Below are 288358 nucleotides of genomic sequence, written 5' to 3' on the forward strand. Positions count from 1 at the left end.
GAAGAATTCACACATAAAAATAGAAGCCCACGTAGATTGGCCATATATGGAGTACCGGGGACTTCAGAGGGATACCCTCTTCGGACCACCCCTTTGGCGGAGGAAATCGCTTCTGCGGGAGGGCCCCTGCCCCCCTGCTCGGGCGGTCCGCCCGCAGCGGCCCTCAGCCCCCGACCCCGACCCCGGCCCCGGGGAGGCGGCGGCGGGGCGGCTGCGGGAGGCGGCGGGGCCGGCGGAGGGAGCGGTGCGGCGGCGATGACTCAAACCCGCCCGGCCCGCTCTGCCCCCTCCCGCTCCCCCCGCCGGGGAGGGCTATTAAAAGCTGCTGACGTAGGAGCGGACGGCCATCTTTGATGAGGGCACGGCTCCCGATCCATTGAAGAAGGAGACCCGCGGAGGTCAGCAGCCTCCTGTCCTTGCCTCCCATCCAGCTGCGGCACCGACCCACCGACCCCGCCGCGCCGCGCTTCGCCAGCCCAGGTAAAGGTGGGAGACCACCGCGGGCACCGGCTCAGCAGGGGGAGGGGGCCGTATTGACGGTAATGAAATGGGGAAAAGGATATATTTAAAGTGAGACCCGTTCGGCTTTTTGTCTCCAGCCTCTGGGCTGCTGAGGGGACAGAGAAAGGCAGGGAGAAGGGGGTGATTTCGCTGCCAGCCTCATCCCCGGCTGGAGCCAGGGGAGGCAGCCGGGCTGTGCCTCTCGGCCGTGCGGGCGGCTGCAGGCCGGCGGAGAAGGGAAGGTCGGAGGAGAAGGGGAACCAGCGTCATTCCCAGCCCCGAGCGGGGAGAAGGGTGTGCGGGCGTTGTGCGCTGCTGGGCCGGACCGGGCTGTGCCGCCCGGGGCACTGCAGCTCCCGTACCGCGCCGGGCTGCGGCGGAGCATCAGCACCGCGGACAGCGCCGGGCCCGAGCGGGACGGGGAGAGAACGTGTGTCTGCGTCTGTCTGTGTGTCCGTGTGTGTGTTCAGCACCGCGGACAGCGCCGGGGCCCGCGCCGGGACCGGGGAGTGAGAGGCGTCTGTGTCTGAGTGTCTGTGTGTCTGTGTGTCTGTCTGTGTGTCTGTGTTTCTGTGTACGTTCAGCACCGAGGCCGCGGGAGCCGTCGCGGTGCCTCCGCGGCGGCAGCGGAGGCGGCCGTTCTGCAGCGCCCTGCGGCTCCGCGCCCCCCGCCCCGGGGCTGCCCCCCCGGACACGGGACTGGGAAGCGATTCCCGACTGGCAAGCGGCGGTGCTCACTCATTCCAGGACAGGACCGCGGGCAAGAGCAGTTGGGATTGTGCAGCTCGGAGTGAGAAGAGGGAAAAATAAAATTTAAAAAACAACAAACAAACGAACAACAAAAACAGGCAAATAACATCAGTTTCTGCAATTCATCGGCGTTTGGCACTTCGGCCCCTCTCCCTGGAGAGGTGTTCGTGCAAGGAAGGCGGGGGTTACATAACGCCCAGCCCGCGGGGTCCCCCCGGGGCCGGGCACTGCCCGCAGGGACCATCGGCAGCCCCCCGGGGCTTCCCCGCAGCCGCGCTCCGTCCCCCGGCGCCGCTGTCCCCGGGCGCTTCGGGCACTGCGTGCCGCGGCTCCGGCGCCGCTGTGCCGTGACCACCGGGGGCTCAGCCCGTGCCGGCCCCCCCGCCCCGCTCTCCGCGCTGCGGAGCGGTGCGGAGCCGACGCCTTATGTAACGCGGGCTGCCCCGTCACGGCTCCTGGCTCCGGCTCTCCCGACGCCGGCGGTGTTCCCTCCGCCCGTCCTTTCCGCTTCCCGGCACCCCAAACCCCTCGGTGCGGTTTCAAGTTGGTAACTTCGCTGTTTTGTTTGGTTTTTTTTTTTCTGCGGGGCGAATAAACAAGGGGAGAAAGGGGGATTGGGCTGCGTGTCCAGACACTGCGCTGCGTAGCTGCGTCAAACCGGAGCCGCGGGATCTGCCAGATTTACGTGCTTGGATTAAATAATTGCTGCTGGTTTCGTTCCCAGCTGAAGACGGGGGGACGGGGGAGTGGGGAGTGGGAATGGGGGGCTGGTCTGCGGCGCTGCCCGGGGGTGGCAGAGCAGCCCCTTAACCCAGACCTGCCTGCTTCCAGCTCTGGCCACAGCATCTTCAAGGACTTGCCTGTCCCACACACCCACCTCGTCCTAGCCCTGGGCATGGAGCAGCTCCCCCATTGATCAGCACGAGGATGATGTGGGGCAGCCACCCCTGTGGGTGGCAGGGGAAGGGATGGAGCCATCTGGGAGACGAGTGCTCCAGTGGGTGCGGATGAGGAAGCGACTCTCTCCTAGGCCCCCAGCCACCTGCACACTCCTGAAAAGAAGCTAGTCTAGGAAAAAGCAGCAGTGGTTTTCCATTGCTGCTGCATCGCGCAGAACGGGTCAGCCAGGAGGTGACCACCGAAGAGTTTGGTTCCTAGGATGGGTGCCAAAGGATAATAGAGGTGACCAAACCAAAGATGCAGGCAGCTCTGATTGGCAAAAGCAAAAGCTTGTGGCTGACTCTAAAGTCAAAAGGAGTTGCAGAAACTCAACACGGTACAAAACCAAATGCAGCTAGATAACAACCCCCAAATAAATGCAGCTTAACTTTCTTTCCACAGCTAACTAAAAAATGAAAGTGACATTTCCAAGAGCTCTCGGGACCAGGCTGTGTGTCCATTGAACTCATGGGGGCAGTGAAAGAAAGAACAGCAGAATCCTACCCTCAAAATACATCTAATGAGATGCAGCTCCACTTCCCAGATTTATTGCACTGGAGGTGGGAGCTGCTTTTCAGGTCAAGGGAAAGCTTTTCATTTTTCTCCCTATGCTTTAGGTATGGCAACAAATAGCAAGATTAAGGTGCTAAGACAAATAAAGCACGATCTCTACCTAGTGCTTGCACTGCTTTAACTGAGTGAGGTAACGAAACAAAACACTTTTCCTGTCAGTGTGAACAACTTCAGCGATTTTTATGTCTGTGTCACGAGGCTACAGCTGCTGCATTTGTAAGCAACCCTCAGGGGAAAATTAGAAAGTATATGGCAAGGAACAGGGCTCAGTTTGCTAATGATTTCTTCTCTAAGGAACAAACAGCAGAAACTGTTTTCCCTTTACCTTGGCTTGTTGTCACACAATTACTCTTTTTCTTGCATTTTCCCCCCCCAAAATCTCTGTCATAACGTTTTATAACATAGGGAGGGTACTTTCATCTGTACATATTTATACACATACACACACACACACACTCATTTCAGCGATTTCTAGGGATCTAAGCTGGATAAAACCACAACAGATGCAGGCTGACTTTGCAGCATTCATTGGGCAGAGTGCATTTTTCTGTCTGTGGAGTTTCATGCCCTGCTACCAATGCAGTCACCTTTGGGCTGGGCCAGTGCCAGGCAATCTGTAACAACAGACTTATTCAAGCATTTCAGAGCTTTAGAGTCTAAGCAGACAGGAATAACGCATTGCTAGAGAGCTGCTACAGGATGCACTTCTCAGGCAGATCATGATTACCTCTAGGAAGTTGGACTTTGGAGTGGGCATAGGGCTTGTCTATCTACTCCTGGGAATGCTGAGATATAGTTTGTCAGGGCTGTAAGTTGTCAAGGAATAGTTTATTTTTTTTAGCTTATTATTTCTGAGCCTCTAACGGTGTCTTTTTTCTTAGTTTCAATAAACTCTGGCTTTCTTTCCTTGCAGATTCAGCTTGCTGTGTTGTACTGCAATGAGCACTTTCTCCAAAACACACAAGTTATATTCCTAGTTGTTGTCTGTCACCCCTTTGTTACTCCCTCCACAAATGCTTAGACACACACAAACTCCCACCACCAAAATCTGCCTCTTATTTGATCATGATTTTCAATATGCCGTCCCACATCCCACTATGTTTTCTAGGACTTTCCACCAAGCACAAAGACAAGTCAACTTGTCAACAAGTCAACTGCATAGGTTTGAAATTGTTCTTTCTGCTTTGTGATGGCCCCAAGGCTGACATTGCAAGACCTGAAAGTGGATCAGAATGGCCCAGAGGAAGTGTTTGAACCACCTGCCCTGCTATATTAGAGGGAAATTTAGCTTTGCTCTTGCATCTTTCATCTTGTTCACTTGCTATTTCCTCATCACCTCATGCTCACCTACAATCCTCTCTTAATTCCTGCTAAAGATCACCAGGATGAAAGAAACACATCACAGGCATTAGGACCCTGATGTGAAAGGCGATGAGTGCTGTCTTCTGATTTTGATTATTCCAGCAGGTCTAATCCAAAGTCAGTTGGAATCAAGGAAAATACCTCCCTGTACATAATTTTGTGAGACTTGTAAAAGAATATTTAGCAGTTTAGTTTTTCAAAGGGAAACAAATGCTGTGTATGTATTCCCTCTGAAATATACTGGCATGCTGTGATTCTAAAGAGAATGTAATTTGTATTATAACCTTTTCCTTTTTTTTTTCTTCTCTTTTCTTCTCTTTCTTTATTTATTTACTTATTTACTTTAATAATAAGAGACATGGTATCTTATCCACTAGAGAAAGCTGAATTCTTCTGTAGGCACAGGAAGGAGAAAAGGGAAACACCAAGTAATTAATCATGGCTATTCCTGGCCTTTTAGAGCTGAATGTTAGTGCTGACCAATCTGTGATCTGTCTGCCTATTTAAGAGATTTATTTATTTATTTATTTTTCTTTAGCACTAACAGTGCTCTGTTTCACTTTTTTATGAGATATAATTTATTATTAGGCTCAATTGGTGTGAAGCGGCATAACTGAGTGCTACAGGCCAATAATCTTCCAAGCTGGGGCTCCTTATTTGTATTTTAAACCAGAAATGGGTCTATTTGCTAAAGGAGCAGCTCTTTTAAAAAAAGAACTCATTTAGAATGCTGCCCTCCCAAAGCCCATCCCTATTTTTTACCGGCCTGGTGTCATTGTCGCAGACCCTCATGGCCGAGGCTCACACGGCCAGGCTGCCTGAGAAATGGTGACAGCGAGCAGTGATGAAGCAGCAGAGGAGGAATCCTGCATGTTATGCCTTATTTCAGGTTGGGTTCTGCTGCACTCTGCTGGTACATAACACCATCAGAACTTGAATATGACTTAAAACCCAGGACGCAGCTAAATTTTTCCTAAAGGCACAGTTATATGCAGAAAAAGTCAGAAATTCCTTGCTGTAGCCATTAATTGTTCTTCAAGCTGAGAAGTAGTGTGAAGTTTTCCTACATTCCAGTAAGTGCACAGGAAAATTATGCTTCTTCTATCAAGTTTTTTAAGGCAACATTCTTAATGGCAGAGACATTGTATTTGTAGAGTTGAAATATGAAAGAACAGAGGCAAAGGCAAAGCCAAGTCTCACTGTCCAAGTGTCTAAAACTGAATATGTTCTTATGTGTTTTCACTGTAGTTATAGTTTTTCTTGTGCTTTTGATATGACCAAGTTTTTGTGCCAGCATTTACTGGTAGAATCCATGAGCAAAATTAGAGTTATCATAGACTATGGCAGTGCTAACAACTAAAATTTGTATCCTAGACATTACAAAAGGATGCCTCACGTAGGTGATTTCCAAAGTTAATGCAAGATTTACTATTTCTTCCTCAAAACCTACAAATTATCAGGGAATTGCACACACAAGGCACTGCAGAGTCCTTGGTAAGGCACGTTTGTAATTTTGCATTGATCTCCTCCATCTCCCACATTTTCTTGGTAGCATTCCCTTGCTAAAAATCCCAGAAAATCTCCAAAGGCTTTCACTGCCACAAGTCTGGAAAAGAGACTACAAGTTTAGATTGAAAACTAAAGCTCTGATCACTTCACAGCTTGGTGTTCATCATGCTCTATTTATTTGTTATACTTACTCGCCACCCAAAGGAGAGGAATTCTGTTCCTGAATTGCAACAAAGTTGTAGAGGAAGTAGTAATTGTATTTTTCCTTTTGTATAAAACGGTTATTTGGAAGATGAGCCAACCTCTCCTTTGGTTCCTTTTCCCACTCCTGGAAATTATAGCTCCCAGTGGAACTGTGCAGATGCCAGTTCCTTGATCTGTCTTACAGAGGTAAATATATTTCCTCCAGCTACTCTAAAAAATTTCACGAAACAAAAGTATACTTCTTCAGAGGAGCTCATCTGTCAAAATAGTGTTACCATTCACTGATTCTTTTTTTGAACAGGAACAGAAGTCTCCTATGCATATTTAAGCATTTTTTTTCAAATAAAAGCTACTAAAATTAGCTTCACTATGCTTTAGATGCAAATTGAAGTTTTCTTTCTCTTCCCTGCGCTAGTATTTTTTTTGTTCAGTCTGGTCCCATTCACATCCTGAGGCACCTCTCCATTCACCTCAGAGGGATTTAGCCAAGCTTGCATTTCTGCAGGCATCAGGGAATTGCTGTTTGGTCCAGCTCAGCGCTGTTGCTGCCTGGAGCCTCTGCACCCTGTGCACCCTCGTGGGCACAAAGCTCTGCGGGCTCAGGGCTGCCTGTGCCCTGCAGCGCTGACCCTGCCAGCGACTGACATCGTTAGGAGAGAAATTTCTGTTCCCTGTTTATTAGGCACAGACATCTCTCAGGGATAATTTGCTCCTGCAGAAAGCAGTAGGAAGATGCCGGGCAATTAATTGGACTGGAGATGTTTGGTAACATATGAACTTCAGATATTGGGGGTTAGGGATTAAAGAACCAGGACTGCACATGGAATATCTGGATTCGGGTGCAAGTATCACACATTATATAAATGTAACCTTTGCCAAGTGTCTCAGTTGCCTCCATCCATAAAAGAAAAAGCTGAGATTAAAACACTTGCAGTTTCAGATGTAGGACAAGTACCCTCTACCTTCGAAAAGATATTTTAATGAGTATTAGGGCATAGCAGTTTCCATTTCCTGGGGGTGGTGATCTAAACTCGATACTCCTAAAATGCAACATTCTCCCAACAAAGGTAGTTGTCATTTACCTAGAATTTGACAGGGTGTTACCCTACCACGACTGTTTCCTTCAGGTTAGTAAAAGGCTTGGCTGGAAGGATCATAAATCCAGATTATTACTATTGAATTCATGATAGCAAGAGAAGAACGCGATCTCAGACCAGAAGGTGGATTAAACATTCCTGCATTTGCTTGTGCATTACACAAGACCAGGACTTTGGCAGAGCTCTGTGTTCCTCCAGAGCTGCAATGAGCTGCAGGGGAGAGTGGGACTGAGCCCTCTCCCTTCAGCAGCACTGATTCCAAACCAGTAACATGAGAGCTGAACATACAGCCCAGGTATGTTCTGTGAATATTTGAGTATTTTGGCCAAACATTTGCTTTTCCAGACACCATTCACCTAAGTGAATGTAATTTCAAGGATGTGAAATGCCATCAAGAAAGAAACCAAGGTATGCAAACCCAATTAAACTGGAATTCACTGGTCTTCCAACAGCCAGTTCTCCCCAGAGAAGCGTTTGTTTTATTTGCTCAGCTGTATGGAGACAGGTACTGGTTGCAGAGCTTACTGAAGGATTTTCTGCAGCTTTTCTGCCATTAAAAACCTGTTCTTGGGATACGGAATTTGCAATTCCTGAAAACGTAGGTCTTTTATTATACCAACAGAAGAGGCAAGAGGCAGAAAGGCCAAGAGCAGCAAAGGGGTTTAAGATGGCACTGGATGAGTGCAGGAACGGGATTATGTAGCGTGGCTGGTGCTGGTCACAAGAGACTGGACTTGATAAGGCAGCAAGTCTCTTCAAGTCTGATGTTCCTAAGAGGTTCTCTTATTTAACAGAAGAAAGGAGAGGAAGGAAAAAAAAGGCCTGGATGGTTCTTTGCTGTCAGTTTAGTTCATTTTAGAGATGAGCACGTCAAGAGACAGTGGAAAAACCCCTCGAGGCACCAGGAATGCACTAAGTATAATTGAAAATGCTCTAGACCGCCTTTGTAAGGCAACAGTAGGCCATCTGCAGGCTTTAGGTTTTCAATATTAGCAAGGCATTTTTAAATCATTGTGTTGTCTTGTTCCCTTTTTCTTAATTAACCGTTTTAAATATACAAAATAGGCTGCTCCTGAAGCAACTTCAGGCTCTGAGGTTCATTTTCTAAGCCTGGTAAACAAGAACAGGTGTGCACTTCTAACAGGCTGACAAATAAGAACGCAAGAGAGCTGCCAACGTCACACAAAAGGTCCCCAATTTCCAGATTAATGCTCAGGGTACTTAAGGTTACAGTATTAAGCAGGCTGATAGAGGGTAGCATGTGACAGAAGAGCTGAGAGGCATCTCTCATCCTCTGGAGGCCTCAATAGCTGTGCTGCCTTTTTTTTTTTTTTACTTGGAGTTTGGAGTCTCCTCCCAGTCCTACCTCAAATTCTGAAGCCTCAGCTCTCTGCTCTCCTCATGTTCCCCAAATGTCCTGAGGGAAATCACCCCCTCAAGAGAAGGAGATGCACACAAAGACCCTTTTCAGCCCCATTTAGGACAGGGAGCTTGGTATGGACAGACAAGGCTTTACAGGCAATGGGCCACCCGGAGCACAGAGAGACAACAGGGAAAGAATAGGAAGACAGGAACACAGTGCAGGTGGAGATGAAGAGCTACTCCCTCAGAGCTACAAGGACCTCAGGGCTTCCCTCTCCTTTGAATGGGTCGTTGAGTAAGAGGCCAGAAGATGCTACCCATCAGTGAACTGAAGCCCTATAAAACAGGACATCCCACAGGCTGCAGGTCCTCTGACTTAACAGTTTCTACAGCAGTACAATATTCCAGCTTTGCTTTCAAAAATTGCTTGCAGTGAAGAGTGTGACAATATATTGTTTTTAACTGAACAGTGAAATCCAGTAAATTCTTTATTGTGGATGCAAGCATTTACCTGTGAAGTTATTAAACTGCTATTTAGATTGATGAGCAAATCTGCTGCTGCCATACTGTGATTTTCCTGTGGTTACCCCTATTCCTTTATGGAGTAACACTTGCCTTTCTCTTTAGAGTTCATATTCTTAAGAGCTCCATTCTTTACCAGTAAGGATCCCATATTTCTGTCCTTCCCTTGCCTGCAGAAAGACTTTGCTTGCACCTAGAAGTTTACTCACACAACTTTTAAAAGATTCCCCAGCCTGGCAGGTGAAGAGATAAGACACAGATTCAAAGGCCAGGACAGACTCCATGATTCTGGGAATTAGATGTTCAAGCTCAGAATGTGAGACTCCAAAGCCGTTTAAAGATTTCAATTTCTTTACCTTCTTTTCGTATTCTGTTTTTGTGGTGACATTTCCAAGAAATGTGTTGTGCACTCAGCTGTTCTCCAGACGGAGTTCTTCCATTCATGCCTGCAGTCAGAATCTATTTCTCAAAACAATCAACTTTCTACAGCAGGGAAGGCAGACACCTTTCAAAATTTAACCAGGCTCTCCAGTATTGTCAAACACAGTAAGCCAGTTACTGAGCTTAGATGATTTACTGCATCTTAACCAAAAAATGATCCACTGTACCAATAAGGATAAAGAAGAGAACAAGAGGATAAAGATCAGAATGAATAACTAGGGGAATGAAAAAAAACTCCAACAAAACACAAACCCAAATACAAAAAAAAAAAAAAAAAGACAAAGGCCAGTAGACTCAAGAGAAAGGACAAGATAGGTTTTTTGTTTTGTTCTCTTTCTTGCTGTTCTTTCCCTACAAGCACACCATTAACAATTACCTTGACTCAAAAAGTAAACATCAATCCTTGAGTTTTGATAGAGTCATTTTAAAGGTGTCTTGAAATGTTAGGTTATAAAACACTCTCACTCCTGATGCCCAGTCTGCATCCCCTTAGCAGCCACAACCTTCTGTTCCATCTTTGCATTTCACAATGCAGAGGGGGTGCAGAGGTGTATCCTTAGTCCTTATCTCAGTTTTATAGGTACATACAGATAGCAGGATGGCTGGATTTGTGAGCAGTGTCCCCTGTAGCTAGTGTCTCAGAGAGAAATAGCAGAGCTAAAGGATAATGACTGCTACCCACTCACTGCGGTGTTGGAGATGTGCACTTGCTCTGCAGCACTTATATTGAAAATAAAAGCAAACCAGTGTTTGTAATATCACAAGGCAGAGCCCAGACATTTTTCCTTTTAGTAGAAAGCCTAAAAAAGGCCCTCTTTTCAAGTGTGTTAGAAATAGAAGCCTGTTTCAGAAGAGACATGAAGTTATCAGTGCAAATTAATAGCACCAGATGGGGGGTTAAATTGCTGCCTCACAGCTGAAGACATGTGAGTGAATGAAAGTGGTAGACTATAAAAAGGGGATCATCAGAAGTGATGAGATCCCACTGTGAAGTGGGATTTGTGAATGTCGTGCTTGTGCTTGTAAGCAGTTGCTCAGATGAATGGTTTTATGGGCCAGAGCGAGGGGGAGAAGGGAACAAAGTCATGGTCATTTTGTAGACCATGTCTCATAGCAATGATTTTACTGCTTTTTTTGGGAAAAGCTGCTCAGCAGGGCAAGCTACAATTGAGCATTATGGAGCTTGGTTTCATGAGCTGGCACACAGGAGCCAGGGAGCTCACCAGAGCAATCAGAGAAATGTGGTTGTGTACTGGGTGTGTGTGGCAAAGTTTTGGGGGGGATGTAAGGGGAAAATCCTGTGAAAAGCTGCCAGAAACTTCTCCTGGGTTCAATGGAGACAGTCATAGCTGGCTCCAAGATGGACCTGCTGCTGGCCAAGGCTGAGCCTGTGAGCAATGGTAGTGGTGCCTCTGGGATAACAGATTTAAGAAGGGGGGGAATAAAACTGCACAAGAGCAACTGTAGCTAGAGAGAGGAGTGAGAAAATATAGGAAAAACAGCTCTGCAGACACCAAGGCCAGTGAAGGTGCTGGAACAGAGATTTCCCACAGCCTGTGGCGAGCCAACTGTGCCCCTACAGCCCATAGATATCTACAGAGGAGCAGAGATCCATCTGCAGCCTGGGGAGGAGACCCATGCCAGAGCAGGGGAATGCCCTTATAGGCTGTGACCTCCTGGGAAGCTCACACTGGAGCAGGCTCCTGACAGCACCTGTAGACCCAGGGAGAGAGGATCCCATGGTAGAGCAGGTTTGCTGGCATGAGTTGTGATCCTGTTGGGAACTTGTGCTGGAGCAGCCTGTTCCTAAAGGACTGCACCCTGTGGAAGGGGCCCGTGCTGGAGTAGTTCAGGAAGGACTACAGCCCATGGGAAGGATCCAGTTGCAGAATTTAATGGAGGACTGTCTCCCATGGGAGAAACCCCATGCTGGAGCACAGGAAGAGTGTGATGATTCCCCCCCTGAGAAGGAAGGAGCAGCAGTCAATGTGTGATGAACTGACTGCAATCCCCATTCCCTGCTGGAGGGAGAAGGTAGAGAATTGGGACTAAGGTTGTGCTGAGGAAGGAGGGAGGGGTGAGGGGAAGGTGTTGTATGATTTGGGTTTATCTCTCATTGTCCTACTCTGATTTGATTGGTAATAAATTCAGTAACTTTCCCCAAGTTGGGTCTGTTTTGCCTATGAGATAAATTGCTGCATCACCTTCCTGTCCTTATCTCAACCCACAAGCCTTTAGTTGTATTTTCTCTTCCCTGTCCTTTTGAGGTTGTGGCTTTGTGGCTCCATCCAGCCATGGCCAGCTGGATCACAGGCTGTTGAACTGGGACAGCACTAACTGGGTCTGCCTCCAGAACAACAGGGAGCTTTGTCAGGAATACTCCAGCTTTAAGGGTGCTGTTACTAAAAGTGTGGCAGTTCTTACATTAAGAGAGCAGCTCTTTAACAAAGGTATTCCTCAGAACATTTCAGTGGAAGAGGAGGATCTGTTTGGTGATAACTAAGCCATTTTTAACTCTCTGGACACTGTAACAAAGAAGCCACAGTTACAAAGCAAACGTCTGGAGTTCAAACACTTCAATAATGCATAGCTGCATTATGCAGAGGACAAGCTGTGGAGCTGCTCCTCCTTTCCACTGGAAATGCAGTGTGCACCTGGAGTGCACAACAGAGGCTCAGAAAGCCTTGAACACCATTCTTTACGTGCCCCAAGAAAACAGGGCTGCAGCTGTGCTCCTTTACACTACACAAAAACCAACATCACCACCCTTCCCTGAATCTCAGAACTAACAGTGACTTAATTCTGACTGAGAAACTGGGCAGAAAGTTACGTATATACAAACATACTGTGGTTTGTACGAGTCAGGAATGTATTGTATTCTATAAAACCCTGAATCAGTTGAGCATAATAGGTATTTTGCTGATGAGTCACCATCTGTCTAAAGGAGAATGTGGTCAGGTCCTCTCTCCAGCACTGCAGAGTAGAACTGACTCACCTCTGCTGGATCTGTTCTTTAAGCCCAAAACAGAGGCAAGGCTGAGAAAAGTGGCTCATCAGCACCTCAGTAATCACGTGGCTGAGATACACTCAAGGTATGACGCACTTGAAGAAATCAGAGAGCAATTTGCAGCAAACTAATTATATAGTGAAATCCCCATCATTTTCTGTGTTCTGGGAATGCTCACCACAAATTTTGATTTTCCTTGGCTTCCTCTTCATCTGAAATGATTTGATGAGTCCTTTTTCAGAAAAAAAATCTCTGGATCTTCAGACTGTTCACTGCACACATTTGAGGCTTGACCTGTACTGCCTTCCTTCTATATTGTCCCAGGGGCTTCCTGCCCCCTTACTGAGTGTGCAAGGGCTGCAGATGTGGGAAGGTGTGGGAACAGTGAAAAGCTTGTGTTTCAAATCCAGAATTTGCTCTCTATGAATATTCCTAATTAAGTATTTCAAAAAATGCTATTTTGGCAAGCATTTTTTCCTGTAACTTTATCCACAAGATTTTTGACAGTAATCTTGACAGAGTCATGTGAAATAACTTTGTTTTGAGGTTATTAAAATGCAGAATTGCAGCTGGATGCGTGCTGGTCCCATTTCCCCAGCTGAGCTATCACGTTCATCTCTGCAGAAATAGCAACTGTCACAGCAACAGTCACAAGAGATGCAGCCCTCAGAGAATCACACTGAGCAAAGAAAAATATCTAGGACAGTGATTTAGCTTGTCTGGATTAAAATGTTCCTCATAGATCCTTTAGCATTGTTAAAAGTCATCCTAAAGGAAGATGACAGGCTGTTCAGGCCTGCCACAAGTAACACAGAGGAACAAATAGTTATTGTGGGAAGGCTAACACTGCATTATACATAGAAAATTCTAAGCAAGTTCCTGGGAATGCTGGAACAAGAACATTCGACCTGAATTTCAGAAAATCCCTTTCTGTGCTACCATATGTTGGAGTATGGGGAAAAGCCATGAAACTAGCTTTGAACTAGTGAGGTATAAAGAAGTTTTGTTTTGGGTGACAGCCTCATTTTCACAAACTCATGGTCACTCTGAGATGGGACATAGCAAACAAGATGCAGGGTATCAAAAAATGTGTCCATTTCTGGACAGGGGTGGAGTATTCTGAGTTGAGTTAGAGATGTGATTATTTAAAAATTTTTAACAGAACTGCCAGGACCTGTCTCTCTTCAAAGGAAGATGAATGCATGTGGACTTGTGAGGGTCAGCAGCAATCTGGCATTCTTTGGGCAAATGATATACACTGCAGGACTGCCAGATACAGATGGACTAAAGGGAAATGTCCAGATGTAACTGCAGATGTCATAGGAAATTAAGCCGCTCACTTGTGCTTGTGATTCAAGAAGTTCCATTTCTAGGTCAGATGACAGCTTAGTTGGCCATTACTGCAAACATCTCTGACTTTCTTGAAGTTTTCTGCCTAGAACCCATAAAAAAGCAAGGGACAAGTGCCATTTGTATGGGAAGCACATTGTAAAGCCATGTGAAGAATTAACTTGATGAAGGTTAACAATGAACTAAGGAAGACAGTTGTTAAAGGATGAGGTTCTTTAATACTCAATAAAAAAAGATACATTGACCAAAAGAGCTGCAAATATTTGTTGTCACTGTGAAAGCCAATATTGCCAGTTTTGCATATGTAAAAATGTAAATATTTGTTCTGGTAAACACAAATATTATTCTTTGTGAACAATTAGGTTTTAGACTAAACTACCAGTAAAGTTTATTCATCTACTCTGTTGTGTCCTGTTGAATAATGTCCTGGTATCATTGTGAAATATGGGTCACTGAGAGATTGTTTGTTTAATAAATCAGACCAGCAAACAACATGGAAATACTATTTAATCAATGCTGTTGAAATGAATTTTTTTCAGAATTCAACCACCTCACTCTGGATAAATGTCTCTGTTACTGCATAAATTAATTAGTATTTCTCACATAAGGACATTTCAATTATATGGTAAAATCTGAAAGCTGAAAATGCAAAATATTGGGGGAAATTTAGTACTTTAGGTTAGAAATCTTATGCATTTTGTAGCTATTCCAATTCCTGAGAGAACAGTCCTTCCCTCCAGAAGTAACATAACCTCTTGCCTGTGTTTTAGTAGCTGGCTGACTAAGTATGTGTGCAGAATGTGTGACAAGGTAGTCAGACCCCCAGGCAGTGAAAACAGAACTTTGATTTGCTGGAGGAAAGAAATGGACTCATTTCTGTCAAAGTTTTGAAAAAGATGACAGTAATTTTTAGAAATAAATACTTTGACTTCTTTTTTTTTTTTTCATTTTTTGTAAAGGTTTCATTTATCTAAGAAATGAAGAGTTTTAATCTTAGTAAGCATTTTGATTGTTATTTGATTAGTCTATAAAATCAGTATATTGCACATTTTCAATGAAATAGGAAACTTTTTACTGTTTCTTTGCTCACTTGTGTCAGTCTCTCTGTCTGGCATGAGCCTCGTTCAGCTCCTGCCAAAGAGTCTCTGCTGATGGATGACATTTGTTCTATTGTTTAGTCCCAAACCCCCTAACACACTTACACTGATTATAGACTTCAGAGCCAAGAAATACTGACATTCAATCAGAACTGGGGAGAGAAGGGGACAAAGTTTTTTTGTTTGTGCTTTGAAGATGCTAAAAAAGCTTTCCCAGCCTTGTAACTTTGGCAACAGAAATATAATGGAAGTGGGAAATGTTTATGTCTCATTTTTGCATGAGATGGAGCAGATGAAGAGCAGTTTGGGCTTCTCATGGCCTAGCCATTTCAGGAGATGTTGCATCAGATGTCTGGGATAATATGGAAGCTGTGATGCAGGTTCCTGTCTCTTGTGGAAATAGCATTCAACAAAATGAATGGCCTTGAAATTCATATTGTTTGGAATAGCAGGTGCTGTGCCATGGGTCAGAAAGAAGGATCTCTTTTAAATCAACAAATGACTGGAGAAATAATATTTTAACACTGGTATCCTACTGAATTCTGTATTTTTACCTCAGCATACACATGTGATGGATCCCTTGTGGTACCCTATGGGCACCTTCTCAAGTCTCAGGCTGTACAAAATTGCTGGAAAAGATGAACACAATTCTCCTTTTCCTGGCTTTGTCTACATTCTGCTTGTGGGCTTCAGAGAGGCTTAAAAGAAAACAAGCTGATAGGAGCTGCTGTTCCATATTGGCCTTGGATGGGGACACCAAGGGCCTGGGGCTACCTGTTATCCTGGGAAGATTGCCAAAGCACCTGCTGGGAGGTGACTCTGGGGACACATGGAAGGCTCATATTCTGTGATCACCTGTCTAACTTTTGATTTGGTCATATTTAGAGACTGCCCTTACCCTGGGGGTGGATGATCACTGAGGGGCAGAGGACAGGTGTCCACTCTCATTCCTGGGTCTCTGTGAGCAGTTGTTGATGCCATGAACCTCTGGTGCTTTGCCCACAGACCTTCAGTGTGTGACTCCTTCTTGTCCTCAGTGGTTATGGTCTTCATGTCCGGAGGAGCAGACAAATCCCAGTGGTGAGAAGGCAAGGGAAGGGGAGAGTGCACCTAACAACTCATAATTTCTCTTCTTAAATGGGGATAAGCAACACAACGCTGGTTTTGGATTTTTGAATTTGGTAACTTTATGGGCAGGGACCTGTAAAGGCTCTATTAACAATTTCAGAAGCCAGACTGTCCTGACAGGCCATCTTCACATCTCACCATTTCTGCCTCCACTAACCATGGGCAAGGGTTAATCAGCAGTGGAAGGAAGGAGCCTTCTCAGCAGCACAAACGTGGCACATGCCTTACCTAGTCAGGCTTCACTGCCTCGATGACATTAATTTGTTCCTGACCTAACGCTCCCAGCGCTGCAGTTCAACGTGTTTATTAATTCTAGGAACGAGCTTTCAGATGAATTTTATTGTTGCACTGAGACACAACGAGGTGAAGATATGTTAGTTCTATTCCATTTTCCATATCTATGCCATAAAATGTTGCATTTGTGCTGCCTGTATTATTTGTGAGCTTGTATTAGTGCTTAGCTTAAGGCCTATTGAAATGTCCTGGAAATAAAATAGCCTCATTAAGCTTTGGGGTAGATTTTAAAATTCTTGTTCATTTTTCAAGTTAGAGGAGGCTGAAGCAGCAAGACTTGCCAAAGAACTAGGATTCCTATGTTACAAAAAGTTTCACTAACCTGGCTCAGACACATAAAACTACTGGGAGAAATTTCCCAGTGGATGATCACTCCTGACATTCATCGACTTCTAACAGGATGCATGGGTTGGTCTATTGTTTCCCAAAAATTTGAAATTTGTCACATTCCTCAGAAGAAGAAGGCACAGGTTATTATGGAAACAGGTGCCTGGACTGAGTGGACTCATTTTGGGATGAGTGCCACATTTCAGTAGAAGAGAAATTTCTTCTACTTGATGTTGACCAGTAGGGGAAAGCTCTGCTTTCAAAGAATGATTAAATATGAATAAATATTGATTTTTCATTATGAATAAATATCTGCAATCAGACAAGTTAATCAATATAAGCTACTTTGAAATTAGCCTTCTGAGCTAAACTTTGCTACCCCTGGGTTCATAAGGAAGATTCTATTGCTTCAGTATGAGAGATTAATGCTCCTGAAAAAAACTGTGCAGGAATATTCTTTCTCACCTTTGCCTGATGGGAAGAAGGATTTTTATAGTTCATTAAAGAGGGTGGCCTTTTCCAGGCTCTTAGGCCAAGTCCTCAGAAAAGACAGATTTTATATCCTTTCCTCAATGAACTCAGCACTAGTTTAGTTCACCCAGCCCAAGGCACTTCACTGCTTTTCAGCAGTGAAAAAAAAAGAGGAATTCAGAGCCCTCCCTCACAGGCTGGTGTTTTTTTTTTTTTCTTTAAATACAAAATTAATCTAAAATTAATTTCAGCTACAGCTACAGTTATTTCCATATGCCAGGACAAAGTTTTAAATCAGGATCTGTATTTTGGGGTTCCTGAAATTCAGATGGGAGCTAAATTTACTTCCCAGACTGCTGGCAGCTGTCTACTGGGCACTGATGATGGTTCGTGTTCATCCAGGGCCTGTCTGAAGTTTCAGACAGTGATTACCCTTAATGTCTAATGAAACCTGAGGAATTAATTAGTCTTTTTTGTGACTCTGGTATCCTGAATTACTTAACCTGGATTCAAGGCAGCCTCATGGGGCGGAATGGGGAATGCAGTGGAACGGGACAGAAATAGATAATCTGTCATTTTATTGTCGTGTCTCCCTTCACTGGGTTTGAACAAATGCAGGGCAGGGCACAAAACCTCACCAAAAACTGCATTTCTCCCTCCTCCAGAGGCTGCCAAAGCTGACCCCTCTCCTCACCCAGCACCCCAGGGGCTGCACCAGGGTCTGGCTCAGCAGGGCTCAGCGCTGGATCCTGCAGCAGACCGCAAACACTGCAGCAGCTGATGGCAAATCCCCGAGGTAGAGGCTTCAGTGCATCAAACAGCAGAATGGACACTGCAGCACCCCCCCCCTGCTCCAGTCCTGCCGAAATGTAACACCCAGCACACCTCCTCAGCATCTTCACTGCAGCCTTGCAGGGAGCACTCGCAGCAGTGGCTCACTGCAGAGACTGCAGTGCCCTCTGCTTTGCAGGAACTGGGGATGTTGCAAGGAGGTGATGCTCTGGGAAAGGAGAATTTGTGGGTCTGGTTACGAGTGGTGAGAGAGGGGGAAAGGCATCCCACTGCTGCTGGAGCAGAGGAACACAGTGAGGACAGGAAGGTGCTGCAGAAAACATGAGGGCTCACAGCATCACTCTGAAGAGGGGAGCGCTTCTTTCTCTCTGGCAGCCACCCAGACCCAAAGTGTAATAAACCCACAAAATGGATTCTTTTTCTTTAAAAATAGATCATGCCCCCCCACGGGCTCCTTAAATAAATCTCTTGCCCCTGTTCTCTTCAGCTCAAGGTCACCTGGAAGCACAGCCCTTTCACTACAGCACTGGTGTTTCAGCACGAGTGCGGAGAGCAGCGAGCCCCAGGGCTGTGGCCACAGATGTGCTTCCTGACTTTGCCCATTGCACTTTGCATCTGGGCTAAGCCTGGGAAGTTTTTGGACAACAGTGTGGCTGTCAGTCACAGGGCTCCGAGCTTACAAGAGCTGAAGTAGTTACAAAGCTTTCTTAAGCCACTAGCTGATGTAAGTGACATAAATGTTCCCCTTTTCCCTCAACAATGGGTGTTTTATTTATTTGCTCGAACAAGGAGCTTTTAGTCTACCAGATGGGTCCAGGCTGTATGTCCTCCAGACCTGCTCCTTAGATGAATTTTCAAAGCTTACAAGGGTAACTTCATTTAAATCTGTGGCCTTCAATCTACCCTTGGGTTAAGTGTGAAGACAGCAGCTGCAGTCCAAGATCTCTTACACCACATGGATTTTCTGCTGTATGTGCCACTGGGGCTTCAGGAAGGAAGGCATCATCTCCCTCTGTTTATTCACTTACTGAAAAAATATTGTCAGTATGGTAAAAGCAGTTGAAATATCTGAAATGGGCAATGTTGCTTACAGAAAACAAATTCTGTTTTAGACACAGAATTGTTACCATATTATTCTTAGGTCAAGAATGAAGAACTGTGGGTTCTTCAGGAATTTAAATTACATAAAATACACAAGCAAACAATGATTGCTTTAGATTTAAATTGGATTACATTCAAATGAAGTTCATGCTCCATCCTGCTGTCTTTACTTACAGGAGTAGTATTTATAAATACATAGTAAAGCATGTCAATATTCTTGATTGGATCTTATTTTACTAACAAATTACTTCATTAGCAAGTATTGTTCTTGTCTTCAGAATGTTTCAATTTTTAAAAATCCTCATACATTTGCAGGAGGGATAGAAGTGATGGGAAAGCTTTCCAAAACTAAAACTAGCTGAAAAAAATAAAGAGATTTTGGCTGATACTGAAAGACCAGAGCTCCTCTACCCAAACCTGAAAAGATGGCTCTCTACTGGTGGGTTCTAGAGGAGAGACACATTTACTGTTCCCTGAAGAGCTGCAGCAAAGCCCTTGGATGCACCATGTGCTTGAGACACCTCACCTTGAACACCGGCTGCTTGGCCACTTAGGAGTATAAAAGCACCTTGTGGGGTAGAGTATTTTCAATGCTTGATCTCACAAGCTTCACAACATTCCAGCCCTAACTCCCCACTGGGGACATCTCTGGAAGCTATCTACCACTGCTGAACGTGCCTTTTGGGAAGATGTCAGTTGTTCAGCATTTCCCCCACGTCACAGGCTGTGCTCAGTGTGCAGCACCAGCTCGGTGCCACCCTGGGCTGTGCCCTGTGGTCCTTGTCACACTGCAGCCCTGGGAGCTGTGGTGCCTCTTGCTCCCAACCTGGGTGAGGCATCCCTGTGATGCTCTGGAGGCAGCACTGCAGAAGGTTGCTTGTCCTTGGGACAAGCTGAGGTCTCCTACAGAGGACTGGAAAAGCAGCTGACATCCAGAAAATCTCTGGATTTATGCTCAGGTGAATGAATGCAGATGCACCTAAATAAACAGGAGTCTTATGAAGGTGGAGAGGTTGGAAGGTGAACCCTGTTTTTCTGATGCACACAAAGCTCTGTTGGAATGTTTAGAAGAACCAGATTGGCTGTCACTATTCATCCACTGCAAGGAGTAATTTATTCCTTCCTTTTGGCTTGGCTTTTTACAAAGCCTCTGGTCTTAAAGACCCAAAGTCACCTCATGTGGGTCCTGCAAAGGCAGAAAAAGCTTTAGGGATTTAAATGAAACTAGAATTGGAGCTTTCATTGCCAGGCAGTGAGGCAAAATCCCTCTGCCCTCAGCTGTGTATGCATACTCTGCTTGAAATCTGGAGCTGTAGGATATTGACAGCAGAACTGTGGGAATATCCAGGCACAGTTCTGGGAAAATCCTCTATTTGCTGAATTCTGTCACTTGTTTGTGACCAGACCGTGATTGCTGTCAAATGTCAGCTTTTAATTTTTTTTTGCTGAGTTTATTCTTGCTGTTTCTGTTGTTAGTATGTGAATTGCTCTTGTCCCAGCTCACTGCTGTGGTTCACCATCCAGCAGCTGAGTGAGGGGGTTGGTTTTGTTTCAACACGTGCTAGAGCCAGAGAATCCTCTCAGCCATGTTATGTGTAAACCTTCACATTTGATCCTCAATCTCTGCAGCTCCAGGTGTGCTTTTATGTCTTAGATGGATATAAGGCAGCCTGCCTTTCTGCTCAGTTTCAGGGTATTTTGTGTGATGTTTTCTTAATTTCTACAGCACTAAATACACCCTCTTGCCACCAGCAGTAGTTGTACCTTCACAGCTCAGGGATCTGGGCATTGAATATCAAGGATTTCAGCAGAAGCCCCCATGCACCTCTATATTGCAAACAGTTGCTTCCCAGGAGCCAGACTGCTGTAGCCAAGAAACAGTTAATTGTTGTTTATTTTATTTACATGATCAAATTTAATCTCTTGTTTTACTGTTCAGCAGAGCTCTATAAATCTCATGTGACCCCACGGGACTTACCCAGCTCCTGAATTTCCCAAACCTTTCCCCTGCAGATTGTATCACACAACCTGTTTCAACATATCCATCCTCCTTAGTGAGAACAAGAACTGCAGGAGGGGAAAAGGGGCAGCTCTTTCAAAGTGTTTTAAATTCTGTCCTTTCAAGCCCAGCACCTGTGGGTTGATAAGATTCAACCAATAATAATGCAAGTGTAGGACCTGGGGAAGGGACAACATTCCCATAAGGAGCTGGAAAACTTTCTACTCCCAAGCACAAATTGAAAGGGAAAGGTTAGAAGCCAAACCAGACCATCTTACATGCCCTTGCAGGCCTTAATTCCTTCACAAACATGTGCAAACTCAATACAAAGAACTAGCTAAATAAAAATCCCCATGCAGAGAGAAAGATTTTGATCCTCTGTTAAAACAGTTTGAGCGGAAAGGATTTTGCAGCCTCTCTGTTAATCTGCTGATCACGTGGCTGAAAGCGATGCCCTTGAGGCACTATCAAGCCTGTTGTTGAATTGATTGGTCAATAAAAAAAGAAAGGAGGAAAAAAAAAAGACTAGAAGTTGTGCTCTTGTATTAGTACAGCTAAATCCTTGCCTGCAAGTCTGGGTAATCTTCACTAGAGGAGTGTGCTGGGGTTTTTCTCATCAGCCTGTAAAGGCTGAAATGGACTTCTGAAGAAAGAGAGGTTTCTAAATCAGCCTTCTTCGAATTTGTATTACTGATTCCTGGAAAATGAGTAGCAGCCAGGAATTAGTTGTAGGTGTGAATCAGAAAGCAGCAGGGGCCTTTGAAAATAAGTGAATAAGTTTTCCATATCCGTGGGCTGCTATTATGCATTCCTGTGGCTAATATAGTTTGTTACTTAGCCTAGAAATGTCAGATGCTTTCAATATTTGACTTGTACAACTCTAAGGGCGCTGTAAGCATTCTCTGTATCCACCTCACATGTAGTTCCCAAGTTATTGGTTTTGATACAAGTATTCACCAGTAGACAATGGTGGATATGACCCAAGGATCTTCCCATTTAATCCTCCAGTTGTGCCCAGTGGAGGAAGCACAGACCTTCTCCCTTCTCTGAACAGCATTTTCAGCACTGCAGGGTTTTGGGAATAGGTCTGGACTGGTCAAGGGTACAGCTTCCCTTCAGGGAGATGAGCTGTTTAACAGCAGGATTTTTTGTTATTGTGACTCTGTAAAAAAAGCCTTGAAATAGTAAAATTTAAACTTGTAAAAGGTTTAGTGGTTTAAAATTGGGCTCCCAGCCCTTTTTGTTACATAAACTGCCTTTAAAAAAGATACTCTGCTGTGTCCTTAAACTGTGCCTGCTGCATTTTATGTACTCACACGTCTATCTGTGTGTCACCTGTGTATAAACAGAGAAGGAGGAAGTTAAAAACTAAGTAAGGTCCCTTCTTTTTATAACATGGCTGTAGCTATTTCTTTTTTTCTTGAAAGGAGGTAAGCTTTTCAAAGTTCATGAACTCTTCTTCAGCTTTAAATCCTACTTCCACAGTTTAAGTTCCTAGCAGAGACCATGACACAAAGTAGAGGAAAGAGGATCCAGGGGTAGGAAGTGGCAGAAAGTGAGCCCTGAGCCAAAACCATGGCAAGGCATGAGACATCCTTGGGGGACACTCAGAGCACCCTCAGAAATGTCAGCCTTTTTCTTTTTGTTTTGCTTGTTCATTTTTAAAGCTCCTTTGTCCCAGAGAAAACCCACTGGCCATAGTGAGGAGGTGAAGGAAGACTCATTTTGGATAGCAGTTCCTCGAGGTGATGGGCTTTGACTCAGGCTTGCAACCTCTTGTGCCTTTGCTATTTTAGTGATGGTGTTGCATCTTGACATGACAGCACCCTCAGCACAGATGGCTGCATGCACAAGGACAAAAAGCCCAAGCTGGGAAGTTCCCTTCCCTCTTGCTACCTGCTTCAGATGCTTCAGATATAACAAACAGAAGGCTGGGTAGACAGAACATGAATAATCAGTGATAACCAAGAATTCCAAAGACAATGATCTTAAATATTCATTTCTTAAATATCTCTTTTTGCTGTCCCTCATAGCTGAAAAAAATCGTTCTTCAGTTAAAAATCCAATTCTACAAATAACATCATCAGCCCAGTTTCATAATGCTTATATTTTGTCAGCTGCTGATTTGACTCTGACGACTTAGTTAAAGAAGATTTCTGCTAAAAATATATCAGCCCACTGCTTGAAATGCTTTTACCACCAGTCAGAAATGAAAGGAAAGGATGAGTATTATAAACATAATGAATAGCTTTGTTTACCGCAAATACACGTCAAGAGGGGAAATGTTATTTATTTACATTCCTGATGCCCTCACAATCACAGTGTGTTTTACTCGCCTATTAAAATGTTTATATTTAGCATTAATTGATTTTTTTTCATTTCTGTTGAAGGTCCTTACTGGTGTTACACAGCTCAGGGTTAGGGGTAGGTGTGAGTCCTGGGCTGCAGAGAAATCTTGCAAATGCAAACCATGCAGAAAGAAGTGAAATGTCAGCTGAGTGTGCTGACAGCCTGTAACAAACAAACCATCAGGGGAACACCTTATTCCTGTCTATCACTTTGAAATCAAAGTTTTGACAACATTGATGCTGACGGGGTTAACTGTGTCACTGCCAATCTTTTACATTAAAATATGCAGTTATTGTTCTTTCACCACAAAATGCTTTTCCATATTTTTTCCCTTCTATCAAAATCAGCAGCCATTCCACACTAAGCTTGTGCTACTTAAGCTAAATGTGCTACTTAAACTCTCAGCTTGTTTCATCCGGTCCTAGAAGTATCAGAACTAGTAAAGATGGGATAGCACCCACTTTTAACATACAAATAAAGAACCTCACATCTGTTCCAACTGTGAAGTTATTCATTGTTATATTCAATTAACTTTTTTTAAATATCACTTTCAAATTAAATAAAGTTACAAAATTTCCTCCTGACTTGCAGAGTTCCATAAACTGTGGCAGAAATTAGCTCTGCTTTGTGACAGGCCAATGCAAATGTGCTCCCTTTTCTTACTGTAATACTCGTGGGTTTCCTTTCTATCATCCATTTAGCCTAAAAATACCTTTTGCAGTTTGTGGGTTTCCTTTTCATCATCCATTTAGCCTAAAAAAATTTTTTTTCCAGTTTGAGAGTTTCCTTTCTATCATCCATTTAGCCTAAAAAAAAAAATCCTTCTTCAATTTGCGGGTTTCCTTTTCATCATGCATGTAGTCTAAAAATGTCTTTCTTCAGTTGTCAGGCTGCCTTCTTGGATCATTATAAGAAATTTGAGGATGATCTCTACTGGTTTGCATTTGCTGCCATTGATTTGATCTGTGTGTAATACAAGAGTGTGGAACTCTTCTGACGTTTTGCACTGACTTTGCAGAGGCAGAGAAGACGTAGGAAAGGTTGAGGCAATGTGGAGCGAGGAGGTCTTTTGAACAACTACTCATTTAATGCTCTGTTGCAGAAACTCAACTCCCTTTCTCTGCTGCCACTGGGGCTGCTCCTCTTGGTTTGTGAAGGCATAAAAGGAGACTCTTCACCCACGGATCATTATGGTTTGGAATGCTGAGGGGTGATGATTAACTTAAACCAGGAGATCTGGAAGAGGTCTGGATGTGTATATGGAGTGGGGGCTGGACCAGGAGCTCTGGCACTCTTGAGAAGACTGTGCAGAGAGAACAGTTTCTTTCTACAAACCTAGGAACAGGCCTTGCAGCAGGCCTTGTGGAGCCTGGTGGGAATGCCCCAGGAAAATTAGCCATGCTGTTTTCTTATTCCTTGCTGTGTCTTGAAACCCTCAATAAATGTTTTGCAATACTCCCATTTTATATTTCTATTCCATCTCAGAGAAGCAGAAGGAAGCAAGGTAGAGCCCCAGAAAAATCTGGCAGAAAATCATTTAAGATGCCAAGCACTTCTATTTGGTGTTTCCACACTCACACCAGCCCCTCCACACACTGCTGGCCTCTCCCAGCACCATTGTCACCGGCTTGTATCTCCACCTGAAATTCTGACCCCACTATGGCAGTGGTGACACTTCCTCCAACTTGAAATGGGGCGTGACTTTCACCACTAGCTTCTAAAATTGGCCATTAATCAGATTTAGTGGCTTAGGAGCAGTGTAAAGAAACCCAGGTTGGAATCAAATTGAAGAGAAGCTGACTGCTTGTCATTATTGCAGTGATGGCCTGTGAATATTTTGGAGACCTGTATGGAAATAATGACACAGTTAGAAATCTCATTCTCCAGCTAGGCAGATGCCTTTAGTTTTTCTCCAAGATTCTGGCTTCAGAATGCAAACAGCTTTGTCACAAGTCAAGATGTTTTCTTTAATCCTCTCTCTAATACCTGGATTTCTTGTTCTGAGCCATCGAGATCCAGCTATGTGAATGGCAAGTGAGGTTGTAGGATATTTTGGAGCAGGTATCTCCTGGAAGATGGGGAAGCACTAAGCCCTTTGAGCAAAGCCCATCCCCTCATTTAAGATACTCTGTGAAATGCCAGCCACCCTTTTCCAAAGAAGACTAATTCAAATGGAACTGGCATAACCAAGAGCTGGTAGGATGACAAACAGTCTGCCTACAAGGAAAGGACTAACAGATCTCATCTTTCACATCATAAGAAATGCTGGGAAAGGTTACAAGTCCTGTTTCTGTACCTCAGAGAGAGAGAAGGAGAGAGAAGGAAAGAAGAGAAACTATTTAAGCCACAGGACAGCGCCAGCACAGGAACAAGCTGCTGCTTCCTTTTTGGGAATCAATTCAGCCTAGAAGTAAAATGTTTTCCAGGTATTGGAGAAGTGACGGTCTGGACTGAGAGCTAGGAGGAACACAATAAGTTTAGTGATTCATAGGACATAGCTTGTTAAATTATAAATGAAGCTACATGAGACAGGGAGCTGCAATAACAGGGAATTTGATTCACAGCAACCTGTTCTGTCCGGGTCTCTGCTCTGTGCTGCCAGCAGATGTGGTGCCCACTCCCCCTAAGAAGGTTTCTTTCTTCACCCTCCACCTCTCTGCCTGGTTGCCCTCCCAGATAAACAGAACAAGCATTTTTGCCTTGAATGTTTTTTCTGTTTCTGTGGGAAAGAAAAAAAAAAATAAAAAGGAAAAATGTAAAAATGTGTGGGTACATAGGTGTAAAAATGACTGCAAAGAGATAACACTTTGAGAGGTTTGTTTTCTTCTTGCAGTAAAAGGGATAGAAAGTCAAGTTTTTATTACTCTGAGGTGACATTGTTACAAAATGGCTGGTCTGTGCTTTTATGTTTTTTTGGTGTGGGAGCCTGGTGCAGCGGCAGGGCAGGAGTGTGTTGGAGGAGAAGCCATGTTGTCTGACAGCTGACAGGATAATGCTGACCTGCCTTGTATTGGGGTGGAGTGGCAGAGGTGCAGTGGGACCATGTGACAGGATGCTCACCAGCATTCATCCCAAAGTCCCAGGTGTCCTGGACACCAGGCAAGGTGCTGGTCCATGCCCTGAAACACCTGCAATTTAAGTAGGACAAAACAAGGGCAAGATAGGAAGAAACTGAAGGATTTTATCTCTGTTGTGTAGATGGGAAACAGATTCAGTTGTTAAACATGTACAAGTAGTCCCATCAGAGGGTATCCAAGACACCTGCACGGTGCTGATGGATAGAGCCAGCAGCAGGAAACCAAACACCTGCAGTATCTCACACAGCTCTAGGGATCTGTCTTCAGGCAAGGCAAGCAAGCCCTGAGAGTAAAATAAGTTGCCTAAGGTGATGCAGGAAGACAGGAACAAACTAGGAATTGCCTGCCTCTCCTGAATTCATTTGCAAGATCTCAGTGCCTGTCTTGTCCAAAGTCACTCCCTGACAAGCCCTCACCAGTAGGCATCACTCTTCACTGAATATCAAGCAAGAATTCAGATTGAAATTGGTTATTATCACTATACTCTGTCAGCCTGGGCTGTGGAAGTGGGTCCAAAGGCTTAAAGCAAAACACTGGGACAGCAGCAGGGGAGAGATGAGGTGTCTGTGCCTTGGGTTAAGGCTGACAGACCCTACAGAAACACAGCTCCAGATTTTTGGCTTAATCTGTAACACAAATGTTAGAAAAGGCATTTCTTTGGAAATGAGAACTTTGCTGAAAATCTTGTGGATAAATTAGATCCATGCAATAGGATGTGCTGGAGAATTGATGTGAACAGTATCAAATATATATTTCAAATACATTTAGAAATTAAATTACAATTCAAACTAATTTTCCATTGTTACATTTTATGCAACAGTGTAATATGTTCAAATAGGATTTTTCATTACAAAATGATTTTATTTCTTCTCCAAGTGCTTTCAGATCAGTTTAAATACACTAAGAGTGAAAACAGGGCATGTTTAGTTCTAGACAGTATTAACTGTGGTAAGCTCTGTGTCAAAGATGGAGATGACAGAAGTCGGAAAAGTTGGAGCTTGTGAGGGCTGTTGCTGAGAGCCCACAATCTATAAAAAAACTGTGTTCCCAGCTCCCATCAATTTCTCACCAGCTGTTGCCTGTCACACTGACTGTGGGCAGCACACACATGACTTTCCTGGCTTTCCATTGGGATCTGCCTTCCAACACTTCATCCTAAACACAGCTTCAGGGGGAACATGCTGGTGTCAGTAACACACACAGGTAATGGTTTCTAAGCATCCTTTTCCAGCAGGTTCACACTTTTCATGTCATTGCATTCCCTGCTGGTTTTATCAGGCAGTTCCTGGTCTAAATTGGGCTTTGGGGTTAATGCTAGTGCATTTTCTATGATCCAGCTGACAGAAGCCCCTGTAGGGAAGGCTTGTGAAGGTGGTAAAAGGCATGGCCAATGTGCTGGACAGGTGAGCTGTAGAGAGCTCCCCACAGGGCAGTGGTAGCTGTTGAGGAGGTCCAGCAGGATAAAGGATGTGTCCTGTGACAGGAAGATCCTACATAGCCCTAGAGCTGTCTCATGCCTGATGCCATAGAGGCTGAACACCCCTCGGATGGCACATGGGAAGCCAAATGAGGGGCAACACTGGGGAGCAAGGATGACCCCCTTCATCTGTAGCTGCACTTCACCTCCCCCTTTGACAGTGTTTCTTCTTCTACCAACAGCCAGACAATAGCAGCAACTCAAATTCCACCTTTAAATGGCCCAACATCCATCCTGAGACACTTGATTCAAAGTCTCTCAGGTTTTTTGTGGCTCTACAAACACCTCACCACCACAGTAATGCTTTCAATCCTACAAGAAAGAGGCACAAAGAGTGGGATTGAACCAGCTCTGACTTTTTTAGTAAAATACGCCAATGCAGTCATCTTCTGGCTACAAATATTCATGGGAAGAGTAGCTTTAATAACAGGGAGAGTGCTTAAAAAAGAACATTTTATTGCTGTGTTGCCTTCACCCCAGTAAATTGCAGCATTTTCATTTTCCTGTATTTATTGCATTGAAGTGTTTATATCACTGCGAAGCAAATATTTGCTTTCAAAGGTCACTCACTGTATCTCTCTTCCTCTGGGGATAGACGTAGATCTCTCTGAGCCTTCAGTATTACTCCATATGGATTATATAATGTTCTTGCTAAAGGATTCCTTACTGCATCTTGGCACTACTGAAATAGCAGATGCAGACTTCAAAGTTTAATAGGAAAGGCAATGCCTTTCCATTAGCCAGTCTCTCTTTGTGTTTGTCTCTCACGTTCAGTCTGTTGTGCCTCTGTACAAGCACTGGCACAAGGTACGAGACTGTCTGCAGGGAATTTGATGTAAATGACCCAAGTGCCTGGAGTTACTTGCATTGTGGAGGAGACACAGAGCACAGCCTGGAACATGCTGTACACAGTATTTTGTAGCGATGTTGGGGCTTTTTTCTCCTTTTCAAAGAGCACCGTGGATGTTTGTGTGTGAACCCAGAGGATTTGGAAAAACCAAGGTCCTTGTGAAATTTTGAAGCTGATTTGTATAAGAAATTACTGAAAGTATAAACACAAATTGAGTGAATGTAGGGTCTGTAACTTCTGTAGCAACCCCGTTTTTTTTTTTTTTTTTTAATCTAAGTTTTAGATCAAAAGAGCTTAACATATTACATCCCCACTTTGGTTTTCTGGTCTGTCATCTCTGCAGGGACCGTAGATAAAATAAAATGTAGTTTAAATTAAAAGTACAGAGTACACTTTGGAGAGTTTATTCCAGTTATATTAGAGGTTCCTAAAGCAGTTGTAGGATTTTGATACTTGGTTCAAATTAACTTGAATGAGAACAGAATGCAAAATATCGGCTAGTACCAAAAATGTAAATTATGCAAGGAATTTATCACCCCAAGTCCTCAGTACTATCTTAGGCCTTTTTCTGTTCTACTTAAACAAGAGCAGGTTTCCGTGGGCCTGAGCCAGACCTTATGGTTTTGAAAGTTGGTCTAGTATCAATAAGAGCAGATTCATTAAGCTTTAACTTGACCATTCCTGTAGTCATTAATTTTCAATGTTTTAAAACATCAGGAGTTTTAAATAAAAGCTTTTTATAGGCATTCCTAAGAACCATAGAGGGGGAACTTTTAATTTGTACATTAAAAACAATAATTCCCTTTAAAATGTAATTCTCTCTCTACAGGATTTTTATTGATAATACGGTTCATTGTTGGAAATTCATGACACTGGAATGGCACTTCAGCCTAAACAGGACTTTTCAAGGAAAATCCTATCTCTAATCTGTCCTATTCTATATTATAAATCTCAAAATTTGAAAAAAAATTTAAACTCATTCCCTGCTATCTACAAAATATATGTAGTTTATCACACTGTGTGCAAATCAGTAACCTTTGTTGATTCTTGGGCACCGTTTTCTATTAAATAAAGTTGAATCAGCACAGCTGCAGGGTACTTCTGTTTATGACTAAAACTTGATGTAAAATGACTTGTCTGGAAGAATGCTTTTTGCTATTTCTCAATCCATTCTAAGTGCTTTACAAATACCAAACAATCTCAATAAACCTGTCAAGTTCGATCACTTGCTGCACAACATCTCTCTGGTTACAAGCTCTGACACTTTTTTTAGCTTGATGCAAAATAAGATGCGTCTGTCACTAAGATGCCAACTGGTGGTTCTAACAAACCAAGAAGGGTAACTGAAAAAAACCTCATGAGCATGGAGTGATGGGACAAGGGACAATGGCTTCAAACTGATAAGCAGTAGGTTTAGATTAAGTGTTAGGAAGAAATTCTTGACTATGAGGATGGTGAGTAACTGGAACAGGTTGTCCAGAGAAGCTGTGGATGCCCCATCCCTGGAAGTGTTCAAGGTCAGGTTGGATGGAACTCTGACCAATCTGGTCTAGTGAAAGGTGTCCCTGTCCATGGCAGGGGGTTGGAATCAGATGATCTTTAAGGAACCTTCCAACCCAAACCATTCTGTGCTTCTGTGAAAGTCTCTCCACGTTGTTTCTTTTTTTTTTTTTCACCACCCATCACCAGCACTGGCTCATGATCAAAACAATTGTAAGGAAAACATCAAAAGTCAGGCTGGAATGTACCTGAGAATGGAATTTTCTGTGGAGTTTTATTTACCTGCAGAGACTGACCAACAGTCAATAAATAAATAAATTGCTGTTGTCAATAGAAGCCCTCATGTTACCCCCACTCACTTACAGGTCTGTAATTATTCAGCTCACACTGGATATGCTTAGAAAAATGAACCAAAATTCCGTGTTAGCATCCCACCCTCTCAGTGATGCATCACCTCCCACTTTACAGCTAGTGAGATGATACCAACAGACACAGCACAGAACCACTTTCCTGCCCCTCAACATCTACATCTATTTACCGATTAGATCAGTCCCAAAGCCCTAAACAAATTGTCCTGATTTTTGCTAAAGCTTGGTGCTACTATTCTGCCAGCACAAGTGTAGTGAGGTGTACAGGCAGAGGAGAATATTGTAACTAGATGCTTGAAAACTAGGTCCACAGACTTAATCTTGGTGTTCTGGTACAGGGACTATGCCAGAAATATTTCAGGTCTGGGTTATGCCTCAATCTGGGAAAAAAAAACCCCACAATTTGTGAAGCAGTGACCAGTGCTAGAGCCCGCCTGTGCCAAGTGGGACAGGAGTTTGGAGCATGGTTCTTTACTGAAATAGCTTCTTTTTATCCCACCTGAGCATGCTCTGTTTGCTGGCCAGGAGCAGTGTCTTCCTGGAGCTGTGTGCCACGAAGGGTGCCATCAGCACAGCAGCAGGGTGGGAAGGCTGGGGTGGCCTTGAGAGTATCCCCACACTTTCACATGCCCTTCCAGAAGAGAGCAGTTCCCGGTTTATCTTTTCCTTCTAAATATCCAAGTGCACCATTTACTTGTAAAGCTCATTTCCTGCTGTTTGTGAGCATCCTTGAAGTGTCCGATATCAGCCAGAGTATTAGCCACGAAATTAAGCTCTGCCTTGGCATCAGCCAGGGCTGCAGATGAGTTGCCTAAGCTTGGTCCTTCACACTGCTGTGACCACACAGCTGGCAGGAGCAGGTGGCCTCCTTCTCCAGCAGACATTTGGGCTCCTGTACATGGTGTGACCCATCACAAAATGTCAGCCTCCCTCTGACAAGGATGTGGCAATGTGCTCAATGATGAAAGTAGAATGTCGTGCCAGTAGCTGCAGGGCTGACTCCTCGAGATGGATTTCTTCCTGCTGTAGCTTCAAAGAGGAAAAGCAACCATGAGAAAGGGCACGGCTAATGTGAAGGCATGAAGGTCACATATTCCCTCTCAGATAAGAAAAGCAGCAAATCTGTTGTTGAAGCTGCAGAGGAAATGCAAGGAGCTATCTGCTTTCCTTACACCTTTCTAAGCAAACAGGGTGTGATCCAGGAAATACTGCTGCCATGCAGCTGTACCTGCTCAGCTCTTACTCCTGATGTCCTGATGGAGAGCACCATCAAAGAGAGGAATGATTTCATCTCTGATATATAGTAACTTCCATTTAAACAGAGTTGTTATTGCTAAAATTTTAGAGCCAAGCTCTGCCCTGACTTATCTTGTTTCATAAAGGCTGCACATATTGCAAAGACAGGACAGAAAACAGCCCCCGGGATCCTGCCTTCTTTAGAGCAGTTTTGCTGAAAGAGGATGCTTTTGTCCTCTTTCTGTAATTTAGCACGATGGCATCTGCTTTATGGCTGTTTACTTGCAGTCCCCCTCAACTTCCCCACCTCCTCTGCACCTGCAATTAGGTTTTCCTGCAATGAACAAATCTAACAGTCAGTGAACAGTAATTTGCAATGTGCCATGCTTGAATCAAGCAAAGAAATAAGCTGGTGTTGTTGTTATAAAGACCTGACAGATGGTAGGAGGGCCCGCCTTTCTTAATCAAGTCATGCTCAGTAATCAGAGATAGCTTGAATTTGTAACAAAAAAGAAAACCTACCAAAACAAGGATTAATGGGCTGCATCCTGACCTCTGGTTAGGACCAGCTCAGGGGTGTCCTTCTGCATCAAGAGGAGTAACGAAGATCAGAATCTGACCCACTTTGTGGAGAAGTTGAAAGTAACAGTTATGTCCTACCTTCACTTCCCCCAAAATGAAGGATTCTCCCAGGGAGACTTCTCCCAGTCTAGCTGCAAATATCATTTCATAGTCTGAACTATAGTATGGTAGACAAGTCATTAACCAATGAAAATCTGCAAAGTTTCATAGTCTATAATTTAATTGCAAATGTGTTAGCTGAGCATCCAGCCCTCTAAGCAATGCAGCTGAAACACAGGACATGAGGGGCATAGGCTTGACCTTGACCTCCTTCACATTAAGCTTTTTAATTCTAGAGAAGAATGAATGTGTTTCAAGACTGTTTCTGGCAGCAAATAATATCTCCTGAGTGTCCAGCTTCTGTTTGAATTGCATTTGAAAAGTTAAGAAAAAAGGAAGGATTTGCTCTCAACTATGCAGGAATTACTAGAATGAGAGTTTGGGTGAGGACACCGATGTAATAAAAGCCCTTTTGTGGGGCTGACATTTAAGCACGGCTCCTAACTGCACTGTTTCCTTTTTGCTGTCTTCCAGGCTCACAGAGCAGCTGAGTGCAAATCCTGATCTGCAGCATCCCCAAGCACCCCCACAGCTAAAATGGCAGAAGACGCGGATATGCGCAATGAGTTGGAAGAAATGCAGCGGCGTGCCGACCAGCTCGCTGATGAAGTGAGACCAGTAGCTAAACTGGGAACTTGGGGCTGGGTTTGGTGTGAAACACACAGCCAGAAATAAGAGCTGATCCAGCAAAGGATTTCTAGAGCTCTTTTCCATCAGCTTTACACTGAAAGCGGAATTGGAAATTAAATGAGCTGGGGTAAAATTTAATGTCGTGTTTAGTCTAGATTAGGACATTTATTGATCGTCAGTTTGGTTTAGGTATTAGATTGTGCATCAATTTGACTGGCCTCAGAGCAAAAGGCAGCAATTTAATATTTTCTGAGGATTCCTTCAATTTGTCAAACCTATTAAATCTCAGAAGTCACCAGTTATGTTTCTGAAGAGTCTTGGCTGAAAACCACAGGCTTTATTTTTAAAGTGGAACACCTGTGGTTCTGAGCAGCACCGCCGCAGTGTGTGAGCAAGGGGAGCACAAGCCTTGGAGATTGCAGCTGCCTCGAGGTGTGCTGGGAACTGCTGCTGCATTAGCCATCCGTAGAGCTGGAGATAGAGAGATCACCAATGCCCTGCTGATGGCCTGATTTGGAGGGGAGGGAAAGAGTGCAGGAAAAACATCCTGTCAGCATGAGCCTGCACATTAGTGTTGGAAAACGTAACTTGCCAAATCTTAAGAGTTTTTTCCTGTGTTTTTTCAGTCCCTTGAGAGCACCCGTCGAATGCTGCAGCTTGTTGAAGAGGTAAGGACTTGCATTTTATTTGGCACTTCCGTTGTGAGCAAAAGTGATGGAGAGCCTGACACTGGGAGTGTTTTTTTTAAAACTCACATTGCTAGGGCCTGGCCATGGCTTTATGTGCCGTTGTCCCTGCTCATCCCTACCCATCACTAAGGCCATGCAAGACATTGTTCCCTGGTTGCCAAGGCACTGGTTTGGTCATACCTGAGGATCCACTGAGACAGGATTCTGGAGATAAATGAAGAAAACAGCCTCTGAAGGTGACCTGCAGTCAGGGACAAGTGGCTAAGTTTGCTGCAGAGCTCCGGGAGCCTCGTGCCAGCACCACTTTCATGTCCTTGGCATAACACTGCAAGAGGGGAAGGTGAGAAGAGCCCTTGATCCATTTTCCCAGTCTGCTTTAAATACTTCCCTCTCCATAAACACTTGCAGCTATTTATAGAACATTGGTCAGCACAGCATTTAAATGCTATTTCTTCATGTATCTCTGAAATATTTATCAGGATTTCAAGGCTCACGAGATGTCCTAGATTGACCACACTGGAACAGAGAGTTCTCTGATTTTCCATGGTGCTAAGGAAGGGGACCCTGGCTTGGTCCTCACAGCTAATACCTGCCTGGAGGGAAAAAAACCAATTCAGTCAGGCTGTATTTCACCCTCTCCACAATAAGGGGTTTGAAAGTTGGAAAATCTCAACTCAGTTTAGTTTTGAGTGTTCAACCATCAGGTGGTGGAAAACTTTCCTGCCACCTGACAGGACGTATTATTTTCAGACACCATGCAAGCCCTGGTGCTGGAGCTGGTGACATTTTTAATCAGGGTCATCAGCACTGACAGTCCCAGTACTCCTGACAACGAGAGGAGTTTCCAGCAGAGACAACGGGAAGAAAATTACATCAGGTCCCATGTTCAGGAACAAGCACAACCTCAGCCGTAGGCTTTATGGCCTTGAAATCAATCACCACTGTGAAGATCAATGGAGTCCAGTGGAGACAAAATTAAATTTCCATGTACAGACAGACAGATGGGTCACTGAGCATAGCCAGCATCACTTCTCCTCCACAAACACTTTAGATTGGGGCCCGTTGCAGGCAAAACATGCTCTTGTCTCACGAGCAATCTGTCCCTTTTTGCTGCTCAGTTCCCTGGACACGCCATTCGTAACCACCACTTTACGTCAACTCTGTGCTGGATGCAGCTCCTGCTGAAATCAATTCAACAACATGGAAGAGAGTCTCATATGAATACCCTCACACAAGAGAAGACAGGAGAGCCTGCTGCCCCAAAATGCCTGGGATCTAAATAGACAAGGCAGATGATGAGTGGGAAGAAGGAGAGGCGCAGGAAAGGGAAGTGATTTGCTCGGGGCCAAGCCATCAGTAAATATCAGCCCTGCCTCTCCTGAGCCGTATTTGTGCGGCCTATGCGCTGCTTGAGTCTTCCTAACATATTGAACCAGCATATTGTGAATGCCACTGGAATTTCAGTATTAAATCACAGCAAATGGCAAAGTGGGAGGAGAACTGGGACTGCTGAATTTACCAATGAATTTATGTAGGTCTGTAGTGCTTCTTGGAAGAGCTCAGCATCTCTGGATCTGGCATTTATTCAGATGCCACAATATCTTCCTATCCAAATAGAGAAGTTGCTAAAACTAGCACTGAGTAGTCAAGGGAGTTCTTCTAAAATGAGGTGAATATTATTTTCACTAATGTGACTACAGGAGACCTTTAAAATTCTTTTGTGGCCTAACCAGCTGGTTGATTATTCCCATCCCCTTTCCTAGGTACTTTTTTAAAAAATGCAGCATTCAGGGAGTGAGAGATTTTATACCGAAAAGACAAATGGTGAGAGTATTTGAAATTGAACTGGCACTGCTCTGATTTAATAAACCCCAAAAATCCAATTAGACTTCCTCACTTAGCAGAACCTGTCTAGCGGGTAGAGATAGGAAATACTCAGGGAGAGAATACATTTTACTCTGTTTTCTTCATACAGCAAATCTGTTATTCCTTTCTTAAGGAAAAGGATGCCTCTGTGTTTAAGCATTATTACTGTGTACATTTGTATGGATTGCTGTCATGATGCTGGGGAAATACAACATAAACAGACTGACTGGACTCCATCCTAGAGATAGAAGAGTGCTGTCCATCCAAAGAAGCTCTGCAGCCATGTAAGGCCTAATTGTAGGCCATAGCCTGCAGACATGTGCCCAAAGGACCCACCCTACTTGCCCCTGACTGTTCAGAGTTCGGAGATGAAGCCCTGATGCTATGGGCAAGGAAATCCAAGGATGTTATTGCTTCTTGGTTTTGTAACTCAGCTTTGCAAGTAGCTGATTTTTCCAGCCCTGGCACAACAAGGGAAGCAAGAAGTGTTACAAAAGCAGCCATGGCTTTGCCCCAAGGCGTCTCCGTACTGGAATGGCAGATTCCAAAACCCAGTTTGCTCCATGGTGCCCATCATGCCCAGGCAGTGTGGTTAATCTGCACTGACCAGTGCTCTTTTGAGCCACTCAGTGCTATAAATACCTGTATTTTATGATGATGCTATGCAATGTTTGGGCCAAAACATAAAATAAAAATGAAGTGAGGCAGAACAAGTGAGGCTAAATACAGTTTGTAGCTGACCTTCCTTTCATGTTGAAGCTTTTTACCTCTGAGGCAACATTATGCAATGCAGAATATCACATGCAGGGAGAAAAGCTGGGAGTTTGCTCCCATCTCTCAATGCCACCACCATGGCCTTTAAGGAAAATCAATTGTGGTGGTATGGGGAAAAAGAGATGTTTTGTAGCTATGAAGCAGCGAGATAAAAATAATAAGATCATAGTGGTAAAAGCTGAGAAGAAGGCACTTAGGAATGTACAGACAAAAGGGCTGTTTTGTACATTTAAATCCAGGCAAGACTATCTTCTCTTATGTGAGGTGAGAGTGAAGTATCAAAGGTGAAATGTTGAGCTATAAATGTTTGATAACTGATGCTGCCCTATGCAGGGAATGTACTCTGAACACACAGAATGCCATTTTACCATCTGTGAGTTTACCCTGACATTTATTATCACAGCCAAATGCTCCATAGTCTGAAAAATAGAAGAAAAAGTGCTCTGTTGATTTAGAATTTGGCCCAAACCTTGTCAAAGCTGATTTGAAAAACCCTTTTGGTTTCATTAGACCTATTGGAACTATTGAACTATTGGAACAGTTCTCAGAAAAGTGTCTTAACCAGTGTAATTCCACATATCTGGCACAAGGGAACGTGATCCATAATTCTGATCTCACTTCTTCCAATGCAGGATCAGACCCCTTTGTGTGTGTTAACCTGGGGGGTAGCAGATTCACGTGGGCTGAGGATCTGATTTACCAGGCAGAGCAGCAGTGTGTGGCTCTTTAATCAGGGAGACATCAGAGTGTTAACAGGGTGACAGGGAACCTGGAGCAGGAGCTGAGCAAATTTATTACTACGGATGACTAAAAAATGTTTCTTTGACCACATTTTTGTCTTTAGCGTGCTGACAGTTCTCTTTAGTGTCTATGGGAACTGCTAGCAATGTCAGCCTGTCCTAGTATGTAATTGTCTGTATTAATTTATTCAAAGCAAACTCTATAATTTTTGATTAAAGCAAAATTCTTCATTGAAGTGGAAGTTTATGTGTTCTTCACATAATTAAGAGAGTATATATTTTTTTCAGGATATCTCCTGAAATGCAGGGGAAGTGATTTCCAGAATTTGGGTTCTCTATCTGATACATCATCCCCTTACAGTGTTAGGAAAATCTTCCCTCAGGCTAAACCAAAATTTGAGTAGCTGCCTTTGGTAGGATAGAACCCAACACACTGTGTTCCTGGAGGGACTGATGAGCCCTTTGAGAAGTCATTCCAATTGTCTTCTCACTTTTATTTCCATCTTGGGAAATTAAGTTCTGTAACAGCAATAACAAGAAATGATACAGCAATGCAATTCCCCTCCAAAGTGCTAGGCAAATTTTAGTGAATGTTTTGTTGCTAACTTGCTTTGAGTGAAACCCTCATAAAAAAACCCAAAAAAAACCCAACCAACTGACCCAAACCAAAAACAACCAAAGTTTTAAAAAGCTATTACAGAAAACTAAGGATAATGTCTATTAAAGCCTCCAAAAGGGCTGCCAGTTATGCTGTTAAGTTGGCTCCACTGAAACACTGACAAACTAAAGTATCTATAAGTTTAATTAAGCCCAGAGGTTTAAAATCATATGTTCTGGTTCTTTGATTAATACCTTTGCCAGTGGCCAAATGGAAAACCTGGGCATATGCTTCATATAAATGATGCAGAACCCAAACCAGTACTGCTTGTTCATTTGCATTTATTCAAGCATTGGAGCCTGGATGAAAGATTGAAGGACATAAACTTTCCTAAAATGTATGGGGTCTGTTTCACCTAATGTGATACATTTTTAAGTTGGAAGTGTTGGCCTCCTGCACTAAAGGGTCATCTCACGTGCAAAATTATTATATATATTATATATTTCACCATCTGCAGAATACCTGCATTATGGATAAACAGAGGAACTCCAGGGCTGCCATTTTAATGCCTCAACATAAGCAATTCACGCTGTGGCATTTTCTTCTAAAGGACAAGAATGTGACAGGCTGGCTGTGCCATGGCAAAATCCAGCAGTCCAAATTCTCCTCTCAAGTTCAATGAGAAGGCAAGGAGAGTCAGAAGTTGTTCTCAAAAGAGATGGCTGTTACAGATTAAAGAGCTGGATGAAAATGGCATGTGCTCTATGAACTCTGTAGGGTGCTGTGAAAGAAGCATTTCCCATCTCTCTGGCCTGACCTAGCCTAAGCATTTCACCTTTTTGAGAATCCTTATGTTGCTGCAAACTGAAGAAGATTGCTTGTACAAGGGGTGGAGCGTCTGAAGAAATTCCTCCATTGCACAGGAAGGAAGAAACACTCTAATCCTTGTCAAGGTGGAACTTTAGCACAGAATTTCACACCATGATGGACCCCATGAGTTCTACCCATTCATGGCTTCCCACACAGGATATCACTGGTGTTGGTGGGAATCCTTCCTGAGCCCTCAGGACCAGACAAAGCCCAGCACAGTCACTGGGCCCATGGTGATGAGAGTCTGTCATCAAGGATTCAGGGGCAGAGGCTGTAAAACCTGTCCTTCTGGACTGGCACTTCACAGGAGAGCTTTCAACACCTCCTCTTACACACTTGTCCCAGCAACCAGCTCCAGTAACACCTGCTGCACTGAGACCAAGGGGAGTTTCTGTGATACTTCTAGAGTAGGAAATGACAACGTGTCTGTGTTTGCCCCCCAAATACACTTGTTGGGCACATTTTTTCCTCTTTATTCTGTTAATCATCTTTCCAGGGATGCCTCAGTCTATTGTCACTGGGGGTCAGTCACTGAGTATTTCTCTCCTGCTCAGATATCTGGATGATGAACACGCTTTCAGAATAGTTCTGTCTTACAGACAGGTTTGGGTTTGAGTTATCTAAAATATCAGTTATAATGGAAATACTGAGTTTTTCTAAAAGTCTGGACCTATTTTAAATGCATGAATATGATTTATTTTTTGACTGACTTTACACATTTAATTCTTTATGTGGAAGATCTGAAAATTAATGTTTAATAGAAATTTGGAACAGAAGGAGATTGTCACTTGATGTCTGAATCACTTCTCATCCTTTTCAGTCACCACCTCTTTATTAGCTTCAATATGCTTTGGATTAGACCACAGATGCAGACAAGTTTATTCACTGCACACCCTTTAATATTTTTACATTTGTGTTAATGCTGTGGCAGGCTGTTAGTAAGAGATACAGTATTGTCTGATAAAATTAAATGGCACTGACAATCAGGTAAATAACAGAAAAATTCACCTCTTTCTCTTTGTGTAATGATTTGATATGAAATACAAACCATAGGGTCTAATTGATGAGTTCATCTCTCAGCACGTCTTGTATAAAGGTGATTTGCTTAGATGTCAAACACAGCAGGAAAACAAGGTCAGAGGGTTAAAGAGCAGTAAATATTTCTCAGCCTGATTATGTTTGATTCACCAAAGGCCAACAACTATCACAGCACCAACTAAAGGTTTCTGAGTTCAATATTTGGAAGGGTCCCAGGTCATACTGCAACATATTTACTGAAACACAAGGTGACTCAGGACCCAAGTAGCCTTCTTGTGTTTGCATGAGTATGTTTGTTAAAATCTGGGGTGTGGGGTAAAACCTCCCTGGGTACCAAGAGTACAGAAAGAGACAGTAAAAAACTGTGGCACAAGTGGTGCTTAGCAGACCTGCCCCACAGAAAAGATAATTAAAGGTGGTTTCTTTATTCTAAACTGGCAAACCTAAGATAACCCTTGGACCCTAAGTTTCTAAAGGCTGCAAAAATAAAAACTGGCTGGGATTCAAGTAAATACAGTGTGAACTTGAAGGGAGAGAGAGCAGCAGTGGGTGCCTGGTAGATGGCTGACCTGAGGGCAGCGGGGTGCAGCAGACCATGGGGAGAGGCAGGAGGCATTTTCTGTCCATCTGGCAACTCACACAGGGACTTTTTAAAAAGAGAAAGCAAACCAGCCTGCACACATCTGATGTTTTCCCCAGTTCCTGCAGCAGTGTAGACATTACAGACAAGAATGGGAGTGCAGGGAGAGGCAGAGAAGAGCACAACAGGAGGTTCCTCACATCCCCCTTGAGCTGACCAGGATCTTCTGGAAGTGCAGCAGAGAAGCACCAGCTGCACCAGGCAAACCCTGAGCATGGCAGGGTTGGGCTTGTGGCTGAAGCAGCATGGGCTGTGGGAGTCTGGGAATACCCAGTGAGTGTGGACAGGGCAGCTGATGGCCAGATATACTGCTCTGCTCCCACAAAAACTGATGAGCAGTGAGCAGGGCAGCTGGCAGGAAGAATAACATGAAGTTCTTGATTTGCCTCCAGGAGTGGGAGGGTGGCTTGAAAAGCAAGAGGGATGGTCAGGACTTCAGTTTTCTGTTCCTGATGTGGCTGTGCAACTGTGGGCATCTCCCTGCCCTCTGCAAAATCGACACCAGCACCACCTTTATCTATTTCACAGGAGCATGGATAGCTTTATGTTCATGGCAGCAAGTAAATTACTGCTGCACATGTCCAGGTAGCTCTGCTGTCAAGCTGTCAGGCCACAGAGGACTTACTTCATCTGTTACTGACATGCAACAGTCAGGAGATCATTCAGGCCATTAATTATTCACAGATGTTATCACTGTTGCAGAGGAGCTGGTTTTCCCTTTGTAATTAAAAAGGAGATAATTTGATGTGTGATATAGCTCAGTGCCACAGCACCCAGGAACCAGAGACATCTGATCACAACTCAGAGTGATGATAACACGTAATAAAAATTGTACCTGTGAAAGGTGCCCTACCACTGGCTTAGGCAGGTGGAAGCTGTGACAGGCTCAGCTTTGCTCCAGCCCTGTAGCCAGCAAAGGCAGTGGTAAGATTCCCACTAAGCTGTGGGAGCAGAGGCAGATTCAGCGTGTGGGTGTTTTGAAAATCCTACCTTCAAGCTCAATTCAAAGTCCATTAATGCTAAAGGTGTCTGTTGACTGTATTAAAACTTGGCTCAAACCCATATCTATTAGATCACTGAGCCAAAAAATATGGCTTAATCCTATTAAATATTAGCCTGCTTTAAACTGGATTTCCTAAGTAGGTAAGCTTTCTGACTTCTGTCAGCAGCAAGAGCTGTGCACAAACCCCTGTGCTGCCTTCCCAAACATGTTTGTGTCATACCTGTTTTCCCTGGGAATTTCTCCTTTGAAATTAACATCCACCTACAATATCAACACCCCCATCCTCCCTTCTCCTGCTTCATTTAACTTGGAGATGAACCTTCTCTTTTTAGAAAATACTCTTGTGTAAAGTGATTATTTTAATCTCAAGGTCCGTGGCTTTGTGCTTTCTGTAGAAGTTTGGTATCTCAGTGAATCCAAAAGGATTGATGGTGGAATGGAGAGTACCTAGTTATTTACACAGTGTCCAGGCATATAAGGCCTTTGGACTGTGCCATCAGCCCCTTGTCATTCCTTTCACTGTTTTTCTTGTGTCTTCCTATGTCCCATAGCAAGGGCTGAGTGTTCCCTCACTGATCTCTCTTTCTCTCTCTCTCTCTTCTCCCCCTCTCTCTCCTTACCTTGCTACCACTATTGGGATGTAGAGTAAAGATGCTGGTATCAGGACTTTGGTTATGTTGGATGAGCAAGGAGGTAAGTTCAGATTGCTTCAGTAAGGAAGTATAACCCTTCTCAAAGTGCTGTACTGACTGTGTGCATCCCTGGAAATGAGGGACAGAAAATACGTGTGGCTGTGTATGAGAATCCCAAAACCTCTTTGCCTTTAGCTTTGTTGTCCAACAGAGAAAAACGTACAACAGCTGCCTAAAAGTCTGTACTCCTTTTGATCTGCTTCCCATTAATGTCAAAGAGAGCTGCAGGCTGAACTCATCCAAATCACCATTTGATTTCAGCAAGATTTGGGTCAAGATCCAGCTATATGAGAGAAGATTTGCCTCTATAAGTGTAAAATCCAGCATTATTTATGCAGGTGCTATGTAATTTTCCCACTTAAATCACAAGTGAAAGACATGCAATAAATGCATCCCAAGAGAAGGTAAAATGGGTTTAGTTTGTCTAAGATTCAGTTATTTTTTTGTACAATAGTAAGGCAGTGAAAATGACAGAATTTTAACATTAAAAGATATTACACAATCAGCTCATTACAATTGTCCATATAGGAGGTTTCAGGCTTAGACTACCTGTCTGTGGATGACAATGACAAAGACAGAGCCCGATATATTCAATACATTCCAGGAAATTACATTTTTGCCCTTCATAATATTACAAAGAAAAGGTAGCTTTCTCTCCCTCTTAATAAAACTAATAAGTCTTCATTTGCCATAGACCCACAGCCCAGCAAAATGGTGTGTCCAGTAAATCAACAGAGTAGAAATTTCTGCTACTCTCTACTAGACCAGCCCCACAAAGGCCCTTGTTATCATTTACTATGTGGCATGACACAAAATTGTTATTAGTAAATGTTTTCTGCAGAGGTAATGCTGTATTACTCTTCAAACCCAGACACTGATAATAAACAAGGCTACGGAATTCTTGGGAAATGGACTGCAGAACCTGACAGGCCCTTTCCAGTTTTAATGTCTCTGCCTCTCTGACACTGTAATGAATGAAAAGTAATAACAGGACCTAAATGGAAAGTACTTTCTTCTATTTGCTTTTTTTATGTATGTCTCATTGCTTTCCCCTCACACCCCCCCTTCAGGGAAAAGAATTTAACTCAACCAAATTTTGTCACATCGATTTTTCTTGACAAGAAAAATATTACAGAAAACATTTTGTTGTCTTCAAAAAATAATGGCAGTAGAAGAACTACCACCGAATACAGAAAACCAAAAATTACTTATGTTGAAACAGATATGGCACCTGTCTAAATAATGTGTTTCGTTTCAGCAGTGGATTATGCGATTGTAATAAATCACAAATATTGTCAAAGTATGTTAATACCCAGCAATGTAATTCACAGGCAGAGCACCAGAAACTTCACTGGCTCCTGAGAAAGTATGTCTCTGTTCTTTAACTGCTGTATTTCCACAGATTGCTAGGGAGGTTTATTTTGATTTTAATCTTGAATTTTGTTGGGGTTTTTTATTATTATTTTGGAGTTCTACTATTGTTAAACCCCTGTATTCAAAAGTTTTCTGACTGATTCACTCTGTAGCCATGACAGAAAGGAGAATCTGGGTAAGCCAAGGAGCTGAGACTGGACACACTCACCTCTCTGGAGCCCAGGGAGCTCAGAATTAAACCCTTATTGAGAGTGAAACCTGAAATGCTTGTTGTACAGTCAGAGATGCAGTTAGTCAATACCTGCAGGAAAGAATCAGAAGGTTTCGAAGCCTCTTTAAATTGGTTATGGTCATGCCTTAAGTGGTTCAGTAAATTTAGCTTTATGACTATACAGTGTGGGTTTCTCAAGAAAAACAGCCAAATAATGTTACCAACCCTGAAAATACTGTAACCTTGTACTATGCTAAATGTTTAATTAAGTTTTCTGCATTTTAACCATATGTAGGTGCAATAACTGCTAATTTTTTGATTTCATTTTAGCGATAAAGGACTTACACTACTGGGCAAAATACGCTAATGATGACTTTGAACCCTCTGTAATTAGTGCAATGTGTGCAGCTCACGGATGTCTCAGCAGATTATCAGATTAAGGAAATAATTTGCTAACACTGCCATGTGATCTCTTTGCAGCTGACTGCACAAGTCACTTAAGATTATTAGGTGTTAAATATACAGAAAACATGACATTGATCTTTCCAGTGGGCGGCAGGCAGAAGATCTAATCTCCGCACTTGCTTGAAGCTCTATTTCTAGGTTTCCTTACAAAATTGCTTGTTTTGAAGTTAAACAGACCTTACATGGAAAAGCCTTTCTGAGCCAATTCAACCCAAACACTGCAGAGCAGAACTGATTTTCTGGTATCAGTAAGCAGAAGTCTCTGGGATCATAAAAGGCAGTAAGTCAAGGTAATTTCACAATGCCAGGTATTTGTACAACAAAGCCAGCCTGGATAGCTGCTGTTGCCCAAAGGTTTAGCACAGCTGGCTGCACAGCAGGTTACAGAGTCTGTCATGACCCACAGAGATCTGGAGCTTCACAAGAGCTCTCTGTTTCACAGGGAATGGCACTCCCATAAAAACCAGAGACCTCCTCCAGTGTCCTTTGAAGAATGGGAATCTGAGTAGCCCCTCTGCAATATGAAGAGTTATCATTTTTTGGGTCAGGTATTATCACTCAAACCAGTTCAACACAGCTCTTCCCCTGGGGAGCACACAGGAAGGAGTTAGGAGTTTAGACTTCCCTTGTTGGGTTTTTTCCCATCACTAAGAAGTCTTTCCCAGACCACATGTGCATCCATAATGCTTACATTTTTTTAATCTGGCCTTGAGTCAAGCTCCCCTAATTAGTGATTTAAATATAAATACGTATATAACTCTTTAAACTAAATTACTTGTATTTTGCATGAAAAAATAAATGCTACCAAGGATTATTAATCAGTGGTAATTCTTCTGCTTCTTCAAAACATGCTTAGAAAATTGTTAATATTTGGATGCATTTTGGTTAAAAGCAGAGAGCAGACATGAAACTAACAGTACAAAGTGAAGATACGAAGGTAAACCTGAAGTGTTAACACAGAAAAGGTCCCACAATGGTAACTCTGTTCATCCAAAGGAAACTCCTATCACCTGGATGTATTAGCAGGGTTAAAGATTTGCACCTTCAAGGACACTTTTTGTGTGATGATGTCCTCATGCAGTTTATTATAGAAGAATTTTGCTCCTGTATTCCAAATGAGGTGGAGGGGAGAAACTTTTCCAATATCAACAGTAGCATCACAGTCATTTTTCATCCAAGACAAGATAGAGGAATAGCCACAACTTTGATAAGAGACAAAAAAATTGTCAGTGCAATTGGAATTTTCTCCTTGCACCACGAGTGCATGACTAGCAATGCCAGGGAACATGGGGAGCAGATTAATCGACCCAGCATATCTTACTCTAGATCAAGCTTATAAAGGAGATAAAACTTGGAAATAATTGGGCAATCCCACAAACAAAAGCACTGGCACCAGCTGATGGCCCATATGCGAGCTGACCTCCACTGCTTTTGCAGGAGTTGTGAATTTGGCAGTTTTATATGTTATAGCTAATTAGCAAAATAAAAGGGGACTAACAACTACTCCAGTTTTCATGAGGAAGGTGGTATTAATTATGCTGAAATCGTAGCACAGAACAGAAGACAAATGAACCCACACAAAGCAGGTTGTGCCTTTGTCTACTGTTATTTTTAGCACAGCTACACGTGGGCTCACAGCTCTCCCCTTCAGCTTTCTTCCATTGGTACCTGTGCATAGCAGTGCCTTTCCGAGCACAGCTAGGTCAGAGCTCAGGATTTCTGAAAAGACTGTCCCAGAAACACACTACACTCCAATATGATTCTCCTTTATGGAAAATGGGATGATGGCATAGAATTGGAAATAGTTAATCTGCTGAGTCTCAAATGAAACCCTCTTGTATGCAATTAAGATTACAATGTGTTCTTAAGATGTCCTTTCTCTTTTTTTCCTTTTTTCTCTAATTAAAATTGTCCTTGGGGGAAATTGCTTCACTGCACAATACTCCAGGCAAAGGAACAAGTTCCGATCTCCACAGGCATTTAACTGATATTCAAGCACAGGTTCCGGCTCCCGGACATCAGTGAAGGAATATTTGCTATAAATTACAGATGGGGATGCAAAGGTGAAGCAACACCACATTTGCTCTGTGCTGAACTTGCTATCAATGCCTTGTAGGATGCTTTTTGCAGCTGTTTTTGCTCAAGACAACACAGGAGCAAGGATGTCCTTGCTACAGCTTCCCTGCCCCAGCCACTTACCCAGATCAGGTACAGGATGGGGAATTTCCAGGATGCTATGGAAGATCCTGGCAAAGACCCATTGGCAAATGGCCACAATTCTATGATAAAACTAGTGGGACTAGCTTATGTTCCCTCAGTTACCTTACAGAAGTAATTCACAAGTATGATGATACATGTGAAGAACTATTCTTGTTTGTGCCTTAAGATAAGCCATTAGTTTGCTGTAAGATATGGAAGAAGATTTATGGTCACTACCTTGAAATGGAAGTGATGTTCTCAGACATCAATATATACAAAAAGCATTGCAGAGATTTCCAGAGGAAAAAAAATGAAGGAAATCACAATGAAACTTATCTCTGATGTGTATTCTACTTCCAGACAGCACCAATTCTCTTAGGTATATATCATATATCATACATAAATATATAGATGCAATTTATTCAAATAATATTGCAACAAACTGTCAAAAGATGTTCAAACTCTGACCTTGAAAGGCTCCTCTAAATGGAAGACAAAAGACATTATCTCTTGTAGGTGTGAATTTGCGTAGGTTCATGGCAGTATATGCCAACCAACTGTCTTCCCTAAAACCTTTAATACAGCACAGAACGTTGGAATAGGGAAGATCCATGGAAACAGACATTAAATTAACCTCTCAATAGCCATCTGATTTCCTACCGGCAGTGATTCATCCCAGGCCACATTTTAATAGCAGTTATACCAAAACAAATCCAGCATAACCCCATTAAGTTAATTCCACTATAATATTTATGCTTCAATAATTGTGGCTGGACTCATGAATCTATTTCCTTGCCTGTGGGACCACATCTTTGACAGGTATAAATTGGTGTTGCTCCACAAAGCCAGCATAACTATGCTGATTCAAACCAGTTAACAATCCAGCTCATGACATTAACAACTAGCAAGTGGTTTTGGGACCAGCAGCCAGCTGTCTAGACTTCTGGGCTACAAATATGACATGGGGTTTTTACACTGATGAGTTTTCCTTTAATGGAAGATGAATTAGTTGTGGCTCCCTTTCCTATTCAGAAAAAACACAGAGATCACACACAAATCCTGAAGCAGGATAAATAAAGTCAGGATTCTAAAGAGGGATGTAATTTAAATGAAAGTCTTTGAGTTATGTCAAATATACTCTTCAGTACACACTCATTTATTCAGGCAGAATAGGAAATAGGTAAATAAAGTTCAAAAGGATATGGCTTTAGAGAATGTGCATCTGGGCAAGGAGAATTGCTTCCACTGAAAGCCACCGGTGGTAGTAGAACTAGGACTGATCCATGCAGTGCTAACCTGGATTTTGCTACTGGACAGATGAGGTTAGAGAAGCACTGGCAGGAAAATCAATGGAAGAAAGGTCAGTATCTCTCATTCTCCCCAGTGTCTAAATGCACACGTGGGCACAGCTGTCTTTTAAATGCAAAGGAGCTCTGCAAGCACAGTGCTTGGAAGCAGGAGCTGGGAGCCTGTGACAGAAATGCAGCAAATGGCATCATGCTGCATGAAGCAGCATCAAAGCCAGCTCACACTCCCACAGCTGTTTCCTACAGTGAGAGTAAGCGTTGTCCAACTGTGCAGGAGCAGGCAGGACCTGGGGTTAGCAAGGAGCAGGAGCACAGGGAGAGGTGTTCCCTTTTACCACAGACTCGCATTTCTGATGAGAATGACAATCTGTGCCTACAGACAAAAACCAAAACTTCTGCTGAAGCCTAAATTACAACCTGCATTAAAACAATCCAACCTTGCATTTCTGGTTCTTGGCCCAGCAGTTTACCAGGCAGAACTTGTGCAGTCCTTCTCTCAGGTTTCCTTCTTGGTTTCCCAATCCTTTGCTTACACAATATGTGCCCCTTTTAGAGGACAGTGTCAGCTAACTCTGATCCTCTAAATATATCCTTGGGTTTGGGATCAATAACTCTTGTGTATCAGGAGAAAGGCCTATCCAACTGAGGAGAATGAGAACTGGCAGCAGAAAAGCAGATGAATCTCACCATACCAACATAGCACTTCTCGTTCTCAAAGCCCAGTGTTTAATTCTTGCCCAGTGCAAGAATTAAACAAAGAATACAAGTTCAATACTTGAATTAGTCCAGCTTGAATAATTTAGGATTTTCTAGGCCCTCGAGGGGTGAGGTTCCTGTTTTCCATTAAAATTAATTAAATAAAATTAATTTTAATGGGAACTGGGTATCTAAACCCCCCAGAAAGCTCTGAAAAGCTAAACCTCAATTGTTATTAGAAACCCAAGTAAGAAATCAGGCTTCTTCATGTTCCCAAAGAAGTTAAGAGGAGTTTTTCACTGACATCAATATGCATATGATTTTTCTTCTAAAATTTTCTTCTTTTTTCTTTTTTCTTTTTTTTTCTGGATAGGACTCTGTTAATGTCAGGGATGACATTAAATTCCTTCTATAGCCAGTGCTCTTAGTTCCTTCCTCTACAGTCTAATCCAGTGTTGTTCTGTTTCATATGGGGAATAGGGATGTATTTGTGTTTTACTGGGATTGCTTGACTTTTCCTCATTAGGTACAGTTACAATTTCAATGGATTGAAACACCACTTCAAGTAACTTTCTGATCCTGGGTAGTATCTGAGTTTATCCTTTGGGAACAAATGGAGTAAAATTTAAATCCCATGTAAAATGCTGTTTGCACTGCAGATTCCACACAAGACCCTTGATCCCATTGGATCCATATCTGTTTATCTCACTGGAGAATCTGCTCCTACACTTTTACGTTGTGGCATTTTATTCCTCTAGGACATTTTCCCAAGCTTTAAGAGTGAAAAAAATTAGCAAATTAGCACATTAAGCTATTCTGAGCCATCAAGTCACTTAGAAAACCAAGTTACTAAGAAAACCTGTCACCCTTAGGTGGAAATATGCCAAACTCTGTTTAATGCCAGCAGGGAGACAGGGTCTATATGTGGCTGGTTTTTGGGTCTGGTGCTTCTTAACTTGCCCTGGAGCAAAGCAGAAGTGACCCCACTGAAAACTTGAGTCTTTACCCAATGCCTGTTTCCATAAGGTCCCTTGGGGCCAGAGACAAGGAACGCCACAGCCAGTGACCCTCTCCCAGAGAGCATCGGGCTCCCAGAGTGGTTTCAATTGTTCCGTGTTCACTGAGGTTACTCCTGATTTGCAGCACCGACATGGGGAAGAAAACCAGCCCTGGGGCCACACTCAGACTAGAGATCAATATCCAACGCCAGTCCAAGTGGCAGGTCTCAGTTTCCTCAGCCTCTGGAAGAAAGGGGACCTCAACACAAGCCCTTAACAGCTCACTCCACTACTGCTACCATTAACTACCAGCTCTCTCACTCACTAACCAAAGCAATCGTGCTGCCTAATTCCAAGGCATTTGTAAGCGTAAGTAACTGAAGTGTTTTCCATGGAAGGACATCTTTTCTCTAATTTTAACATACATAAATGCAAAATAATAACACTTTCTTTCTTTCTCCTGGATGTCACTGTGTCTTAGTAAGTTGATGTATTGTATTATGTTTCTGGACCTTGAACTTTATAACCCTTCCTTTCTACATCATTACATCTTGTTTATATTAATATATTTCAAGTAAATTTCTCCTTTGTTTTACACTTCTCATACTAATAAAAAAAATCTTCAGCATCCAATGCAGCATACATCCTTTCAGCAATGCATCAGCTCAGATTAATGCATTGTAATGTCATTATTAACTCAGTTCTACATGGTCATTTTTCATGTTCTGTTGAAGACAAAATCAAACAAACAAAAATACAATTCATTCCACACTGTCATCCCTTTGTCCTGACCAGAACAACTCGATCGTGTTGAAGAAGGCATGAACCATATCAACCAAGACATGAAGGAGGCCGAGAAAAATTTAAAAGATTTAGGGAAATGCTGTGGCCTTTTCATATGTCCTTGTAACAAGTAGGTACTGGGTACCGGCTCTGCTATGTGGTGTCCAGTTTTTTGTCACAGTGAATGTCTGAAGTTTTTGTCTTTTTTTTCTTTGTCCTTTTCCATCTGCTTCATTCTGTGGGGATAAAATACTTGTGTTTAATCAGAACAACTGGAACGCATCGAAGAGGGAATGGACCAAATCAATAAGGACATGAAAGAAGCAGAAAAGAATTTGACGGACCTAGGAAAATTCTGTGGTCTTTGTGTCTGTCCATGTAACAAGTAGGTGCTGCCTGCCTCATCTCTTTGAGCACTTAAGGCTGATCCCAAAGGCCTTGTGAAGCTCATCCTTGCTAGGCACATGGACAGGATGAGCATGTGGCATGCAGAAAGAACGATTCTGGTTCAAATGCATTCATTTCATAGCATAGACAACTGACTGGGGGTTACTGTAGATGCATTAAAATCAGGCATACTGCAGTGAAAGCTTCACTGTCGACACCTTTTAATGGTAAAAGTTTCAACATTTTACACAAAGTGTACTGAGTGGTTTCATTTTCCAGCGAACAAAAACACTGGGGCTACCTTATTCCTGGACACTCTAAATTTTGAAACATATTTTCACAAACAAGTTTCATAAACAAAAGAGCTGAAAAAATGCAGAAGAGGTCATACCAAACATTGGTCAAAATTGTGGATGAAAATCACAACCTTTTTCGTTGTTCAGCAGAAATAGTCCTTGATGAGGTCTTGAAAGAGATGTGACGTTTCATAATTGGAACCCAACTTGAAATGGTTTTCATCCTGCCACAGGCAAAAAATTTGTGAAAACCTCAACATGCCAAATTTCTTTCATTTGGGTAGCACGTACACTAAGCAGAAATGTTGAAATACATCGAATTTGCTTGCATGCCATCACACTTGAACGAAACCGTCCTCCAAGTAATGCCAAGCTTGTTTTAAATGCCAAATGAAAATGTGATGTGCGGTTATGTGGGTGTAGGAAATCGGGGACCAACTCAAAGTCCTTGAGGAATGGCAAATCCAGCATGCAGTGAGTAGGCATGAAACCAGGTTGCAGTGAAAACATTCTTAAATGGTTGGCCAGAGATTGTGCAAGAAACAAAGCTGAGTAGTGTTGCTGAAGTATTAAATTCCCTTTTTACGTGAACTTTGTTCACAGCCAAAGCCTGAGCCTACCCTGATTATCAAGACCAAAAGGAAAGAGAGCTGTCATAGAGTTGATGGGGTGTTCTGACAAAAATCAGAAGAGCAGGACTGGGGTTTTGCCTTACCAGTCACATTTATTTTGAAGTTAATTCCCTTGGGACACAATACAGATAGTGCCTCAGTTTTTTTTAAAAAATCTATTTTGCTTCTATAAACCAAGCCCTGAATACATTTTTTGGGGTAAACATTTTGCCCAGAATTATTATTGCCTTGATATGCAACGGGAGAGGGGGTATGAGGAATGGGAGGAGCTGCATACACCCCTTTTGCAAGGGGTGTGAGCTCTGACAGACTGTAGGCCTTGCTGCCCTACACCAGAGGAGCTGGTGCACAAGAGCTGCAGATACAAATGCAGCAGAAACTTTACATCTCCCACACTACACAAGCTGTAGAAGCTCAGAACTGACAGCCAGACATGTGACAGCGATGGGATTAGCACCTGGCACATGGCACTAAACATTTGCCACTTTGCCATGGCTGCAGCATCATGCTGCAAGAACAGAATGGTTCTGCAGGTGATGCAGGGGGAATGAATTTGTAAAGCTGCCTCTTCCCTTCTCTAAGGCATTCTGACCCTATCAGTCTGCAGCCGTATTTCAGAGAGCAGTATTGCTAACCAGCGCCCAGAGGATGGATGAAGAATGGTTTTGGAGGCTGTTCCCTGGGTCACTAAGCGAGGACTCCACTGGTACAGATAACATGATGTTCTGAGGAGTGGAGTGTGGGAGAGAGAGAAATCCGTACAGTTCTAGGCATCAGAATCACCATGATCCCCTAATGCTCTTCTGGCTGGTGGGAGATTAATGGCATATATTTATAAAAAGATGAACCACTTCACATATAACTCTACCCTGATATACAGTGAAACTACAGTCCTCTGAGCCTTAAAAATATGTAAATCTTGATCCTACATTCATAGGAGACCCAAAATGCCCACAGCATGGAACTTTGATCAGGTCACATTCAAAAGGAGAAGTACTATTGACCATGAGCATATCCAAGCTCCACCTGTTGACTTTAACTGGAAGTCCACAAGAAAACAAGAGATCAGATTCTGGGTGTATAAAATCATTTACCGCAAATACTGAAACTGTCTCACTGACAAAGTTGCACAGGTATAAAGAACAGGCAAAACCCTGTAAGTGTATCTGCAGCATGAAAATTACTTTCAGGCATTTCTAGAAATTCCAAAGCTGATGTATAGTTTCAGAGAACTAAAATTAAACAAGCCAACCATCATATTTTTAAGTCTTCACAAACTGTAATAGGAAATAAGCAACAGAACAGAAGAGTAGGAAAGATCCTCTTTTAATCTATATTTTAATTCTATACTGGATCATACAACACATCTTCAGGCTCATTTAAAACTGAGCTGCTTCAGGGAGCATGGAGAGAACATAACACCAGAGATGGGTTTGTCATGTCCTTTCCCAAATCTCCCAGAAGCATGTTCAGTTCCTCCCACAAAATCCAAGCCACAGAGCTGTTAATAGAACTGATTGGAGCTGACCAAGGAACAGGGAAACCACAGTGACTTGCAGTTCCCAGTGGTTTTGTTGGAAACAGACCCATTTCTGGAATAAAATCAAGAACTTATAACTGTGGACTCCAAACCCTTACATTCCCCTGTTAAAATGTTAAATCTTGTTTGGTGACCCAAATGACAACAGCCTTATATACGCTGCACATGTCAATCTGCCACTTTAGGGGGTGCCTGGATTTTAATTTTCTATCCATGGCAGCTCAGTCAAAGATGGCTCTCTGAAGATTAATGTAACTGCTGCAAAATACAAATATAACAAGCTGCTAACAACTATTTTTGAAGTCCTGTGGTTTAAAACTCCTGAAGGAAGTGATGATCCATTTTTGCCTGTGTCTTGCTTATTGTGAAGGCTGTTACTGCTGATGCATTGAGGGTATGATGAACTATTGGGGCAACTGTGCTTAGTGAGAATGCTTTACTTATTCATGCCTGTAGCTGGTGCATGAAGAAAAATGTAGAAAAATTTCCCTTTCTGATGCTAGATTGCTTATATCTTTTATTTTTTCCTGCACTCATTTCACTTCTGCCTATTTTACTTTTTGTCTCTGTGGACAAAGGTTTGTACATCAACTGTCGATGTATGATTACTATTTTCAAGTACCGATATATTATTTGAAAAATCTAATGAACCCTATGATAAAATCATCCCCAAATCACCTTGGGAAAGGTCAGTGGCATTAAATGCCTATTATGCCACGTACATCTTGAAAAAATATCATCAGAAGCCAAATATTATTCATGGTAAAATGTTAAATTGTAGCCAAATCTGTTTTTCTCTAAGAGGGTGTGTTGCTGTGATGTGATGTACACACTATACTTGGCAGTTCTGTTTTTATGTCTGTCTGCCAGTATGTCCTCTGTGTTTGATGTCAAAACATATGTGTCACTGAAATGAAACAATGTTTTCTACTTATCTGTATTTCTTCTCTTCTTTTTCCTTTTTCTTTTTTTTTCTTTTTTTTTTTTTTTATTCCTTCTTTCTGGAAACTAAGTCAACATCCAAAAACCTGTGTGAAATGTTGTAGACCTGACAATTGCAATTCACCCTATTGGAAACTAAACCTCTGACCATCACAGTTGTGGCAGTAAAGTCAAAAATAAGCAAAAAATCCACCCCCTCCTTTTATTTAGGGTTATGATATATCGGTATACAACCAATGACCCTCTATCTGAAAACTCATTTGCTTGATTCAGCTTTTAGCTTGGAGAGGTAAAGAGTTTTGCGTTTGTCCTCGTGCACCTGGTGCTTTGTTACTCATCATCTTTTTTGCATAGGCTTAAATCAAGTGATGCTTACAAAAAGGCCTGGGGCAATAATCAGGATGGTGTTGTAGCCAGCCAGCCTGCACGTGTCGTAGATGAACGGGAGCAGATGGCCATCAGTGGTGGCTTTATCCGCAGGTGAGCCTTTTTATCCACTGTTTTCTCTCTGTTCTCCTTGTCACTGATATATTTAGATTTCTTCCATATGGTCATGAGTTCTGTGGTGCTCATTAACTCCTTCAGAGGTGCTGGGTAATGTGATGGAGCCAGGGTTTTCCACCAAGAGGTGCTCGGATTCAGGCTGACGGTGATTAAGACATGTTCTAAAGGTTTACTGCATCCAGGGACTTCTCCTGACCCTGAGGGTGACCTGAGCTCTAATGTAAAGGATGGTGACCTTGCCAGAAATCCTGGAAGTAAGGGTCTTGGCCCTAAGAACCAGAAGATGCTTGAAAACACAAGCTCAAACCTTTCTTTTTGAGACTGCCTAATTTGGGCAATAATAAACTAGAAATAAAGTCTATCTATTTATTTCATAGCAGCACTGTGAGGGTGCAGACAGCCATGGCCAGCCAGCACTGTCCTCGACACTCCAGCTCCCTGTGTGAACACTTTTCCTGGGGGCCTTATTATGGGTCTCACTAATGACACTTGTCAAACGCCTTAGAAATGAAGTGTCAGATAAATACTAGTTTATTGCCATTATGTCTCAAGGCATGTAGTGCCCATTATCCATCCTTGCCAGAAGATGTACCAAAGCATCCAGCAGCCCTCCCTTTCTTTTCAACAACAAAAAAGCCTCAGGCTTCCTGCCAAAGCACCGAGCCAAGCACAGAACCTGAACAACACTTTAAATTACAGGTGCACCCCTCCACTGCTTGTGAGTATCCTCAAAACCTCACTGCATGGGGAATGATGCCCCATTCCTCAGCTGCTGGGAAGCCACAGCTATGGAGGAACAGAGTGGAAATCCCTGGGCTCCCAAATCAAAGCCAGTTTGATGTAGTTTGCTATATTAAAGGCAACCCCACTGCAAACTTCCCACGAGGGGTCCAGCACAAAGTACCTTCTGATTACAGAGCTTATGGGTCCTGTATTTAGATGACAATGCTATCAGCATGGATAATGGCATACCAGTAGGCAAAGCTTTGATCTCTGAAGATTAAGGACACTAGATTAATAAGTAATTATCTTTCCAAAAACTATTATCCACTTATTTTTTTGGCTGCTGTGATAAAGGGAAATCAGTGTGATAGAAACAATGCTGTCATGCAATCTGGAGCGTGGGATGGAGTTGCCATTTAAATTTGATGGGTCTGCCATTCACTTTTTTTTTTTATTTCTGGATGGCAGCCCCATGAAAATGAAGGCTGGGGCATGATAATAGAATAGCAGTGAAGGAAGTTATGCTGCACCATAATTGTTCTGCAAATAGCCTGGAGCACCCTCTAGGTACCTACAGGAACACAAATTGCATAATAGGCTCAAAGTAGAAATTTCTGAGTGGGACCCATAGATCTTGCTTTTCCCAACATCAGTCACCAGCTGCTTCTTCAGTAACTGGAGAGTAGAACTGGGCCTTGGTTCAAACACGGGTTTTTTTCTTCCAAAAAGCAAGCAACGGTAAAAGAGGGTGCTAAGAATGAGAGATGAATGATCTTTACTAAAGCCACTAAATCTGAGAGAAGCTGCTTTTGTCTTTCACCAGAAACACAATTAATTAAGTAAGATGTTAGGCCAGGATTTTCACAGCTGAAGCATCTCTCTTCCCCGGTATCTCTGTGAGCCCCAAGCGTACCAGGACTGGACAGTATTCATTAGCTATCTGCAGATCAAGGAGGGGAGCTGCTACCACTGTAATTCCACCACCTTCCAGCACTTTCCGTGAACACCAACCAAACACAGATCCAAATGGAGCACCCTTTCATTCTTTGGGAAGGATGATCACTACACAGAGGTGCAGCATGTGGTACAGGCAAGCTCAGACAGCAACACTTCTACTAACAGCAGACATGAGCAGTATAAACAGAGCACTGATAACTCAGACAATTGAGCCCAGCATCCAAAAAATAAGCATGTAACATTTTTCAGGTTATCTGCTCATTAATCCCTTTTGTTCAAAGCTGAGCACAGCAGCCTGATCCTCAGGTGACAAGCAACAGAAGATGCAGTGGAGGTTTCAGCTGAATCACAGTTTCAGGGGGAATGTCCTGTCTCAGCTCTAATGAATTGGTTTTTTGCTTGCAGGGTAACAAACGATGCCCGGGAAAATGAAATGGATGAAAACCTCGAGCAGGTCAGCGGAATCATTGGCAACTTACGTCACATGGCCTTGGACATGGGCAACGAGATCGACACACAGAACCGCCAGATTGACAGGATCATGGAGAAGGTAAGAGCTGCCATTTCCATGAGGACCCCAAAAGGGGCTGTTTTCCCTTTCTCCAAACATGCGCCTGAAAAGGACAAAGGACAGAAATAGCTCCTCTCTTCTTCCTCCAAATCCTTGGGCCAAAGCAGAGCTCTCTGCTGTGAATTTGCACCTCCGGTGCAGGCTGGGCTGAACCCTTGCTGTTGAGTTTACCACACAACTGCAAGGGGACCCATTAGCAGACATCAAGGCTCCTTCTGCAATAACTCTGAAAAAGGACAAATCCCCTGAGTTATGTTGAACTGCAAGGATTGGATCTGACTGCCCTGGCACTTCCTGGAAAGATTTTAATCCTCCTGGGCTTTTCCTTCCTCAGAAACTCCATGAGCAGCTCAGGATTAGAACACCTGCTTGGAGAAGCATCCAAAGAAGGATGGAGATTTATTAAGCAAAGCTTTTCCATATGATAACAGTGCAGCCAGTTTTGTCATGCTGCTTATAACAACATTAGGACAGAGATCTACCTGCTTTCTTGGGGGAGGGGGTGTGTGTATGTATATATATATATGTATTTATATATTTATACATAATTGGGCCCCACACAGCCCCAGTGGAATACAAAAGCTCAGCACAAGTTCTGCAAAATCATCGTCTAAAAAGGCAGAGAGCACTGTTCCAGTGCCAGACCTGCACTGCAGATTTCTGAAGCAGAGCACAGCCCCTTCCAAGCCTGGCTGGGAGCTCACTGCCATCCTCAGATCCCAAGATCTGCAAGCCATCTGCATTGGTACTGGCAGAGCTCCAGGCACAGGCACAGGCAGGCTGAAGTGACATAAGAGGCTAGATCTGGTGTAAAATCAACACCATGCTCCACTTCTGCAGAGATTTACACAACCTAAGGATCTAACCAAGGACTTACATGTGGTGCTTAGAGTTAATTCTGACCTCAAGTGGTAGAGCTGATGCTTTTGAGCCTTCTTACACACAAGCAGGATGTCCATGCCTGTTTTTCGTGTCAGTTAACAATATCAGAGCCCAGTAATAAAAAATTAAGGAAAATACTGCACTGAGGGATTCACTCCAAGAGCTTTCCTTTATTGGAGGTAGATTCTAGACAGAACTGGGTGAAGTATACGCTGTCTGAAGGGTGGGATGATCATCCCTGACAGAGAGGCAGCCATCTGGCACCACAGAGCACATGGCTTTGCGCTGGTCAAAAGTCTTGCTTTATAAAGCTGCATGTGTTTGTTTGACTGGATTGGAAAATGCACAGTATTACTAGGATGCCATTATGCACCATTTCATATTTTTGGGAAAACAAGGAGCATTGGGGATTTACTGCTGTTATTCATATGCAGAGAAATAGAAAGCAGTACATCTCTTACATCTCTCTATACTTTGAGAAGGGACAGGGAGTTTATACAGCCTCCACCATGAATACCTTTAAATAAGAAGCCTATGACATACATTATTTTCTCAAAGCAATGAGGACATGTACTGTTGTGTTCCCACTTCCCCTGCTCATGTTACAGTGGCAGGAGACATGCCCCGTGGATGGAAATCAGTGGCATCCTACCCATGCCTGCAGGATCCTATCCCAAAATACAGCAAGCCCAACAAGTCACTGCTCTCCTACAAGCTCAGGCTTGCAATCATCTGGATTTTGGAAACATTGACCATGCCCTCTGTGCACATTAAGCACATGGGCCAAACCTCGAACAGTGCATGCTGAGAGCAGTGAGCTGGGGGACCAGCGTTCCACAGCTATGTGGTCTTCTTACAGACTTTGGCATTTTGTACAGCAATGGCAAATAACGTTGGCAGCTAGTGCATTCATAAAATCACCCATGGCCTTCGGCTGAGGAACAGTGACACATTTGTGAAAGATGGATTTGCATCGTACACAGAGGAGTCGTCATGAGAGCAGCACAAAAATAAGTCAGTCTTAGTGAAAAACAAGCCAAATTTCTCAGAGTAAGGACACATAATAATGAGGTACTAGAAAAAGGAACACAATGTATTAGTAAAACCCTCTATAAAAAACAGAAATGATGGTTAGCTGGATAACAGCGAAACCACAATTGCACACACATCCAGTCTGCAATGAAATATGCCAACAGACCCTTGTCTTCCTCGCAGCACTGCCAGGGTTGCTTTCCTGACCAGCTGGAGCACTGTGCTTTGGGTCAATTAGAGCCATTAGAAAGATCCTTGGCTGGCACAGTTTGCAAAAGTTGGGGTGCATCACAAAGCTAACCCAAAGTACCCTGGGATGCAGCATAAATGCTCCTAAAGGATTTATGTTACACTGGATGCATGCAACCAAACCAGAGCAATCTCAATGCAGTGATGTAATCTGATCTATCCACAGTAATCATGACAGCAATGAATAAAAGGCTTTATTTATCCTTTCCTTAGATCAGAGAAAAAGGGACAAAAACCAAAATGACAGTGTGATGGGTAGGTCAAATGGCACCATCACCAGAAGAGCTTGGCCCTAAAATCTATCAGAAATAGAAGCTGGGGGGGAAGTAGAGGGAGCTCAAAGCACTTGTCTTGACCTAAGTGGGAAGGTCAGCACAAAGAATCCCACTGCCTTCAATCCACCAGATACTACTGTCTAAACATCATTAGGAACATGTTTCATCACTGTTCAATGAATATTCATGCATTTCCTGACAAAGGTAACTGCTTCCAAACCCATTAACTTTTTAGGTAGCCTTTTGGCAAAAACACATAAAATTGTACTGTGGTAGACAAGGTCAAACTCACGGCTAAAATAAAGGAGTGTGGCTTGTAATAAGTAGTTTTGCTGATTTACGCTTGTTGAGGAGTTGGCACATGCTACTGTACTAAAAATACACATCTACATAGCATTTTCCAAAACAATTATGGAGAAAAGCCCAAGATACTTCAGAAAGATTTATTGCACATCAGTATAAACATTCTTAAAGGATTTTTAAATGCACGTGGGAAAGTTGCTTCACCATTCTCGTCTTTGCAAATTGGAGATTTAAAATAAATCTGTACAATTTGGATACACCCCAGAGATGTGGGAACAATCATCAAAACTAACAAAATGCAGCCATCAAACCACAAAAAGAGTTTACTATTGGAGCCCATGCTTTTAAAGCAGCAATACAATTCTCACCTTTCCCACAGGTCTGATTTTAAAAATTGAAACCATTTTCTATGTAGTCCCTCTGCTAGAATAAGTCGGCATGGCAACGTGGGGTTGAGTGGAGATTTGCCAGTTTTTGTCAGCTAAAACAGTGTCATTAGTCCCCAAAACTAACTTCTGCAGAGCTACAGAAAGTCATGGTCTATCTTCCCACTCAGAGAGAACTCCCAAACCTCCCAAGTGGTGCCATTTTATTAATGGCATTTTATAATCATGGCAGGTGTTACCCCAGGGAAAACAGTGCAGTTAATGGCTCAGTCTATGCTGGACTAAATTGCAGTTTGATTACTTCAAATCACAGTAGAATCGCTGCTTTTTCTTAACTCCTGTTTATGCTGCTGCCCAATGAGAGGCTACTCTATCTTGCAACTACATTGGTGAACTCTGGAGTACTGGCATCCCTCCCAGCTATTCCCTTCCTTTCACATGCAAAGATAACCAGGCTGATCTGTTCAAAGAGATTTCTCTTTCTCAGCATTCCCTATATCAGGTGATCCAGTTTCTCTGCTCCAGCAGTGTCTACATTGACCAAAATTTTAGCTTTGACCAGAACCTGATGATATAAATTAGACCACAGTCCAGGTACACTGAATCTTCGAGGGGTCTGATGCTTTACCTCAGCAAAATGCAGATACACACCACCAGTTTTCATGCTGTCATCTGTTACCATTGGTACCACCAATGCTATTTACAGCACCAGCTACAGATCTGCCACCACATTTACAAAGTTTAGTGGAGCTGACTACAAACAGAAAAGCTCTTCTTAAAGTCTTCATGAAGTAAAACCAGAAAATCTGTGATCTCCTTTTGGGTCACTAATACCACTATAAAAACCAGCTTGCCAATATTTTCAAGCTACATTTTTCCGTGATCTAGCCAAAATTATGGAAGAACCCACAAAACATTGTCTTTCTTCCCTATACTCTTTTTCTTTCTCATACTCTCTTTCTCCCTGTACTCATTCCTTTCTTTCATTTGTGTTTCCTCAGGCTGATTCCAACAAAACCAGGATTGATGAAGCCAACCAGCGTGCAACAAAGATGCTGGGCAGCGGTTAAATGCAGAGAAGTGCATTTCCTTTTAATGCTGTCCAGCAGGGCAGCACCTTCATGCTTTTATCATGGTATTTATCTACTAGGTTTGCACACATGCACATATCAGCCCCATTGTAAATGTTGTCCTGTGTAGTTTGTCAGCTTTCCAAAAATTATACTTGTAATTATTTTTTTCTAGATATCTTTCTTTCCAAAGGTTGTACATAGTGCTGATTTGATGGCTATAGCTCACTATGATGTTTTTTGGGGTTATTCCTTTCCTTTCCTTGTTTCCGTTTTGGATTCCTTTCCTTTTTTTCCCCTCTCTTCATTTTTCTTTTTTTTTTTTAATGATGTTTGCTGAATGACAACACTGTTGGAATGCTAAACGTGCTGTTAACCTTTAAATATACAGTATTGTTCTTGTAAAACTGTGACATTCCACAGAGCTACTGCCATGCTCCTGTCTTTGGGTATCATGATGTTTAAGCACTTAAACCTGCTGTCTTCAGTTCTTCATTGCCATTATCTGTTGTTATGATTTCATGATTAGACAATGTGGAATTATATTACTATAACAAGCATTGCACTAAAAAGTGATGTGATTTATGCATTTATGCATGAGGAATAAATAGACTTTTAGACTCCTACTTAAACAAGAATTTTCCCATGGCAGTAGCACACCAACAATGACAACAAAAGCATGCTCAGTATTCGGACTCTTTTGGGACTATGTTATACCAGCAAGTTTGCAGTTGTGCCACTTTTTTCTTGTTGATATATATATAGTTATTAATCATGATCATTTTTTTAATTATGAAAAAGAGGGATTTGGCACTCACCATTTAGCCATTGCCAGCAAAATAAAAGCTTGGCTGAAAATATGTCAAAGACAAAAAGAAATAAGTGTAATATATTGGGTTTGTCTGCTGCTTTTGAAGACTATCTTTTGGAGGAAACAACCACCATATGAAATGGTGCAAAGAAATGTAATTTTTATAAGGCTCTCTCTTACTAGTCGCTATCCCCATGTGGTTTGTTATCGGTACAGTTCTCTGTTGCTTACCTAGAGCTATGCACACCAAATCGCTGAGATGTTTAGTAGCTGACAATTAAAAAATAATTAAAAAACCTAAATGAATGAACTCTAGATAAACTGTGAGATAAATATCATTTACAGCATGTAATATGAAAATTCCTTATGTCTCCTGTCAGTTTGTGAAGTGATTGACATTTTGTAGCTAGTTTAAAGATTATTAAAAATTATAGATCTCAGAATCCATGCTTGCTTTATCCATTTGTTGCCCTACGTGTCAGTGACAACTTCATATTTGCCACTTACCTGGGAGAAGAAAGTCTAAAGACTCTTTACAAACTGCTTTTCTATTGTATTTCGTGGGAAACTAAAGATTTTGGTTTGCAATACTGTAGAAAAGTAACTACACTAAAAATTACACTTGGTACATTCCAAGTGACTGTTATTTTAAATAACCTGGCTCGTATTGCCAAACACTGAATCAAAATATTTTTCTCGTGTTCCAGGGAAAGAAAAAATGAAATAAATATTATGGTACAGAAGGATACAGTTCCTTAGTAGATAAAATCCATTCCTGTAGTGGATTTGGTCATGTGCTAGTACACCTCTTTATAAGGAAGACTTTGACCTACAGAATTTGGATAGTCTGTTAACAATAATTTTCTCAAATGACTAACAACAACTAGGGTTTGCTGCCAATGAAGAATGTTATCATATTTTCCCAGGTTTTTTTCCCCTATATGGACAAATTAGAATTAATTCTGCATGAGTGACAATTCACTCATGTGTCTCACATGGCCGTAAGTCAAAATACACAAAGAACATAAATACTTGTGTAATTAAAATTGCATGATAATGCAGACAAGCTACATTTTCTTTAGCAGCTTTTTATTTTTGGTATCTATTAAAAATTCATTTATGCAAATATTTCCCCCTGCTACTTCAAACCAAAGAATAAACTTCAAGCAAACACTTTTAATCTGCTGACCATTTCTAATCCTGTCTGTTCAGGCATTCCAGTATTTGTGACAGCACAATCATTCTGCAATGTCAAAGCCTACTGGGGGAGGGCAATAATCATACTGGAAAATGCGTCACACTGGGAACATGCAAACGCAAGGATATTTGCAAAGGGTGAGAAATAGATAAAAAAATAATGAAGATGTTAATGGAGGTATTATTTTTTGTATTTGACAAGAATGCACCCTATCTGAAGAAACTCATATTTCCAAAAGCCATTAAAGCTGATCAAAAATATAACTGTTGCTGTGAAGGAACGTGTTTTGACATCTGTTTTCATGCTGAACAAAGATCAAAACCCAAACTATTGGAACTTTTTTGCCAAATGGGAAGTATAAAGGACAGAAACTGTGAAATGCTTCATTGCAGCTGTCTTTGTAACCTCCTCCAGTACACGCAGGGTCTTCTATGAGCTGGCTGAAAATTACTTCAGTAAATATATTTAATACATTGTATTTCTCTGATATTTATGGAAATTGACTTTTCTAAGATTAATTATTCTTGAAAGAATGCGAAGAAAAGCTCGATCTCATGTGGTCTAGCACTACAACAATCTGCTTTTGTTTGTTGTGTGCACCCCAAATCCCTGACGTAGCAGCTGACTCAGCAGGGGGGAAACCCCAGATATTTTAACCAGAACACTGCCTAGAGTGTGGCATTTCCCTTTTTGTCCCCTTTCTCCCTCTGGTTGGCCCCTGGGTCCCCGATACACTGCAGACAAGCACAGTGCAGAATTACCTGCTTGAGGGCAAGGCTCAGTGGAAGGAAAGGGACATGGTAAGAAGCTGGAATTACAACTCCCCCAAGATAAAATGGCCATATTGAAAAGCACAGTTTGATAAACTATCACTTATTTCTAGACTTTTAATGCCATTTCACCAATGGTTTCTAGGATGGCAAGATCTTCATGTTGGTGTTGGTTTGAGGTGGTCACAGGAAAAAGGTTTTTTAATATTCTCAAGTGGAATAGCTGAATAAAATAGTCAGCTGGATAAGTTGAATAAAAAGACAGTGTCTCCTGAGCTCTAAAAATCCACAATTAAAAACTTCTTTCATTTCATGCATTCTTCTCCTTTCCTAGCCAAAATAACCCCAAGGAAGGATATTTGAATGTTATTCCTCAACAGAACAAAATTCATAAGTAGTATAACAAGTCATGAAAAAAGAAAAAAAAAATTACTTTCATCATATATCTGACCTGATTTTAGCAGGGAGAAACTAAGAAAGAAAATTGAAAAAGGTAAGTAAAAATCAAAGTGGGTTGCTTCTAAGAAACCTTAGAACTTTTAGGATGTTAATGATTCCCAACCTTAGCATAAACACAGAGCTTTTGAACTCAGGAGTGCTACAGCTTTCTGGAGTGGCACCAATGCAAGAAAAGAAACCATGGATAATACTCAGCATCTTGTGGTTTGACAGAGCACATTGTGAAAAGTGAATGAATTTGATACAAAGGTAAAGTGAAAAATAACTATTATTCTTGAAGATTTGATGATATTACTGTATATAAAAGAAAATTATAACTAAAAAATAATCAATGTTGCTTTATTTTAATTTGTTTTCAGGAAATGTAAATTATATTAGCTTACATGCACAAAATCCATCCTTCATTTCTGAAGAAAACTAAATATGCCAGAGTTTGCACAGCAAACTGTAAAGCGCCCCCTGAGAGAGATGCCTGTGCCATGTGACACACTTATTATAGATATACTTTTAATCCAGAAATAGAGATGGTAATTTTTCTCCAAAATATTCTGTGTGCACACTAACTGCTAACCTCCACTGGTTTTGGATCTGGACCTGAATGTGCAGAGATCACCAAAGACTTTTATGTAAGGGATCTAGACGCAGATAAACCAATCCACACACTTTTTTTCCCCTCCTTCCTTCTGCTTTGTGTACATGTGCACATATAATTCTTTTATTTTAAAGGCATTGGAAAGGGAAGAGATGAGTACTTGGTAATAAGGAAAATTATGTGTGTTAGAGACAGCTAAAGTATCTGCAGGGCTGCTGTGTGCTGTGGGCGTAGGTGTGTAGGATGTTACTGCTGTCTGTTGAGCCATTTAGTTGCCTTTCTAGAGAGAGGACAGTTTGTTTGGAAGTTAGTAGAACAGAGTATTTTTAAACCTGCAAACAGCTACAAGAAGTGCAGACAGAGGAGAGAAACCCTGCTGAGAAGTTAGGGCGTTGGGCTGATTGGATGGGGTCAGGGGGGCAGGTTCCACATCATTTATTTTGCCAGTGTTGGATCTCTCTGTAACCGTATTAAGAGAGATTATGTTTGTGTTGTAAAATACCAAACACTTTTGAATGTTATTTTGTAAATGCAAAATACCCTATCCCCTTAAAAAAAAAAAATAAAAAAAAAAAATCAAAACAAACCCATTATGTGGGACCATGCTGATTCCCACACATTTGGGATCTATTCCAAGTTCACTGTTACCTATTCAAATTCTGCTCATAATGGGTAACCAGTTTGGTCAAGCAGTGGGTAGCAGATGGAGGTGGGCTCATTCTCCTGGTGTGCTTCCCAGCTCCTTGCTGAATGGGAAAGGTGGTGGCTGTGGGATCAGGGCTCCCTCCTTGCCAAAACAGAGCTGTGGGCAGTCATTCATGGCTGACTCCCAGCCTTGCACTGCCTTTGCTCCACACCTTCCAGACCACAGCTCCCCCCACTGCTCCTGCTCCAATGCACCCCACACCTCTGTTCTCCTCCCCTGGCTTCTCTTGGTTCTCTCCACTCCCTCCTGCTTCCCCCAGCTCCCACCCAGCTGCTTGCTCCCTTCCTGTTCTTCTGGTGCTGAATTCACCTGCTGTCCCCCACTCCACTCACTTCTCATCCCTCTGCCTTCATGTTTTTTACCCCTGGGCTTTCAATCAGGCTCTCTCCTCCATGATTTCAGCAGGAAAAGCTCCAAAGAAACAAACAGCCTCTGGCTTTTCACTCCACAGCTGAACACCACAGCAGTGTCATGCTGGAGGACACCTGCAAGGCAGTCTTGGCTCAGCCCTGACAGTCCCAGAAGACAGAAAATGTGTGCTGCAAGGGGAATTTTTTAGATAGCCTATCCAAAAAAGTCTAAAACGTTTCCATAGGCTGATGCAACAAACAAAGATGTTTGGATAGCTGAGGACAGACAGGCAAGCACTGGGAAGATATTTAACAGAAGGGCAAGAAAGGAGAGCCCCTTCAGCTGCTAAATATCATATTTCTGGTCCACAGCACAAATAGTGCTTCTCCACGAGACAGCTGGAGAATCCTTCCTAACAGAGGCAAAACAATTCACTTTTCCTTCTTCCTCAAATTTCATTCATTAAAACTGGTTTGTTTCACTGATTTGTTTTCCTTAGGGTTTTTTGGTGGGGTTTTGGTTTTTGTTTTGCTTTTTTAATTTTTAATTTTTTATTTTTTTTTTATTTTATATTAATAAAGCTTTTAAAACCTGTGCTTTTAAAAAGCAGGTAGAGGAAGTAGATTTCCCTCACTCCCACCTAGGATAACTCCAGGGCTGGAGTTCATAACACCTCAAGTTGGCATAAAAAAACAAACAACCCACTATCAGAAATAATTTAGTAAACTTTGCTATAGGCAGTCCTAAATTACCTTGCTAAATGCTACCTTAAATACAGGAACTGTAAGTTCCACTCACAACACAGTAGGTCTTCTGTCCAAATTCTGATCAAAATTTCATTGAAAAGGAACAAACCAATTAATTTCCACTGTCATGAGGGGTTGATGAGGCTTCCAAAGCATGACCATGCACAAATCCCACTGCTCTATGGGCATCTTTGGGCATCGAAACCAACAGGACACAAACTTGAGCAAAATGTTTTTAAGAAACCTTACCTATTTTGACTTCCCTGTACAGGACTCCAGGAGTTTACCACATAAACCATAATAAATCCAGCTGACGACAGGACCCCAAAAGCCTGGGTTGCTTTAGAGTCAATTTATAAACTCCATGAGAACACATGCTGAAAGCTAATTTTGAAGAAACAGAATTCTGACATTTAGCCTTAAGCCTTTATCTTGAACTGTATTTTCAGTGCCTACCGCACATTTCTGTTTCTTGGATTAAATTAGAATGCGAAGAGAAATTAATCAGAATCATAAAATTTAGTGAACTGCTACTTTTTTCAGGCAATCCCTACAGCCTTACCGTCAGAAGTTAACCCATCTTCATTGACTTTCTCAGCCTTGAGGTTAAAAAGAAAGTCTGCTTGCCCTCCAACTCATGTATAATTAAGTTTTAAAGCCCTAAACACCCACCAGAAGCACTGGTAAATCAGACAGCTGGAGAAAAGAGCTGGAGCCACAGGTGGGTGCAGTGGAGGAGAAATCCAAGCTGAAAATTGATGCAGCAAAACTCACGGTGCAAAGCAGAGTGGCTGCCATGGCTGCGAGGACGCAGAGGGAACCCAAGGCACAGCCTGTGACATCCGTCTGCTCCGCAGTGACCTCGGTTAACGGCACAGGAGCAAACAGCAAGGACTGGATAGCAGAGAGCACTGCAAACACAAAATCATAGAATGGTTTGGGTTGGAAGGGCCTTAAACACCATCTAGTTCCAATCCCCTGCCATGGACAGGGACACTGCCCACTAGAAGGTCATGAACAGTTACTTTAGTGAACAAAGACTTGAGTAAGATCAGGGCCACAGTTGAAACTGAGTTGGAAATGTATAGATTGCAGATTACTGAATTATGACATAACTCTCTAATTACTTCTGCTTATGCTCAATAGTAAAAAATAAACCAAGGAAAGCAATCTGGAGGAGGGAGAAAACTCTACCGAAGTATCTTGGTAACGTATTCAAAATATTTGCTTCTAACTCCTTTTAAAATATTCCTGTTTAAAGTGAAACAGGGGAACTGAAAAGCCTTAATTCAACTTCAGCCAGTAGCAGTTTATTGCAGGGAAGGGCCTGACTTGTTACGCACGAGGTGCCAGCCAGATGTTCTCCCTGCCCATCAAATGCTCTGCACAGCAGCTCCTGTGTCACAGCAGCACCTCCAGGCTGCTCCTGGGGTCAGCACCAGCCTGGTACAGGCACGTACGGCCCATCACTGCCCCACGAGCTCCAGCCCGAGCAGGCAACGGGCAAAGGTGCAGCTGGGAAAAGGGAGCTGTGTGTGGGCAAGCCTGCTCACAAGTCAACATTCCTGCGTCAGAGGGAGAAACTGAAGCAGCACAGGAATATCTTCTTTCCGCCATCTCTTAACGATGAAGGTTCATCTTAGTTGAGTCTGGCTGGCAAATGTGTTGACAGGGCAGAAGCCTGAGTGAATGTAATTCTTTTTTCATGGCTGCCTCGAGACTTTGCAGTGATACAAGTCATCCTACGCCAAACAAAAATCCACCTGCTATTTATGGTCTAACACACACACACACACAGTGTGTGTTTTAAAACTCTGCAGAGTTTTAAAAGTGGGAATAGCTGCTGAGAATTGAGCTCATTACTGAAGGAGTGACATATATAAAACTGTATCATTGCTGTGTACCATGTGATTTTCATCCCTTATTTAACTGTCCAAAACAAGTTAGCATGTTGTTAGTCATTTGGAGGCCCAGTCTGATAAAACATTACGGAAGACCTGAGAAATAATGAGAGGGATTTCACCCACTGTAAAATATTTGAAATGTATTCTGTCTCTTGCTGGTCCCTGTACAGCACTGCCTGGAAATGCTCAGTTCTATAGGTCTTTCCTAAGATAAATTCCCGAAGCTGTGAATACCATGAGGGGTAGAAATTACCTGAACACAATAGCAAAATTATTTCCACAAGTACTTTGAAACACAGAGAATCTTTTGAATGTACACAAAGCGTAAGATGAGGGTAATGATTCTTGAGATTTTATGGGTTTTGTGAAATTGTTACAGAGAGCTAAGCAGAATATTTGTCCTTGAGTCTTCTCTCAGGGACTGCTGGGCAAGTACTCAAAACCGAGCCAGCAGAGCAAACTAGGTAGTTTCAATATTAAATCTGAAATTCCAGTTTTGAAGCAGAAATTAGATTACTCAGTCCACTAACTAGGACACATAACTTCAGTCAATGCAGAGTACAGGTAACAGCAAAATTAATCTGAAAAGCAAAGAAGGTGCAGGTCCATACCAGCATCTTTTTAAACAAAAATTCCGAGTAGCTGTCATTGTCCTGGGCAAACTCTCTAGGATTAGGAATCTACTTAATGTGTTGAATAACACTGTGATACAATCAGCTTTTTATGAAGTTGTGATTCCCAAAGCACACAAAGTCAGTGCATCACGTAGGTTACAAGAATTAAATATGATGGAAATGTACAATTGGTTGAGGGATACGCTAGGACAGTGACTTGCTGCCAGTGAGTTACACAAACTTGAGGAATGGTAATGATTGAGGCAAGGCAAAAAAAAAGGCAGAAGGCCAGGTGAGGAAGGGATAGCTTTCTAACCCAAGCCCTGTCCATCTTTTCATTGAGATGTTGCTGGCAGAACTTCAATCTGGATTGAATACTAAAGTGACAGTATCAAAACTCCAAATCTCTTTGGTTTAGCATAGTCTCTGAGTTTGGCCCATTTCTTATAGAATATTCTTGATATCCTTGTAGATATTTATATTCCCCTGCCATGGGTGGTACTTTCTATAGTCTCTTTCAACTTACTTGAATGACCAGCCACATTAAATCTATTTTTACATTAAAGAAATTAATTCCTTTGAGCTATTTTTCTTCTTGAAAGGAGTATTTCCCCATGAAGAATTTTCATTGTTCTATTAAAACAAATGAAACTCAAACCCAATAGTTTATTTAGACAAGCCTGAAACAAAGTCTAGTAATTTCAAAACTTGAAAGTACCACCCCTGGTTCTCGTTCTTTTGTCTGAGCTGAATTTCAGTGCTGACAGGGGATTTAATGCTGTGTTGGTGCACTCATGAGTAATAGGAAGTATTGTGAGATAAAAAATGAAGCTTTTCCTTAGGGAGAAAAGGGGGGAAACACTGTGGGAATGCAGTGGTGGTGAAGGAATAGGGAATAAGGAATAAAAAACAAGCAAGCAACCAACCAAAAAACCCACCAATCTCAACCAAACAAACCCCTTCCAAAACCAGGAGCCCAAAGTCTCAAATACAGTATGTGCCAAAAAGACCTGGACAGCCATGTCTATGCAACAAAAAAGCAGCATTTACGGATCCAATACTGTTGTGGGGCTTTTTTGCCCTGTAAATTTTATCTCAGTTTCTAGGTGAATGATTTTTATTTTTTTTTTAATTCAGATTTTGGAATTTTGGGCAGGAAAAAAATACTTTTTTTCACAGCGTCCCTCCATTTTTTAAACTATCTCCATCTCTTTCAAGAAACAGCCAATTGCAAAGGCATATACTGCAGAATCTAATTTGTACAGCCGAGAGTAACTTTAGCAAAAAAGTTGTTTTGCAGCTCAGAGTAAAGAAAATATGCTGTCAAGACAAACTACAGCTGTTTAAATCATTCCTCTGTGAAGTGATGGTTTCCTGCAGGGAGAAGTCCCAAAAGTGTATTTGTGCATCTGCAAATGCCTTCGCTGCTCCTCTGCCCAGCACAGCGTGGAGAAAGCTGAGAAGATGAAGTCATGCTTCCACAGCTTGTGGCATGGGTTGTTTGTTGTTGCTGCTCTTTGAACAAATACTTCAGAGAAGGAAAAAATATTCCTCCCTGTCTCAAGTGTCCCAATAAAATCAGTGTATTTCAAGTAGCATTAAGTGTTTGAATAGAGCCCAGACTCTCTGGCTGTCAATGTGTTCCTGATGTTGACCCCCACATGCTGTAGCACATTACAAACATATAGATGTAAGGGTAACTAACAGAAGCACTGAGAAAATACTTAGGGATATTCCATCTAGTTTTGCTCCAAGAGACTTTAGGGCCTGGACAAGGAACACCTTCTGGTGATCCATATGGCTGCGGGCAAAATCCTATTCCAAAATGCCCTAAATTGACCTGGAGCTGCTCCTGACAGCAGATAGTATAGGGGAGGGATTGCTTCTGCACATCCTTATCCATGGCACAGCTTTATGCCAGGCTGTGCTCTCTTGACTCTGGAGACATAAAATCACAGATTGGTTTGGGTTAGAAGAGGCCTTAAAATCATCACATTCCAACTTGCCTACCATGGACAGGGACACCTTCCAGGGTGCTGAGAGCCCCATCCAGCCTTCAATACTTCCAGGGACAGGGCATCCCCAGCCTCACTGGGAAAAATGTTCCAGTGACTCACTGCTCTCACAGCACCATCAAAGCAGTCTCAAGACAAAAATCAAACCTAAAACATCAGTACTTGCCAAAAGAGAAAAGTTAGAAGTAATTTTTTTTTCCTTTGTCAGGCAGGGCCAGACTATAGTCCATACTACTAAAGTACTGACAGGTAGAAAAGAAAAATTCAGTCAGGAATAAGGACTCAGGGGTAAATCAGGAAAGAAAACATGTTCAAGTGTATCATTTTCAAAGAAGAGGTGCAAAGACCTATCTGTAATAGTAAAAGAAGAGTCTCTGAAGCAATAGCTGGAAATTCAAGAGTTACTGTGGGACAGTACAGCCAAGCCCTCAGACTCAGGAGCTGGTGTTGAAGTGTGCACTGCCACTCAGGAGAGCGCCCTTTGTCCAGGTGCCAGGAGGCATCTCCTGACAGCACAGGTATGAAGAAACTTCCAAAAGCAAACCAAAATCCCCTCACCTTTCACCCCCAGCCCATAAACGATATGTTTCCAATTTGCAGAAAATTACTGCAATCAGGGAAACGAGAAGGAGCTCTGGTTAGGCCTTGGATTTGGCAGTGCAGGGACACAAGGACACAGCAGGCACCACAGCCTACACTCCCCCAGAGACATGCTCATCAGGATTTGTTTTAGAAGTCACTGATGCAGAGCAGGGGCTCTGCCTGTCTTGGCACATCAGCTCTTGGCTGTCACTGCCAGCTCTCCCAGGCACCTCATCTCCTTGAGCTGCTGGAGCCTGCCCTGACAGAGGGATGAGGAGCATGTGCAGGGCTTCCAGCCCTGGGGGGCTGCAGACACCAGGGAGGGATGGGGACTGGTGGCTCTGCACTCCCCAGCCTGACCTCCTGTGAGCTCTGGGCTGTGTCCACTGCACCCAGAGCTGTCCAGGGCTGAGCTGGAAAGGCTGAAGAAACACTTGTTAATGCAGCTCTTCAGGAAAGTGCTGGATTAGCCTGGATTAGCAGCGGGCATTGTGGTTGCACATAATGAATTATGTAAAATGGGCCTGTTAGTGTAAAGCAGATGTACAGCCACATGACTTCAGCTGCAGGCACAGCCAGGAATAAAACAGAGTGGATTCAGTTAGGGAAGGATAAAAAAAGGGGGGGATTTCATATATTTCCCAACATGCACTGTGTCCCACTGCTTTTGCAGTGATATTTAAAAACAACATAATACAGTGATTCCAGCATGGGATGCAAGACCGAGTTCCCCACTTACAATTAGGGGAAACCATTTTTCCACTGCCTCTCCATTCAGTTACACAACTCAGGAAACACCGTAAGAGCCTCTAGGAACAGCAATCAGCTACAGCCACTCCTGAAGAGATACTGAAGATACAGTCTAATAATTTTCCATTTAAACAAAAATGCTTTCACCTAATAGGATTAGCCTCTGCATTTCGATAACACGCTTCCCTTCAGAGTTCAGTTTTCTATCAACTTAAATGAACCCAGCTGCCAATTAAACAACTAGCACAGAGACAGTCACAAGCCAGCAAGGATAAATACGGGAAAATTAACCACTGGGAAGAAGGAAAGACAGGGCATATAACATTTTCAAAACAAATATAAATGAGATTAATTTAGATTGAAATGTGGTCAACCTCCCCTTCAGATAATGCACATGAAAATGCTAATTTTGGATAATATGACCCACAGCCCAGTGGTATCAGACATTTCTTTCCACAGGCAAACTTCACACGAGCAAGTGCTAATTGATGTAAAAATACACAATGAATAATTGGTCTGCATTGACTTGGTAAAATGGTAAACACAGATGGATACTGTGTGCAGACAGGTAAAATCATGTGATTTGAGCATTCAGAGAAGACCCCTTTCCATCTAATGCCACTTTTGTTAGATGGACTTGTCACAGGGACCTCCTCAGTTGCTGACCACCACCAAGACTTTCATTCCTGAGTAATTTCGTAAATGATCCTGCCAAAGCACAGCCACCAGCTCTTCTAAAGCTTTATATGCTAGGTCTGCTCCTGCCTAGGTTTAGGCTAAGACACAGAACTGAACATATGTTAATGGACTGTCAGAGTAAAGAAGACACACACCCACCTCTGTCTCCATCTTCTGTGAGGCTCCTGCACTATCCAGTGGCAGGGAAAGTGAGAACTTGCTGTGTGTTTGCCAGACACAAGTGGCAGGGCTTTAGGGGAATGTACTGAAATGGTTTTAGCCTTTCTGTAGAGATTCCTCCCTGTGAAACAATATGCACCCTCCACTAGGAAAATCACTGATCACACCAGAACCAAACTTTTACCTGCTCTTTCAGCACTTATATTTAGTCACTAGAAGAGGTACAGAGACTCCACTGTCAGCCATATGCACACATTCTATTCTTTAAGATTATATTATTTACTGATACTGTAAATCTGGATAAGATCAGTTTGTGAAGGGAAAACAGACAAAAAATATCCTGAGGCTGTTCAGAAGAATGTAGAATTTAAAAAATACTTTCTTTGTTCCATTGCACTTTATGTTAATAGAGATATCAAAGAGAAGCTCTGGAGATTTCATCCCAGGCCAGCTGATGGTTTAGACATGATCACACAAGCTTTGCAGTGAGTTTATACCCATTACTTTGCACCATGCTATGTTAGAAGTGTAACATGGCAGTAATAAACTAATTCTTCCAACTAGCATGGAAAAGAATGCCACCATCAACACAGCAGCTGCTTAACAGCCTCCTGGTTAACAGTAATAATCCAATAATCCTATATTGCTACCACACATCCTTGACAATTTTGACACTAGCACTGCAAAAAAAGAAAAAATATCCAAAGGAAAATGTTCAACAGCCTGAGCAGGACAAAGACTTCATAGCTGTCTGTATCAATAAATTGTGACAATAAAGATTTTCTTCTCCTTCTAAACCAGAGGTTTTGGCTTTGGTTTTTTCCTTTCAAAAAGACTGCTTTCAGAAAAATGTATTTCATATTTTCAAAGAAACCAACATCCCCTGTATAAGCATGGAAGAGGAAAAAGTATTATGAATGTTGCTTAGTTCAGAATCTAGATATTTGTCTGCAAAAAATAATAGTACTTTGATTGAGAAAAGATTTATGAACAAGCATATCAAATGGCACGGAAGTTGCCGGCAAATGTGCGCTGCAGCATTTTCTATTGCAGAATTCGGAGCTGCCCGAGTTCTGTACATTTGGGTGATTTTCATTGAAATTCAGCACACTACGTTGCAGGCAGGGAAGTCTGCCAAAGATTTTATTTTTAAGATGCAGCAGCTACATGACCCATTTTTGCCTTCAACAACTAGCAACTTCTCCCTCAAAAGAAAAAGGAGACATAAAACCCACTGCAGATTTGAGTACCTGTGTTTTGCTTTTTCCCACAGAGATGATGTGGAAAAGCAGCAAGGATTAACAGTGGATAGCTACTGAGATCTGGCTGTTTTTCTTCCTCGTTCTGTTTTTAATCTCCTCATATCCAGAAGAAAACGTGAAAGACTACATGCCTCTTGTTTGCTGAGGCCCTAACAAAAACAGAGATCTTGTCTGACAGCATCAGGGTAACAAAGGCATTTGCCATCCCCTCCAGAACAGCAGGGTCCTCAGCCACCCCCATACACAATCCAGTTCCTGCTTTGGCTGCGTGTCAGTCAGCTGGCCCTCTCACTGCAGAGATGGCAGAGGTCTCAGGAGCCTGGAATTTATGTAACACGACAGCAGAGGAGAACAGCCTACTCCTTGGGCTTCCTATGGCTCACACTTCCAGGAAGAACTGGACTCACTGTCCAGAGGGAGTAAGAAAGTGGTTTGTCCAATTCCTCAGGCTGGGATGGACATGAAGAAGTTGGAAAGCATGAAGTGGAAAAAAAATAAAAATAATTTAAAAACCCAGAGCAACTACAGCACAAATAGACACGGCTGTGCTGTGTCTCACTACACACGTCAGTAGGAAAGAAGATGGGCTTCTTATGCCTCGTTAGGACAAAACTCATCATGACTTCCCCACTTGAGTTCCCCAGCACACACATGAATCTAACTCACAGCTTTGAAACCAATATTAGTCATACCAAATCTTTAACCTCCTTCCAGTGTACCCACTTCATAATAAGGTAGACAAAACCACTGTTTTTATAGTTACAGTTTTTTGCCTGCTTGGAAACTGTCAGATTCATATTTTCAAGCTTCTCTGCACTGCAATCAGTACACTTGTTTTGTTTTTTTATTTTTAAACTGAAAACTGGGACTCCAAGTGTTAGTAACTGCAGGAAGAAGCCAAGCTCACAGAATTTTTTTGCAGGAAGTATAGGTATGCCACATATTTCCACAGCTTCAAAACAGAAATTTTAAATTCTGTGTATCTGCCAAGTTAAATCTTTGTACCTGATTATTTAACACTGCAGTAGATGAGTACTCCAGACTGCCTAGGCAAAAAGAATGGAACTTTGCACCACGGTTTATAAGGAATACATAGAAAAGATATACAATAAAACTGCCATCAAAAAGGTACAACTGCTTGTGGCTCTTTATGCACACTCTAATCACACAGAGGACATTCAAGATCAGGAAATAGGCATGAATATATATAGATATAGATATATATATATATAGATATATATATTTTAGCAACTAAGGTTACAGATTATCTGAAAACCAGGAATTTGGGACAGGTTTCTTGCTATGCAATACCTGCATTTGCCCTCTGTTGCACATATAATATCCTTACTATAATTTTATTAGTTGCAAAAGCACACAAGTAAAGGAAGACGTTATTTATGATCCAAATATGTCAAAAATATCACATTTTTGAGCAGATGAACAAATTTGATTCTCAGCTGCAGACATGATTTGTACTCAACTAAAGATTAACATTTCCTGAGCACTGCTTTTCTTGACTAGAGCCCCGAGAAAAAAAAAAAAACAACAAAAACAAACCAACAAAACCCAAAACATTTATGTACAGTTTTATACATGCACATATATGAAAGCAAAATAAAAATTATGAAAGTCACTGCAGTGGACAACCTCCCAGAACACATTTGGCTGATGTGAAGACTAACAGGACAAGATGGAACACAGGTAAAGTAAAGCAGTCCAACTGAAAAGGAGAAATTCCTCCTAACTGAAAAGAAAGAATCCAAATTAATTCACTTGTAATGTCTTTGAGGCTGAGTTTGATCTTTACTATTAGTTTCTATCATTTAAGCAATCAGGTTGTTTTTGGTTTTGTTTTTTATTTTACCAGAGTGCAGCAGCTATGATTTTTTATTGTGGTTTGATTCCAAAATGGAATTTTCTTAAAGAATAGAGAAGTATCTCACCCAAACTTGCAGATCATCCTTTATCCTAACTCTCAGAGCAGTCTAATGTTCAGCAGCCTTCTTGTGGTTCATACTCTACAACCACAGCCAAAGAGGGTCACTTACTGCCTCACATGTTGCTGCGTATAAAACAAAAGCTGCCTGCACACTATTGCCCTTTAAATCAGATTTTCCAGGACCTTTCTGCTGTGTTTGCCACCACAATGGTTCAGAGGTCTTCCTAGGAACAACAATGTACATGCACAACGGGCATCTGAGAATATGGAGAGACTGAACATCACTTGAAGCAGTTCCCTAAAAACATCAAGGGACAAAGTTCAGTACAACAGGGCTTGTAATAGTCAAGTTACTACTGGGATGAAGTGAATCAGATTTTCAGGGAGATCTAAGGAGGTTGTCAGGCATTCTATACTTCTGAACATCTTTCACAAAGTCAGAACAATGAAAGGAGGGAAAAAAAGGAGGGCACTGATTTGGGTTCAAAATGGGAACGACCGAAGTCCCAAAATACATACAAAACACCTTAGTTATTTTAGAGAAGAAACAGCAAGATTTAAAAATATGTCTAAATTCACAAGATCACTGACAAAGAGTATTTTTGAAAATTTTACTTCAAAAGGTTGGATTAATCTGGATAGAAAGCACAAGCAACATTGGTAACCAGTTGTAAGAAATAAAGAATGAAGAATGCTCAGCAGCCATTTCTCCAACAAATCACTGGGCCAGAAATCCTGGTAATTTATTCTGTGATTGCTCATAAGTTTTTGTATTCCTGAGGATGCAAGCCAAGGAATTTTGTGTCTTTGTGCACAGCAGTCTGAACAGAGAATTCCCCCTTTGTTTACAAAATATCTGTATTAAAATATTTAATATTTTATAATAGAATAATGCAACAAAAGTCAATAGCACAGACTGTAGCAGAGGTCACTTTGGCATTTTTGGTCTCCAGCAACAAACCCATCCTTGTTTTGGCTGGCTAAGCCTGGAAGTCTCTTGATCAACTACTTGGCCAAGCACCTTAAGGAGTCCTGCGAAAGGTAAAAGCAACTATGTGTCCTGCAGTATTTTTTATATATATATATATAATATTTTATATTCCTTCTTTTTCCATACAGTTCTGTTCTCCACAAGTTTCTTACTTGAATTTTAAACAGAATTATACCAAAAATTTCCATTATCTTCAAATACACCTATAGAATATACTAAAAATCTTTGTAACTGCTATATAGTAATTTTAGGCAGCCACTTAATGCTCTTTCTTATTAAGCAACCTTTAGTTTAATGAGCCCACTCAAAAGGAAGTGTCTAAACACTCAAATTACAGAGCACCAGATCTCTTCCTCAAAACCCCTGCAGTAATCCTATTTTCTTCATATCCTTGGGTGATTGAGTAGTGCTTCACTGTATGTTAACCAGGCACAAGTCTGAAGAGACAGATATCACAATGCAAGAGTCTCAAATCGATCCAATCAAGTTCCTGCAGTGAAGCTGGTTTAGTTAATGATTACTTTAATCTTATCTTTATTTCCTTTCATGTTAAACATCCATTTGCCCTGTACTATTGAAACAGTAGTAACAAAAAGGACTTTGCTGTTTTGTTTTGCTTTATCTTCCTCTTCGTGCCAAACTGCCATGTTTTCATTACAAGAACACTTGTAACAAAAATATTTTTTCCTCAGATTTTTTTTTCTTTTAGCAACTAGGTTATTGATTATTGCATTGAATTCTGAGAGCTGATTGAACAGTTGACTTCTGTCAGTTCTGCCCTCAAGATTCCCATATTCAGTTAACAAACCTTGTGGAACAAACTATCCAGGGAAAATATAAGGACACTTTTTTCTCCAATGAAATTCTGCTGACACAATACACTGATACAGAAAACACCAAAGCCACCTGATCACAGGATCGGCTACAGTGATAAGACACCCCACCACCATTGGCAAAGGAGATGCGCACACAGAGAAAACATGCAAGAAATTGGAGAGGCAGTTTTTTTTCCAGAGGAAACTACGTGTTTCTGACTCTGCTAGCTACAAGAGAACTAAGAAAAACAAGTAGGGGCAGCCTGTCGACCAGCAGAGAGGCTGGAGCACACAGGAAGCTCAGCAAGGACAAAACAGCCAACACCTTCCCTTTCACAGAAGGCTCAGGATGAGCAGGAGCCTGTGCAGAGCTTCCCCGGCTCACCCTGCTCAGAGCTCACACCAAGGAATCAGAATCTGTCAGAACCAAGAGCACTGCCTGGATGTGGATTGACAACATCATAATGACATGTGTAGCTCTAGGCCAGGCACAGAAGCATTCCGGCAGCTGAGTCACAGAACTAGGGAGTTGTGAGTGGGTGTGAAGTAGTTAGAAAACCACAAGCCTACCACAGGATGACTGTCAGAGATGACTGTGGGTTTTTGCTTTGAACCAGTTTGTGATGAGTGCAGATATCTGAATGCCGTTTTTTTACAAAGGTAATGGTTGGAACCTTTTGCAGATTGTATCCCTTTGGCTGTAAAGTCACAGCCACTTTACCTGTGAAGTACAGGAGGCAAGGCAAGGACATGGAGTGATAGGCCAAGGAGGAATAGTTTTCAACTGACAGGGAATAGGTTTAGATTAGGTGTTAAGAAGAAATTCTTTACTGTGAGGGTGATGAGACACTGAACAGGTTGTCTAGAAGAAGTTATGGATGCTCCATCCCTGAAAACATTCAAAACCAAGCTGGAAGGGGTTCTCAAGCAATCTGATCTAGTGGGTGGTATCCCTGCCTGCCCACAGCAGGAGGCTTGGAACTAGATGAGCTTTAAGGCCCCTCCAACTCAAACCATTCCATGATTCTATTTTCTGATTTGCTTGAGCCAGGAGTACTCAGATGCTGCATGTTACATGGCACTGCTCCAAGGCTGAATTATCCTGCATATGACAGAAGCACTGAACACGTAGAATCATAGAATGGTTTGGGTTGCAAGTGACCTCAAAGACCATCTGATTCCATCTCCCCTGCCATGGGTAGAGCCATCTTCCACTAAATCAGGTTGCTCAGAGCCAAATCCAACCTGTCCTTGATACAAAACCTTCAGTGGAAGAAATAGTACCCGTCATCCAAAAACTGTAGTAGACTCACCTGACCTTAGGAAAAAAAGATGGAACCCATCCCAAACTATCATTATGGAAAGAGCTATTTGTATTCACACTGGACAGACCAATGCAGTGGATTTCTATCTTCTCTGTTTTTAAACCCATCAAAAATCCATGATTTTTGGGTAGATCTTGGAAGAAGATCTGGGTACACTGTGCATGACTTCATATATTATTTTTACCCTTTTCAGGCAAAAAACCCAACAGACTAGACATTTCATAAAATGTTTTTCATCCATCAGGACTTGCTTGAGATGAGATTTGTTGAAACATATGGCATAACAGTACCTCCTAAACAGAGGTATTTATTAAAGAAAACAGTTATAAATATAGCTCCAAATAAACAGCTTTCAGCAAGAAAAGCTCTCCAGCTTTACCTCCTTTGTTTATCCACGCTAGATCTTCCTTGGAGCACTGTGTACCACACAGACATCCAATGGCTGAATATTAGTGCAAAATATTAGTGTCATTATGGTTTGCTTAAAACCAACTTTAGACTGCTCTGACTCCACTTTACCAAAAAACAGTCCTTGGCCGAAGCAAACCAGCAAAGCAAAAAACTTACTGAGAACAGAATTGTTCATTCCAAAGGAAGAAACTAGAAAGATGAAGGACAGACTGACTGCTGGCATGGAAAATGGCTCAGACATCTGTTCAACAGCTGACCCACACCCACCACACAATGGACTGAAACATCTACAAATTAGCTACTGAAATCCCCAGTTTATAGCTCAGTATTGTTTTAATGTAATAAAGGGCTGTGGGCTAAACTGTTGGAGCTCAGCAATGAAAGCACAGGGACAGGCCACAGCACTGGGGGTTCTGACCTCTTTGGTCTCACTATTCCCACCCACCAGCCAGAACTAAAATATTTAGAGAGCCCAAGTTCAACAGCTGTGTCCTGTACATTTAATATTACCAATATAAGTAATACAGAAATGTTTCACTGGTGTATTGGGATTAAGGGAGAAACACTGCTAAGGCCTAAGCTGCTCTGAAAATAGGTATGTGCAGTACCAAGAGAAATGTACATTTGCAACCCAACTTTATCAACATTACAAATTTTACAAGCACTTTGGGCAAATGAAACCAGAGGACTGGGTCTGAGGTGCTTGCCTTACCACAGCAGTCTGCCTGCACTCCCATGACAGCATTGCAGCAAGCCAGAGTAATTGATGACTTAACTTTATCATAGCAACCAAATTCTTCAATTTATTTTTTTTTTTTATAATTTATTTTACTAAAACCAGATAGGATTTGAAGGGTTGAACACCTGCCATTTTATCTGTCCTTCACTTATTGCCCATCTGCAGCTGACAAAAGTGTTAAAGGATACAAATAGCAGAGGGAAGAAAAGCAGAGCAGCAAATCTTTTCTTTGATTTGCATAGTTTCTCCAGGCATAAATTCAGCAAAAGGCACAGATTTTCTCTCTAATGGTTTCCCTAGTCTAACAATTTGCAAAAGAAGATCAGTCTAGAAGAATGGAATCTCTCATCCTTGGTATCAAGGGCATCTCAAAGGTTTCAACCTTTAACACAGCATGGTCTTAAGTATTAATTTCACACACAGGTATAGGAGAACCATGATATAAAGCTGCCAAATCCCAAATGCCCATATCAAACAAACACTTACTCTTTAATTTATAAGGACGTAGATGTAGAGTAGAAAATTTCAGGCCCTCTGTAGGCAAGATGTGAGTTTAGGACTCAAGAGACAAAAGATCAAATACCACCTCTTCCCACCTAAGATGAGACCTACAGCATCCTAAATTAGGCTTCTTCTTCTAACCCATCGGGAAACCACATCTCCCTACACTTGCTCTGTTGCAGGGAATATCTAAGTAAGCCTTCACTGTGCCCTTTTTCTTTTATATGCAGACAGTTCTGGCTGAAGAATATTTTTTGTTTCATTTTTTTAATAATACCTGGAAATAAACATTTATGTCTTCCTCTCATAAGGCTATTACAGAACTCCAGTCTGGAGTGCCTCCACTAAGAAACATGTGCCCTGAGTAACTTCACCTGTAAATCTCTTTTTTATTCTTAAATAATTTGTATTATGACTTACCATCTGATGCTGGGAGCTCTAGAAGAGATGGCATTGAGTCTGACTGGGTAGAACAGGAACACCTAGAGAACTGAAGAACAAGACATGCACATCTTTCATGCAATAAATCTCTCTGGCTTCCCAGCTCAGCCCTCTGCTCTGTCCCAAACACAGATAAAAGTGACCTCCATGATCTCATATTCTTCTGACCAAAACAGAGACTGAAACCCTGTCACTAAAGTATGACCCAAAGGCTCAGAGATAGTCCATATAAACACTTTTGGATTTCATCCTGCCATGTCAGTATTTCACCATGGCTTTTTTACTCCTTTCATTATCTGAAATCTCAATTTAGCGCATTTGCTTTGTCCTGTTCTTCTCTTCTGAGCCAGAGTTTAGTGCCTCCAAATAAAGACAAACCTAGAGAAACTCACATTTAGGCATTACTGAGAAATCATCCTGTGAGTATCTGTTAAAACTGACAATCCTGATGCAGCCTGACCCAGAAGTCCTTAAATTGCTGATTGCTAGAAGCTAAAAGAGCAGTCCAGGAGAGTTCTTGCTGTTCTTCCCTCAGCACTTAAAAGGCCACTGTAGAGAATGAAGATAATTGTATCTCATCTGAGAGTGTGCTTACTCTGTGTCTCATCAGCACTTGTATCTTTTGAGGGCAGAGAAAATGGTCTTTTTCGACTGTGTCTTATTTTGTTCTTCCTGTATTCAAACGGTGTCAAGAAACAGACCAAATTTTCAACATGGTGGTGGGAAAATGACACCTCTTTATATCCCAGAACCAAAAAGAAACAGACATTTCTAAGGTCTGGCCCAAATTTTGAATATTCCAATTTTTAAAAACTGGGAAAAAATCAAGATTCTCATGTTTTCTTACCTTACAAGTCACTGTAATCCCAGCATTTAAAGAAAAGGAGGCAAAAAAAGCTTAACACAGACAATGACAATTTGTAAAGGACAGAATTTCATCAACTCAGCTCCTCCAAGCTAAGCTAAGTACTCAGCACTATGACAACAACCTCCTGGCACACTTGAATTCAAGGCCAAAAGAAACCAGTGAGTATTTGTGCAGTCTCTGGGAAGGCAGCAGATCCCACACTCACCATCTGGCTGGAGCTCTTTGGAAGACAGGCACTTCCCATACAAAATTTCCAGGTTCTCCATTCGAGGTCAGCAGGCAGAGCACAGCCTGCCTCGCTCTGACAATAACCAGAACCACGCAGACCTTCAAATTCATCACACCAGGAACCTTCTGTTGAGATAATTTTGTCAACTCTATTCATTACCAATGTGTCCCTGAGGATTCTGCCAGGAAGAGGCTGAAGCACAGCGTTTCTGCTTCTGGGTGTTTCATTATGGCACAACTTCTCATGCAAGTGACTTGCCCCTTGTTTATTTAATGGAGATAAACATCTTGTTCAGCTGGAACTTCTGCCGATAGCCAGAGCCCCAGGCAGGGCCAATCTTTTGTTCCAGTGACAACTACTGAGAGCATGTTTGGCTAGGAATTTAGATGCATTCTTGATTAAACGTTAATGAACACAAGTGACAAGCATGTGAGACAGAGTTTGGCCATCTTAACCCAATAAAGTTCAAGCTTATATATACAATAAACTGATTTTTTTTTTGTCCAGGTATTCATTCTACTACACAGTTAAGACCATGCTGTCCCTGCTGAACAGCTCTATGTTTTTACTACCTGAAAACATCAATCTAATTCTCTATTCAGGGAACCTTACTACACAATTATGATAAAATGGAGTGTTTTCTTTCCACCCTGTAGAGAAATAATCTCTTGGACTGTGGCTCTAAATCCACTCTCCTCTGTATTTCATGGCTGTTTTTTAAACTGTATTTGTTACAGCTATGGAATTAATTTCATGCCTTACAATTACTGCTGGCTTTGCCAGTCACAATGCCCAGTCATCACTTAGGCTGACAAATATTCTCTATCTGAAGGTATAAATATAGATAAGTATTTTAAGTCCTTTAATATCACCTGCCTGGCACCTTGCAGCAACTACTAGGTATGACCAAAGCATCATGGCAAATAAATCCCTATTTCCCCAATATTGCAAGTCATCCTTGGAAGGCTGGTATGCACATTCAAGAGACATTTCATATTAACCTGTTACAAAGATAACTATCTCCAACAGTTTTCACTATCCAAAGCTTCAAGCAAAATGCCAGAAAAATGGAAACTCACCTCTGCTTTTCTGCAGAGGTACAACTATTCCCCCTAAAATCCATTTTGATATCATAAAACTTATTTTTCTCTTCTTGTTCTGATGTAAAAACAACTTTATCTTTCTTTCTCTACAGGCACTAGATTTGGACAGATGCAGTTCTGGATTACTTTATGTCCATAAGTCATAATTTTAAGCATAGAAGTAACCTAAGATATAGAAATAATCTTACTTTCTACTCTTGTGTCTTTAGGGCCAGTGGCAAGGGAGGTTTTAGATCTCCTACCAGTGTGCAGACCCAACCAAATGCAAATTCTTAAGACTGCATTGAATACTCACAGGACCTCCTGTGGGATTTGTGGATGCTTATGTTTCTTTTTGTGTTCAGGAAATTCATTTTGCCACCTTGCCATGAGATTTTTGGCCTAAACCATGCAAAACATAGTAGATATAAAGCCACACAAGATGTGCCTGCTTCAATAAGCACTACTTCAAGAAACTTAAAACTTTCATTCTGGGCTCCTATATGAATTTAGTATAAATTTAACAACTGCTATGACAAAAATGTGAACACTGCAACAAACTGCTCTTTCAGACTATTTGCAGTAGTTTGCTTAAAATAAACTTAATTATAATATAATCTTAAAACTCCTAGATCAGTTCAGCTGTGCAACTGCATATTCTTCTCAGTTAACAGAGAGCTTCACTGTCTTAAACATACGCCAGGCGTAAGGCATGTATTGCTGCTCATTGCCCACAGCTCTTCATAAACTGGTTCCACCTCATGCCAGCATACACAGCTCCAAATAGAGACAGTCCAGAAACACAGTATTTCTCTGGTATTTACTCCAGCAATCATCAGTTAATCTCAGAAGTTCTGTAATTTATTCCAACTATTTTTTTAATGCCTTATATTAAACCTGAGCAATAATGCCATGTACGAGTTATTGCAGTGAAGCAAACCCCTTCTCTGGGCCCAACTAAAAACTGGAGTGACATCTGCTGTTTCACATGCAGTTTCAGAAAGATTTTTCATTTAGCAGCCATTTTGGTTAAACAGATGCAACAGACCTTCTTAACACCTAAAACCAGGACATGTGCACTCACATTCCCCTCCAAATTCTGCTCTTCTGCAAAACACTCATATAAAGAACTCCTTGAAGGGATTTTACATTCACAAAGACATCAAGTGCATACCACTTTTATAAATTTTAGTTTATGCTATAATATTTCAGTACCCAAATGAGGGTTTTGCACAGCAATTTTTGTTATTAGAATCTAAAATACTTTCTCTGTGGCTTTGCTTTGGAGATGAGCTCTTAATTTGGAAAGGCTCACTCCATACCAATAAAAAAAGAGAGGAGAGTGGATTATTCAATATAGGGTTTAAGTATTCCACTGTCTTAGCATTTTGTACTATATTCTAATTAATTTCAAAGGTAAGAAACAGCTAGGGCATCTTCAGCTGTCTTAGCTACCACCCAAATAAGCATGTTTCAGCTGAAAACAACTTTCAATTAGAAATGTTTCCAGCTGTAGAACATTAACACATCTGACTGTCCAGACCAAACAATTTATGGGACAAAACAGAATAATTTATAGACAAATTCACATTTACAGGTAAAGTACCATGACAGGACACTTCAAAACCTGATTCAGCAAAAATATCTGTGTCAAACACAAAGCATGGGAGCCAGTGCACTGCTGATCACAACTACACAGCACTTCAGTGATACATGGACAGGCAGTTTCAGGACATGCTTCCTAGGATCATGGTTTTAAATATGCCAAGACAACTAAACTAAAAATCTAATTTTCCTTTCCTCACCTTTGCTGGCAATCCCAAAGAAAAATTACAGCATACCAGGATTAAAGTATGCAAAACTGAGTGAAAAATTTGTCCTACCTTTGTTAGTTACAGGAGAAGTATTTCCTTGCTCGCTTAAAAATGAAGCAATGGAAAGCAGAAAAAGAGAAAAAAGGCTGGCATAGACTGACAGCCATGTCACACAACTACCTGCCTAGCAGGCACAGTGCTGGTGCAAATTAAATGCATTAAAACTCACTTTTTGGAATTATCTCACAGACTGCAGCACACATGATGATGGAGGGGCCACGGGTCAATCCTCTTTCCCTATCCCATACATGCTCAAACCACTCCTGAGGAGATTTTATGGGTGTGGGTAGGTGGTCTTCCCATCAGAACTCCCTCATGAAGTGTTGCTAGGCCATTCCCCTTTTCAAAGATTCTGGGAAGCTCCCCAGTCCTTCAGCACACCATCAACCCTTGTTGCTGCACAGGCAGCTCCTTGGGTCTGTCTCTGAGGGGAGCAGGGCAGCCTGTCACAGCTGCCCTGAATAACAACCATCAGGAACCATCAGCTTTCTATCAACCTTGTAGAAGGGAAGCCAGGTTTTTCTTTGTCCATGCTTTTTTCGAGGTCAGCTCACAGGCTGGCTGATCTCCAGGTTGTCTGTCCCTCCTGAAGCAATCACTGCACAAGGAAAAAGGCAGTTTTCCCAGGACTAGGCTTTGCTGACTGCCCTAGTACTCTTCCCGGGCCCCAGGTTTTGTTAAACCCAGCGATTTTTCCACACCCTTCAGCAGCTTTTGTGAGGGCTCTCAAAATGGCTCCCTATGAGGTGCTTCAGGAGCTCTGTGGGGGAGCAGGCGGCTCCCACCTGGCTCAGGCAGCCGCCCTCGGCCTCTGGCAGCTCTCCTTAAACACATCAAAAAAAGGGCAAAATGCCACTTAGAAGTGAGGAATTTAGAGGAAAAGCGTGGGAAACATGGCAGGAGAGGCTTATCTGGACCCAGGAGTTTTTTTCATCCCATTTTCTCCCTCTGTTGAGCTGAGGCGTGAGCAAGTGGCTGGGCAGGCACATGGCAGGAGGAACATTAGTTTCAATGAGTAATAAATGAGGGTGAAATAGTTTTGCTTCTGGCTTTTAAAGTCACAAAGGTACACAAAGAACTGAAGGTATCACAGTCCCTACAATTCCCTGAAAAAACATTTCAGCCATTTCCCGAGTGCACCATCCATCAGCAGGGCCTGCATAGCCCACACGCAGATGGTGACTCAGGATCCTTTAGAGTCATTGCCACACATTAGGGAAATAATTTTCCCCCAAACTTCACTCCTTTTTTTTTTATCAGGAGTAATATATCAGTCTATGAATGTCATAAAGTGTTAAAGAAAAAGACTAGATTTAATGGTTTATAAAAAGATTACCAGTAAGGAATAGCTGTTGACATCGCAGTGTTGCCACACAAATGCTTAGCAGACATCAGGTAACAGTATTAAAATAATAAGCAGCTAGTATTTAATGTATATTTAATGTGTACCTGAAGAGAGCTGATGTTGTCTGGACAGAAAATAACAGGCACACTAGTAATCAGTTGGCAGAAGGCAGACACACACAGCTGGGGCCTTCCAGGCACATGATAAAAGCTTGAATAAGAGCTTTTCATGTGCAAGCAGAAATAAAAGCTCACGTTTATAAAGATGTTTGCAGTAAGGTATGAAAATATAATGTGTTTAATGCTTAGGTAAAGCAGCCCAATCCTGGAACCTGTTCTGCAATTAATTTTATTGGTGCCTGGAATAATAATATGGTGGCTCTACTTACATACAATAGGACTACATTTCTGCTTCTAGCACAGAGAATAAATTTGTATATGCTTTTGAGCTTATGATGTGCAAGACTAATTTAAACCAGGCAATGCATACAGACAAAAAGCAAAAGTATTACTTAACTGAGAGTGTAAGATCAGTGTTACTAGTCAAAAAGCTATTTATTAGTACAGTGCAACTTGTCTCTGCTGGCAAACATAGAAATAACTCGTATTTACAATAATGGATAAAACCTACTAATATTCTAGAACTAACCATTGTAATATGGCTTCTCAAAAAGTCTAGCTGGCAGATGGTAAGCATGCTGGAGGCAGTCCCTTTGCAATAAAGTCAGACTGTTTCTGGATCTTCAGAACAGCAGTAAATGCAGATCCAGTTAAAGTTCTTCCTACAACATTGACTGACTCAAAGATACTGATTTTTCTGGGACTGAAGAGTGTAATACTTAAATGACTCAGTTCACGTGGCACTGCTGAAAATGTGATAAATACTGCATTTTGCTAACCAGCACAGCAAAATAAAAGCACAAGTAAGATTCAGGAGTGGAGGTTTTGGGTAAGGTGAATTGTTTTGTACATGCTCTGCTGTGCTTGTGATAGTCCAGGCACTGTTTTCTTTACAAGCTTTGACAGTAATCAATACTCTCAACTGGTACAGCTCTAACACTGTAATGGGTACTCAGCCTACCAAATACTTGAATTCAAAAAAAAAAAAAAAAAAAAAAANTGTAATGGGTACTCAGCCTACCAAATACTTGAATAAAAAAAAAAAAAAAAAAAAAAAAACCAACCCAAAAAAATAAACAAACAAACTGGTGTTATGCTACCAATATAGTAAGATTAGATTTTCCAAAGTCACAAATCTGTTTCTAGCCTATCTTCAAGGATTAGCATCATATGAATATCTACTCTGAACAGCAGACTCTGAAGACACAATACAGTAAGGATTGCTGACATGTCTGACATTGCTGATCTTGAATTCCAACAATTCCTGCATACAGCTTTAAGGTCACATTTCTCTGTGCGTGTGTACTGAAGATGTAAAGCCATAAATCAGATTACTGGTAGCAACAATGATGTACTGTTGCTGGAACTTCAGAGAACAAGAATATGCATCCAGGTTCAATATAAAAAAATGTGGTGTTTTACCCAGAAAAATAACTAAAGGAGTCTACATAAATTTTGATCGACGTTCCCTTAATGAAATGACTCTAATATTTTAGCAAGGATTTGAGTTATTTTAAAATCTCTCTTTGTTCCTGTGCAGCGAGTAGTTTTTCACTTTACATCTGGATTTTAGTACTCTTCACCCATAAATCTTTGTTCCCATTTTACAGATAGGAGAATAGACAGAAAATTATCTCAGATATGGTTCAGAGTGACTCTACAAATTCACAGATAAGAAACACAATCAATGAAGAACAGGTATTACTCATTCTTAACCAATGCCAAAATAATATTTAATGGTGCATCTGCTTGAAATAGGTCACAATAAATAGAAATAATGATCCCTCAATTAATCAGCATTTTCCGGTCTTCACTTTGAAGTATTAAGTATCAAATGGGAACAGAAATACCAAAAAAATACTGAACTGAGGAGCAGCTATATTACATTGGCATCTTATGCTGACCTGAGTGATTATAATATCAGCACTTCTTTATTTCTCCTTCCAGGTCTGGAGTACAAACAAAGCTCAGAAGGCTGGAAATGAATGTTTGTATTTCTTGTGCATTATCAGTAGAATTATTAAAGTTTAAATTAATCTGAGCAATCTGTGGAAATCAGACATGACTGAGGTCATGATCAGAGAACACTTGTCTCCTAATACTTACATAATGCTAATTTTTCCCACTGAACTTCAAATGCCAAGGGGAACAGGAATAAAACCATAGTGGCTTCTCAGAGGCATTACAACTGAGGATATTTCATTCTGTCAACTTTAAAACACAGGGGGAAACCAAACCATTTTTGCACCCAAATTTTATTAGAAAACATCAAAGTTCAAAGAAGTTACTTTATCTTGCTGTTAGATTGAGTCAAAATTCTTTTCACTTGGATTTTAAAAAGTATCCAAAGTTGTGCTCCTCCTACACTACCCCTTAAAGATGAGGCAACACTAAACACTACAGGTTCAAGACTACTGTAATACAACTCAGAACTGAACCTATACTGTCCATAAACAGCCAAGCAAGCTGCTTATTTATCCTTTTTAGTCACAGTAGGACACAAAAGCTCATTATTATTAAAATTATCTATATATGAAAAAATATTTAGGTATATTCAGGTATAAATGAATTTTTAGCTACTTATCAAAAATTAATTTTTTTTTTCTTTTTTAATCTGTGACTTTCCTTTTGGGGGAGAATAAAAAACATTGTTAACTCTGATTCAAGACCTTCAGATACCAATACAAAAGAACACTCACAACTACTTCTACTTGAACATTGTTTTAATTTTCACTTCACAGCTGTAGTCACTAAATTCAACATTTTCACACTGCTTAACAAGCTGCTATTATAGAAAGTAAAATAGTATAATTCAGCACTCTGAGCTGGAGAATCATAATTAGATGAAGTATAACCAAGATTCCTCTGTGCCTTAAGATATGCACCATCATTTGGCTTCATTATTCCTGATGTTTTCATATAGTTCATGGCATATGGGAGGATCAAAATATTAAAGCAGCCTTTTTAGTAACCAGCTTTCAGCAGCCTCCATTCTCAACCCTTTAACATTCTTACACAAGTCCCCAAAGGATGCCTTACAGCACTGAAACAATCATTTCAGGTCATAAAAAGATAAAGAACTTTAAATAACTCTCTTTAATTTTTTTTCCCAGTGAGAAAATGATTACTTATGTTCTTAAAATTAAAAGGACTTTGTACAAAAGGTCTGGAAAGATCTGGTTTTAATTACATATTTCAAAACCAAGTTATACATTAACAATTTTACTGCTTATATGCAGTAAATGAATATATTAAAACTTAAAGAGATCAGGAAAAAAATAAGCAGACAAGACTACAACTGACTCGGATGTTTTCTGGAAACACACCATGAACAATTTGTCCCTTGTGACTGAAAACAAAGAGGGAGAAGGAAAGTGGCAAAGAAAATGAGCTTAAGTAAGAAACTGTAACCCCCTTTTTGATCTTGCATGCAAGCTGAGAATGAGAAAAAGTTTTGATCATTCAGTCTACAGTCTTATTTAAAGATCAAAACAATTCTGAGCAGCTTAAAGCTCTACTTCATTAAAAGAAGCCATGCACAGTCCAAGAGTTAATTGAATGGCAAGTGGGACATTTTTTCTTGCAGCTTTGCTAAAATGATAGAAACTTCATTATAGACTGTCCTGTATTCCACAGAAGACAATCAAAGGCCAGTTGACAAAAGTTTTTTCCACCCAGTCTGCCATTTCTTGGCAAATCTTCTATTACCTCCCTGCTACCTTTAAGAGCTCCAGGTTGAGTTTTTGTAACTTGTTAAATAAATGACATATATGAATTAAAATCTTTCAGCCATTTAAATAGAAACTGCATATACATATAGTATATACAGTGACAAAAACTGCAGAACAAAATTAAAAACAAGTGGCTCAAGGTATCTGCTAAGCCATTTTTACCCATAATTAAAAATACCAGTGAAAATTCTGCTGCATTATTAAAGTCTCTTTGAAAGTGTAATGCTTTTGCTGAGACTGTATAAATTCTAATACATAACATGTTTTCTCAGCAAGTGAATCCATTTTGCCCATTCCTCTGAAGATGCCGCAGAGCTAAACGACATCCAAAACTTTCCTTAATGCAGAGGGAAAAGGCTGAACATTTGAAAATGCTTGAGATCACAGTAGATTAACAATGAGAAGAATATTCAATGGCCAACTGTTGAATTTAAAATAACTGTCTGCTGTCCACATTCTAACCTATTCAAATATCTTAACAGATTGTACAATACCCTGCTTTCAGTTCACTGTTGTCTTGCTATACAACACAAATTAGATAAGATCAGAGCTAATTTTGATCTTCAATTATATATGAAAGATCTAAAATCAGGTTGGCTGTCTCCAGAGCTACTTGCAGGCCACTGCACTTGGCAGCAAAGCAATCCAGAGTCAGGAGGTCAGCAACCTTTACTGAGGGCTCTTTAGGGCAGGCCTGTATAAAAGGAGAGCCAGACTGGCATTGCAAAAACCTCCAGCTGAGATCCTCTGTGTTACCATTCATTCCACAGCCACATTTTGAAACTAAATCTGACCACTTGGAGACACAGGGAGAACCTGATGGAACAAACCAACAGTGTCCATAAACCATGTCTGTAAGAATTTCTTCACCATCGTGACTCAGAGAGCGAGCTACAGACTCCAGGGAACGGCAAAACCCATCAGCAACCAATTGGTATTGTGTCTGAGAACAATCTAGGTCTTTTAAAGTGCTGGCAGGCAGACTAGAACTCTAAAAAAGAAAGCAGAACCAGGAAAGCAAAGTTAGAACTCTGTTTTACAGAAATAATTTTAAACATGTATCACACGGCTGCTTTTTTTTCCCCCCAAAGCAGATGGTTCAGTTCTAACTAAAAAATGTTTAAGTCATGATTATCCCACAATAGGAAAGAGTCAAAGCAGAGTTCTGCATTATCATCTTTCAATATAAAACTCAACATATTTTCAACACTTAAAAACATACAATTACTATAATAGATACCTAAAGAAAGATCAACTACAAATATAGCATTAAGTTCAAAAGATATAATTAAAACTAAGTGCTTCAAATAGACCCCTTTATTTTGCATTAGTAGCAAAAATGCCACATTAATGTAGAAAGAGACAAGTGTTTTAAATATTGCAGTGATTCTACATAAATTCTTGTTTCTTAAGTATATTAAGCATCTTTAAAACCTTTATGTCTTACGTACCTTGTGTCTTATGTATGAAGCCAGGTGAGTTTCTGTACAGCCCCCTCCTAATAATGCCAAAGGTTCCTTCACTGTTAACTGTAACACATGTTCCGCAGTTTCACAGACACGCTGAAAATCATATGAAATTCTTCTTAGATGTACCACAATTAATAGGATTTGTCCCCATTGAAAAAAACACTGGAATAAAATTTTCACTAGTTTCTGGTACGGATTCCATCAACTTGAATTACATGCGGATATAAAGCCGCTGAGGGATTTCCAAGACCGTGTTCACTTAATGAGAAATTGTCTTTATTTTTCCACACTATGGAAAGGCAGAAATAAAAAGCTGAATTTTAATCCTTCTTTTTTCCAAACAGGGCTATATATAAAAAGTCAATCAGTATCAGTGACACTTCCAGACCGACTATTCAATGCAAAGCAATGTTTGACTATCGTTGTATGTGTTGCTGCTGGCTTTTTGCTAGGCAGTTTTGATTTTTATGTTCTCATAGACCAAGTAATGAAAATGAAAATATTTAGCCAGCACTGGCCTGAAGTAAAAAGTACAAAGATGTAGCTTTGTAACAAACAACAGAACAACTTCCTGTATTAAAACAGAGGCACTAAATGAACATGACAAGGATTTTGAAATTCTGGAAACAATTAATTTATGTACTGAAAAAATTACATTTCTAAACACAATATACTTAATATTTCTCAGTATTTTATTTTTCCATTAAAAACATGACCTTCCAAGGAAAGAAAATTTCCCTACCTTCAACTCATCCCATGCTGTTTCACTTCTGTTACAGAGTATCAGGCTGCAGACAACTGTGTCCTCAGGAATTAGATGTAGAAAATGCTTTGAAGCAAAACTCTCAATGCTCAAATCTTTCAAACTGCCGTAACAGCCAGGAGACAATGAATGTATGGAAGCTATAGGCTGTGAACCTGTCAATTAAAAAAGGAGAAAACAGTATGTGGTACCATCAGAACAGCTAGCTGATGTATTTCATACAGCAGAAATTTTATTCCTCTTGGGTTTTTAACTTATACTCATTGTTCAATGCCTGACATTCCAATTCACACAGGAAATCATAGAAACCAACATACTTAGAGTGCAAGACTTGGTGGCAGTTTGAGATAAAAAAAAAAATAATTGTTTCATTTGCTTTGAATCAGAGTTTGAAAATAAACAGTTACTGGAACTGGATATCCCTCATGCAGCAAGCAGTAATAACACCTGTGGTATGCCACCATCAGGGCCTGCAGAAGACCAATCTCACCTTGAAAAATGGTTTTCAGACTAGAAAAGAACAACTCTTGCTCAGCTGCTAAGGTGGGATACAGAGGGAAATAAGAGGCTCCTGGCTGTGCAATGACACCACCCCAGGTAATGTTCACCTCCCAGTGAAAACTCCAGGACAATGGTTTAGAGCAGAGAACTGGCCTGTTACCTGTCATGCAGCCCAGGGGCTCCATCAGAGACAGCCCAGCCCTGTCCACAGCCATGACACCGTTCTCCTTCAGGTACTGCTTCAAGGAGGGATGCATCACTTTCTGGCACACTACAAGGCCCACCTCGTCCTTAACCAGCTGCTTCCCCACATTAAGCAACTGATTCAGCTCTGACACTTCCAGAGAAACTCCGTGCTGGACTGCTATAGTTCCTTCCTCAGGGTTAAAGCCATCACCTGACATGGACACACTGAAAAGTGCAATCTTGATCATGTTTGAACCAGTCCTTTTGACAGCAAGTGGTTTTTCTAACTGGATTTCTGGTGTTTCTATCAGCAGTCCAGGAAGAACTGTAGAATCCACAACTCTTGTACCTTTCACAGGTATTATCACACACTTCCCTAAAACAGCCTTAGTCTCAACATGACGTGGAACAGTAAATATAAAAGCCTTTAAAACCAGTGAGGTGAGATGATCAACTTCAGTTTTATTAAGCATGCAAGCAGGTTTGCTTGTTAAAATGCTACGTACCAAACAAACAAGAGTCTCAACACTGCTAAAATCCACAGATACCCGGCAACCACATGCCTCAGATTTCAGGTGGTCCATACACAAACTCAGAAGATGCTTGCTTATTTTAATGACAGTAAAAGGTGCAACATTCAGACTCCTGAAATTTTCAATGAAGCCACAGCAAAGAATGGCAGTGAATAAGCCACAGTCACTGAAACGTGACACGTGGTTCCGTACAGAGGCTGTCAGGACACGCAGCACGGGCTGGCTGACAGAAAGGTGCCCCAGGAGGGCTGAGGATTGGGAAGTGGTACAAACACAGCCCCCCACACCATTGTGGAGCTGTTTGAGTCGACCAGCAGGACCGTAGGAAGATTTTAATATTCCACTCAGCAGAGACAGTGACTGACTCACTGCATCTCCAGTTAAAGGCTCACTAATAAATAACGGAGGCTTTTTAGCTTCAAGGCGAGACATTCTGAAGGCAAGATTTTAATTCTGGGCAAACATTTCATTTTTACTTGGATCTACAATTCATTGCACTTTTAAATTTTAAGAGTAGTACATTTTAATTCTTTGCAGGTAAGGATTATTATTTTCAGTGCAAAACAGTGTATATAACATTCCTGAAACTACTCATCACAGCTCTCTTAAAACGAGGCTTAAATCATGTTGCAAAACTGATAGTGAGAGCAGGAAGCTATTTCATTCCTGACGATCTCTTTTAGCTTCTGAATGAGATTGAGCAGACTTTTTTGCAACAAAGTTTACAACCATGCTTCCTAAATGGACACCTATAAGTGACAGTCCTGCTACAAGCAGAAAGTTCTTTCTACTCCAGGTAGTTTTCTTCATCTTTTCTGGCAACAGTCACAGATGAAAACCTTCAAGCTTAGTAATACCTACAATAAAAACCAGAAAGATATTAGAATAATCTTATGAAAATATTGCATAGTTTGACCTATTTTAGTTTTCAGCAAGAAAAGCCACAGAAAGACAAATACTGCATCAAAAAATAATTTATGTTGGAAAAGATCTTTAGAGTCTTGCTGTTACCTCATGCTGCCAAACCATCACTGAACCATGTCCCCAAGTGCCACATCTATGCAATCCATTAAACACCTCCAGGAATGGTGACTCAGCCACCTCCCTGGGCAGCCTGTGCCAGTGCTTGACAACCCTTCCTGTGAAGAGTTTTCCTAATTACCAATCCAAACCTCCCCTGGTACAATCTGAGGCTGCTTCCTCCTGTCCTAACACTGGTTACTTCAGAGAAGAGACTGATCCCCACCTGCTGCAGCCTCCCTCTCCAGGTGCTTGTAGAGACCACTGGGGTTGCTCTGAGCCTTCTTTTCTCCAGGCTGGAGACCCCCAGCTCCCTCAGCCACTCCTCACAGGACACTGCCCTTCTCGGGACTCATTCTGCACCTTCAGGACTCATCCGGCACCCTCGGGATGGTGCTCAGCACCCTCGGGACTCATCCTGGAAACTCGGGACTCATTCTGCACCTCCATGTCCTCTTTGAAGGGTGGTGCCCCTCACCAGTGCCCAGCACAGGGGACAATCACTGTCCTGGTCCTGCTGGCCACACCACTGTTGGTCTGGGACAGCATTCCCTTGGCTACCTGGGCACATGCTGGCTCGTGTCTAGCTGCTGTCACCAGCATTCCCAGGAATCTCTCCAGCCACTCTTCCCTGTAGCTCAGCATGGGGGTTGTGACCCAAGTGCAGGACACAGCACTGGGCCTTGTCAAACCTCAACTGGCCTACACATTCTATAATGCTTTTTAACTGAGAAAATCTACTAATATGATTTTACTACAAATACAGAGAGTGCATCAATTATACCTCTTTAATAATAAGTTCAATTCTGACCACTGGTCTATACTGTTACCAGCAGGTCTATAAGTAGCAGGCTACCATAAATGTCACTGAATTGCACTGAAGTATCAAAACTACAGTGACAGCCACCTGACTTTACTCAAGAACAAAAGAACTCAACTAGTCAGCAGTGCTTGCCAGGCAACAGAAACAACAGCTTTTGATGTTCAAACAAATTTAAGAAATCTGGCTCAAACAAAGGTTTCTTAAATCGAGATGCCCACAAAGTTTTTCAGTTCTTAAAACAGTAAAACATAAATCAATGTTTATTTATGTTTCTATGCAAACTCTACACTATTTACACTTGTACTTCATTTAGTTTCATTCTCTATTGTAATCACCATCCCCACTAACATGGAATATCTTACTATATACAGTCACAATTATTTCTGGACAGTTTTAAGCTTGAAAGGACACTGTAATAGATCCAGCCACAAGAGCTTTATTGCTGTCTTGAAGTTATTGGAGCTTGTTTTAAAATACCTTTAAGAAATATAATACCCTCACTTAATTGTTCTCACCATTTGGGATTTAGCAGTAAAAAGTAAACTTTTTTTGAGATTTATGATGCACTTTTTGGGTCCACAGAGGTACAAAATATTAACTCAGTTGCAAAGAAGAATAAAACTCTGAAAGACTGAAGTTAGAACACCAAGGCTGTATCTGTTTGAAAATTCTCAATTAATTCATCTTCTCCTTCAATGACAGAGATCCAACTAATTAGGCAACTTACCCCAAAATCAAAGTACTAATACTATTTTTCTTTATTTTTGCGATCTCTTTGCATCATGATTGCCACAATCCCAGGTTCTGGAACAAAATCCTCTGTCTTCACTTGGAAAATAGGACTGGACTTCAGGTAATACCAGCCCCAGTGCACTAGCCCCAGGCTAGTTCCCATAACAATCAGAACTTTGTTGTCCTTCCAGAAGGTTTTAAGACCCATTGCAAACTGGCATCTACCTAGGTAAAGATAATTTATTATTTTAAACATATCCTGGAAATACTTTTTTTTTTTTTTTACTCTATAATAACAACACTGAACAGATGAAGCTGAATGTTAATACCTTTAATTGCAGTGGAGCAGATGACTAAAACACTAAACAAAAAGCCTTACTTTGTGAATCTAAAAAAATAAAAATAACCTCAATTCAGACATTTTGAAGTGTTAATTGCTGCAATTTGCTTCGAGCTTTGGCATGCTAAATCTCAAACACAACAAAGCTTTATCTAATTACAAGCACTTCTGCTCAGATGGTAAATATCTGAAGCCCAAAAGCAGGTTCAAAATACACCTTCCCCCCTATAGCTAATAAAATTCAATGAGTTGCTGAATTCCTAAGGGAATACAACACTCTGTAAAGGAATGCAGAACTTTTAAATTGCAGATAAAGCAAGGTGTGATGCTTCTGAAACCACTTTACTTTTGTACAGCTTTGCCTGACCACCTTATGGTACTCAGAAGCGGCACCATTACAAAGAGAGTAATAAACTAATTCTTATATAATAAGAAACTGGTAAAAACTACCTTCCATGGGATTTCGCGCGTTTACTCGGGTTTTACACCAAAATACCTCACTGGTTTGAGCGGCTACAAAGCTGTAACTCGGAGAAGAAATGCTCCTACACCACCCATGCCGCTAACAGGTGTAACCCACCCTACCAACCACCTCTTCACCACGCTACGGAGCCCTCACAACCCGCTCCTCCTCCTTCACCGCGACCCGGCGACCTTGAAGTGCGGGCGGCTGCGGGGGCAGCGGCTCCCTCGGGCACAAACCCTGGGCACGGCGCACCTGAAGCTTCTCCCCCTCCGGGAGCGAGGGAGCGAGGGAGCGAGCGAGGAAGGTGCTAGCGGGACGGCGAAGACTCACCCGGCCCCTACACGTTCAAACGCGCCCCAGCAGGAAGAAGAAGGAGCGGAAGAAGCACGACCCCGGACGTGCCGCCCCTCCGCTCCCGCCATTAGGCGAGCGCAGCGTCACTCGCAGCCCGGGCCCGCCCCGGTCGCTGGCGGCCATTTTGCGTGCGGGCAGCGCGGGGCGGGCGGTGGCGACGGGCGCGGCCATTTTGGGTAGGGCAGAGGAGCGGTGGGAGGCGGGCGCGTCGTGGGGAGGGTATGGCCGCTTTGTGCCGCTCGGCTCTTGCGGCTGCCCCTAGGGCTCCAGCCCCTCTTTTCTCCTCGCTTAAATCTCTGAGGGGATGCTCCGAGAGCCGGGGCTCTGGCGGCGGTGCTCCTCGGCTTCCACCGAACCTCCCTCATCCACTGCCTCAGCCCCTCTGTCCCGTTCCTCACCCCTGTCTAGTCTGGCCAGGCACTGTCCAGGCTTAAAAATATATGTGTATATACATGTATATATTTGTCTATCTCTGTTTTTTCTTCCTTGCATATCTGCTACTGCAGCCACTCCGCCTTACACCAGCTGTCTGAGACTTCCTGTGGGCGGGCAGAAGTGCCCTGGCCAAAACAAATTCAAATAACTTTGTTCCCTGACCTCCGCTTTTTCTTAGCTCTTCCCCTGTTCTGTATTCACTTTTCCTGTATTCACTCTTGTAAGTACAAGAAATACTTCTTTGAATACAGTAATACCCCTCCTGTGTTCACTCTTCTCTCTACTGCAGTCGCTGTCAAGAATATCTTGTTCTAAATTTATGTGTTAATGAACAGGCTTGTTTTCAATTGCGTTTATGGTTGCAGAGTTTATGACTGTAGCCAAAAGACAAGTATTTAATGCCTGATGTCTATGCAAAAAGGAGTATAATCTTTTTAATTGTAATTTTTCATTGTTAATTGTTTTCAGCTGTCCCACGAAAGGTAAAAAGTAACAGTACCTGTTTGTGATGGCCCTCTGATGCTCCTCAGAACTTCTCGTCCCTCTAGTTCTAGGCAGTTCTGTGGTGACTGGGTCATGTTTTTGAAACTGAATTGTTGAGCCTTAAAGGTGAATGGGCAATTTATGAATGAAGGAGTGTGAATAACAATGAGGAGGAAAGGTGCTGACTGGCTGGAAGAGTATTTTTTAAGAGTTCAGTGGAGTAACTAGCAACAGTGTACATAGAGACCCTGAATGGCAAATGGGAAGATTGTGGTGTGTCTTTTCAGAGCTAGAAATGCTTTACTGGATGTGTAAGGAGCTGAGCCTTGTGCTGCTCATCCCAAGTTTAGGATCCACTCCCAGAAACTGACAAGTGCTGGACAGGAAAGTTCAGAAAACTCCTCTTGTAGGTTGTGATAGTTCATTTTGAACTACAAAAATGATTAATATCAACATACCCTACAGAGTTCCTTAATCAGCGTTTGTTTGTTTGCCATTTTCAGGTGTCCCCTCTCCCCACGTGTGCTAAAGGCGCCCGGCAATGGGCAGTGGGTGAAGTTTGCTGCTGTATCTCCAAGTGTGCCAGGAGTTTTCAGTTCCCCATCCCTCCTGAGTTCTGCATTTCCTCACTACAGGAAGCTGCTTTGCTAAGGTAAGATGATGTTCATCAGCTGTCAGAGCACCCTGAGCTTGCTCTCTGGGTGACCATGTTTTCTGGCTTCACCTGAGTATACACTGCTCTGTTTGACTCAAATTTAGGAAAGAAAAACATTCTGCCACATTATTTTCTAAGTGTGTCTCACTCTAGCCACGGGCAACCTATATATTTAATTCTAAATCATGTCTTTGTGCACAGGTTGTATCAACATTTTAGGTCTTGGAATAGTATGCATCCCACATCAGGACATATATATATGTGTGTGTGTATATAGTTTAGTGAGGGGTTTTTGTGCCATATTTGCTTATCTTTGTATATTCTTATGCAGAGTTTACTTTAGAGGTGTGCAACAGAAAAAGCATTCTGTGAGACAGAATCTGACTGTCAAACAGTAACAGTTGTAACAGATCTGTGTTTTTGGTGTTTGGTTTTTTTAAACACAGGAAATAGCAAAGTATTTTGAGGGTTGTTTTTTTGGGGCTAGTTTTTTTTCTTGAACAGTTGATGAGTATTTTTTCTCATCTTCTGATGTCTTAGTATTGAGTATTTTTTCACCTGTGTCACTTTAGTGATTTCCCTGATGGTTCACACATAAAATATTTTCCTTTTTGTTTTCTGTGGATTTGCTTACATTTTGTCTGTCTGCTGTATTTCCTTTGTCTTATCTTTGTGGTCAGTGCAAAGAATGGGGTAGTTGGCAAACTCCCAAAGTCAGCTTACTCCCAGGAAGAGCAAACTGAACCAAAGCTAACTTTTCTTGTGCATCCTTTTCCTTTTTATGTTTTTCTTCTATTATTTTGTAAATTGTATTTGGAGGGGATTTCTGCCTGCCAGCAATTTTCACATAAGTAGTAGCAGACGTGTTGCAACAGTACTACTCTGGAAAGTAAATTGTTACCAGAAAGAAATCAGTGATGCCAGGATAAGTTCAGCTGAATTTACTACATGACTGAACTGAACCTGGATGTCTCAAGTGGTCCAGAGCTCTGTTCCTTGCATTGTATTTCTCAAAATTGCCATCAGTAAAGCTGACAGGATTTAATCTGATAAAATGGAGATGTTACCAGGGCTGTTTGGTGCAAGGGAGAATGACGGTGGCATGGCACAAGGCATGATGGTATTCTAGCTTCTGTGTACAGGACTGTTAAGAATCTCAAGATTAAAATAATTTGTGCTATATTGTGTAGTTGTGAAGTGTGTGTTTATCTTGTTTTGCACTTTTTTGAAATTAAATAGTGGTAATGACTGCATTTTGAAATGTAGTTCATGATGGAAACACCTAACCCCAGCCTGACTTTTGTCCTGAAATTTTGACAGCTCTATTGCGGCACTTAACAATAACTTGAAGTATACAATGGCAAAGTGTACACATCCCTCAATTTTTAGTGTTTTCCTATACCATCTCCTACAAAATTTACTAGATTTGTCCATTTAAAGAGACTAATCCTTTAGGAAACTTTAGCTTATACAAGGCAGCTCTGTTCTCTGTGTGGTTTCTGTTGCACTTCATTAATTGCAGACAACAGCTACTGATTTGCTTTATTTTGAAGCTTGAACTGTATTGTTTGGATACTCTACCTCCTGCCACTTTACTGAGACTCTGCTTCACCTGGTTTTCCTACCCTGTGTGAAAATAGAATGTATCTTAATTTTTGTAGTCCTGTTTTTTGTAGCTATTAATTTGGTACCATAGGGCCCATTGCATGTCTCTCCTGAATCCCGACACTGTGGAGTTAGCTGGAAAGACTTTCATGAGTTTAACCTGATTTTCCCCTTTTTTGATAAGTCAGTTTTTGGCTCCTGTTTATGTGGAGGATGATGAGCTTCCCAGCTAGCTTCAGTCTGTGACTGTAATTGTCAGTTTGGGAAAAAACCTTAGCAATTCAGGGTTTTTTCTTGAGCCCAGGGAGTGTTCAACTCTTAGTGCAAATTAACACTTCCTGAGGTATATGGAATGGTCTGAGGCAGAGCCAGGGGCTGTGCAGCTCAATGTACATCACTCAAGATCCCAAATAAAGTGATTTAGGTTCTGTTTGGTGTAAGCAAGAGAGGAGGATGTCCAAAGTTCACTTTACTTTTGTGCAACACCATAAGACTCAGGTTATGTTGCTTCATGTATGTAGTATAAAATTTTAAATATATATAATGTGTATGTAGATAGATACCAAAAGAGCTAAAAGCTATAGTTTCTTATAGTTGAAAGAGTTCTGACTTTGTATTTCCTATGTTAGATGCAAAGTGTCTGGACAATTATGAGTTTCACTGAAAGAAACCAACACAGGTAGCTAAGTAATTTTCCTTTAAATAAGAGTTTTCCTTGTTTTTGAAAAGCAGAGTGTAGGGTTTAAAGAACAGTAGTCATGAAGGAATGAGCCACAGATATAAAATTCCTTCTCAATTGCTGTAGAGATCTGAGTGTTTCTCCAGTGCTGATCACTTTTAATTGGTATTTTTATAGGACCAGCTTATGTTGATCTATCATGGCATCCAACAAATTTGTCATTAAGGTAAGTAGAATGTCATAGCTTAAAAAAAAAAGTCTGTAATACTGTTGATACTAGAAGTGCATTCTTCAGGCTTCTGGTCACAGTAGCATACTTTATATGAGCTTTTCTCTCCCTCTGGAAGCAAATTTGGAATTGCTGCTGTGTCATGGCAGAGTGTGTCTGGGGTCAGCTGAGAATTAAAATGCTGTAACTAAAAGTGATTAGGTGTACAGTGAGAATTAGAAACTGCATGAATTCTCAGCAAAACACAATTTACTGTATGAAGTAAAATTTTGTGTGGATTCTTTTCTTACTGTAATCTTGTAATACTATTTATGTACTTCCCAGTTCTAAGGGTTCCTGGTTTAAGGTGTAGCAAAATTCTTAAACTATTTGTTTTGTCTCTTTTTTTGCCTCTTTTTCCATTTTCAGGGATTGGTTGTTTCATGTGCAGTAAAATGCCTTTGAAGTTTTGCAAACAGTCCCAGACTTCTGGTTATGTGCTGAAGAGCAAAGCTTTTCAAAACATTCTGTAATAAATGTAGCACTTTACAATTCTACTACTGTAACCGTAAGAGCTAATCAATAAATAAACTGAATTGTGATTAGCACAACATATCATTCTCTTGGAAGTGTTTTTCCAGGAATTTTCATTAACACAACAGATATTTCTTCTGTGGGTATGCTTGGAATTTTTTGGAGGGCAGCTACAAAATCCTCCTAAGTGATCAGGCTGTGAAAACTGTTGAAGCTTGGTTTTGTGGGTAACCAACCTGTTTAATGAGAAGACCAAGCACTTAATTTTTGTGTGTTATGTGTTATTTTCCAAGGAAAACTGCTGTCATTTAGTGGGATGTTTGCTTTATATTTCTACTGTTTAACAGGATTGTAAACCTTCAGTTAACAGTATCATATTATTCAGTGCTGCTGAGTTGATAGAGGGACTTACAGGAGAAATATCTTTGATTTTGAGCACATTTTAGCTGATGCTTCTGAGTCTGTGCACCACTGATGTGGATAACAACAGGAGCTGAGGCTGAAGGCATTGCTTTTATCAGCAGGGAACTCTTGATATAATCAATATTTATGTAAGTGAGTTGGGATGTCTTGACTCAATAAAAAGCCTGAAGACAACTGATTTCTGACCTGCATCATTACAGCTTCATTATTCAGCAAGGATGTGTTACTGGTATTCAGCAGGGACCTTGCAATCACCGAGTTTAGCACCCCTGACTCCTTGAGCAAGAGCTAGGTTCTCACTAAGGATGTCTGTAGGTAAGCAGTATCACAGATAAAGCTATTGAAAATGCTAATGAAATACAACTTTTTCTTTCTTAGAGTATTTGAGAAATGAGAGTAAGGTTTTGCATGTACCAAATGCTAAAAATTAACTTTACTTTGAACTGATTGAAATTCACTTTGTGCACAAATCAACATTTTTCTTGTTAGGTCTGGGATTTTGTATGTCAAGTTTTGCTTCTTTAAATTCACTGGATTTGTACTTCACATGAATATTTTCTAAGACTTTTCAGCTTTCACGTAAGTTTTGCAAGGAAGATCCCCATGCAGAAGATTCTCCATTAAAAACTATTCCTGATTGTCTCTGCAGGTGGTGTGCAGTAACTATTTTAGATTCCTTGTGTTTAAAATTGATGGGAGCATTTTTCTGAGTCTGAAAATGTTCAGGACAGATGTGTTGGAGCAAGTTCACAGGTGGGACATGAGGATGATAGAGGGATGGAGCCTCTCTCCTGTGAGAAAAGGCTGAGAGAATTGGGATTGTTCAGCCTGGAGAAGGCTTCAGGGTGACCTAATTGTGACCTAATTCCAGTACCTGAAAGGAGCCTACAAGAAAGGTGGAGAGGGGCTACTTAATAGAGCATGTAGTGACAGGAAAAGGGGGAGTGGGTTTAAACTGAAGGAGAATAGGTTTAAATTAGATATTAGGAAGGAATTCTTCCTTATGCGGGTGGTGATGCACTGGAACAGGTAGGCAAGAGAAGTTGTGGGTGCCCCATCCCTTGAAGTGTTTACGGCCACTCCGAGCCCCATCCAGTCTGGCCTGGCCTAGTGGAAGGTGAAGGACATTAGAACTGGAGGAGAGATGGTTTTTTAAGGTCCTTTTTAACCCAAACCACAGTGATGGGTCAGTGCATCTGTGATTTTGTAATTCCATGTTTCAGGTGCCTTGCCTCTTCTACATTCTCTACTACTAAGCTTTTAGATTTTGTGAAACTGTGTATGTGAATCTTTCTGATAAGAGAAAAGGTTCAGGTTATCAGTTTGTCAAATCTTAGCCTACTATCAAGTAATTAAGTGGAAACCTCCTCTGATTTAACTTCACTTCTTACTAATGCACGTTTTATCGGCGGATCTCTGCACCCTGGTGTAGTGATCGGTTACTTCCAGTGGAGGGAGCAATTGGTCTGTTTTTGAGAGACGATCATAAGCTTGGCTTTATGGGCAATTAAAAGGGATTGAAATAAACTAATTGATGCAGTAAAATAGCTTTAAACCTTAATACAGGAACTACACTTAGGTTCTAAACACGCTTTCTTCACCACCAAGCAGCTGGATGATGTGGTCTTGTGATTTGCAATAGATAATATTTTATGCAAGTTAATTTGATCATCAGTTTTCTATTTTATTTTATATTGATATTTCATACAGCATTGCATAGTAAAATCCCCCCAGCATATGAACTTAATGAATCTCTGTGTGTTGCTAAGATATTTTACTGCTGTTCTGAGAAATAAATCTTAACATTAATTGGTGAGGCTTAAAGCAAAATCTTGAACTCTATATGGATTTCAAAAATAATATCACTAGGGCCTTGTTTAAAACGTTGGAAAAAGTATAAAGAATTTCTCTTCCAGAATTGTGTTAATCGACTTTATTCATGCCAAACTGCAGAACTAAATATAGTAATTTTTATGGCTGCAATAGAAAAAAATTCATTTACTGTTTTCTGCAATTCGTTCATTTGCCAAAAACGGAAGAGTAACTTGTTACTACATTTCAATAGCTCAGCTCAAAGGGAAGCTTTTTTTACTTTGTTTTCTACTTGGAGCACTGTTCTGTCTCAGATTTGTAGGCCTTAGATTAAGATAATTGTAGTTTTGGTGTTCCCTTTGGTCATGCAGCTCACTCTGCAATTGATTTTTCATCATTGTTACTCCTTGTTACCAATTTAAATTATTTCATTCTGGACATATATGTAACTTTTTTGATCCTTCCTACTAATTTTTTGCTTGCTTTAAGTGGCAAGTACATTTGAAACAGCAAGCACAGCTTTTTGTTTTATATTGGGAACAAAGATGGAAATACTGGATATCATTAGACAGAAAAATGACATTGGGATTGTAATATGGTCAGTTTGTGTACTTTATTTTTTTTACATTGATATCTTAATGTAATCATTAAGATACTGACTTATAATGAAAGGCATCCTAACATCTGTCCTTTGAATCTTAGGAGTACTCCATGAAAGAATGTGTAGCAAGAAAATTGATTATAGGCTGGAACAGCAGGTAGAAGGAAATGGAAAGCCATGTTCCTGTCACACAGTGTCCCAGTATGGACTGGCAGCCCTGGCTGGGTCATTTTAGGGTCTGCTCACACACCTGTGGATTGTCCTGGGTGTGGAATAACAGATGAGTTTATTTTGAAGTGTATTTTGTTATTTCTGACGCTTTCTTTTTTTAGCTACCGGTTGAAATATAATAGTGACAGTACATTGGCAAAGATTTCTCCACCAATTGTGCCCCTCTGGATGATTCTTAGGTGACATCTCAGAGGGCCTGACAGATTAAAGTTCACATTTCTGTGAAATGTGTCCATTGAGTCAGCTGATCAATATTCTTCTAAATATATGGTTAAGCCATAATACTTTTGTGAGGAAATGATGTGTTTTCTTCTTCTTGGGAGTTGTTTGGAGAGAAAAAAAACTATGGAGATGAGTCGGTTTTTCTATCTGATTTTATTTATGTCTGATCCCATATAGCGAGTGATAAAGAATAACAGATGTGTTTACTGCTTTATTAAGTCCACAGATACTTGAGTGCAGTGCTCTCAAGTGGAGAGCAAGGATAAGGAATGCTGTTTGTGTTTAAAGTAAATATATATTGTGACTGCTCAGAGTTATGAGACTGATTCTACAGCTGCTTTTTTGTGTACATAATTGTGAGTGTGTTAGCATTATGAGTTTTGGTTAGAGAATTAGTTGGTTTTTTTTTAGAGAGTACTTAGTTAAATTAACCAATAAATACTGTATTTCTTATGTTAATGTCTTTTCCCCTTCACTTTAAAATGAAGACATTTTGTATGTGAAATTCCCTTGGCTGGAGTACTCAGTCACTTCAGTTTCAATAGAAACATACTAAGATTAGATTTCTGTGATTTAAATAGAATTTTCTAAAGTATTCTAAATCTAAACTCGAGGTACCAGTGTTCTCCAAACAGATTAAGGGTTTTTGAGTTTTACGTGTATTGTGTGTTCTTATATTTGCTGTTTGGGTCTTTAAAAATTAAGAAATAGTTATGTTAACCATTAAATAGTGGTTTTCTAGAGATGGAGCTCTCCTGAAGTAGTATTTCTCAGAACAGCTGGAAATACAGGTGGTTGCAATTGGTATTAACAAGTAGCATCACACTTCACTCAGCTGTCATATTTGTTTCTGTATAAATGGATAAAATAGGATACTTGTCTAAAAGGGCTTAGAAGTCTTAAAGAAGATGATGAAAAAGGGGCAGGAAGGAATGTCATTTAAAATAGGAAGTGCAAACAATAATAATGGCTGGAGGGACATCTATTTAGTTCTCTTTCTTAATGCTCCATTTAATTCCCAATTTCATGGGACCAGATATGGAATGGCTGAAGTGATGAGTAAATAAGTTCCAGAAGAAACAAAAGAGGAAGTTGGGAGGTAGAAGGGGGAGGAAAATTAAGTGTGCAATATAATTCTACATCTCCTGGAGTCAATGGAAGTTTCCTCACTGACCTCAGAGGATTAATTTTCAAGCCTAGGGAAATGATGAGTGGATGAAGAGTTGAGAGATTAAAGTGTTAGCAGAAGGAGAAAGGAATAGGAAGCCAGAGGGATAAACAACAATAGTGGAAATACTGCTTTCATGGGGATCACTTCAAATAAGGAATAAAAGGATCATTCAACTTGCATTACTTCTTTTGGTAATTCAAATCTGGTTAGTTTTTAAAGTGCCACTTATGCATAAAAATCAGGCTTTTTGCTAACTGTGAGCACTATGGCAGTGATATGGGATTCTAAATACCCACCATACTAAGTAATGTGTATTTTATTTTTTTAAATCTAATTAATTCAAAGATCGAAGTTCCATGACACTTGCCATGTACTTTATTTCTGACCAGCACTACCAGATTTTACACCTCCACTGTTCGGCTTCATGGAGATCCTGGTGGTGCTGCCTGCTTGACCTCAGTGTCCAGCCCTGAAGGAATAAAGGATGGGAAACTCAGACACAGACTTGAATCTCCCTGAGTCCAGCAAAACACAAGGGCTTAGGAGCGATGCTGTGTGGGGTCACCGAGTGTCTTTAGGTCCTGGGAGAGGCTTCAGCTTATGCTGTAGGTGAAATTCTTCAATTCTTTCCACTGGGTTCAGATGGAGGTTAGTAGGCTGGGAGGTAAAGAGATCCATGTTTCATGCAGTACCTGGTACAAACAGTTTCATGATGGAGAGATGCAGATTTTACTCTTGTTGTTATGATAATGAGGATTTATCAAAATGCTTTTTGATAATTTTTCATGTTGCCTCTCCTTACTTTGGACAACGTAGATGGATTCTAGTATGTGGGAGTTTATCTGAATATTTGATGCAAGAGTGTATTCTGACAGGACTGTGGAGTAAAGGGGAGAAGAGTGACTGACATGTTTTTCTTCTTTCCTGATGTTTCATCTGTCTAGTTCACAACTTCCTTAAAAAGCATCTATTTTTAATAGCAAAATTATTGCTTAGTTTCAATTCTCAAATAAAAGCTTAGTTTCTGGACATTTTGTGTTCCAGTTTGGGGACATTTTGTGCTCCCTTCAGCGCTTACTCAACCGTGACTTGGCAGTATTTTTCTTGAGTCAGTAGCCAGACTTTTCCTTAAATAATGGTACTGTAGCACATGGCCCCCTGTTTCACTGTTGTGCTGCAGTCATGGCTGTGCATGGGCACCAGTGACGCTCAGCTATTGTGAAAACCCTTTAAACTGCTGATAAAATGATGACTCATGGTCACCTGATGAAAACAGATTCATTACCATGACTCCAGAAAGTTTAGCTCCCATGGAAGTGTTTCACTTCCCACACTAGTTCTTCTAAAAGAGATGATGCTGCAGTTATTTTCTAACAGTTGACAGCCGCCCAATTAAGTGTGACAGTGTGGTTGGCAAAAACTTGGAATTCCAGATTTCTTTTAATAATAGTTTAAGGAACTAAAATCTGTATGAGCTGTGAAGCAGTCACCAATGTTCTTCACAGTGTTACTTGGAGTGATTTCTTTTATCAATACTGAATTAAGTTCTTTTTGCAGTGGCTCTGACCCAAACCTCACTGGAGTCAATGGGTTTGGGATCAGAGCCTGTAGGAGTATATTGGTAGCATGCCATAGCTTAACTAAGGACATGGCAATTTATTCCATAAATGGTCTTCCTCAGTCCAGTTTATCTGTGTTTTTAATGTATTGGGTTTGTCTATAATGTTAGTGTGTAAGAAAGTTAGGTTGGAAAAATATGGAAAAGTAATACAGCCAAATAATAAAATATAAAATTGATTTTAATTCCAGTATGAAACAAGTAAAATTAAATCATCTGTGTTGCTGACTTGGGATTCCCCAGGGACTGTGAAAGGATGGGTGAATTAAAATAGAAATATGAAATAAACCTGTTACATTAGACTTGGATATGAATGATTTTATGTTATAAGGCAGAAAAAGACTCTCAACAAGGATTTGAATGTAGGGTAGTGTGAGATGGCTCATTCACACTTAAATGATCAGGAGTTTGGTGATTTTTGTCTTAATCTTAAGAAGTTTCCTTCTTTTGACTGGAAATATTTCTGAAACACAATGCTTAAGAAAGTCACCATATTAAATTACTCTAAATGTGTATGATTGAAACTTGCTACAATAATGACTAATATAAACAGATGTTGACTAAGTAATTCATGCTTTAAAATTTAACATGCAAACTCCTACATTTTTTTAGTTATCTTTTAGAAGTTATTTCACTTCTGCTTGGGTTTTTTTCTCATTTATTTTCCACCTGACTCATTTTAAACTTTGATTATGAGCATCACATATTTATTTTGTGTCAAAAACTTGTCTAGTTTGAAAAAGAATAGTTTACTTAAAATTGAAAATTAACTTTAGATATTAAAAAAAAAGGTAGAAATAAGATAAGTTTCTTAGGTGTTTTAATATCAGTCATATAAAATTTGTCAACAAATTACATGTGAAAAGTCATGGCTTGTTTGTGTGGTGGTGTTTGTTTTTATCCTGAATACCTCTCTACCATTTTCATTACCACAAGCAGCCTCGTAATGGAAAGACAAAGTGTTGCAGATTTAATAAAGAAATTAAGTAATAACATTAAAAACCCCTTTGAAATACAAGCCCCAAAATGGAGTGAAGAGGTCTCTTGATTGACAGAAGAGAACTCTTACTGCAGAACACAACTTTGGTGCAGTGTGTCTGTATTGGGGCCCTTCTGCTGTTGTGCTTTGTTGTTTTTTACAGAATCCATCTACTTCTGCCTTTGTGTGACGTTGCTTGGCCAAATGAAAGAATGAATAAACACCTTTCTGTATTGCATAGGAGTCAGATCAGCTGTGTATGTTCATTTACTCACACAGATGTGGTGAGTGAAGGTGGCTCTTGCCAAGCTGTGGTGTCTGGCCCTTCACGTGAAGCTCACCTGTTGTTTATTTCCCTGCTTCAAGGAGTGCAGTGCTTTGAATGAAGCCTACACTAGAGGCAACTCTGCCTTCTTACTACAAAACAGTGTTTGTAACTAACTGAAAGCTTTTCACTTGGGAAAGTAGGAAAAAACAGTTTGTGATCTGGATCATGTGCTGACGTTTTGAATCAAAATCTTCACTTCTGTGATTTGAGTGTTTTCCTGTTGGCTGTGTACACTTTTCTAGGGAAGTAGGGTCCATTTGTGAAGCCTTAAGGGCAAGTGCCGTCCTTGGGTTTGTACTTTTGTCTTTGACCTTCACAGAGGGTTCTTTGCTGTTTTTGCTGTAGGTGTGTTTTACAGACAGATCCTCTTGCAGGAAATCCTGAACCTCCAAGCTTTGGTAAAACTGAGATTTTATTCCTTTTTCTGTGTAACTTGCCACGTACTATGAGATGGCATTCGGCTGGAGAATCACTGTAAAAATGTTGCATCAAAGCTGATTGGAGAATAGTCAGTTGTTAGTCTCAAGGGAGAGTGAGAACAGAGATAAGGAAGAGTGACACAGTGGTTTCCACCCAAGAAAATGTGTCATAGCCACAGAACATTTTCTCAGCATTTTCATACCACTGATGACTGAGTTACTTCAATAATTCTATCCTCATTTTACTCTAAAAAGTTTTGCAATAAGTAAGCCAAACTAAGCTCTGTTCTGTGTGCAACGTCCTCTTTGCATGTCCCTGCTTAGTTTCCAGGAATTAGTACGATGCCTGGCATATCTGACACCACTCAGCTGGTGAAAAAACAGTTTATATAAGGTATAGTTAAATACAGCCTTTCAAGCTCGAGCCAATATTCTCCTGTTGTAAACTCCGAGGATTGTCTTTGTTCATTGAATATCCCAGTGATTTAATAGCACTCATAATGGACCAAATATACATGGCTGTGGTTTATCCTGCTTTGTATCACACAGATAGAGGCTGAGAGAAGAGCAACATATAGATCTGAACAGAAAATATTTGCTGAACTAAAGAGTTGGGAAAGAGCTAACTCTTGGGCCATTAAAGAGGATCTGTTCAATGCCAAGATCCTAGGATGTGACAGTTAGTAGGGTCATGCAGAATATAACTTTCCCTTCTTTATTTTGACATTCCTATTGCATAAAAATAGGAAGGAGAGTCATTTGAGCTGGACCAGAGTGTGCTGCCCTGCCATAATAAGGTAATCTTCAGCAGTGGAAAACAAACCTACAAAGAGTTATTCATTCCCTCTGTGGTATTGTCTGCAAGTCTCTGGTTCTCATTTGCCTGGGTGTTAAACTGACACAGTCACAATCCATGGTTCAGGGAATTTACAAACAACTTGGATGATAGGATTAAGCCTGACACATCAAAAGTTGAAAATGAAACCCATAATTTAAAAAAAGCAATCAAACAACAACATATTCTCATCTCAAACAGTGACTACAGAGTGTTTGGAGCATAACATAAAGTAGCTGAATAGCAGATTTAATCATTGATGATTAAATCATTGGCTGCCATGGGTGGAATAAAAGAGCAATGTTGGTTAATAGATTTCTTCAGAGAATTGATAGAATTTGTCACTAGTTTTAAATGTTTATATGTCAGTTTATGTGTGCTTCAGTAAATTGAATTGAATATTTAATTTTGCTTTTATTGTTTGGTGGAAACAGGGTGGTGTGTAGAGATGACCTCAAAGGACAAAAAAATGTGAAGAAAAATGTGTCTTTGTCTATATCCCTTCACCCTGATAATTGGCAGGAATTTTGATTTGTAGAATATTTGGAGGGTACAGCTAGGGGTACTTTTTGATTATGAACTGGAAAGAGATTTAATTACAAATGCTCAGCATATTCTACATAGTTCAGAAAACTCTTTGCTAATTTGAAGCCATTTTCTGTAGGGTTATTAGAGATGGTTCATTTGTTGTTGCTATTTTGGAAAAGCTTACATTATTAAGCATGTAGGAACTGTTTGGATTTAATGTGGTTTTGTAGATTCCTATTTGAACTATGATACAGATTTTGGAAAGGAAAAATCCAATGATAAAGACTACAATAGAAATATTGTAAGTTCAGAAGCGAAGTGATACTCGGATATTGTTACAACCTGCCTTTTTTTATCTTCTTCAAGCATCAAGGAATCTCACAGTATTTCAAGCTGTACAGCTAGAAAATCACTTAAAGCTTTCTTGTTGGTAGCCAGTGCTGTGACAAGGTGAGCTAACTGGTTTTCATGTACCATTATGAGGCAGCATTCACACTCCATTCAGAGAAAATTAAGCTGGCAAAATGTAATTTCCAGATTTCTAAGTAGGCTGGGATATTTGAACTGTTACAAGGTTGTTAGGAATACCAGTGATGATCACAGTCTTAAAACCTGACAGAATATTTGATCTTCACTGTGGACTACAAATCTAAAACCAGTTTAGACTGGAGAGAGTCTTCAAGGAGAGACTACTTCAAAAATTTTATCTACAGAGATGCTGGTGACTTTAACTTGATACAAGTGGTACTTTCAGAAAAGGCAACATAATGGTACTTAAGAAGGTAGGCTTGTTCACCAAGAGCATCTCCTCTGTAATAATGCCCACATCCAAATTATCTCTGCTGCTGGCTGCCATCATATTGTTACTTAGTTTTGAAATGCCCCTTTTTCTCTTTGGATTGCCACACAGATTTGGTGCCTAGGCCCTGATCAGCAAGTGGCTTGCTCTCATTTAACCATCTGCAAGTCAGTTCAGTGACCATCAAGATGTCTAAATTAGTTCCCTTGTGTTCTCAGTAATTCTTTGGATCTCCTCAAAATGTCCATATGCTACTTGTTTCAGTGTTGAAATAGTTAGACATTAGTCCAAATCTGTTATAATATCATTCTGTTTAAATGCTGTGTTACCTATTATCTTTCTAGTGTGGTGAAAAACAGCAAGGTTTTGTCTTCTTTTCTGGACTGAGTGATAAGGGTTCCTGTGTATTTAGGGTGAGGATTCAGGTTTTTCTGCCAAGTGAAAATACTATGAAAATTCCCTTCTGTGAGGGCTCATTCTCAGCAGCAAAGATCTCCCTTGCTGTTATTGTCATGTTTACAGAAGCACTGTAAAGAGGCTTAAAAATCAGAACTAGGGAAAGGAGTAAAGTGAAAAGTTGCAGGCTCAGGGAAGAGGTTGTGGAAGGTCTGTCTTAGGGCTGGAAGCAACTGTGGCATAAGCTGTCACCTGTACGACTGCTGTTGAATTGCAGGGGAGTAGATAACTTCTTAAATTGCATATAAATGCAGATAATAAGCATAAAAATGCAAAAAATTGCCATTCACTTCCTGAGGAACAGATTGCACATGAACAGGTGATGGGATTGGAATGAGTTCTCTGCTACCTGAAGAGAAAGGCAATCTGCCACTGAATGCTTGTGTGTTCTGCAAAAACTTCCACAGGAAGGTTTTGCAGTCTGGCATTGTACACAATAAACTCTCAGGCCTTCCTTTGTTATTTGCAGCTGTCTTCAATCCATTAATATTTCTGGACTAGAGCAAAAGCCAAATGTTTACAAATAATTCCACACTGAAGAAATGTGTAGCATAATGCTTCATTTACCAAAAAATCCAGCAGCTAGGCTCCAATAAGCAGGCTGACAGGCCAGTAGAGCCGTGGAAATCTCGTAATGATGCTTGGATCTGTCTTCCCGGGACATTTCAGCCAAAGAGCCCCCTCCTCCGAGGAGTGGAGAGCGGGGATAGTGCACTGCAGTTCTGCCTGGTTACAGAGCCATGCTGCCTCCTCCAGGAAGCTCAGAAGGACCCCTTTCAAGGGTCATTTACAGTTTGTTTTTGCAGGGAATTACCCATCATACATATTTCTTTTCTATTGGCTCCTTGATCGTTTCTCTAATTTGGGAAGAGTACTTTTAAAGACTTTCAGTGACATGTTTATTTTTCTTAAATACTTATGGAAGAGAAACTCAGCCTCATGAGGGATGTATGTCCCAAATGCAATTAGAATGACCCCACAGTGTTAATTCTGTTCATCCATTATGTTCCTGATTTTTTCTCTTCTAACTTTAATCCTGTAATTTTAGCGAAGAGACTGTTTTGGAGAGCTTTGCTTTCTATTCACACATTAAATTATCAATAGGGTATAAGCGTGTGGAAAACTTAATAAGTTATTTCTCCTTGCCCTTTCACCTTCCCACATATGCAAATGAACAATAGGACCAGAAATCTGTCTCAAACCTTTGGACAGATGCATTCTTGATACAACCTGGTACTTTCAATTGTTTTTTTTTCCACTTAATCTTAGGAATTTCAGCCATGGGTAGTGAGGTTGACAGATGCTGGAAGGATGAGGGCCTCTGCTTTCTGTTGCTGGCTGTGGCAGGAGGTGTCAATTAGCAAAAAATATTGAGAGCTCTTGCACTGAGTGATTGAAGTAAATATTTTTTATTTATTCTGGATAGTTTCCTTTTAAAGTTGCCTTTTTGATTGCTCGGCATAGGGAGTGGGGAAGTGGGACAGTTTGATACCCTTTACCTATTGGCAGTCCTTAGCTGTGAATAGTAAAGCTACTAACTGGTTTCCTTGTAGTCCAGGGAGCTTGCATCTTCTTAATGATTTCACAGTGCTCTCTTTCTTCTGTTAGGCTTTGCTTTTTATTAAAAAAAAAAAAAGAAATTGTTGCAGGCCATTTTCCCAATAATTCCTAAGTAAATTAGTTGCAGCAATTTGTAGCAAAAATCAGCTAAGAATCAGCAGATTAGAGGTTTAAGACAATTATGAACTACAGCTGTGATATATGTTATACTTGTATAAAAATTAGAGTAATTTAATACATTTTATGAGATAAACCAATGCAAGTGAAATTATGATAGCTTCAGAATGTCTTGGCTTTTAGCAATGACGATGTTTGTTTTTAATTTCTTGATTTTTTTTTTCTTTCTAAGCAAGGTAAAGGGAAGAAAATTTTGTGAAATATGAGTCCTCTGTTTACTTTTAGAAAAGCTTTGTTTCATTTTTTTTATTAATTACTTTTAGAAAAGGAAGTAAAAACTTTGTATGTAGGTACATGTATGTTGTAATGCTCATTTTCAGACACTCAAATGTCAGTGCTTCTAATATTTGCAGTCTGGCATTGATTGTAAGTATAATAGGTTATTTCATGCTGCTTCTCTTTATATTCATGGTTATGATACTGAAATGTTAAGACCACACACAGACAACAAGATCTCCAGCCACTTACGCATGTAAACAGTCTGGCTTTTTACAAAGTGGAAAAATATTTCTTGTGCAGTATTTTTAACATGATCAGCATGTTAAGGCTCAATCTGCAACTGTGTCAACATTTCTTTGGCTGTAACCATTAATTCTGTAGCCTCTTGATAATATGTAAAATGTGAGACTGGTTTGTTTACTACTGGGATTTGTCAGCAATTACTGTCTGCATTTAGCTTAGTGCTTTCAAATATATAATAGATCAAAGAGTTATTTTGCATCATCACTGTGGTTTTAGTAAAACAAAAGATTTTTTTTTTCCCCAGCTAGCTTTGGGACCTTCAAAGGGCCATTGGAGAAATATTTTTCATAAATATTATATTTATACCTGTTTGATATTGTTAGGCACAGGTACAATACATTAAATAACCTTCTGAAGCAACTGTTGAACAGGAATTTAGCTATAGGGATAGGAATGCACATCTCTTTTGGCCTCAGTTATTGTGAGACCTGGCATGGCTTCAACGTAGTTGGGAATTTTTGTTTTGCTTATTTTTGTGTAATTTATGCATGTTTTCAGCATTCTTCTTACCATCAAGAACTGCAAGTGCAGTGGTCATGTGCAGTATTATCCAAGTGCCATATCATTTTTATCACACAGAATTGAGCATTACAAATTCTAATAGACAAGTTCTTCATATGGATATGTATATATGGAGCTAATTAAGAGTAAGATGGTATAAAAGGGTTTTAATGGACAACATAGCTGTTCAAGTAATAAATATTTGGGTTTATATAGTACCTTTATCTCTGTTCTTGAAGATAATTTATTAACATGTTTATGAATTTAGTTTCAATGTATTTTTGAGGTTTTGCAAGTAACAAAAAGAACAAGCTTCCAAACTTATCAGACAAATATGCAAAGCTTTGGTAAGGATTTTTTTGTTTAGTTAAAAATAGGCTGGAAAAATCAGTTAAACTTACCACTGCTCCTCAGAAGATTCCCAATAATTAATTCTGTGATCTCAGGGGCACTTGATTAAAGTATTTTATTTAAGATTTTCCTATGACTTTGTTAGATTATGAAGTGTTCGTTTTTCTATGAGTACTTTATTTAAGAGATAAAAATAATAGCACACCATTCCATAAGACTGACTTTAAGAATCTCAAAATGCCAATAGTGTAATATGGATAAGTGAAATTATTGGAGGAATTCAGTTTTAGAGAGTAAGTTGACAGAATAAGCTTTTATATGAAACTCTTAAAAGGAAGCCCTGCATTTTTAAAGTCCCTATTATAAAGTATTTAATAAATGTGTCAATATTACTGCAGGAGACTAAAAAAATTTACATTTTTAGATCACTATCTTTTTTCTTATTTTTAAGACTTAAATGTTCTCTGCTGCTTAAATTCTATTGCCATTTCTAAGCACCACTCAAACCAGATGTTTTGTTGAGATCTGAATTAATCTTTTACCCAGTAAAACCCTAAGATACTGTTCTCCTAAATAGCATATGAACAAAGACAATCAATGTGTTTCATCATTCCTGTTCTGCTGTCTGGCCCAGTTTCATTTCCTTTGATGAAAAAACGATAAATATAAATTAAAAAGTGAGGCAGCAAAATGATCTCTATCAGTTAGTTAAAACTAAATTCTTGATACCACTCTTGTTTTTCAAGATTTTAAGCATTTAAGTGAAATTACGAATTTCATGCTAAGAATTTGTTTAGTAAAATAGTTGAATTTTTTACTACTTTTTTCCCTGCAAAGCTGTTATTTTGGACATACCTACCAGTTATGTATCCAAGTCTTTTGCATGGTAACAAATCCTAAATTTTAAGAAGGAGCAGTAATTTTAAATGGGGTTTTGTGATGAACCCTTTGCCCTTGGTTTGGTTATCTCCCTAGCAAGTTGTACACTTTTGGGAAAATCAGTTTTTGGATTCACTTTTCATTTAGGAAAACCCTCTACTGACAGCAAATCTCCTGTGATATTGGTGGCCCCTGCTGCACTGGTGATGAGAAAGGGGGAGATTGAGCCTGTCCAGTTTTAAAGTAAAGAAGAGAAAGGGTGGGATTATTTATTTAAGCAAAATAAAGTTAATAAAAATAAAACAACAAAAAGCAAAAAACCTGCTGAAGATCCTTGTTATTTATGGAGCAGACCCTGGGGGTAGCTGGCACAGGAGGAGGCTACAGGGATATTCAGTAGTTTGTGTGAGGAGCAGAGACTGATGATGGGAGAGCAGCGGAGCAGGAATGAGTGGAAAATGAATGATGGATGTCAGTGCTGGAGCAGGGATGTGCAGGCAGTGTCAAGCTGAGAACTGGACTAAAAGCTATAGAGGAGGTTAGGAACAAAACAGCAGGAGTAAACCAGGAATTAATAGTGGCTTGATAATGAGAGGAGGATTAGAAGTAGTAAATGATACTCAAAACTGATGAAAAACCTCAAGTGGCAAGATTAATTGGTTGAAAAATGGTTTCCAGCCACTTGGAGCAGGGATGATATCAGGAATATCCAGATGCTGGAAAGTATAAATTTTGAGAGATGATGGGCATAATTGTCTGTTTTATGTTTCATGTTCCCCTTTGCACCCCAAAAGGAGAACCTAAGGCCCCTGAGGTGTCACAGAGTGGCAAAATGTTTTATCCTTCCCTAGTACTAATCCAAAGAAAGGCTGATGGTTTACTGCACGTTAATTGTATTGATCCAGTCCAGGGGAGTCTCGTCTGAGGGGCTTCCAATCCTTCCCATTTCCCTGAGGGAGTCAATGTGTCACCAGATGGCAGATTTTCCTTAATCAGTTTTCCACCTGCCCTTTCCAAGGTCATATTCAGAGACTGTTTAACTTCATAAATGTACTTGCAGTCATCAAGGAGCATGTGTGGCGTTCTTGGCGTTCTTGGAAGACTTTCTGTAGGATATTGTGATTGTGTTTTATTATAGCACTCCTCCACTCTGTCCATTTTTACACAGTTATATAAAATACTTCATACAAAAAGGGTGTATTTCTCATGATGGCTTTTAAACACTTGTATATTTACCTGAATTTTTTGAGGAATACTTGGTTGATAAAATTGAAGTTCTGTTGTGGGTTGTTGTTCAGTGTTTATCTGAAAACCTGTAGAAAGGAGGTTGAAGGGCATATTAAAAAACTTTAAAGCCAGCAAGACTTGGAGCATCTAGCGCTCCTACCATGTTCAAATCATTAATATTGATGAATTAAAATGTTTGCACACCCTGATATCTATTGTTCTCTTTGATGTTAATTACATTACAGTAGATCATGAGATCTACTGTATCTAGATTTATTCTTCATATCAGGGAAATATTTCCTCTTCATTTACCTGTGTCCCTTAGCAACACAGTGAGTCTTATTCAATATTGAATAACATGTGTTTTTACTGCCTTTGCTATATAAAAATGCTAGTCTTTCCATCTTTTTAAAAAGCCCTGAGTGGAATTTTGTTACTAAATTCAAGCAAAAAATAATACAAAGATATAAATATATGAAAATAGGTGACTTCAACGTAACTTAATAGTGTTCTTGGGCATGTTAAAGGCAAGTCTTTTTTTTTTTACCTTTTTTGTCTTGCTCTTATTAATGTGAATCAGCTGAAATGGATGGTGTGATCACTTGTTCCTGTCTCTGTGGTTTGCTGACATCCAGGAGTTGTAATCTGTCATGAGCTGTCATCTCTGTTCCTTCATTCCTCTTACCAAAGACAGTTGTGCAGCTAGCATACTATCAATTTTTTAAATTAAAAAATGAGCTGTTGCTTTCCAAAGGGTAATTCCCTCTCAGTCTGTAAAGTAGGTGTGGGTTTCGGTGGGGTTTTTTTCTGTTTTTTTTGTTTTTTTTTTTTCCTGTGTTGAAATTAATGGGAAAAAACAAAAAAAAATAGGTTTTTAAACTTAATTTATCCAGGGTACTCTTTCCTATGTGGCTTTTAAAAAAGATGCAGACTTGTAGGAAGTGAAATCTCAGACATAGTGATTCTTGCTCAGCAGATATTGTTAAAGTTCCTTAGCTGGCAAAGTCCTGTCTTTGGTAGGTGATTTTTGCAGCATGTGAGGCTTCATCCTTTGGTTTTGCTCCTGTGGTTTTCACTCTTATAATTATGACAGGGTTGGGTTTTGTAACCAATGAAATCACATTATATTTGTAGCAGCTGCTGTTGTGTATTTTAATATAAAATTCCTGACTTCTGGTAGGCATTACTTAAGTTCCAACAGAATTCTTACTGCTGTATACACAGAGGCCTTTATCCTTGTCAGCTTGCTCTCTTGAACACAATGGATTTCCAGGAGAGTGGGTACAGGTGAGTATTGTACCAGGAAGGAAAGAAACTTTTTACCCTCTAATATGATCTGTCAGTTGGAGAAATGCTTCACAGACCTCTTTATCTGCTGCCTGCACAGTGTAAATCCTACTGCTGCATTGCCTTTAGAAGAAAAGGGAAGTCTGTTTCCTACAAATGATCTTGAAATTCATCTCTGAAAGTCTTCAGCAAAATGCACATGTATTTTTGCTCTTGAAGCTGATTGCAAAGTTTTTAGATGTTAGGGGTTGCATGTTTTCTGGGATTGTTGTTAATTTTATTTGACTGTTCGAAAAACAGGAATGAAAAATTTCTATTGGACCTACAAGCTTAAAGGTACTGAAGTTTTGTCCACAAGTACAATTGACAGTCTTTGTGTGGGTCTGTAAACTTGTTCTGCATCTATGCAGAGCTGTTACAATGGCAGAATATGACCATGTCTTTAAAAATCTATTCTTTTCCATTGCTTCTACTATTAGTCATATCCTTTTAGTGAGATTAATCATTAATGACATTAAAAAAAATAGGCTTTTCTTAAGCAGCTGTATCCAGAAGTACATACAGAAACCTTTATTATCTTAAAAGGGACTGTGAAAATGAGGTAATTAAACATAATTTATAATGCAGCATTATAAAGATTTTAGTCTTAAAAATCTGCTTCTGTATTATGCCAAATGGATCTTTAGTTCTGCTGTTTCTACATGAGTGAAAGTGCCGTTGGCAGATGAGGTTTACAGCTATAAATTTATGGAGTATTTTCTTCTAAAATTCAAATTCTAACATTCTTTCTTGTAATACTGAACTGTAAGGATATTTAAAGCAGTTACTACTTAATTTCCCATGCATATTGAGTGAGAAAAATATTGTTTGAAAACCCTTGGAAAGCAGACCCAAATACAAATCCTGTACCATCAAAACTTCAGTGAACTCTGGCAGGTTACATTTCTTTCATACTTCTGTGTTTTCTTTGAAAGAAAAACTTTCCCAGATGGTCATTGCAGGGTACTGAATGAAACCAGTAATTTTATGTAAGCATGTAAGTTCATAGCCCTGACAGAATTCCTTATTTGGGTGCTGGATTCTTTGCAGAGTGGTTTTTTCTCATTTTTATCTCTATGCTGTTAAATGAAGGCAAGTTGAGGGTAAGATTATCTGCAAGGTCACAGAGAATCTTAAAGCACGATGGGCAAAGTATCCTTACCAAGTTGGAACAAGAAATAAACACACAAAGAAAAGGATAGGGCCATCCTGATAGTTATAAATTAAGTGTCAAGGTCTCAAATCTGGAAAGGGATCATCAGAATTTATAAAGTTCTATTTAAATAGTCCATTCTCCTCACTTCAGACATCTGTTACTGGTTATTGTTTGAGTGACCACCATGTACATTATACAAAAAGGAATGTGTTTTTTGTAAGAGCTCTGCTAATGTGGCAGATAAAATCCCAGTGTTTGATAGCAGTGCCAAAGGGCAAAGAGGTGCTGAACAATATTCCTCATCTTTACCATAGCTTTCCATCCTGGAAAAACAGGCTTTGACAGTGGGAAAATGAAGACTGAGATAAGGAGAGGTGGAAAGAGTCTTGGGAACTGAGAGTGATATAGACCAGAACTTGAGCAAGCAGGGAAAAAAGTCTTCTCTTAGGCTGACGCACCAATTTATCATTATTTTTTTTTTGTTGATTACAAATAAGAGTTATATCTCTATGCTATGGCAATAAATTAAAAGAACTAGCTAAGCTAAGGAACAGTTGTTTTTGTTGGCATGGAGTGTAATCTGGGCCTAAGTTTTTACATCTCTAGCAACTGATTGTTTCTTTGTGTTAAGTAAAATGCACTGGTTTTATTAATGCAAATGCTGCATCACTCTCCAAATTTAATTTTTCAGAGAAGCAGTATTGGAACTGATGATAATGATTTGCTTACTCCTCAGGAGAGATGAAGCAGTTGACAATGATGGTTCTCTCATTTTTATTGACTACAGGCATTAAGTTTCAATACAGTGAGCAGGGAAATTTGTTGCCTTTAAACTCTGTTTCTTTCACCTTTGGAGAGCTAAAGCAGGTGGATACAGGTTGTGGAAATTTAGGTGTGCTGCAGACATATTAAGTAATTCAGTTTTAATTTTCCATTTTAACATCTTGCTGGGTAAACATAAATATTGCAATTAAGCAAGATTTAATTCAGCCAGGTGACATCTTAGATACCCGATAATAGATGGCATAGCTGAATTTATTGAGCTGCTTTGTGCTGTCAGTTTTACTGTAGCCCTTGCCTCTTTAGAAGATGCATTAAGGAGGAATTTTGACCTTGGCAGGTGTGGAGAAAGTCTTGAACTTAAATTCAGGGAAAATTTCATGGAAGAATTAGGCAACCTTTGGCAGTTTTTTGCAATTGGGTTACGGATGGACAGGAAGAAAAAACCTGGTGAATGTACATATATATGTATTTTTTGATAGAAAATGATAAAACTAAGAGTTTTAAGGGGCTGTTTGCAGAAGGTGGGGTCTTTTTCAGCAGTTTTGTTCATTATAGGGGGAATTTGGAAGACAAGTGAAGCAGAATTAGCCTCCTGAAGGACAAGGCATTAGCTTAAGCATGATTCTCTGTATTTGCACACAACAGGACAAGGTGCTAAGATGCATTTGTAGAGTTTTGCTATTTAGTAATATGTTAAAAAGCTGACCTTTTTGAAACACATGCATTAACTTTGGAAACTAATTTTCCAGTATCATCATGTCCTCAGCTGCAAAAGAAACAACAGGTATTAATATAGTTTATTAATTTATTTAGTTTTAGTTAATTTGTACTCTGCACTGGAATAAGTACACAGAAAGCCACCTTTTAGAATATGTGTGAAAAATAAACTTCGGCAGATGTTGCTCTTGTTAAACTATCCTTGCTCCACATATGTGAGAGTGCCTTGAGTGATAGGAATAGAAAATTGTCATTCAGTGTTTGACCTCTGTATTGTGCAAATCAGCACAAACTCCAGTGGGGCAGAATGGATGGATATCAGGATCAGTGTAATATATTGGGAAAAAGTCAAAACACTCATTGTAAACAGAAGTCATGCATCACAACCTTCTGGCATCTTTACAGGAGCAAGTGAGTGTCAGAACAGGGAAATCTGCCTGCCATAACCCATTGAGATCCTCCAGAAGGGACTGACAAGGTGCTTCACCAAAGGCTGTTGAAGCGAGCTGAAAAAGAAGGTCCATGCACAGATTCCCTGGCTGAAGGATGAAAGCAGTACTGGAGTCAAACACAGAACTCTGGGTGGATGCTGTATTTGTAAAGGACCTGAGAAGGGAGCTGAGTTAAGATGAAAGGTTAAAATGCAGTTGGGCAAAATGTCTCCAAGTATTAAATGACATGATGATTTGAAATGAACTAGAACATGTGATTCTTAGTGCACGTGGGATTGGATTTGCCACAGGATGTTGTGGATGCAAATATTCAAGCGGTTTTATAAACCAGTTCACAAACTCTGGGACAAAACAATCACTGATGATTTCCAAACACAGATGCAGCCTATGAGATATAAAGCCCAGGGTCTCATGTTGACAAAAGTCTAATACATCTGGTGAAGAAAGTAGTATTATTTGCTTATGTTTTTAACCTCTTTGTGTACATATCTTGTTGCTGTCAGACTATATGGGTCAGTATGGACCCAATATAATGTTTTATATATTTAATGTCTACATTTTCTTGCATAAAATCAATGCTATTTATCATTTTCAGTGATTTTAATGTTTTCCACATGTATGAGGATTGGTGCTAATTATCAGTGGAATTTTTCTAAACATAATTGTGGGAAATATTTCCCACATATTTCCAATTAGTAACATAATCCACAGGAAACTTGGGAAAAAAATAATACAAAGGCTTTGAAATGTAAAACTTAAGCTTTTTTAAAAGGCATTTCTAAATAGCAGTTGAAATCCTAGGTACTGGTAGTCCTTTTTGACTGTACTAAAATTACGTCATATTTTCTTTAATGCAACAGCTTTTTTGATCCCAGTGAAACAGAAATGTTTTTTGATAATAAATCAGTCCTTCTTGCCAATCCACCACTCTCCCTCTGTAAAATGGAGCTTCTCTGAAATCTTGGGAGCATGTTGTTTCTATTATTCTTCATAATAGGTGAAAATGAGCAATGTGTTACCCATGATGTCTGTATATTGTGTTTTTCACAAGTGTTTTTCCTTGGGTTTTCATGATATGATTGACCACATGTGAATATAATACCTATTAGTGCACTTAGTGTGAAAAAGAATTGTAGAAAGCAACAAAGCCAGTTAGAGATTAAGCTCTACTTATGTAAAGTACTGAATTTGGTTTTTAAAATGTTTTCATGTTAGAAACAATCACACTTTGTTTGGATCTTCCTTTCCTCTATTGGAAGAGACTGGAGTCAATTAACTGACTTTTGTAAATTTTTAGAAGAAGAATAGTCAACACTTCCCAGCTCCATAAATTGCGTTGTGGGAAGGAGAATATTTGCAGAAGGATAATTTTTTGAATTAGAAATCTTTGGTGTGCCTGCCAGGGGCATGTAAATAAATATTAACCTATGCAATCTAATGCTGTACTCACCTGCCTTCCTTAGAGGTCAGGGATGGGTTACAGGGGCCTCCTGAAGGCCCCAGGTTGGAGCAGAGTCAGGTGCACTTTTTGAGCTGCATCTGATTTAAGTTAAGGTCTTGTCATCCACCACCTGCTTCTCATTGCCCTGCTCTCCTCCTAGAGGTTACCACTTAGGTTTGTTAGGAGAGATATATGAATGGTCACTTCCTATTTAATTCTATCAGACTTGGTAGATTGTAGGATGCATTTTAAAACAGATGTTGAATCAAAACTGTTTCAGGTAGGGGACAGCTATACCTGCTCAGCTCTGGTTGGTGCTAACTGTGGGAGATGTAAGATGGAGGCAAATGGTAAAACAGCTTTCTTAGCCGCTTATGGTTTAGTCCCAGGAGCTTTTCTGGTGACAAACACTCCACTAGGTACTTTTCACGATCCATCCTTGCTTTTTGCCAACTTCTCAGTGTTCAACTGTGTTCAGATTTTACCTATTTTTATAAATTTCTTGTTGCTTCTATTTTTTTTCTTTTTATTCAAGTATAAAGTCTCTTTATTATATACTCTGTTCAATGCCAGATGAAATAAATCTTTTTTTTCTTGGACATTATAAAAATTATATCCCTTTGCTTGCCAGCTGGTAATTGCTTGAGGTTTTTGCTGATCTGTTTCCATTTTGAAATATGATGTATTCTCCATCATCTGATTCTGCTTTTTCAGCAGTAAGATTTAGAGCATCACTTGTTCATTTGAAAGACTCATCTGTTTCTTCTCTTGTACCTTTGCAGATAAAGCACTGAATATTTTGTTGAACTTTCCTCTTCTTCTGCTGTGTGCTGACTTAATATGCTCCCACTTAATAGAAGGATTTTGTCCAAAGGGTGTCACTTTTGTAATACGCCTTTTTCAGCATGAGTCACTTTTTTCTTCTGCTGTTTCTGAAAAAGCTTTCTTGCTGTTCTGAAACTTTCCTGGCTGGGTTTAGACAAATTAGTTAAAACAGAGTTAAAAGTACTTCTTTTACATACTTGGAAAATAGAACATTTCAACCATTTCAGTAAATTTAACAGTATTAAGAAGTTTGGCTTGCTATACTTTTTTAGCAAATAAAAATACTTCTGCTTTATATTTTTGTCTTAAAAATCCGATCGTGTGCGATCAATGTATCTTTAATCTGTTAAATTATTTTGGCTTAAAGATTTAGCATCTGCAAATATTTTATATTGAAACATGGGCTGCAGATGTTTGGTTTGGTTTTGCGTTGCCTCCTTCTTCCCCCTTCAGTAGCTGCGTGCTGCGGTAGGTAACATTTCCAGGAGAGGCAGGGAAGGAAGGGAATTTCAGACCAGGTGAGACCTCATCTCTTAGAATAAAAAGGAATCTGAAATAATTGCAAAGTTGGACACATGGAACAATTTCCTGCTTGGGACCGGCCCTCACTTCCCCATTCTGTTTTTATGAGAGGGAAGTCAGCCCATCCCTGCAGCTGTTGGACAAATAATTCAGAAATATATTTGTGGGTGCATCATGTGCTGGAGAACTGCTGCTCCTTCACCCCAGCAAAGGGCACGTTACCTTGTGAAACAAACACTGTGGTTTGCCTCTGCTTCACCTTACAGGAAGCTTGTAAATTGTGTTCTCATACTCTCTGACGTCTGGTTTTGCTTCCTCTGACACAGTTTATGTCAGAAGATACTGAGGGTGGTGTCTCCACCTAATTTTTATTGCACTTCATTTTCTGGTATATGCAGAAACACATAAAATTAAGTGGCACATTGCTAATTTCCTCAGCCCTCTTGTGTGGTGGCTCTTTTCATGCTGAACAAATCCATCAGTAGCTTGCCAATACATACTTGTTGATCTTTTGTTGATGCTTAAAGTCTGGCAGATTAATATTAAAATACAGCATGTAAAGTGTGTATGGGAAAACCCGTGAAAATCTTTTAACAAGTTGAACGTCTGAAAAAAGCCCTCAAACCTTTTTATTACTGGCTGTAATTTCTTTCAAAAATTATATTGTCATGTTACTGTTGGCAGTCTTTAGGGGTTCTGTTAGCTTTAGGAGTCATTGCAGTTGTTTTGATACCTATTGCTGTAGGATCTGATAATTACAAACCAAATAATTCTGCTATGCAGAGTGTTTTGTACAAGGTGTGTATGAGTTCCTTTTCCTTTCCACCTGGGAAAGAAACAAAATCCCAGCAATGACTTTGTAGAACCTCAAAGAATGTCCCTAACTCCAGTTGAGTACAGCAATGACAAGGCAATTCTTCTTATGAATTACTTTCATAATAACAAATTGTTGTCATTATTATTATTGATAGCTCAGGGTAAGAGCTCAGTAAGGGAATAATCTTTATCTACACCCACTTATCAATGATCAGGTGATACACAATAGTTATCCTGTGGCACTCTGTTGTTGTGGCTAAGCCCTAGGCAGTGTCTTTAAAAATTTGCAATTAAGAATTAATTTCATTTGGGTAGACTGTGAATATTTTCACCTCCTCAGTTCATATGGCCACTCACCTTCCCCAACACAAAAGCAGGTTGTTGCAGACATGGGTATTTCATCATTGCTTGCTCACAATGATTTAAAAAATACCACAGTTTTTAGAATAATACTTTACAATAAGAGGGTGAAAGCAGCTTGTTGGAATCTCAAATTATCTTTTTATTATCTTGAGCAAATACTGTGCTGCTATTTCTGTTTTTCTGGATCAGTCCTGACACAGGCAGGGACATGGTGTAAATCCTTTCAAAAAGATGGTGAGATTGCACTGTTACTTGGAGACTTAGCCCCAAGGAAAAACTTGCTTTTTGCAATTGTTCGAGCTCCAACTACATGACTCTCTTCAATATGTGGGCTACAAAACCTCCTACGGAATTGGGATCAGACCAGCACAGATTGACAACCTAAATTAAGCTTAATTCTCTCATGCAATTTAGGCCTCTTTTTCGACATTGTACCTGATAGAGCAGTTCTCCGAGACCAGTTCAGATGTTTAGATTAAGTAATTACTGCTTAGCCTGGCTGTGGGTGATGAACTGAAGGCTCTGTTTGCACTGCAGCATTTTATGTTGCTAAAAACATGCAGCTCCTTTACCTCAGCAGGTACTTGGTTTTCTGAAGGAGTTGACTTCATGAATTTATTTTAATCCGTTGATTTGGGTGGATCACTCAAGATTATGTGCTTAATTTGAATTCTCCAGTATCATACACATCTCCATCAGATCTGAAACTCCTTAGTGTTTTTTGTGTTTTCTTAAGGGTTGAATCATTCACAAGTATTTCTTGTTTTCTTTTTCCCATCATTCCTTAAGTTTAATATCCTGTCCATCTGCATCTGTTAAGAGTCTAAAATGCTGCCTTGATGTTGCATCCTAGTTTCATGAGTTGTCAGGCCACATTTGTCAAAGGATTGTTCTGAAGGCTTGTTCTCTGCTTACACCTCTTTGCCTGGCATGGGAACTTCTTAATGTGATCTTAATGTACCTATGGCTTATTGATTGAATTTTCAGATAACTGCTTTTTTTCTTCCACTAAGACATTGGAAAATTAAACACTCCTCCTTTCAGGAATTCCTCATACATAAACTATACTTATAAAAAAAGCAAGCCAACCACTTGTGAAAAATTACTTAGATATAACTCATGTGCAGGTTATAAAAGGGGGAATTTCCTCCCTGCTTTTGGAAAGTCTGACTGCATTTTAGATTGTCCAATTCCTGCTGAATCTGTGTATAATTTAGGACAGCTATCTTTGAGGATAGATCTTCTATTTAGACTCCATTATGCCACTGCCCTTGATCTGCTGCTCTGTTTTTACTGTTGCAGTGACCCCATAGATCTTTGAAAGCAGGGAATTTAAAAGATCTAGGTGATGTTAGTTGATGGCTATAATCCTTCTTTAATAAGAAGGATTTATTTGTTGAAACAGTTCTACAACTTCAGGATATAAATTTCTAACAAAGTACAAGCTTTGTACGATTTCCAGAACCAAGCAGCTCCTATCCAGAAAAAAGGTCAAAAGTGGAATGAATATACCCTTTTTCCCTCTGACATTTGCATCATATTTCTTGAGCATTTAAGAGTGGACTTGTGTCATGATTTCCTAGAGGGATTCTGCTTTTGGCTTCTTCTGGAGGCTTCTCTCTGTTCTGTTTCTGTATCAGCTGTTGAGAAATTTTTCTGTTATTGCCAGTACCTCTTGTAAGGTGGGCTCCTGATTTATCTCATAACAGTAAAACCATTCACTGGTGGTCTGTTGGTGCCTAAAACCCTCTGAAACAGAGTTGGAGAAACACCTTGCTTTGAGCATTAACTAAGGAATCACTATTTCTGCTCAACTTTGCTGCCTGGTGAAAAAAAAATTTACTATTTGCATCCCCCACCCCCCCGACTTGTTTTTGTTCTTTTTCCCCTAGAAGGATGGACCCCCCCACAAAAAAAAAAAAAAAGGAAACAATGAAAAAACCTGGGAGATTCTTGGAAAAATCATACACTTATCAAATTGTAACTTTATCTACTTAAAAAAAATAAGAAATGTACAGTGTTAGCTGTCACCAACATTGCTTTATCCCAAAAATTTATTTATATTGCCGTCAGCAGTGGTGTGACATAAATACCTATCCTGACTCCTGTGTTTATACAGGTTGAGTCATTTAAGTACTGGAACAGTGTCCCAATGTTTTGGGAGACTGTGCATTACCTCAAATCACTGTGCTGCTAGATACACTTGTAAATGAAAGTTAAATTAATGTTGTATAATGACAAATGTATCTCTTGTGCTGTATGCTCACTTGCTTAAGTGATTTTTGCGTGTTGCTGTATAAGAGGAAAAAGTCAAAATATTGTAAATCATTGGTGCTAATAGTATAAACAATAGGAAAACATAATTTTCTTTGGGACTAGAAAGATATAGAAAGATAAAGGAGGAGAAAAAACTTATAATAAGCCCAGAAAATATAATTTTTTTCATTAGACAGTTGGCACAGTGTATAGATCAATGATTAATTGGTCATAATTATACTCACAATGCTGTAGATATTAGAACTTGTTTGACTCAGTGCAGAACACTTACTGATTTTCAGAAAGAACTTAGAGAGGATGGAAAATGTTTAAATTTTCCTGTCTATTTTAAGACAAGATATTTCACATAAACTTACGTGTGGTTTATTTGATTTTTTTTCCCCACAGAATCTTTTGGCTGTATTTTTGTATTCTAGAGACTGATGATATGTCCTATCAATTTTGTCACAAAGCCAAAGGGCTTCCAGTGACATTTTTGAGTGGTCATTGGAATGAATTCTATGGTTTTTTTTATTTTATTTTAAGTCTAGGCATCATCTAGGACTTTACTCTGTAACATCAGAGTAGCACAGTGCTCAGGGAAGAGGGAAAGTAGCAAAACAGTTCCTATATGTTCATCATAGAGCAGTTTTGGAGTTTTGAGTGTGAGAGTTGCAGCTTAGCTCCTTCCTGCCCATCCCAAAAGCCGGCCAAACTCAGATGTTTCTGTTCCAACTCAGCTTCAATTAATTCAGACCCTCCAGTCCACATCCGTAATCGCAGAAATGGGAAACCCTAATGTGTGTCTTGGGAGGCTGGTTCTCCACTCATGTCTGCTTTAATGATACAGCACATTTGGAGTGCTGTAACTGAGTACAAACCCACCATGCTCATCTCCAGCATCCCAAGGACTTTCTGTTTATAAGGATTGGTTTTGTGCTGTTTAAGTGATGCAGTTTAAAGAAACAAGAGTACCCAAGTAGGAGCCCGCTGATTGTGAAAATGAATATAGCAATAAAAAGCAGTTATTTGGGTTTATTTACTCATAGGGGGATTTGCAGTAATAATTCACCATCTAATATGTGCTTATTTCAAGGTTTCAGCAGGTTATGAACAGATGACTTTGCATGACTGACCACTTTGTGTTGGGTTTTGTTCTGTTTACATTACATGTCTGGTTATATTTTCAATTTGCAGAGTCTATGAAGTGTTTGATGTATTTGTATAAACAATTTGATTTCTGAAAATATGTTCTGAATTAAATGCCATTGCTGTACAACAATACACTAACAACATTCTGAGATCATTTAAAGTCTTTTGTTTAGTAACACAATGAATGTCATTAGGCTGTTACAGTAAGAATGTGCGTATTAAAAACAGCTTGTAAAAATGAAGAGTTTTTGAAATCTAGAATTATGGGGGATATCAAATAGAAGCATCTGCTTCTGTCTTTAATTTTTGAGTGAAATGTTTTCCTATTGATTCTTGACAAATGTGTTTCCCATCAAATCAGGCATTCAAGTTTCAGTTTTGACAATCACACCTCAAAGAACAATTTTCAGTGCAAATTTTGAGATGGATGTTGAAAGTATGAAATTAGAAGTTGCCGTTCTTTTTGTTTGCCTTTCAGTTGTGGTACTTAGGAGTCACGAGTTGCATCTTGCAGCCACATTGACTGGGAATGCTTCATTTCCACTGAAATAAAAACGAGTATTTTCACGGAATTGCATGTCATCAGAATAAAAATAAAAATAGAAACTTCCATAAGAGGATCAGATCTGCTAATATAAACTGTACATTTTCCCTTCACTTGCCTCTGTTCCCTGCAATTATTTGTATTGGCATTTATTCTGTGCTTGTCCTTTGCTGCTGGAGCAGCCAAAGTTGTATTGAGCTGCTCAGTATAAACATCATCCACAGCCCTGTACCCTGTGAAGGCACATGAAGCATAAATACAGGTGTAGCTCTACCAGGTGTTGTGTAGCTCAGGAATTCAGGGGAGCCTGCATGGGAGCTGTCACTCATATCACATCCAGGACATAAGAAAAATATGAGGTAGTGAGTCTTGGGAAGGTCTGTGCTTCTATTCTCTGATTCCCCATTTTCCTCTTTGCCTGTGCCAGTTATGCTTCCCTGTGTCTTGTCCCAAAACTGTTGTGATTCTGTGGCAAAACTGTTGGCTTGTGGCTATTGAAATATTCCCACATGTGCTGTCTACAAGAAGAGCTATAAAGCTCAGAGGGATAGAAATCTTCCATGGGGAAACCTTGTCTATTACAATGACTCATCCACTATTTGTATCTTTGTTTTTTCTTTGAAGTGCTACAAATGTTTGGTGTTTGTAAAAGTTTAAAGATAATTTTAACTGTTCTATTGTATAGTTTTGAATGTGGTTTGTTATTTTCTTTTTTCCCAGTTGTTTCAAGATTGGCAGCTGAGACAAACAGTGCCATTCAGAAGAAAATAATTACAAGCATTCTCTCTCCTTGAAAAACAGGTCTATACTTTGCATCAGTGTCTCTATATAAAGTTTTGTAGTCAATAGAAAGTGATGCCAGGTAACATGGAGCATTTGATAATTTGAATTTTCTTGATGTATCAACTACTTGTTTGTTGTTATTAGTGCTGAACCATGAATAATTTACTGGCTTTCACTTTATAATCTGCAGCGTCTGCTAACTTTGAAGTTCAGTAGTCAATTTAAAGTTTGCTGGAGCTGACTAATGATTCACTAGAGATTTTTGTGAGATATTTTGTCATCCATTTAAAGCTTGGAAAGGTTTGCTGTTGCAGCCATCTGGCAATTCTTGGTTCTCTGGAGGAAAGAGAAGCCTTTTGATACAATAGATCAAAGCATTCTGCTCTTTCAGTGACTGATACCTATAAGTAATTTAGAAGTTTCTCAAAATGATTTCACAGTGCCTGTCTCATTTGCCAAACTTTTGCATTCTAGCTACAAAACAAGGTTGACCATGAATTACATTTAAATTATATTTGAATCATTATTTAGAAACTTCTGTGTACAGATCCAAGTGCTTTATAAACCAAGAGGTTTTAAATTTACCAAATATGATGTTATGATTAATAAAATGGATCTTGTTGCTCATAGTGCTAGTGGTATAGGTAAGGGTACTCTCAATAACTGTATTTGTGGTATACCATAAGCCTGAAATATGGATGTACCCCTTAGACTGTAGGTGATGTAAAGCCAGAGTCCAATACCATATATCACACTATTTCTAGAGCTAACTGTTAGCAGTTGGGATTCTGAGGCTGGGCTTTGCAGATGTTTGGCAGTGAAGAGCAAATATGGAGAGAGTAAGTGAGGACAGGAAGTGAGCACTGCACCATCTCTTGAAAGGAGCCCCATCTCACTCTGGATGGTCCATGCACATGTGAGGTTTGTCTGGGATCAGGATGTTGTTTCTATTCCATCAGACATTCCGGATGTGCAATTGCCATGACTGCACATGTCCAGTCCTCTCACAGAGTTCATTGCATCACAGATGAGCCACAAACAGGCAAGCCAGAATGATGAAATTGGCTTTTACCTCGCACGTTGTTTAGTTAAAAGTGTCTGAGTGAGATTTGGTGCTGGGTTACTGTAGATAAAAGGGAACCCATTAGCTGGTAATGCCCCATATCTCTGTGCAGAAAAGCAGGCAGGAGTGAATTAGTGCCCAGTGAAACTGGGGTGTGTTCATGCCATTCACTCTTCCTTCTGTCAGTTCATTATAATGATTGATGGAGCAGTGAAAGAAAATAACCCTTGTATGTCATTGTCCTCAATCAAAACCTCTCAAAGAATTTCAGAAATAGCTGATGTGTCTTGGGACGTAGCCTTTATCATCCTAACAACTATTTAGTAATATGTGAGCCTTCAAAGCACCATTCATAATATTGGCTAAATGACAGATGTGGTAACTACCAAATATCCACTGACAAATCCTTCGAACTTGCTGTTCTTTACATTACATTAGGTAGTTTGGAGAGAGGAAAAGACTTCTAAGATGCTGAATTTTTAAGTACTTATTAAATTTAAAACACCAACTAGATAATTAATGTGGTACCAAATTTCCAGAAAACAGAATGGTATGAGTATGGTGAAGGAATAGCTAATTTTTCACACACTAAAATTTGCTTGAACTCAGTTTTAAGTGGCATTTAGATAGCGGAAGAACATTTCACATACTTGTGCTTGTCATATAAACATTTCAGTGAGCTATCCAGGATAGGTCTGATGCTCCTGTTCCTTGTTAAGTCCACAAACAATGATAAATTTTTAATTCTGTACTTCATAAACTTCCACAATTTATGTGGAATTTCATGTTCAGCCTGCTGTAACTCTGAATCAGATGCATGTGCTTACCTGATTGTTTATCTCCCCGTCTGCTCAACATGTGCTTCCAGCAGCTATAGTTCAACATGTTTTTTCTTCTTTTTTTTTTTCCCCTCCAGTGTGGGAACTTCGCTGTCTTGGTGGATGTTCATATTTTGCCTCAAGGTTCCAGTAAAGACACCAGCTGGTTTTCAGATCATGAGAAAGAGGTACAACAATATCAATTCTACTTCAAAAGTGTATGGCTGCAGGGAAAAAGTTGGATTGCCTTGAACTGTTGAGAATTTTTCAGTGTTAGGAGAATATTATTAGTTATACCTAACCATCAGTGGTTGCCATAGGACCCCTAAGTCAACAATATGTGTTTTTTGGGTTACTAATGACCACTTTAAATTTGCTTTTTAATTTTTAAACTCTGTGTGTGTTCACATACATACATGCATGTGTGTATGCTGTGTGGATTCTTCTGACTTAACTTTTAATTTAAAAAAGATGCTTCTCGTGAATGCTTGTAAATTATCCTGAGTGATATAAACCAGATTTTGAAAGGTATCATTTTGCTGTTGAAGTATCTTCCTATTAATTTTTTTTCCTCATTCTGAGAAGTGTCAATGATGTTGCATTTAGAGGGTGCAAGAAAACATAAATATGCATGAAAAACCATAGTAGAACTGTTGCATCTTATGAAAAGAAGCTTCCATTATTATTAAGTGTGCCATGTATATAGCCTGATGAAATTGTGGAATACCAGTGCATCAGTGAGCAGCAAATTTCTGCCTGTAACTTTCATCAGATTGTAGAGAAATCACACAGGATCTTGTGCTGAGTTCCTGGCGGGAGCTTTCCCCTCAGTGTGGGAACTTGAGAAGTTCCCTATTGAAAACGAAGGCAGGACGTGTTTGGGATGCCTGTGGACTTTCCCGCAAGTCTCCGTTACAGTAATTTTCAGCAGATAGCTTCCCTAATAATGCCATCATTAACTTGTCACTGCACAGCGTCCCCAGACATCTCAAAGTCATACATTTAAATGAAATTAAAAGAAACAATACGTTAATATCCTGAGGGAGCAAAAGCAGAATATTTAGCAGCATGTGGTTCATCTGATTTGTGCTTTATAAAGCAGAGAAATAAGAAAATAGAGAAAATATTTTAGATTTCTTTTTTATGATCAAATGAATGCTCATTATCTTTTCTATTTATAACCAGTTTTACTTTCCTGGTTATCTAAGTTTTAAACGTTTTCAAAATGTATTTTGTAAGATTGCCAAAACAAAAGAGATGAATTTCAGGAAATTAGGTCATGATTGATTTAATAAAGAGGCATGACAGGACAGCATTCAGTGCATTTCTGTGACTGCATGTTTTGAGAGAGATACAAAGGTTGCATATTTTCAGCAACTGAGAAGTGTGGGTCCTATAGCTTTGCAATTCACTTTGGGAAAGTCCTATGCAGTATCTTTGAGGGGACAAAAGGTCGTAAAGAATGATTATTCCAACATTTTTTTTTTTATGAGAGCTTTTACATGTTTATTGCAAGTGCTTTCTGCATTTTTGTTGTTTCCACACTCTGAAAACCACTCATGGTGGTGCCTCTTTGCCTGTCTGTGGGAAATGTGGATGCCTCTGTAACAAACACAATTCCTGCTGATTCCCTGCTTACCCTGGGTGAAAGTCATCAGCTTGAGCTCAAGGATCCTGGTGATGCTGTTGCAGTGGCCTTTTGACTGCTGGCTCCTCCTTGGAGCACGTGCCATGGAGGGCAGCATGGAACTACACCAGTGCCCAAAGCATGAGATTGCTGTAAGGAAATACAGCTGGGTGTTGGAATGACCACAGTGGCACGCTGCTGTGACCAGCTGGATGTAGAGTATTCTTGGGATTGCTGTGAGAGGCTGCAGGATTTTCATCTTCCTTCTGCCCTTCCAATTTCCCTGCCCTTTCTTCCACACCCCTTTTCCCGTGGACCTGGCATGGCAAAGTCAAAGCTTTATCTTTGCTGTCTGAGGTCTTTGTGAGCATTTAAATAATATTTCCATAAACCCAACAAGTAAAATATGTTCCATGTAAATGAAAGAAGTGCACAGTAATGTTTATTGCTGTAGAAGGAACTAAAGACACACCGTGTTTCTGCTGCTTTTGAGGCCTTTTTGTTCTAACCTGAACACAGGCCCATGAAGGAATGTGTAATGGGAGCACTTTAATGAGTTAAACAGAAGAATAAGTAAATTCAGTAATTTATAATTGTGCTCTACAAGCAGAAAGGAAAATGTATTTCTTACTATAAAGACAAAATACTGGTTGTGATTGACTAATGTATGTGCTCTGCTTTCATTTAGAGCAATGCACTAAAATTTGTTGCTCTGAATACTTCCTACAATAATCAAAAGGAAATTTCAAGACAAGATAGTTTAGATACTACTCATATAATTTTATCTATTACCCAAACACATGATGGGATAAAATTATGTTTTTGTGTGCCACAAAGTATCACTTCTGGGAGCACATAGTTATGAACAATGGAAAATGAGAATACTGAGGGAAAAGTCTCAAATATGTGTGTGTGTATTAAGATTTAAACTTATTCTGGTATTCAAGAGATGAATTTTTGGTTTTTACTCCAAGTGGTTTTTTTTTCTGCATAATTCTGGCAGAAGGTTTTGCTCTTCCTGAGTTGTATGTGGTTTTATTGTGCTTTGTTAAAGAAAGTATGAAAGATATGAACAGTTATGTTTAGGAGCAGAAAAATCTAAATTAATTAGAGCAATTAAGTTGCTGTGACCTAATTTGCTCAGTCTTCCCCCCACCCCCAAATTAAACTGAACTGAAGCAAAATATCTGTTGTGATTTATAAGGATTCTTGCAGAGAAATAGTGTGTTGACAATTCCTGAGAGGATTTTTACTAATTTTTTTTTTTTTGCTTAAATCCCTCATACCTAATGTTGTGATACATTTTTAACATGTATTTTTTCCTACATTGTATGCATATGAAACTAATTTCTGATTTTAAAAACTTAGTATTATAATGTATTTCATCTGCCAAGTAAGAATTTCATAATGTAATGAAATTCTTCTCTCTTGTAGAAAAATTGTTTGATTCCCCTCCTTGTTCCCATTCATTTCCTAATTCATGTCATTCCTCTCAATGTTTTTCCTTTTAATGGGAGAGGGGGTAATTTTGTATTGATATCTGCTGTGTGCCTGTAAGCATTTCTGTAAATTTAGATCAAACCAGGCTGGTGGTTTCTCTTTCAGGAGGTCTGCAAGCTGCTAGAAGAAGTTGTTGCCTCAAGGGTCAAACACTATTTGGAGGCACCTAAACAACGTGGTCAGTGGAAATCCACAGAACATGGATCATCTGGGCCTTTGTTTCTTACCGGTAAAAGAAGTTATTTAACTTAGTGTGAAATAAAGTGTAGTGGGAAATACTGTTCTTTGGGTTTTTTTCTGTGAGAAATTTGCCATCAGGAAGGCCTGAAATAGTTGATGTTTTGGTTTGGAATTACTTCAGCTATGTAAGTGAAAAAACTAAGTGGATTTTAGTTTTCTGTGTTGCTTAAAAGTGAATGTAATGCTGGTACTATTAGTCTGAGAGACTTTCATTAGAACTAAAACAATAACTTATACAACCCTTGATTCTGCAAAATTGATTGAAATCTTGCTGGTTGGTTAAGTCTCTTTTCCACGCACACATTTAGTTTAGAATTTTTAAATACAGAAATAATACCTTTATTTTTCTTTTTAGTTTTGGCAATCTGTTAAGTCTTGAGAAGTTGGTGTGATGTGATAATTGACATTTGTCATTTCACCAGTGCTACTGCAGGCCTGGCAGCAGCACCCATGCCCTTGGGAGTGCAGAAGAAAATGAGATGGAGAGCCTTCACCCACCCTTTGGAACTCCTATTTTGTGTGTGTGAGGGTGTTGAGGCCAGTGGGTGCCATTTCAGTGCATCTACATTTTGAACTAAGGATCATGATCATTGTAGCTTGGGCCTTCCAGTTAGATCAGCTTTGGGGCTAAATGGCTGCCAGTTTTTGTTTAATACCATTTCATTGTTAGCATAATGGTGGGATTTACAGTTGATGGGCTTATCTGTTGGTCTTATATCATACCAGCAATTTATCTTTACATAGTTCTTAGGCAAAAAATTACTGGTGTTTGATACTAGCCTAGAGCAGGCTATAAACTTGTCACAGAAAAGAAGGGCTGCTGGAGTAAAGCTCTATGCTGGCCATGCTTTGTCACATTTCCTTAAATACATTGAGAGGTCTCCACTGGAGTATGACTTCTGCAACACATGTGATTACATACTTACATTACATCATCTCTGTACTCATACATTTTAGAATTCAACATATATTACGTGAACTAATTCAATTGGGAACAAGTTCTCTGCTTCTTAAAATGCTTTCCATTGCTGAAAAGGTATATTCCTGTAGAATGCTAGTTGGTGGTTGCAGCTTTGCATGCTATTGTCAACAATAATGATAAAACACAGGTTATATACTGTGTGGTTGGCTTATTACTGCAAAATTTTAGGCATTTATGGGAGACAGGTTCTTCTGGCATGACATGGGCTTTTTCCCACCTCTCAAGAAGACAGTACCACGTAAGCAAGAGGTGCTTCAGGCCATTAAAGGATTTCCAAACCCTTTTCTTCCTTGCAAGTTGTAACTACATTTTATCCCTTTCAAATATTATTGGTGTTTGTCAAGCACATGAACTTTCAGACCCTTGTACTTTTCTGATTGTGAGTGAACATTAGAGATGGTGGGATCAGAATTTCTAAGGTTTGTTGAGGTTTTTCTGTGTTTTTCTTTTATCAAGGGATGTTTTTTATTATTTATTTTTTAAAGTTTCCTGCCTCAGTAAAAGGTAGGTCTTGAAAAAATGATGGTTTTATAAGGTAAAATTGCCAGATATAATAGTTGTTTTTATATATGTGGGTAGATGCAACTCTAATTTGAGGGTGTTTTTGAGAACTTAGGGTCGTCTATTTTCTTTCATAACATGAACTTTTCAGTAAAAATACTGGTGTGATGTTCCAGAGTTGGGAACTGGTCTTCTTCTTGACTCTTCCCCTTGTTTCCTGAAAATTAAAAACTTAGGGATATGCATTTGAGGAGGTCATCAGTAATATCAGTGACAGTTTCAGATTAAAGGATATTTACTTTGGATGAGGCAGAATGACTGTTCCATCAGTTTTCTGCAGTTAATCTCACCGTCATTAATTAACAATAAAGAACTAAAGGAAGAAAACAGGCTGTGATAACGAACATTCATGTTAAGCTTCATTTCCAAAGCCAACTTTTTCTCTCAGCCTGCTTTGCTCAAGGCTGTAATTTGTAAGAAAGGAGTGCTTTGTTCAAGTCCAAGAATCAAGTTTCTTCAAGTTCCATTCAAGTCTGTTCTTACCTGGGAAGGAAATAACAGAATAGGTGGGTGTTCACTGGGGCAACCGGGCCCTGCCTCTAAGGACTGACCCTTTGAGGTGAGCCACAGGGCCAGGAGGCTTTACCAGTTACCTCTTGTGTTCTGCCCTCCTCTCTAGGATCACAGGTTCTATTTGTAGGCTTCAAGGAGATGGGTTTGGGCACAAATGAAGTGCCACATTCCAGGCCAGTGTGTGGCTGGCAGTGTTTTGTACCACACAAAGGAATGCACGAGCCTGGTACTGGGAAAAGGCTTCAGCTGCAGCTCTTGCTGCATTTGGAGGTTATGAAGTTTGAGTTCTTCAAGCTTTATGTGGTTTCTTTTGCTCCAAGTTATTCAAGTCTGTGTGGAGTTTCAGTGCTGTAAACCTGCTGCTCTTGTAAGGAGGTGTGTATCTACAGAGGGATCCTTCACATGTTTATTAACTGCTTGCTTGCCATTTCCAGTGTCCCAGGTCAGCATTCCACCACTGGCTGTAGTTGCATCTTTTCAAGTCAATTTTAACTAGTTTGCTGTACACACTGCAGGATGTACTCAAAATTTCTTGAAAAGAGGCTTATTAGACCAGTATTAAGGTTTTAGACTACCTTTAACGTCAAGGCATGTTGTATTAGGTTTCATTTCAGAACTAGAAGCCAAACTATCTTAAGATTTGTTAAGTCTTCTACTTCCTTACTACTAAAGCTTTTGAAGAGAAAATTTTCATCTATCACAACTTCTTTTTAGTATTAACGTTATATTATGTTTAATATTAATATTATTTGACGCTACCTTTCATTTTTGTGGCACTTAATATAAATACCCATGCAAGTTACTTGTTAATTTACGTTTCCTTTTCATTTGAGTTACACCCACACTGCAGTGTGTGGTGGGTCGCATACCAGCTCATTAGGAAATCTGTGGGTGTTACACACAGGAGAAGAAAGAAAGAAGGAAAGAATGGAAAAATGAGAAAAAGTAGCCAAGACAAGCAAGTTCTTCCTATTCTTCCTTCTGTCTGAACAATTTCCACACCCTTCCCAAATGGCCAGTATGAATAATTTGCCAAAGTAAGCTTTAATTTAGTCTTTGGACATAGGCTTTTGTATAAACTCTGTTTCTTGTGTTTAATTAATGTCCAAATGTGTTCCACTTTGTTTTATTTTTTTAAAGAGAAATTTAAAATGGGGTGGATTTTAAAGGCTGAATTTTGTCTGCATCCAATCTGCATGGCCAAAATCATGCAAGAAGGGCATTGGCCAGGTATGGCTTGTGATTGCATAATTTGAAGTTTCATATTCCACAGAAAGTGTCTGGCTTTGATCAAGAGCAGTGAGAATTAAGAGGAGACTACAGAGGTCTGAGTAAAGATATTAAATACAGGAGAAATGGCAAAGGGACAACTGAAAATAATAAGGAAGAAGGTAAGGTTCACATGGGCACAGAGGAAACAATAAGGAGAAGTGAAAAAAAAATATGGCTGATAGAAATGTCAGTGTTAGAAATGGAAGGAAGGAAGAAGGTATATTGTAAACTGACCTTCTTCCCCCATCTTGAGGGAGGAAAAAGTTAACTATGGTTTTCCTACAAGTAATTTTCAGATCTACTCCCATTCCTTCCCTAGCATCCTTGCTGTTTTTCTTGGCTTGAGGGTGGGACATTTTTGCTCTGATTTCAGATCTTTTTATTGTACAGTCTCTTCTACAGTGAAAATAATTAGAGAACATGCTGTCACATGGCACAATGAGCTCCCAGCTTGATTTTATCTGCTTTCTCTGGGATTCTGTGTATTTTTTTTGTATGTTTTTAACTTTCTTCTCTCATGAAATGGGGCTTACTGTGATCATGTTTCCCGAGTCTGTCTTTTCACCCAGTTGTTTTTAGCAAATGTGACTGTACTTTATTAACAGGTAGAAGTCTCAAACTTGAAATTCTCAGACATAAACTTCTTGTCAGAAGAAGTCAGCTTACTAAAATGAGAAACTGGAAGAGGTACAAGAGCTGTTATGAGTAGTTCAGCCTTACAAAGATGTGGAGTCAAAGTTCATGTCTTATTTAGTATAAAGAGAATCGCATAAGATGCTGTTTCATAAGAAAATACATTTCTCTTGCTTATGAAACAATTTTTTTGGCTCCTGCAAGCACACAAAAAATATACAATAAATCATGATGGTAAATATTCCAAACTCTTTTGGCCTTGCATTTTAATTTGAACATTATGATGTTTTTAAGGGGAACACCCTTTTCAGACTGCCCCAGTTTGCTTTAGCAGTGTTCCCAACTGCTGTAGGACATGAATTGTGTGAAATACTTGTAGGGTATGTCCCACATTATAGTCTTGTAACTGCAAAGCTGACTTATTCCCATCCTTCCAGCTGTTAACTCATGCTCCTCTGCTGTGAAACTGTCTGGTTTGGTTTGAACTAGAATCTTTTCACTTGCCTTGCTTAAACAGCAACTCTACAACTTTTTGATGGCTGTTAACTAGAGGGAGAGTAAGCTGCCATAGGGGTCTGAGGAGGAGGCTTTCCAATGAACTTTGATATTTGGAGTTGCACATTGTAATATCTGTCTCTCAAAAGAATTACATTGCAGCTTCTCTACAATGGACTCATTTATGATTTGTGGCCAAGTCCTGCAGATCTGTGTGAACTTTAAACTTACATTCATCTGTCTGTGACAACAGAACTCCCTGAAGTATGCAGTAACTTATGCAATAACTTATGAAAAATGTTTTGATTAGTATCTTGTACTTAATATTTCCTTGTTTTGCTTTAGATTACTTCCCCCCCCTTTTTTTTTTACAGCCAGATAATGGGGAATAAGTTCACCAAAGCATTTTTCTTATAGAAGATCAAGGTTATATATCTGAACTCTTTCTTTTGTTGTTTTGTTTTCTCAGGGTAATGGGTATTTGACAAGAACAAAAGAAATGTCTGTTCTTACACACTCTTTGGGTGTTTTCTTTTTTTGTGATTTTTTTTTCTATATTACCTTAGATTGCAATACAATAGAATTAGGAAAAATTCCAAGAAGGGCAACAGAGATGATCTAAGATGAGGAAATGCAATACAGGGAACAGTTAAGTGTGCCTGGACTCTTCAGCCTGGAAAGTATATAAATTATGGGGAATACAACCAAGATCTGTGAAATAATTTTTTTTTCCTCATTCTCTTCCAGTTTGAGAACGAGGGTGTATCAAAAGAAAGGATTGGAAATGCTGTGGTAGGTAGGAGAACTGTGTAAGTCTTTGCCAAAGGATAATAGATATGATAAAGGCTTGTGCTGCATCCACAGCAGCATGGGAGAGTATTCCAGGGAGGGGGCAGAATCTCCTGTGGTGCACTAAAGGCCTGAGTTGAGAGGGCTTGGAGCCTGGCAGAGTATCAGGGAAGTAACTACCTGCACTTGGCTCTTGTATTTAGTGTCCCCTTGTAAGCATTTTACAGCCAAGGTGTTTGGCTAATTTAGAGACCTTTGGTCTTCCCCTGTGTGGCCTTCCTCACCACTGTGCTCCTCTGAAATTGAGACCTCATTCAGTCAGTCAGTGGGTGTCAGACTGTGAGGAAGTTCTGCGCTGTCTGGACTGAAGCATGTGCCTTTGGAAGGATCTTCTGTTGTGACACTGATGCTGGCAGAGGCCTCAGCAATGGCTATCCCAGTCTTACATGGGTTATTTGCAGCTGCAGCACCAGCTGGGTTGAATGTGTTCTCCCTATTTTACTTCTTCCTCTGTGGCAGCTCCCCATGAAATTATTTATGGTCTTGGGTAAGAAATGAAATGTTGTACTTATTTTAAAGATGTCCTTAATAAAGTGTTTTATATAGATGGTATTGGATTGAAAAAAAACCAACAGAACATTTGTTTGATCTGATGTATTTTTGTGAAAAGGAAGAATTTGGCCTTAGTTTTGAAAACAGTCTTGACCTCTAGCCTTAAAATACTCTCTGCCTTAATGCATTGTATTGCTTTCTCTTGCTTTCATCTTCTTTCCATTTCTTTGTCATCTGATAGGATTTTTTTTTATATTTTATGAAAAGAAAGAAACAGTATGAAAATGACTCCTAGTTACGTATGTGTGCAAAAAAAAAGTGTTTGCATGCACAAACAGCTACTCTCTTACATATCTGTGTGAGCTGTAAAGGTCTTCCTTTATCATCCAAATATTTCTGCAGAGTGATTTTGCTGTTAGTACTTCAGTTTATGCAATGACACATATTTATGCAAATATAAAGTTTATCTTTGGAGTTTTCTTTCTATAGTTAGGCAAAAAATCAGCATCCATTAATCATGTGTCTTTATAAAGTGGAATGATGTGTCTCAGTTTCCCAAAGTTGGCTGGAAGTTAATAGGTAATTTATCTCTATCAGTTAAAAATGAAATTTAGGGTACTAGTTTGATGCAGGTGTTTCAAGTTAAGCAAGATGAACCCCACCTTTAATTTCTGATTTGATACTCACCTGAGAATATCAAAGTGACTCTCATCTAGGCCAGGGAGCACACCTTTGGAAAGAGCCCTTGGCATGCTTGTTCCAAGTGGGAATTCAGCATTTTTGGAGGGCCCATGAAGTGAATTTGAAAATCTGTCCCTAAGCACTATTTCTTAGTTGACTGCCTTTACTTTGCAACATCTTTTCCTCTTGGAGGTGCTCTTCATGTGTGCTCTCTGTAGGTTTTACAGCTTCTCCAGTTCCTTGGAATCAGGAATACAGAAGATGGATTCTCAGTGTCCAGCTCATGGACCTGTTTAACACTAGGCACAGCTGCAAGAGGTGCCAGAGAGGTTTTGGGTTTAAGTGCTCACTGTTTTGGTTAAAATGTTTTGATTCTAAAACTTAACTGGGTTTAATAGCTTCTTGTGTCTTTAGTTCAACTGTGCATTAAATGAGATGAAAAAAAAATAAGGATTGATTCTTATTTTGAAACCAATTATTCCTTTTTATAAAAAGTGCTCTTTATTAAATATTTCTAAAGAGAGCAATATTGTTTTGGTTAAAATGTAAGCAAGAAAGAATAGGGATTTGAAATAAAACCTGAAAGAAATGTGATTTCCCTAGAAATGTTCAGAGGAATTTACTTAATTGCAACCAGAAGTTTGACCTGGAAGTGTAACGCTTTGACCTTTTAGCTGTCTGGCTTCCTAAATGTGTTGTTTTGCTGTCTTTAAACTGTGAGAAAATCTCTTTTATACATCTTTAACCCTTGCCTTCCCTAAAAGTCTCAATAAAAGTCTGCAAACAATCACCAGCAAAAGAAAAATTATCATGATATTTTAAGGAAAGAAAAAAAAAATTGTTGCAGCTATGTATTGAACATTGAAATCCTTTTTATTTTCCTTTTAACTGGAAGTAATTGAGGGTATAATTTCACTGTTAAATATGAATAGGAATTTCTTTTAAACTTTCCATGCTACCATATTACACAATAATACTCTTTGTTCTTAAGTTTCATTATCATATGACCAAGGTAGAAATTACAGCTTTTAAAATTGCAAACATTTTTGCGGGTTTATTCATATTTGGAAAATTTTTATAAGCCTTTATGGGAATCTGTCCAGATAGTGATGGAGGGCCAATGCCTAAAAAAAAAAAAAGTGCCTCTTTTCTCTATTAGTAGTTTATTGAGAGCAATTCTGGGTATTTGAATCACCACTGAGTACCAGGTATGTTGTGGTTCTTATGCGTGAAGTATTTCTGTGCACTACAAAGGCACAGTGGCAGAGCACAAACAAAACTAACCCAACAAAGCTTTGCCTTAATTTACTAAAAAAAAACCCAGAGATAATGAAATAAAAATTTAGTAGTGTAGAAAATAATAAATACTTCTACTTGAAAATGGGAGGAAAGAAATCCAGTGTAATCTTGACTTTGTTGTGGACTTAGAACTTGATGTATCCATCAGCTTCAGACAAATCAGAGATGTTCTAATGCACAGCAAACTGCACATGTTCATGGAGAAACATTCCATATTCACTGTACAAATCCATGTTTAAATGCCAAAGCTTGCTTTAGAGGGAATAGAAGATGACAGTTTTGTGATTGTTTACTGAGTATTTCTCTTTATCCTTTAATTAAGATGTTTACTTTGGTGGGGGTTTTTTATGTGCAGGTATGTGGATCATAGAATATGGGCAATGTCTGTCTTTTGTCTGCTGTTTTCTTGCTATAGCAAAAGACAGGATTGTGGAGTTTGGTCTTTTGCATTAAAGACCTTAAATTTGCTATTTAATTTTGAGGAAGAGTGTTCTGTGTACTTTTTTTATCTTTATTTTTTTTTTCACGTGGCATCTGTTAAGCTGATGTCAGAAATGAAGGCTGCTGAGCTGTGCCATTCAGGTGGTCCCTTATAACACCGTGTTCTTGAGTGAGCTAAAATGAGTGATTTTATTCATTCACTTTGCAGTCATTCTCCAGCTCTTTGCACCAGAACCAGAGCTGAGCTAGTGGCAGTGGGCAGATGATCACAGGCATGGTTGTTCTTGGTCTCTTTTGGTGGTATCCTCTTTGCATCAGAGCTTGTGAGAGCCGAAGGACATAGAGACTTCTTTGGAAATAGAGCCTTTCAGCAGCTGACTTAATTAGGGTCTGTTTGCCAGCATTTAAAAAAAGAAAATATAGAAGGCTCTGTTGTGGTACTTTCCACCTATTTGCTATGCTCCAGAATTTCCTTCTGTTCTGGGTTGTTGCAAATCTAACAAGAGTCTGTTGTGTGAAAAGACAAAAACCTGTGAACCTCTGGCATAACTTGCTTTATTCACACAACAGCATGAAACTGCAGGTTCAAGTCCACACATGTCTCTTAGAACTCACATTCTTTTGAAGTGTCCTCTAGGTGTTAGGGTAGAAAAGGAGATTCTGCCCATCAATATCTACCTCTTAGCTCCATTGGGATATCCTAACAGGAATCCTCAAAAAAAAAATTAAATAATATTTTTTGCTATATACCAAGATCACCTTTGAAAGAACTGTTTTCATGTTTAAGCCGCTTCTTTAAAGTTCTGCTGAATATACCTGCTCCTCGTTGCTTTTTCCCCTCTCATTCTTCCTCATCATATCTCCAGTGGCAGTGTTGGACTTTTTCACAAAGCCCAGAGGTTCTGTAGCCCTGTGATACAATATATTCCTGACATTTTTGGTGACCCTTACCTAGAGACCATTATTGATGGAAGATGAAAGTCTCAGCCTCTGTGGGAGCTTTAGGGTTAAAAGCCTTTCCTCTTGGGGGTAAAAGTTTTGCAGAAGTTATTTCCTATTGCCAGGGAAAAAAGAAATAGAGCCTGGAGACCTGTGAAAGGTTTGATTGACTTTATTTAAAAATCTTTCAGCATCATAATATTAGCACCAGTGATTTTTCTGTTCTAATGAACAGTAAGGGGAATGAATCATGTCTGATAAATTCCAAGAGTCTCATTTCCACATTTTGGTTGAGTTTTTGTGCTTGAAGAAACTTTGTTTTGTCAAGATCCCTCACACTTCAAATACAAAATCTTCCATTTCAAGTACTTCATGGCATCAAAAAATTCCATGCAGCTCATGGATTTTTTTCAAGGAAAAACCACAGAGACAGGCTGAAAGGACATATTTTGTGAAGGAGGCATGTGCTGTATTATGCATTCCCTAGCATGCTGAGTCAAACTTGGGTCCATCACAGTGTCTGTGTCTCATTTGAGGCAGAATCTGCCTTCCTTTTATCACTGTGAGGAGTTCAGTGATGTGAGTGATTGGCCTGTTTGGGTAGAGCTGTGTCTGGCCAGTTGTGGGATGTCCTCATCCCGATGTGCTCAAGTGGCACTGGAGAGTTTAACTGAACTCCATCCAGTACAGACACTTTGAAGATACTTTGGCTTCTCCTGGGCTGCTGACTTGTCAGACAGTGTTTACCCAGGGTTTGTTTTCCAGTTCTCTCTGCCTTTTGGCTGGTAGCAACAGATGCCTTTCTCAGCCTTTCTCTTGGTCGTTGTGCTCATTCCAGTGGTTAAAGAAGTCCAGGCACGTGGCTTTCTCTGGAATACAGAGTAGATGTTCAAAACAGGGAGCATTCCTAAATAGCTTTCAGTTTGTGCCCATCACATGCAATTAATAATGTTGTTATTGAGTCTGAGAACAACAAGAGGGTGAAATGAAATCTTGTGTTCTGTTGGAAAACAGTTGTCTGTGGTAAAGGTGCACTGACCATCAAATCTATTGCTCTACATTTATCTGCTTGAATGCCTTGGCAGGTGCTGCTGGCTGTTACTTCTTATACATTATGAATGGGTATGGATCTTCCAGGAATGGATCAGCCTTCTTCTCCATCCTTAAGTATTAGTGAGGGGAAGATGGTCTTTTTTCTTCAGAGCTGGTGTGTTCCCAGGACCTCCATCAGAGGCATTAATCATCTTGCAGCCAGATGGTCTCAGATGTGCTTTTCTTCATTCTTTCCTTCAGAACAGTACTGACAGCCAGCCCAAGGAATGCCTTATCCTGGATCCAGTTTGGCCAGGATAGTTCTGATTTTGCAGTGAATTCCACACCTCTCCTGCTAGAGGAGAGCCCTACAGCCCTACTGTAGGATTTTACAAAATGGTTCAGTCCAGTTTTGCAGTTTGTGGCTCATACTCTGAATGGTTTAGGTAGTGGGCTGTGTCCAGGATATCCAGGTTCTGATAGCAGGGAGGATTCTTCTAGGCCTTCCTCTCTTGATCACACTCCTTGAAAGGTTAATCTCTTTCTTCCAGTCAGGGACCCTGTTCCCAGGTAAGAACTAAATCTTGTCCCCAAGTCCTTGGTGGGAAGGATTTCTCACCTATTTGTGTTGGCAACTGGCCTGTGTTTAGAAGATTTAGCAGGTAGAAGAGCAGCAGTAATGCTAAAAACCAGTGAAAGAATAAGGTGAAAAAAAAAATCAGCAATCTAGTTTTGTCTATACTTGGTTTAAGATACTCTAAGGCACCTGGAAAAAGACAAAGGCAAATTCCATCCCTGAATTTATTTGCAGGTACAAGAGTTGGTAAGGTCAGACCCTGCAGCAATACTCACTCAATACTACATCCAAGTATTTTTTTGTCCATTCTTCAGGTATATCAATTTAATTTTCCTTGGGTATTAAACTTCTTTTTAAAAAGCTTATGGGCTTGATGTTATGTTTATCAGTACATGTTTTCCTGTGTACTCACAGTAATCATCTTCTTTGAACTGAAGGCAGAGTGTATGGAAAGAATGGATGCCACCCTAACATGTTTCAGTTGTTTGGAAGCCCGTTCACTACTGTATAAAAATTTGAACTGGGTGAAGATTCTTGTTTAAAAAATATCAAGTGGATTCCAGAAAAAGCTTTGGAAATCTCAGCACCATTTGGAGGGGATGTCATGCATCTGCTGTCCCTATCTTAGACTTGGCTTTAAACTTAAATGCCAATATTTTATTTGAATCTCTTCCTAATTAGAAATGGCAGACTACTGTGCAGCACATGGTGTGGAGTTGGACATTTTTGGGAAGGGAAGCTGCACAATTAACAGCAGGTTTAGAATGAAATGTTCCCTTTTTTGTTTTGTTTACAAATGATCAGGACTTTTGATTCTGTGGTGAATAATTTTAAATGGAGAAATATGAGTGCTAAAAAGCAGTGTAATAATATGTCTGTAGAGCACTTTGAAGATGAAAAGCTCTATATACTGTAAACATTATTACTGGTATAGCCTATTCTGTGTGGAAAAATTAATCAAGCGTGAGCTAAGTGTAGATTTTTTTTAATGTACAATTTAGTGTTTCAGAAAGTCTAATGCACTCATGTATTTACTTTCACATTGCAACATTATAAATTTATCCTCTTATATTTTTAAAGTGTGTGTTGCAATGATTTACTTCATTGTTACTTTCCAAAAGTAGAGTTCATCCTAATCCACAACAACCATTCAGAAATGTGAAGTGTTTAGGCTGGGAGGGAAAATAGGCACGATATAAAAATACCGTGTGATGAGAAATAGGTGCCTGTCAGATATGGAAATGTTTTGGGGGCAGTTGGCCTTAGGCTTGTGCTGTGGCTTTGGACAAGACTGAAGTAGGGAGCCAGGCAGGTGCCAGATCGTGCTGGGGAGTGAACACCTGCCAGGCTGCTCCAGATAACTCAGCAGCTCAGAGGCATTTTCCCAGGCTCCCAGCTGAATGGTCCATAATAGCCGTGGGAGAGGGCTTCCCACTGCTCCACACTGCACCACAGCCGCCTCTTGGCAGCCTTCTGGAAGCTCAAGTCAGCCTGGCTGTGTCTCCTTTGGAAAACAAGTGTCGCTGGATAGTCTTACAGGAGAGTTGGTGTTTGATACTTCCTCTCGGTGTCGTGGGACTCTGAAATACAACAAGCAGGGCAAATTACTGTTGCCTTAAAAGGCAGCACTCACTGGTGCCTATTTCAGCTGAAACTGAACTGTGGCTTTTCTAGAACCACTTTTATGCAGTCTCCTTTTGGGTTTCAGGGTCTGTTTATTTCTTTGGGGTTGATTTGTTTGGTTGGTTTTGTTTTTCTTGTTTGTTTTTGGACCCTGGATCTGATGATTTAGAGTGCCCAGCTTTGAAACAAGAAAAACAAAACCTCAAGTCACTAAATACAATTTTATTTCTGCCTGTGTGGTGGTAATCCACAAAGGGAGTTTTGTCTGTGTTGGATGGTGAAGAGGAAAGTGAAGATGGGATCAACTAAGTTTGCTGAGTCCAAGATGTGAGAACTTTCTACGTTACTGGAAGAAGAATTGTCTGTAACTGAGGTTCAAACTTCTGTGTTGTGCTCAAAAGAATTTAGTGATTGAGCATTTGGTACATAGCAGTTGGTCTGTTCTTCCATGAGATCATGAAGAGTTTTAAACTCATGCTGAGTGTGTAGAAAGTTTAAAAAGCTGTGAGTCGCATGGGCTTCTTGGATAAGAAGGTTTTCTTGTGCGTCTTATTTTTAAGTTTCTTTTTCCAGGAAGCAGAATAGTTAATTGGATAATATATTTCCCCAGAAGGAAGCTGAAAGAGGATATCACGATTTTTTTAGTTCTGCAATAACTTTGACTTTAAAGCTAGGGGAGTTCTTCAAACTCCAGATGATTACAGAGTAAATCATATGTCATGTACAAGAGGGTTTAAAAACATTTAATGAGTGTAGCTGTGTGATACTTTCAAAATGCAGGTATCTTAAATGTAGTGCTTTTCTTAGACTTAGCAACGAGTAACAGCATATATCTGTTCAGGCCTTTCCAGCAAAATAGTAAATAATCATGGAAACTAAAATGATTTTTTAGTGTTAGTCCCTCTGGGCTGAGCTTATTAGCTCAGGTGCAATTCCCTGTGAAGGCTTTATAAGACTTTCAGGCTTGAGCTGATGCTGCAAAAATAGTTTGTAGAGGTGTCTTGATCTCTTGCATAATTATTTTGTCAGATCTAAGGTAGGTTCTCTTCCACAGAACAGTAGCTGGCTGAATCAAGGGCCTCTAAGGAGAATTGGAAACTGTCAGTCAATCACATGCAATTAAACACTTAACCTCTCAGAGAATACCAGGACAGAAAGAAAAATAAACAGATATAGATGTCACTGATCTATAAAAGAATTTCAAGAACAAAGTGTCCTGCTTTTCCTGTGAAAAACAAAGATTCACGCTTTTTCATTTTAGATTCCTATAAAAAAAAAACCAAAACAAAATGTGTGGAATACCACCAACAAATGGAGGTAGAAAGAAAAACTTTTAATATTTACTGTCTGAAGATTTGTTTTCCAAGTTGTATTTTTAGGAATGGTACTTTCTCAGCTTTCCAAGGTCACAGTGGAGAATGTTATCACACTAATAACTTATTTATGTACAGGCCAAATTCTTTGATTTGACTAAGCCTACTAGTGGTGATAAAGAATTGTAGATGCCAAACTGGAAATAGCTGAAAGTAATTTTCCTTAATTGTTCTTTTAAGTAAACAGTTAATAAAGCTGGTGGATTACATCCAAATTTTTCTCTAGTGCTCATCATTTTCAAGGGATGGTTCAACTTGTCACATCTTGACTCGATCTCTAAAAGGAAGTCAAATTTTGGGTGTCTTCCTGAGGGGAAGGAAAAAAGATGGCTGATAAATTTCAAAGGGATTGATTGTGATTGATAACTGTAGTTCTTAATGAGGCTCAAGGGCACTCGGTGAGCTCCAGAAGATCTTGTAGAAATAGGAGAGTGGGAGACCCTTCAGCAGGACACGTATTTATACTTACAGATAAGGCATGACTTGGCACTTGCTCAGTAGGGATTGAGACTGCAACAAGCAAGCTTTCCTTCTTTTTTAATTGATTAGATTATTAAAACAGCAGTAGCAGTTAACATTCTAACTTATCTGTGCTAATTGCACCTAAGGTAGCTGACTGTCTTCAAAGCATCAATAATTTAAGTCTTGCATGCCCCATCCAAGTTAGGGGAAATATCACCAAGCTTCTTTCACACTTGGATTTCAGTGAGGTGCACAGGGAGACTGGGGAGGATGAGTCACAGGTGTCAGCTTTTTGCACTTTCAGGTTGCTTCATACCTTCATGAATGAAGTGCTAACTGATTTACCAGGGTCATTTGGGAATTTAAGTAGAACAAAAGTAAAAGCTGATTTCCTTGGTCTAATACTCTCTTAGCCATAATATAATCTTTTTTGTCCATTTCCTACTCTGCTGATGCACAAAGGATTTCTGTCATTCTTGGAAATAGAAACTGAAAAAGCCTCTGGAGGTTACAGGTACCTGCTGAGTCAGCCAGGCCAGCTGGGGCTGCTGTACATACTGAGGAGTTCAAATGTGGGCATTTCTCACCTCATTCAATGGAACTGTAGAATTAAGCCCTTTCATGTTTGGGTTTCTTAGTAGTTATCTATTTATTTATTTTTTTTTCTGCCAGGTCTGTCACCTTCCTCTAGAAGGCACTCAAGTAAATGGCTATCTATAGTGTTCTTGTAGAATGTGTATGAAAACATGACACCACGCTATTAAGCAAAATGACACATCTGATCAATTAAATAATTCCATTTCTGTGGTTGGATTCCAAAACTTGGTGGTTATTAATTTGTGTTTTTTTCCCTGTTTCAAGCACTAGTTTCTTGAGATTTAAGTATGAGAATTCAGCAGTTTCTTTTGAAAAATATTCCATTAAAGTTACTTTTCCTTTGTACTGTTGAGCTGCTGCTGCTTTCTCTCAGTCTGGTTTTAGCAGATGTGCAGCACTTTGAGACCAGAATGCCCAAGATACCCTTACACTTAATATTATCCCTTTGTTTTATGTTGCAGCCAACAGTTTGCACATTACTGCCTACTTTATGAAGAGATGGGTTAATCTCCGTTGTGCTCTAGGGAAACGTTATCGTGGTAAGAAATCAGTTTCTTACAGAGTTACTTAGAAGAGGAAGAAAGGGAACATAACTACTAAGACTTTGTCAGATTTTGGTCTACTTAAATCTAAATTTCTTCCAGAGCTTGAGTTTTTTGGTGGGGTTTTTATGTTTGTTTTTTACAAAGATTTCCCAAAAACAAAAAAATAAAAAGAGTGTTTCTTGAGATAAGATGGATTTTATTTTTTTTTAATTTAATTTTAAATTGGTGTATGCCTTGCCCCAGGGTAATCAGCTAAGCCCCACCAAATTCTGTAAGTATGGTGAGACTCAGCATTTTCCTGAGTCTCTGCAGGGTGAATCAAGCAGAGGTTGCAGCATGAATCACTTCAATATTGCTCAGTGTCTTGTGACATCAACATGCAGTACAAGTGTATGCAGGAAAGGCTTTTGTTCACCTCACAGCTATAAAATCTTGACGTAGGTGATGTCATTGGACCAGATCTTTTCTTCATGTTTTCTCTAGCCAGGATGCTCTGGAAGGAAGGGAGATCAATCCTCTCCTGTCAACAGCAACGCAAAAGAGCTGTAACGATCACTGCCCTCTGCACTGACCTCTTGGCATCAAACAAAATAAAAGAAAAATCCTTAAAAATACTGAATAATTGAATGGATATTTTAAAATAATTTGTTTTGCATGATATTCATAATTGTTTAAATATGTCTTCAAATGCTAACTGGTTATTTTGTAAGTCCATATGGGCTGAAGAGATCAGTGTTAAATGTTTCATCAAACTTGCCCTGTTAGAATAGAATTGCAGAGTGTCTGCATTGGAATCTCAAAATTGTTTGCTATTATATTTGAACTGTTCTAAAACATCAATGAATACATAAAGATACCTGCATTTTACTAGCCAGCAGATGAGATTGTTATGAAATGTAACAATAAAAACATGTTACTGGAAGCAACTTGTCCTACTCTTCAATTCTACAAAAAAACATCTGTGAGATCAACGTCGTAGGTTTTTTCTGCAAGCCTTGTCTCTTTCTTGTCCCACAAAAATAGAGTATTATGGCTTTGTTCTGAAATATTAAAAACTTTAAAAATTATTCTCTTTCTATAAAAAAAAACAAAACCCAGCAGCAACAACAAAAAAAATAGAGCTGAAAATATGAAGATACTGATCTGGAAATAATTCCATACATTAACCAGAAAATATCTACTTGTGTTCTTCCCATAGCATTGCAGGTACTGAATAAAGCTTTGTCTCATCTGTTCTAATCTGAGAACCCTTCAATTTTTAATCCTCTGTAAAAAGAAACTTTGTTGTGTTCATAACAAACATGTGATCTTGAGTAAAATGTGTAATTCAGTAGTAGTTAACCAATTTGTTTAATGACTTAAAAAATCTCTGTAGTCAGAGTGTGAAACACTCTGCCCTGGCCTTATGCTCAGGTTTGATGCCAAGCCCTGATTGAATGTTGTTCTGGGTTAAAAACCTAATTTACAGCTTTTGTGATGAAAAGACTCATCAGCAGAATAGCACAAAAGAAATCCTTCTTAAGTGGTTTGCCTGTTGGTTCTGCCGGGTCCTCCTGTCCAGGGGTGCAGGTGGACTCATTTGCAACCACGACTGTCCTCTTGGGAACTCAATTTATTCTAGTTATTGATTTTTTGGAATGCTTTATAAAAACAAAACAAAGGAGGAGTGGCATGTTGAAGAGAGTAAGTAAGAAGCTAGAGGGGTGTGTGAAATGAGTTAGTGTGCAATTAAAAAAATAAGTCATTTTGTGTATTAAAATAACATGTATGTTGTTGTTATGAGTGGTTTTGAAAGTGGTTATGATTTTTTTTATCCTCTTTTCAATTCTTTTTATGTAGACCTTCGTGTGTTTCCAGAGAAATTTATCGTGTGTGTCAGTAAACTTGACTTTGATCCAAGTGCTTGGATATGTGACAGTGGTGGATTGGTAGGTACAAAACTGTTCTATAAATTTTTGAGAGTTTTTAATAGAAATGAGGTGGATGTTTATATATATATATATATATATATTTGTTTATATATTTGTTGCTGTCATCAAAGTCATGTGAACAGTTGAGCCTAAATATTCAAAAGGGCATCCTGAAATGAGCCTAAGGCAAGCAAAAATGGGAATTTTGAAAGGTCAGCATTTTCTGAGCCTTATAGGTCTTGGAGAAAAAAACCCATGTGTTTAGAAAGGGTATGGTTTTAGCACCTTGATTTAAGGATTTTTTTCTTTTATATTTTATCCTTGTAACATTTTACTTTCCAGAATTATAATGTAGCTGTTCCCAATGTCCACAGGTTTCTTGTATGTTTTCTTAGCACTTGTTCTGCACAGCAACTCAAGCAGATCAGTGCTGGCCCTACTGGGAAGAAAAAAATCCCCAAACATTTATGGAGGAAAAGGCACTGGTGTGTGGTTAAATACCATAAGCAATTCTCCTTAAATATTTCATCCTGAAGGCTTCATCAGGGTCAAAGGCTTCTGAATTTTATCCTGCAGTTAAGTGCTGATGGTCTCAGGAGTGCTCACATGGGCCCAGGTGCTGCTCTATGGCTCACACTGAGGGTCACAATTACACCCTAAGGTCTGGGTGGATTTTAGGAGTTGATCTTACATGTATTAAAGTGTATTTGACCCTTGAAAAAACGTGTTTTCTTTTACTCATTCAACTCCTTTTTTTTTTAATACCAGGCAGGGTGTTCATATTTATAGTGCTAAATGCAGATTTTCTTGGTGTCTTGATGTACTAGCTTGGTACATACCCTTAAGTGTCAAAGTATCAAGCAAATGTTTTTTGCACTCTCAGAAAAAAATTATCTTCCTGCTCTAGAAGTACTTTGCTCTTCTGAAACTTATTACTTTTTCAGTATTGTCTGGAAAACTACTTAATGCTTGAAGTAGAAAATTCAGTCTCTGTATTTTGGCTGAGAAATAATTATGGGGTTCTTTTCTTGCTTAAGTAACTCTTATGAGATATCCAATTCCCTCATTTGGTATTTTTAATCTTTCCATAAAATAAGAGTTGAGAAGTTTTCTTTAGTTTTTCTTGTGATTTTGTGTGGGAAAGAGAAGGCAAATTTAAAAATTCGATGTTAAGGACTTCAGCTTTACTGTTTCAAAATTGGATCCTGATCTGTGGAAACTTCTTGTTTAAAAGGCAAGTTTAAACACTTTTATATTTATAAAGAAAATATCTCTTAGTGAGCTGATAACCTAATCGATAATAAAGTGTTGGGAGTTTGCTTTGCTTACAGATGCAATGTGTGTGCACAGACCTGGCTGGGATGGTCACTGTAGTGTGTTGGTAGGAGGGGGTAGGAGAAAGCTTTCCCTAAGCATCTTCCCTGATCTGAAGAACTTGGCAAGATAGGAGCAGACCCTCAGCAAATGTTTTGGAGCATCTGTTTAATTCTTACCACTCAAAGGGTCCACTCCAGACTGCTTTGTTGTTCCGGGATTCCTACAGCACGTTAGGACCAGATTTGTCATATACTCCAGTTGAGTACTTTGCCAAACTGGGGGAGTGTTTGATTGCCACTGAGAGTTTTTCAAGTTTTTGGCACTCCAGAAGAAAAGCAAAGAATCTGTACTTTGTGTGTGTCTGCTTTTCTCCGTGCAGTTGAGCCATGAGTAGGCTGGAATTCTAAACTCTGCCCTACAGAAGACCACCCAGAAGACCTTTTTGTTGATACACTCTGCAAATTCTGTCATGGGCTGAAAATGAGGCAGTGTTTTGTTTTCTTCTGTATGTTGTTTGGGTTTGAATAATGCCACAGTGTTGCATGCAAGTTCTTTTAAACCTTTAATCAGCTCACACCCTTGGATTTGAGGGCCTGTTTGTGTTTTACAAAAGCAGTTAGCTGTACATTAATGGAAACTTTGTCACTTTCCTGTGTTGCTGTGACTGTGATTGACTTTGTCAAGACTTAGTGATTATGTATTACTTAAAACTGTTTTCATGCTGGTTTATGGTCTAGGTCAAGCGTTCATTCTTGAGCTCTATCAAGACAAATTTGTCTGAGTGTTCCCCTTTCCCATTACCTGGAACCAGTTTTATGTCAGCTTGGTGCATGTTGCCTTCATTCACCACAGCTCTCTTCCTTCACCTGTCTTCAGCCCTTTATTCTTTGCCTTTTCACTGCTTTTTAGGCTGTTCTGTGTATCTCTGAAATAGGCTGTGCTTAAACCACAAGTTTCAAGGGATGTAGCTATCTGTGAAATGAAGTTTTTATGTCCTGCACCTTAGGAAAGATTATAATTAGATTGCTTTTGATATATTCACAAGCACAAACCTCAGCATCAGTTGCTGGGAGAAGCAATTTTAATCCTTCTGTGATGCTTCATGTAAGACTAAGGTTAGGGTGGATTAGACAGTCTCTGTGAAATTACCTTTAAGCATAAACTAATAAAATATTTGAGAGCACCTCTAAGGAGCAGAGATGAAATAAAATAGAAGAAAATCTATCGATATGTAATTTTCCAGGATATACTTATAAATGGGTGTGTCTGTGTTTATGTTTAAAACTCAGGCTGCAGGCAGTAATAAGCATTCTGGAAGAAGGGAAATCTCTAGTAAAGAAACAATATAGCTAGTTATTGAAATTACATTAGCAAATGGGAAGTCTTAAGGAAAAGATGGAAGAATAGGCTGAGTGATTAATGCAAAGTTTAAACATAAAACCATTGTTTCCTGTTTTATCAAACTGTGTTTATAATCTTGAATAGTTTTATCTTGAAAAGAAGACAGATTTGAGAACATGGCAAAAGAGGAAACTCAAGGAATTATATAAGACCTCTGGAGAGATTAGTCATCTTTGTCAGTGACGACATTTTCTCGATTATTATCATGTGAAGAGCTAAAATGGAAAATTGGAAATGGATTATCTGGAGAAATGGTGGAAATGGAAATGGGTGGAAGGCTTCTGAGCATTTGAAAATGTGCAAACAATGGAGTATTCATTGATAACCACATCAGCTTTATACCAGAATCTATGAGAGGAAGCACTTCTAGGGCAAGCATGTAGGAGGTTAAGCTAAAGATGATGTTGAAGTGGAAATTTGAAATTACTGTTTGAGTAAAATCAGAAAAGAAAGTGGGGAGTAGGAGATCCTGTCTTGATTAAAAAGGCCTCGGGTTTCCACTGAGCCTTGTTAAGTTACAGAGGATAATATACAAAAATAAAGGTTCTTTTCCAGCAGAATATTGCTCTTTAAAAAACAAACCAACAAAAAACCAAACCCTCACAGGTACACATGGAGAAAAAGGTGCTAAAGATGTGCCTGGAGTTTTTAAATCCCCAGCAGGGGAATCAACTATTTAATCTTCTTCATACATGTCTGATTTATAAATTGTGTCATTGTAATACTCTTCAGGAGCATTAGAGAATTCTTATTCTTAAAACTCTTAAGAGCCTTAGTGGCAGGCTTTGCTTGGGTTTTGGTTATGCTGGGAAGAGGCTGCTGGTTCTTTCATGCAAACATGAAACTTAACTGTAATTAACAGATCTGTCCCACTGGAATGTATGCTGCTGGAAGAGTGTGTCTATTGGAATGTAGAACAAAAACTTCAGATAGCAGCAATTTGTAAAGATTAGTACAGGACTTTATGTGGAATTTAGTTATCTTAAATGCTTTAAAGACTTATTGTTAAGTGATATCAGATTGGGTAGGGGAAGAAGGAAATGCTGTGAAATAGAATTGCACAATTCACACTGTAAGTACAAATCTTGGCATGTGTGTATATCTATATATGTGTATAACATGTCACAGTGAAACTGCTGTGCTGGTGGGCTACCACTGAAAAGGTCACTCCACATCCCCTCTACATCCAGCTACATATTCCTTTCCTTTCTGCTTACAATGGACCAAGTGATTCTTCAGTTGAGAATGAATTAGTTCATTGACTTGATCTAGCAGAAAATTATTTATTTGTTAAGTTTCTCTGTTTTTCATTGGAGGATTAGTTTTCCATCATGTCAGTTCACTGAACCAACTCATCCTGTACCCACACACTGGCCAATTGTGATGCAAAAAAATGTTGTAGGAGCACACAGCCAGGATTTGGATGAATGGAGCCAAAGCAGCCTTTAGGAGCAGCTGAGATTTACCTGGGTTTGAAAGTAGCATCCACAACATGTTAATGTTACATTTCTTGTGATATTTGTTTTGTTGCTGGTTTGTTTTTTTTTTATGTCACTATCCTTTTTTAATTTTTATAAAATCTAGTTTTCTGGGATTTTAGAAAATGTGCTGAGTTCTTTTCAGTCATTATAGGAAACAGGAGAAAAATATTAAGCTGCAGTTGCTAAATATGAACAGGGTTCACTACTTCCTTCAAAAAGGTAGAGAGAGGAAGCTGCAGACTAATGAACTTTATCCAAATGCCACATGAGTGGAACAGGCAAAGAATTGCTTGGTTGAGTTTCATTTTTGACACTTTAGGCTTCTGTAATTTTATTTTATTTTTTTTTTATTGTTTTTTTTTACTTATCCTTCATGTTCTGTGCTCCTCCTGCCTTCACTTCCCTGGGCATTCTTGTCTTCAGTGTTTGTCAGTGCTGGGGTCATTCAGTGATCCCTCTGAAAACAAGGGGTGTTTTGTTTTGGTTTTTTGTTGTTATTTGTGTGGTTCACTTTCAGCCAGATCCCTTTGGTGCTGATCCTTGGCAGGACCACGTGTTGGATACGGGTGAGATTGCCCTTTCATTGTTGGTAGCTTTAAATTAGCTTGAATCATTAGGCTGCTGTCTCTGAGAAACTGCATCCCAGAGTAATGATCCTGAAGTCTTTGACTCGGTCATAAAAAGAAAGCTACAGCAGCTTTACAGTATTCCCTTTTGTCCCGGCTGTCTGCCTCTTCTCCTTGGAGATTACCACTCCTGCAGCAGTGTTTGCCAAAAGGGCTGTGTGCCTGCATCTCATCTTTCTGTGTATCACGGTCTTGTGGAATCATGCACACCGAGCTCCCCTGGATTTTAGACTCGTGCACTGAATTGCTGGTGGGAGCAGCTGCTGGGGCATGTGTGTGTGCTCCCTTCTGCCAGCTCTGAGTGGGGCAGGAACCTCCTGCAAAAGGGGAGGGAGGAGACCTGAGAGCGGTGATGCTGTGAATTGCCTCAGTGAGATTTGTCTGAACTTGTCAGAGCTTCTTCTTATAGCTTACAAACTGATTTATTTTCTGCATGGCAAAAGTCTCACAGCTGTCTGCTGCATTAACTATCCAGAGAAATGGACAAATGATGAAATGAAAACTGACACAATTATTTCAATTAGTCAAGACTAGAGAAGGCTTTGGAGAATTTCAGAGAAGCCTCCCAGAACTGGTTAGAGAGGCACTAGAGCTATAAATGAAAATCATCTGTTGATAAATGCACTGTATTTTCACTGAAAAGAGTAATTGCTGTGCTCATGCAAACTGCTGAGTGAATTAATTGTGTGATCACTGGAAAAAGGCCAAGATATTGCTACAAGGAATTGATTGGAAAACCTTTTTCTGTAGCATTATTTATCCGAAAAGCAGACAGAATATTAGAATGGAATATATGGAATAAAATAAAATAAAAAGTAGTATTTATTGACTTAAAGCCAACGAATAAGTGGAATACATCCTCAGTAGAAGTGTACCTCATTATGCAAAATCAGGTGAAGCAGAGCAGAAATATAGATGATCCTGTAGCTGCAGTATAAATGATTGAGGTTGTAAAATGATTTCCACATGAAGCAATCCTCAAAAAGTAGGGACAAATTGAGTAATCTTTTCCTCATTTTGGTAGTTGCTTCTTTTATGAGTGCTCCAGTTGATTTAAATCTAACTACTTAGCAGTGTTCACAAGATCCCATTTGTCAAAGCCTTGTGGTTATTTAAGATATTATCATCTGTCATCATCCTTTCACCTCCCTCATTTTCCTCTCCCCTCTCACTGTTGCTGTCACAGCTTATGCTGGTGGTTCACGTGGATTTGAGCTGATTCTCTGGTCTTTCCTCTCTGCAGACTTGGAGAGGATGGGCACCCCTGGTAGAGGGGCAAGGGGAAGGCTGGCAGGGAAGTAAAGTTTTAATTTAGCTGTGGTGCATCAGTGAGATTTTTATGGCTCTGGGATTTGAAAAGGTTTAACTTACTTAAGGTTTTGATAATAATTCTTGATATTCCTGTTGGGTAAAGGATATTTGACAGGACTTCTAAAAACTGTTTTAAAGAGCAATCTGTTCCTCAGTCTTCAGCAGAAATCTCTTAGAACTAATAGGAAGTTCATAACTTGACTGAACAGGAAACTGAAATATATGATGATAAAGTTCATGGCAGGATGTTTGAACGATCTGTAATGATTTGAAATTATTTGGGGGGACAGATTCCCAGTGTGGGCTCAGAAGTCCTGGGAGTTTTTGGGGTGGGTGTACTGGTGTTTGTTTTGGAAACCAAGCTAAAACATAAAATTGTTGAACAATAATTATTTCCTGAGCTGTGCAGTTCTTGTTTTACATATTCTAGTTTTGTATAACCAGTGAGATCAAGAGTATTAGTTATTCTTTACAAGATCTCCTCCAGGTGTTACTGCATATTGTAATTGCATAAAAAGAACAAAAGAGCATAAAATAGATGGTTTTTTTTTCCTGTGTCTATCAAAGTGTTTGGCATCTGAATCACACTGTATGCATCATGTACTCTAAGGAGTATTCTCTCATAATACCCACACTATGTCTGTAAGGGAAAATGCAAAGTTTGCTTCAGTGTTGCTGAAGTTGAGGGACATCTGCACTGGCTGGCCCTGATACCCAGGGAGGTTTGGTAGGCACATAGAGGATCCTCATGCCAGGCTGTGAAAAGCTGTAGTACAGGAATACAGGAGGGCCTGTTTCAGATATTCTCTCTTGACTTGTAAGCTGGAGAAAGGGGTCAGGCTCCACATAAAGTTGCTGTTCCTTTATTTTATAAAAATATCTTTCAAGCATGAAATGTATGTCTTGCATGCATGTCCTCTTCCATAATTACTGGAATCAGGAACATAAAAATTGATGGAAATGTCTGGCTGAAGATGTATGCTTTTAAGACATTGATTTCCTTTAAAAAGATAAAAATTCACCGTTAATATGCTTTAGATTTTTCTTCAGTGTCATTGAGAGAAGTTATTTTGGTTGAAAAACTGTTGCCTACTTCTCCATTTCTTATCAGTGGACACTTTCTCTGAAGATAGAATCTGAGTCTTGTAGCATCAGTGTATAAAATCAGAATAATTAATAGCTCAATTACTTAACATTAATTTTAGCAGTTCTTGCCTTCAAGCAAATGCACACAGCCTGTGTCACGTGCTGCTCAGTATGTAAATAAATCAGTTGTTTCAGGAGCACTTGTGTGCCTTTAGAAAGTGTGATGGGATATTTGCTCTCTGTGTTACACATAGGTCTGAATTTACAAAAAGGCTCCCCTGCAGCTCTAAGTTTTAGGAACACATTTCATTTGTTCTTTGCCATTTACAGCAGGAGTTCTTCTGTTTTCTCTTCTTTAGTGGGTGTTCAAATGCAAATCTAGAGAGCTCTGAACTTCTCACACTCAGAGCAGTCTGGGAATCCTCCTATATGTGAGTACAGTTAAAATCTGAACCAAATACTTCAAAAGGAAGAAGGCATTTTCCCCATAGAAGTCATATGCTTTAAGCTAATCTGGCGATGCCTGGGGGACCTTTGGAATGTTTGTAATTGCCAAGACTTATGTATTGAGTGAGAAACTTGGGTTCACACCTTGTGTTTTGAGAAAGTGGAATGTGTATCACATGGCCTTCTAACAGATTGGGCCAGTGCTTGGACTACATAGTGCAGACCATAGGATCTCCTGATGAGCAGAACTGAAAATCTGTGATATCGAATTCAAAGGAATTTTGGTGGTAGATTATGAAGACTGTACTGATCCAGGAGTTTGATTTTGCTTTCTGTGCTAGGTCATGGGAAGGTTGAACAGTTCTGCTCCTCCTGGGCAGATGCAGTTTGCTCTGGCTTTTACATTCTTTTCAAGATTGAAATTGGAGTATTTTTGAAAACCACCAGCATTCCTTAAAACTACCTATTTCAAAAGCAACACCAGTATTCCAATGTAACGTGGAATGATCCTTAATGTTTTTTACTGGAATTTACTGACTTTTAGAGCAGGACAGTCAACTTTAAAATATAGAGCAATATTCCACAAATCCGATCAAGGAACTGTATTTCACGTTGAGAATAATATCCATTTCTGTACTTGGAAAACTCCTGCAAGTGTTTTATGATGTGGTTGGAGTTCATAAGTAGAACTGCCAGAACTGATGCATCACTACATTGGAAATGCAAAAAAATTTGCATCTTGAAACTGTGGGAAGCTTTTCCTTCATGTGGGTTGGGAGAGGGCAGGAGACGAGACCCAAAGTCCTGTCTCTGTCACTTTTTTATCAGTTAGATTGTAATATCTGATTCATCCTTCCCTCACAAGCCTCCTCACTTGCTTTAAGGAGCCCTTTTTGTTTATCAGATTGGAAGGAGTCCTGTCTGACCTCTCTGATCTGTCAGTCATCTGTTAGGACACCTCTGAAGCCTAAAGGTTATTTTTGATGGTTGAGATCATGATACATTTTAGAATGACAGTAAGAGAAATCATGCAATTGCAAGCTTACATACAGCTCCCCTAAATTAGTGTTTCTGTCTTACTCATTTCACTAATTTTATTGTATGTGCCTGGGATAATACTTTAGTTCATAGCTTTGCCTATATTATTATCTTGATAATCGCTTCCCATTTGGCCCCATGATATAAAAATTGATTTCTTGAACCCATTGATGTATTCTATTAAGTATTTTTGATGAACCACATTGATAAATTAATTTTAAAAACAATGTGTTTTTTATTATGGGGTTGGGAACCAGACATGAAATTTAATTATCTCTTAGTCTTACTTATTTGGTACATAAGCTTGTTACACTGAGAAGAGTAAGAGACAACTAGAAAGCATGACACCTGAGAGGCAGGAAAGGCAGGCAGCAGTGTTCACTTTGAAAATTTTCTTTCAACCCACTATTAGATTGGAAGAAAAAAAAGAAAAGTGTATTTGTATGAGTATATTGTCATACTGGAAAGGCCAAAGTTTTCACTCTGCTTCAGGGTAATTAGCTGTTCCTGCAAGTGCTCATCCATGGGTACTTTAACAGATATTTAATGCTGTACTGCTGAATTCAGCTGTCCTGGAGAGAGCTGAAGCTGGCAGTGACCACCTCTTTTACAGTTTTGAGAGTTTCTTTTTCAGCTTGAATGAGTAGTAAGGGGAGTAAGATTTAAAAAAAAAAAAAAAAGAAAAAAAAGAGAATCTTCAATTTGATAAACCTTACAGGAAGTATATTCTGTACCTAACAACATTTCTAATATTTCTCTGTATGCTTTGATGGAGATTTTTCTTCCCTCAGACATCTCTTTGGAGAAATATTAAAGATCTTAAAATCAGGTTTGGGGAGGCCAGTGTTGTGAGCAGGTAGGCTGGTAAGACTTTGTAAGCTTCACTTCTGCAGGCACTTCCCTGCAGTTTTTGTGACAAAAAGGACTGAGCTTACCCTGGGATTTTAAGAGCACATATTTCTAATAGAACTTGGCAGTTCAAGGGCTAGAGAAGCATTTTAATCTTTTGTGCCCACCCAGTCTCTATACAAATGTAAATATGGTCTGTCTTTAACAATTTGCCAAGAAATGTGGTTTTAATTTGTTAGCAGCAATCCCACTCCCTGCAGCTCTTTCAGAGTCGAGTCGCAAGTCTGGCGGTGCTTTGACATTTTTCTCTGTCATGGTGTCATTGTTTATATGATGTCTGCTTCTGCTGTCCTCCCTTTTATGCCTGGAATATTTTTCTTTAATTATTTCACTGCCTAAAAGGAATCTGGGATTACTAGACAGGATGAGAGCAGATTAGCTTTTTTTCTTTCTTTAACAAGTCCTGAAGTTCCCATAGGAAATAAACAGTATTCCCAAAACAGACAGTGTGTTTTATTTTTTTTTTAATTAACTAAAATGATTAAGTCTAATAAAGAAAATAAAGGAAGTATCACCAATAATGGCTGTGTGTCTTAGTAGTATATGGAGTGCCCGCTGTTGTTATTTATGACTCTCTTTGCCTTCTATTGTGGAATTATTCCAGCCTTAGGGAGTTTACATCACTGCTAATAGCAAAAGGCTCCCTGGTTCCCACAGAGTCTTTCAAAGCCTGACTCATATGCCTTATGTTAATTGTTCAGCTCTCAAAATACAGCTCTTACAGGGTGTGGTTCCAAGGGGAAAATCTACTGTACTTAGAGGGCATGTTCAGAAGTGTTTCTCATATAAATCATTTTGATTTTTACTTTTTTTGAAGCCTTAACCCTTTCTGTCACTGCTTTGTGTGATAAGTTATTTGAAAGCAAAACAAAAGGTTGATGACAGTGCAGTGAGGGAATGTTAGCCCTGCAACTTGTGGCCATTAGCTCCAGCCTGACTCAACTCACAAGTGCCATGACTTTGTCATCCTTGCCTCTCTGTAGGGTCTGCTCCTCACAGCCTGGTGGGATCATCCCAGTCCTGCAGGCTCCGGAGTCAGATGCGAGTTAGAACTGGGGTTTATTCCTTATCTGCAGTAGGGAGTACATGGGGACAGGAATTATCCCCAGTCCTCTCCTGGATTTTGTACCAAGGGCTCCTTTCCATGCATTGCCTACCACAGTGCCAAGAGTTGCCTCAGTGGGCTGCTGATCCTGGCCTGTTTGGCACATTGGGGACTGAAGATTTAACAGAATTAACCTTACCCATTTCCACCCAGCAGGAACTCAGATGGGCTCTGGCTCTCTGGCCAAGTACAAGCGCTCTCCAGCTGCTTTGATGCAGGATGATTGTGCAAGACCCTTCAGCAGCCTCCAAGTTGTGTGACTGTTACTGGAAATCAAAATCGTTTCTACAGACTTTGCAGTCTCTGCCTTCTCTTAAAATTAACATAACACTCGAGTATCTTAATAGTATTTCTGTCTTTAATAGCTTACAAAGTATTAAAATATATTTAGTCAAATTAGGGGAATCTACCTCCAGCAAGAATAGAAGCAGCAATTAATCCCTCAGATTAAACTAGTTAAGCTTGATTTCTGAGTATCACATTGCATGTGTGCTCTGTGTGTTTTCTGCCTGCTTTTAGCACACTCGTTGCACCATGAGTGGGCAGATCTTCATGCAATGCTCAATGCACATATTTGTGTAACTTGTCTCTGAAAGGAAGGCTCAGGACAATGGTAGTTTTTTTAAGTGCCAAAGTGGCTTTACTTCTTTGCCTATGCTCCTTCTGCTTGCAAAATAGGAAGCTGTTTTCACTGGCTGTTTCTTTTGGAAAGAGCGTGGAGGTGTTCATCTCTCCTCCCTCGGTGCCCTATCCTTTAAATAAGAAATATAAATGGGCAGAGCTTAATCTCCCCTAAATGACAGGTTCCTGAGGGGTGTTCCAGGCAGGAATCATGTCCAGACTTTGGCTTTGTGCCTTTGATGGTATTTCCTGTGTCCCTCCTTTCTTCCACACCACTTGGTTCCTCTCTTCACCAAGGAATGGGCTAAAGCAGCACTCCCTGCGTTTGGGGAGCCCCTGTCAGAGGTTACATCACAGAGGCTGCGGGAGAAAAGTGCTCTCAAAGGCAAGGAGATGCACAAAGCCTCTTCTCTTTTTGACTTCACTTCTTTTTCCTCTCCTCCATAGCCTCAGAGAGAATACTTTTTTGGATTATGCGGTAGTTAATGGTGAAATCATCAAATGGCCCTTCTCTGATTGAGATTGTTTCATTGTGAAAGGAAGTGCTCACAGCTTGAAGAAAAAGAGCATTTTCCTTCCCTCCCGCTCGCCCCAAACTTGTATTATATAAAAGGATGGTTCTGCTGTTAGCTGAGACCAGAAAGAATTCCCCTGTTGTCCTGTAGTAGCCAACCACTACAAGCTGCAAACGTTGAAATGTTAGAATTAAAAGTTTTAACCCTTGCCTTGTTCAATGAGCAAATAACACTGTGTATGTTTTTTTGTAAGTATGGAAAATTATGGGAATTCCTCTGAGAATAAGTGTATAGACCACTGCGCCAGTCAGTCTCTTCAGGAAAAAAACTGACAAGCATGCTCCTGTCTGCAAGAGAGATTCCTGGCATTTGTCACAGTTTGAGCCACAAAGATGTCAAATATTTGCCAACAGTTTCCTCAGATGGTTTGGAAAGCTATGTCCTTTACATTGCAGTCTTGTTTGTTTGTGGTGTATTTTAGCATACAAAATATGTTGCTTGGGAGTCTAGGGGAGTGAACTGACTAGACTCCCAAATATTAAAAGATTTAAAATAATTGTTTCTTTTAGACTGCTCAGATCAAAATAATAAAGAACAGCTGTAAATTTTAGTGTTAGAAATTGAGCTTTCTGTTGAATAATCATATCTTGATGTGTCATGTTTTAAGACTGTATTTTCTTTTGGAGCAGAAAGAAGAACTTTCCAATGGGACGTCTGAATATTTTACTGAATCAGCTGAGAACAAGAAGCTTAAGATTAGTCTGAGTGAGCAAATTAAGCAAGACATCCTGAGAAAAATGTATGCCACTATTCTTTCTAAGCTTTTGAATTTATAATTGGTAAAATTTTGTTTGGTAGAATCTAGCTTATGTAATAAAATGTTAAAGAATATAAACTACTTTACAAAAGATTGTTTTAAACTACTGAAAGATTACTACTGTAGTGTGGATAAGCGCATAAAATGATTGTTGTTTCTTACAGCATGGAGAAAGCTATTACAACCCACACAGATACCACACATAGCACTCAGCAGAGTCAAAACAGGCTGTTTTTCCTTGAATGAAGCTCTGAGCCAAAATAAATATGTGGTGCTTGAATCGGGTGAAAAACACAAATACATTTTTTGTTCAATTTGAGAATCTGGATCAATAGTCACAATTAAAGAATATCCCTGGCAGAGTGGATGGGGAGGATGAGCTGATCAGCTGAACTTGTCACTGCTCCATGTGGTACCAGGACCATCCCAACTTGTGTGAGCTGCCAGCAGCCCCAAACCAGCTGTGAAATCAGGGATTTGCTGTGAGCCCTGGCAACTTTTCTTTTTACCACTGTTGTATCATCTATGTTGTTTTTAGAAATGAGATTAGTTTTGGAGGTCTTCCAGCTCTACCTGTTTTGGATGAGCCATCTTCGGGAAGAGTTAGATGTGGTGTCCTGGGAACTGCTTGGCCACAGCAGGGCAGCAAAAGTGGTCTCAGCTTGGGGCCATCTCTGGTAACATGTTTAGACTGAAAATGAAGTTTCAGGACTTGGGCATAAAGTTCATCTTATGGGCTGTGTGAAATCCAGATCCATAGGTAATGGCACTGCTGAGGAGTGTTTATGTACTGACACTCAATCAAGTCCCTTGTGATCCCATTTTCCTGTGTAATTCCTTTTAGAATATCATCTACTTGCATTACCTAAGTCCTTGCCAGATGAATGGGCTTGATACTAAATGAGTAGTGGTTAACTTAAAGCAATGCTTTGAAATGTCCTGGGAAAAATTCCAGAGGAACTTTCTAAAATAGAGATTAGGAGCTCTCACACAGAGACACACTCACTGCCTCTCTCTGCCTGCCCCCTCTGTCCTGTAGATATGCATTATGCATGTGGATATATGGGAATGGTTTGCAATCATTTAGGCACTTAGGAAATGCTATTTTATCTAACCAGTTCAGAAAGGAATTCAATATACTTCTGCTCTGTTGACCTTTAACATCTGTAATGAATCCAGTTTTGCCTCTTGGAAAAGAGTGTGAATTCACTCCTTAGTCATTAATAAATAGGGTTCTCCCCTTGCACAGTGGAAAATCAGATGGATAACACTTGATATTATCCACACTAGACTAACATTGCTGCTTGTCAAGATGATATACAGGGATTTTTTTCCATGTTCAGAAAGAGGGTGGCCCAAGTGCTGTTTCAGAGCTGGAAAAACAGTAAATGGAGTCAGTAAAGGTTCTTTTTTAATTTAAAAAACAAAATTCCTTTTTATTGCAGTGTGAAGAGGACAAAACCAAGGAGAAGTAGTGCAAGCAAACCTCAAATCAGCAAGGACTCCAAGAAAGTGTATCTTGGCTCGGCAGACTCGCAGACAGAGAACAGAAAGAACGACTGTCAGACTTTTCTTAGTGCTCGGTCTGATGTGAAACGTAGGAGTCCAGGCCTGCTGAAGGACTGCACAAACACAGCTGAGAGCAGCTTGGAGCTTCCTGTATTAGAGCAGAGAAATGATGTTAATCAGAGACAGCTAGATGATGTTCACAGCCAGCAAAAACCTCACCCTCTGGAGTGGTTGGAGGCGAGTCTTCTAAGTGAGAACCCTCCTTGCAGCTCTGAGTCAGCACTGCCAGCTCCAAAACAAAGTCAGAGAGTGACCAAAACACAGGCTCAGCTGAAGACCTGTGGTTCAGAGGAAAAGTTGGAGCATTTCACAAAAGTGTCCTCTAAAGGGACTCCTTTAGCTTCTATCAATACAGAAATGAATAAGTGTGATGATAATTGTTTGGGTCCATTCCTGGAGGAGAAGATGCCTCTTAATTCCAGGTTGTTTTCAAAGCAAGACATGACAAAGACTGTGGTTGACAAGAAATCATTGACTTTGAGAAAAAACCCTTCCTGGTCTCTTTTTGTGAGCAACAGTGGAGTGCAGACAAGCCAAGATGAGCCAAGCACAGCCACTGAAGAGCTGCCTGCAGTGCCAACTTCATGTGTAGAAATGCACCCCATGTCTTCAGAGAAGCTTTCCCAAAAAAGAAAAAAAGAAGTGGAAAATGGTCTCGGGAAGTTAAAACTGCGAAGACTGGAGAAGTCAAAATCTGAAATACTGCCTTAATAGCAAGGGTGGTCAGCCAAGTTTGTGTGTAAGCAAAGAGTAGGAAGCAATTCAAAATGATGAAAAATAATAAAAATACGAAATCAAAATTAGAGAACACATTTTAAGAAAATTTAGTTAATATTAGTCATTTGGTACTGTGATAAAGGTCATTCTTTTAAGTCTTTAATAATTAGTCCTTATTATTGCACAAGTCAGCATCATATTTATAGAAAGAAAAATCTCTTATAAAATGATATTTACTAAGCAAAATTTTAGATTAATACATATTCAGTGCTAGTAAAAAGTCGTATCAGCTGGTGACAGCAGAAGTTCAAACCCCTTGTGTGATCTGTTAGCAGCTGCAGTTATTTGGTATCTTGTTTGTTTCTGAACATATAGTTTACTTTAGTGATAATTAACCCTTTCTCTATATTAGAAAGTTCACAGTTTACTCACATGATCTTTACAACAATAAAGCAAATTAAATTGATTTCAAAGAACTCTTTAACCAGGATTACTAGCTGATGATTTGAGGCCCACTTTTTCAGAGAAGTTTCAAAATAACTGTTGTTTCTGCTTGTGTAGTTTTGATATGAACATTTAATTCTGGCCCATGTTGTGAATACGAGTTATCATGCATTCAGTCTTGGGGAAAAATGAAGGTTGTTTTTATATATTTAGATTTATATATTTACACCTGGATGTGCAAACATTGTTCTTGGGTGAAGTTCCTATATAAACATGTATACACGTCTTCATGGATATGTGTTTCAAAATCAGGCCTTGCTTACATGCAAGGGCAACACACTGATTTTCATGTGGTAGTAATGCCAGAATTAAATCTTATTTTAAGATAAATTTTAATTTCACAGTGCTTGTACATACTGCTTCTTAAATTTAGTGCTAATGAGCTAAGGAAATGTACCTTTTTTATTCCATGCTTATCTTTTTTAAATGTGTAAAATAAATTTATAAGCCGTTTTCTTTCATCATTTTTAAGATCAGTGTGACCACAGACATGGAATCATCAGTGCCCTGGCAGCCAGGAGAGCCAGCATTGCCAGCCTGCCCCAGGAGGGGATTGTCCCCCACTCTGCTCTCACCTGGGCCAGCCTCTCCTGGGTTGGGGACAGTTCTGGGCACTAGAATTTAAAAAAAGAAAGGTATTAGAGAACATCTAGAGGAGTGCATGAGGATGGTGAAGGTCTTTGAGGGGAAGCCATGTGAGGAGTGGCTGAAGGCACTGGGTCTGTTCAGCCTGGAAAAGAGGAGAGTGAGGGGAGACCTCATTGCAGCTACAGCTTCCTTGTGAGGGGAGCAGGAGAGGCAGACACTGACCTCTTCTCCCTGGGAGCCACTGACAGGACCTGAGGGAAGGGCCTGAAGTTGTGTCAGGGCAGGTTTAGGTTGGATATCAGGAATAGGTGTTTCTCCCAGAATGTGGTTGGGCAATGGACAGACTCCCCATGGAAGTGACCACTGCACTAGAGAAGCATTTGCACAATGCTCTTAGGCACATGGTGGGATTGTTGGGGTGTCCTGTGCAGGGCCAGGAGCTGGACGTTGATGATCTCTGTGAGTCCCTTGCAGCTTAGCATATTCTGAGCTCTGTGAATTTACGTGAAGTAATTTAGAAAAATCTCAGTGACATTTACTTACGACTGTGGATCTCCTCATTGCGGTTAAGGAGATGATTCACATCCAGGAGCATTAGAGTTGGTGGTGTAACCCAGGTCCTGATGAGAGTTAGCAGCTCTGCAGCTGACAGCAGAACACTGCTGATTGTAGAGCTTCCTCCTGCTGGAAATAATTTCTGCTCTTGCTGCAAATGAAGAAGATTCTGCATGTGTCTGGAGAACATGTTCTCTTTTTTCTTTCAGCTGTTTGGGTGATGTTTCTCAGTGCTTTGCAGTCAGGTTGCAAATCCTTACCCAGCTCCAGGCTCTGCTAAAAGGTCTTTCCCAGTACCAGCAAAACCAAGGCTGCAAATAACCTGGTTTGGAGGAAGAAAAGCCTGAGGTACGTTCACTGTTGTCTTTTTCATACACTGGAGATACTGGGCTAGGAAGGGAGTAAAAAGCACCTTTCTGATGGACTTGAAAGAGGTATAGAGATATTTAATTAAGCATTTATCAGAAAAAGGAGAGTATTTAGAATAATTTGATAGTTTATATTAAAGTCTTAGCATAGATAATTCAAGTATCAGAAACCAGAGGGCAACCACATACAGTTTTTATCATCCCATACTGTTATTATGTATGTGTGTGTATATATATATATATATATATATACACATATATATTATAATTACAATTTACTTTTAATCTTAACTGAATAACATACCTGCCTGCACCCTTTCAAATGAAGGTTAAACATTTAGAGGGGGCTTAGGTAAATTAAACCATTGTCTGTGTAGCTAAGAACACTTGATTTTTCCTTTAGGATATTTTGTTATGTTACTGAAAATGTTGTTTTCATCTCTTAGATGCCTGGGAACATCTCCCTTTCAAAGCAGTGGTCTTGCAACAGTGAGAGATTTAAGGGGATTGAGGGTGTTAGAGGCTGTAGAGTCAGAACAAGACAGGTGGGCTTTCTCACAAGTCCACAGTGGCATCATTCCTCTTGTCCTTACTGTCTTGATAATTTCTAGGCTCTTTGGAGCTTTGTATTTTTGAGCTTCATTACTATCAGAAGTCGTGTCTTGGATCCTCTCAGAAATGCAGCTATTTACAGAAAAGGCTTTGAATTCACAGTCATTTCTGGATTTTAGATGGTGTTGCTGCCCAAAACTGTGCTTGTTTTTATCTGTGCAGCAGGACTTTTATACCAGCTTCTCTTTTGCAAACCCGTGGTGCTTTGGGGGTGCTGGGACACGAGGCTGTGTCCGGGTCTCTCTCCTCTCTCTACTTCAAGCTCAGGGTCATCTCCTCAGACTTTGCTTTTTTCTTTATCATGCATCCACCTGCACCCAGAGGACTGGCAGAGGTGTGGTCTGACATGCTCTAGAACCACATTAGATTTCCTAAATCAGGTTTAGGGGAAAAAAATGGGGAACTGGAAACTGAACTGGAGTAAAATTAGCAGTTTGCAAGTCTTGGCTTTCTATACCAAATTGCTTCTGAGCAGCAATAGCATACCTTTCTGTAAAAGTAATAAATATTTAAGGCTCTGTTCTCTTCTGAGACTACCATTGAAGCACAGAAACAATACCTCTGGTTCATTTTTATCCTAAACCAGCCAGCTTTTATTAACAATAGTAATGTTATTATTTTTAATGAATCATCTGGTTCATTTGGTCTGTGCTATTTGCTGATAATGAAACAGTTGTTTCCTAGTGAAACACTTTCTAATGTGTGCAGATGATCGTTTCCATTATTCTTTACATCAAAGCACTTAAAAATATTTGTTTAGTAGACTTTTATGGTTAAACACATATCAAAAGCTAGACCAGCCTTTTACATAATCATTTATAGGGAGGAAGCAGCTCATGTGAAATCTCCCTTGCCCAGTGTTGGTCAGTAGGAAGGTTTTAAATATCCCAAGGTCTAGTGGGCACTAAGCTTTGTGCTGATTCAGACCTCCCTTCCACCAGAAGGTTTTAACCAAGTGAAGTGTTAAGTAGCTTCTGAAGGTGTTTCTTTGGTCAGTGTGAATTTTCTTCCCTCTCACTGCTCAGCATGTGGATTGCATTGGATGGGTTTTAATTGGCATTTTACATCATCATCTCATTGGCTTTTGACTGGAAAATGGTTTCTTTCTAAAGAAAAAAAAAAGTGGAGGAAATATTTTTCTGTTTGCAATTGGAATAAGAAAGATGTGAAGTACAGACTCTTTCAGATTGCATGCTATGAGTGGTTATCTCCTTGGCTTTATCAGTACCCAGGGAAAGGCTCTGTATTCAAACAGGCTGCAGCAAACAGGCAATAACTCTGAGCCTTTTTGCCAGCAGTGGGAAGTGTGGGTTGGCCTCAGAAATTAGCTTTAATAAAAGGCACTCCTCACTTCTTTGCTTTGTGCTTTTTTCTCCTTTAATAAACATTAACTCACTTCCAGTAACCCGGGTGAAGGAGAAGATGTGGGCTGAGGGAACGGCCGCGCGCGGAGCCTTTCATCAGAGGGATATCAAAGCGCACGGCAGCTGAACCTGGAGGGAGCTGGAAGTGCTTATTCTGACTGCTGGGGCAGCTGAGGGAAGCACTGCTTCCAAGGTAAAACAAACTGGGAGCAGCAAATTCTTTCATCAACTCACACAAGTCCTTTTGTCCACCTGTTTCCCCCAGATAATTCAAATCAAACCTGGTAGTGTATGTCCTTTCCATGGTGGCAGTAAGGTGACATTTTCAGATAGGGACTTTTTGTTTGTTTGGTGTTGTCTTATGCTGAGAAATCCTAAAAGTTGTGGAAGTGATGGAGCGTCACAAGGCATTTCACCTGTAATGTGGAATTTGTTCAAGGAAATTAGCCACAACTGTCCTACCTTCTTTACTGTCCACTTAAATTATTCCAGAGCTGAGTGTGTTTCTGTGAGAGCTGGCAGTGCACCTTTTGTAAAGGAGAATTTCAGTGATTTTCTCCCATTCTGTCCAAGTTAAATCTTTCAGTACAGCAGTAGGAATTGGTACTCTAGCTCCATAACTGCCTTACTTGCTGGCATAATAATTATCTTTTTTATTTATGCATCAGATCTTTAAGGAAAAGTATCTTGAGCTCTAATTCTAGAGCTGGGCATGCCCCTTTTTAATATTAATATGATCTCATAGTGCTAGAATGAAAGGAATAGAGATTTATTTCTCCACCCTGTAGGGAAACTGGTTGAAACAATTTGCACATCACAGAAGGCGCTCGCTGGCAGATCTGGGCTGGGACTCCAGTCTGACGCTGTCTGATCCCGCATGGCTCTGCTGCTGCCCTGCTGCCAGGGATGCAGCTGCTGAGCCATCCAGAGCCTGCACTCCTCTCCTCCTCCTCCTCCACCCCAGAAACTGGAGTTAATCCTTGCACAGCTCTTTTACTGGGTTTTCCCTCTATTGGGAGAAATCACTGACCCTTGGAAGCAAACTCAGTGTGCACTGGCAAATTGTAACCATGATGGCCATTGCTGTCGATGCTGAAAAAAGAGGAAGCCAAAAAATTCTTAAATATCCTCAAATATTCTTCCTTCCGTTAGAAGGGGAGGGGGAGGTTACGCAATCACTTCCATCTTCTGGGGAGGAAAAGGCTGAATTTGGTACTTCCCTTGTCAGAACTTCTCATCTTATGCAGGCACTCCTAAAAACCATGAAGGCTCTGCCTTGTGACTCCACAGATGGCAGGGCAGCACCCTGGACCTGGGATAGCTGGGAGGCAGGGCTGGATTCCACCCAAGGGCTGGCAGATAAGGAGCAGAAGCAGGCAGTCTTCAAGGAGCAGCAGGGAGCATAACCTTGTTCATTTTAGCTTGGCAGGGAGCTGATTAATAACATTAACTCTTGCTGTGCAGGTGTCAGCTGGTGTGAGAACAGGAGGTGTGTCTGTGCAAGGGAAAATGGTTTCACCAGGACATGGCTGGAGATGCAGTCACACATTTGGACTCCAACCAGGTTCACGTTCCCCTGGCCTGGGGGGCTTCAGGTCCCAGTGCTCCCAGCTGCCCTTGGCTCCTGTCAGCAATGCAGAGGGAGCTGTTCCCAAGGCTGGCAGTCCCAGTGACATGAATCTGGTGGTGTGAGGGCTGATGTAACCTGCACCATCAGCACCTTTCCCAGGTACCTCTACGTAAGATGCGCCTTTCCATGCGGAGGTGAGAGCTTTGATGTGGCCGTGTTCAGCTCAGGCTGAACCAAACCCAGATTCTGCAGGTTCAATTAGCTGTAGGTACAGCAAAACTCAGTGTGCTAAGAGGAGTTATTTTATTTTATTTTTATATTATTATTTTATATTATATTTTATTTATATTTTAATTTTATTCATTTAATTTCATTTTTCTCGTATGCTTAAATGGCACCTCAGGAAGCACACATTTTTCAATTCTTACATGAAGAATACAAAGAAAAAATTTACACTAGCAGTGGGAAGTGCTGACCAAACAGAATGTATCTTCCCTGAGTAGTAAAAGTGTCAAATGTCAAAGAATGATTTCCACAAAAAGAAATGTGCTTTGGTATTCTGAGGGAGAAGCCCTAAACTTCATGTTTCTATTTATTTTCATGGCAATGGAAACCACTTCATAGAGCAGCCCCCAGCCTGGTGGTGGATGTGGGCTTTGGGGGACTGTTCTTGTGTTACAGTCACCAGTGTAAGTTTTGAGCTAGAGGGATTAATTAAAAATACCATTATGGCAATTGTATAGAATTTTCTGACTGCCCCCTGTACAAATTATATGACTTTAACATTTTAACACCATGAGATAGTGACAAAGTGAGGAAGATCCATGGGGAAAAGCAGGGTATGCGTGGAGGAGCTCTGCAGTAATAAAATCTCTGCATGGAGCACAGGAAAGGCTGGAAGTAAATAAATGAACCCTGGATTCAGGGCTTTGACACGTTTTGAAGCTTGAGAAATCCAGGTTTTGCTTTCACTGAGCCTTCAGAGACCTAAATAGCTTTGTTTGTACATGTACACATTGTTAAATGATTAAGTCTGTAAATAGAAATGGCCTCAGTAGGTTTTCAAGAAGCCTGACAACTGTACGTTCCCAGAAATAGCAAATGCCCTATTTTTATTATTTTTTGCTTAATAGAAGGCAGACTTTTGCAAATTCCTACAAATTCAAGTATGTTTGAGCCCTTTGGAGGAGGTGGTTGTTTTCTGTGTCCATGAATTTGAGACCCATGTGAACAGTAGACAGCAGGAAGGTGGTTCATTCAACATTCAATGATGGGAAAGCAGTCAGGGCAAGCAGCCCAGCTTTGCCCTTTAGAGGCAGGTGGAAGATTCTATTATCTTTAAGTAGCTTTTTTGGACATGACGTGTTTAGTTTATTGCAGATTTAGAAGCCAGGGAACAAAGGGAAATAAATACTCATGGGATTTGTTTGATGAGGAATTATTGAAGTGGTCAGCTGAAGCTAATCTTGTTGACTTCCCCTTCAGGAGGCAGTGAACTAAACAGGCTCCAGTACGTGCCCGGGGTGGTGCGTGAGTGTGAAGTGTAAAAGCAGCACCCAGCCAAAGCAGAGTAGCCACGGCGGAAAACTTCTAAATTGAGTTTAAAATAAAAAATAACACTAATTAGATTTTATCAATTTTTTTTTTGACAGCTGTAAAAAAATTACAGAAGAAAGTATTTCTCACTCTCAGGTTTTGTTAGCGTTCAGTGTATTCACATCGCAGCAATCTGTATATAAAATACCTGTTTATTTACTACAAACAAATACAGATGCAAAGGCCTAACCTTGCAGCAAGTTGGTTCAACTATTTTTCAATGAACTTGTTACACAGTTAATTGTTCCTTCAGCTTTGCAGTAGCCCCTTAGCAGAACAATTTTGCAGCTTCATCAGAACACGGTAAAAGCAGAGCAGACCCTGAGCCAGCCAGCCCCTGCACAGAGATGGGAGGGGCAGCATTAGTTCAGCATTCAAAGCCGTCGTGTTGAATACTTTCAGAGTTTATTTTATGCTTTACAAAGCGCTTTTTGCCCATTAGAAATCAGCATTATCTATGGATCCCTTCCCATCCAGGTCAGCACTTTGGATCTTGCCTAGCTACTTAGATTTGGTTCCTATCTGGGGGCAGCTCATTGGCCCATGCAAGGTAAACTCGTTGCACAAGTGCAGCCACACCATCCTCTCTCAGAACACCGAGGGACATTGGCCAAGAGGCAGTGAGAACAAGGGACATGCTGCTTTCAAACCTCCTCAGTCCCATTCAGAGCCAGAGGGGAACGTGTAATCATCTAACAAAAAACTGACTCCACCAAAGGCAGGGGCAGGTCCTGGAAACCTCCAGCAGCACCTGCCCCTGCTTTTGCACAACTGACTGGCTGGGAGCGCCTCCAAGCTCAATAATCTCCACGCTCTTTTATGTTTTCATACAAAAAATTTAATAAATATTACTTTTCAAGATTTATTGCCAGGAACAACACATCAAAGATGCATTTTCATATAACACTAATATCACAATACAAGGTATCTTCATGATCTCAATGGTTAACCACTGAGATGACTATGTTTATAAGCCTTTTGATCTTAAACATCGTAATAGCACTTTGATTTCCTCACTTGTTAAGGCGGGCAGTGTAATCTATGGCAAACCTACACAGTGATCTTACTGGACATTCTACTGTTCAAGTATTCAACAACTAGCTTATTAGAATACTCCCTAAATGCAGTAGATTACAAAAAAAGTCAAATCTACAAGTGGTTCAGTATTACATATTCATGGTGAGAAAAAATAATTAGAATTTACAAAATAAGATTGCTGTGTTTCCAACTTCACACGCTAATTTGATATTTTTAATTACATGCAACCACTCACATTTCATCTACATAAAGTAATAGCTCAGTTTTGTTCCCTTAAACTGCTTCTTAGCAGATTATCTGCCTGTCACTCGGTTTTCAAGTCTAAAGCAGCAAAAAAAATTTTCTAGTCTAATTCTCTAAACTGCCTCAGTCAGTACTTACAAATAGTCTTAAAGTGATACTATGGAAGGTGTTTCAAACGTTTGACATTGTACAAAAACCAGCGTCAAGGCAAGAAAGCCCATCCTATTAAAAATAAACTATTTTAGAACACCTTAGTTTTGGCATATAGGCAACATGTAACAAGAAAAATTCAAAATAGAGAAGCCACGAGCTTACAATGCTATCAAAAACCTTCAACTCTAAACACATACATATAAATAAAAAGGAATGATATTTTAAGGCTCTTGATTATTAAGTTAATAAATCAAATATACACAGTGATTAATAAAAAAAGAATTATTTACATATCTATACAAACTTCTATTTTTGACACATTTTCCTCTTTAAATTCTTCATTTACCAGCAACTGCTGACAAGTTCCCCCCACCCGCCCCCAACAAAAATACAATAAAAAAATAAATAATAAACTTATTTCTGATAGTTGCTGTGGTTCTGAGCTGCAAAGGCACTTTCAAATACAGAACTAGTTGTACGTCACCATAAAACCAATATACAAAAAACTCAAATTCAATAAATATAAATAAAATGTATTATTCTAAAGAAACTGCATAAATCGGAACATCTGGCAGAAAAAAAAAAATGAACACTAAGGAAGAGTAATAAGGCTATGTAATACCTTATGGAACGTTTCTGTGATGGATCAGCTGCAGCTGAATTTACAGGAGGGCACTTTTGACTAGTTTTGCATAGATGTGAAATGCAGCACTTGGTATTCCAGCCAACCACAGCAACTATCATTGCCAGTGTAAGCCAGCTTGTCCAAACTTAAATTAACACAGGGATTCTAAGTAAATAATAGCCTTAGACTCAAATATTACACAACAGTTTAAGAACTACAAGCTCTTGAGTGCCTTTATAATGATACTCAAAGGCCCTGCATGGCAGCACCCCACCATCTGCTATACGATGTACTCCATCCGATTTAGGCTTTGTGCACTTTCCAAGTCTCTGTTGTCCTGTTTATTTGTCCAGTTTGGGTGTTTTGTAGGGGTGCTGTTGGGGGGCTTTTCATCTCTGTCTACCAAAGTGTAGGCTGGCTGCTTGGCAAATCGGGCCTTCTGCTGGTGCTTGTCCATGTCGTCCTCCTCCACCTCGGAGTTGTGTGTCCTTATTTTGGCGATTTTAGAGTTTTTGTTTTCGTAGTCTTTAATGGGGACAGTATTTGCTCCGTGTTTCTCAATGGGGTTTTTGATCTGGTTCAGCTGCTCCCTTACGTTGTTGGTGGTGTTGTCGTCAGAGGCCGTGTGGGTGTGGCTGCTCTGCTTTCGGCGCTTTCGGATGCACCAGTAAAACACGGTGACCAGGCAACAGATCCAGGCTACCGTCAGGACCGAGCTCAGCAAGGGCACCAGGAAATCTGGAAGAGACAGGAGGAGTTAGTCCTGCTGCAAACCACGGGGGACACTTCGGGATGCCTCAGAGAAAACAAATCTCAGTTTTTATGCCTCGTTACTTCCCGTGTTTCTCCGTGAGGAGCATGGAAGGGTAGCAGCATTTTTGCCAGGTTAGCAAACTTTTGAAAAGTTTTTTTAGGGCTTTTAGAAATTAAAAGACCTTGGGTGCAAAGCCTCCCCATTGTTCCTGATAAACAGGGACTTGCTCAAAGTCTCCAAAGTGAGGAAAGCCTCTGCCCCTGGAAGGGGTGTTGCAGGCAGGGCGAGGTCCGGGAGCTGGGGCCAGGGAGCAGCTCACCTGTTTTGTTCTTGGCCGGGCGCCGCTGAACCCTGACTTCGGCGACAGCGGCGATGAGGGTGTTGTTCCCGTCGCGCTTACTGACGAGGTCGATGATCTTGTCTGTGATGTCTTTGATCGGGTTTTCATCTTCCCCAATGTCTTCTGCAGACTGCAGGAGGAGGCACACAATTAACACCAAGCACCACATCAGATGCACCGGGGAAGAACCTGCTATTTATAAACCTTCACAGGCAGTGAAGGCTCTTGCTACTTTTAATAAATAACAAAACAGAAACAAAGCAAAATGGCCTGCTATGGGCAGAAACTAACAACTCAGAATTCTTGTTTCTCATCCTTAAAAAGACCAAACCTCCCCCAAAAGCAAAAGTGTACTGTCCTTATTACAGTTGCCCCCAGATGGCAGCTTTCAGGTAAGTACGTGTAACCAGAATTCCTTTCCTGTTCTTAAAGGGAATCAGGATGGAAACTAAACCACAAGAAGTGCTGACAAAGCCAGGAATTAAGATTTTTATGAAATCCACATGTTGAACACATATCCAAACAATTAACTACTAAGACATTTAAAAATATTCCAGGAATACTTACAATAGCAACATGGATTTCATTATTTGCCAAGTGGGAAGGCTCACAGGTAATATAGATGGAATATTCAACAGAAACATTCTTCAGAATATTCAGATTCCTCAATTCACTGCAAACATGCTCTGTGGTAAGGCCCTGGAGGATACAAAAAAGATGTTGGTTTTCTTAAATACATATGCACATGAACACACAGATATAAGATTTGTTTGGTTTTTTTTTTTTTTTTGCCCTGAAGTAAGAGTTCTCAAGGGAAAAGGAGGTGGAATTCTCCCCAACCCGGCTTTTGTTCTTCTCCAGTCACAAAAGCATTTAGGCTGCAAGGCTATATGGATTCTTCACTACTTTTTGTTTTCTTTGATAATGAGGCAGAGCCAGCTTTTGCTGGACTTTTCCCTGTGAAAAGCATCATTCCATGCTCTGGGAATGAGTCTATGTGTGCCACAGCCCAGCGAGCTGCTGTTACTTACCGGGGCCATCATTTCTTTGTTAAAGGTGAAGGTGATGTTGGCACAGTTGTCCTGGTAGTAGGAATCTGAGTTGCATTTGGTCCTCACAGGCTGCTGGTTGGAAGGCCAGCATTCCCCCACGGCAGCACACGGGTGGGTGAAGCAGTGGTCGTCCCGCACAGGGACACAGGCGTGGCCAGCGGGGCACTCGCTGGGGCCTTTGCCATGCAAGACACAAGGCCGAGGGCCACACCAAACCTAGGAGAGGATGATACTGGTGAGAATCCACTGGTTAGAGGGCAGAAAATTATGTAACCCAAACCACAGCACAGCTGTACCTTAGAACAGGTGACTTTTCCATTCAGACACTGACAGGTATTGCAGTCGTCATCCCACTTAGTCCCATCTGGCATTACTCGAACACTGGTAATGCAAGGCCTTCCTGTAACTGAAGAGAAATTGAACAGAATTGTAAGCTAAAAATAGGAAACAAACCCCTTTTCTAAGTTCATCCAAACTTCCCACTAAGTTGCTTCTTCAATAAAGATACTTGCTTTAAAAAACAACCAACAGTACACCCCAAAACCAGCCCCATACAACCACAAACCCATCAATGTGCAATTATACAGATCTTGCCACAATTGCTAGGATCAGCTCTGGAATCTGCAATACCTTCTTGGCACCCTGGACCACTGCGACCTGGGGGGCAAATGCAACGGTACCCGTTGATTTCATCAATGCATGTGGCTCCGAAGGCACAGGGCGAGGACTGGCACTCGTTGATATCTGTGATGGGAAGGAGAGGAAACAGAATTGTTACTCCATAGTATCCTTTTGTTTTGTCAGGAAAAAAAGCAAACACAGGATAGAATTGCCTACTGGAGCTTTATGTCCGTTTTCTAGTGTCTACTGGGACACAGATTCCTGCTTGCAGCACCAATATAACCTCAGAAAAGTCCTTTGACGTTTCTGCTGTGTGGCACTAACAAAGATCAAAACCTGACCCCTGTGGCTACTTGAGCTTTCCAGGGCAAGGACACATTCCTTCCTACACAGACACACTTCCTCTCCTCTGATGTGCTCCAGTTTTGTCCCCCACTAGATCCTTCAACTGATGTCAATGTTAAACCCTTCCCAGCTCTATTGCTGCTGTGAGACTTATATTCCATGGCTGTTATTAAAAAAAGTGTCCTCCTACCTGTAATTATTATTAAATTACAGGGAAGCGCATACATCACCTCAGGGCTTGGAGGTGGATTATTAATTGACAAGGTTTTTGGCTGGCACACTTTCATCTCAAGCAGAAGCCTGGGCCACACAAACACAAGGGAAGGCTGTCCCAAAGGGCATTTTGCCCACTCGGCTGAACCAAGAAGTTTCAGCTCCAGCTGAATGACCTTAAATTTCTTTCATTTTTAGTGTGATTCCTGCCTCCTCCAAATTTTCTAAGGATCCAGGTACGGACAGAGATGACACAAGACATCTATCACTCATCTGATCTACCACTTAACTCAATTAAGACAATTGTCTTGCAACAAGATTTAAGTGAGACAAAAACCAAGGCAGAGAGCCATCGTAACACTCACTGATCCTGCAGTCGGGCCCGGCGAAGCCTGGAGCACACTCACAGCGGTACCAGTTCTCTCCATCCACACAAGTGCCACTGTTGTAACTGTGGAGAAAAGGCATTATCACAGACATTAAAAACTGCTACAGATAAAAGGAACCCAGAATTCTAAAACAACAAAAAAAGCAAAGGATAAACGTAGCAAACTTACCAAGGATGAGGACTGCAGTCGTTTGTGTCTGCAAAGCAAAGACATGCAGCATTAAACATGCAGACTTTGGCTAATACAGCTCTACTGGCAGTAAAGAATGATCAAACTTTCCCTAATGCCCAAGTCATACTTAGCTCAACTTTTACAAAAATATGCTGAAATTCTCTACTAAATTGGTTCCAGGTTTGTACCACAAAATTTGTTAACTACATTGTGGAACACATGTATACAGGAAGAGATCCTTGTAAAGAATCTAATGGCAGGGGGGAAAAAGTGGAAGCAGACAGAGCCGTTCGCAGAAAAAGAATGCAGGAGAAAACAAGACAACATCTGTCTCCACTTAGCTCATTTGCAACTTTCTCATGCCCAGGTCAAGGCTCTATCACATAAAGTCATTAAAAACAAAGATTCAGGTGATGCTAAAGCCTACATCAAACAAGCTTTCCCTTCTGGTTTCAATCTTGACTCCTAGGGTGACAGGATGAGCTCATGTTCTCATCATGCAACACTCTGGAAGAGTTCAAGCAGAGCTGACTTACTCTGGGTACACATGGGTCCTTCCCAGCCCTCCTTGCAGACACAAGTGAAGGAGTCCCCGCTGACTACACAGGTACCACCGTTGTGACAGGGGTTTGGCAGGCAGCTGCTGTTCCTCGCTGTAACACAAACAACATTCACCCCTCAGTTGTTAGAAAGCCGTCAAATCCGAGCCAAGAGGAACAGCTGAGGTCAGAGCTGCAGTGCTGCATCTGCTTCCTGGAGATTATGCAGGGTATTTACCTATGTTACAAGTGGCTCCTTCCCATCCTGCAGGACACATGCACTTGAAAGTGTCCCCCTCGTCATAGCACGTCCCCCCGTTGTTGCACGTTGCCTCATCGCACTGGCTGTCACCTGCGGGAAACCCAGACTGTCCTTAATGCTGGTGCTCTCTTAGGCCAACAAGTTCAAGCAGCCTATCAGGGCACGTCTGTTATGTTTTGGAAATGCTGAACTTACGGGAGTGGCAAGTTTTTCCTTTCCACCCATTTTTACATTCACAGAAGAAGTCGTTGACCAAGTCTCGGCAAGTTCCTCCATTGTGGCAAGGGTTTTTACTGCAGTCATTAATATCTGGATATGTTAAGGAGAGAAAACAGGCTCAGTGGTGTTTACAGAACTGACAAACACAATGCTTGAAAGAAGCATAACCCATCCCTAATTTTGGCCTGTGTTTCAATTGTGGATTAAATGCTTAAATTAGTATTTTAAAGCTTTAAGCGCTGTCACATAGATGAAGACTTTCACCACATTTCCCCACTTTGTTTTCATTTTGTTTGTAATCTTGTTTCAGTAAAAAAGCGGTGAAAAGGCCTATTACATAAACTACCCTGTTAGTCAGGGGAAGGGAGCAGAGCACTCAACTCCTCTTCTGCTCCTGAGCCAGACAAAATACAAGTATGATATGCAGACAGGCCATAAAGTGGCATCTACTAATGCAAAGGGTTTCTTCCTGGAAGCTATCCAAAGGATAGAGCAGGAAACTGAACAGTGAGAGAGACACGTTCTAATCCCAGTCCAATTTTGTAACTTGGGCTTAGTTCCAATACAAAAGATTGGGACTTGGTAGGAAAACCAGGTCCTCCATGGCCTTTGAAGCAGAGTTTATTGACATAGGTCACTGTCACCTTAAAGACAGTACCAGCCATTCCTTCCCAATGTTTTCCCAAGAGCTCCTTCTGTGTGCTGAAGGATGGATAACTTACTCGTTTCACAATATGTTCCTTCCCATCCATCGCTACAAATACATTTGTAGGAGTTGATGCCATCGATGCAAGTACCACCATTTTTACAGGGGTTGCTTTCACAGTCATTGATATCTGCAACAGTTGGGAAGAAAGAAGAGGATTTAAAAAAAGAGGGGAAAAAAGTCAAACTAGAAGTACAGCTACTGGGAGTCATTATCTTACTGCAGACTGTTTGGTGCTACTTCCATTTCTAGTAATACCCTTTGGAAAGGAAGGCTTATAAGCAAGATGAAAAATGGTAAAAAACTGCACAAGGTGATGAACCTGTCATTATTAAAAACAAAACAAAAAAAATCTGGAGTCCTTAAGATCCACGTTAAACCCCACTATTAACTCCCTCAGACCTTGTATACATAAGGTTTTTAAAAACATACAATTGAAGGCAAGAGGGTTCACTGCTGTGAACTTTCCCCAAGGCCTAGCAAATTCCACTCTGCCTCACCCAAGAGGGATATGAAAACTTAGAGCAGTTCCAAGGTTCACTGAGTTAAAATGAAGAAACCTTAAAGGGGTCTGGGAGGGAAGGATGGAATCCTTTCCCAGTAAGAGTGGGGGACAGTGAAATACATTCTCTTTTTTGCTCTTACTCTCATGACAGTAGGTGCCGGTGAATCCTTTGTTGCATTCACAGGTGAATTTTCCACCCGCTTGGCTCTTGCACTTCCCGTGAGGACCACAAACATTGGAAGAGATATAGCGAACCCCTTCGGGCGTGCTGTTGGAAGCCACTGCCACGGTACAGCTGTCAATTACTGCAGAAAAGCAGAGACAGCATGAGAACTGCCCATGCAACCTCATTCCTTAAGAGCAACATTGTCACTTCCAGCCATGGATGTTTAGAAGACACTCGTGCCATTGAATCATTTAGGTTGGAAAAGACCTTTATGATCATTGAGTGAAACCATAAACATATGACTGCAAATATGTTTGCTGCTTTAAAGTAACACTGGACTCTGCCAACTGTGCATAAAATAATCACAGCATCTTATCTGATGATTGCTGGAACACATCCATGGCCTGGAATAAATGCATCAGTCTATTTTCTACCTATGCTTTCAGTCCACATTGACATAATGTTGTCTTTCAATAGCTGATACTTTCAAATATCACTCATCTTTTCACACAGAGAGGGGCCTAAGGCAGAGGGCAAAATTCAACCTCTTTATACCAGAGTTCCTGCAGTGATTCCCTGCTGGAGCTGCATTAGGGCTCCAGCAAGGGGAGGGGCAGGAATCGCTGCCAGACATTGCCATTCACCGGCAAGGCAACACAAACCTTCACAAGGAGTCGTGCGGCAGTGATCCTTCAGGTGGGAGCAGTTCTTCCCTTCGTAATCCTCAGGGCAGTTACAGAAATAGTCCATGGCAAGATTGAAGCACTGGGCGCCGTTCTGGCAGGGATTTGGCTCGCAATAATCTATGTCCAGCTGTAAGCAGTGCACAGAGAGGGAAGGGAAATAGGAAGGGGGGGAAGGGAGTGAGGGAAAGCTGAGTGAAAGAGGTTTATCATGGCTTTCCCTCACCACGACAGGCCAACATTGTGGAATCTGACCTTTTTATCTGCTGCCTCAAAGAATCATTCATAGCACACAGAGTTTAGTCCCACTCACCACTATTTCGGCAGGCAACTCTCGATATTAAACTGCCAAAGTTAACAGTTAGAGCTCCACAAAGCCTGAAGTGCAAACCCTGCAGTCTGCTAAACAAAGAGAATCCTCTGCAGCCTGTCAGGGGTTTGTTGGTTTCTTCCCCCCCCCAATATATATTAATCAAGCACTTTCTTGGCAGACTGACAGCAATATCAAGTACAACTTTATACTACGCTTCACTGGATGCAAGGCATTCCGTGCTCAGATTCGGAGCGTCGGAACAAACGGCACTGGCTGAGGGCCTGCCTTTCACCCAGCCTTCTTACCTGACAGAGGTTTCCTGAGAAACCAGCAGGACACAGACATTGGAATCCATTGATTTCATCCTGGCAATGACCCCCATTCATGCAAGGGTTACTTGCACATTCATTGATGTCTTTCTCACAGTGATCTCCTGCATAGCCAGGTGAACAGATACACCGATAACCATTAACCAAATCCTGGGAAAGAACAGAAGAAAGTTTAGAGTTAAGGTTTTTCCTCCCTCGATATATTCTTATTAAGAAAAAATGAAATCAAAAAAGTAAAAAAAAATAAAAAAAATTTAAAAAATAAATCATCTTACTATGTCCAAACAAGGCAAAAATATTTAAAGGGGAAAACCCACACACAGACCCAGTTTTCAGCTTACATTCTTAATTTCCAGGCAAGATACATTAATCCACAGGTTGAAGGGAAGTGCCTACATTTCCAGTGGCAGTTTGCACAACCACCAGCCCATTCACTGGTGACACTGGCAGTGAAAGTGAGTCATTTATTGAGGTTATGTATTTTGCCCTTACTGTTCTACAGACGTATCTCAACACTCTGTAGCATGACATAGGCCCTCCCCCCAACTTAAAGAATTGACCATTTGTAGCAGCTAATTGTCATTTTCCAAACTACTTGTGCTTAGACTCAAATGTTTTAGTCACTGTTGGAAATCTTGGGGAAACCAAAGTTAAATGAGAAGCGCTTACCCGACAGGATCCTCCATTCTGACATTGTCCACGACAGTCGTTAATATCTGCAATAAAATTAGCACGGTTAGAAGGCAAAAATATATTTACACTAGATAGAGAGTTCAGGTCTCTCTAAAACTGCAGCTAGATAAACCTTTTGTCAAGTTTCCTGCATGCCTTCCTCGAGATAAGGTTATTATAATGGGTGGGAAACCTTTTGCGATTCTTCTAGGAGAAGCAGTAAAACTTCACATCATTGTTTTAGTCCCTTTATCAGAATATAGCTATGGTGCAGGCTAATGACTTTGATAAAATTGTATATTTTCATTCCGCACCAACTACTCCCTTTCTAAAAACATCAACTGCTGGGGCTCTGCCCAGTGTTTAAATTGAGCTTAGAACTCGGTGGCACATGCTCATATACCCAAAGAACTGGCCTTTAATAAACCCAAGGGTACGGACACTTACTTATATCACAGTTGTGGCCAGACCAGCCAGTAATGCAGTCACAGTAGTAGCTGCCAATCAGGTTCCTGCAGGAGTTGGCATTGACACAGGGCTTGCCCTCACATTCATTTGCATCTGGAAAATGAAGGGGAACATTCAGGGGGGAAGGGAGAAGCCCACGCCCCAGCAATAACCAGCAGTTCCTCCAGAGCTAAGAGGAACTTGCAGCATACAGCAGGGATTAGCGTGACTTGAACGAACAAAAGTCAATCATCATCAGCCTCTGAAGGCTCTTTCAGTTTCTTTGCAATTAGAACATACAGTCTACGCTAATTATTTCACAATTACCCAGCCACTCATTAAGAGCAACTTGCCCCCACACACGCATCTCAGCTGAGCGTTCTGAAGGAGGAATGCTGCAGCCTGGTCATTGGGATGAGTGTGCTGTGTAAAGAATGCAGCCAGCTCATTCTCCGTGAGATCATCCCCATTTTGGAACCCGGCTGTGAACTCTTGGGTCTGGAGGAGTTGACATGGTTGAAGAGATACAGCAACTTTCTCACAGGGTAAAGGGAGAAACACATGTGGGGGTGGGATTGGGAGGCACAACATGCACCCTCCCCACTCCAGGGCAGTCCTGCTTTGAAGGATGTCTCTGGTTAACTATTTCCTTCAAGTGCCAGCATGCAGAAACAAGGTGATGGAAGCCCCACTAGTCTTGGACACTGTCCTAGACCTCAGTCCTGCAAACAGACACCAAATGTCTTCAATGTGCTAAAATACAGCCACAGGCTTCAGAAACATGAGCGTGAGTAATGTAGGACCATGACCCCTTTTGTATTTATCTTTCCCAGCTCTGGAACCACACTGGATGAAGAGAAAGCAGTTCTTACCTAGCTGGCACGTTTTGCCAGTCCACTGAGGTGGGCAAATACACTTAAATCCATCAACTAGATCTTGGCAAGTTCCTCCATGACCACAGGGATTTGGAGAACAATCATCAATATCTGTAACGCAGAATAAGGAGAGGCTTAGTTCCACTACCAGATGGGCAGGAGCAGTAACTGACAAGTCTGATAAATGGCTGCTGCTACTGGGGTTTTTCCTGAGGAACAGAAGAACAACAGGACTTCCACTTGGAATTTCTAGGTTATCTTTGATTTCAGCAAAAGCCACCTTTTAAAGAGAGGAGTAATTTGAAAAGGTGGTTCAAAGAACTGGGGGAAAAGTTTATCCCTGTGGCCTTTTTGCAAGTGGAAGTCCTATTTGGATCCAGCAGGTCCCTCAAATCAGCATTTTTAACAACATGCCAGAATGGTACAAAAATTCAGCATCCTGCTTCTTTCAAGATGATTTTGGCTATTCTTTCCCCTGGTAGCTGACAAAAACCTTGGTACAAGCAAAGGGGAAGAGAGAGCACAGGGGTATAAACGGCTGCCAGGAAGCAACACTCAGGCTGGGAAAGGTTAAGTAGTCTGCCCTGTAAGTTTATGAGGGATTAGACTGATCAAAACCAACAAACTGGCACATTTTTAATAAACACTGGAAAGGACTCACTGTCAGTGCAAGTTGGTCCAGCCCAGCCAGGAGCGCACACACATTCAAATCCCGTGGATGTCTCGAGGCAGCTTCCCCTGTTGTGACAAGGGTCGGAGAGGCAGGCGTGCTCCGCTGCACGGGGACAGAAGGACAACATGGCAGAGGCTACATCCATGCCAGCACAAGCCACCCCTGCTCCCTCCACGTGCTTCTGCTCTGGACACACCATCCTAACTCTTGCTGCACTGTGCTCCTGCAAGAAGCAGGAATTTCCTGGCTTGCATAAAGTCTCCTTCCACGCTAACCTCATCAGCACACCGACTGGCACCTGCTGGAGCCACAGCCAGACAGGGTGGCTCAGAGTGACCTCCCCAGTGAGCAGAAGGCTGATGTTCAGGAAAGGCTCGATCTTTGTACCCAGCCTGGACTGGGTACACTACAAATTGAGTTTTCCCTCCATCTCATAAAGTACATCCAAAACCAAGTGCCACAAGAATTATCTGTCAGGTGGCAGCTCAGCAGCTGCACCCAACACTTACCAATTTCACAGTTCTGTCCTGAGTAGCCCTCAGGGCAGGAACATTGGTATTTGTCAGGGCCAGTGTTGCTGCAGGTACCACCATTCAAGCAGGGTGGGTGGGTTCCACAGTAGTTCAGATCTGCGAGAGAGGAGAAGCATTAAACTAGGCTAGAAAGTTACAGGAACATCACCACCTGCTTTGTTCTGTTATCCCAGAGCCTTTACAGAATGCATCCCCACACTGGAGAGGGACAGGAAGGGACAAGCTAAGGACAGATGCTAACCATGCTGGAACAGCAGTGGGGACAAGGCTGAGCAGCTGAGGGCCAGCACGCTCCCAGCACGTTTCAGGAGCTTGCCGGGCCCCACGTGCACTCCCTCGGTGCAAAGTCTGCCAGCACTGACATTCAAGTGTGACACGGCCCTCTGGGATTAGCATACCTTTGTCACAGAGCTGACCACCCCAGTTGGTTTCACAGAGGCACTGCCATGGTTCAATGCAAGTGCCATGGACACATCCCGGGTGTGGAATGCACTTATCACAGTACTGGCCTTGCCATCCATACTGACACCTTCAGTTAAACAGAAAAAAAAAAAGGGGGGAAAAAAAGAAATCAGAACAGGGAAACAAACCCAAACCCATCATAATTGCTGTGTGTAGATATGAGCAACTCCAAAGCTTGAAGAAAGGCTGGGGAAGTGGGGGAGAAGGGCAGGATGAGGGGAGGGGAGAAGCTATTCAAGGATTGTTTGATGGTTTCTTGTAAACAAACATTTTGGTAGTTTTGCCAAGATCTCTGTAGCTGGCCTCCTGACAAAAGAATAACTGTTCTGAGAAAACCAGCATGAGGTCCATTCAGCACAATAATACTCTTTTGGAGCCTCATATAAATGTGGCAGAGAGGGTGGGTGTGCACTACAAATCAATCTCTGGACTTTGACAGGGTGCTTTATAAATTGAGGGGGGAAGAAAAAGTCAGTGGAAACAATAGTTATCCAGAGATCCTCATGAATACAAGGTTCCAGGCATTTTAGCTGTGCTGGGTTTGCAGGAAGACAAACAAAACCATAACCACCAACTCTGAGCCTTTGGCAGGGCAGTAGCAAAACAAGAGGAGTTCCCTGCTCTATCAGAAGCTGCCCTTATTCTGAGTATAGAGACACACACAGAGCCAGTATGGACTGAGCCACAGTCAGGGATGGAAGAAAGCAGCAGGGCAGGACTTTACACATGTTCAAAGATCAGATGTCAGTGTGTTTCTGAATTTGATTTATGCTAATAGCCTCTTTTCAGGGAATAACTAAATAATATCCAATTCTGAGAAACGCTAATGTCTGAAGAACTTGCTACTTATTTGAATTCTTTATTGTCACCATCAATGAGCTACCTGAATTATCTACTTAAAAAGAAGATGCTCTTTTAAAGTTAAGCCCCCTTAAGGGAAAGCTTGTTTTGAGTTTCACTTAGTTCTCACTAGCAAGACAGACCAAGGATGCTTCAAATTAAAGCGGACCTACAGATAGAAACAACTGAAACAAGCTGAAAATGAAAAGCAAGGGCTTTTTTGAGGTACTGTATTTTATTAACAAGTCCTGAGAGTAATTGATCAGCAGCAATTATGCACTAAGCTGTCACTAAATTATGAAAACAAACCTCAGCTCTACAGAAGTCAGCTAAGCTTTCTATTTGTAAAACCCCCCACCATTCTTCTGCTGGTAATTTCTTCTCATGGGAAAAAGCCAGAAGGATCTATCCAATGGATAATCACACACAGCCAGTGGTAAGTCCGACTTCCCTTCTAAAAATCTCAGGTGACAAACTTCATCCTAATTAACTTTTTTTCCTTAGAAGCTATCACAATAGCAGCCTTTTCAAAGTCAATGGGAAATTCTTATTAGTTTGTGTGTTAAAAAAAAAAAGCCAGTCTGTGCAAAGAACATGAAAAAAACCCAGATAAAGCAAAACAACCTCCCTCAAGTAGCTCTTGGAAAATCCTTCTGTAGAGCGGATATAATGAGAATGCACGAAGATCAAAATTTAGGACCAGACCCTTTTAATTTTTATTGCATTCAAAGCAACTTGCCTGTGAGCTTGCACACAAGCCAACCTAAGGGACCTTACCTGCAAAAGCAGGTATTCAAATTTTTGATGGATTTGATTTTTTTACTTCGATCAAATCAAAGTGGTGGTGAGTTTTATTTTCTTTAGAACAAGTGTAAAGAAAGAAAAATAGTTAAAAAAACTCAAACCACACAGAAAAACCCCAACAACTTCATGAGCTTTAGAGGCAAAGGTAATACTTCAAACATCAGCTTCAAAATGTAACAAGCAAAATTGGATAAGGCATTTAGGGAAAAAAAAAAGTGGGCTATCAATTCCAGAAAAAGATTCAGAGTAATAACTCATGTTTTATTATACATATGCAGCAGTTTCTCATGAGAAATTTAAAGTCAACTTTCCTTGTATAGTGATTCATGAGTAAAAATGGTTTAGTTGGCTGGCCTGCATTGAAGAAAGTGACTGGCAGCGAAAGGGAAAAGGGTATTTTAAGAACGTTTGCACGTTGTCTGTTGTACCAGAACACAGAGCAGTTTCTGCTCGGATGTTATTTTTAAACCCTCTTGCATTTGTAGCATACAGGCTATATGACTCATCAAAACTTAAAAGAAAATAAAATCTTGTTTCTGTGTTCACTTTAAAGATAGTGGTCTGACTTGGCAAGCAGAAGTTATCTGAAAGCACCAGAAGGACAGCATTGTTTCAAGACTATGCAAATCAAGTGTGGGAAAGTTGCACCTTAAGTAAATAAGAGCACTAGTGCATGTCTGGGCAGTGAGTGGGAGGCAACAGACTTAGAAAGAGAAAGGGAAGGGAAAAAAAATCTGGAAACAAAGCCTGTTGTTCTGACTAGGAGACAGCAACCCCTACAAGGCATGTTTATTCTGATGACAGCAGCACAAATCACTGGTAGCCCTGACTGATACGCTCCTCTCACCATCTGGCCCCCCAATACTTCCTACTACTTGTTAGGCTTTTTTTTTAATTAAAAAAAGATTTAGATTTGTTGTTCTGGGGGTTAACCAGTTTATATCAGTGCTGCTAAACATTAAAATCACAGGACAAGTGACAACAGTCCATCCCTTGGCTGGACTTTCACTTTGCACGGCTCGGTGAGGATGAGAGGCTACTTCCCACTTCACTTTCAGATGGTCCCATGGTAATTTTGCTTTGTTTTTGAAGCATGAATTACAGAAGCAGAGAAAATGAATGAGCTACTATGGCTATTTAGGCTGAAATCTTATAGAATAGTCTGTCAGCCACTCCAGATTCCGTTCCTTTTGGAGCTCTAGTTCATCAAGCAGTCCACTTCATGCAAAGATTTCCAACACAGAATCCACCAATATGCTTGTTAGGCAGAAAAATTACTTTCTATTCCTTCAAACTTCTGAGTCTTATTCGGGAATACCCCAACTTCACTTTTAACCCTTCCTACACAGAATCAATATCAACATTTTTGTAAACTCAGAAACTCAGCTGTAAACAGAAATTATAAAGGGTTACATGCAGCAACTTGGAACCTGTCTGTTGACAAAGAATACCCACATTTAATACCCACTACCTCTCTAGGGGTAAGGGACAAGACTTCCCTGTGCTGTGAATACATCCTGCATATTTTAAGGCATTCCAGATATTTAACTGTTGGGTTATGGATAAAATCTGCTTTCCATTGTCTCCTTGCCAGGACAGAAGGGACTTCAAAGGACAGCAACAAAATTCGGCATTCATCAGAGCCCACTGACAAGATTTCATCCCAGCCATTAACCTCTCAGCACTCGGAGCCAGGCTCACAATGGGAAAGGAACCCAGAGATTCAACTAATCCCATTCTAAAGAATGCTTGACTTTTGCCTACTGATGGAAGAAACCAGGGGGTGGGAGGGTACAAGGGGGAAAACACTGAAAGGGAGAAGAAGAGAGAAAAGCCACACTGTACTTCAAGCTTGGAATTGAAAAAGCCTATTAATCAGGCTGTTGGAAAAAGCATAGCCACCAAACATTTGCACTATTTATGCAGAAACAATTAGTTAGTGCTCATTAGGCAGCATTCACGCTATTTATCCCATACCCCCCTCTCCCTCAGTGCCACCATTTCACAAACCAAAAGCTTCTTAAAATTATCAGTGCATTAAAAGCTTGCTCCCCCCTTATTCTGGGCAAGTCAGCATGAATAATGTGTCTTGCTCAAAACCACAACTTCCAAAACTCCCTCCCTCCCCACTCCTACTGTGTTTAGCATCACTTGTTTAATTAGTTGGGGAGGGGTGGGGGGAAAAGCAAGGAGGGATAGGAAGCATTTACCTGCACTCTCCTGGAATTGTGCAAGAACCATGCTTGGGGCTACATCCCTGACGACAAATAGCTGTTAAAACAACAAAAAAAGAGGAGTATCAGCATGCTGCCCGCTTCCAGCACCATCACACTTGTGGGAATGTTTTAATCTCTAACCTGCATTGTAATCCTGCTGAATCCAAGGTTTTAACAAGTATCTCCTATCAAGTCTACCAGAAGGAAAACCAAGGTAGCTGTCTCCTGGGATAGGAAATCTATCAGCTTTTCCTTTCTTTAGGAAAACTGTTCCTCTGACTTTGCAGAGGAATCATTCCTAGTGCTATTCAAAGAGCTGTTTTTATGTGGGAGAAACCACCTCGCCTTGGACACCTCAGGTCACTCAGAGTCTACAGGTTTCTTTTCTCTGTCTTTTGCAGGGGATCTGGGCCACTCTCCCTGGCTTTACACCTAATTCAAAGCAGCTTTTAAGTACTCTGGATTTAGTTTTGGCTGTATCTTTGAACAGACAGGATATCAAGATGAGCAGCAATTCAAATTGCAGGTAAACTCGGTCATTAAGACAGGCTGATAGTCTGTTCCTAAGTCCTGCTTTCTCCTTCCCCAATTACCTAGGTAGCAGCCATTCCCTAATAAACACGTTGAACATGATCTCAGGTGGAACAAACAAGCCTGGGACTTTTCAAACACCAAAGCTTTACACTTGCCAGGTCAGCTTTAAAACAAGTCTCTCCTTCCTGCTTGTCTTGAAGTTCTGCACCAAAGGGGAAATCCTTTTTGAAGTCAGCAGCAGAACTCCCATTGAAGTCAGTGGGCTGGGTTTTCTTCCCAGGGGCAAAGATGTGGATAATCAGAGAAAGAACACATCTGCTAAGTGCCCAGTACTTTCTCCAAGACCTCTCCAAGACTTTAACACAAAGCAGAAACTATTCTTTTCCTGCCCCCAGTTCTCTGTGTAATGAGCTGGATGCTGTCCCGTCACTCCTTAGCCCCCTGTCTGCACAATCTGAATGCAACCTTGATATGATGCCCTCAAATCCCTCCCCATCCCATTGGTGTGCAGGTGAAGCATTCCTCACAAACCTTTGTTGCACTCTGGTCCCATCCAGCCTTCCAAGCAGGTCTTGTTGCCGTTCTGGTCACAGGTGTGGTGAGTGAAGAAGTCATCTCTCGGTCGACAGAACTTGTTGCAGCCGAAGCCATAGTAATGTTCTGCACACGTCACACGGATTTGGTACTCAAAGTGGGCAACTCCTGCGTTGTGTTTCAAAGTCTGCCACTGGCGGCTGGGATTGATCATGCCAGAGTGGGAAGCCTTCTCGATAATGCGATCGGGGTCTGCGAGGCACAAGAGATGTCAGAATTAAAACTCTGTTTAGGTCTCGTCATTAACTCCCACATCACAGCTTCGCAGGCAAGACTCTCTGAGGCAGCCAGTTGGTTTTATTAATTTTCTGTTTTAGACAGTCAGATAAGGCTGCCCTGGAGCTACAAACCATTAAGTGAAACACACATGCAGCATTATCAAACTGAACTTTTGAAATCAAAAGGAACTGTTCAGTTACTGCCAATCACTTATCCCTTTTGAAGTAAGGGCATCCACTAAGAATTCATACAGTTCATGACTAAAGAAAATTCAGCTCCAACAGACTGGTACAAAATGTGTTTTCCCCTGCTTCTCCATTAATGGCACTAGTTTTGTTTTCAACTGGAGCATTTACAAAAACAACATACTACAATAGCCTAACAAAGCCATGTCTACAGACTGAACGTAAGCACTGCAAAAGGTTTGCAGCCTTTTCCTTATGTGCAAACACTAAATTGAAAACTACCAACTCCAGCATTCAGATGACATCGGCAATCTCACCAGATTTTGGCTGAGAAATACCATGGAAGTCCTGTTTTCAGACAGCAGCTGAAAGTGCAAAGCCAAGACAACCAGAGCTCAAAAGAGAAGATCAAACTATTACATGTAAGTGCTACAGATCCCCTTCCTCTCTACAGAGCATTTCAAAGTTTAGGTTTGCACTTGACATTTAGTTCTAGCAAAAGTCTTCTGGCTTTCAGAGCCATACAACTGTCTAAATTATGGCTTGAAATAATAATATTTCACATTTGCTTGGAACATTGTATATATCTGTGGTATTTCACTTTGTAGTCCAGGTCTTGTGACTTAAACGATCTGACACTGCCTTACGACCTGCTGCTACCCAGCACTCGACTGCTGAGTGAAAGTTTATCGTGAAACAGCCAAAATATCCTCGCAGACTGCGTTCAAAACCAACAGTGAGTACATGGGAGCATAATCCAGCGACAGGAGAATTTGAGGTAGAAAGGCAGTTTGCCAATGATGTGTTAGCAGCGTGTGAAGTACTGGCACCTTCGAGTGCTAAGAATTAAAATGTACTGATGTGCTGCTTCTTCTTCCAACAACTACAAAAGAACCTTCTGGGATTTTACATAAGGCAGAGCTGAAGACTAATGAAGGTGCTACTAAAGCCCTAAGATGACACATGGGCAGTTTTTAATCTAAGATACTTTTAAATGTACTGCTAAGGACCTTTGATTTGCAGCTTTCAAGAAAGAACTTCCCAACAGGCTTCTCAAGCCTCAGACACCCACTGTGGATCCACCACTAGATCCTGCCTGCTTGTCTGCAGTTTGGAATGAAGTCAAAGCTCTTGCTGCACAACTACACACGAGTGTCAATACTCAGACATTGCCCATTTTTGGGCTATTTGTGACTTGAAACTGCAGGATTCGCTATGTGTTTACAGTGTGAAATTAAGGGCACCAACTTCTTGTTCACCTTCTGGTATTTCTGGTTCTATAATATTTTCCATTTAAATCAGGTTTTATTATTCATTGGCACTAAGCCCCCTCACAACTCCACAACTATGTGTCAGACTTTCAAATGTGTGCAGGCCTTTATTAATTTAAATCCCGTTCACAGGTAATGTGGATGCCTAAGGACCTTTCCATACTGGTACATCCAGAGCAATATCATGTTCTGTGCTGTGCAGGTGTAAGGCTCTTAGATCTCATCAGCAAGATTATTGACTAATTCTAAGAGGTACTTAAGCAGATGCATATCTGCTGGTCCTGAATGGGGCTAGTCTGGCAATTATAGTTCCACTCATGCGTGCTGGAGATGGCTGTGCTGCACTTGCCAAGAATACACTCCATCCACAGCACAGCTGGAAAGCAAAGGCACTTCCCCAAACACCGAGTGTGCATAAAGACATCCTGCTCCTTGTGAGTAAAACAACTTTATCCTCTCCTGTAAGTGGCAGAAGGAGAATGACACTCAATTTAGTTTTGCAAACCAGCCCCCCACCTCCACCCCCACACTGATTCTTGCTTTTCCAGTCTTTTCTTGTTCCCCCTTGGGAACATAGGACTGACAACTATTTCAGTCCTTGGCACCAAAAAGGGAGTTGCCTTGAAAAAGTGATCTTTCCTTTTGCCTCTGCTCTTTCATTCTACCCCTATCTGCCAGCTCATTAGGAAGCTTTGTCCTTGCTGTACCTCTATAACATCTCACTCCAGCCATCAACTCTTTGGAGACCTTAACCACAGGCTGAACTCAAATGGAAACACCCTTTTAAGTCCACTGGACTTGCTTTTTTTACAGCTGCTTAGATGAAACCCATTACACTCCAGATCATGGATAAAACATCTTCCATTGGATACACATTTTAAAGCTAGCACCATCCACCTGAACTCAAGTGCAGTCTCACAGGTTTAAGCTCCCTTTCCATTTGCCATCACCCACAGTTTTCACAATGAAGCGCTGGCATGTTTCTTCTTGTACAAGAACTCCTCCACCCTTGCCTATTCCCACCTGTCAGTGTGCACTTACACAAGGGTGCTGACCCAGACTCCAGGGGAGGCATTGCAACAACCCTGCCATTCTTAGCCCGCATCAACCACGGTTTCAGTTTTATAGGAAGCAATCCCAACACAGCAGAATGGTTAAGTAAATAAAAACCAGCAGTCAGCCAGGCTTGAGACAAAGAGATCTTCTGAACTCCACTGCCTTCATCTGACTCAGAACCCCATGCTTTGATAGAAAGGTTAGAGAAAGTATTAACCCATTAGAAATTGATGAAGTGGAAGAGAGCGGCTTTCTGTACATCTCAGGCTTCCACTCTGCACTTCACTGTCAGAGACTCTGTTGGTTTTATTCACTTCTTGTTGCTACACTTCAAAGCTATAAATCTCTCTTTTTATACAGGGGGCAACTGTATCAAAGGTTTTAGACACAAGGAAATGAGCTATTTTGAATGCCCACCTTCGCCTTTCAGTGCTCCAATGTCTGGAAATTATAACTATGCAGCACCAGGAAGCAAAAACAACAACAGAAAAAGCCCAGACTTCTCTGAGCAGTTTGGGTGGCCAAGGACAGCACAGTTATTTTTGAAAGTCTTTGTTTCAGACAACTTCCAGCTACGGCTTGGTTTACATTGTGCTGAAGTCTCTTATGCCTGCCTGGAATTCACATGCAACTGATACCAGTAATTTACAATAGCTCTTTGACATAGTTTGAGATGCAATGTCAGCCCATTAGCTTTATGTATGAAGCAACAGTAGCAAGATGGCAACCAGACAAGAACCAGAGTAAGAAAACCATTTGAGTTGAATCTTGGCTCCAACAAAGCACGATTCTCATCAACTTCAACAGGGCCATAATTTAACTGCAAGCCACTCTTGGAAGTGAGACAAGAGAGAGTATGTGGTAAAGTGAACGTAGGAGGAGTGGAATGTGGAGGGGGGAAGGAAGCATCCACTCAAGGATCTTCTAACAACTGCATTGATCAGAGGATGCTTTCAGACCTATTGAAAAGTCACACAAGACCTACTAAACCTACTTTTATTGTTGAGAGCTCTCATGGGGTCTTTACAATTCAGTGGCAATTAGGGCAAAAGAAAATCCTGGACATCAAAAAACCCCACTCTTCACATTATATGATGACAATTGCTTAGTTCTAATTGTTTTCTTAACTAGTTCTTCAAGCCTTATTCTGCAGCTCTGGGAAAGCTGACTAAGTCAAGCCATGCAGCACACAAAGGGAAAGTTTTGTGCAGTGCAGCGACTGAATGACATACAGATGGATAAGTGACAGCAAAGCTGAAGCAGGAATGCAGATCAGGAACATACGCAAGAACATGTCTGCACTTGGCCAAATGCACTGCTGAGAAATGAGGCAAGTTTGTCTGAAGACAATTGTACTTCTAAAACATGAAAGCAAAGAAAGGGTTCATTGTGTAGCTTTGGAAATGCAGTTGTTTCATGAAAATAGATGAGCTCTAATAATAGTAAAAGTGGCAGAGACCCAGTCTGAAAAAACTCTCAGATCCTACTATAAACAGGACTTTCATTTTGAATTCGGGCATCTTTCATTTTTAATACAGCGCTGCTGCTCCAGCATCTACTTTCTTCTCCTCCATGTAACACTCTCTATCCAAGACCCCTCCTACCCACTGCTCCCTGACTGTGCTGGGACAGAGTCTGAAATCACAGGTACTGCAACCATGCCTAAGGAGGCTGGTTGTGGCTATCCCTGACAGGCCACACAATTCACCTCAAATGGCATCTGCTTTTCTGGAATGAAGAATTAATAGGACATCCCATGCATATTTAAAGAAAATATAAGAAGCAGATCTGCAAAGAGCTGTTCCCAAGCTGTGCACTCTCACCAATTAAAACATAAAAGCACAGTACTGTGCACACTTCTACAAGGCCTTTCTTGCACAAGGTGTGAAGCCCATTTCATTCCTGCATGGCTGCCACCTTGGCATTCCAAAGCAGACTACCAGGAGCTGCTGTAGGATTTCTGTAACATGGACCACAGTGCTGCTGCTTCCTTGCTGAAGGAGAACTTGCTGTTGTGTCAACAAAAGCTTTATGAGTTCAGATTCACACTCTATCCTGTGGCTTTTACCACACGCACTGTGAACACCCTAGGCTGAAACAGAGCTGATTTTGCCCACCTCCTTCAGTAGGCAAAAAGCAGAACAGCTCATGTGCCAAGAGACCCTGTACAGCTTCCTCCAGCCACGTGAAAAGCTTAGCAGAATGTTTCTGAAACCAACCAGAGACATTCCAGGAGAAAGATCCCCACCCTTGATTTTCAGCCAGCTCTACCAGGTGGTGTCTGGTAAATATTTTTTCAGCCCCTGCATATAAACCCCCAGACATCCAACTCCAAAGGAAGAGCTCCTTGAGAAACTCCTGTTTCTCATCTACAGTCAGTAGATGGATATTGATATCAAGTCTTGTGCAGATTTTAAGTTTTTTTCTTTTTTGAAGCAGTACATTCAGATGTCTCAGGTGAACAAGACAGGTTTCTGAATATTACACCTAATTAAAAAGAATGAAACAAGACCAAAAAAACAAAGAAACCTGAAGAAATCCCTTGGCTTTTACTCCCCCAAAGGAGAAAGAAGGAATTAACAGCATCTATTTTTAGGCATCACTCTGTTGGTGCCTAGGTGAGCGAGCTACTCACCCTCTGCAGGCAATGTGAATAAGACAGGCTGCTGCAGAGTGTGGAGAGCTCCTCCAAATTGTTTTCGGTAGAGCTTTTCCCTCTCCTTTTGCTCTAAGTCACAGCAAGCTGGTGAGGCTCCCAGAGGCCTTTCAATGCCTGGGACACAGACGTGTCAGAACTAAATAAGCCAGGGAAGGAATACTTACTTGTGGAGTTATCATTGTAATCCCACGCCTCAACAAGCAATGTGTAGGATCTCTGCAAAAGAGAAATAAGAGTTAGTTTCAAAGCCACACAAGACTAAGGAAAAAAAACAAACCTGAAAACAATTTTAATGAAAAAGAAAAACGCTAGGCTCTGCCACAAAGCAGATACTTGAAAATAGAAATAGGTAAAAGATTATGCTTTTGACAAACATGATCTTCTTGAAACCCCATAAGCTACCTTATTCAGTCTGACTTAGAAGACCTTTCACCTTGGATAGCTCATCTTTGTCATCATTAAAGCATCTTATGTACTTAACCAGGAAGCACAGCCTTTGACACTGCACTCCAGCCGAAATAAAGCATGTGGGACAACTGCACATGGAAGACAGAAAGCATCAAAAAACCCAAAACCAAACCCCCACCCTCAAAAACTGCTTCAAAAGAATTTTAGTTACAGAAAAATAGTCTTGATGTCCCTTCCCCCAGCCATCCTGAAAGCAAGAAGTGTTGCTAAGATTACTGTGCCCTGCCTTGACAGCACAATCTCCAGGGACTTTGCTTTTCAGCACCCCCTTTGAAAGCTTTGTCTGCATGAGGGCCATCGCAGCTCCCACAAGTATCAGGTAACGGAGGGAAGAACTGATGGATATGGGAAGGGGGTGGGGTGAGAGAGAAGCATTGTAAAACAAAGGCTAAGATCAGCCACTTTGGAAGAGCAGGGAAAGGGAAGCTGCACTATCCACCCCTGTCACTTTTACAGATGCTCCAAGCTGCCAATGAGCTCTGTAGCTCTCCAGCAATAATAATCATAAGCATAAACTGACTGAAGTGACTCCATAGGCTGGAAAGATGCCAGCTATTACATCTAAGCCACCTTTATCTTCAATCCTAACTTGAGAACAAGACCCATTAAAACATCTCCTCCTCCAGCTCTACCCCGAGATATTATTATCCAGGCTGTATCTTTCAAAGTTGCCATTTAGCCAGCCATATCCAAACTTACACAATGATTAAAAACCAAAACAAAACACCTCCTCTCGAGAAAGAAAAAAAAAAAAATTGAAGAAAAATAAGCAAAATATATGACTTGCAAAGTGAAAAACATAATAATAACTACAGATTAGGCAATAAATGTAACATCTTTCTGGAGAGCATAACAATAAGAGCACAACTAAAAATTCTGTTAAGAGTTTTGAAGCTTTGCTATAGCAGCTGTGCATTGCAAGGTTTATTTCTCCTTAATTGTGTCCATGTTCAGTCACAGGCTGCTCATTTGTGGTCTGCAGTACTTCACACCCTCTCTGTAACAGAGACCAGAATACATTTCTGAGAGTGAGCTGCTACAAGATGCACGGGGCTAAGGCAGACCTCAGAATTCTGAAGAGAAGAGAGGAAACAAAAAGGGAGGGGGAAAAAAAAAGAACAAAAGTTGGAGAAAATTGCTTTCTCACGACTGGACACAGCATGAGCCTCTGAATGAAAACCCAGTCTGTGATGGACACTGGCCCGCTGTATAGCCTAAATATGTTTCATATTCAAAGCAGACCAGGATTCCATTCCGTTCACTGATAACTGTGGGAAAATGCTTCCAAAAGTAAGCAAAGCTGGGCAAGCCAAGACATGCACCCAAACTTCTATGCAGAAGTTCCATTGGCCTGAACCATTTTTGGTTAATATTTAATGAAAAGTTCTATGTTTCTTGTTTCTATTCTAGACCAAGTCTGACAACTTGAAAGAAACTCTGAAAATCAAATAAACCAAAATGCAACTCGATCATCTAACGCTGCTTAAAACAGATTTAAGAAGTCCTTGCACAAGTAACTCAGTTGTGAAAAAAAAAAAAAAAGAATCAAAACAAACAAACAAAACCAGAATAGAACTCCTGAGCCATATTACAGATGCAGATTGCACTATCTTGGGTGCTTCCTCTGTGGTTTAATTACCAACATTAAGCAGCACAAGCTCAACATGTTACTGCAAGCTTGACAAAAAATATTATGATATAGAGAATGAATTATGGCAACTAGCACTACTTCCAATAAAGTTAAGGATGTTTTCCTTTCGGCCTTGCATAATTGTTTTGGAAGATATTTTGTCTAAACTCATAGCAACAGTTCCCTGCTGGTTCTCAGGACTGTTTACCAACACACCTAGCCCTTAAGGAAAGGAAAGGCTGAATCCTAGCTGTGAGTGCTACTGTTGCTAGATACTTGTGTGACCACTTTCCACTACCACACAGGAGTTTGTTTAAGAGACAGGAGATGCTTCAGCTGAACTGGACAGAAATAAAATGCAGGGGGGACAGACCTACCCTGCAAATTCCCTTGTTTCTAATTGTCCCCTCTCAGCTCGTCTGAATATTTCACGTGAAGAGTCCCTGTCCTGAAAAGGGATGATATAAAGAATGGCATTTGATCACTTGGCTCTGTCCCTCCCAGCATGGGGAAAAGACCAAAAAACTCAAGACTTAGTGTTCAAAATGGGACACTTTTAAACAAAAGCCATACAGACAGCCAGAGCCTCACACCAGTAGCAAACCCCCTTCAACAATCCAACTATCACATACCTCTAGCTAATTCCCTCAGCCCCCCCAAAAAAGCAGTTCTGTGAAAAGCTGCACTGTTGAGATTTTTCAGAAGTGCATATCATCCCCACTCTATAGATCAAGGATTCAGATATCTCAGGAATGACTGCTTACAGTGTGGAGGTTTAAGTTTTCCCATGCCCATAGATGACCTCTGCCCATCTTTGAATAAATATATATATCCAGACACGAAAATTCCACATCATGCACCTTATTCCATCAAAGCAATGTCCTAGGCAACAAGGCAGCAGTGAACTTGCCAGAGTCACACCCAATTAGCCACTGTAAACCTGAGCTTGACCAGAAGGCAGGGATTCTGGCTTGAGAGGAAAGGCAGCTTGAGAGGAACAGCAAGTCCTTAAATTTTCCAGATCAGCCCAGAGGACTGAAAGGCAGCATGGCTAAATTTAATCTGTAAATTAAGCTAGGAGAGGATGGAAATGGTCAAGCTCACACTCCAAGAAACAAAGCAAGCATTGGTGTGCAAGAGTTGTTCTCATCAATGAAAAGACACTGTGTCTTGGCCCATTGATAGTACAGCTTAAATGACTGTGAAGACCCCAAAGCCATCAGAAATTGTCCCTTTTAAGGATCTCAAAGGGCAATGCAACCTCCTTTCTGGTTATTTAAATGAATCTTGGCAGCTGCAGGTAAACAGGTGTTTAAAGCTCTCTGCTTGATTACCTTTTTCCCTCCCTTCAGACATCCACCCAAAAGAGGTGCTTTTGTACTTTGGCTTCTAAAGCAAGTCAGTGGGCCAGAGCAAGATTAAAACATCCGGCTCCTTAGCTGAAGCACTGCCTCTGTTTTCAAAGGGCTTGCAACTCGTCAGACTCCTTTCCCTCCTATCCCTGTGGTTAAAGCATGCAAGAGCTTTGCTGAGCATGTGAAACCATGACTAGACAAATGCAGTGGGAAGTTTTGCATTCAGAGTGCTGCGCCTGCTCCTCCTCTGCCAAACAAGGAGAGCAGGTTAAGCCCAACAACCTTCTCCTCACGCTCTGCACAGCTGTGAGGACCAGCTTGAGAATGGTACTCACACACACCCTGTCTGCATCCAGGGAGGATGGTGAGGACATCCAGGGAGATGGTGTGGCACAGCAGAACCACAGCTCACTGCCAAGGGGTCCAGTTGTGGGATATGGAAGAGGGAAACTGAGGCATGTTTCAGCATGCCCAAGGGGCAGGGAAGAGGGTATCTCTGAGGAGGGTTAAAGCTAGCCACAAATCCACTTCCTCTGAACATCACCAGGACTATAATTTGGGTACCCTGTCCCTGCACAATGACACTATAGAGAGGCATCACAACGTTTGTGCTTGTGGTTGCTCAACTTTGACAACTGAACACCCTTCAAAGATGTTAAAGACAACTGGTTCCTCACCCAGAGGACATGTGGACTTGCTCCGGAAAAGGAGGAAAAACCACCTAACCCTCTTAACCCTTTATGAAATGGAAAATCATCAGGAAGCTCTTCTTTTGGGACAGCCTACGTAAGGACAAGGCAACACCCTACCACTACCAAGCTGTTACTCCCTCAGCCCAAGCCGTGGCAATCTCACACCTCAAAGCCTATGGCCAAGAGCTCAGCTGAACCCCGAGCAGGCAGCCCAGCCAAGAGCCTCATCAGAATATGCCCACACGAAAACTCAGCACGCTGCTCCTTTAGGCTTCATTCTGAGCGGTTCCTTTGTTGCTCTAAGTGCCAGTAAACTCTGCACTGCCACAGAAAGGAGACATGAAAACAAATTTAACCATATTAGCAGCTTCCAGGAGAGGCTTGCCCCCCATTCTGCCTTGGCAGAGGGAAGGCAGTAGCTGAAGTCAAGACCTTCCCCGCACTACAACAGCCACCCTCCTGCCAAATGATGAAGGACACAAAAGTACCGCTATCCAAACTATGCATACGCTTAAGCATCCAGTAAACCAGGCTGATCTCTGATCTGGCAGGCCTGCTGGAATAATGAGTATCCTGTGAATACATAATGTGCTGAAGTTGCCATTGTGTGAAGTAAGTCCATGGTTTGTCTGGGAGCCGAGCAATGCTGAGTCTACTGCTGCTTCCTGTTGCTTGTCCTGTATTAGCATTATTTTTGGATAGGCCCCATTATGTTCTGTAATCCTCACTGCAGTCAGTATGGCCACACTATTGTTCTTGGTTAATATTAGCAGTCAATGCCTCTGTCTGGGTGGCCGGTCTACAATGTATTCCAATCATAAAACTAGCATGCATTAATGGGACAATGTACTGGGCACAGAGGGGAGACTTGGGGTCTTCCCTCCTCCCCTTCTTTAAAAAAAAAAAAAAAAAGGTTAAAAAAAAGGATAGCAGGTCTTTATTTTCCCCTCTTTTTAAATTAATGATTTTTAAGTAATCTCAGCTACCAGGGTGCTTCATACAACAGCAGCATTTTAATCAGCACCTTATCTAGTTACGGGGTTATTTTCTCACGGAACCCCACTTGTCAAAGAGCAGCAGATAGGCCAAAATGTCAATGGTTGCTTTCAACCTTCCCTAACAAGCAGATTACCTGCCCTTATCAGTCCCCCTACCTGTTTAAAGCATCCCACTGATAATTAAATGCACCAGTTACAAAAGGGTGGCAAGGTTAATAGACAGAATACCTAGTAGCCAGCCAAGCAAAACAGTCAGGTTCACATGGAGCAAGCCTGAACAAGAAGCCTTTCTACTTATTTACCTAAGTGCCTAAGAACTGGGTTGAGCTGGTAAAGGACTCTGGATGTTTGACTATTTACAAACCACTTTAACCACTTCTATACACTTTTTGCAGTTTCTTCTGAACACTACAAGAATAATGAGTGTAATTTACACTGCAGAATAGTGACCACAGAACCATGAGCTCCACAGACTAACAAGAAACAAATGCAACGGCTTCTAGTTTTGACATCTTTTCCCTGTGTTAAATCACAGGTGTTACCAGTTAAATTATTAGAACTGAGTCAATTAACATATAAAACTTCTGTTCATCAAGAGAAATTCAACAACAAGCTTAGTTTCAACTTTCAAAGCCAATCCTGACATTTGTTTTATCTACAGAGCTACTTCTCCTTATCTACAGAGAAGTACTTTTAAGAACTGTAGCTTAAAGCTTTTGCTGTGCAGGGCATCACAACTCCATTAGGACTGAAGTTGAAATAAACAGCTCAGATCCAAGCTCAGCAGCTTTAAAACCAATTGACTTCTACTCCAGCCTCCAGTGGAGCGATGCTTCCTTGAGTGAACTACAACTTTAAGCATAAAGCATCAATTTTATGCAATTCATTTTCAGCCATGCTGACTTCCAGCTGCATAAACAAGTTGACAGTGCTGGATGTGTGTAGCCTGAGAATGTTTAGGAATAAGTTTCAGTGCCAGGCCCAATTCAGCTGCCATTGAAGTTAAACTGGAGCAGGCTTTTATTATACAAGAACAAAAATTCTAGGAGCAGGCAAGATGAGATTTATTTTTAGACATATTATGTTAATGTAATCAAATGGATTTACCATGAAGATGAAGCTCTGAACTGGCTAGAACATAAAAAAACCTCTTTAAACATTAAGAAGTCCAAAACCTCTGAATGGCTGCATCACTTCTCCGCAGTCCTGGGAAAAAACAGCCTTGTGATGCTAATTATGCTTCAGATGTCACTTAATACTCCCAGCTCTGTTCTGAATAGTAATCCTAGGCAAAACATTACACTTTGAGTGCTAAGATTTATTCTTATATTATTAATTCAACAATAAATGACAGAGTATGGATTTGATTAATATGCATTTTGTTATTATAAAAATTTCTTCTGATCTGCCCATGCTCCAAGATGACTTATCATGCGTTGTTCAATAAAAGCTTGAACAATATCTAGCATTTGCTTCTACAAGTTTTCAAGAAGTTAACTGGAGGGAGAGAAAAAACAAAACCAAAAGCCAAATTTTAGTCTTATGACTGTGACATACTGGGGTTACAGATGAATGTAGTGATATTTTTTCTCAGATTCAAAAGGTTGTTACTTTAATATCAGCTGCAGATTAGTATTTTGGATGCTTCTTGTGTCAAGAGAGAGAGAGAAAAAGTTCACAAAGCTTAAAAAACACTAAAGCTCTTTTACTATGTCTCTCTAGCCACAGGAAACAATGCCTACCCAGAAAACATATTTTACATCTTCAGGAATCCAGATCATGAAGATTTGTCATGAAAAAGAGGATAGGCTGTTTATTTTATTTTTTTTCAGGTTGACTATTTTAAGGTTGAAATAAGATGTTCAAAACTCTTTTTAATTGTATTTTATGCTAAACTCACTGAGATGCTGGAGGGTTTTTTTCCACCTCAGTAGTTTCCTGGTGTGTTGGTGCAATTGGCCCCAATATTAAATAATTACAAGTAGCATAATTTTGGGATAAACAAGCTGTTTAAAATTGGAGCTATGCATACCAAAGGAATTACCAAGTTTGACCTTCTTACTCAGTCTTGCCAAACCCCCAAAAGATCTTTCTTTACATAAAAGCAAAGTTTAGTGTTAAGTTTTGCTTAGTTAAGTGATGCTCAGCTCCCTCAAGGTGCAGCACACATCACACTTGGGGTTCTTTAAGAAAAGCCAGAGGTTTGATTCATGTGAGAGAAGAGCATGTGTCTGCCTTGGAACAAAACTTGTTCAGACAGACTTTGACAAGTGGAACATGGAAATGCTTTTGTTCTGTACTTTTTTTATATGGCTTCATAAAGCCAAGCTTGCCTGTCAAGAAAGTAGATGAAGTCTCAAAATTAATATAAGAAGCAATCCTAGATGCATTTTATTTTTTTTTTAATCATCATCACTATTGTTTCAATGCATTGAAGAATTTCCAGCCACTGCAGGGGCAGCTTTCTGATCCACTCCAGTTCCTTTATGCTGGTCTGCTGCTCTGTTTCCTAGCAACTTACTCAAACCTCCCATCACTTAAATTAATTTATGGCCCACTGTCTCCACACCCATTACTCACAGGGTAGTATCAAAACTGACAAGAGCAAACCCCATAAGTTATTAATAAGACTCTGACACTTCAAATCTACATTACAACTGCAAGCTCCCTTTAACAATACTTTTAAAGCACCCCATTCTCTCTCCTTCCTCTCCTGCATGATGAATAAAGGCCTCTAATGCAATACAACTATTTTTCAAAAATGGCATAAGGGGGCAGCTTGACATGGGAAGAGGCTTTTTCTTTTTTCTTCTTTTTTTTTTTTTTTTTTAAAGTAGTCAAGGCAACAAGACTTCTGAATGTTACTGTCTAGAGCTGGAACATCCAAGGAAAGCCTCCCTCAGAGAGCAGAACACAATTCAGAGAAGGGCATGAATTTTCAAGTGCAATATGATTAACATTTTGGTCTAGCTCTTATTACCTCTACTATAATTTTCAGCTGAATGCATTCAAAGACACCTCTCATGATGAGCCACATGAGTAAATGCAATGCTAATCTCAAGCTCTTTACTGAAGTCAACAGTATTCAGGCACCTAAAGAGTTTTTTAAGTTCTGAAATTTCAGCATCAGATTAGAGCTGGCTAAATTAAGTTTACTACTTTATCCGTAGTGCTTTGAAAATGCCTGAAATGATTTGTGTACACAATTTTAGTACAAATAAGAGCTTTTCCACATTAGATATTCTTTTGTTCAAATGCCATTTGGAAGTCACAATGGCTAGCATAAAAGCTGTGTCCTGTGGAAGCTAAAGCTGGGAAGCAGACTTGATAATTTCACACAGACTATCATCAGAGTCTCAAAGAGTGCATTTCTGCCTGGGAAAATGCAAGAAATTATTCCAAAATTCCAGGCTTGTGAACCAAATGTCTCAAGTTGTTGAATTTTACCCATTTCAAAGGCTGCACTGGAGTTTTGCTGCTGCAGCTCCAGGATTCCAGTGCTGAATGAGATTCAGCAGGACAATAGAAGCATTTCTTTTACTAAGATGCAGGCAAGCTTAAGAGACTTCTCCCAGGGTCTCCACCCCCACAAACCCACCCTCTACACACAGATTTCCCTTCCCAACCCTATGAAGAGAGGCTGTTAGAAGGAACATGTTTAGTTTTCACACCATTTTTATATGCATACATACAGATTCAAGGCACTCAGATTACTGGGAGCTAGTTTAAAAAAAAAATCCTTGATGTACCTGACTTCTCTGACAAAAGTCAAAATCTGCAACACAAGCACTGCAGCCACTGGCAGAACTTCAAATACCTCAGATTTTTACAAAGCCCTTTATCCCTTTGATGGCATATTTGATAACAGTTTTATCTCATTTCATGTTAGGAAAAAAAAAAAAAAAAGAGAAAGAAAAGAGAAAGAAATAAAGGACAGACTTGTACTTCCAACAGAGAATACTTTTGTTAACTCTGCTATTGTACTTAGTAATACTATCTCCTTAAAAACGGAGAGTTAATTTCTCCCTTGTGCCTCTTCAGCCCTCGATATTCCACAAGTCCCAACTGACAGAGGAGGCAGGTAGGAGGCAGCACAGGACACTTCAAGAACACATGGCTGCCTGCAGCACTTGGCGGCAGGACTACAAAGTGGGTGTCTACACCACAACTGGAGAAGGAATGCTTTTGGGGCGGGTTTTCCTTCCCCCCCAGAAGAAGTCCAGGCCCTCCCAGCAACCAGTCCTTATCTGACTATGAAGGGCCAAGCTTTGGAGGGTCTAGGGATGCTTCCACCTCGCCAGCAGCGATAGTGGCAGAGGATAGGAAATGAGATTCACCCCTCCCCTGCATGCACATTCAGGGCCCTCCTCCCCTCCCAAAAATGACCTTAGGCATCTAGGTTAGGATGACTGGATTTACAAAACTGCTGAGCATCAACATACCCCAAGGCAGTTGGTAGGAAATTGTCTGCTCAGCACCTTTGGAGAAGGGTTGTGTGTGTGAGGGTGGGGGAAACAGTTTTGTTTCCTAGGTGATCTCAAAATACAAGTTTTAGGAGCAGAAATCTGGGAGCTTTCAGCATTCATACAACAGCATCTCAGAGAGGCAGTCAAAAGCCAGACATGAGCATCCCAGATCAGTCACCCCCAGCTTTTGCTCGCCTGCACACAGAATTGACAGGCACAAAAACCATGCACCTCCTGCCATCTGAGGCCATGGCACTCTTCCATGTCCACAGACCCTGTGGCCCTGGAGCCTGCCTCTGTAGCTCTGTCCTGTTTGGAAAGATGGTCCTCACTCTCTGTGCAGGGAGCTGAGGGCTCCTCTGCAGAGCTGACCATCAAAGCTTCAACCCTCCCGAGCACCCTAGAAGAAACAAGTAGCAGGGATGTCCAAGTATTTTTTCCACAGCCAACAACAAAGCAGGATCGATGATGAAGGAAGGGGTCACCCATCCTCCATCTCTCTGCTTTGCAGGGCTGACCAGTATTTACTAGAGTGGACAACGCAAGTGGAAAAGTGCCTGGCAAAAAGCCCCATGCCCCTGAGCCACCGAGTTCTGCACACAACTAAAGGGAAGCCAGAATCTCTGGACTGCAGAGGCAGGTAGCCAGGAAAAGGTGCGCTGTGGGGAGGAGTGAGTGAAGTGCACCAAAAGCTAAAGCCAGGCTTTTCTCAGTCTTTAGCTTCTGGAGTCCACAAGCACCTCCAAACACAGCCAGTTTCCCAGAGAAGCTGGCAACTACCTCGCCAAGAGCAGCAACAGCAGCTCCCATCCACACCGAGCAGTGCAGTGAAATTTCCCCTTGGGAGAAGCAGGAAGCCTTCCCAAACACGGTCTGGGGAAGGAGGCCAGCTATGACACACACTTTTCACACGGGATCCCTCTGCAGCCCCTAACCCACTGCTCCTCTGGCTTAAGCCCAAGACTTCACTGGTTAAGAAAAAAAAAAGAAAAAAATGAACTTCTGACCTTCTAAGTCTCAAGAGACTTATTCATGCTGTAAAGTGCAGAGATACTGGGTTTGCTTCCCTGACCCATTTAGATCCCCCTCACTGCACATCTGACTTTCAAATTTAACAGGCTGTGCATTGTGAGCCCCAGGGAACAAAAACAAAAACACCACTACATTTTACTCATTTCTGTGCTGCGGATTCCCGACGCGCTTGCCAAGATGCCTGCTCCCTCCCAAATCCTGATCCCTCTTCCCCTGGCACAAGAAGTTAAAGTTCAACTCGCTAAGGACATCATAAGCACCATCCAAGACACCCGGAGCCAGAGCAGCCCAAGCAACTCACCGGCCAGGCGAAGCTGAAAGGGATAACGATCCGGTTCTTTTCATTATTCCGGCTGTACTTTAAATTGAAGGTATTTCCTCCGATGACAGGAGTCGATTTGGATCCGAAGCTGCAAGGACCGCCAGCAGTGACCCGCGATTGATACTCCTTCAGGCAAACTTTAAAATAGGTGTCACACTCGTCTCTGGTGCATTTTTTATCTCCTGGGTTTCGGGTGCCATCGCAGCAATTTCCATTTTGCAGTTCACCATTCACATTTTGCATGGATAAGATCTCCAACTCGAACTGTCCCGACGCTAAAGTCACCTGTTAATCCCAAGAAAGAACCGAGGGAAAAAAAACAAAACAAACAAACAAAAATTAAAATAAAAAGAAACAAGAGACAGACAGTTACCTAACTTTTTTTCCCCAAACACAATCTACAACAACTCTGAAGGCAGGAAAAAAGTAATTTTAAGTGTGCTTGCAAGATGCACACGCATAATATTAAAAATAAAACAAAGCCAACCATTTCAAGCTTTTCTCTATCAGACATCCAGGAGAAGGGCTCATAAATCAGCCCAACTAAACAATGCCATTAATGCCAAAGAAGAACTTTAAGTGCCAGCTCCGAAAAAACAGCGTGAGGAAGGCTTCCAAATAGTTAGGAAATAAAACTAAACCAAACCAAGAGTGCATAACGCGAGGAGCAAACCCAAAAAAACGATGCAGCTCATAATGCGCTGCCTGGAAAGGCACCCAACCACCCCTCTGCCCCCTCCGGGGTGCAGCTGAGCGGGGAAGGCCGGAGCTGCCCAGCTGAGACTCAGACCCCGCTCATTAATCACCCCAGCAGTGCTGCTATTAAGTTTATTTAAAAAAAAAAAAAAAAAAAAAAAAAATAGGAAAAGGGGGAAAAGAATTGATTTCAGGGTGAAAATAAAACCGGTTTGCAGTCATCGCATTTCTTGTTGCCGGGAATTAAGCTTTGCTGCAAGGAGCACTCCCGCGTTTGCCATCTCCACAGAGAAGTTATAGGCAGCAGCTCCGCTCCGGCCGGAGGAGCCGTGCAGGAGCGCCCCGTCCGGGATCTCCCGAACCCATCTCCCGCAAGGACTACAGGAGAGCGCCAAAACGCCCGCAGCGAGCTCCGGGCGGCCGGAGCGGCCGCATTCCCCGCGCCGTGCCCGGTACGTACCTCGGCCCGCAGCGCCAGGAGCAGGGTGAGGATGGAGCACGCCGCCGCGGCTGCCCGCCGGGGCGCACGCATGCCGCCGCCGCCGCCGCCGCGCTGCCCGCCCGCCCGCCTGCAGGGCCGCCGCCGCCGCCGCTCGCTCCGGGTCGGGACGGGACGGGGAGGGCCAGGAGGGAGGAGGAGGAGGAGAAGAAGGAGGAGGGGGAGGAGGAGGAGGAGGAGGCGCCGCTGCTGCTGCTGCTGCTGTTGCCGCTGTTGCTGCCGCCGCCCCGCTCTAATATACCGCGGCGCACCCGCGCCGGACAACGCCGCTTTTCAAGCGCTTTCAATAGCGCCCCGCTCTTCAATGCAAAGCAGCCCGGCCTCCTTTTATCCGCCTTATTCTCTCGCCTCCCCTCTTTTCTTTCCCTTTTCTTTTCTCTCTCTCCTTTTTCTTTTTTTTTTTGTTGTTTTTGTTTTATTATGGCGATTATTATCCCAGTCCTTTTATTTCTTGCGGCGGAGCCCCTCGCCCCCCCGAGACACACACACGCACACACACACACTCACTCACTCACACACACACGCACATGCAGCACACGCACCGCCCCGCAGCCGCCCGCCCGTCTGGGAGCGCCGCCGCCGCTCCGCTTCATCTAGCCCAGGGCGGCAGGCGCATGCGCCCATCCATATGCATGAGGGGGACAGCAGGAGGAGGGAGCAGAGGAGGGGAATGGCACGGGCAGGGAAAGGCAGGTACCGACGGGAGGCGGCGGCGGCGGTGGCGAGGATGGAGAGAGCTGCGGGTTGTCGGCTCCTCCGCCTGAGGGAGGCGGCGCGCTCCGGTCGCCCCGAGGGTCCGTGGCTCTCTCCGTTCCTCCGCAGGTGCTTCCAGCGCTACCTGGAGCAGGAGGAGCCGCGCTGAGGCGGCCCCGGCGCTCCCTCAGCGGCGCTCCTGGCTGAGGGCTTTTCCCGCCCCGCCGCTCGCTGAGGGGACGCGCGGGTCCTGCCCGCCCGGGAGCCGCAGCCCGTTCCTTCTCGGCGCTGGTGGAAAGAAGAAGGAAGCCTTTTGAGAGACACTCTTTACGGTGTGAAACCTTTTCCCTGCCACTGGCCGGCGGCGGCCGCCCGCCCTTCCCGCCGCTCGATAGCTGAGGCGGGACGGAGTGGGGGCGCTGCCGGGAGCGCTCGGCGCACTCTGAGGGGACGGGAGGCACGGCCGGCCCGGGACTCGCAGGTAGCCCCGGCCAGCGGCTGTCCTGAGGGCAGCCGGGGTGGCAGTCGCCACCGTGCGACTCGTTGTGCCCGCTTCAACACGAGGTCGCGCCGCCGAGGGCCTCCCGCGCTTCAAGTGGGAGGAAAGATCCCTCAGCTGATGAATCCCGGTATCACAGGGCTGGCAGAGTGCCGAGACCTTTAGGGACTCTGTCCCCGCGCTGCACAGGCTCATCCCAGTTTTCAAGTGTGTGCTCGGGTTGCTGTGCCACGCATCCTTTCAGGAGCAAGGTCGAGAACCACACAGCCAGGTGGTTACTTAAGGGACTCCCTGCTATAGGTTAGTGAGAAGCCCAAAAGTTTGCGCAGTAGTAAAAAAAGTTCAGACTGGTTCCCAGAGGAAGAGCCACACATCAAAGGGCGTTGAACAAAAAAAGAAAACCCAAAAAAACCCCACCCCTAACTTTGTCTCTGGTTTGGGAAGTCCCTGGGCTGCGGGTCTAGAAGTTGGGTGACTGTGCTGGGAACTCGCTGCATCACTGTCCCTTTCTTCCTGAGGCGCTGGCGACAGGAACTTGGCCTACATGACGTTCGGTCTGACCCAGAACAGCTATTCTTATGTTCTGATCTATTCCACCCTGATCTAACGCAGTAGATGTGTGAATATCTATTTTATACACCAGTGTCAGTGGTACAGAGGGAAACAAGATTTCTGACCTAATTTTATATCCTTTGTTTTCATTTCCTATGGCAAAAGCAAAGTGCGTGCCTGTTCTTGGCTGTGGTGAGGTCTGTCCCGTTCTGGAGTGCCCCAGGCTGGAAAGCTGGTGGTATTTGTGCCCCTCACCTTAGAACTGTGCTCAGACTTCCACCAGACTCCTGCAGATCCTGTTCCCATTTCAGAATTCACAACTTAGATTCCACACCGACGATTTTGGCACCTCACACGTGTGAGGTGCACAGTTGCCGAATACTCCTTCCAGCCTTGCTCAACCCCCGGGTTCCAGCAGCATTGGTTGTACCTCATTGGATTTATTAACTTTCCAAAGGTTGGTAAACCGTCGTGGTGTTTAATCTGCGACATGGCTGCAGTTTGGTGATACCAGTGCCTCTCTTCTTTCTTTTCCAGTGGTGTTGGTTAGCTTCCACAGCCTGGTTAAATGTTACTCACTCCCAAGTGCCACACATCTGCTCCTCTGGGCCTTTAAATACCCTGCTGCTGCTGGTATGCTCCGTACCTTTAGGGCAGGTCTGGAGTTGGCCTTTCTGTAAAAGGTTACTCCACCTGTTTGACTCCAGTGCTTAGGAAATCCAGAGTTCTCTTTCCCACAGTGCTTGTGACTCAGCAGTGTAGCTGCCCTCAAACAGAATTTCTTGTCCAACAACTTAAAATGCTTTGCAAGCATTAATGAATTAAGTCTCCCAGTGTCTTGAGATGGAGAGTATTAGTGATAGGTAAAGCAAGGCAGAGCATGAATCATGTGCAGAAGCACATTGCAAACCTCTCCCTTGCAGCCCTGAAAGAAATTTTGACCTCATAGAAGTCAGCAGTAAAATCCCTCTAAACTAATTTAGTCTAGAATTTTCCCCTTGAAGTCCCATCTCTTGCTCTGTTTTTCTGGGCTGTCAAGGCCAGATCTTGACCCACCGCACAGCAGCACTGAAAAGCAGCTGAGCGCGCTGCCTGCAGCCTGAGCATCTTTTGGAGATTCTCCTTTCGCTATGGATACAGCAACGTGCAAGCTGCTGCGTGTGCGTGCATGGGGGCCTGAACTGCAGTTGCTTTGAGCAGCCTGAGACTGGTGCACATAAAATCCCTGCTGCAAGGCTCTGCCTGCATGTCTCATGAGGTGTGGAGCTGACGTGTCTTCCTCTGTGGCTGGTGAAGAACTTTTCAGCATCTGGCACTGGGCTTTTTACATTGCGTAAAGTTACTTCCTGCTAATCGTCCTATTCCGACATAATTAGATCACATCCACATTAGAAGCCGTTACAGACATTGAGTGTGCCAAAGTCCAGCATTACAGGCTGTGCCTTGCTTTGGGCCTGAATCAGCTCCCTAATTATAGAGCTGTTCATTGAGGCCACTGGGAGATTGCCCAGGACTTCGGTGGGACGAGGATCACAGCCTTTAGAGGGAGTGTCTGGCTTATGAGGGTCAGGTGTCGTGAAGTCAATTCTTTGTGTGAGGAAAGTTGTAATTTCCTTTTAAAGCTTGGTGACTCATTGAGCCATGGCTGTGAACAATCCCACAGGATTTCCTTAGATTTGTGATACCTGAAGGTAAGCTTGGAATGGCGCCCCTAGAAAAGTTCTTCGTTCAGGGACCTGATGCATCTCATTTTTAAGTCGGTGACTAAACTTCTGTTTACTACTGTAATGCAGATCAAGAGTGTTGCATAATCGTAGGGGTCTGATGCTGCATCAGCCTTGAATAAACCAGTTAAAGGACTACCAGAAAAGAATCTGTTGACATGTGGAATCTGTGGTCATAAAGAATTCATAAAGCTCAATGACCTCTTTTCACAGCAAACGAAGAGGCTAAAGGAGTCCTTTGTTCCTCCAGATTTTTATAAAAGTAGTTTTGCTCCTCGAAATTAGCCAATAAAATAAATTTGCAGCAGTTTTAGATATAAGCCTGGACAAGCTGAGTGGAAGAGTGAAATTTCATCCACTCGGATAATCCTTTATCTAGGAGTTAAGCTTCCCTGTTGCAAGGAGAAGGACGTATCGCCACAGTCAATCACGGATGAGTGAGCTTTTAGATAAGGCCTTTCCTATAATACACCCACAACACTTCATTTTCCTCTTGCTGTTCTGGAAGTGACCTGCCCACTTGGGCGAGTGTCGCGGAGCAGAGATAGGGACCGCGCCGTGCTGCTTGGCTGACACACATTTCGGAGCAACACATTCCAGCAGATGAACCCATTTGCACAGTTGAGTGATCTAAACTTAGAAAGCTAATTTCTCTAATTACAAAGTGAGACTGAACTCCTGTAAAGCTTTTCATCACCTGAGTGGAATGGGAATTGCGCTTCCATAATCATTTAATGTTTAGAAACTAATTAGGAAGTGTTTTGTGGGGCAGCCACACCCAGTGTTAGACTATTTCACAAATGGAGCAGGGGAGAAAACTACCACTGATGAGAAAGTTGAGCAAGTGGCAGAGGTTAGGAGAAAGAGCACAGTTTACCCAGCACTGAAGAGTGCATTCCTACTTCCATGAAAGCTTCACTTCTTCCCAGTCAGGCTATTTCTTAAAGCTGTGTCTTCAGGCAAGCTTTCCAAATGTGACAAAAGATTCTGGAGAAGAAGATGCTCTGGTAACCAGAGCCCCAAATCTGGTTTGTGGCCACAAGCCCTTATTTCCCCTTTCCCTGGGGTGTGCTGCTTAAGAGAACTAAAATTTCAAAGCTGTGCTGTGTTTATTGTGCACGTGCATTTTGTCACTTTGAAATTCCCACCTTAGTTTTTCTGCATGTTAGAAATGTTGCATTCCCCAGAATGAAAGTGAGGCACTAAATCTACTTCAGAGGATACTCCAAGAGCAATAAAAGAAAAATAATAATAAAAAAAATAAATTCTGGGGTACTCAGAAATTACTGCAGTGAGAACCAGTAAAGTCCTTGAAAGAGTTAAAGCTGTAGTACCCAAAAATATGTCTATTGTAGAGCCTTTATGTTTTATCCAGCTGTAATTAAGTGAATCCATAACATTATTGCTTTCTGTCACAGTTTAAAATTGAGACCTTACTCCATTCCAGAGAATACTGCTGTTTCTCCTTCAGTTTCCTTTATTTATATGCACATAAAACCTCTCTGGTTGTTTCTCTGTTAACCCTTCGAGGATCAGATGCCTCCACATTAACCTGTGAACCCAACTGCTTTGTCCTTCACTTCTCCTCCCCAGGGGTGGGATTCCTGTGCAGCAGTGATTTGATCTCAAATCCCTGCTCTCTAAAAGCAGGGAAGAGCTGAGACCACGGTTTTAGATCTGGGTAGGGGTACAGCTTATCAAGGTGGAGCAGCTTGCAGTAGGTGCAAAGACTGTGACACTGAGCAGTGCTGGCACGTCTGTCACAGACAAGATGACACTTTCATTTGATAAGCAGCAACCTCGGCTATTCTTGTCAAAGAGGCTACACTGAAACCTGGGCTGAGCCCCATCTCCACTGAACAATGGATTGTTTTTAAGAGAGTTCCAAGTTCCTAGTGGTGTTTTCCTTGCAGCTTTCTGCAGAGATGCTTCTTTGAGCCAATTTGGTTGAAGAAGTGCTCAGACCAATTTTCATATTCTTGCTATGACAGCATCAAAATGCCTGAACTTCTCTACTCATGCAGATTGTTTTCATTGTTAATTGCATATGAAAGTACGTGTTCAATACATTCTCAATCACAAATTCTCCTGAGGGTGCAAGACTGAAGTACACAGGGGTGTCATTTAGCTGAGGAAATGTCTAAAAAGAAAAGAGCAATGATTAGCAGATTTAAATTTGAGTGTACAGTAAGTGACTTCTTGCTTTTTCCAGCCATCACTCCCTGGCTGATCTAATATTCTGGGCCTTGACTTATTCCTGTGTGGGGGGTGTAAAGGGATTTGCTTCATTTGGCCTGAAGAAACTTTTAAAGACATTAAAATTTCTAAAATCAAAATTCAGGCCAAAATAGAGATGTGCCTAAATCAAGAAACAAAAAACTTTAAGTAAGGGATGTGTTTAAGGAACTTGCTGGAGTATCCAGTGGGTTGGGCCACAAAGTTCAATGTATGGGAGTGATGCTGATGATCTACAGGGGAAACCCTTTCTTCAGGGGGTTAGGGATGTGCACAGTGGCCTGGTATGACCTGGTCCCTTGGCCCTGCTGACTGCCTGGTGGAAGGAACCTTTTTGCATCAGCTAAATGTTTTTAGATAAAGCGCAGGCCACAGTGGTGGCTGGTGTCCTTGGTAGCACAGATAAAGGCAAGGCCCTAAAGGAGAGAAAAAATGTCTTTCTTTATGGTCATCCTTTACACAAGAATGAAAAGAGTCTTTTGACCATCCTGCAGGTCACAACAGTGCTACTACCTGCAGATGTACATTGAGGACTTTTCTGTCACTGATCATGCAATAAGGGATCTGACAGGACTGGGTGTTAGAGCCAGCAGCATTTGGAAGAATCTGAGTCTGCACTGATTTGGGAGTTTTGGTGTTGAAAACTGCATTTTGGACAAGATTAGTATCAACTCCCACCATTCCTTACTTGAGACTCTTCCAGTCCCACTCTGTGGTCAAAATGCCTGCAGCTTCCAGCAAGATAGTGGAAAATAGAGCAAATGAGAAGGACTGGAATAAGTCTGGGGGCATCAGGGAGAGGTGGCAAATAAAGGGTCTTATTCTTGAGAGTCTGAGTAAGATACAGCTCCCTGTCATCCTGTCTCTCTGGTTAAAGGTTTGTTTTTGCTCTTTCCACAGTACCTGGGAGGTTTTCCATTCCTGCCTCCCTGACAGCTGTTTTGTCTCACATTTTCAAACACACAGGAGACAATTTTCCCTTCAAATGCTCCTGATCTCAGCCCTGAGTCTTGGACCACTCCAGGTGTGGTGAAGGACATCCCTGATTTGTGGCACACTGGTAGCAAGACGGGTTGGTGAAGACCTGAAAGAAAAAGAGCCTGGCTGTGGAATTGGACCCTTAAAACCAATTAATTTATTTGAAGGTAATATCATTACCCAGTGTGCTCCAGCTTTCTGTCTGAAAGGGGCCACAGACTCACAGATCCACAGTCTGTGTGTTGCCCTGAATTGTTGGGGTTTTTCCTATATATAATGATGATTTTTATTTACTGTGGCAGAGAGGAACGAATGAGGATCTGCCACAACTTGAATGGAAGCAATTCCACACCTGTCCCTTTAACTGCACATTTGTGGTTGGCTGCCTTTTATTGTCCTCCCCTCTTTGGGGCTGCAGGGCAGTGTTTGTGTGTTGTGTGTAAGGATTTCCCAGCCTAGTGAGTGACCCCTCATCTTGCTGCTCCGAGCTGTGGCTTCCGTCCCCTCCTTTCTCTCCAATATTTATTGGAAGCACGTGCTGAGGAATCTGTGAGCCTGCAATGCTAATGAGTGCGTGGCATGGAGCGGGGCAGCAGATGCAAAGGGACAGGCACGTTTCCTAATGAGGGAGTCTCGAGACCCATCTGTTGAGTCTCGTGGGCCCTCAATGAAGTTTGCTGCCCGAGGTTGCCAGTGGAGGTTTTCTTCTCTGATGCTTTTAGTTCTCAACAAGTGCAATCCTGTATAGAGCAGCATGTCATGGGGTTAGGTTTTGTTGTTACTAGCAGATAATGTGACTTTGAAAAGAACGCCCCTGCCCTAGCTGAAAGGAGGATAACCCTCCTCTACCCCCTTCCTTCCCATCCTTCTTGCTCAGATCAATAACAGGTCCCTAGGCACAAAGCCTGCATTCTTTTATTCTCAAATTAGAGCAGCTGCAGCAGCAACACCACAGCTCATTGGAAACCTATTAGCTTTTGAAAGACTTAATCCAGTTTGAAAATAACTAGTGTTTCTCAATCCTTCACGCACTCACTCCTGTAAGAGGCAATATTCTTAGGCTGCATTGACAGCGGACTGGGCTTATTATTATAATAACCTGCATCTCTCTCCGTGTCCCAAAGGGGCAACAAAGAAGGCAAAATGTCAGTTTCCCAGCTTCAAGGGCCTAAGAACATTGGATTTACTCTGCCATATCACACCCTATCACTGAGCTCTGCCGCCTACCATCCTGCCTTCAATGGTGACTGATGTCTTGTGATTCACTCTCCAATTTCATAGTTTTTAAGGCCAGAGGGGCTATTATGATAATCTATTTGACCTCCTGCACAACACATTAGAATTTCATCATTGGTGGGATAAAAGCTGGGAGCAGCTGGATTCTTTGATGTGGCTTTGCTGGGCAGCAGTGGAAATTTGGGGTTCTCTTTTGGGGGTACTCTTTGCTATAAGGGAAATTTGGGTTTTTTCCTTTTTTAAGGCACCTGAAGCGCAGAGCTTTGTGAATTGGAGCATATGCAGCAAATGCCTTGCTTTCGAGGTAGGGGAGCTGATTTTACTTGGAAAGGATTTGCTCCTCTCTCTTGGCTTTTTGTTTAGTTTTGTATCTCCCCTTTACTCAGGATCTCCCTGCAGAAGCACTGTAAGATAAATATTCATGTTTTACAGGTTGGGGTCTGAGCTTCAGACATGTTTAGGCCTTAAATGCCTTGTGAAGACCATTGCAATGAGGAAATAAAGTTTTCTTTAACAAGATCCTCAATTTCATGCCCCAAGACACACTGAAAATCTGTAGAACGTGAGAGAGCATGTTTTCTCATTTTTCTTGAGTCACAGCCTATCGTGTTTTCAGGGACATTTTCCTCTGCTCAGACTTTTCCTGTACTGTGCCAGTCCTAAACCTTTCCTGTAAGTGCTGCCAATTGTTATCATTAGTGTTGGTACTGATAATTTGCCAGAGGTGGCTGGGGTGGGACCACCAACTGATTCCCGAAGGCCACTGAACAGCAACAGCTTTTGATTTCTACTGACCTGGACCAGATTCAGTGTGGTGACCTAGAGCTAAGGGGCTCAGTATCTCATTACTAATCCCTTGAGCTAGCCAATTCCTTCCACCAAGTCAATGTTTTCTAAAGTGTTAAAAGACTTTTCCTGCCTGCCTGCCCATTAAATCCTGCTCTTCTGTCCATGTCCTTGGATCAGCCTAATCACTGAAGTGGATCAGTTTCAAGTCTTAATGATGCAAGCTGTGGTCCTGACAATGCAGAAGATGGCAGGCAGCACAGCTGAGGCAGGCTCTGCTCTGGGGCTCTGCTTTGGGGTAACCCTGATGTGCTGCTTTTGTAATGCATTGCCAGCTGGGATACAGGGTGTTTCCTGCCTTTAGCTTATTTATCTGAGATTTACAATTTATATAGGTTTCCAGTTACTTTTAATTAAAAAGAAAAGAAACCATGTGTTTTCCTGGATTGTCCATTGACATTGCTTTTGGGTGCAAGTAATAATTTTCTTCCATGATATTTTAATCTTTTCACTTTCCTAGATGGGGGAATTTGGGTATGCAGAAGGAACTATGCAGAGCACCATCACTGTGTTCCAATGTATCTTTAATATTAAAGTCTTATATTTTAGAGATACAGAGAAATGTGTTTCAAGAGGGTGTGTACAGAAAACCTCTATGTTTCACATTAGAATCTGCAATAACCTCATCCACGTACACCTAGCAGGAAACAACTTCCATTTGCTTAATTTTAGATTAAATACAGAACACTTTACAAGTCCCATATATGTGTCTCCTATTCCAGCAAAGCTTCTTCATAGTTCATATAGACTTACAAGGATGGACATATACATTGCTCCATGTATATGCTTTTTTTCTCCTTATATATAAATATATACATACACACACACATACACATATATATGTATGTATATATATATATATTTGTATAAAAAAGGAAAGTTATTCTCAGATATTTCAGTTACTTTTCCCTGGTAACAGTTTTCTTAATATTTACTCTGGTAAAATGGGTGTGGCTGTGTTTTTATGAGGAATCTTTTTCTTCTTGCAAAGTAGGAATGCTTTCCCCCACTGCTTATGTGCACACAGGCACTCGATACAAATTTCCCTCACCAATCTTTTCTTAAAACAGAAATTATTCATAGAGAGGAATTCTGCCTTTGACTGCATATAATAGACCAGGCTGCAAATGAAAAGAGCATGACTCTCCAAGGTTCTGCACTTGCTCTTCTGGAAAGAGCTCAGTATCCGCTGAGTGATACTAAGCACATTTTACTTACTTACTTTTGGATCAGGATACTCTAATTCTATGCTATCTCATTAAGAATCTTCCCAAAATAGGTAATTAATCTCCAGAATCTCAGGGGGTTGCTTCTTTCTAGTACTGGTGATGTCAATTAATGCTCTGTTACCATTTGAAGCCAAGTTCTTAATGTGTAGCTTGACATGAAGGCCCATGTCTAGTAAAGACACAGAAGCAGAATCTGACAGTGCCCTTCCTCTTGCTAGCACTTTGTTTATGTGAATTGTTTCCCAAGTTAACTCCTGTGGCCTAACCCCAAAGAAGAGAAGATCTAATCTCTGATTGTCCTCTGGGACCATCCCTGCAAGGTCCTTGAAGAATATATCCTGTTTCCCAGTCAAAGAGTCAATCCAAGGATGTGTCCTGGCTTCTCATTTGAAGATTGTTTACCTGTTATTTATGAACTGTGTTTTGTCTATGGACTGTTCCTAGTGTGGTCGCATTGTGATGCTTGTTAGAGAAGGAGGAAGGATTAAAATGGCACAGACTTTACGTTCAACATCACATATCCCATGCAGAGGGATTTGCAGTCATTTTGCAATTGCACCAAAGTCCAGTCAACCCTTGGAGGCTGCAGGAATTCTGCCGGTGGTAGAAGACAGACTGAGTCTGTAATAAAGAAATATTGAGAGAATTCCAAATTACCTGCTCTGATGATGTTTTAGAGCAGCATGGTTAGTGGGTATCAGATGTGAAGCAAAATTTCAGGAGGATGCTAAAATGAAAGCAATTCAAAGATCAAATTATGTATGAGTGTCAATATTCAAATCCAGCTGTAACAACGAGAATGCTCTCATTTATGCCAGCTGAGATTACAGTTTGGACATTTTATTAGAGTATGAAGTGGTCACTTATTGTTCAAAGAGATTTTTCCTGAAAGGAAGGCAACCAGTGCTGAAGAGCTGAAAGCACTGAGTTGTGTTCATTTGGATTAAAAATAGGTATTTTGGGCCAGCAGAGCTACAAAATAAGCTTCAAAATTCTCAAACCAAACAGTTTTCCTTTTGGTAGCTGAAAAGGAAACCGCACATCCAGGAGGAATGTAGATCAAAGCAAACTCTGCAAATGATGCAGAAACACATAAAATAACAAACAAGGCTGGTGGGAAGAGGGGAGCTTTTGTAAGTAGATAGGTCTGTTCATATTACACTGAAACCAAAGGCAAGATTGCTAAAGAAGATACTGGAGAGGGGTATATAAGGGTATAGATTTTTCTCCTCAGAGGAATTTTCCAGCCTGTTTTTGCATCTCCATTGTATTTGCAAAGTAACAAATAAGGGGCATACTCAGCAGCAGATCTCACTGATACCGACTTTTGCCTTTCACCACCCTGTCTTATCTCTTACTTTCCTACTCTCTCTAGTTTTCCCTGAGCCTGCCTCTGCCCAAGTTTGTGGCAAAACACGTTTGTTTCACTGCTCACCCATAATGTTGCTAAAGCACATCATTGGGTCATCCTCCATAACTAAACTTACAGTATTTAGGTAGTTTACCTTTCATACTTGCAGAACAGAGCAATTCTGAATGCATCTACTATTAGCTGTGTGCATTGGAATGCATTTGTTTAGGATTTTATTTATGAGAGTACAAATCTACCTCAGAGCTGTTTTAATAGAAAAAATAATATTGCAAAATAGTTCTAAACTTCTCTTTTCACTTATGTGTGAGTGACTATGTTGCTGCAATAACCAGTTTTAAAAGCAGAATTCATAGGGATTTGGTAATTGTTGCAATGAAGTCATTCTTCAGCTGAATGACTTGTCCAGTCCTTTCTTGGATGCATCTTCATGAAATGATGGGCATGTAACTCCTGAACTCCTCAGGGTTTTGTTTCACAGAATTCTCCATACAAGAGGAAGGACCTTGCAGGAGGGAGAAGGGTTTTTTGTCCAACAGCCAAGAGGAGCTGGGATTCTGGGGATAGCTGTGTTTCCTCCTGCGGATCCGGCAGACATCTCCATTTCCCTTTTGTGTTGCCAGCTCTACCATGTGCCTCTCCAGCTGAAGAAGCTGCAAGTGTGGCACCTACCCCACCTTTGGTAGAAAACAGCTCTTTCCTTGTGCTGGAGGTCATTTATTTCATCTAGGCCAGCAAGTGGAAAGACAACATTTCTTCATGAGCTGCATTTCTTTACACAGAACACGTGTCTCTTACCTCTCATCCCCCCCTCTTTCTTCTGCAGCCACACACATTTTGAAAGCACCCTGGTCCATTTTGCTGGGGTACAATGGGCTCCCAGGGCTCTATAGATTCAAGGACAGGACACAATCTGGGTTGACACTGACTGCCTGGTAGTTGGAAATATTTGACTTCCTTCTTCTTCTTTTTTCCCTTTTTTTTTTTTTTTTTAGGTAGACAGGCCCTTTTCACTCTGCCTTGCAGAGCAGACGTTCATCAGGAAGGGCAGGCCCCACTGCACCCATCCTGTATGGGTCACTGGAGCCACATTTCACCCTCCCATCTTCCCTGGGCGGTGCACAAATGATGCCTGCTCCTTGTGGAGAGGGCAGGGGATTGGAGAAGTGCTGCTCTTCTGAAGAGTCTCACTGGGATGTGTTTTCCTACTGTACCAATTGAAGCTTGTTTGCACCAGACAGAGATTTCCTCTAGCAATGTTTTATTTCTCCAGGACTCCGGAATTGTTTGCCCGTTCTTTGAACTTTTTTCTAAAGTGGCCACTTTTAGCCTGAATGGAGAGCAGTGAAAGTTTGAGCTCTGTATCCGGGGAAGCTCCTCTCTGCGTGAGCACTGGACCAGTCAATAGGCTCCAAGCCTAGGACTGCCAGACAAAGGGACAGCCTGCAGCAAAAGGGATGTTTGTACTGTGGCCAGAGTGGGCTTCCTTAAAAATAATAGCCAAGGTAAACACTATCAATTCACAAGTTAGATGCTTGCAAAAAACCACCAGCCCGTTTGCTAACCCATTAGGAAGGGAAATAAGACTTGACAGTTCACTGTGCTGTGATTCTAAGCGTGGCGTTTCCCTGAGAAAGAGTGCCTGTCGTGCTGTGAGTGCTCTGCAGTCACTGATGGCAAGACTTGTTGCTGTCCAGAATTTTGTACATGGGTTGGTTTTAGGTTGTTTAAACCTATCCACATCAAGTGACAAAATGCAAAGCTGTCAGACCTGACCTGGCAAAATGGAGCTGGCATTCCAAAAAGAGTGTGTCCAGTCAGTGACTTCTGTTATTCTACTCAAATGTGGTCTTTATATTTGTGACTATATTTTTTGTGACAGGTAACAAAAAATGTGGGATGTTTTGTTGAAAGAGGATTATCCCAAGCCCGAGTTAGATTTGCCAAATTTATTCCCAAGGAGACGCTTTCCAAATACAGAATAAATTCCCATGTGTGACCTGCTTCATTTTTGGTAGGTATATGGACAGCAGATCTGAAATTTGGTCAGAACTCTGCATCCAGTGTCTAACTGGGTGATCCCAGCCACCAGAGGAGGAAATGTTTGGCTTTCCCAATTTTGGGAGGAAGTTCATTGGTGGGAGAAAGTTGAAGAGACCTTGATGAAAGGCATGGGATAGACCAGCTCTAAAGCAGACTGGACAGTTTTTGAATAATTTTATATAGAATATTTCAAAGTTTATAGGAAATATCTCATTGAGTCCGAGGTTTTATACAATCCAGCATTTAGCTGGCCTCACATATATGGGAAGTCACCTTGGAGTTTTTTAAGGACAGCAAACAAACAGCTTCCAATAAGATTGTGGTGGTTGTGTTTTGCACTGATAACTGGGATCAGAAATAAACTACACTAATCAGGAGATAATCCTTAATACATAAAACTGAATTTAAGTAGTTGAGGCAGAAAGTGGCCTAGAGAGATAAAGTAAATCAAAGTCAGTAAGAAAACCTGCTTAGGAATAAGCACTTAGCCTGGACCTTACACAAAAACAATCCAGGCAGGAAATGAAATATATACTTCAACATGAAACTGAAGACATCAATTGTCTGAGGTTCTTTTGCTGAAATACCTTGCTGTGTGCGAGGCTTTCAAGGCTGGTCTTTCATTCTCGTGACTCAAGCAGCGTTGATAAACATAGCCTGAAAACTGATCCAAAAGGACCTGTGGGGTCTTTATTTTGCACACTTTTCATCAGGACCCAGCTTTCTAAAACACATGATTAAATATTTGATAACTTTGACCACAATTAAAACTGATTAGTCTTTAATTCAAGGTTTTTATAAAGTAAGTAAACAGTTTTCCCCAAACTTCCAGAGACTCAGAAGTCCATAAAGATCCCTAAGAATTAGGAACAGCTGCTTTTACATAAGTGTTAATATAGCTATTGCTTTTATTACAGTGTGGTTCCTTCACAGTATCTCTTATGCTTACATATGTTAGCACAAGAGTCATATTCTCACTCAAAACAGTCATTGGCGTTTTGGCAACAAAAAGCTATAATCATAAAAAATACTGTATAAGCAGCATTTTCACAATTCAAGTCCTGCAACTGTGGGATTTCTGACAACTCTTAGCTTGAAAGGGACAGTTTTTAAACCAGGAAAATGCTATTAATGTCACCACACTACAGAGAAGTCAGTGACATGAGGAGGAAAGCAATAGGGAAACACAAACACTGCTCTACCAGATAAGATATCCAGACTGATAACATTTGTTGGTATTGGTCAGTATAAGGAGAAAAGAAATTAGAAAGCAATTAATTATTTTCCTAAATTAAAAAAGGATCCCAAGCCTTTTGTTAGTCATTTGGATAAGAATCACAGGACTTGATAACCCTGTAGTTGTATCTTGTCATAAATAACATTAATTCATTTTGAAGTGCAGCATTTGTGGCTTCCCGGTTGCTTTTCTGGCTGAGTTCCACAGATTTTTTATTCATATTGAGACTTTTCTTAAATCACTTAAAAATATAATCTTTTTACTCCATTGACAGAACCTTTGTCTTTTGTTAAGAATGAGCCTGAAGAGGACACAGCTCACTTTCTCTGTGTTTGATCTGATGTGTAGCTCTCACATAATTTTCTTTAATAATCATAATCCCAGTGTTCTCAGCCTTTTTTTTCCCCCAGACATTTCTTTAAGCTTCCTCAGCACTTCACTTGCCAGTCTCTGGACTCTCCTTGTTTCTGCTCTTCTGCCCTTCCTGTGGATTCAGTATTGCAGACATGAAACTATGGACACTATGGTCCTAGGAGAGTAATAAAATGTATACTAAATGCCCACATATTACCAACAACTGTCTAGACAAGACTTTACAACACTTGTCCATGGCTCTTATTTTTTAGATTTTAGACTATCAAAGTACAAATATAGTGAACTCTGTTGCTAAGAAAGTGATGGCTTGGCTGAGCCAGGTAGGAGTTCTATGCTGCCACTAGTTAATAATTATGTCTGAATGAAAAGTAAAGGTATTGACAGCAGAGCTGCAGCACTGAGCGTGACTTTCCAGCCTGAGCACGATATTTCATATTGCTGCTGGAGGCAAATTCACAATGAGTCGTAGCATGGTGAAATCTGTTGGTTCAGGGCCTGTGGTCTTCTACAGGATGATCACATTACAATTTAAAAGTTTCCTGTACATTTGTGTATCTTTAATTCTGGAGTACGTGTTTCAGGAAGGCTTTCACTCTCCATATTTCAGCGTGTCTTGCTGCTGACACTGAGCACTGAGCAGTGTGAGTGGCTCATGTCAAGGGACCTTGGTCTGTGGTGAAAGAACAGGAACAAGTCCAGTACACACAGAAAAACTGGCTTTTGTTTACTGAGTCAAAGCTGAAAAACCGTAAAGGAAGCAAAGGCTGAAATTGAGGGACATAGAAATAATGGAGTGGGAATGGAGAAGGAGAATCAACATTTGAGGGTTCTTCAGTATAAAGCAGAGATCTGGGTTCCAGAGATGGGGGAAAGACACAAATCATTCTTCCAAAACTTTTTGATGCAAGGACTCCTTGTTTTAAATTTGGATTTGAGACTCTTGGAGGGGAAAAGATTATTCATCAGCAAGAATTCCCCAACACCTTCCCTCCCTCTCACCTTTCAACTTGGTTCATCAAAGACAAAAAAGTGGCTTTACATGATGAGAAATTTTCTCTCAGACTGCCAGCTGAAGCCAGGGTCCTTTGTTGTAAGAGAGAAAAGCTTTCTTAAATTTGCAGGAAAAGCTTTCTTAGATTTTATTCTTAAAAAGAAAAATGCACTCAACATTCATGGTGGAGACTTCCCACTTATTGGAAGCTACTGCTTTCTTGAAAAACCTTTGGTCTTTTAGAGCATTTAAAAACATACTCTTAGGAAATGCTGTATTGCTGTGGGGCATCTGGCTTGTAATCAGTCAGTCCTTTCAGTCTAACTCTTCCGTCATGACACCGACCCAGAGCATGCCTGGTGTGGTCCTGGGAAGCCATGTGCCTTATATGTCCATTGCAACTTGCAGGAGGTCAAGTAGGGGGAAGCCAAAGGATTTGTGCAAATGGTGGAGCCAAGCAGAAGGTCAGGGATGGCATTTTGTGGCCATGGGAAAGAGACAGCTCTTTCTCCTGGGTCAGGATGAGTCTCCTTCAGTGCTGAGTCCCAAAGACTCACGGGGCTTCCATGGCTGGCACCCAGTGTTCTTAATTTTGTGGTGAATAAGAGCTCTGAAAGCACATAATTCAGTCCTCCTGAAGATAATTGTTGAAATAAATCATTCTCTCACTTAAAGAATAAATCTTCAGCAAGTTTCAAGAGAGCCTACAGCACTGCTGACTTTAACCATTACTCTGCATAGGGAAGTGTCTGTCCTGCTCAGTGTTTCCAAACCAGCAGTGCTGCTGTTAAAAAGTCAGGCTTGGGATTAGAAGCTGTCACAACTCAAACTAAGCTTTTTTGGGGATTCCTGGATTCACAGATCAAAGAGAAGAGGCCTGGTGAGCAGAGACCCCACTTCCCTCTGTGGGTTTAACTCACCAGGGAGCTGCACTGCCACTTGGTGCCTCAGTTACCACGTCCCAGTGTGGGGTTCTGTGGCCAGCACTCTGTAGCACATTGGCATTCTGGAAGGGAGAAGTGCTCCAGGAAAGATGGGTATTTGGGGTTTTCTGGTGTTGCTGGGATGTTGCTGGAATACGGGCTGCGTATGACAGGAAATGTGCTGTGGTGTGTCAGGCTGTACCACAGAGAGCAATTCCAGTCAATGGTGGGTGATTTTTATCAGACTGCCCTGTGGTCACCCTCTGGGCTCCCCAGGGCTCTGCTGGGCAGTTGCTCCTCTATAACATGTCCTGCTTTGGTTGAAATTCTTCAGGGTTTGGCTGGTCCACAGGGGACTTTTTCTTGAGGGTGTGAAAAGGATTGCTTTGGGTGAGACGCATTCTAGCAAAGTAGGAATTACACTGGTCAGCTGAGGTCTGCAGAGTCTTGCTTCACTAAACCTCCCTGCCCTTCATCTGGGAGTTGTGCTGAGGAGGAGGTGTTTCCCTGCTGAGGCAGGATGTGGGCTGGAATGACCAGCTAAGGTGTTCCAGCTACGAGTGAGGTAGAATTTGGACACACTACAGCTTCTTTTGAGGCTTGAGGGTTCAATTAGCTCTTGGCAATTTAGTGTCTCCTATGACTGCACTCTCGATTCCCTGCCTGGCTAGTTAAAAGGTGTCCTGCTAATTTATGATACTTAAGTTAAATAACAGAGAATTTGGGCCATTTGTACATGAATCCGAATGGCCCAAATGAATCCAAATTTTCATTTGCAGAAAATCTTGGAAGCCTTTGTCTTTGTTCAAAGTTGCAAAAAGAAAAAAAAAGTAATCAATTTACAGTATTTATAAATCAGCCTCCAAAGAATAAATCATAAAAGAAACAGTGTGACATTTCCAACCATCTTTAGAGGGAGGTCTCTTCAACAATACATTTCAGGTGACAAAACACAAATATGATGCACGGTGCCAAATGGAAGGAAAGAATAGACCCTCTGCTGCTGGGAATAGAAGAAGACTGTAGTAATGTGATTATGGTAATGGTCAACAAGTCATAGTCTTGTGCTTTTGTTCACTGTAATTAACTTCTTGGAATGGCACAGTCGCTTTCTCTGTGCTCATCAGATGGCCCTGCCTTTGTGTCCGCAGTCTGTTATTTCTCCTGCAGGGGCTGCAAACCTCCAAGTGCATTACTAAATGAATTCATTGCTGGAACAAAGATTCAGTAGTAGAATAGAGATTGATATCTTTTGTTGTCAGACATTCAATACCATATAGCAATCCAATTACTTAAGCTGTTTCTACCAGTCTTATTACGGCTCACTATTGAGGCATGCTTTAAAGCTGGATAATTCTGTCTTGCAAGAATGTAGTGGAACAGATTAGAGCTTTAATGAGAAGGCTTTCTGTGGGCTAGGGCACTTCCATTGTATGTGTTGGGATTGAGGAATCATACCTAGGCAAAGGCCTAGAGTCATTGTTGCAAAGAGTGATCAAAGGGAAGCCTGAAATCTGTACAATTGCTTGAAGAAATTTTACGGGTTATAAAAAATAAAATAAAAACTGGTGAAGTTTCTGTCTGCTATTCCCTATCTGTTGAGAATCTGTGCTGCACTGGGAAAAGGAAATTACTTATTGGAATTCAGATTGTGGAAGGGATATGTCATTTTGTGTTTGAACTTTCCCTCCACTCTGCTATAAGGTCAAATTCTGTGCTTAGCTGCAGCATTTTAGGAATGCTGGCAGCGTGGATTCAGCACAAGGCTTATTTGCATACAACTTCCCAGGGCGGACGTTTGGAGAGGAGGGGTTTCTAGTGCACAGACACGTAGAAGTCTTTGATGACTGCAGGTAGAGGAGGAAGGATTAGACCAGCAAGTCAGCCTTGCCAGGTTTGCATCCTCACTTCTGCTCTCTGCAGCACAAAGCAGGTATGAATTGAGCCCCAAGACAGCAGAAAGCTGGAGCTGGAGTGTTAGTAAGACCTCAAAACTGAACCCGGAGAGTAGAAGTGGAGAAAAGTTATTTTACCATGAGAAAAAACAACAAATAAATCTATCTACTTTGCAAATATTGGTTTTTTGAGATTGTGCATGTAAATCACACCTAAGTTTATTGTGTGAAACACAAGCAGTAGAAACCTGGGAGATGCCAGACTGAATTTGTATGTCCAGAAAGTCAATTTGGCTGCTCCTTGAATGCAGGATTTCTGATGGACTTTTAAAATGTGATAAAACTCTTCAGCTCTCTTTCAGGCCTCAGCAGAAACATCTGTACTTTAAGTCAACACTGTGTGACCAGAAGCATCTTGGAATTGCTGAGGTTGAAGTAAACTGGAAACACAGATTAGAGTGCTTCTGTATGGAATAGACACAGCTTGGGGTCATTCATGAACACAAGTATTTCTAAACTTGTCTGAAATTCTGCCTGTCTAGGTCACTCTCCCTAAATAACATTTATTTTTTTGGTGTGATAAATGCACCAAAGCAAGCACTCACTTGATGTGGAAGGCAAAGCTATGTAATTTCCACAGGACAACACTGATGTCCAACAGTCTGAGGATATAGCCTATTTTTCCTGGATGCAAAAAATCGTATGATTTATAATTTCATTATAATAAGGCTGATTTTCCATTTCTTAGGGTTTTACATTATCAACAGCTAAATATTTCCTCCTCAGGGGCGAAGTTACAAAGTGTTGCCAATGCACACATGTTGTCTGCCTGTAACATTTCCAAGGTGTTATTTAGAAGAGCAGCAATTATAAGGACATTTTCCAAAGGAAATTATATTTGAGTTAGGATAAATATGTGGGGGTGTGAACATAAGTCTAAGGAAAACCTGAAAGTTTATCTCTTCATTTGGATTTATTTTCAGAAAATGTGTTCCTGTCTATAGAACACGAACACTGATTTTCTTTAGCAATAAAGGTATGACCCAGTTCTGGACTGAAGCTAAACTTTATTTTGTAGCCTCAGTTGCCTGATGGGGATGGAAGTTAATGTTTTATGAGGCAAAGGAGAGCACCTGTTCATTCCAGGAACAGTTACTGCTAAGATATTTGTTTTGGGTCGGAGTTAAGATGATTTTGTGCTGAATTATCAGTTTCTCTCTCACTCAGGGGTGCAAGGAGCAATTAAAGGTTTAGGGTGGCCTGACCTTTATTCTGCGCATTGTTGACTTGTAACAAGTGATGTCTACAGTAACTGATTTCTTGTAATGTATTTATTCTATTTAGGAATGAGACATTTGGACTTGGTATATACCAAGGGGAGCTTTTAATGTGCATTTTTATTTATTTTGTCTAAATGCATGGAAACCTCCAGGACAGATACTCAGCTGGTGTAAATCAGCTTAGTTCCATTGACGTCAGTGGAGCAGTGCCAGCAGCAGATCTGACCCACTTCTTTAATCTGATCCCTTGTCCATCCCATTTATTTCAGATTACATCAGAGTGAACAGGGCCTTACCTCATCCTCCATGAACTTGAGATAGATACAACCTTGCAAGTTTTGGCAGAGGACTTCCATCCCTGAGAAACATGTAAAAAGCACTAGTAGCATCCAGTCCTCTGCCATGCAGAAGTTGCTTAGTGCCAGTAACTTAACAGACACAGCTTTTCTTCATATGAGATTGTATGACATGAAATTTCAACTTGTTCATAAGATACTATGTTACTTTACCACAAAACTTTGACCTAACACACCAACTTTAGTGTGTGTGTTTGTGTAAATAATCTGTTAACTAATTTGTCATGTTCATTCAGTGTTCAGGATGTTCTGTGCCCCTACAGCATTCTGTAAGTCTTCAGAAACCTCAGCATCCCAGATGTCAAGGCTGTGCTGGTACCCACCTAAGACATTTCCAAGGGAAATCAGATTGAAGTTTGCAGTCACACCTTGGATCTGGCACCTCTGATTTGTCCCTTCACTTTTTCCTGTTTCTTAACTGTTGTTTTGCCCTTGTGTCTCTTCCCTGCCATTGTGCTCTCAGATCAGGGTTGGATGGTTTGACTGAGTATTGTACTCACATCACACACAACTCTCCCAGTGGATCTGATCTTCCACTGCTTGAGTGAGCACATTTGAAGGCTGGGTTTTTTTGTTGGAGAAGAATGGAGGTGCCCATACACTGCTGAAAAAAACTATTTCACCCCTAAATCTGAACTGATGGTTGAACTGACTCTTGGCTCTTCTGCTTAGTCTCAAACAGTAATATTCAGATATTCTAGTAGCTTCCAGGGAATGTACAATATCACATGTTTGGGCTCTCTGAGTTTTGTTCACTCAGAGAAGTTTCTTGTCATGAAAAGTTTACCTCAAAGACTTTATTTGTTCCTGTCCCATAACCTTGCAGTGAATTTGCAGTCTTAAGAAGAATTGGGAACATGTTTTTTACTGCAGCAGTTTTTTTCTCTTGGTACTACAATATACCTTTCTGCTTTGTCTACCTCAAGGCTTAATTTACATTTCCTTAGTAAAAAGGAGAGTTTTGACTTTTTGTCAGCAGTTCTCTATGTACATTTCTAATTTTGAGTAGCAATATTAGTAGAACAAATACTGCTTTTTCTGACATTGAACTGTCTTGCACATTCCTTGAATTAAATGATCAATTTTCTCAGCCACTAGTGATCCTCTGCAGCATTATCTCATGTCCTACAACCTCTCCAGGCTTGTCTTGCAGTGGCCATTGACTTTGCACTGGACTTTCTCCAGTATCTCTCTTCAAGAACTTGCAAATGCCAAAATGATGTGAGCCACTGCAGTTCTGGTATCTTTCCCCAAATACCAGATGTTGTCTTGGCCTCTCTTGTCCCCAGACTATGTCTTCTTTTTGCAGACTCTGATGTTTTTGTTGCAGGTTTCTGTTTATCAGTATGTTGTCTCTTATATTTGTCAGAACTGTCCTTGCACCCTAAGTTTCCCTTTGGATAAAGGGGCTTCCTTTCCTTGGCAAGTCCCAGTTGGGTTATTCCTAAATCTTCAAATAGTATTTCTTTGTCTCTTCCTCCACCCCTACACTACAGTATCAGTTTGAACCTCATACCAGCTTGTGTTTTCAGCTATCAATTAATACCAGAATATTTCCTTCTTTTTTTGTCTATCCTGGTTCAGTATAGTACTCCTGCACATCTAATATCTGCCTCCCCTGCTTTGGTTAACCAAACTATATAAATCTTCTTTGGCTTCAGAATCAGACATTCCCTGGAAGGAGAACATGATCCTGTTTGCTGGGAAGGAAATTTGCTGCTTCACCCTCTCTTATCGCTACTCTGTCTCTCTGAAGGGCTTTGACTTTGGTGGGATTTTTAATTTCTTCTTTCTTCCACACAGAATATTGCCTTTTTAATTGTTGTGGCTGCCCCATCCCAGGATGTGTTCAAGGCCAGGTTGGATGGGGCTTTGAGCAACGTGGTCTAATGGAAAGTGTTCCTACCCATGAAAAGGGGCTTGAAACTGGGTCATCTCCAACCAAATTTTTCCATGATTTTGTCACTCTGTTACTCTTCTTATTGAAGAAGAAACTTAAATCCCTGCTCAGCTCCCTTACATTGCTCCCAACAAGCTTTTCTCTCCCTGCATTCATTAGTGCAGTTTTTACTCTATGCAGAGATGCCAAACTGAAGACTGGGTTTGCTCTTAGAGGTGGTTTCATTGCAAGCATAGAAGAGGAAGTACATTTTACCAAAAAACTCTAAATGTACTGAGAAACCTTAGGGAGTGTGCAGAAAGCAAGACAAAAATCATAGTTGTGAAGGTCAGCTTCAAGGTGTTCTGTTTGTACAGAAGGCTGTGCTTGTGTTTGTGGAATATATGCTTAGGAAATTTGCTGGATGAGGGCCTTATAAAATTTGATTAAACTAAATAAACAAACAAAAAAAAGCACAAATTAGCCAGTTTTTACAATATGCTCAAGAGAAAAGCAAGCAAACAGCTTTTTTCCTACTGTTAAGAAAAAAAATGAAGTGGGGAAATGAAGTATCTCAGCTCCTCAAAGCAAGTAGAAAAACAGACCCAAAATTCAGAAGATTTTTGGTCTGGGGTTTGTCTACTTCACTGACTTTTTACTTTTTAAATGTTTTTCATAAGGCATAGTGCTTATTTTTTTAATTTTTGTGATTTCTTTCATAAATGGAAATAAGTGAATCACAGTGAAGTTAGTCTAAAGTTGGGACAGTATTGAGTTCAAGAGGAACAGCAGAAATTTATTGAAGATGCAAGTAGATCTGGGTCCTGTCAAAAGTTACTCTGTCATTTACCAAGAAAACTACACTGAATTAATGGATTTTAGAGGAGAAGGAAACCTAAGACTATCTAATATGCCATATTTATTTTGCATGCCATAGAATTCCACTCAGTTATCTCTGCAAAACTATTTCCTGCCAGATAGCGGGCCAGATCTCACCTCTGCTAACTTTAACCACTTCAGTCTCAAAGCACTCTCTGGAGATATTCTCTGACTGGGCTGTTGCAGCTTTACTGTAGAAATGCCTCAAAGGTTTTGAAGTCCATGAAACATGGAATGAGAGCTGTATGTATGTGCTCCTTTTGTAATCCAACAGTACGAGGTGTTGCTCAAGACAGGAATGAATGAAGCAAAGGAAAATCAATGTTTAACTTGGAAATATTTGTCAGTTAACAAGTCACAAGGAAGCGAATATCTCTAGCACCTAGTAGGAATTTATTTTATACTTAATTTATACTCCTTTTTTGAGTGGGGAGTGTATTTAAAAAAAGTGAACACTGACAAAAAATATTTCCCTTTTGAGATTTGTTACCATTGGATTTCCTAAATTCAGGAATATTCTCTAAATGTACTGGGACACATTTATTTTGTAGAAGTCTGTCTATATAGACTCTGACCACACCTAAACACATACTGAAATCTGTCCTTTTTATGGACAACATGTAATTGCGTGCATAAACCCCTGTTCTGTTCAGGGACGCTTTCCTGAACTGGAAATACAGCTTGTGTTCTTCAATTGTTTTAAGGGATCTATTTTCTGGCATCTTGTTTGTTTTCTCCTTTTTTCCCTTCAAAAACACTTCTGTTGAGTTTAAAGGTATATTCCTTTTCAGTCTCACAAACTCTCAGTTTATGAGTCCTGAAATTCCTTATTCAAGAAAATCTTCTGGAAATCCGTATAAACTCTGTCTACAATAAATAGGAGACCTACTTCACCCTCAAGTTCTGGATCTCAGGTCTGTCATCCTGAAGAATGACTTAATCCCTCTGAGGGAGGAGTCTCCCAGGTATTTCCGTATGGATCAGTCCCGTAAAGCGTTGATCTCTGTCTCGGAGCCACATCGATCTGTCTTGTCTGCAGTGGCTGAAAGGACTTTATGCATTGGATTTCCTCAGAAGTGCTATAAAATAACACGTCTTGGCCAGTGAAGCCAGCCTGTTAACGTATGGATTTTCTGCCTTGAGTGATTTTCTGAAATCAATAACTCATTAAAAAGAAAAAAGCTCAATTCTCACAATTCATAACCATGCAAATAAACAGGCTGACTTCAGCAGCAGCGCCCAGCTGAGTTAGAATAGGGGGTTTGGAGGGTGTTGTGTTGTTTGTTCAGTTTTCCTGACTGCAGTTTCATTTTTGCTGGATCCTTGTTGGAAAAAAATACTTTAACAGCAGTATTCATTCATTAATTCTTAAGAATAATGCTCTGTTGGCAGAATGATTAACTAGTTGCTAAAAATAAGGCCTTCTGGTGAATCCTTCAAAAATAGGGCTACATCCCCAGGAAGTAACTCTTCCAGCAAAGAATAAAAGTGTAAATCTTTTTCAAAATCACAGTCTCTAGAAATGCTTTATGCACATAATAATTCCTCAAAAAAGTGTCAGATAACCTGGCAGGGGAGGAAGCTTTCCATCCCATGTGTGCAAAGCAGTGTAGTCATTAACTTATTGACTGAATTGATCTGACTTTTAAAAGACTCCCTGGCTTGGCATCAGTATTCTGTTTATCTCACAAGCAATGAATCTCCTCTTCCTCCCTATGTGTAAATACTTAATAGCTGTTAACTTAAAAGGTCAAACCTTGCTGGATCCATAAGTATTGTACTTCAAGGTATGTTTGGATTGGAGTTTTCTTTTTCTTCTGCTCAGATCTCAGGTTGCTGCATTACCTATTCTACTTGACATTCTCAGTGGCTTGTAAACCGTGTCAAGTGTTTTTCAGAGAGTTAGTCCTTTATTTCAGGGTGATTTTTCTTGCACCCAGATGTATTAATTTAAAATATTTAGGGTTTGATTTTTTTCCCTAAGTACAGTGACAGGATTTAGAATGCTCCACAGGATGCTGAAGTCAGCCGCTTTCACGAAGCTTTTCCATATGATGCATGTCAGCAGCACAGCTTCAAGGAGTGTCTTCTCTTCCACTCAGCATGACTTTAGCAGGTGTCTCAGAATGCCTCTGAGCAGGGCTGGATTAGTGCCTGTGATCTGAGAATAAAGAGAGAAGGTGGTGGGGTGTGGGGGCAAGGAAGGGAACTGTGGAAGATGAACTGATTCCAAAGGACACCCTCAAGCAAAGAATCACGTTAGGTAGATTCAACTTTAGTGTGAGAAAGAGCAAACCTTGCATGTCAGCAGGGATCCTATGGTTTAATAAATTACTGGAAGGTTAGGACAGTGAGACATGTCCTCTCCAGAGGAGTCTCTGGAGGGTCTGAGGGAATCTTGAGCCCATAAAAAATTTCTTGATCTCAGATGAAAATGTACAACCAAGAATTCTTGAATGCCTGTGTGCTGGATTCCTGGCCCTTTGAGGCCACTGGAAGAACAAACAGAGCAGAAATTTTCCAGCCAAGAAATTAAAACCTGAAACTACTGTGTTCGTTTTGTGAGAAAATTATAAGGGGCTGTTCCAGGAGCAACCAAAACTCAGTTTTCTATGGGACCATATCCTGGGTCTCCCATGCATCATGTAGGGACCTTCATGAGATCCCCAGATCCCAGGACCACTCGTGAGCAGAAAGGCAGAAGGAGGCTCCTGCTGTATCTGCTGTGGAGCCCTGCATGGGCTGATTGGAAGGCTGGAATAAGCTTGGAAGGCTTGGAATAAGCTGTTTGTACTGACTGGAAAAGGAACCATTGATCCCACTCCCTCGAGGAGATTTTCCTCAGCTGGGGGCCCTAATTTAGGTCTTACTCTTCTGTGCAATGACAAGAGTGGTAGGAACATAATTATCTCCAAATCTTTTGCTTCTCCCCTGACAACTTGCATTGAAATGTGGCAGTGGGTTTGAATGTTATTGGGGTAGACATGAACAGACAGAAGGCATGACTGCATAAGCCTCATTTCCTTAGGAAATCAAGTGGAAATGTTGGTATAGTTTATGTACAGCACAATATGGTTTGTGTCTGTCATATTACCTTGAAGGCTGTTGTTGTAATCATATGCTCCATTGTTGTGCTTCATCTAATCGAGAGTTTGTACAAGTACTGCTTTGGACCTTTGTGATTTGTTTTCCTGCATCTCATAGGAAGCCAGGACTGGAAGGGGCGTCCTGGGTCAGTGTGTCAAGGCTCCTGCCGAGGTATATGGACTGTAAAAGTTAAAAGAGAAAAATACTCTATAATAAACTTCTGATTGGTACAGCGGGAAAGTTAATGAGACAAATGAAACCTTCCGTGTGGCCTTTGCAAAGCTGAAAGTCACAGCATGGGGCAGTCGCCTTGCAAATCTTGGGTCATTAGCTTATCTTCTGCAGTAACTGCTATGGATGAATGTCAGAGGATGAAGGAATTTTCCCCTTTACAGCACTGAAGTATTCACATGTTCCTCAGAAAATCCTGGGGAAAAGATTGCCAGATTTTTTTATTGTGTAACAGGAGTATTAAAATGTTAAACATGTTTACATGGGAGAAATTGATTCAGAGAGAGGAGAGACATCCCTTAGCTTTTAAATGTGCCTGAATAACAGTCAGGCATGTCCAGCATTCTCTAGCATTTTCCTAAAGGAAACAAGAGCCCAGAAGACCCTCCAAGAAATAAGAAAATAGGTAAGGACAGCAGTTTCTTATATACAGGTCACAAGGGAACAACAGTGTCAGATTATTTCTGAAGCTGTTTTATAATGCTCAAAAGAGAACTTGGTGGTGTAAGAGTAAAAACCAGGAGTGCCCATGTTTCAGAATTTCTGGTGCTTGCCTTTAGCTGTGCAATGGTTGTCAGTATTAAATGTGCTTCTCTGCTATGTATAACTACTTGCAGACTGTTAAGGACACTTCTGAAGTATCTATATTCCAGAATATCTCAATTATTTCAAATCTCAGTGATAAAATTCCCTCTACATAGAACTCTGTATAAGCAGCAGTTCAGAGAAAGGTACAGCCTGAAAGGAGAAGGACAATAGTTTATTTGACAGTTCCCAGAAACCAAATGGAAAATAAAGCAGTACTTTGAAAATCTCAGTTTTGCACTATTTAAACTTGTTCAAAATAAGAAAGATTTTTTTCAAATAATTTCAAACCATTTGCCTTTTTGATAATAGAGTCTGTACATAATAAAAGCATTGACATTTTTAATGTTTTGTATGGAATATCTCTAGGATGAATTGGGAAGTCCACTGACTGCCTTCAGTGCTGCCTTTGGCTTGATTTTGTAATTTTACATCTTTGTCCTTACACCGGAGTCTGATCCAGGAAACCAGGGAGTACTTCAGGCTCTTCCATTGAAATGCTTGAGGCTGTGAGTATTTTTAAGCATCCAAAGAGTCTCTTTGGCTTTGGTTTCACTGTTTGAATCTTAGGGGGTGAGGTGTACACTTAAATACTTCATTGGGCTGTGCTGCACACCTGAGCTCTGAGCACAGGTAGGAACTGACAGTGGTAAACTGAGCTCCATCAGCCTTGTGCCAGTTCACAGACACCCAGAACAGAAATGTGCACTGAACTACATTCTCAGAGCAGTTCATGAAATCATAATAAGAAAAAGAAAATTTTAAGCTTTATTTCAGAAAAGTCCATTTGCCATAAAAATTACATGCTTTAGAAGAATTAGGCAGTTTAAAAGTCATTCTAGAGTCTGCATCATTAAACTTTGGACCTCTAAAGGTATTTAACTGTTGAACTCCTGACTCGGTGGAGACCCATTTCAGAATGTTGTAGTCACTTCTGTTTTAAGGTGTTCAGAATGAGCTAGACTTTTAAACACTGTGTTAATGCTTGCAGCAGCTTAATTTTTAACAAAGAGGTTTTCTTCACGAAAAGCGTATTTTCTGCCCAACAGAATCTGCTAGTGTTTTCCATCCAAATTTTGAAGACTGCTAAGTTTGACATTGCTGCTAGGTTTGCTCAGACAGGCTCAGCCTTTAGAAAAAAGGCTGTTAAAAAATCTATCACCCAAAGGAGGGATCCTGACTGCTTTCCATTACGGGGTTGCCCCTCATGGCTCTGTTGCAATGGCTTTAAGCAGGTGTGACTCATTTGTATGACTTTGGCTCTCACTCTGCTTTGGGGAACCAGCTGGCTTAGGGCTTAGTGCTCAGATCTGAGCCTCACCAGGACCTGTTTCTAAGCCCACCTCATCCTTTACTCATCTCATCTTAAATTTCATCCATTACACCATGGCCATTATGCAGTGACTGATGATCCCAGCCTGTCACTGCTCCTCTTTGTCCAGCCATCAGCAGCTCAATCCCTTTCCCCTGGAGCCTGTGCAGTGCAAGGGCTTTGTCATCCTTGCTGGGCAGATGTGTTGACAAGTGACTGCCTGACCAGTGAGTTTGTCTCCCAGTTTTTATTTGGGTGAGTACATTGTCTCTCATACTTCTGTTGCATCAAGCTCAACATCTTTGCAATAAATAAGGCCCAATCCTGCCTCCTTCAATCACCTCAGTGTAGAATTGAGCTGATTTGGTAGAGCACGTGAAAAGACTGAAGCCAGTTGGCCAAATCCTGTTTTCAGTCACCATTACAAAAACTACACTGACTCCACTGAAGTCAACAGAGAAAACCCTTGAACCCTTGAAACCAGAATGAATTGTTTATATTGACTTCTGGGATAAGTGCAAAAGCAATTAAAAATTCTTTTTATCATTAGTTATTGTAATGCCATATAAAAGCACTTACATTAGGCATCATCAGGTTTTGAAGTGCCCCAAAGTATATCCATACTCCCACAACATGTCAAAGCCACAGCTGAAAATTACTCTTTCCCTAAAGCATTTACTTACTGGATTCTATTGCATTTCAAGGGAAATACTTGCATAAAGAAGGAAAAATTAGTTATCTATATCCATCACAGAGCTGGAGAAATTCCTATTGAAGTTTTGCCACCTATGCTTAAGAAACTTCAAAATGATTTCAAGTATCACCTTCAAGTTTTATTCTTATGTTAATAATTGACAGCACTATCCCCCCCACAGTGTTTAACATGGGCAATGCATTGAGGGGAAAAAGTATATTCACTTGAAATTCATTACTGTATTTACAATGCTGGTTTCCCATGCTTATTTTAAGGTCATTTGGGAAAAAAGCTTTAACTCCAAAAAAAAAAGAAAAAAGAATTCATTGCTATTCTGGGAGTTAGACTGTCACTTAATAAATATATTTCTGATAATAAAAATTGGTGTCATTTTCCTTGCAGGGACTTATTCGGAAGAAAGTTAATAAAAACTGCATGGAAAAAACAGCATCACAGCTATTTTTTTTTGTTCAAAATTCCTACAGGAAAGTTAGCTGAATGCAAAAAGAATCAAGAAACAGAGAAACATTCCATGGTCCTTAAAACCCAAAGGTAAGATTCTCTTCCTAAATATACTATTAAGCAAGGTAGCTCTGATGAACCTTTTTTAATACCTTTTAAGGACAAAGACTTAACTGGCCCTGCTGATGGGAAAGTCATAATGTGGCTTTTTTCCTGATGGCTTTCTATTCTTTGTACGTGTGACAGATGTCAATGAAGTTGAAAAGTGTCCGTTTCCCAGCAGGATGCTGGCTGTTCCCCAGAATGCCTGGGCAGTTTGTAGAGGCCCTAATATCTCCTGATGGTGACGGAAGGATTTGTAGGGAAAGCTTCCTGCAGGGCAGAGGCCTGCTGCCTTTGAATAGAAGGCAGCCAGCAGCTCTACGGGCCTCAGCAAGAGATGCCACTGCACCATCAGGAAACTTTGATTTATTATCTGAGAAATTCACCATCCATCTGCATGAAGAGGTCACAGAAGCAACTTTCCTAATGTGAATCTGAGACCCCCATTATTTCCCACTTATTGCTACAAGCATGAAAAATTGTTCCAACTGAGAAAGCTGGACTTTCAGGACTTGTTGCCATGGTTGAATTTATAGGAATATTTAGGAGCAATGCTTAGTGGGGTTTTTTTGAACCTATAAACTCCAACAATTTTCACAGGTTTTTGCTAATTAATGCCACCACTGTGGAAATGGAAGCAGTTCTGCAAACAAGCTGCGACAAATGGGATTTTTATTGCCAGTGGAAAAGCCCGGGGAATAATTAGCGGGTCCATGGAGATCTTTTGATTACAGACATCTGCATTGGTAATGTCCAGATGAAAAGATCACCCAGGGAAATGTTTTGGGAGTTTCACCTTAGGGCACATTTATTGTATTGTCAGCTACACCCTTCAAAATGCAGTTGGACATATGTGGGAAAATATTTTGTGAAATGCTAGGCCAAGGAACCTGATGTTGACTAATCTGGACTAGGGAAACTGGCTTTGCTTTCCAAAGCACTGTCCAGCTGCCAAGACTTGCAGATGTAATATTTTGATATCTCATTAAAGCTGATTTCACAGAGATATTTCTCAATGCTGCATCTGAGTTGCTGTGAGTTGCCTGAGATGCTTTTGCAGTTATCACTGCCTTGCTGAATAGGATGACGAGGAAACAACGAGACTGATTATTAAAAAGCCACATGACTCCTTGAAAATGAAACATTGAAGAAAGAATTAATGTAAAGACAGGATTTATTAGTTCAGGTTGAAGGGTAACTTGATTTGGGATTTTCCTCTTGTCAAAGGGATTCACAATATAAATTATGAATCTACTTATAGAAGTGGTAGAGGTCTTGCCTTTTTTGAAAAGGCATGCTTTTAAACTGGCCAATAAAATAATTATTGCAGACCTACGAAGAAGAACTTTTAGCTTAGGGTTTTTTAAATCCACAATTATTTTAATTCAAGTAGCATTAGAGCACAGTTACCCTTGTTCCAGACCTGTTCATGTTGTATTAAATGCCAATAAGCCATTAAATGCCAAACAAAAGTCATCCTTTCCCTGAAAAAAATTATAGCATACAGGCTTGCTTGGGTTTACCCACTGTGCTTGGATATAGGACACAAAATAAATTAAATTTATAATGCCTGTGATTTTAAAACATTGGTGACACAATGTAAGTCTGTCCTGCTTAGAATCTCTCTTCGATGGGATCTTCAATCCCACAAGCCTTGAAGCAGAAAATGCCCTTAAATTTGTATTTAAGCCCATCCTTCTCCAGGACAACCATTAAGAAAATGATTCATTTTAAGATACATTTCAGTCCCAGTGGCATCATTTATCCTACTCACTGGTCAAGCAGTCACTTAAACAAAGTTAAATACTGAGCCGACCTAATTCTGAATCCAGGCTGTCCTTCAAAATGTCATGAGAAGCAAGAATAGCTAATTCTCCTGGCTTTTAAGTCACTATGTACATGACACATAGCTGTACCCACTAATGCACCAACATATCAGATATTTCCAGAGATTTCTATTGGCTCAGCTTTTCTCTGTGATGAGGGGCAAGGCTGTAAGGAATGAAGGATTAGGAAAGAAGGAGAATTCAGAGTTATTCAGAGAATACTTTTGTTGTCAGATAAGTGGAACTTGTATGACAAGTACATGTATATTCATGGGCACTGAGAGCTGGAGTCCACGCTTGTTGCTGTCTGACCCAGGATATTTACAGACATGTGAAGCAACTTCAGAATGAGGTTTGTAATAACCTCATTCTGAGTCCTTATGGAGTCTTTCCAGAAGTCCCTAGAGATGCCTGTGATCACATGTGTCTTATTGTCACCGCCTTGGACAGATGGGAAAGTCCCTGGAGAAATTGCTTCAGAGTGGTGTTTACTGATCAGGATGTGGGCAGCAGTGAAACTGTTTTTGTGGAACACTTGCACTGGTTTTGGGGTGCAGGTGAAAGGACACTCTATCTTACAGTGTCCTGCAGACAGGGTTTTCATTAGTTCTGGGTAGTCTTTCAAAGTGCAGCCTATTTACATATACAATCCAGATGACTTTGAGCTCCAACTTGGTACATTTTTCAGCTGCATTTAAGGAAATGGTTTACAGTGGTTAAAGGTATGACTGTGTGGCACGTATATCTGCCGTTCAGAAATACAATATGAATTCCTGCAGATAAGGTATTTAAGCATAAATGTGTTTGACTGTTTTCTAATGAGCCTTGTTCACAGGCCCTGCAGGGTTAATTAGGTTTCTAGATCTTATCTTTACTCTATTACACTAAAGGCAGAAACCTCTACAGGAACTGAATCCACTCAGAAAGAGCAAATAAACTAGCTCTAAATGATCACAAACTGACCAAGCTTTTCTGCTTCAGCTCCCTGTGTGCCTTCAGGCAACCGGGATTTAAAAGCACTGAGATTACAGGACCATAAAAATACGCATTTACATTTATGTGTGGTCACATGCAAAATTTAAGATTTAGAGAAAGCCACAAAGGGAATGTTTAACACAAGTAGCTAGGCACAAGCTGAATTAATGACACAGCAGCCCCAGCAGAAACACAAGAAAAACATGTAAACTTTCATCTATTATTAGTTGCTGTAGCCCACACTCCAGAGCACAAGGACGCATGGTCATTAGAGGCTGTTCTTTTCCAAGAGATCTTTTAGCTGCCCCATGAATGGGAGCTGGGCAAGTTCTGAAAGGTAGGGAATTCACATCTGAGAGTTCTTGTTTTGAATTTTCTTTCTTTGTTGGATGATTAAATGGCTGATAATATGAAAAGAGTAGCCAGAACCCTCTCCTGACCCCTGCCCAGGTGGGGATGCTCTGCAGGAGGACTCTCCAGCCTGTCCGTGTTGGACACCCTGGGCTGGGAGAAGGCTGCAGATGGTGCTCCCAGGATGTGCATCAGCTCCTCTAGCACTGGAAGGCTTTGCATTCCTGCAGCCCCTGGCAGCCAGGCAGAGTTTTTGTACCAAGCCTTGCATGTCTGGTGCAGGCAATTCAAGAGCCTGTAGCAAATACAAGAGCGTGTGCTGACAGGACAAGGGGCAATGGCTTCAAACTGACAGTGAGTAGATTTGGATTAGATATTTGAAGGAAATTCTTCCCTGTGAGGGTGCTGAGGCCCTGGTACAGAGAAACTTCCAGAGAAGCTGTGGATGCCCCATCCCTGGAAGAGTCGAAGACTGGGCTGGATGGAGCTCTGAGAAACCTGGCCTAGTGGGAGCTGTCCCTTCCCAGGGCAGTAGGGTTGGAACCAGGTATTTTTAAAGTCCCTTCCAAGCCACTCAGTGATTCTGGTTCTTTGACTTTCTTTGCTTAAAATTCCTGTGCTGTAATGTAATGCAGACACATCCTGATGGAAAGCTCCAGGAATACATTCTGTTTGGTTTTCTGTTTGTACATTCTGATGTGCTGGTATCACACCTACCAGACTGGCTTTTAGGCCTGCCATGTTAAGCTTCTCAATGCAACTGCAACACAAATAAATATTAGATATGAAGAGAAACACATTTTCCTTTTAGTTTTTCTTGCCATGACACTGTTGTTTTTGCAGGAAATATGTTTGGTTTTTTTTCCCCAAGAGTGTCCTATCAGGGAGTAAAAACTAGACTGGTTCATTTTAAGCAAATCTGAGTTCTGGTTGTGTAATTATGGATATGCTCACATGAACATGCACAAAAAAAAAGTGGAGGAGTTCCCTGGGGAAAAGTAATGAAGCCTGTTTTTCTTGCAAAAGCTATGTTGTATTATAATATAGCAAACGATAGCATGAGAATTTCTCATGTAGGACATTCTTCAGGAATAAAATTCAACCAACAGATAAGTTTCAGAAACCAATTGTCCTGTTGCTAATTTCCCCCACACCCCCTGCAGAAGTTTGTTGAGTTTCTTTGCAAATTGCAAACTACTCAGCACCTTAGGCAGGGTCTGCTCCACAGCTGGCCTGGCTCAGCGCAGTAATGGGATCAATAGTGGAGCTATTCAATAATAGCAGCCCTGAATTTAGAATGCTAATTGTTTAACCTTGCCAAGTGGAACAATTGCATTTTTGATACTACAGTGGTAGGGAGCTCAAATAAGCAAAGGCAAAAAGGACATTCTCATATACATGCACCTTTTTTTTTTTTTTGCACCTACTTAGGCTAATTAAAACCTGTGGTCCTAATGATGTACTTAAAATTAGGCATTTGCAAAACTCCGTACAGGTTGGGGGAATAAAGGCATGGATTGTAAGACTGAGAAAAGAAGAAAAATCAGAAGGTCATGTTATTTTATCTCTCACTGGAGTTTTCTCCTAGGATTTGTTATGATTTACTGTCATTACATATTATGTAAACAGTCACTGTTTCCATGAAGTGGGAGGTCCTGTTAATCTTCTGTAACCATTCAGCATTGTTTGTGAGTTTAACTGGAAATGTACTTCCTTACTGTATAGGAATGATCAGGAATCTGTACCCTATAGCCTCAGGTTATGGCTCTGACCCCATATAAACGTGTAGGTGGGGCCTCCCTGGTAAGTCAGTAAAGCCAAGGAAAGTCTGAGATGATTTCTGTGCTTCCTGCTGTTGTTTCCTCCTTAGTGGATGCTCTTGTCTCATCCAGATTAGCAGCTGCCTGGCCCCAGGGCCCATGAAAATACTCTGGAAGGATACTTTCTATTTGAGCTTTAGGGAATGACAGCATGGCAGGTGGTTAAGAAACAAAAAGGTAAATAGAGAACGAAGCCTCTCTTTTTTTCCTTCTTCCTTCTAAATCCTTTACTAAACTACATCTTTACTTCATCCTCTACCAGCAGAACCAGAATTACTTAGTCATACAGGCTGTCCACACTTTCTTCAACAACAAAGGCAAATCAGTTCTAGCAAATACATTGCTTACAGTCTTGTGTTCCTTTTGTTGAAAAGCCCTGCCTTTTGGTGTTGTGCTTTTTCCCATACCCAAACTTTCACTGACACCAGTGGTAGCCTTCCTGGGGTGTCTGAGAGTAACATATTAATTCCCCTTTCCAGGAGTGATTCCTTCAGTGCTGCCACACCAGTGGAGATTGCAGCAGGGTCTCCTTCCACACCAGTGGCTACACTGGAGCAGATTCTCTGGCTCTGGTTCCTGTCCCTGGGAGTTGTCCTGGATAGATGGCTGTGAGGAGGTGGGAAGAAATGCACAGCAGTCCTGTGTTCACTCACTTGGCTGCCAAACATGCACATTTCACTGCTTTCTTGAGAGCACTTTCCTGCTGTGGAAATGTGATATGCCTGACTAGGTAGGCCAACAGCTGTGTGATTGTCCATCTGCTGCTTCTCCAGATTAAATATTAGCCCTCGTGTCTCCTCCAAAGCAATGAATTTTCTCCAAGAACGGTTCTCAAAGAAGAGCTTTTCTTCCTTCTCTTCTTCTGCACAGATATTCTGTGAGATAAGTGATTCAGATGGGCAGCAGGGGAATTTAAGCACACAACTGCCAAAAAGTAGGGACTATTATTTGTGTAGATTTTTTTAAATGTAATTGCTCTTCAGTGGTAAATGAAGCAAAGCACACAGCCACAGTGAGATAACTACACAGTGCTAGTGAGGGAATCCTGTCACATCTGCAGGGTGAAGATGGCTGTTGGCTGGTAAATCTCCCCACAAGATAAATGTTTCATAGAAAACTTTTTCCATGAGAAATGTTTCAGCTTCTTATGGCCTTTGTTGCTACTTCTGCTCTACCCTGACCATGCACATTTGTTTATCAGTGTTGCTACAATTTTTAGTTTCTATAGATGAGGATGTTTGAGCTGCCTGTTGTTTTTTTCCAGCTGACATAGAGAGAAATATTTGAGATAGATTTCAGAAGTAGACAGAGTAATTCTTAATTTGTTTCTTTAGAGCTTCATTTTCCTCATGCAAGTTATTCATAACTCCCACTGAAGCCAATAAATTCCTAGTCCTTCACTGCAGGAAAGGCACTAAAGTCAATGGGAATTATTTGTATCCTGCAGTGGGGGGGAATAAGCCTCCTGGGAAACTGTGGATCTCCTATTTGCCATAAGCCATCCATTACTTCCCTGTCAGTAGCAAGTCATTCCAGGATTTGTAGGAATTTTTATTGTTATTTAAGTGTATCTATGCTTCCATTCTCACTTCTCATATAAAAGTAACTGATGCAAGTTATGAAATTGCATTAATATACAGATTTCTGCTGACTCTTCGTCTATGGCTTATCTTTCATTGCCTCTATTGTAGCACTTGTTGCCCTGGGATTCAGAGTTATGTCCAGGCTTGCTGCAGATCTCCTCTCCTCAGACTTTCACCCATTGCTCGTGAGAATTTTAACTTTTGGATAAATAAATATTTTGGGTCAGGTCTTAAAAACACAGAAGTCCTTATTCGAATGTTATTTTTGGAATGTGCCCATGTCTTAGTGGAACTCTCAGACCACAATAACTGATGGAAGAAATAGAGAAATGTAACTTCATGTCTTGGATTTGAGGGTCAGAGGGGAGGGAAGGAGATGGGAGAAGGAGTAGACAGATATGGTGACTGAGCTTTCCCTGCAGAAGAATAAAAAGGCTTTGGTAGTGACAGTAAGTAGAACAGGCACAGTGTCAAATATGTCTTCCAAAGAGAGCTAAAAATCATATCAGGCTAAAACAAACTTATATGGCAGCTCAGGGAGAGCTGCAGCAACAAGCTGAACTCGCCCCATCCTGTCCCTCTTGGCCTTTTGTTCTAGGAACAGATGTCCCTTCTCCCCCAACTGTCTTCTAGTTTCAGAATTAAGAACTTGGGCTCTGAACTTTTAATTCACGATTGCCTTCATAAGCATCTCTGTTCCTGCACTGTGAGAGTAATTCCGTTGTTTTTCTTCTAATTATCAGTCTCTTCCTGTATTGTCTGTGTAAAATTAAAAAAAACACAAAAAACTGGGCTTTGCTGACTTGTTTGACCTATGCTGGACAATCCTTTCTACCCAGATATTTAACCCTTTCCAATTTCCAACAACACATAAGTACAAGAACTTTCTGGAGTGGAATACTTCCTGTCTTTGGGAAGAAAAATTAGGTGGTATTTTACAGACAGAAACAGTTTGGAATCATCTTTAAATAGTAGAATTGTAAATTGATCCAGAAAAAAAAATGAAGCCAGAGAAAACCTTTGGGATAGAATGCTTAGTATTTCATGCCATCAGGAGAGATAAAGTTTTGTTAAGTATATTCATTTTAACAGGTGGTTTTGACAGTGCCAAAGATATTTTCCACACTCATGTCAGTGAATTATGTCTCTGTTATTCTTAATTCTCTTCCAGACCTCCTAAACTAAGGAGGTACAGACTGATCAGACACCCAGAACAGGCCTGTGGGACTTGGAAAATGAATGGGAGAAATCAGATGGGATTGGTGGGCAAGCAGAGGGTGTCTGTACAGATCTGTGGCCACTGTGGGCTTGGGTTTGGCACTTTCAGCCCATGAGTAGGTGCCTTGGTAAGTGGAAAGAGCAACACGAGTTTGTAATCATGGATGGGACAGGCTCTCCAAGATGGAGACCTTATCAGCAGAGCATCACAGAATTCCAAGGAAGGCAGGCAGAAAGGTTTAAATAAGAGAAATCCTTGGAACCTTCCAGTTGCAAAGGCAAGCAATTGGGCAAGCATTGCCAGTTGATTTTCCTGGTAATGGAATAAAAAAATATTATCAGTTAGATTTAGGTCACATAATAAACTTACAATTTATTAAGGGAGCCTACAACTATCAAACACCCTGCAATGACTTTAACAATCAGATTTATACACCACTGCATCTTTTAAAAGTACCAGATGAGGGTCAAACACCTTATGATCATGTCCTAATGTGATATAAACAATCATAAAGTGATTGAAGCGATTTGTTGTGATTCTTTGCCTCTCTTGTCTTCTAAACAGCAACACCCCATGCTATCATATGCTCCATTTCATAGAGCAATGCAATTCTTGAGCCTATATTTTGTACAATTATTTTATTATTTTTCTTCAAACAGCCTTCCAAATGTTTGCAGGAGGGGATTGTAGCAGCGTGAAATCTGGCAGTGGCCTAGAGATTCCACACCTTCCGCTTTCCACTGTGTTGTCTTCTGTGAAACACTAACTTGTTCATGGGGATGCTGTAGAATATTGATCAGAGCACAGAATCATTAACACAAAGTAGTTTTCCACATCCTGCTCATAGCTGTTCTTGCAGTTGATGTTCAACTTTGGCAGTGTAGTGTTTGGGATGTGGAAGTCTCTTTTAATCAAATATTGCAAAACAAGGGCCAAATCTCCAGCTCCTGAAAATGCCCTGGCACTTGCCAATTTCTGTTGGGCTGCATTGATTTTTCACTCTCTGAAGAACTCTATCCCTAAATCTTCTAAATTGAGATAAATCCTGTCTTACTATAGAGCTTTCCAGTGATCAGCTGGAAGCCTGAGGTCCCCTGGCTCCATCTGGGTAATAAAGTGCAGATGCTGGATGCCTCTCTCCACCTGATGAGCTGTCAGTGTGCTGGATAGATGAGCTGTTGGGAAACGAAAGAGGTTTCAAGCTGAAACATTTCTTAGTTTCTTTCTTTCATAAAGAAATAAGAAGTAAAAATAATTCTGTGTAATGCCTTGATTTCACCAAATCAGCAGTTTTTCTAACCAGTATTGGTTCTAAGAGAAGACAGAGACCCTGCTAGTTCAGCTGAATTTTAGAACTCTGCTACTGTGCTGCTCTGGAGTGAGGAGAGTTTGGGGACCCGACAGCTAGAGATTGGTTCCTTGCATTGCACAGGCAGCATGGCTCTGAGGTGAGTCATGAGGCAGCAGGGAAACGGGGGAGAGTTCAGTGGGTAGGGTAAAGGCCTGCAGGATAGAAAAGTCAGAGCTAGCAGTGACTCCCTTCAGGATCCCCAAAACACTTGGCACTGCAGGGGTTTAATGCATAGGGCTAGGAGGTGGGTGTTACGTGGAGATCAGCAAGGGTGGTGGTTGGTGTGAGTGCAGAATGCCAAGGTAACACACAGTGGGTATGGTTTTTGGAGCTTCATTAAGGGACCAATAGTGGAAAATGTGACACAGACTAATCACTGTGTCAGAAGTAAAAATTTCAAACACTCTGCTCCACTTTTATTTCTATCTGCTGCTGTCTTCTTCAGTTAGGAGCGTTCCTGCGAAGATCCCCAAGTAGATGGAACAGAATCCTGTCTCTCTAGCACACAATGGGAGCTGTGCTGTTTATTTAATTTCAATACTGGGCCTTTAGGGACAGAGAGCAGAATTACTGCTCAAACATGGATGGGTCCAGCCCATAGATTTTTTCCTCAGCTTTGAAGATCTCTCCAGTAAAGGCAAAGATGTTTTTAAACAGAACAAAGCATCCACAAGGAGCTCAAAAAGCTTTGTCTCTAAACCACTCCTTCAAGCACGAAGGTGGCCCAAGCAGATAACATTTAATATTGAGCAGCCAGGACATGGTCAGTCTCACAGCCCTGCTTTTGGGCCACTTGACAGCAGAGGAGAGTTCCCGTGTGAATGCTGAGTGCTCCAGCTCACTCTGCCGAGCCAATCCATTTCTTCAAAGACTAGACAGTGCTGAACTTAGTAACATGAAAAATGTGACTTTTTAAATTTCTATTTTAAGTCCACAGCTGGATTTTCAGTCAATTAGGATGTTTCTTTTCTTGTGGTTTCTGGTTGAAATATTACCTTAAGTCAACCAGCTAATGTTTTAGTTTGCCCTTAAAATATGCAAAGTCAAGACTGCACTTTTTAAAATTTTCAAGACTAAATTTTTCTGTGTGATTTTTGACATAATTTATGCAAATGGATAATGATCAGGATCTGAGGTTTCTCTTCTAAATATTTGCTGATAGGATAGAATACTCAACCAAAGTATCCCTTTTACTGTCAGTGAGATATTGAAAATCCTCTGAACAACAGCAAATTGCAGATCAGGTTGTACGCCCATCTAAAATCATCCTGACTTAAAAAAAAATAAAATATTAGCATTATGAGAGAGCTCAAAAAAGCTTTTGGGGTCAAAATTAGCCTCTGGAAATATATTTTGATTTTCTATACAGGGCACAGAGTGTCTGTCTGGTTTTCCCAGGGTTTCAGTCAGACTGTTTGCCAGCAGGCAGTTTGAGTTAGACTGCACTGCAAATCGGTGCATTACCTTATAAAGCACTGAGTAAAATTTTGTATCTTCTGCTGCAAAATATTACGTCCTAGCATTTTTCTAACAGCATTTCCTTATCCCCTGAGTGAAAATTAAGGGTGAAAAGGAAAGATAACACTGGTTTTATGTTCAAGTGAGGTGGTCAAATTTCCTTAGGCAGGCTGAGCTCCTTGCATGCCTCACCTGAACAGCCGTAGCACTAAGCTTAAAAATCCATTTCTTGACAGGTCTGAAACACTCACTGTCCTGCCACTGCCTTCCTTCTTCACTGTTGACTGAGATTTTATTTGATACACCTGTGGTGTCCTCTCCAGGCCTAGGACTCCCTGGTTTGGCTGACATCAGTTTTTTTTCTTTCATCAGTCAGAGACTTTGGTGCTACAGATGACTGTACTTTGACAATTTGTTTGCACATCATGCCTGGGGCAGTTCTGTGACTGATAGCTGTGTGGGAGATGGAAGGATTGCACAGCCTTGAACTTGAACTATTTGGGGTCTGGTCTGCAGAGATTTGACACACATTTTATTGCAGGGTTACAGAAAGGGAACTGTGTTCTGTGGCACTCTGAAATTAGAGTTTGGTGTATTGTATGGTTTGTATGTATAAAATGCTTTGCTTTGTTTTCTTTTTCTCTGTACATGCCTAGAAATCACACAGTACCATGTTTTACCAGAGGCATGAAAACTAATAGGTACAATAGATATTTCTATATCCAGTTACTCTCATGTTAGCTCTGTGTTCCATAGTCAAAAATGAAGGCACAAAGAGACAAAGGGAAACAAAAGAAGATTATGCCAAAGAGTGCTGTGGGAGAAGAGGAGAGGTCGAGAAGCCAAACTGTTCCATGTTAATTTAGGCACTGGAGTATTTGATTTCTGGTAATGTTCATTGTCTCAGACATGCACCATCTTTGGAAAGATAAATGTCTTTGAAGATAAATCCAGCTCAGAGATTTGTGTGTGCTTGTGTGTAACAGGAGCATTCTAAATGACCTTTAAGGCAAGGGCAAAGCTACCTGTACTTTGTAATTTCCTCAGCTATGCAGTGTAGAAGTTTTAAAGTGTGAAGAGAATATTTTCCCAGATAATTGATGGAGATAGAAAAGGTGAGAATGGATCCTATATCCTGTTGCATCCCTATAAGCAGGGAAACAGTAGAAAGCAGCAGAAATAGCTGATTACATAGCATTTCTCATTTCAGAGAACTGATACTGAAATCGACTGTATTTTCCACACACTGAAACACTGAGCTGATTTACACCAAGGCTGCAGCTGTTAGCACAAGTCCAGAGAAAGAATGAGCCACAGGGCCTGTTTCTCTCAGGACTATTCTGCAATGCCAGTTAGAGTCTCTCTTTCTGTCCATGGGAACCATGACCACTGACTGACTCCATGACATCTCTGAGGCATCAGCCACCCAGTTTAGTTATCCCTCCTGGAATAGAGCAGGAATACCCCAGCCCTTGTCTGAACAGTGAGAGAGAAGGTTGAGAGAAACAGCCAAGTGCCTGCATGTTGCATGGTAACAAGTGAAGCAGCCTCCAGCATGGACCTTTTTACCAGTGGTTCTCTGCAGGTTTCATACTTTTTCTGTCTCTTTTCTATCAGACAGATCACAAGTGTGGAAGGATTCACAGGGGCAGACACTAATCTCTGCTCTGTGGTGACCAGTGACAGGACCTGTGGGGTTGGCCTGAAGCTGTGTTAGGGGAGGTTGGGGCTGAACATCAGGGATTCTTCACCCAGAGGGTGATTTGGCACTGGAACAGTCTTCCCAGGGCAGTGATCACAGCAGCAGCCTGAGAGAGCTCAAGAATCATTTGAAAATTGCTCCCAGGCACATGGTGTGGCTCTTGGGATATCCTGCACAGGGCTGAGAGCTGGACTCAATGATCCTTGTGGGTCCCTTCCAACACAGCATTTTCTGTGCTTCTGTAATAAACCGTGCTCAAAGTATAAGCATGTGTAACACTTTGTTTTGGTAAAAGCAAGGAATGGGTAGAGAGGTAATTTCATATTGAAAAATGGTGAAATTCTTACAGAAAAAAATTGCATTAATTGGCCTTATTGGCCCTGCCTGCCTTTCCTGAGGGTTCCCCTAATATTCCAGTACATGGCTGAGGGCTGCAGTTCAGCCCAGCTGGGACTGTCATTTATTGCCTCCATGATGCCGTAGGATGCTGCTCTTCAGTGTTGTCACAGCCGTGTCCTCACTGGCCATGGGCATTGCTGTGCCAGGCCTTACCTGCAGTCTGCTGGCCTGGGCTGGCCTCAGCTCTCTGTGTACTTGGCTGGTGGTCTGGGCTCAGGGCTGACCCTGGGCTGTCACCCTGGATCTGCCCTGCTCAGCTCTCTGGCCCGTCCCTGGCTGTGTCATCACGCTCAGTCCCTTAGGGAGCAGCTGGCCCTTGCTGCACTCTGGCATTTTACACTTTCTCTCCCTTCTTCTCAGGGCTGGGCTGGATTGTTAACTCACAATTCAAGGCCAGTCTTCCAAAATATTTAAGCTGTTAAGTGCTTCTTCTGTGGGTAAGAGGCATTTATTCTTTTGCTGAAGGTGGTGAGGTGTCTTCATAGTCTGTCTATTCAGTCCATGACAAGTATCTAACCTCCTCCTTTGTGAGTCAGCTTCCAGGAAAACTGCATCAGGAATTCCAGGTGTCATGTGGATACAATTCAAGGGAAGGTGTATTTGTTACCTCTTCAGTGTATTCATCAGAAAACCTTTCAGAAAATGCTTTTGCTGTTCCAGCTTTGTCAATTTTCCCCGATTATTAAACCATCAGTGTTTGTAATGCTGTGAGCTGCCAAACAGTGAACAAGCTCTTGGCCTGGCCTCGCGTCGTGTTTTACTTTACACTGGCAAGTATTTAATTGTTTGGGAGTCAGTCCAACGTACACTGCCCTTCCCATTATTGATTGCTGGAGCAGCCAGCATGTTTTGTAACTGCCTGTTTTAAAGACCGACAACTGCATTTGAAGTGTATAGTCTGTATTTTGTCAGCTGTGGCAGGGAAACATCTTTGGAACTGGATCACATAATGCACGGACCTGATAGATGGACTCAATTAAATCAACAATAATATAGTAGTTGGCACACTCAGTGTAGCTACTCTGATCCTGCTCTGTCGTTTCTTCAAATCCTTTTTATACTCTGAGCCTCTGATCAAAACTTTAGGCCCTTTATAACCCTAATTCAAACATCACTTCAGAGGTTAACACATTTGAACTCCCAAAGCAATGCTTTTAACTTCTATCTTGTGGTCAATAAGAGGCTAAGTCTATCTATAAACAGTGTCAGATGGTGTCTCACACATTGCACTTAAGAAACCTTACTCCTGATAGTTCCTTGACCTTGGTGGCCTTGCAGATTGGGCAGTTTAAATGACACTGAGCAGGGTACCCACGGAGAGATCACACTCCTGATACTGTAAAGCTGACAGCAAACTGACAGTGCTCAGGGTGTGAGGAAGGAGGCAGGAGAGCATCTGAGAGAAGTGGATAGTGAAATCTGTCCCAAAGCAGCAGGTTGAGATAATTATATGATATATTTATGGCCATATCCCGGAATTATTTTTTTTTCCTGTTGACCATATATTAGCTACATGCACGTGTTCTAGAGAATCACAAAAGAAGATCTGCTCCTGGTGGTTACATTCTCTCTCTTTTGTGCCTGGTAGTGTGGTAAATGACCATAATGTTAGGAATTATTTGGACCAGAAATGTCTGTAGAGTAACACCCACATTAGGAAACAAATCCTGGATCTTCATCTGGCTCAAGTGTGGGAATATTTTGTGATGTGGGTGTTAAGTTAGTTTGTGATAGCTGGGGATCTGGTCCAAAGAGGCATGAAGAGGAATTCAGCATTCAGTTCCTCCTGCAAATCCTCTAAAGGATGAGTGGCTACTGGTGTGATAAAGGTGAAATTCTATGAGAGGAAGCAAGTTTGTTATTTCAAAGGACTTGTTTAGTAAACAAAGCTGTTCTCAAAGTAGTGTGGAACCTATCAGTATCCAAGACTGAAGGGAGAAGGTTTTTCATTGTGGTTGCTTTGATGAGGATGGCAGCAAAAAAATCTGGGGCAAGGTAGAAGTCAAGCCCATTTCATTCTTCATAAAGTACTGTCTTAGAGAGTAATGGAAGTAATCCCTGCACATCCAGCCTCTATCCCTAGATCTCATGCCAGATTTGTGCTGGGTGATTTCTCTCAGTTGCAAATATCATATGCTGTACAACTGATGTGTTCCTGCTGTAGCTGCAGCCCCGTTAGCAGAGGTGGTCATATATCCTTTTGTCAGGAGCTGAACCAGAACACCATCAGGCTGGCTGATATAAATAAGGCTGGAGAGGCAGCTCCTGAGAGCCATCTGTGTCCATCAGAATCATTTCTCCTCACGCATCTGATGGATCCAGCTATGCTGTCACGAGTCTGTAATACACATGCAGCCTACAATCCATTTCTAAGCCCCTGAGCACATGAAATATTTCTTCCACATGCCTCTGTTCCTCAGCAGCATACATTTTTCAGTTCTATATTGTGGCAACAACTTGAGCATGCCCTACCTAAAACTTTACATATGCTGAGCTGGTGGGAAGGATGAGAGCAGGGGGAGATACAACTCTGCCATGCTGACATATTTCAAAGGCTTCCATTTCTTACTGTTCACAACTGCAAATTGTTTGATCATGAAGTTGTTAGAGCTCAGCTTTGCAGAGAATGATACAGTGAATATGATTGATTAATTTTTTTTTATCTTCTTCACTTGCTTGGTTGATGTGAGGCCCTATGAGCTTTTCAGGTTTAGTTTATGGAAATTAATCAAAGAATCCAGGGGCAATACATGACAGAAATAGGGGTTTGTTTCCAAGTTGCAAATTTTTTCAGATTGCATGTAACATCTGTCTATTTGTGGGTGAAGAGAATGAATGTGGAAAATCAGGCACCCATGTTTTAGAAATGAATGAACTGAGATTAGCTGGCTAAAGACAGTCAAATTTTGAATCGTAGGCTTATGATGGCAACTATTGGACAAGTTTAAAGTGACAAGCAGGAGAAGAGCATGGTGATTATCATCATTTTCAAGTATAAAATGGGGAGAAGATCTGTCAAGATGATGATTTTTTAATTTTTTTAAAGTATTTTTCCATTATACTTACTCCATCACATTTATTGTACATTGAGATACAATAATAAATGACTTGGGCTATTCCTCCTTTGAATATAGTTGCCCAGAAATTCTTTCTATAGTTGATGCTCTCAGAGGCAGGTAAACTGTTTATACAGCTGATTCCTGTTTAGTAGGTATAATGTTACCATTATTTGTTTTGTAGAAAAACAGCAAAGTTTTTGTTTAACTCCAAGTTTATTTTCTTAGGGAGCAGCTGAAAAGCTTAAATAATAGCAAATCTTTGGGTTTGGTTTTTTCCAGTTGTTTTACCTTCTGAAAATCTCATTTCCAAATTACTTTAGAGATGTTTGTTTTTGAGAAATTTTCGAAGCTGTAACATTTGATTTTGCTGATGCACAAAGTTTTGTCAAAATCTTTTTGAAATATCTTCATTTTGTTCCTCAAATGGAAAATTAGCAATATTTTCATCACCTGATTACTTTTTTCCATGTTTCTCATGACCAAATGACAGGTTCATTGATCAGTTCTTTTGTCTATAAACACAGTTTAAACATCACTTTTAAATGGAAAAGATAGACCAAACAATCTGATAAGGATTCCTGATTGTGTACACTGCATGTCTCCTTGTAATTGCATAGCTCTGGGCTCACTGGTTGCGGTACCTTTATTATTAATAACATAAATACACTCTCCATTCTGTGTTTCTGTAATTTCTCTGCTGGACTGACTTCAGCAAGCAATTTTGTCGGTCTTTGACTATAACCTGTACCTAGATCATCTTGTCTCCACCTCCAGATTGAACCCCTTTTGCTGGAAGGTTGCATGGAGCCTGGAGGTGCGTTACGTTCCTTGTCATCTGGGTGTGTTCTGCAGTGCTCAAATAAAAGGTGTTTCACAGCACAGTGATTTCTCAGAAGATGAGAGGGCTGTTGTGCAAGCTACTTGCTGATCAAATGAAAAAACATCTGCCTCTAAACACAGACAATCAAAGCGATGAATGGGAGAAAGGTGTTATCAAGTCTCATTTATTCTTAAAATGGCACAGTAAGAGAGCTCACAGCTCTACCTGCCCACTCATACAAAGCAGTCTTATGTCTGTCAGTGTTTGAAATTAAACCCAGGTCAGGCTAATCACTTAATTGCAGGCCCACCTTTTCCCTTTTGAATATATTTTTCTCACTTCTTCCATTTTGAGATTACCTTGTTCAGGGCTGAAATCAGTACATCAGGAACTAGAAACATGCAGAACTTTGTGCTTTTTTTGGAGCTGAGCCTATGAGTTTTGAGCTCATCTCTAATGAGCACTATGACCTAGGGGGAGAAAAGAGTCTGATCTTACCTTACCCTTGTGGAAGTTAGAGCCTGGTCTGGTATAACTGACTTCAGTTTTGTGTTCACTGGGGATGGGCCAAGTCAAGTATCAGCAGCTGCACGAGTGGCAGAGCTAGCTGGAGTTCCCCAGGAGGGGAGGGAGGCTTCAACTGTACAGGACAAGTGTAAAATGTTTTTCTCACCAGGGAACTCAAAATAAACACTGTGACAGTCCAAGTCCCACATTACCTTGCTGCCTGAGAAAATGTAAAGTAAGTACCATCTCTAAGCTGGCCTGGAATTCCCCACTTGATGCTTTAAGCATCTCCTTGATGAGTGGAGGAGAGATTTGACTGTCTCTATCTTTGAAAGGCGATAGAAATACTCCAGAAAAGCATGTGCCAATTACATGCATTAATGTCTCCAGCAAAACCCAATTCTCAGCTGAGGATATTGTGCAGACAACATCTCCCGTCAAAGCATGGAGCATAAAACAGGATTGTGGGGTCTGACATGGACGAGTGATAACTGAGGGGAGAGAGATTCCTGCAGTGTCTTGTGAACTTCCCAGGGCTGTCACTGAGAGGCAAAGGCTGTTTAGGGGATGAAGCTGGTGACTTTGAATCCCTGACCTCAACAGATTTTGCCTTCGTTACATAAGAGTGAGAATGCTGCCTCTAAAATCAGAAAGGGGAAGTTTTTGTGTTTACTTCTACCAGCTACATGCAGGAGTTACACAGGGACATTTGATTTCCAGTAGTTTTGAGGAGTGAATGCTATATCTTGTGTACTGGGCCTTTGGAGAGTACCCAAAAATTGTGTTTGGTTGTGAAAATTGGTGTTTATACGCTTGGTAAACCACAGGGAGAGTACAATTATGTTATGTACAGACATCTAAAGTGACTAGCATTTCTTATCATATCTGGCCTTCTACAGAATAGTAAGAATGAACACCAATACCTAGGAAAGATGTGACTATCCTACCCCTTTTTTTCTAGTCTATTAGGCAGTCACACATTAACCAAAAGAAAAAGTCCTGGGATCTGGCCCTTTGCTGACATAATTCCTTACAGACATTGAATGTACATCTGTTCTCTTCTGATCTGATCTGTTCTGTGCCTCTGATCTCTCCTGCCAGGAGAAGGGGTTAATGTCCACCAAGGGTCTCTAACCCTTCAAAATACTGGCAAAAAACAACAAATTGCTGTTGGGACAAGAAAATTGTTGTAAACTATGAACAGCAGAAGCAGTTCTGAGAGTGTGCAACTTCAGAGATAAAACTCTTCCCTCTTTTCACATCTCTTTGTCAATGTCAGAAGAAAGCAGCTTGTTCCAAGATGCTTTGCTGTCGTCCCGTGTAATATTCCAGAAGGGTGGGTGTTTAGGCCAGGACATTGGTATGGCTTGTTGGGACAGGCTCTCCACTTCTGGTATTAACCTCTGCCTTTCCCCATGGGGATTTCTGGAGAAGAGGGATGGCTGTAGGAGGTATCCAGCCAACCTGTTCTACCTGTTCCATCCCCAGGTATAGCTCCAGTGGTGGGGAGGGCTCCATCCTCCCTCTGAGATGCAGAGATTGGATCAGTCTCAGAGGAAGAGTCAGTGGGCAGTGAAACACAAACACATGTGTCCTCAGCTCGTGTGACTTGACAAAGCCAAACTGCCTCCAGTGAGGCTCTGTGGGTTTGTAGCAGCCGAAGAGCTGGCCCAATAGGACACGAAGAGCTTCCGACTGCAGATGAAGCAATTCACTTCTATTATTAGCAGTTGGAGGCTTTTGAATCAGGAAGAATGGCAAAATTGACTTCCTTTTTGTTGGGCTCTGAAGTAAAAAATGGGATGTTGCCATCAGCAATGTTGAAAAATACCTCCTGATTTTGAGAAAAAATCCTGTTCTTGAATTGTATTAGTTATTTACCAGCATATTAAGCAGCTGTTACAGATGTTGGGGGTATGTGGAATGTTAATATACATTAGGATGAGAGATTAGTTTAGGGAAGTTATAACATGTTTCTGAAAATTACATTAAAAGTTTGGAGTGCCCTGAACTACAATTTGTCACGAACTGGGACCGAGAGCCTGAGAATCTGAATTCAATTTGTGGCTCTGTCAGTGACACCCCGTGTGACCTCAGGGAACTTATATAAGCTCTGTGTGCCCTATTTGCCTTTTGTTAAAGGAGAAGAAAAGAAAAACTGTTTCTCATGTTTGCCTGCTTAGAGTTGGGGCCACTGGTTCTTTCTGTAGAGCACTGAAAAGAATAAGACCCAAGTCTCTTTGTGAGGGGCCCTGGGCTTTACCACAGAAATAATTTAAAAAGGAACAAATTCAGTAATATCTGGAATGCTGAATCCCAAAGCAAAATTAGAACAAGACAGCTCTGGGCTTGTACACACACAATGCTGTTTTTTAATTACTACTTCAATCATTCATTATTTTTAAAACTAAATACACTGATGTTTACAAAATATATAACTACATATTTTATTGTCACCAGCAAAATGCTAAAAGGAGAAGAAAGGAAATCCTGTGGAGACCTTCTTCAGTGGGAGAGCCCTTCAAGAGAGAGCTGCAGAATTAGGTTCAGCATTTATTTACCCAGTCCTGATCAGTTAAAAGGGCAAATGCTACAAGTTCTCATGGTTGTAGGACCCAGAGCTGCCTTGCTCTGAAAGCACAAGGGTACAGTTCTTCATCTTCTGCACTTCTATGAAGTGTTGGAAGCTCTCTCTCATGATTTCCTTGAGCCCCACAGGCTCAACATCCCTGCTGGGCTTGGGAGTCACAGCTCTGTGTCACTTGAAACTGCATTGCCTGTGATCCAGCAAGTTGTATGTGTTCCTCTGGGGCCTGGGTGTTTAAGAAACATGTCTTCTTTCCCTTCAGAGATGCAAAGTAGCTGAATGGGGTGACCAAAGACAGTATATCATGAGATTCCCTTGGATTCACAATCAGCCGTCTGCCCTGGATACAGATGGTGAGGGATGAGGGTAAATCCCTGAGGGTAAAGACCCATATGCCTGTGTGTGTTTGCCAGTTGTACAGAGGGTCACCCGCTGCAGCACCTCTTTAAAAACTTATCATTAAGCCCGTCTCCTTTGTGAACTTTCTCATTATCATTTCATTGTGCTGCGCAGTTCTGGCCGGGCTCAATGAATATTGACTTCATGCTTGCTTTTCTAATTGAATTACAGGGGAGCAGGCTGAGCCACTGAAGTTTCCAGCCTGCAGTCCTGCTTCCCTGGCAGCCAACTGAATAGAGGCTGAAAGAAAAGCTGTTTGCTTGGGCATTATGGATAACAGAGACCTGTCACAAAGCTGCTACAATGATTTATTAAAAGACAGAAGAAAATGAGAGAGAAAGAGTCTTGCTCACTTTCAGCACCAGCTGCTTGCTTTGCTTGTCTTCTTTCCTTTTTCTTTCTTCTTTTTTTTGTCTTTTTCTCTTTCATCCTTTCTTCCCCTCCCTCCTCTTCTCTCTTTCTCTCCCACCCTCTCTCTCCTCTTCCTTATCTTATCAAAAATAGAAAGAAAAAGTCAAAGAAAAACACATAATTTGAGCAACTGCTTCAGGAAAAAAGCATCATTCTCCAATCCTTAAATTACAGTCCTTGCCTAAGACAGATGTGTTTATCATTACAGTCAAATAAAAAGCAAACAAAAAAATCAGCACTGTGGCTGATTCAGCAAAAAATATCCTGTACATGTCCCTACAGTGTTAGCCAGTCTTATTTAGGAAATCCTACTGAAAAAACCACGAGACTCTATAGTTTACCTTTTCTACTACTGAATTTAATTGTCAAACTCTTACTTATGTAATAGGAGTGTAGTAAAGCCAAGTCTCAGTGGCTTTGCAAACACCACATTGTATTATGTAGTTCACCAGTAATTCAATTTACAGTGGTGCAGCACAATGAGAAAGATCCCAGGGTTGCTCATGGAACTACTTTTACCAAAAAGATCAAGCTCAGCTCATGGGGCTTGATCAACATAGGGATCACTTGTGTTGGACTATTTTTCCCTCTTTCTTTACTTTGTGTTTGCTTTTTTTTTTCTTTTCTAACTTTTAAAAGGTTTGTTCTGATCAAATAATAAAATGAAGAAGCATAATTCAATTGAGTTACTTATGTAGAATGTTTGGCTCATGGCTGTCAGACTAGGGTGACAGTTGTTTTGTGTTTTCCTTAAAATGTATGCTGGTTCACATTCCTTATAGTTTATTTAACATGACATTTCTGAAGTTCTGGTGCACAGAGAACTTCATACCCAACTCTGGTTAGGCCTATCCCAGGTAAAAAAAACATCTAGGCTGTTGCCTACTGAAAAGTTTGGCTTTTCCATGAGAATTTGGGAGGAAGGTCTTTCTTCTTTCAACATCTGCTTCCTTGGATCCATTTTCAGTCCTTCAGACCAGAAGATTTTATCCCAGAGGAAGCTGTGTGCTCTCAAATCTCCAACTGGACAGTTGTCAGTTTGATACACTGTTGATTTTTAAAAAACCCACAGGATAGTAGTGTTCACCTCTATTCAATGAACTTATTCAGATCTGACCTTTTTTCCCATCCCCAGGTTATCACCTAAGTATATACTTTGCTTGATTAAGTCATTATTGTTATCTTTCCTGGTTCCCTGTCTATATTTTTCTTCTTCATTATTTTCTTTCTCTAATTTTATGGCCTTTCACTTTACTTTTCAGAATCTTTTAAATCTTCTTTTTTATAATTCCAGTTAGCCCCAGCACAGAAGTTTTCAATAAATTACTGCAGTTTAATCTGACTTTTCAGTATCTGGCACTCTCTTTAGATATAACCCTTCTCAGTGATTAATCAGGATTTAATCTTTGTTTGGAATAAGTTAATTGGTGACTGCTCTTTGGTAGGCACTAAGCTGTTTGCAAATAGAAGGGAGGTTTTTTGGTGACCTCAGTGAAGACAGGGCGACAGGTGGATTTATTCTCAGGTTTACATCACTTGAAAGGGTAAACACGAAGCTGCAGCCAATGCTTTGCATTGTAAAGAACACTTTCATGGGGCACATGTGTGCTTGATAGGTACACCCCATGCTGAAATGGAATGGCTATTGACTGAATCTGAAGGGTCTTGTAACTTAATTAATGACCTCCTGGCGTTTGAATCATTAATACTTTATATCTCCTAAAAAATAGCAGTGTGAGGAGATGTGTTATTAGACACAGGCATGTGCATGTACACAGCAACAGCCACATCCTGGGGCTGTAAGGGAGTGCAGATTTATGTAGTCTCTCCTTAATAAAACTTTAGGAGACTGTACCTGACAGGAATTTACAGTCATGAAACAGAAAACTTCCTTATGCTAGTAAGAGGATTAATTTTCTCTCCTCTGTCAGTGCTGGAATTGGTAGCTGTGCTGGTAGTGGAATGGGTATTGTTCCCCCAGGGGATTGACTGCTCTGCTGGATACAGACTGGAGAAACTCCTGGTGACTTCACAGGGACCAGGATATCCTCCACCTGTTTTGTAGCTCCTATGAAGAAAATATATTACCCATGTATGTATCTGGCAGTAAAATTACCATCTGGGATTTAAAAACTGTGTCATGAGAACCGTAAGTAATCAATGCGCTGAAAAGCGGTATTACAATTTCTCTCAGCAGAGGAGAATTTGAGTAAACAATCAAAATCTTACACCATGTTTATCTTAGCTATGTCAGAGATTGAAGAACTGAATATTTTTTTTTTCCATGGCTAACTAGCTGGCCTGAGTAACAATTGAGCCTTTGAAGCAACACAAGGGATTCTGACCATTTTCTTAGATTTGGGGTCACTGTGGAAAGGAAGTTTTATAAGCCACCTACGCACTATTTCCGCCTGGAATCAGAGAGAGAATCTTTCTGGATTACAGGCATTTCAAACCCATGAACCAGTTTAACTCTACAATTCATTCCACGAAGCTCAAGACAGGAACTGCTTTGTGTGGCATTCTTCCATCAGGACTGGTGGCCATAAATCAAGCTGAATGTCTTTCTGAATGACTTGCTGCAGTTCAGCCGCAGGATCTGGGCTGGAGGCAGCGACCATGGAGTGAAGTGCTTTGGCCTATGGTATTCGGAAGGTCAGGACTGGAGATCACGATGCTTCCTCAAAAGGCTGTGAATCTTCACATTGTATGTTACTCTGTGTTATGGAAGTGTGTGAGAAGCAGAAGATTTTTAATTGCTAGTAATATATTTTCAGCAACAGAGATCGTTGTGACTGCCCAGAGTTTGGTATGTTTTCTGAACGAGACAGAAGGAAAGAAAATCCTTCCACTTTGAAAAGCACAGTGCTTTGGCCAGCTCTTTATGTTGGCAGAGATCCTGTGTTAGAGAGAGTTCTCTGAAAGGCGACCAAATTGCCCACCACAGACAACTACGATGAATAACACTCCCTGTCTTTGCAAAAACACTGCTTACAGCTCCCCATCCAATCCCAGCACCCTGCAACATGCGGTGCATTGGAGTTTATTTGGGTTTTACAAGCTATTATTGCCATTCAGCAAAACTAATCCTAGAGAGCAAGGGGTGTTTTGTCAAGTGAAGGCTTCAGCTGCCTGAGTACAAGTCTGCTTTGCTCATTCTGGCAGCAGTCATGAACAACACCTTGGATAAACCACTCATGTGAGCAGAGCAGGGAATCAGGCAGGCAGGTGCTGGTCTGAGCTGCATGAGTACCAGCCTGCTGGCTGATCTTAGATGTGGAACCTCATTTATTAGTTTCTCCCTTCCCTTCCTTCCTTTAGTCCTGTTTCCCCATGCTGTCCCGTCCCTGAAGCAGAGTTTTTTCCTGTATATTTTTACTGTATAAATATATAATATATATATATATATATATACACACTATATATATACACTATATATATATATATATATATAAATATATATATATATATATATATATAATATATATCTACTCTTAATAGAAGAGTCCTACTTCATGTCACAGATTAGAATAGCTTCAGAGACAATACTCAGGATGTGCTGGCCAAAGCAGTGGCCTCCAGAGCATGCTCAGCCCTGTATTCTGGTTCCTGCTGTGTCGGTGTGTGTGGCCCCACAGCCTGGATCTCTTTGTCCAGCTGTGGGAGAACCACCAGAGATGGGGCTCCCTCTGCCCCTTGCTGCACCAAGGAGCTCTGTCCTACTGCAACATGGGAACAGCCCTTCCTGGGTGTCCTGGCTGTACCTCTGGTGGCAGCCAAGCTGGTGCAGCACTTCCAGAACTGTTTGCTGCAACTTCCTAAAATACAGTGGCAGGTAAATCTTTGTGTTGCTTCCTGAAGGCAGGATGCCCAACTTTGTCAGACCTCCGGCATGTAGGACTGCCTGGAGGTTTATTAGTCTGACATCATCTAGCAGGAAACAACCTAAAAAGCTCTGCTTAACTACAGCAACCTCTCAGTTTCTAAAAATTAAAATTGTATATGGTGGCTTCTAAATACAAGTATAGGAATATTTATCAATCCATTTAATTAAATAAGTCTTTCTTAATTTAACAAGCTTTGCTCAGCAGGGTAGTGATAAATGCACAAAATTTCACACTCCTGACAGGCATGTTTAAAAAAGAAAGAAGGGAGGGAAGGGAAAAAGAATGCAACAGAGCTCCCTAAATGGTAATTCAACTTAATTTTTTAACAAGACTGTTTTGGCTTCAGAGTGATTCCATGACCTACAGCAATGATCAAAGTGGTGCCGCAGTGGTGAGTCTCCTACAGCCAGAGCACTACTGAGTGTGCTGCAGCAGGCTCTGCCATGCTTAAATGTTTCATCTCTCAACCAGGTGCTTCATTCTCTTGTACCAGAGCTTCTGGGCTGACTGCTCACATCCCTCAGCACAGCAGCCCATAGCTTAATCAGGACCGTGAGAGGTCCAGAGAAGAGGTGGAAGAGAAAAGAAGGTAAGGTTTGTAGGTGTTTGGAGGATTGCCTGGATGTACCTTTCTGGGCCATCAGTTAAATATTTGTAGCTGTCCTGGGTGCCTACATGTTGTTTAGATATTTTTCAGTCTAATGAATTTGGGTTAGTACTAACAGGAACAATGTCTTGTAACCAGCAAAGCTATTTCATTTCAGTCTGAAGAGAAGAGTTGGCTCTGCACACTTTGTGCCTGCTGCATGGAAGCAACAAGCTGCAGGACACTCTGTGGCTTCACCACCTTGCTCTGCATTGTCAGCAATGCCCACGGTGGTGTTTATGTACTGTGCTGGTATGCTCTGCACCCATCCCTCAGAGGAATGTTTCAAGGCACAAAGACTGGGGTATTTCAGAGAACCTGGTGCATTTCTCAGTGTACATGAAAACTGTTCGATACTGGCAGAGAATTGCTCTGTGCTTAGACCATTTATTAAAGTCTAGACGCAACATAAAAGCACGTAAATTGGTTCCAGTCGCTGCTAGTAAAAACTTCAGCTTGAGCTGGGAATTGATTGGTGAATCTCATAGCGTAATTAAAATTGACTGTTAAAGTTTGTCCCGCTTAATTGGTAACACTTTCTTTGGAAGTCAGTGAGTTAAGATTCTTGCTGGATCATTTAAAGGAGTTCCTGTGTATATGATCAGAACTCAAATGCAGTTTTATGGAGAGGTTTACAGTTATGTTCCACCCTGGTGGTCTTTCATCCTGTATCTTTCCTATTTAAGATTTATGCTGTCATTCACCACAGCCTAATTGTGTTTTGATAAAAATGAAACGATTGCTGACGCATTTCAGACTGAAAGCCGATGACATTTTGAAGCTTTCAGTAAGATGATCTGAAATACTGTGCTGCTCAAAGCCCCTGTCTCCCTGCAAGCCTTCATTTTTAATTCCAGCATTTGTTAGTCGGTTTTGTAGGGATTCTAATAGGCACCTATAACTCCTCTCTGAGTGTCCTGCCAGCAGTGTGTTATTCAGTGTGCCTAATAGCTCATGCAGACTTTTGCATTCTTTCTTTAGGAGGAGGGAATGTATCCAGTGTAGTCTTGGTGTTTAGATTTTTAAAAAAAATTATATAAAGTTACACAGGTTGGTACTTTTTTTTGATAAAGCACATCTTATCCTTTGAGTACCGGACAGCAGGGTTTTTGGTGGCTTTAAGCTCCTTAAGGATATCCTTCCACAGTCTTGGTACAGACCCAGTTCTGGAAGTTGGTGTTATAGGATGGTACTACCGGACATACTTAGCTCTCTTTAACATAAGCTGTCTTGTCCTGACTAGCCATGGACTTAATCACAGCATTAGCTTCTCTCCTGAATCAGGCACTAGAGATACACTTAATTCTCTCCACAGTCACGGTATTTTTAGCACATGGCAGCCAGAGCTTATCATTAGCAAAATGTAAATGTGTCAGGGGATCGTGGATGGGCACTACAGAAGCATTGTCACCCGCTAGACTCAAGATGAGAAGCTTTCATAACTGTGATTAATGTCCTACAGAAAAGGCAGGAAGACACTCAGGTTACTTGGCTGGAAGTGATGCACTTACACAGTTGGAAATTGTTTTGGAAGACACAGTTAGGTACTTGCCAACATTTGGTGTCACATGAAGAATCCACAGAGCACAGAAAGAGTTCATTGAACCTTGTTAACTTGCCATCAGAGCCATGCAAACTGAGGCCAGTTGGACCCTCACATGCCTTGGTACCCTGCTAACGGTGCATGTAGACAGAAATACGTATCTTAAACACTTCCCCTGCTGCCATGATGGGCTCAGCAGTGTTGGGAACAGGAAATCGAGGTCAGTGCTCCATGCAGCTCTTTGAAAGGAAGTATGGTGTCACCTGGACTGGTGCCAGGGTGTCCCAAGTTCCAGCCCTGAAAGTTAAAGAGGTGCTCAGGAATAACATGTGGGTTTGATCCAAAGCCACTGAAATCACTGGGGATATTCTGTAAGTACCAGTGGATCACAGACAGTAGGTGTCTGTCAGCCTTGGTGTGTCAGTGGCCTTTGTTTTAGCTGCTTCTCACAAAAATATTTTAGAGGGATGTAAGCTGTACTTTGGTAGTACATGAATGCTTAAATATTCTTGCAGGTCATTCTGGCACCCTAACTGTGGCCCTCTGGTAGCGGAATTTCAGAGCTGCACAAATTATATCTGGACTTCAGAAGTGGTTTGCTAAGGTTAAGCTGCCTAAATAGTTCTTGCTGGAGCAACTTCATGCTTCAAATGCTTGTACTCCATAATAGTTATATTTTGTACCATACTGTGTTCCTTTCCAAGCCACAGAGCCAAATCCCAGCCTCAGCTTCAAGCCATTGAACTGCAAACAAGTGAGGACTCAAAAACATCCATAAGTATTATATTTTGTGGTGCATGTGCCATTTATGCAGACACAGTTGTCTTTCATTATTTCATCGACTTTAAAAAAAATAAAAATTTCTTTAGTAAGTTTCACCACCATCTTTATACCTCTCTGTTAAAGTGATGGTAAGAAAGATAATCCAGGTATTACCATGAATTGAATCTAGAGCTGTGATTTTGACAGTCCTGTGGAATATATCAAGAGGGATTTCTGAATGACATTTGTGTCTTCTCTCGCTCTTGCCACTACAGGGTCATTCCGAGTGGCTGCTTCATGGCTGTCCTTTTTTGTATGTACATTTATATATATTTATATCTAGAATGAGTGGGCTTGGAAGGTACCTTTAAAGATTGTCTAGTCCTGTCATGAAGATCATGGAGTCCAACCTATGTACACACACACACACACACACACACACACACAAAAACATCTTCTTGCACACTTACATATCCACAGCACTGAGCTGATAAATTGTACTCAGAATGAAGAGCTATTTCAGCTCTGCAGGGGCTGTAACACAAAGGGTGTGTGACACAATATGTGGGCCCTGCCATCCTGGACAATGACCCCTTGATTACTCAGTGTGTGAGCAAAATCCCTTTGGCTTTAAAATCTGTCCCTAGTATGTGAAAAGATGAGTTCTCCTTGATTTGGTCATTTTCTCTGCTTTTGATAGAGGATCAATGGGAGAAAGCAGTGATGAGCATGCCCAAAGAGATTGCTTTAAGCATATTTGATTTTCTTTTCATGTATGCAACATGTTCCAATTCCTTTTAACAGCAAGGTCATTTAAGAGTGCCATGCCAGAGGTTTTTCCTTTTCCCCTCATTCAGTTCCTTAAATCTTATTGTCAGCCATATTCCTTTTGAGTAGCAGAGCAGCTGCTTGGGGTCTGCTTGTGTGGTTATAATCCCATTAAAAAGCCCTCCATTATGTTGCTAATATATTTATAAATGAACTAGTCACCTGGGATTAGTGGTTGATTTTTCTCCTTGGACATACTCTACTGAAACAGAATTATTCCCAATCCCCTGGCTTGTTAGATACAACCAGTTGCATTTGTTATGGTGCCAAATTGGCTGAAATAGATTAGCAATTAATGCAGAACATGCTTTCTTGTGTTTGTAAAGTCCTTGTAATCATCCCCGACAATCATCTTCTCATCAGCTCTTTCCTGATAGCAATGAGATGGCAGATATGCTCAGGCTTTGGGAACTTATGGTCTTTCCTGGGAAATATGAAAGGCATTGAAAGAACCTCCTGACAGAGCAGGTGAGGAGCCTGACAAAAAGGATCCCTTAAAAGCCATTTCAGAAGACATTATTCTGAAGGTTTTCCTCAGCCATTTCCATGCATGCAAAGCTAAGGAAGACAAAGCAACTGTTGGGGGGGAATTGCAAAGTCACTGGTACATCTGTGCTGTGGTTTATAGATGTGACTGCAAGTGTGGGGACACTTCTGAGGTCGCTTAGACTGGTCAGACTAGGATATTGATCACAACAAAGCAGAGGCCACACAGATTCAGCCAAGACTGCAAAACCCACTTGAGATGTCTGAGTAAGTGCTCAGGCACTGATCCCGCAGGAGGATTTGTGCTGCTCCTGCCTTTTTGTGTCTGTCAGACACAAAAAGGCAGGAGCAGCACTTATCAGAAAACTTCCAAGAGGATTTAAAGGCAGGGTCTTTCTCACTTTCAGCACCATCTAAGGGCTCACCGACAGTCTGCCTCTCCATGAGAGGAATCTCTGATGCAAAGAACTTTTCTCTGAGTCCTTTTGAATCCCAGTTATCATCCCAACCCTTTTCTCTCTTTATCCAGTATGACCAGCTTCATACCAAGAGTCTTTTTATAGCTCCAGCCACCTGTGAAGTCTTTATCAATCTACACATCAATTCTGCATCTCAGTTGAAACCATTTCTCTCTTCCCTTGCCTCCATTTCATTAGTTCGTTCTGCTCCTGCTCTTGGCTTCTCTCTGTATTTGTAGCATTTGTGTTGTAAGGTGTTTTCCAAATCCAGGCCTGGGGGATTTAATTTGAAGTGATGCTGCAGGATGCACAATGGCATGGGCTGCTGGCCTTGCTAATACTGGGTTGTTTCTGCCTACTCCTCTCAAGGAAAGAGGGACCAGGGAATGGATAGCTCTGCTCTGGGAAGCAGAGCAGCCGAGCCTAATGAAGGATCAGCCTGAGATGGGGTACCTCAGGTGGCCAAGGGCTGTGCCCACAAAACTAACTCTGCTCTGAGTATCTGAGCTGTGTACAGGCTAGTACAGTTCTGTCATGTGGAGGTCCATCTCTCTTGAATCTCTGGTTTTGATTCCTTCTAACCATGATTTTCTCCATACACATTCCTATATTGTACCCGTAACTGGGCTGTGTCCTTCTGAAATGCAGTTTCTGAGCCAGCTACTCTACAGGAGAAAACAACACTTAAATACCTCTTTTGTATTTTAAGTTCTTTTGTGGTGTGGAAATTTGTGATAGAAAAGTACAATTTGGAGGATTAAACTAAAAGCACTGTCTACATACAGCTGGAGCAATGAATAATGGGGATACAATGGGTGCAGGAGGAGAACAAAACTCTCTGCAAAAGTAGCTGTTCCAAAGTGCAGTCTAGCTGCTTTAACCAAAATGTCTAATGTATGGCTTGCCAGTGCCTTCAGCTCTCTTTTCATTTCCTCTTAGGGGAAATGGTTCCTTGGAACTGTTGTGGTCTCCTTGCATTGCAATGCTGGCAGTGAGTCCCATGGAGCTAGATTTGGGAGCCTCCTGCCAAAGGTGTCAGGAAAGAGCTTCTCATGGCAGTGAGGTCCCTGAGTGCAGCACAGCATGCAGGGCTTCAGCTATCTCCAGCTGTCAGGAAGCCCCCAGGAACTCCTGAGTCAGGGACACAATTCTGAGTTGATTTGAGGCAGTTCTTAATTGTACTGGGAGGTCAAACCATTCCTACTGGCCACCAGGACTTGAAGCTGAAAACTGTATTTTACCCAAGCCAGACACTCTTCAGTCATGGGTTGAATGCAGCTTGGTGGAAGCAGGGGATCCAGCCCAAAGGTCTGTTCAAATGTTTCCATTTCATGTGGCTTGGTATTGTAACATTCTCCCCTGGTTCTAACAAGTTGTGCAAAATTGTGAAGCCAAAGCAACATTCTTCCTTTAAAGTTTCAAAATTAAGAAAAATGGTTGTGGGGTTGGAAACTTGGGAGAGATGTGCTGTGGTTATCTACTGGTCCAAGAATAAAATTCCTATGGCTTTATACAAAAGCACGGAGTAGTTGCCTATTAAAAAATAATGTAAAAAAATAAAAATATATTTCAAGTCAGGGTACCTTTTTAGTGGCAGCTGGACAATGTTTAGAGGATTTGAGAGGCCACACATTTCCTTCTCATGTGCCTCTGTGATTCCCGTAAGTGCAAGAAGTGCAAGTCAGATTCCCTGCCAGGGGAACTGGACTGACAAGAGGAGCAACATGCATAGCCTGGGGCTGGGCTTTGAAAGGAAGCACAACTTGGACATGGGAAGAGCCAGAATGCAGCTGTCCTGGCTGGAGTGTCAGTCACACGGGGCCTTTTGGGCCAGGACACATCAGATGGTTACCTTTGCAGCTGCAGCATCCTCGAGGGCACTCGAACTGCCTCGAAAGCCCGGAGCTGGGCTGGTTGTAACCTCAGTGGTGGGTCTGGCAGGACATACCCTAGAAGTGGTCATGTTTTGAGCAGGAAGGATTCAGTGGCCTCTAGTTGCTGTACCCAGAAGAAAGAGGCCAGACTCTTTGTGGAGTAAAGGAGATTACACACTGGCTACCCATAAAGAGGGTATCCATTTATATAGGGGGAATCTAGGCTCTCTGTGGGATTGATAAATGACTCCGAGAATGAGTAAAAATAGCTGGAAAAAGCTTTTAAGTTTTGTTTAAATTTAGCCATCAAAAACCAAAACATTAGAGGGTGTTTAGAGAAGTGCCTGAAACTTGGAGACCCTGAGAAGAACCAGAGAGGGAATCAAAGAGCCTGGGAAAAAAAAAAAAAAAAAAAAGAGTAAAGAAATAAGGCAAGAGAAAGAGAGAAAGATTAAGATTAAACAAGCCCGTTTGGATAAAGCTAATCAGCTGAGATCCTGCTCCATTGACATCAAATATATGAGTATTAGGGCCTCAAGATGTTACTGGGAGGGAGCCCAAAAAAATTGTGTGTTTTGTGTTGGCTGGAGAAGTCTCATCCAGATTGGGTGATGTGGCAGAGCCTGCTCTGGATGAAGATGTAAAGTGGTGCTGCCTGTGGAGGAAGAGAGAAATTATCAAGGCCCCAACCATCTACATGTGGTAAAACTGAATAATGGAGTGGCCAAAAGGAAAGGAGTTCCTGGAAAAGTCTGGATTATTTATGAGAATCAAGCAGGAGTTTGGAGCATTAATATTTATTGCAGTGCTGTCAGTTGTCAGTGCTGAGAAATCTTCACTTATGCCATGACAACCTGTTTTTGTTCCAGTGGCTGTAACTCAACCTGCTGTGAGGTTCCCCTGCCTCCCTGGTTCCCAAGTCACACATGGTGGCTGGTTAACTTGTTCAGCACTGGCTGCTCAGCTTCAGCCTTGCAGCTGATTTGGGTGAAGAACAGATTTTGGCTGCTACAGAGCCTCTTGCTGAGACAGAGTTTCTCCTTCCTCATAGCTCCCGCTAAGAGATTCCCAGAGGTGCCAAAGAAAATAGTGATAATATTAAGAAACAAGGGCAGTTTGGCTGTTCAGAGATTTATTGCACTTGTTTTCTTTTTTTTGAAAAATTATAAAAAAGAAACACAACTTTTGTTTAGCTTTTTTTGCTTTTTTTTCTTTTTTTTTTCTTCATTTTAGTGTGATTCCTTCTGTTATCACTGCTAATGCTGACCACTGGAACCTTTGGGCAGGCACTGCTTCTTTCATGCAAGGTCTTGAGCTAGATTTCCTTGACTCCAAGATCAAACCCTCAGGCTGAGCAGCAAGGAATTCCTGCAAAGATTTGCATGTGCTTCATCTTACATGCTGGGCCCAGCTGTTGAGCCTGGTGATGGCAAGGAGCCCTCTTTCTCCCCTGCATGGGATTTGCAGGCTGCCAGACACTGCACAAGGGAAGAGCAGATGTGGCCGGCCTGTTTCTCCTCTTCCCTCGCCGAGCGGGGAGGGAATGGTGCTGCAGCTCCACCCTCCATAGCACGCCAGCACTGCTGAGCCAGTGAAGGGAGCTGGAAGTTCTCTGCTAAGAAATCAGCACTGACCCAATACACATCATTTCACAAAGGACTTGTCCCTTTCCACCTTTTCCTGCTTGCCTCGCTCGTGTCTTGGTGCAGCGCCCTGCGCGTGGGCTTGGTTGTGGAGTGCCTGTTCCATCCTTTGTTGGATTGGAAAATGCTCCTCGTGGTGTGTGATATTCCAGATGTGTGTCCATCTTCACAGGGCCAGCAGCTGGGTCTGTGCAGGGCTGTTACACACTGCAGGTCTCTGCTGTGCTCTGCTCTACAAGCACAATTTATCCTGGAGAACCAAAGAGGCAGTGGCGCCAAGAAGACATCAGATAATCTGAAATGGATCTACCTTTATGAGAAGACCAGTGTAGGATATGCAGAGGAAAGAACTCCAAAAGTAATTCCTCATTTCTCATCTAATGGCTTTAATTAACCTGAACAGTTAGGCTCTGGAGCCGTGCGTACTTCAGGGACCAGCTCGATGGCACTCTTCCTGCTGCTAGGAGAGCGGGAGCATGACAGTTCAGTTATTGCTGTGCATTGTTAATATGGTTGATCTTGGTCCTGCTCCAAGAGAACCACTAAGCAATCATGGAAAATGAAGGGTAACACATTTTTAGAAGTATTCTGGATAATTTTGGCTATAAAACAGGCTGCATAATCTTGGCAAAAAGTGGATGAATTCATTATCTGCAAATAGTGGAAAATATTATAAATGGCAGTAAATGAAATAAATGGGTGTTTCCACTGTAATATGCTATTCTCTGAGCCACCCAGAAAGAATACAGCTTGGTTTACTGGGTGGGTAGTCCTAGATGAAGTGAAAGATCATGTTCGTATTCTCAAATACTTGTTTGGGAGTGAAATATTTTATGCCTTTGTTGCAGAGGGAAATCTATACATTTTACATTTAAGAAGCTGTATTTTATGGCCACATATGGATGCTGGAGTGAAGTTAAAATTGTATATGTTCTGTATATCTGTTTGCATTCCTCAGCTAACCACATTTTTATTTGCTCTACTACACCTTAATGGTTTGGAGAGCTCAGTGACTCACTCTAATGGAAAGCCACCGACCCTCCTTATTCGAAGAAATTGATCTTCTGTATGTTTTGAATTTGTTTATGGGCCAGCTCTCTTGCTGTGAACACAGGGAATTGAAGTCCTGGCAACTTTTAGTAGAAAAACAATTGATGTCCACTAATGAATAGGATCTGGCTGGATGCTCTTCATTCCCACTTGTTTAGTCCCAGGATATATCCTCCCTTTTGGGACTTCTTTCATTACAAAGCCCATGTGTATCTTTGAGCTTGTGAATAGTCCCAGCATCATTTGTAGGCCTAAGGTTACTCCTGTCTGAGGGTGCTTTGCCGAGTAAGAATCTCATCTGTCTCATTTAAGCCAAATGGACTTTCCCTTTGGCAGCAATGGTGATGGCAGCGGCCTTGGAGGGAGGCTGCAGCCATGGAATGAAAGCCCTGGGCTGTGTTCAGGAAAAGCAATCCCACATTGTGTCATTCTCCTCAGCAAGGTCAGGGTCTGCCTGCTCACCTCAAAATGCCACCAGGCAGCCCCAATGGCTTTAGTGGGAGCCAACACCAAGGGCGTATGGGTTGGCTGTGCCATATTTTGGTTATTAACACCCAGAGCCTTTGTCAAACAGCCCTTGGTTTTGTCCTTTGGCCTTGCAGTCAGGTACAACGACAGGGTGGCCACTTCTGTTGATTAAAGGGTTGTTTTGTTATACTATTTGTAGGTTGTTATTTTTACTTCTTAATCAGATGATTACTGTTCCAGTTGATACTTTTGCTTCCTCCTGTGTTGTTTAAAGAAGAGTTGCCTCCATGGTGCCTGTATTATGCCTGTTAAGAAAGGCGTTTCCTCATACACTCGGATAAGATCATGGACATGGCCACAGCAGATCAGCCACCCCTTTTCCCAGGAGCAAATACTATTACAATTTACTGTTTTGCAAAGAAAAAATTGCACACAGAAACAAACAACTGTCTGCACCCATGTCCACATCTGGCTCTTCATATACTTTTATATGTGCATATGTATATGTACATATATATATATATTACAAGTTTGTGCACATGTATATTTGAGTGTGTATATCTAGGTGATTTTAATTAGGTGAGCTTAAGGAGCTCTCTGGCTTCAGAGCTATTACTAGCTCTACTGGTATTTTCACTTCAAGGATGGTTTAAATGTATGGCTACTGCTTGTATACATTTATGTACTGTGCTATGCATGGACAGATCTCTGTTCTCATGCCATGTCTGCTTTTGCAACCTCAGTTCTGCATTTATAAACAGCTGCACTCATAATCCTGCAAGTACAAATAATTGCAACTAAAGAGGTGAACATTTATAGCTGGCCTTTTCAAAGGAGTCTAAGGGAGTTAAGTACCCAAATCTCATTGAATTTGGTTACCTAATTCCTGTGGCTTCTTTGAAAATTCCAGCCTTAATTAACTAATTCAATCAACTATCTGTGAACCAAGTGGAGACATAACATGCTAAATCCAGTCCATTTGGGTTACACAGGAGCTACCTGAACACTTTTCAACTGAAACTTTAAAGGTTTCATTGTTGGCAAACATTATCCAGTAATTTCACTGAAACAAACTGCAATGTGTAACTTCAGCGTTGATATCCATCCTCTTTTTTAGTGTGGCTCTCAGGGTCTTTAATTTGACTGCTTTGTGTTTAGACTTGCTAACAAGGGTGGACGGTAACTTCACAGGCTTTCTTCAGGCGTCATCTCCACCTTAGATGCTCCTGGGAATTCTTACTGAGACTACAGGAGTGATAGCTCCTGTGAAAGTTTCCACGCTGGACAAACACTGAGCCATATCACTGGTACTCTGTGGTCTGTGCCTTGGTGGCACCTTAATCCATAGGAAGACTTTTGTGTTTAAGTAGATTGGTGTTCAAGGAAAAAGCAAACAGCAAACAAAGAAAAAATATGGAATGAAAATCTTCTGAGTCTGCACATTACCCTGACCAATACTTACTTCTATTCCATAATAGCTTTGCCTTCTTGCATCTTTTTTTTTTTTTTTAATCCATGTTTCAAAAATCTTTGATGTGGGTTTTTTTTTTTTTAATTTTCTTCTTTGAAAGACTATTTTGCTAAGTATGAAAAGCCACAGTTTTAACAGTTCCCCTGTTTGTTCAGAAATAGTATCATTCATATTTGGCATCAGAAGGAAGACTACACTGAAGCCCAAATTTACTCCTATTAAATTAAACCTAATTGAAAAAAGGCAAAGACATTCATTAACTAGTTAAACAAATGGTATTAAATTTACTTTTTTATTTAAGAGAAGAAAGAAGACATCTTTAACTGAAGAAACGTAATTGGAAGAGTACCTATTAAAATATGTGATGGAAGAAGTACACGTTGTTGAAAACTTAAGAAGAAACCACAGACATGTATAACAATAAAAGAAATGTACCTTCCTGGCAATTTCTCTTCTCTGTTATTGTGTCAGATGTTTCTGATTTGAATAAGAGCTTTCCTTCATGTCCCTGAGCTTCTCCTTCCATTTGACTTTACATTGAAGTCATAAACCTGTTGTCATGGGAACAACTGTGACATCACAGATGGAGCGTTAACTTCACCACAGGGCAAAATAAATGAATGTGATGGCCTGCGAGGAGAGAGAAGCTTTGTTTGAACCAAAAGCCAAGCTTATCCGAATCTTGGCCTGGAGCCCGGTACCCCCAGAGCCTTCAATGGGATCCCAGCCCTGCGTTGTAGGCACAGAACAAGCACTGCCTTGTAGCAGAGACCCTCTCTTGGAGCTGATGGTCTCTGTGGACAGGACACGACACAGAAGAAAGGAAGCATTATCAGCTGGGCTTCAAGAATGGAAAACCAAGGACGAGAGAGAATAAGCAACTTTACCTCAGGCCACAGAGAGGATTTGAGGCAGAGCCCAGAACTGTGCTCCGACAACTCATCAGGAGCTGCTGGAGATGCTGAAATGCAGGAGTCAGAGCCTGTTTCTACATATCAGTTCCTGGAAGTCTTTCCTAAGCTCTCTTCAAAACTGACAAAATATGCAAAAGGCAATAGAGCTTGGGACAAGTTGAAACATTGCTGCAAGCCTTTTAAACAGTTCAAAATGTCTTTGCCCTCTAGGAAAGTTTGTTTTAGGAATCTTCACCACCACATGTGGGGTGAAGTATTCCATGGCAGCATTCCCATGTTCTTCTGTGGGCCCAGGATTCCATCTGTGGCTTTTAAGGAGCCACAATCAACACCTTGAGTTGCATTCGAATGTAAAGAAGGAGCAGATCTGTTAGAGAGCATAAATATAGCAGCTGTTATGGCCAAACTGGCCAACTAAATGGTCTCAGCTACTCCTGTGTTTTGCTGGCACTCTATTAATGACCTCAGGAAGTTCATCTGAATCTTTAACTGCTGCTACTATAAAGGGCTGGCATTGATCCCTCGCAGGTTTCACATGTCACTGGTGGCCTGCATGGAGGATAGGCACAAGCAGTGGAATACTCTGAAGTAACATAAACTCTGCTTGCTCCACATTTTCACTCAGAAATCACTGTTTGGATATTGGCCCACCGGCTTGTCCAGCTTCTGGGTTGTAGCTGGCCGAGGTATTTGGTCAGATGCTCCACTGAAGTCAGCATAAGGGCAGTGACCCCACTAGATAAAGTATTTTTTCCCACCATCCTGCCCCCACAGACACACAAAGCCTGCAGCTTTACAGGAGTTAGGTGGAAGGGTGTCACGCCACACCTGTGGAGCTGAACTTCTGTTGAATTTAATGAGAGCTGTGTGGCTAAATCCCACACAGCTCTCAAACTGGAGGGGTTAAATCCATTTTGCTTTTGCCTGTTAGTCTGTGGTTGAGAAAAACAAAACTCCCATGTGTTTTAAATTGTTTTAACTGATAAGCCTGGCCAGCAATTGAGAGTAAATCACAGTATCAGTGCACACCCACAACCTAGTTTGATATACGTCTACATTTTAAAGTGACTTCAGTGAGTCATGAGAACACTTTTAATTAAAAGGATTGGAAGTGTCAGAAATTTATGAAATCTTTTACAAAAAAATATCTCTCTGCTACACTTCTGTGGGTAATAAACAACTATTATTTGTATAATGGAATTTGGAGGAGAGTTTACCTCCTGTGGTGTAATTTTCTGCTTTAAATTCTCAAGTTTTATTAAGAAACAGAAAATATAAGCCAGGTATTCTTATCCCAGTAATTGTTTTATCATTTTAAGTTATCAATCTTTGTGACTGCAAGAGCTCTTATAATAGAAGAGGCTTGTGCAACACATGACAGAAAACTAAAGGCATGTTAAAAAACACAATCAGAGTATCACAGTACTTCAGGCCAAACCACATGTTCATTAATCTAGCAAAAGTCTTTAGGAAGGTGTGTACAGCGTTGAATTGGTGAAAGCTTGAAAGTGATGTTAATTCTTGATTAAACAAAATGGTGGCTGAAATAAAATCCTATTGTTTAAGCTCTAAATTCCCAATGGAGCCACCTTGTCAAAATATTGTAGTCAGATTTGCCATGAAGTGTCAAACGGTGAAAAGTATCAATCAAAAAGCCCAATAAATACAATAAAAACATGCTGTTGTTAGACAATCAGTAGAAGAGGGGAAGAAATTTATTAAAAACTAGTTTACACGTCCAAAACTGACTTTGAGTTGAGTGGTATCCACGATTCATTTGTATTTGGGTTCTACAATATTCACCACCCAGAGTTTGCCAGGGAAAATATTTATCAGAAGGAAATAGAACCAAAAATTTATTTTTTAAATTAAAATTTTTTAACTTAAAAATCTGGACTAAAATCCAACCAGGACATCTATTGGATTTGAATATTTCAGACGTGGAGTTTTCAACTTAAATGCAGATTGCTTATCTATATGGACAAAACAGATCTCTAGAATTAGAATGGATCGTGACAACATTAGAGAAGGAATACTGAAATTCCTGGCTTAATAGGAAATATCTGACTGTAAAGATGAGTCCTCTGTGGGAATTAATCTGCTTCATGTTGCAGCAACTGAGACCTTATCAGTTCCTCAGGAAGATCTGATGCTGACCCCTCCTAGAGACGACATATGATGCCAAGCAGATTGGGTCAAATCCTGTGGGGCAGCTGAACTGTTCTTAAATAATTCTCTCTGGAAACAAACTGTCCCAGGTAATTCTGGACATTGCCAGCTACTGGTGAAGTAAGGTGAGGTACTGCAAAGAAATGTTTGTCAGAGAAACTTGGAAATTTTCACATCCTAATGAAAAAGATGCATTAAAAATTGGAAACAAACACCATGTGAAAGTTTAAAGGGAGAGACACTATTATGAATTTGTTTGCTCGTCTCTAATTAAGACTTACTTTTTCCTGCAGCAATGATTCTTTCTTTAACATGCATGATCATTGTACTGTGTAATGCATTTTCTAGGGTGTGGTGATATTCCTTGTCAGCCAGAAGAACAGTGCCAGCATGAGCAGCCACCTAACACTGTTGGAACTAGTAAAGAGCTGTGTTTTCTCCACTCCTTATATGACCTGCAAAACTGTGTGAAAGATCAGCATAAAGAAGTACTAAACCAGTTCAAAGGGAAAATCTGTTTTGGTCGTGTTGGCTTTTGGGAAATGTAGCTTTTTCTTTTTCCTGGAAAGCTGGATTCATTATACACCCACATCTCTGTAGCCAGCCCTTCAGACTCAACATTTTCTCTATGTGCCTGTCCCCAAAGTATGTTAATTTTATTACTAAAGTTCAACAGATATGTCTCAACTTAAGGGATTTTGCAATCAGTTCCTATAGAAGCATCTGTGGACTGGACTTAAATGAGAACATTGCCAGTTGGACAGAAGAAAGGAGAGTGGGGAAATATTTCTGCTCTGTTATGAGCCATTCTCCTCTGCTCAATTTCCTTTCCTAGTCTTTACAGAGGAACTAGAGGCATCCCTGTATTTCATCATTAGTGTGTACTGGGGAAAAGGATTCTCTGGAAATTGAACATTTAAAAAACCACTTTTATGGCTTGGAGCATCTAATGGCAATATTCACGAGAGCCAAATCATGGCAAAAGACAAAACAGAGGCCTGTCAAAAGCAGGAAACTAATCTCTTGTAAGCAAGGGATTGTGCTGACAAGTATGATATCCATGATGTCCAACCCAAAGGTTATGATTTTTGTAGGAAAAGCAGTGTGTTTCTATTGTAGCCATCATTGTTCTGTCTAAGGAACTTATCATGTAGGTGCAGTAACAGCAGCTGAGACCAGGTAGTTATTAGGTACAGCTTCAGATTTGCACATAGCCACAAGAAAACCATTTTTATTTTTGTTTGCCATTTTCTGAAATGGAAGCAAGTATTGCATTCCCAGCTTCTTGCTGGTGCCACAGATTTATCTTGGTTCATCCTGGGGTTAGAAGGCCCCACCTAAGAAGTCTGGCATATAGCCAGTGCTAGAGACGAGCTGTAGAGCAAACCTCAAAAGCCTTCTTGAGGTGCTTTTTTCCTTTGCAGGCAGAGAGTCAAAGAAATAAATACATGGGAACCCAAAATAATGTGTTGAAGGGTGGTTTGGGGCACCAAAAATTACCTGATGGCTCAAAGGCAGCAATTTTCAAAATACAGACACCGAGAGGAAATCCTGGGCCTTTAGTCCTATACTGAAAGGTGATTTGGTAAATGGCACTTGGAGGGAAGACTGAACAGAACATTTAAAAAAGCCATACTGGAAGTCTTGGCATTCAGGAAGAAGCTTTAGGTCCTGTGAATAAGCCTGGCCAATTTTAGCTGTTTTGCTAAATAAGAGAACTAAATTGAGGGACTAAAATTCTTTGTCTTTTAAATTGGTATTTAATTTTAAAAAGTAATTTGGCTCTGTGTCTTTTTTTACAGGCAAAAGGGTGGCTGTTGTCACATTCAAATGCCATTTTTAAGAAACATGGAATAACTCAATTTATCTCCTTTTCATTTTTAGCAAAACCAATTTCATATGGCTTCTGTAGTGAATGAGCTGGAGTGAGTCAGTAAAGATAGACTGTTTTGATTACTACAAACTGTATTGACATCCTGCAGTGTGGAGAGCTCGGTTAGTTTGGGTTCAAAGACTCCTGGAACTTTTAAAGGTAAGAAAGGATGTAATTTGGAAGAAGTATTACTTCTTTTGACTGGCATCCAGTTTGGGCATTTCTAATACAAAATCAAAGTATCTGTATATGGTTTTGTTCACCAATATGTATTTAAAATTAACTCCACCTTTCCTATGAAATAATTATTATATTTAGAAGGTCCCCAAAATGTTTTGAGTCAAAAAACCCAAACCAACACCTTGAAAGATTTGTTTCCTCATTTGATACTGTATAGAAGGAAGGAATTTGCTAAGCACATAATGAAAAACTTAGAATAAGCCCCACAACACTCAAGCTTTATACCCCAAATAGAAACAAAAACAGTGAAGTCCACAATAAGGGCTGATCAGTTATCATCTCTGTTTTACTCATTTGACAAATAACACAGTTCAGGGATGGATGTCTTTTGCTTCAGGAACAATTACCTGTGCAGGCATGGGAAACCCTTCTTCTTGGAAGGCAGATTATGATTTCAGTCTTCCCATGAAGAGGAAGCCTTTTGCTGCATATTCTCAGATCTGGGATGGGGAGGATCAGGTGACAGTTCCCTCTGTTGACAAAGATCCTTGGACATGTCATTTAAGGGCTGTCTGGAAGCTGCTTTACATGAATATAAATCAGGAATTGCCTCCATTGAAACAGGAAGCAAGTATATAAACAGCCTGTCTTTTTCTCCTACATCGATTTGCTGTCTATAAAGTGGGGGGTATTCATGGTTCTTTTCTTCAATGAGTTCTTGATTGCTTGTGCAGAAGGGAAATGCTATGGTGATAATCTTCAAAACAAAGCCTACAGCCATTTCCACTTTTTTTGTTATCATGATAATGGACTTATTTCATTACTTTGTGTAATGAGAAGTTTCCCCTGGCTGTTTTATCCATAATTAATCACAGCATTTCTGGCTTATAAACCACTTCCTTCATATGTTTAGCTGTTCATTATTGCCCTTTGGCCAGTTCCATACAATGTTTTAAATTCTGGGTAAGTCAATGATTTTTTGTTTAGCTAAAGGTATGCTTAGACCAACGCCCTGAACTCCACAGAGACACCATCCCAAATTAATTCTCCAGGTTGCAGCTGCATGATCTTGCTAAAGAAGTGAGTAATATTTTGACATTTAATATTAAATGAGTTATCTTTGAAAAATGCTTCCCTGCCCCTGGTGTACCTCAGGCAAATGGAAACATGCTTAACGTGCATAATGAAACCTTGGTAATGGAAAAAATGGGGAGCTGAGATGATCTATCAGCATCTAGAATCTGCAGGACATAAAAACTGATGGTAAAATGATGGTGAGGTTAAAACATAAACTAATCAAACTGATTGCACTTAAGTGGAGCCCCCTTAACAATACAGCTGTAATTATTCTTAATCCTCTGCAAGTCCATTAAAAAAAATTTGGCAAGCGTTTGATTTTTCAGCTTTGGAAATTAGCTTGTGATAATTTCAATGGTACTGAGCATGTTAGATTTTCCAGAAACTGACTTAGGAGAGAATTCTGCACTCCTCAATTCCTTTTCTTCCAAAGAGCACTTCCTATTCCTGGGATGATCTCTTCCTACTTTAGCCACCAAATTGTACCTTTAATTCCAAAATTTTCTTTTAATTAAAAAAAACCCCATAAAAATAAGTAATTTGCTGATGTTTTTAGAGGAGTTTTCTGTAATTTCAAGCCCTGAGATTATGGTAGGAAGAGTTTGAACCTCACTGCTTATCTGCAAAGTCTGTGTTTGGCTTAAAAGGCAGAGGTGAGGGGAAGAGTAGAGGCCTGAAGTAAGCGTATAAACAATTTTTCTGAAATACAAAACATCCTCACTCCTTGAGGACATTTTGCATAACTCACTAATTGTGAGCAATTCATCTTTCCCAAACCCTTGCCAACGAAGCCTTTATGCCACCCCATGCCATCATTTGTCTTCATCTATATCTGGCTCTATCTGCAGCCATCAGTGGCGCGCTTCCGGTGAAGAGCGTTGTTGTGTGTGCATGTGCCTGACTCAGAAACCTGTGATCTCGGTGTCATTAGCAACTCTCCCAACAGAACAACTGACTCATCTTTTCAAAAATGTCTCTATCAGAATATCTGAAATTGTCACAGGCATTTTAAAGGCATTTAGGGCCCAGTTCTTTAAAAGGTGCCAAATCGGCCTTAACAGACCGAGCAGGTCTAATTCCTATTGTTTTCCTGAGTGGTTGTAATTGTTGACTACTAAACCACTTGGGGCCATTAGGGACTTCAGCTCTTCCTCTTCAGCTGTTCTGTGCTAGATAATTTTCCCTCAGGTAAATTGATTGCCAATCAATTTGAGGTAATTCAGACAGTTGTAGTGACTACTCCCCGGATGCTTGTTCAAAGCTGCAAATATTTACTGTTTGCCCTGATCATCCAAAAGGCAAGCAGCTAGTGTAAGATGGAAACAGCAACACGTTGGAAGTCTTCCAAGGAAAGGATGTTTTCAGCAGGGAGGAAGAATAGATGGTGTAAAATACCACAGATCATGAAAAGGATAGTCACCACCAAACAGGAATCTGCTTAGTCTGTTCCATTTTTGAAGTTTAATGTCACAGAAAGAAAATAACGTTTTTCAAATTCTTCCTATTAACAGAAAACTGTCTTTCTGAGACACACTTTTATCCAGAATATTAGAAGTAAAACACTATTTACTATGTCAAATGTATGATGTCTTCAATATTAGCCTAAACAAGGAAAAAAGGCTGACTGAATGCAAAATTAATATATTGTGGAAATCATAGATTATGTTAGGCTGGAAATAAGATAATTACATAGAATAGTGAGTAAACTGCTTGGGTTACAGGCCTAGAAGTGTTCATTTTAATAACAACAAGAACAAAATTTGAAATGTTCTGGGAGGGTCAGACCATTGGAGGTCCTCGTGGAGGACAACCTAGAGCACTTCAGTGCCCATGTTTTGGCCCAGTGGGATGAATATAACATTGTCAGGGAGAGTTGGAGCCTCTCAAAGAGCAGAGGGGACACCATGGCATTGGGAAAAGGGCTTGCACTGCCACTGCCTGCCCTGTCCCTCAGGATGGACAGCCAGGAATACACTGCTGCCAGTGCCTCCAACTCTGAGAGCTGTTTTGGAGTTTCAGGTGAATCTGGGAGAGTGGAAATATTCTGGCTGAACCACTGAGAGCACTGAAAGCAAACTGCCTCACTCAGACTCCAAATTTAAATTTGTAACTTAAATTTGTGATTAATTTGTGAATGGGAATGTGTGCCCAAGCCCAGATGCTACAGCTGCTGAATCCTGCTCAAGTCCTACTTCTTTGACAATCCCTGTGAGAAAGAAATGAGCTAACAGAAACAAAGTGGATGCTAGATAAGACCAACAGTGGGGAATGCATATTCTGTGTTACACAGTGCCCAATACACTGCTGGCACATTGCAAAAGAACTAACACATCTCCAGGTTACTCCATTCAAAATAAAAACAAAATAGGAGAGGAGTTTCTATGCTTCAATGCTGGTCAATATGAAAATAATTTCTGTTTCCACTTCTGATTGTATTTCTGAGCTCAAGGATTAAGTGGGCCTTAGGATTTTAATTTTATGATAACTCAAGCCTGTTTTATGTTTGTCTTAGGACAAGTTTGTCATGGAGTCTTTTTTTACTTACTGTGATGGAAGATGGAGTTAGGACAGCAGCAGTGTGTAGAGAAAGGAGGAGGCTTTTCCCTCCAGAATTCACCGCTGAAGGGGAAAGCAGTTCTTAGCAGGGCTAAGGACAGGACACTGCATCATTCAGAAGCAAAGGGACCATTAGATTCCCTAAGCCACCTTTGAAGCAATGTAGTACCACTAGAAAATGCACCTTGACACAAAAATCTGGGCTGATTCCATAGATGGAAATCAAACATCAGACCTGAGCTGATGGATGCAGTCTATAACTCTGCCACCTACTATTTTCAGCCATTTTGATTTGCTTTGAAAAGTCTGATGGAAATGGTAGGGATACCCACAGTGAGTTTTGTGTTTGGCCTGTAGGTTCATGCTTCAGAATAATTTCATGGTAATAATAGGATGCCAAACCTTGGATCTAGGAAAATACGTAATCCTTTTTTTGTGAAAACAGCCTAAACTGACCTCTGGGCTTGCTTCATAATTATTCTGCCAGTTAAAATTTTGCATTGCAATAAACTTCCTCCTGCTGCAGCAGCACTGTCCAGGGGTCATTTTCAAGGAACCCCCACATTTTCATAGCTAAACCACAGCTGTATCAGGACAATGTGTTTCCTGCCCAGCTGGAAAATTCTGCCCCTCCATCCCAGTAACACCTCAAACGCCAGTGTGGTAATTGTGCTCAGTGCTGGCTTTTAATGGCTTCTCTTCTATATCATGTCCTGCACTGCCAGGCTCTCCAGGCCCTGTGCTGAGTGAAGCCTAAATCCCTCATGGATGTGAGCAATCTGCATTCTCATGGGTGATGCAAGGCCCAGGGTCTGGTGATGCCGATTGGGTGTTTGTGCTCCATGGAAAATCGTCTGTGGCGTGGTCGAGACATGTCGTGGTGTGTTCTATATCATTAACTCAAGAAAATTCACTGAGGGCTGGCAGCATTTCAGACTCACCTTTTCAATGCTGAATTCCTTCCTCTTGTCTTCACTAAGCCTCCACTGCAATGCTGTTATTGGGTGAGTGAGTAATGGCAGCAGTTGATTCAAAATAATACCAAACCAGGAGCACAAGGTTTTCATTCACCGGTTGCTTCATAGGTTACTGGTACAGCTAAGCACGGTTATCCCTTGCTTTTCATCATGTGAAGAGTGACATATCCCTGGGAGGAGAAGGACTCAAATGCTGAGGTATAAAAGCTTGTGCAGAAACATCTTCATTAAGATCAATTTCATTGAGATAAATTTCACCTTAAATTGTTGCAGAGAATCCTGAAGTTGCAAACATGCAAGAAATACTATCAAAAAATATTTCTTGGACATTTTATTTTTCTTTTCCTAATGAAAACCCTCATGAGTTTTGCAATCCTGGAGATTCTTCAAGAAAATACAACAATTGAGGCTTTGGTATTCTGGGGGGAATTTTTTTCTGATTTTTAGCAAACACATCAATTTGAGAAGTGTGGAGGGTTTTGTTAAGTACTTTGATATTAATACATGGGTATATTATTATGTGGGCTTAGTCACTTCTTATAGTCCAACAAAGAAAAAATTCTCCACCCCTTGTTGTATCTTCATTTAAGAAATGGGCACATGGTCAATGATTTAGGTGGCATTGGTGACACAAAACAAGCATTGACTCTTATAGGTGGAAACAAGTACTGATTTACTTATTTCAGCTCCACATAAGAAAGAACACCCTTCCAGTGTGTGCTGTCGGAACATGTCTGTCATGTGCAACTCCCTCATTGCTCCAGCTATCATAAGGCTGCTGCTTTCAGATCATCACTTTCTGAGGACATAAATCTCTTTTTCAGAGGTGAAAGAATGGATGCCTCTCTGCTTCGTGTTTTGCTAACTGAACCAAAGTATTAGAAAATAATTTGATTGAGCAGGAACTGAAGCAGACATTTTCCATGTCTTTCAAGAATATGCAAACCTCCCAAATTACATCCATATTTTGGCATGAAATGGAATATATATTTTGGATTAAAGTATGACTTTATCCTGAACATTCTTTTTGTTCTAAGAATATTTTGAAACAAAAGGTAGTGTTTTGAAATGAAAATACATTGAAATTTCATTACTTTGTTTTTTCAAAAACATTGGTAAATGAAATATTTTGGCATTTCTGGACTAGATCTTCTAATTTTTAAAATATTTTCCTCTGGTGAATCCAATAAATATTCTGAAAAAAACCCCATTTTGGATAGTTATATTCCTTTTATTAATCTCTATGCAAAATCATGCAGTCAAAATTTTAAACCTTTGCAAATTATTCTGGGTCAATGAGATATGACAATGGAGTAGTGGCTTAATACCCAATTGTTTGAAAGAAAAGAATATGTAAGATCATTAAAAAATATGTAGTAGGAAAAATGGAAAATTGGAATTATCTGAGAAAAAAAAGGGGATTTTCTGTGAAAACTTATGCAGCTTTCAGGAGGAAAGCTGAACCAAGTGTAATCACTCAAAGTAGCTTTGCTTTCAGGTGTGAGAAAGTGAGGGGCAGTGAGGGGCAGAGGTCCAAGCTGGATGTTTCTTACCCCC

The 288358-nt window shown here is 41.0% G+C and overlaps 4 protein-coding genes and 1 long non-coding RNA gene across 23 annotated transcripts; 3 read left to right on the forward strand and 2 right to left on the reverse strand.

The window, feature by feature from the left end:
* The first annotated feature begins 220 nt into the window (after positions 1 to 220).
* On the forward strand, positions 221 to 62204 carry SNAP25 (synaptosome associated protein 25). 2 transcript variants are annotated; one of them, XM_015620555.2, is made up of 8 exons: positions 221 to 480; positions 32839 to 32973; positions 33621 to 33662; positions 41857 to 41905; positions 49950 to 50067; positions 54089 to 54214; positions 56324 to 56468; positions 60618 to 62204. In XM_015620555.2, exons 2-8 carry the CDS (start codon positions 32902 to 32904, stop codon positions 60684 to 60686), a joined length of 621 nt encoding a protein of 206 aa, XP_015476041.1. In that variant the 5' UTR covers positions 221 to 480; positions 32839 to 32901; the 3' UTR covers positions 60687 to 62204. The 2 variants fall into 2 exon arrangements, with proteins under 2 accessions (XP_015476041.1, XP_015476040.1); XM_015620554.2 differs by lacking the exon at positions 49950 to 50067 and adding an exon at positions 50205 to 50322.
* Positions 62205 to 89220: 27016 nt separating this feature from the next.
* On the reverse strand, positions 89221 to 98021 carry MKKS (McKusick-Kaufman syndrome). Of its 12 annotated transcripts, XM_033513187.1 has the most exons (7): positions 97878 to 98019; positions 97071 to 97129; positions 96737 to 96966; positions 93608 to 95023; positions 92926 to 93101; positions 92166 to 92276; positions 89221 to 91705 (listed from the first exon to the last, which is right to left on the reverse strand). In XM_033513187.1, exons 4-7 carry the CDS (start codon positions 94596 to 94598, stop codon positions 91265 to 91267), a joined length of 1719 nt encoding a protein of 572 aa, XP_033369078.1. In that variant the 5' UTR covers positions 94599 to 95023; positions 96737 to 96966; positions 97071 to 97129; positions 97878 to 98019; the 3' UTR covers positions 89221 to 91264. The 12 variants fall into 12 exon arrangements, with proteins under 12 accessions (XP_033369078.1, XP_015477299.1, XP_015477301.1 ...); XM_015621813.3 differs by lacking the exon at positions 97071 to 97129 and having other exon boundaries at positions 97800 to 98019; XM_015621815.3 differs by lacking the exon at positions 97071 to 97129 and having other exon boundaries at positions 96737 to 96962; positions 97878 to 98018.
* SLX4IP (SLX4 interacting protein) lies at positions 97998 to 169734 on the forward strand. 7 transcript variants are annotated; one of them, XM_015621829.2, is made up of 10 exons: positions 97998 to 98077; positions 99323 to 99471; positions 101936 to 101984; positions 103124 to 103238; positions 133255 to 133344; positions 136389 to 136512; positions 151806 to 151883; positions 153729 to 153817; positions 166346 to 166455; positions 167919 to 169734. In XM_015621829.2, the coding sequence occupies exons 7-10, from the start codon at positions 151835 to 151837 to the stop codon at positions 168751 to 168753; spliced, it is 1083 nt and encodes a 360-aa protein (XP_015477315.1). In that variant the 5' UTR covers positions 97998 to 98077; positions 99323 to 99471; positions 101936 to 101984; positions 103124 to 103238; positions 133255 to 133344; positions 136389 to 136512; positions 151806 to 151834; the 3' UTR covers positions 168754 to 169734. The 7 variants fall into 7 exon arrangements, with proteins under 7 accessions (XP_015477315.1, XP_015477309.1, XP_015477314.1 ...); XM_015621823.2 differs by lacking the exon at positions 103124 to 103238 and having other exon boundaries at positions 166343 to 166455; XM_015621828.2 differs by lacking the exon at positions 103124 to 103238.
* Positions 169735 to 176050: 6316 nt separating this feature from the next.
* Positions 176051 to 211839, reverse strand: JAG1 (jagged canonical Notch ligand 1). Its single transcript, XM_015623072.3, has 26 exons — positions 211742 to 211839; positions 210565 to 210870; positions 199787 to 199838; positions 194170 to 194424; positions 193099 to 193159; positions 189181 to 189311; positions 188759 to 188878; positions 188238 to 188351; positions 187574 to 187687; positions 186702 to 186815; positions 186252 to 186298; positions 185559 to 185732; positions 184920 to 185070; positions 184232 to 184396; positions 183603 to 183716; positions 182857 to 182970; positions 182638 to 182751; positions 182397 to 182513; positions 181858 to 181885; positions 181666 to 181751; positions 180752 to 180865; positions 180418 to 180527; positions 180101 to 180337; positions 179637 to 179768; positions 179049 to 179199; positions 176051 to 178713 (listed from the first exon to the last, which is right to left on the reverse strand). The coding sequence occupies exons 1-26, from the start codon at positions 211811 to 211813 to the stop codon at positions 178256 to 178258; spliced, it is 3651 nt and encodes a 1216-aa protein (XP_015478558.1). The 5' UTR covers positions 211814 to 211839; the 3' UTR covers positions 176051 to 178255.
* Positions 211840 to 238595: 26756 nt separating this feature from the next.
* LOC117244108 lies at positions 238596 to 242480 on the forward strand. The gene is made up of 4 exons (XR_004496569.1): positions 238596 to 238723; positions 239272 to 239411; positions 241394 to 241460; positions 242073 to 242480. It is a non-coding gene; the product is annotated as an uncharacterized LOC117244108 (long non-coding RNA).
* The last annotated feature ends 45878 nt before the right edge of the window (positions 242481 to 288358 follow it).

Source organism: Parus major, chromosome 3 (assembly GCF_001522545.3).
Source record: "Parus major isolate Abel chromosome 3, Parus_major1.1, whole genome shotgun sequence".
Lineage (NCBI taxonomy): Eukaryota > Metazoa > Chordata > Aves > Passeriformes > Paridae > Parus > Parus major.

Excerpts from the sequence above, each read along its gene's own strand:
- SNAP25 (XM_015620555.2), top strand. The coding sequence starts at position 32,902 with ATGGCAGAAGACGCGGATATGCGCAATGAGTTGGAAGAAATGCAGCGG. Across the intron at positions 50,068-54,088 it reads TTCATATGTCCTTGTAACAA|GCTTAAATCAAGTGATGCTT; the intron begins GTAGGTACTGGG and ends TTTTTTGCATAG. Across the intron at positions 54,215-56,323 it reads AGTGGTGGCTTTATCCGCAG|GGTAACAAACGATGCCCGGG; the intron begins GTGAGCCTTTTT and ends TTTTGCTTGCAG.
- MKKS (XM_015621820.2), bottom strand. The coding sequence starts at position 94,598 with ATGTCTCGCCTTGAAGCTAAAAAGCCTCCGTTATTTATTAGTGAGCCT. Across the intron at positions 93,102-93,607 it reads GCCCCTGGGCTGCATGACAG|GTTCACAGCCTATAGCTTCC; the intron begins GTAACAGGCCAG and ends TTTAATTGACAG. Across the intron at positions 91,706-92,165 it reads CTTCATACATAAGACACAAG|AGTTCTAGTCTGCCTGCCAG; the intron begins GTACGTAAGACA and ends TTTCTTTTTTAG.
- SLX4IP (XM_015621823.2), top strand. The coding sequence starts at position 101,958 with ATGGCATCCAACAAATTTGTCATTAAG. Across the intron at positions 133,345-136,388 it reads TTTCAGATCATGAGAAAGAG|GAGGTCTGCAAGCTGCTAGA; the intron begins GTACAACAATAT and ends TTTCTCTTTCAG. Across the intron at positions 136,513-151,805 it reads TGGGCCTTTGTTTCTTACCG|CCAACAGTTTGCACATTACT; the intron begins GTAAAAGAAGTT and ends TTTATGTTGCAG.
- JAG1 (XM_015623072.3), bottom strand. The coding sequence starts at position 211,813 with ATGCGTGCGCCCCGGCGGGCAGCCGCGGCGGCGTGCTCCATCCTCACC. Across the intron at positions 189,312-193,098 it reads ACAATTCCAGGAGAGTGCAG|GTGTCAGTATGGATGGCAAG; the intron begins GTAAATGCTTCC and ends GTTTAACTGAAG. Across the intron at positions 180,338-180,417 it reads GAAAAGTCACCTGTTCTAAG|GTTTGGTGTGGCCCTCGGCC; the intron begins GTACAGCTGTGC and ends ATCCTCTCCTAG.